Source organism: Panthera leo, chromosome B3 (assembly GCF_018350215.1).
Source record: "Panthera leo isolate Ple1 chromosome B3, P.leo_Ple1_pat1.1, whole genome shotgun sequence".
In the NCBI taxonomy this organism is placed as follows: Eukaryota; Metazoa; Chordata; class Mammalia; order Carnivora; family Felidae; genus Panthera; species Panthera leo.
This window is the reverse complement of record NC_056684.1, coordinates 70519961-70808318: the sequence shown is the minus strand read 5'-3', so window position 1 is coordinate 70808318 and position 288358 is coordinate 70519961. Positions and strand designations below refer to the sequence as shown.

Sequence of the window (288358 nt, the reverse complement as noted above, 5' to 3'; positions counted from 1 at the left end):
TCTAAATTCACTTTCTGTTATATTGTTTAAATCGTTTTTGATCAGTTCGTTAACTGTCATTATTTCCTGGAGGTTTTTTTGAGGGGAATTCTTCCGTTTTGTCATTTTGTATAGTCCCTGGAGTGGTGCAGAACTGCAGGGTACTTCCCCTCAGCTGTCTTGAATAACTTGCGTTGGTGGGCGGGGCTGCAGTCAGACCTGATGTCTGCCCCCAGCCCACTGCTGGGGCCACAGTCAGACTGGTGTGTACCTTCTCTTGCCCTCTCCTGAGGGGGGGGGGGATTCTCTGTGGGGTGGCGTGGCCCATCTGGGCTTGCACACTGCCAGGCTTGTGGTGCTGGGGATCTGGTGTATTAGCTGTGGTGGATCGGCAAGGTGTACAGGGGCAGGAGGGGCAGGTTCAGCTTGCTTTTCCTTTGGAGATTCACTTCAGGAGCGGCCCTGCGGCACCAGGAGGGAGTCAGACCTGCTATAGGGTTTGATCTGCAGAAGCACAGCATTGGGTGTTTGTGTGGTGCAAGCAAGTTCCCTGACAGGATCTGATTCCCTTTGGGATTTTGGCTGGGGGATGGGCGAGGGAGATGGCACTGGCAAGTGCCTTTGTTCCCTGCCAAACTGCGCTCTGTTGTCCGGGGCTCAACAACTCTCCCTCCTGTTGTTCTCCAGCCCTCCTGTTCTCTGAACAGATCTGTTAACTTATAACCTTCCAGATGTTAAGTCCCACTTGCTGTCGGAACACACTCCGTCTGGCCCCTCTGCTTTTGAAGCCAGACTCAGGGGCTCTTTTGCTGGCGGGCTGCCCCTCTGCCCCGGCTCCCTCCCGTCAGTCCGTGGAGCCCGCACCACCTCGCCGCCCTTCCTATCCTCTTCTGTGGGCCTCTGGTCTGCGCTTGGCTCCGGAGATTCCGTTCTGCTAGTGTTCTGGTGATTTTCTGGGTTATTTAGGCAGGTGTGGGTGGAATCTAAGTGATCTGCAGGACGTGCTGACCCCAGTGTCCTCCTAATCCACCATCTTCCCAGAAGCCAAATCAACATCATTTTGTAATCACTTATGAAGAGAGACAAAGACAACACTCTAAAACCACCAAATTACTGAATATCACCTTCTCCCTGCTAGTGTGAGTGACTCCTGCTTCTTTCCTATTGACAATTTCAGCCTTGCTTCATTCCTCCCACCTTTTAAATAAAAACGACTAAGATGCCAGTCACTGAATTGCTCACTTTCTGGCAGCAGTCTATCTAAAACAGATTTCCCATTTTGTTGAACTTTCCCCCAAATCATATAAAGTTCAAATCTTATGATAATCCTCTCTAAGCGCTTACTGAGTTATCCCATGGTTCATTTGGGATAGTCTCCCTTGTTGCAGCAAACTCTAAATATTATTACTACCACTATGATTATTATCATTAATATCTTCTTTTCTTATTAAAAATTTTTTTAATGTTTATTTTTGAGAGAAAGAGAGAAAGACAGAGCTCGAGCCAGGGAGGGATAGAGAGAGAGGGAGACACAGAATTTGAAGCAGGCTACAGGCTCTGAGCCCCTGATGTGGGGCTCAAACTCATGAACCATGAGGTTATGACTTGAGCCAAAGTTGGACACTTAACCAACTGAGCCACCCAGGTGCCCTGATCATTAATATCTTCTTAAGACACACTCATCGTCTCTACTGTAGCCTACAAAATCTATATATTCTAGGCTCTGGCTACTTCTTTTTTCTTTTTCAAATTTTTATTTCAAGTTTAGTTAGTTGAGGCACCTGGGTAGCTCAGTCAGTTGAGTATCAGACGCTTGATTTCAGCTCAGGTCATGATCTCACGGTTTGAGAGACTGAGCCCCACATCGGGCTTTACAATGACAGTGCAGAGCCTGCTTGGGATTCACTCTCTGCTCCTCCCCCACTCTCTCTTGCTTTCTCAAAGTAAATGGATAAACGTAAAAAAAATTTAGTTAACATGTAGTATAATATTGGTTTCAGTAGAATTTAGTGATTTTTACCACTTACATTTACTATGTAGTCCTCATCATAACAAGTACCATCCTTAATACCCATCACCTATTCAGCCTATCCCCCAGCCACCTCCCTCCATCAACTCTTTTTGTTCTCTGTCATTAAGAGTCTCTTATGGTTTGCCTCCCTCTCTCTTTTCCCCCCTTCCTGTAAGTTCATCTGTTTCTTAAATTCCACATATGAGTGAAATCATATGGTATTTGTCTTTCTGACAGACTTATTTTGCTTAGCATAATACACTCTAGCTCCATCCGTCATTGTAAATGGCAAGATTTCATTCTTTTTGATGGCTAAGTAATATTCCATTGTATGTACATAGTTTGGCTATTGTTGATAGTGCTGCTATAATCATCAGGGTGCATGTGCTCCTTTGAATCAGTATTTTTGTATCCTTTAGGTAAATACCTAGTAGTGCAATTGTTGGGTCATGGGTAGTTCTATTTGTAATTCTCTGAGGAACCTCCATACTGTTTTCCAGAGTGACTGCATCAGTTTGCATTCCTACCAACAATGCAAGAGGGTTCCCCTTTCCCTGAATCCTCACCAATATCTATTGTTTCCTGTATTGTTAATTTTAGCCATTCTGATAGGTGTGAGGTAGTATCTTATCGTGGTTTTGATTTGTATTTCCTTGAAGCTAAGTGATCTTTTAATCTAGGCTCTGGCTACTCTGATAGTCTTATTCTCATTCACCCCAAAGCAAGTCACACACGAACTGTATCTTGAACATGCTAGTTTTACTCCACCTTTGTGGCAGACCTTTGTGCTAGATATTTTTTTCTGCCTGGAATATTCTTCTCCAAGGTATTCACACATCTCAGTTCCTTGCTTCATTCATTTCTAATCTCTGTCTCCTTCAAAACACTTTCTTGACAACCTAGTTTGAAATATACACCACCGCTTCTATTCCCTTATTCTATTTTTGTTTGTATCATTTAACAGTAAATGAATTATGTATCTCTTTATTGTCACTCTTATCTTCTCCGGAGCATAGGCTCTATAATAACAAAGTCTTTGTCCTGTGCCTTTATTCACTTCTGTATTACCAGCATCTAGAATAATTCCTGGCAAAAAGGACGAATGTAATAGAAAATTGTTGACATGATGAAATAATTCATTGCTTCATGTCTTATGAGGCAAGAATAAAAAGAAAGCATAGAATCTATTCTCAGAAATACATGATGTAAACTGTAGGGAGATGGGTATAGGGTGGGAGAAGGTTAAAGGGATTCCCCAAATTACAGGGATCAAGAGAATGTGTACATTTATAATTCTCTGGTCAATGTAACTTAGTTGACATTCTGTTGTTTTGTAGAACTCCGGTGCTTTAAATTTATTTTCTGCCTATATTACTATGGGACTGATTCTATTTTTTATGTCTTTCTATGAGTTTTTCTCTTAGTGTCTATGTCCCCACATTCTTCTATTTATTTTTCAAGATCTAATTCAAATGCCCTTATCTTTGTGTTACTTTTTATATTCACCCTTTCATGTGGAATGGCTATGACTTTGCTTCTATAATATTACTCACACAGTTCCACTATATAACATTCAAGTTATTATATTACTCATATTATTGTATTGTAAGAGGTTAAAAGTTTAGAAAGAGACTTCCAGAATAGAAGAGTAAGGGCCTTCAAAAACCCACTTCTTCAAAAAAGCATCAAGTAGAAATAATCCAAATAAGTTTTATCAGAACTCTGGAAATTAACTAAAGGCTTGCAACAATTCAAGAATTTTTTTTTCAATAAAACAGCTGAATCTTCGTAAGAAAAGTGAGTTTTGTGTCATTTTAACTGGCCGTATTCTCACCTCCCTTTCCCATTAGCCTTGAAAACCAGCAGACTTACAGACTTACGTGGTATCTGTGAAAACCAGTAGACTAGCAGCCACTAGAGAGGGAAGACTGGGTTTGGAACTCCTCAAAAAACTCCAGTTACCAGAGAGCTCTCACTATTTGGCCCATCTTACAGCTCCTTGGAAAAGCCCTATTTGCAGAACTTGTTATTTGGCCTGAATCAGAGTTTGCTCAGTGGGGAAACCTCTGTCCCAGGATATTTTTGAAAATAGTGAAGGCAGTTGTTTAACATTGAAGCTGCTTGGAGCAGTGATATCAGCTGTGACAAATGGGAAGCTGGGGAAAAAAGACTTAAAAAGTAGTTCAGGGGAATGAGATGTCCATAGTGATCTTTGAAATGTTCCAATGTATTCCTGGGGATCTAGAAGACTATACACATGTACAAGGCTGTGCACATTTCCAAAAAAGACTTAAGAAGACCCTAATATTTTACCTAAGGCTGTATCTGAGGCCCTGTACAAGTAAGAAATGAAAGCTAAAGCAGATTTATAAACATCTGGAACACTGAATCTTTGTCCTAACAGAACCCCTCTGCAGAGAGTGGATAATCTTTTGGTTAAAGGCATTTAAAAAAATCTCTGTAAAATTATGATCTGACCATTAAGGTAACCAAGCAGAGACTTCAATAGCTACATATAACAGGTGATTTAGACTTTATAGAATTAGTGAAAGAAAAAGTCATTAAAGAAACAATCAGCATCAGCAGCAAGAACAATCACATGAAACAACAGTAACAAAACCTGGAGAAATTGGGGAAATTTGATTTTCAGAGTTGCCACATTTTATTATTTAAAATATCCAGTTTTAAATTAAAAAAAAAAGACGTACAAAGAAAGAGAAAAGTATGGACCATAGATAAGAAAAAAACCAGAAGTCAATAGAAATTGCCTTCAGGGGAGTCCAGATATGGGATTCCCTAGGCAGAAAGTTTAAGTAAGCTTTTATAAACAACTTCAAAGAATTGAAGAAAATTATGTCTACAGAATTAAGAGAAATTATGAGAATGATATCTCACCAAGTAGAGAATATCAAGAAAGAGATTGAAATTATCAAAAAGAACCAGATGGAAACTGTGTTGAAAATTACAGTGACTACTAAAAATATTTAATAGAGAGGCTCAACAGAATATTTGAGTAAGCAGAAGAAAGAATCAGCAAACTTGAAAATAGATTGAGAAAATCTAACCTGAGAAATAGAAGCAAAATGAACAGAGTTTCAGAGAACTATAGGACACCATTGGGTATACCAACATATAATGGGAGTCTAAGAATGAGAAAAGAGATAAAAAGGGGAAGGAAAATATTTGAAGAAATAATGACTGAATATACCCCAAATATGATTAAAAACATGAATTAATACAGCTGAGAAGTTTAATAAATTTCAAGTAGGATAAATTCAAGGAGATCCACATCTAAACACATCAATGTCAAACTCTTGAAAGAAAAAGAGAAAGTTGTGAATACAGCAAGAAAAGCAACCCATAACATACAAGTGATCCTAAATAAGATTAACAGCTGACCTCTCAAAACCATGGAAACCAAAAGGGAGTGGGTTGGCATTTTCAAATGGACTGAAAAAAGATTGATAACCAATAATTTTATATCCAGTAAGCCTATATTTCACAAAAGAAGGAAAAATTAAGTCATTCTCAACTAAACAAAAACTGAGGGAATTTGTCGCTAGCCAACTTGTATTATAAGCGATATTAAAAAGAGAACTACAGGTAGAATCGAAAGGACTAGAGTTGAATCTACCCCCCAAAAGTAAAGAGCACCAATAAAGATAACAATGAAGGTAAATATAAAATACAATATAAATGTATTTTTACTTGTAACTTTTTTCCTCTCCTGATTCAAAAGACAACTGCATAAAGCAATAATTATAAAACTGTGTCAATGGGTGTGAAATGTATAAAGATGTCATTTGTATGATAACGAAAGCAGAAAAGAGGAGGGGGAAATGGAGGTACATTGAAGCAAAGTTTTTTTATACTATTGAAATTAAGTTGAAACTAATCCACACTAGATGGTTTTAAGATGCAATCACTAAGAAAATAACTCAAAAAATATACCAAAACAAACAAAAAGGGAATTAAAATAGTGTACTAAGAAATATATATTTAACACAAAAGGAGCTAGTAATGGAGGAATAGAATTTCAAAAATAAAGGAGAGGAAATAATCTTCCCTATTCATTCCATGAGGCCAGTATTGCTCGGAAACCAAAACCAGGCAAAAATGTCACAAGTAATAAATCAGACTGATATTTCTTATGGAACATAGATTAAAAAAACCCTCAAAAAATACTAGCAAAACAAATCCAGTAATATATAAAAGGATTGATACATCATGACCATGTGGAATCTATCAAAGGTTAGTTTCACTTTGAAAATTGCTGATTAGTGATTTTCATCTGCCTGGGTGGCTCAGTTGGTTAAGCATACAACTCTTGATTTCATCTCAGGTCATGGTCTCACAGTTACATGAGTTTGTGCCTCAGGTCATCAGGCTCTGAGCTGGCAGTACAGAACCTGCTTGGGATTTTCTGTCTTCCCCCCCCCTCTCTGCCCCTACCCCTCTTGCTTTTTTCCTCCTCTGTCTCAAAATAAATAAATAAACTAAAGAAAAAAAATCATTAATCATTCAGTGTTACTTACCATATTCATAGAATAAGGACAAAAATATATGATCATCTCAATAGATACAAAAAAAGCATTTTACAAATTCCAACATTATTTCATGATAAAAATCCTAAAAAACAAAACAAAACAAAAAAGCAGACAAACCGAGGGACTTCCTCAACCTGATAAAGGGCATCTATAAAATACCTACAGCGTCCTCACATTTAGTGGTGAAACACTCAAAGCTTACCCCTAGGATCAGGAACAAGATAAGGATGACTGTTCTTGCCACTTATATTTAATATTGTACTGCAAGTTCTAAGCCTCAGCAAGAAAAAGAAATATAAGACATCCTGATTGCATTTACAACAGCATCAAAAAGAATAAAAATCTGGAAAATTTAGCAAAAAAAAAATGCAAGATGAATACTGACAACTACAAAACATTGTTGCAAGGAGTTACTATAAATCAAAATAAATAGAGATCCCATGTTATTGGATTGGAAGATTTAATATTATTAAGGTGGTAATACTCTTTGAGTTATCTTCAAAAGACGTTAATGACTTGATATCCATGGTTTTTTTTTTTTTTCACATCCTGATGGCTCATTTCTTTTTGTCACTGAAAAATATTCCATTGTTTAGGTGTATCAGAGATTCTTGTCCATTTTTCTACTAAAGGACTTCTTTGTCCCTTCCAGTTTTTGGTAATTATGAATAAAGCTACTGTAAGCATTTGTGTGCAGGTTTTGTTTGTGGACATAGATTTTTGAGTCAATTTGGAGAATGCCTGGGGATGCAATTACTGGATCATAAGGTATAATTAAGCTTAGTTTGGGAGAAGATTGCCAGATAGTCTTCCAGGCTGGCTGTATCATTTAGCATTCCCATCAGCAGTGAATGACATTTCTTGTTGCTCTGTGTCCTCGCCAGGAGTTGTTATTGTCGGTTTTTGGATTTTGGACATTCTTGTTAATGGTATCCCGTTATGTTGATTCGTAACTCCTTGATGACAGGTGAAAGACAAGATCTTTTCAAGTGCTTATTTTCCACCTGTATATCTCCCTTTTTAAAAATGTTTTTATCTGGATTCAGTAATAGGATAATGATGATCCCATAGAGTGAGTTAGGAAAGGTTCCGTCTGCTTCTATTTTCTGAAATATATTTGTGGAAAGTTGGTATCATTTCTTTGTTAAATGTTTGATAGAATTCACCAGTAAAATCATCTGATCCTGTTCATTACGTTTTTAAGAGGTTACTAGTTATTGATTTATTTTCTTTACTCTGTATAGGTACAGATACTAAATATATAATTATCTATTTCTTCTTATGTGAATTATAGTTTGTATCTTTTGAGGAATTTGTTGATTTCATCTAAATTATCAAATTTATGGACGTATATCAAATTTATAGTGTTTCTTGGGGCGCCTGGGTGGCTCAGTCGGTTGGGTGGCTGACTTCGGCTCAGGTCACCATCTCGCGGTCCGTGAGTTCCAGACCCGCGTCGGCCTCTGGGCTGATGGCTCAGAGTCTGCAGCCTGCTTCCGATTCTGTGTCTCCCTCTCTCTCTGCCCCTCCCCAGTTCATGCTCTGTCTCTCTCTGTCTCAAAAATAAATAAACGTTAAAAAAAAAATTAAAAAAAATTTATAGTGTTTCTTTACATTTTAATGTCCATCTCTGTCTCCTCTCTTTTTTCTTCTTGGTTAGCCTGGCTGGAGGTTTACTAATTTTTTAAACATTTTCAAAGAATTAGCTTTTGTTCCATTGATTTTTTTCTGGTTTTTTTTTTTTTTTTGGTTTCTTTTCAATTTCATTGACTTCTGCTCTGAATTTTATTATTTTTTTTCCTGCTTGTTTTAGGCTTAAATTGTTTTTCTTTCTCCAGATTTCCTAAGGTAGAAAATTATATAATTAATTTAATACATTTCTTTTTTTCTAATAGATGCATTTAATACTATAAACCTCTCTCCCTCTAAATACTAATATTGTTACATCTCTCAAATTTTGGTAAGCTGTATTTTCATTTTTATTCAGCTTAAAATGTTTTTTAATCTCTTGAGATTGCTTTTTTGCCCCATGTGTAGAAGTATATTAAGTTCCAAATATTTGGGCATTTTCCAGCTATTTTTCTGTTACTGATTCTACTTTAATTTCAATGTATGATAACATACTTTTATTATTTATGTTTGTTTAAACTTTGTTAAGGTTGTTTTACGGCCCCAAATATGGTGTATCTTGGTGAATGTTGTATGCAAGTTCAAGAAGAATGTGTTTTCTGTTGGATGGAATATTTTATAAACGTCAGGTTCAGTTTATTGATAGTGCTATTCAGGTAAACTGTATCTTTGCCAATTTTCTGTCTGCTTGATCTATCAATCACTGAAAAAAGGATGTTTACTTTAACTATAATAGTGGATTTCTTTCTTTCTCCTTGAAATTCTCTAAGTTTTTGCATCATGTGTTCTTAGGCTCAAACACATTAATATTGTTAGTTATAAATTTGGGATGCATCACTTTAGAAAATTATATAAAGTTATAAAATATTATAAATATAAGAAAAATAATGGAAATACATAAGTTGTATCATTTAGTTTACCTAAAAAAGAAAATTAATAATTTGACTTAAAAATTCACATGGAAATGCAGGGGACCCAGAATACCCAAAGTTAGAGGACTCCCAATTCCTGATTTGAAAGTGTACTACAAAGATATGATAATCAAGACTGTGTGGTACTAGCATGAGAATAGACATATAGATTGAGAATTGAGCATCCAGAAATAAACCTTATTTTTATGGTTTAATGTTCAACAGTAATGCCAAGATAATTCACTGGGGCGGGGGGGAAGGACAGTTTCAACAAATGTTGCTGGGACAACTGGATATCCACACACAAAAGAATGAAGTTGAACCTCTATCTCCCATCATATATACTAAAATTATCTCAAGATAGGCCATAGACTTAAATATAAAAGGTAAAGCTATAAAACTCTATGAAGAAAACAGACATCATTATTTGTGATGTTGAGTTAGACAATAGCTTCTTAGATATGGCACCAAAAGAAAAACACACACACACACACACACACACACACACACACACACACACACACACAAATAAATTGGACTTCATCAAAATAAAACAAACTTCTGTGCTATAAATGACACTGTCAAGAGAAGTGAAAAGCAACCCACAGAATGGAAGAATATATTTGTAAACTATTTATTGATAGACACTTGAATCTAGAGTATTTTAGGGGCACCTGGATTGCTCAGCCAGTTGAGCGTCCAATTCTTGATTTCGGTTCAGGCCATGATCTCAGTCATGGAACTGAGCCCTGCATTTGCCTCAGTGCTGAACATGAAGCCTGCTTGGGATTCTCTCTCCCTCTCTCTGTCCCTCCCCCTTCTAAAAATAAATAAATAAATAAACATTTAGAGTATTAAAAATCTCTTAAAACTCAACAGCAGTAATGAATAAGACAACTAAGCTGATTAAAAATGGGACAGGGGCGCCTGGGTGGCGCAGTCGGTTAAGCGTCCGACTTCAGCCAGGTCACGATCTCGCGGTCCGTGAGTTCGAGCCCCGCGTCAGGCTCTGGGCTGATGGCTCGGAGCCTGGAGCCTGTTTCCGATTCTGTGTCTCCCTCTCTCTCTGCCCCTCCCCCGTTCATGCTCTGTCTCTCTCTGTCCCAAAAATAAATTAAAAACGTTGAAAAAAAATTTAAAAAAATAAAAAAATAAAAAAATAAAAAAAAAATAAAAATGGGACAAAGAATTTGAATTGACATTTCTTCAAAGAAGATTCATGAGTGGCCAATAGTTACATGAATAGATGCTTAATATAAGTGATTAGGAAAATACAAATCAGAACCACAGTGAGATGTTACTTTATAATGTCTAGGCTGGCAAAAAGAAAAAGAAAGAAAAAAGAGAGAGGGAGGTAGGAAAGAAAGGAGGGAATAACAAGTGTGGCTGGGATATAGCGAATTTGAAACTAATAATTGCTGGTGGCATTATAAATAGTACCGCAACTTTGGAAAGCAGTCTAACCATTCTTCAAAAAATTTACTACATGATCTAGCAATTTTACACAGGTATTGTTATGGACTGAATTGTGTCTTTCTAAAATTCATATAACTTCTAAAATTCATGCAACTGTATTTGTAGACAGGGCCTTTAAGGAGGTAATTAAGGTTAAATCAAGTCATGGGGGGGGGACCTTAATCTGATGACTGCAGCACATATAAGAACAGGAAGAGATAGCAGTACCACCCTCACCTCTGTTCATGTATAGAGGAAAGGCCATGTGAAGATACAGTGAGAAGGTGGTTGTCTGCAAGCCTAGGAGGGAGGCTTCATCAGATTCCAACTCTCCTGGTGCCTTGACCTTAGACTCTCAGTCTCTAGAACTGTGATAAAATAAATTTATATTGTTTAAGCCACCCAGCCTGTGGTATTTTGTCATGGCAGCCTATGCAAACTAGTATATATCCAGGAGAAATATATATATATTCAGACAAAAATGTGTACATGAATGTTCATAACATCATTATTCATATTAGCAAAAAAGTAGGAACAGCTTAAATGTTCATCATTTGATGAATGCATACACAAAATGTTGTATATCCACACAATGGAATATTATTTGACAATAAAAAGGAATAAAGTACTCATAGCAAGCTATAATATGGATGAGTTATTCATGGATGAACATTATGCTAAGTGAAAGAAGCTAGCTACAAAAGGCCACATAAGTGCACGATCCATTTTTTCTGAAATGCCCAGAATAGGCAAAATCCATAGGAACATAAAGTAGATTAGTGGTTTCCAGGGACTGATGGAGAGGGAAGTAGGGAATGACTGCTAATGGGTATGGGATTTCTTTTTGAGGTTATGAAAATATTGTAAAATTTGTTAGTGGTGATTGTTGCACAGCTACGTGAATAAACTAAGAGCACTAAATTGTTCATTTTTAAAAGGGTGAATTTTTATGGTATGTAAACTGTATTTCAATCAAACTATTATAAACCAAAACAAAAAAAGTTAGAAAAGTTTATTTCCATTGCTGGGTTGTGGTCTTTCTGAGGACAGGAAAGAAATATTGCTAATTTTGCTAACCATGCCAGGATGGTTTTTCATATGGGATTTCTTTTTGAGGTTATGAAAATATTGTAAAATTTGTTAGTGGTGATTGTTGCACAGCTACGTGAATAAACTAAGAGCACTAAATTGTCCATTTTTAAAAGGGTGAATTTTTATGGTATGTAAACTGTATTTCAATCAAACTATTATAAACCAAAACAAAAAAAGTTAGAAAAGTTTATTTCCATTGCTGGGTTGTGGTCTTTCTGAGGACAGGAAAGAAATATTGCTAATTTTGCTAACCATGCCAGGATGGTTTTTCATATTCGCTATTCTTTTTAATATACATATATCCCAAATATAAACAGGTAAAAATATTCAAAAGAGACTTACCTAACTTGAATATAAAATTTTGGGGGGGCAAAAAAATGATTATTATACTTGTGTTATAACATGTCGTATTGCTATCTAATAATGTTTGGTTGATTTGCACCAGGGTGGCTTTTGAAAAGAAAAGGAATGTGGATGTAGTCTCGTTATGTGTTATTGTGGAGTTTAGAAGTCCCTGAATTGGAATGCAGTGGTTCCCAGTGCTTTTTGTGTATTACAATTTCCTGGGGGGCTTTTCAGAATACCTGTACCACCTGCACCCCCAATCGTGAGTCACTCAGTTGAGAACCACTGCTTGGGTGGAGGTAGGTGTCAATAGGACTACATGTGGTTGTGATCATAGTGAGGCAACAGAGAATCTGTTGTAAAGCACTGGTTTTCCAACTTTAACGTATGTAATAGGACAAAATGCAGATTCTACTTTATAGGGCTGAGCTAGGCCCTGAAATCCTACCTTCCAAGAAGCTCCCCAGTGATGCCCAGCTAACAGTCCCCAACCCACATTGTCAGTGGTAAGGGTTGTATAATACATTTTCAAAGGAGTGAAAGCATGGTTAATAAGAAAATGTAATAAAGAAAATGAAATAAAGCAGTTGCATACTTAGACAAAGAGCTTGATGAAGGGAAGGAAGCAGGTAATTGCTTAAGACATTAACTTTCATCTTGGTGAGCTTTTCCATTGATTTGCTTATCATTTAATGATTGGTCCAACCACTTTAGATGGATTTCACGTTTTCTAGAAGTTTTTCCATTTTGTCCATAGGATGAAAATTTGGACTGTTAGGGACTTTGCATAATTTCTTTAGCTATTGTCCTGACTTGCCAGTATGATAGAATCTAGTAAGGAAATATGAACAAATATATTTGTTTTATTTAAATTGACATTATTGACATTTTTGTGCTAGACATGATATTGAGTTCTGGAATTACAGAAATTAATAAGCATAGTCCCTGTTCTTAAAATTTGACAGTTTAGGGGCACCTGGGTCGCTCAGTTGGTTAAGCGTCCCACTCTTGATTTTGGCTGAGGTCATGATCTCATGGTTCATGGGATTGAGCCCCAAATTGGGCTCTGGGCTGACAGCATGGATCCTGGTTGGGATTTTCTCTCTCCCTCTCTCTCTGCCCCTCTTTTTCTCATGCTCATGCTCTCTATCTCTCTCAAAATAAATAAACTTAAAAAAAATTGAAAATCTATTAAGGATGGGGAGGCATGTAGGGCAGATTTGTGAACAGCTAACTATCACACAAGAAATAAATGAGTGACATGTGCAGTAGAAGTACACACAACGTGCTATGGAAGAGGCAGTTAATTCCACCTGGGGAAAGGTTCCATTGATGACCTGGTATTTAGAATTTTGAAATGACTTCTTCAAAATGTTCACTGGTTGTTGGCCAGTTCTCAACTATTCACTGACAGGAGGCTCACGGTCAGAACTCATCCAGGAATAACATACTAACATCACAGACCAATTTTAGAAACCTCCTAGAACTTTCTTCAAGGCATCCTTCATTTCTTTATTCCGGAGGCTGTAGATCATGGGGTTAAAAAAAGGGGTCAGAACTGAGTAGAATAGAGTTGTGAACTTCTGCATTCCCTCTGCTTGTCCTGACCCCGGGCTCACATATGTCATCATGACAGAGCCGTAGAATAGAAACACAACAGCCAGATGTGAGGAGCATGTAGAAAACGCCTTCTTCCGGCCAGCAACTGAGGGCACCTGCACTACAGCCCTCAGCACCAGGGTATAGGAGCCAGTAATGTAGAAAAAGGTGGCAAAGATGAGGAGTGAGCTCATGGTGCCACAGATGAGAATAGTCCCTGGGATTGGGACACAGGCTGAAGCCAAGGCCAGCAGAGGACCCAGGTCACACAGGAAGTCATCAATCACGTTTGGGCCACAAAATGGTAGCTGGGTAACAAGTATCACTGGGATCAGAAACCAGAGAAAACCATAGACCCAGCAAAAGATGACCAGGCTGCAACAGAACTTCACAGTCATGATGGTGGGGTAATGCAGGGGGTGACAGATTGCCAGGAACCGGTCATAGGCCATGATGGACAGAAATAAGCATTCAGTTGTGCCTAGTGAGAAGAAGAAGTACAACTGGAGGAGGCACCAAGCAAAGGAGATGGTTTTGGTCTGGGAGAGGAAGTTGGCCAGCATGTTGGGCACATCAGAGTTGACATAGCAGATTTCCAGGAAGGAGAAGTTGGCCAGCAGAATATACATGGGGGTGTGGAGCCGGCGGTCCCAGTGCACCACACACACAATGGCCATGTTTCCAAGGAGCGTCATGATGTAAGTCACAAAGAATATGGAAAAGAGGAGGATCTGCATTTCCCAACGGCAAGGAAAGCCCAAGAGGATGAACTCACTCACAGTGTGAGAAATATTTCTGGCCTCCGAAGTCATTTCCTTCTATCCTGTGAGGATTGCAGTAGAAGTTACATTACAAAAGGAGTCATGCCTCCTGATTCCTCCCCAGGAGAGAACACATTTTCCTGATCATAGGGGAGACCTAGACCAGGAGTTCCTATTTTTGATTGGGCACTTCAACAATATACTTGTTGAGTATGCTTTTCTATATATGACTCTTCACTTTTAAACTATATACAGCCCACTGTCAATCAATATAGTAAATATTGGTAAATATTTTGAAAAAAGTTTTCTTAAAATAAAAATAGAAACTCAGGTATTTCCTTTCTGCATCTCTCATTGAGTTGTCCGGTGCACCCAACTTTGGAGAACATTGGTCTAGACAATATGCATAGGTGGCTGGCTGAAGCTAAATTGAGATATAAACATTGACATTGGCAATTCATCCATAAAAAAAAAATTAGAATTGACAGTTTTACCAAACAAAACAGTACAATCAGATAAGTGATATAAAGGAGAGAACATGAGGCTTTGAAGACAGCTATGAAAATAACCAGAGTGACTTTAAGCAAGTTGCAGTTTAGCACACTAAGTAACCATTTATAGGCCATTATTAGTGTCTCTTCTCTATCTGTAGGATGCTGTGGTACAAGGGCTCCAGACTCTGATATTATTAGCAACATATGGGGGAGCCTTTGAAAGGTGTAGATTCCTGGGCTCCGCCTGGGTTTCGGATCCACTGGTGTGTGTCAGAGCACAAGCTCTGGAGACATCACAGTTCTGGGCTCTACCACTTCCTGAGGAGCATTTCCTCAGGCAAGAATTTGACCTTTGAGACTATGTTTCTTTCTCTGTAAATTATGAACAGTCATACCTCCACAGTAAGGGTGGCATGAAAATTGCATAGAATAATGTATGCAAAAGCAGTTTAAAATTATACAGTGCTACAGAAATATAAACTTTGGTAAACTGTTCAGGGCTTGTTATGCTAAACATTACACTCCTTTGTTAACCTTATAAATTAAATTGATTTTAAAATGCAAAAGAATGTGTTTTCCTGTGGAATTTTAGCCATGTGACAGGCTTAGTCCATGTTGTGTGTGTTCGTGTGCATGTACACGTGTGTGTGTGTATGAAAAAGAAAGTGCTTCTCAGTCGTTTCAGAGTACACTGAATGAAACTCCCTTATAAGCCTCTTTTTTTTTTTTAAGTTTATTTATTTTGAGAGAGACAGAGACAGCATGGGTGGGGGAGGGGCAGAGAGAGAGGGAGAGAGAATCCTAAGCAGGCTCCTGGGAGATCATGACCTGGGCTGAAACCAAGAGTTGGACACTTAACCCACTAAGCCACCCAGGTGCCCCTATAAGCATCCTTTATTGCCTATCAAACATACCTATAAAGCACCCTTGAAGACCTTTTTTTGCCTATCAAACATATCAGAGCTCTCATTTTTTTCTTAATAGACTGTCTTCCTTGGTAAGGTTACCACTGCAACCATAAACAATAGGATCATTTTCCTGATGGCTACACTGTAGTTTGTATTAAAGCCACCTACTTTTGAAGCCACAAAACGTCCTGTGTGATCTCTTCCCCCACTGCTCCTACCCATGCCTGGCTCCTTTGTGGGATTTCCTGGGAAATAAGCATCAACCTTTATTCAAATGATCACAACAGAAGAGCAACAACAAATACTATTTCAAAATAGTCAGACATGGAAATCAGGGTTTTGATAAAACCTTTCTCCCTCTGGCATTCTTTAGTTTTGTGGTTTATTCAGCCCTGCAAGCCTGGCTCGCTCTCTCTCTCTCTCTCTCTCTCTCTCTCTCTCTTTCTCTTTTTGATACAGGGGGGCAGAGAGAAGCTTATCTAAATTTCAGCCTTGACCTAAGCCTAAGTTGAACCCAGAAGAAGTTTGGAATATGGGTATATCATCTCTGTTTTGCCTTTTTCCTCCTTTCCCATTTTAGAAGCTCAGAACTCAAATGCTCTATTTACCTTTTCTTGGCAACATCAATTCTTTGGGGAAAAATCCAATAAACTCATGCATAAACTGAACCTCAATGTCTGTGAAGACTTTAGCAGTTTTCATTTTCCACATTATGTACACAAGGGCACATGACCAGCTGGCACACACACCAGATACAGTGGAGCAGCATTTATTGGGAGAAACTTGCAGACCCAGCATCAGTCACAGGCCTGCAGTCCCCTTTTGTTTTGCTCGTTATAAGCACAGTGGCACACAGAAATCTAGGATATTACGTTTTAGGAAGGCACCTGAACTTTTAAGGCCTGAGGGTTTTGTTTTTTAGCTGTGTGATTAGGGAAGTGCTAACCCCTCCCCTGATGTGATTAGGGCCAGTATATAACATCAACATGAAGAAAACTTGGTTCTGGTCCTATTTTTAGAATCAGGTTTAGGGGCTGGGGGAGAGGGCTGCCAGCATTTCTCCTGGTGTGATTGGGGGCTGAAGTCAATTCAAACTTTGCAGTTGCAGCTCTAGGCTATGACAGGTTAACAGAGGATTCTCCCCCTCAGCCATGTGAAGGAGAAAGTCATTGCATTAAGCACTGGGCAATTGATGCTTCATTTCCATGGAACTTCACAGGAGGCAATTTACTCTTTGGGAGGGTGGCTTGAAAGAAATTTGTTTGAACAAGTTAACCCTTATGTCTACCATAAGGGTTAGACGTAACCCTTATGGGTTTTTTGGAGGGCTTTCTTAATTACTCTATAGGGGAGCCATAGCAAGGGTTATTGCTTCCATTTCATGTATAAGGAGATAAAGACTCAGAGATCAAATGCCTGAAATTCCAAACCAGTAAGTGACAGGGTCAGGACACGACTCTCTGCTTCCTAGCTCCTATTTTACTATTTCCTCACCACGTTAGAGGACCTTCAGAGTAGATGTGTCTAAAATGTCACTCATCCCAGGGAAAAAAGTGCATCAAATTAATAAAATGAGCAACTGTTGGTGCTATAGACATCATCACATCATCCAAGGGAAGAGGGGTGGCGTCTCCCAAGCATCTCTTAAATTATACCACCTAGGTGGAATTGTGGGGTTTTTTTTCCTTTTATTTTTCATTTTTACATGGCTAGCTCATTTTTTTTTCTTTTTTCTTTTTTGTAGTAAGTTCAGACACACAAATACTATACTGAGTGTGGTAGTTATTTTACTCTTACCTGAATTTTCTGATATGCAGTGTTGAACTTCTCTACAGTGATCTAGAGGCAGGACAACTCTCATCCATCTATACAAAATTAAGGTAAATGATTATCTTAAAGAAGTAATTGGAGTTTGTTTTGTTTTGTTTTTTAAAGAGACGATATTAAGCAACAATAGACCGTGAGGAGGCATCTAAGGGACCTACAGGCATGTTTCTTTGCAGTTTGGGGTGTTGTAATTCTATTTGTTGCAGCTTTTGACTTATTACTACTTTTATTATTTAAGCTTTTTTCACCAATTAGATAATGTTACCCTGTTTCTACCAGTGCCTGCCTGAGTCTCTGTTTCCCAGTTATCTTTGCAGCATAAAGGACAACTGATTCAATGTGCTATGTCCAAGGACTCACTTAAGTGAATAGTTGGATTCTGTTCCTTGTACTCTGGAGGAAATAAACTGTCAAGTCTGGCCTTCTGTTTCTTGGAATAACGTATTGCTCATATTCACTGGCCTCAGAGACGTCATGGGTTTTAAAGTGATTTACAAAGTCACATTTTCTTATTGATCTGAATTTACTGAATCTTGGAGCTGGGAGAGACTTTAGGGATTCTCTAGTCTCTCTTCCTACTAGCAGTAAGAACCCCTTTCTTCTGCTTTCTTGCTGGTTGGTCATCTAGCTTCTGTTGGAATAATCCATGACAAATAGCTCAATGAACTACAGAACAGCTTTCAGTTTTAGAGATTGTAATAAGCTTCCTTGTTCTCTCTTACGTTCCTGAGTCACGTTCCCATCTTGATGTGCCATCTTGGTCTCACTTCTGCCTCAGGGAAGGAGGGTTAACATTATGTGCCCATCATACACACACACTCTGTTAAGATTTTGACCATGCATTATCCTTCTTGGTCTTTCAACAACTACAGAAGTAGTAACTGGGCCACAAGAAGACAGTAAGTGGTGGTGCTGGGCAGATTGTATTCTTTCATTACATTATGCTGATGCTCAGAATAAGTCTACACAGCAGTATTTAGAATATCTGAGGAAGGGACTCATGTCTTCTTTGAATCTTCTCTATTTATACTAAGCACTCTTGGTTTCTTTAAATTTGACGTAATTTCTAGGGTGCTCACCATCCTCGCTGCCTTTTGATTGTTCATACCTTTCAGAAGATATGATCTTACTGAAACCAAACAGAGTGTCCTTTGTGCTGTGTGACTGACACAGAGCACAGTGTGCCGTGATCTCTTTTGTTCTAGACTCATGCAGACTTAGGTTGACGTTAGCTTTTTTGGGCAGTAATTTTATATTTTAGACTTTTATTGAATTTTCATTTTACCAAAGTCCTTAGAGTTCATTCACAAGAACTTCTTTAAAGCCAGATTCGCCCCATCTGATGCTTGTGTCATTGAGTTTTCTAAACAAGGGAGGTTAATTACTGAATTTCACCAAGTGTTTCAGTCAATTAAGATCTTAAGACTATCAAATACTAGCTTTCTTTTCTATTTTTATTGCCTAGAATTTGATAAAATTTCTTTTGTTTCACCTATGTCTGATGAAAATATTATATACAACATGAGAAAGTCCTTTTTTTTCTTAAAACTTTTTCTACCTTAACATCTATTATCAACAATTGTTGATAGATGGCTAAGCTAAAAATAGATAAATAGTACAAAGGTGGTGAAAATGACATTGTATCTCTGGAAGACATTCTGGCATATATAATTGGATGGTTTATGAAAAGTTTTTAGAAGGAAAGTTTAGACTTTTTTGTTTTTGTTTTTGTTTTTTATTTTATTTTATTTTATTTTTAAATTTACATCTAAGTTAGCATATAGTGCAACAATGATTTTAGGAGTAGATTCCTTAATGCCCCTTACCCATTTAGCCCATCCCCCCTCCCACAGCCCCTCCAGTAACCCTCTGTTTGTTCTCCATATTTAAGAGTTTCATGTTTTGTCCCCCTCCTTGTTTTTATATTATTTTTGCTTCCCTTCCCTTATGTTCATCTGTTTTGTATCTTAAAGTCCTCATATGAGTTAAGTCATATATTTGTCTTTCTCTGACTAATTTTGCTTTGCATAATACCCTCTAGTTCCATCTACATAGTTGCAAGTGGAAAGATTCACAAATTTTAGACTTTAAACTGGTACCCTCATTCAATTTCAGTTGTTTAAAATTTTTCTTTCATTCTCCAGAATCTTCTAAATACAGTTATAGTGGTTTTGAAATCACACCTGTAAATTCTTTCTGTATCCTGGGATATAATTTGTCTAGGTCTGAGAAATTAAGCTTATTAATAGTTACTGAGTGCTGTTTCACTTAATTTTCCTGTCAATTCTCTTTTATACATGTGTTCTCCATTATTTGGAAAGAAGATAATTTTTTGGAGCTGACCATATTTTAATTTAATTTAGATTGATGGGTGCCATGCCTTTCTCCAGAGGGCAGGAGATGGCCCAGGCTTTTTTTTTTTTTTTTTTTTAAATCTCGTAAACCTTGCAAGCAAGGAGACCCTCTCATTATAGTGCTATCAGCTTGTGTTGGAAGTTGTGTTCTCATTGAGGTCTTAATCCAGTGAAAAGCTCACTAAATTCCTTAGAGAAACCCATGCTTTCTTTATAATCACTTTATTTTACTGGTCTCTCTGTAGTCGTTTCTGTCTCTTTCTTTCTCTCACTCCATTTATTCCTTTATTTTTCTTTTCCATAGAGTTACTTCTAAGATGACAGTATGACTTGGGATTTCTGACTCTGGAAAATTTAAGAACTGGCTGTAATACTACCCATCTTCTTATAGTTATTTACTTGTATAAGTAAATAATAGTACTTCATACCATTTTCAGTAAAATATTTTTGTTTTTCATTTTTTTAGTAAAATATTTTTAAATAACAGAATCAACTTCTTGACTGCTGTCCATCACGAACTTTAGTTCATTTTCTATTCGCTGTTACTTTGCTACTGCTTATCGAACATTTATGTGCTACGGTACAGGCCTTTCAAGCTTATTTTCTAAACTTTTTTTGACTTTGTAGCTGATCCCTAACCTAAATGATTTCAATAACACAACAAAATTTTACTAAGTGCCTACTAAATTCTTGTATAATTTTCAATGCAAGGGCTGTTTTGGGAAGTGTCTTTATATTCCTGCATGGTGAAATGTCTTAAAAATTAGAAATATTTTTTTTTCAATAAAAGGGACATTTAAAGAAGTGAAAATGAAATTTCAGTATAAGTTGTGGAAGTTAACTTCCCACCATTCTAGATGAAGGCTGGTAATTTAAGCTGAAAAAGATCATTTTTCTTTTGCTTTTCACGTTAGCTTAGGTGAATAACCATGATACCAGTGTTGGTGAAGGTGCAATGCAATGACATTCAGAAGAACTTGTGGAGGGAATATAAACTTGTAAATTTTTTTCTGACAGGCAATTTGGAAGCGCTAGAGCTTTAAAAACCTGTGTGCCTATTAAATAAAAATCAGAGATGTGGAAAAAATTACTAATAAGTAAGTTCATTGTAGCAGTGCCTAAAAATTTCTGGGGCTCATGTTAAAATACAGACTCTGACTCAAAAGGAAAAGATGTGGCTCGAGATTCTAAATTTTTAATGTGGAGAATTTGAATCACTATGCTGTATACCTGAGACTAACGTAACATTGTGTAACTAATGTAACATGAGGTAACTAGTATCAACTATACACAAATGAAAAAGAGGTTTTAAAAAAGCAATAGGGTAACGCTGATTCTTTGAGTAGTAAAGGTTTGTAAAGTTCTTTCCAGAGTTCTTTGTATAGCAAGGGTTTATGTAGTTCTTTATATACATTTCTGTAAAGAAAGTAAAAAATACAAAGGAATAGAAAAATTCCTGTGAAGAAATAAAACTTAATAGTGGTAACTTTTTCAAGGTCAAATGATAGGTTACATAATTGTTTTCCTTTATACATATCTATATTTCTTAACTTTTTATGAGTAATATGTATCACTTTATAATCTGAAAGATAATTATTATAAAATATTGTTTTTGAAGGTACTTACTCTTCTGGACCTTCTACCTTCTCTGAGCACTTTTTATGACCTTTGTTATTCCTGAAATGTGCTAGGGAGTCCACAGTTTGTGTCATGTTTGACTTACCATGTAGGATGTTGTCTCCCCTTCACTTGCTGCTTAGATTTAAAGCCACTCAGGTCAGCCACTGTGCCAGGGTTGAGGAGAAAGGGAAGTTTCCCAACAGGGCATCCTGAGGTTGCATTTTACTTTTGGGTTGCCTATATCATTTCATAAACCTAGGGCAGGGATAAGAAGTTAAATTCAAAAAATTGAGTGCAACATTGTGAGAAATGATAACCTTCAGCTTCTGGAGAGGATTTGTACTGTTACTTCTCTCTCATTAGAAAGAGTCATATCTTATCTTCAGTCTACTTTTCTTCCCTAAAAGCAACAGAAAGGAAATTGATATTAGTTTCCATTCTGGGTTTTACTTTTCTTCAATAAACTTTATGGAGAATTCTGTCGTTTAGAATAAGGTCACAAATACTGTGATGATAGTAGAACAGAGTAAATGAAGGCAATATAATTACCTTTCTTTTATTTATTTCTTTTATTTTTCTTTTGCCTTTCCAGTTGACAACTTTTGAAAGTAATGGTTTCATATTCAACTAGAAATGTAGTTTCTCAAACTCAGATTTCCACACTCAAAACATAACACATATTTTTCTCTGTCCCACAATCATGCAGTATAGGCACCAGCCCTTTGTTGAAGGTATTGATTCAAGAACTGATTGAGAATAGGAAACAGAGTCTGCAGATAAGCCTTAACCTGGATCTGAGTTCTATCCCTTGAGCTTTCAATTTCAGTGCATTTGGGGAAATTTTTTTTTGAAGTTGGAAAAAATGAGTATTTTTCCCTTCCCAGCAGTGACGAGAATGAAAACTTGGCTTCTCCACTTGTCCCGTGAAACTATTGCTGGGCCAAAGCCAGCTTCCCTAAAGGGATTCTTTGCTGAGATTCCCTCAGCTGGATGAACATTACCCCAAGGACCCATGTTTTGATGATTCTTTTTCCAAACGTCTGATATTCCTTTTCTCATATTGGACCAGTGAGTCTACTCCATCTGTTTGCACTGTCCATTTGACATGCAGTTCTGAGCCTCTTTCTCAGATTAAAGGGACACCTATTTCGATTATTCATTTTTAAATTCATTACCTGAATCCAAAATTCAATCCAAGCCTGTACCTTCCCATTTCCTTTGCCATCAAATATTAGCAGTTGATATTTATTGAAAGCTTCCTTTGTGCAAGGCAGTAAAATGAGTAACTTTTTTGAATAAGTTCATTTAACTCCCATAAGAATCCAACAAGTTAAATGTTGCCATTGTTTTTATTTTACAGTAAAGTCATTAAAGTTTAGGTTAATTGATTTGTTCAAGGTTTTTCATCTAATAAATGGGAATGCCAATATCTGAATTTAGTTGTCTCTGAGAACAGAGCCTGAGTTTTTAAATACTAACCTATTTACCCTGCATCATCACTTGGGAGGGAAGGAAAACAATGCTTACTGATAACTCATTTCATGCCGGGCAATGTGACAAAATCTTATAAAAATGTAATTTTATTTAATCTTTGCAACACTCTGTTGCAATTTTAAAAAATTCTGACTACTAAAGTAATATGTGTTTAAATAAAAATTTGGAAGATTCAGAAGAGTTTAAAGAGCTATAAAATTACTAATAATTTTATCAAGTAGACATAAATTCAGATAAAAATTTGGCATATTTCCTCTGCTCTGTTTTGTTCTAAAATTTTTTCTTTATACATATGAGGTCATATAGCATTTATAATTAGTATCCTGCTTATATAAGCATTTTTAAAATGTAATTAAAACTCTTAAATGCTACATAATAGTGAGTGTTATTTTTATAACATTTCCTGAGTGTATTTAGGCTATTTTGAATTTTCCAATCTTAATGCAATAAAAATCTTTGGGTTTTTTTTTTTTTTTTTTTTTTTTTATTTTATTTATTTATTTTTTTTAATATATGAAATTTACTGTCAAATTGGTTTCCATACAACACCCAGTGCTCATCCCAAAAGGTGCCCTCCTCAATACCCATCACCCACCCTGTCCTCCCTCCCACCCTGCCCTCCCTCCCACCCCCCATCAACCCTCAGTTTGTTCTCAGTTTTTTAACAGTCTCTAATGCTTTGGCTCTCTCCCACTCTAACCTCTTTTTTTTTTTTTTTTCCTTCCCCTCCCCCATGGGTTTCTGTTATGTTTCTCAGGATCCACATAAGAGTGAAACCATATGGTATCTGTCTTTCTCTGTATGGCTTATTTCACTTAGCATCACACTCTCCAGTTCCATCCATGTTGCTACAAAAGGCCATATTTCATTTTTTCTCATTGTCACGTAGTATTCCATTGTGTATATAAACCACAGTTTCTTTATCCATTCATCAGTTGATGGACATTTAGGCTCTTTCCATAATTTGGCTATTGTTGAGAGTGCCGCTATAAACATTGGGGTACAGGTGCCCCTATGCATCAGTACTCCTGTATCCCTTGGATAAATTCCTAGCAGTGCTATTGCTGGGTCATAGGGTAGGTCTATTTTTAATTTTCTGAGGAACCTCCACACTGCTTTCCAGAGTGGCTGCACCAATTTGCATTCCCACCAAATCTTTGGGTTTTAATGTTTGCTTAGAGTTTTAGAATATTTCCCTGGAATAGATTGTTTCAAAGAAAATTATGTCAAAAGATATATATATAGTTTTTAAAAGATATATATAATTTGGGGTGCCTGGGTGTCTCAGTGTTTAAGTGTCTGAGTCTTGCTTTTGGCTCAGGTCATGATCTCAGGGTTTGGTTTGTGGGTTCAGCCCTGTGTAGGGCTCCATGTTCTCTGCCCTTCCCCTGCTCCCTTGCCATGTGTGCTTGTGCACTTTCTTTCTCAAAAGAAATACATTTTAAAAAAGGATTTATATAATTTAATGCTCAAAACACATATTGCCAAATTACGTTCCAAAATATATTCTCAAAAGATGTGTTGATGAGGATGCCATCTTCTGGAATCCTTATTGGATATGGATGGTATTAAAAAAACTATGTCTATAGTGATTGAAGAAAAACATTCATGTCTCATTTTTATAGTTGCATTTTTTTTGGCTTCTAATTTTGTCATTTTTATCCAGTTTTATTGAGATATATTTAACATACAACACTGTATAAGCTTATGATATACAACATAATGATTTGATTTACATATATTGTGAAATGATTACCACAGTAAGTTTAGTTACCATCCATCATCTCATATAGATACAAAAATAAGAAAAAAATTCTCTTGCTATGTGGACTCTTAGGATTTACTCTCTTAACAACTTTTATATATATTATAGGACAGTGTTAACTGTAGTTATTATATTGTACATTTCATCCCTACTATTTATCTTTTAACTGGAAATTTGTACGTTTTGACCACCTTTATCCAATTTCCTCTTCACCTATTCCCTGCCTCTGATAATCACAAATCTGATCACATATTCTGAGTTTTTTTTTTTTAAGATTGTACCTATAAGTAAGATTATGCAGTATTTGTCTTTATCTGACTTATTTCACTTAGCATAATGCCCTCAAAGCCCATCCATTCTGTTGCAAATGGCAGGGTTCCCTGCTTTTAAATAGTTGAGTAATACTCCATTGTATATATATGCCACAACTACTTTATCCATTTATCCAATGATGGACACTTAGGTTGTTTCTATGTTTTGGCTATTGTAAATAATGCTGCTTTGAACAGGGTTGTGCAGTTATCTCTTCAATATAGTGTTTTTGTTTCCTTCAGCTATATTCCCAGAAGTGGAATTGCTGAATCATATGATAGTTCTATTTTTAATTTTTTGAGGAACCTCCATACTGTTTTCCACACTGGCTGTACCAATATACAGTCACATTAACCATGCTCAAAGTTTCCCTTTTCTCCAAATCCTTGCCAGGATTTGCTATCTCTTGTCTTCTTGATGATAGCCATCCTGAAAGGTGTGAGGTGATATCTATCCCATTGTAGTTCAGATCTGCATTTTCCTAATGATGAGTAATGTTGAGCATCTTTTTATGTGTCTGTTGGCCTTCTGTATGTCTTTTTTTTTTTTTTTTTTTTAAATTAATCTGTATGTCTTCTTTGGAAAAAATCTCTATCCTGGTCTGTTACATACATTTATTTATTTATTTATTTATTTATTTATTTATTTATTTTGCTGTGGAGTTGTATAAATTCTTTATATATATTGGATATTAACCACTTATCAGATACATGGTTTGCGAACATTTTTTTCTCATTCTATAGTTTGTCTTTTCATTATGTTGGTTATTTCTTTTACTGTGAAGAAGACTTTTAATTTGATATAGTCCCACTTGTTGGTTTTTTGTTTTGTTGCTTGTGCTTTGTGTGTTTATTAAAAAAGCCATTGCCAAGATATATGTCAAAGGGCTTCTTTATTTTTTTTAAGGAAATTTATGGTTTCAGATCTTACAGTTACGTCTTTAACTCATTTCAAGTTAATTTTTGTGAGTTGTGTAAGATAGAGGTCTAATTTCATTCTTTTATATGTGAATATCCAGTTTTCCCAGCACTATTTATTGAAGAGACTGTCTTTTCTCCAATGAGTATTCTTGGCCCCCTTGTCAAATATAGTTAACCATAAATGCATGGGTTTATTTCTGGGCTCCTGAGTTGTTCCATTGGTCTATGCACCTGTTTTTGTGGCAATACCATACTATCGTTATTACTATAGTTTTGTAAATTCGTTTGATATCAGAAGATTTTGATACCTCTAGATTTGTTTTTATTTCTCAAGATTGCTTTGGAGTCTTCTGTGTTTTATTTTTTTCATAATTATAAATTTTTTTCTTAATGTTTATTTTTGAGAGAGAGACAGAGAGAGAGAGAGAGAGAGACAGAGAGAGAGAGACAGAGACAGAGACAGAGACAGAGGCAGACAGGATAGGAAGCAGGCTCTGTGCTGACAGCTCAGAGCCTGATGGGACTCAGACCCTCATACTGTGAGATCATGACCTGACCTGAAGTTGAACACCTAACTAACTGAGCCACTCAGTCTCCCATTTCTGTGGTTCCATATAAGTTTTATGATTGTTTTTTCTCAGTCTGTGAAAAATACGATTGGAATTTTGATAGGAATCTTATTGAATTTGTAGATTGCTTTGGGTAGTATGGACATTTTAACAATATTAATACTTCTAATCCATGAACTTAGAATATCTTTCCATTTACTTGTATCTGCTTTAATTTCTTGCATTAATGTCTTAGACATCAATCTTTATCACAAAGCCTAAAATACTGGAAATAGCTATGGTATCATTTATTTCACTCTGAAAATCAACAACCAGTTGAGTCACCAAAAGGTCAAGAAAAGGAAGAAAGGAGGGGCACCTGCTATGGAATATATTGCTTATGTCTTTGTATCTTATCTGTTGTGATAATAATTTAAAATGACATTTTGTGAGTGTAAGAGGAAATTGATCTGACCAAATTGTATCTGTTCTTATCTGACTCAGTGGTTCTTAGAGAAGCTTCCACAGTGGATAGAGTGAAGCTTTTTAGGTTCTAAATGTTCCTCAAGAAGTCTAAGAAGACAGCAGGTATATACTTCCAGCAAGTCAGAGATTGTGCATCCAAGTTGCCTCCTTCTCATGACCCACAAAAAAAAAAAAAAAAAAAAAAAAAAAAAAATTGTGCCCTAGAGGGCAATTAGGACATCTCCCAGTGTTCCTTTTGGGTGGGTCCTCAGGATAAAGCAAACAAACTGAAGTGAGGAGAGACAAAGAGATATCCTTTCCTTAAATAATAATCCTGTCAGAGCCAGAAGTAGTTGAATGCTAGAAACTGATACTTTCTCCTGCAGGTGGGACCCTTGGATTTCACTGGAGGTTAGACATATCTCACTAGAGTGAGTGTTAATGAATCCCTATTTTATTTTATCTTCCACACAATGGATGACTAATATATATGTGCTAAATGAATGAATAGATAGATGTCTTTAGGAAGTCACTTAATTGAGAATTTCACCAGATGATATATCACCTATGCAAAGTGGCCAGATGGGATGGGCACCATGAGTTTTCTCTTTGATAGAATTCCTGTGAAAATGAGCATTACTCTCTGTAAAATTCCTCACATACAAGAAAACAAATCCTGGTGAAATTTTTCACATGTTTCAAGCTTAAGGGTCTTATTGCACATACAAGAAAACATCCAAGAAAACAAATCCTGGTGAAATTTTTCACATGTTTCAAGCTTAAGGGTCTTATTGCCTCTTAAAAATTTCTAAACCAAGTTTTAGTCATTTGTATTATGAAAAACTCAGCTTTCTTTGACAGGTCTCATAATTTTATTATCTCCTCTGATCATATAATTATCCACCTTGTAACAGAGCTTCAACATGGTAAGCTCCTCCAGCTTTCTCCACAATCACTCCAAATTGCTTCCCACTCTCTCCAAATCACCTTGCTGTTTTTTTTGTATAATCACAATCACCACAGTGATCAGGGTCTTTTGTATTATATAGTGTTCTGTCCTGCTTATTGTTTGCTTTGCTTAAAACATGCTCATCCAGGTGGATGCTGAAAAAGATGCTGAGATGGGACAGGGTGGTGGGAGGGTGTTCCTGTTACTAGTTCCTATTAGTCTTAGGTCAGAGTGAGAGGGGAGACCACAGGCGATGCAGTATCCTGTAGCAGGCAGAGGAGGGGACAGACCTCCTGACATTACTATTTGATCAAACTCTCTCTATGCTTCTTTACCTAGCAATCTATTTGGGTTATATTGATCATGGACTTTGGGATCATACAAACCTGGGTTCAAGTCTTGTCTCTGATTTATTACTGTTTGACACAGGAAACTATTGAATATTTCTAAAATCTTGAAGTTTTTCTCTAGATAAAAAAAAGTTTTATCAGTCCAGACCTAGGGACACAATTTCACTTATGCCCTCCCAGCTTTCACGTATGTAAGTCAGTAGAGGAGAGAGTTGTGCCTGGACTCATGAGTTTAATTAAAATGGATTTTTCCCCCCAAGAAGAATTTTCCTAATAATCGTTCATTTCGGGAAACCCATGAAAATCTGTAACAAAATCTGTAGTTGAAGTGCTGTGTGAAAGGGACTGAAAGCAGAATATAAGCCAACAAGTTGGAATCAGAGAAAGGAAAATTGTATAGAATAATGTCAAAAGGGGCTCAATTCAAGGAGTAAGGAGTAATTAAAGTGATTGCAATGATCAAATTGGGCTTCTGTGGGCCATTCTGTAATGAAGGTATAATGTTTTTATCGAGAGATTTATTCTGAGGTCCAAATGCAATTTTAGAACATGTTTTCAAATGTTAGTGGCATGGAAGTGCATTAATCTCATATCATTCCTAAGATTGAATATGCAAAAGGAGAAGAATGTGTATGAAAGCTGAATATTCTTTTTCTTTTTAGGTTCAAACAAATACTTTTTAGGAAGAACCAGCTCATATTTTGCTGATGGTAATAAATAAATAAAATGGCAATAAAATGAGCCCTTCCACACTGAACATTTACTTTATGGTAAGCACTGTGTTAGGTGCTTCATGAACATGATTATATTTTGTTAACAGTAGGTACTATTACCCTGATTTTGCAGATAAAGAAATTGAAACTCAGAGAAAGAGAAAGTCACTTGTCGCAGGTCATAAATCTTATATTAAAAAGGGCTAGGATTTCAGTTAAGTCTTTCTGAATTCTGACTCTTTATTTTCCTTTAAAACTAAAAAAAACCCATTTCTAATTATGGTAAAACTGACACCTCATTATTTTTTTTTAAGTTTAGCTCATTTTTTAAAAAATATAATTTATTGTCAAATTGGTTTCCATACAACACCCAGTGTTCATCCCAACAAGTGCCCTCCTCAATGGCCATCACTCACTTTCCCCTCTCCCCTTGGGTAAATTCCTAGCAGTGCTATTGCTGGGTCATAGAGCAGTTCTATTTTTAATTTTTTGAGGAACCTCCACACTGTTTTCTAGAGCAGCTGCACCAGTGTGCATGACACCTCATTCTTAAACAGTCACTTTGACTTTCTACTCAGAAAACATTAAGGTGTCAAGCTTTTTGTTTTTTCACTGAACTCTATATATTTAAAATGAAAATTGAGGGAAAATGATATAAAATACATAGAAAATAAAAATGGGTGGAAAACCTGTTTCAACTAAAATGTAAAGTATGTGATATCATTTTAAAAAATAGTAAACTGGCAAATTTTGCAAAGGGACTGAAATACTATATAGCTAACATGAATAAAAGGGATTCCACATTGGATAATTTGAATCAAATTAAAATAAATTAATTTAATTTTTTTTAAAGTACATGCTACATTCCTAAGTTAGACTGGGAATTGCTGAATTATCATTCAGTTATTTATGAACCCTCTTTTATCTTACATATTGTGCTTCTAAGTTGGTAGTCTAAGCTCTATATTTTACTTTCATTGCTCTCCATTCAAATCTTCTAAAACAATCTTCCCTGAATTCAAACTTCTCTGGCACCCATATGGTAAAATAGTAGTTCTCAAAAGCCGAGCATTGTTTTTGTCACACTGGAATCATCTGGGGATGCAAGTCTTTAATGGAAAGTAATTAATGAATTAATGTATTCATTTATGGAATGAATTATGATTCATATGATGATAATGAATACATATGAATACATAATGAATTAATGTATTCATTTATTGTGATGTACCAAGCTTCTATAATAATGTAGATAAATAGGGAGAATTTATGGATCTTGTGATGTTGATTGAAATGATATGTTGGCAATAAAATATTTCAGTGCAGTTTGAGGGCATAAATTCCTTCCTAAAGCTTATTAGCTATACTTGAGTTAAATAAAGTGAGCAGTTGAAGTGTAGAGGCTAAAATTGGAAGAAAAAGCTCTAGAGAAAACATTTAAAGTAAAGTAATATTTAAAGTAACATTACCAGTGGTGTTTTTTCTATTTGTCTTATAACAGAGCTATTTTGATACAAATTCTTCATGTTGACTAAATATTAATATTCCATTTTTTCTCTACTTAAAATACTGCCTGGTTCTGATGAGAAGTTGAGGTATGGAGGGCTGAATAAAATAGGAGATTCTTATTATGCAGTTCTGATTACATCTGTGCACATTCTAGGTTGCAAAGAAATGTATGTTTTGCCTAACAATAATGTCACTGCTGTCATTCATGAATTCAGCCTCCTGGGTTTCTCGTGTAGTCAAGAAGTAGAAGTTCTCCTTTTTGTTTTGTTCTCTGTCATCTACATCTTGACCTTGTTGGGCAACAGTGCTATTATCTGTGCTGTGTGGTGGAACCAGCAACTCCACACCCCTATGTATACTTTATTGGCCAACTTCTCTTTCCTGGAGATCTGCTACATCAGTTCCAGTGTACCCAACATGTTGCTCAACTTCCTATCCAAGACCAAGACCATCTCTTATAATGGCTGCATCTTACAGTTCTACATCTTCCTCTCTCTTTGTGCTACAGAACTCTTCTTTCTGGCCCTCATGGCATTAGATAGGTATGTTGCCATCTGCCACCCACTGCACTATTCTACCATAATGACTGGGAAAGTCTGTGGAACCCTTGTGTCTGCTTGCTGGGTGGGTGGCTTTCTCTGGTTGGTGACCCCAGCCATACTTATCTCCCAAGTTCCATTTTGTGGTTCAAATGTCATTGACCACTACCTGTGTGATCTTGGGGCAATGCTGGCCATATCATGTTTACCTGTCCCCAAGACAACTCTGACTTGTAGCATTTTCAGTGCTGTGATAACATTCATCACTTTGATCTATATCCTTGTGTCCTACACACTGGTCCTTCGAGCTGTGGTTCAGGTTCCCGAAGGTTCAGGTAGGAAAAAAGCCTTCTCCACGTGTGCTTCCCACCTGATAGTGGTGTCCCTATTTTATGGCTCAGTCATGGTGATGTATGTAAGCCCAGGGGCAGCCAATCAGCCTGGTATGCAGAAGTTCTTGACCATGTTATACTCAATTGCAACTCCACTTTTAAACCCTCTGATCTACAGCCTCAGGAATAAGGAGATGAAAGTTGCCCTGAGGAAAGTTATGTGTAAAGTTTAGAAATAATTCCTGAATGGGAGATGGCATAGTGCAATAAATTCCTTTTGAGTTCTGTTATAAAGAATATAGAAAAATTATACTTAAAAGTAGGAAAAGGAGCTAGATCTAGAATAAATGTGTCCACATGAGAATTCCTTAAAATTCCAAGCTTGTCTGCATTCTGTATTGATTGAGTGAGTATGGTCAAGTTACTCAAATTGTTATTTGAGTATCTGCTATTTGAGTTATCTGTTTTTCCAATTTTAATTGGAGATGACCTTAATAATCATATCTATATTATAGAGTGTTTGAGATTAAATGACTTACTATATGGGATCATTTAAAATAGAGCCTGGCTCTCAATAAATATTATATGACATGATAATATACTATTATTAATAACAATTATATCCAAATTTATTATCATTAGCTATCATTGTCAAGTAAGAGCTTCAGCAGTTTCTTTTGTCAAACTGTGAAATGATAATCATATTATATTTATATAAAGAAAAAACAGTCTATTTTTAAGGAAAAAAAGTTTTGTTTCTTGAAGGAGGTCTATGTAAATACAAACCAAAACAAGAATAATTTTTGCTCCACCTCCTCCCCACATTTCTTTGTGTTATGAAGATGATGACAATGATTTGTTGGACAAAGATTGATGAAGACTGTGTTCTGGTTCCACCTCAGTGAATCAAAGCCTTCATTCCCAATTTTTAAAAAGGACACTTTGGAGGTTTTATGTGGATCAAGTGATCAATCATGTGTAAAAGTATTTGTAAAATGCAAAGTACAGTCAAAAGATGAAAGCAGTCAAATGTCCATCTACAGATGAATGGATCAACAAAATGTGATATATACAAACACTGTAATATTATTCAGCCTTATAAAAAGAAGGGAAATTCTGGGGTGCCTGGGTGGCTTAGTCGGTTAAGCGTCTGACTTTGGCTAAGGTCATGATTTCAAGGTTCATGAGTTTGAGCCCTGTGTCGGGCTCTGTGCTGACAGCTCAGAGTCTGGAGCCTGCTTCAAATTCTGTGTCTCCCTCTCTCTCTGCCCCTCCCCCACTTGTGCTCTGACTTCTCTCTCTCAAAAATAAAACGTTAAAAAAAAAGAAAGAAAATTCTGAAACATGGATGCACCAGCTTCTCACAAAATGACAAAGACTGTATAATCTCACTTTTATAAGGTTCCTAGAGCAGTCAAATTCATAGAGATAGGAAGTAGAATGGTGGTTGCCAGGGGCTGGGGAAGGGGGATGGAGAATAATTGTTTAATGGATACACATTTCCTGTTTTGGAAGATGAAGAATTCTGGAGACCAGTGGTGGTAATGGTTGCTCAACAATGTGAATGTGCTTAATGCCACTGAACTGTGCACTTAAAATATTAAGATTTGTTAAATGTCATGTGATATATACTTTACCACAATTAAAAATAATTTTGAAATGTAAAGCGCATTACCAATGTCAGTTTTGTTTTTGTTTTTGTCTTTTTGATTGTTATAATGTTAGCATTTTCATTATATTCTTTTCCAGCAACACCTGCTGCTGCAGTCTTGTCTGTGTGTGCATTTTCTTTCCATCTTGTGATGTTGCTGTTACAGCTTTTTCTCAGTAATTGAAACTACAGATAGGATAGGATTTTTTCCCTTCAGGTCACGAATATTTCTCCACTCCCCAGCTCTATCATTGCTCTGCCCCACAAGGTGCCTGCCCCTTTGTTTTGCTCTTTGAGGACACAGAGAGTGGTCTCAAGGAGGCAGCCACCCCCCCCCCCCCTCCAAGGGCAGACTTTCACCTCAGGGAGTTTCTTCTACCCTAGTGCTCATGATTGTTAGAAACTGCATTATCACCAGGGATAAAATTAAAGAAAGGAATAATTTTGGTTCTGGCCTGAGGTGTGCAAACCCTTGGCACATGGAGAAATTTGCTCTGAGGCTGCTCAGTGTTGCCAAGTCTTTAGATCACATAGCAGAACCTCTCCTGAGGGTCTGAAGTACCTCCTAGCTGAGCTGACTGGCTTCTGCCAGGTGTCAAATTCCTCCCCCACTGTGAGCCAGAGTTGTGATGTGCCTGACCTCAAGGAGGAAGAGAGCTCATCCTCTGTCTGTATGCTTTTCTTTTTTTTCAAGTTTTTATTTAAATTCTAGTTAGTTAACATATAGTATAATATTGGTTTCAGGAGTAGAATTTAGTGATTCATCACTTACATATAACACCCAGTGCTCATCACAAGTGCCCTCCTGAGTACCCAAAACCCATTAGCCCATCCATCACCCACCTCCCTCCATCAACCCTCAGTTTGTTCTCTATGATTAAGAGTCTCTTGTGGTTTGTTTGCCTCTCTTTTTCCTCCTTCCCCTATGTTCATCTGTTTTGTTTCTTAAATTCCACATATGAATGAAATAATATGGTATCTGTCTTTCTCTCTCTGTCTAGCACTGCACACCTCAGGTGGACTTGATCTTACATACCCATCCCAGAAATAGATGAGCGACACATGCAAGCAACATGTATAATGTAAAATTTTCTACCACACAAAAAGGGAAAAGAAACAGTGAAATTAATTTTAATGACCCATTAGTTCAATATAAAAATGTTTTAACTTGTAATCAATATAAAATTATTAACCAGATATTTTGTATTAGTTTTTTGTATACTAAATCTTGAGAATGGGGCTGAATTTCATACTTACAGTACATCTCAATATGGACCAGTCATATTTTGAGTGCCAGTAGCCACAGCTAGCTAGTGGTTACCATAATGGACAGTGCTCTTCTGTGGCTTCTTATGTTCTCCTTTGTAATGAGAGTGGGTGTGGATGGGGTGGATTATGGTTAGTAGATTGGGAGCTTTCAGTAAGTAACCTTAGATAAATGACTTCTTGTCTTTTCTTTATTCTGTCTCCGTTCCTCTTTGTCCTCTTCCTCTAAAGGGATATTGAACTTTAATTAAAAATAGACCTACCCTATGACCCAGCAATAGCACTGCTAGGAATTTATCCAAGGGATACAGGAGTACTGATGCATAGGGGCACCTGTACCCCAATGTTTATAGCGGCACTCTCAACAATAGCCAAATTATGGAAAGAGCCTAAATGTCCATCAACTGATGAATGGATAAAGAAATTGTGGTTTATAAAGAAAACATAGCTTTTAGAGAGGAAGGAGGGATAAAAACCTGGAAGCAGCAAAAGAGACAAGGAAGACTCTCTTTGTTACTAGTGGAGTGAGATCATAGCCATTTTGGGAGAAGGCAATGTACTGATGCTGTCTTCACAGCAGACAGTGTAGAAAGGTTGATGGGGAGGGAGATGAGGGTAACTTTACCAGGAGACGGTAGAGCTTTGCTGCTTCTCTTTAGTCTTGCTGATGGTGGTGTGGAGGCCAGAGGATGTGTGGTCTTACACATGGAACTCTGGGGCCTACAAAGTCTTCCAGGCAGCACACTTGGTATTGGCAAAACACGGATACATATGATAGGATCCTTGTTCTTGAGGAATTCTGACTTATGTGGGCATAGATGTGTTAATTCCAATGAAAAATGCTAAGAGAGAGGAATGCATAGTGTGCCAGAGGAACACAGAAGAGTGTTGGACTAAGTATAGGTTAGGAAAGTGTTGGTGGGAAGTGTCAAAGAAGAGTTCACAGAGAACCTGATAAATCATCTGAATCTTGAAGGACAAGCTGGAAGTTCTTTGGATAGAAGGGAAGGAGGAAGGTGAATGATGACATTACAAGCAGAAGGAGTATTGCTGAGTTTAGAATGAATGGGGGGATCCTGAAAGGAGTTGAACTTAGGGAGGCAGGAACTTAGAGACACTAAAGAGGTTGAACTTGATCCTGTAGCAGAGAAGGAAATATTTAAGAATTGAAAGCAAAAGAATGATATAATCAGACATGCATTTTTGAAAATTTGGCATCTTTGTTTAGATTCTGTATCACTGAGTGCCACAGTATAGCTCCATCTTTCATCAAACATAGTGTAAGCAATCCAATTAACTTTAAGGAGAAGATGAATTCAAATTAATGGTATTGACTCAATCTTTCGAGAATTTCACAATTCCTCTTGAAAACATAGCTGACATCTCAGAGTCTTACAGTCAAGGTGGGAAATCTCTGTTTTATATTAACATTGTCAGAGTTTAAGGTTAGTAGTTTGAAGTTGCAGTTGGGAAGGTGTTCAATTAAAATCATATTTCATTCCTAATTGAACATGCCCAAATGGAAATTCTGAGCCTTTCTTTCACCATAGACTCTAAACAGTGGAAAGATCTCTGGGCTTTGACCACATATTTGACTTGCCATCTGAGAACCATTTAAAAAGGAAGGATAACAATGATAATAACAACAGCAACTCCTTTACCTTACCTCAAGCCCTATGTTTTGTAGCATATTTCCATGGAGGCTTTTTGCTCTTGCATATTGAAGTTATGACAAAGTCTGTGTTAAGTGTTTTACAGCTGTTATGAGCCAGCAGAAACTACTCTTTAAAAATTTTTTTAAAAAATGTTTATTTATGAGAAAGAGAGGGAGAGAGAGATTGCGAGCTGGGGAGGGGCAGAGAGAGAGGGAGACACAGAACCTGAAGCAGGCTCCAGGCTCCGAGCTGTCAGCACAGAGCCCAACGCAGGGCTTGAACTCACAAACTGTGAGATCATGACCTGAGAGCCGAAGTCAGATGCTCAACCAACTGAGCCACCCAGGCGCCCTGAAACTACTCTTTGTAAAGAGGTTAAAAAGCTATGTTCTAGAATATGGGAACCTATCTTAAGAGATTAGAATATAACAATTCTTGGGGTGCCTGTGTGGCTCAGTTGGTTAAGTGTCCGACTTCGGCTCAGGTTATGACGTCACTGTTCATGGGTTCAAGCCCTGCATTGGGCTCTGTGCTGACAGCTCAGAGCCTGGAGCCTGCTTCAGATTCTGTGTCTCCCTCTTTCTCTGCCCCTCCCCTGCTTGCACTCTTTCTCTCTCAAAACTAAATTCTGAAATATAAAAAAAAATTTAAAAAAATTCTCCAACAAATGTATGATGTGTAAGGTTTGTGAGAGTTCTAAGAGTAATAACCTGGTTTAGTAACAGATCTAGTGAGTTCTGAAGAATCTTACATCCCTCGTATGTGCTATTAAAATAGCAAGAGAGCTAGGTTGGTTTTATAATGGTGTGTGGGCAGTTAATACAGTTCCCCAGGTTTTTGTTTAGTGTGGCGATTAGCTTTGTGTTCTTGAGGATGTACATTGTAGGTTTGAAGGGTAGACATTGGGTCACCTTGGATGAAAAAAGTCTTAAGGATATGTTCCATATTCGTTCAGTTGATTTTGACATACATCATCATAATGGAGCTATAAAATAGTGTTGCTATATTCATTTATAATGCCCAGTTTGCAGAACTAGGCCAGCAGCACAGTATGAAAAGCTAGGTCTTGCTGCTAAAGACAGAGAGAAAAGTAATAGTGCTGAAGAAAGCTCTGAAATGTCTTTGGAGGGAAATGTGGCTACATTGACCTAAATCTAAAATGCTCTCACTTTATGACTCACAATTTTTATTTCTCAGAATTTATCCTTCATAAACATTGTTTTTTAATTTGTGCCATTTTAGAATTAGAAAATTGAAGGGAATAAGCCCACAAATATATACATTTTAATATAGTCAACCACAGATTGTTTTCATATATTTATCAAAAAGTAAATATTTAATTCAATTAGTCACATTATTCTCCAAACAACCTTATTTTTTAGTGGATCAAATATGAAAAGTTTTGGGGCACCTGCGTGGCTCAGTTGGTTAAGTGTCCAGCTCTTGATTTTGGTTCAGGTCACGATCTTACCATTGTGAAATCAAGCCCTGCATGGAGCTCTGCACTGTCAGCGTTCATATTCTCTCTCTCTGTCTCTGTCATGCTCTCTCTCAAAATAAATTAAACTTAAAAAATTGTAAAAACAAATATGAAACATATTCACTGGTTACTTAAAATCCAGATGGGTGTTCCTGATTGACAGATGATTGTTTTTCAAATGATGATTCTGGAATTCAAGGTATTTTCCATCCTTGTCTTCATCATCTTCAAAACTTAGCTTCCTAGGTCAACATACTTAATTATATCCAAGATCATCAAGGATGATGTCTGGATAAAGCTTCAAGTGTTACACATCAATTTTAATTACATTCTACTAACTAGAACTCAGTTACATGAGCATACATACCTCCAAGGGAGCCTTAAAAAATATATTATTGACTTGAAGAAGAGGAAATGAATTTGTCTGTCAGTGTTTTAACTTCTTAGTTGACCAACATCCATCCTATGTGATCTACATGTAGGGATAAGCAGTTTGAAAAGTATGGAGATGCTGTAGATGTTTAATAGGCTCATTAAGGATATAGTGGACAGGATCTTTAAACTGTCATTTAGACAACAGGAACGGGAGACTCTAGGTCTAACAAAGCTTGAAAGTAATGACATGAAAGCATCTGATGTCAAGCAAATTTTTTAGCTAAGAAGTAATTTATTAAGGGGGTGCCTAGGTGGCTCATTTGGTTAAGCATTTGACTCTTGATTTCTGCCTGGATCATGATCTCACAGTTCCTAAATTCAAGCCCTGCATTGGGCTCTGCACCGACAGCATGGAGCCTGCTTGGGATTCTCTGTCACTCCCGGCCCCTCTCCTGCTCATACATGCTCTCTTGCACTCTGGCTCTCAAAAATAAACAAAAATTAAAAAAAAAAGTAGTTTCTTAAGGCTAGGAGAGGAAACTCTGGAAGGAATAATACTATGTTAGCTTGGAATATGTGTGTATATGTGCATACGTGTGTGTATTTGTGAGTGCACCTATGAATGTGTGCACATTCGTGTAGTTTTCATCCTCGATATGATAATCACTGAGGGTGAAACATGCTCAAGTCTGTATGATGCACGTTAATTGCCTCCATTGCTCCTGGGGTTGAGGTCTCCAGAGACAGGCTTCAGAGTCTAGAAAGGATAAGTAATGGGGAATGGAAAGATTTGTGGCTTGTTTTATTCTCTGAGTAAAACCTGAAAGGGATCTTTGTAAAGAAAGGAACCAAAAAGCGTCCTACCAAGGAGCTGACATCTCCGACTTCTGGGCTGCACTGGGATAAGTAGGTCTGGGCACATGGAACAATAACTTCTTTCCTGTGTCTCAATGTCCATTTTGTTTTATCTATTGATAGGAAAATGGAGCAAAATTTTCATGATTATTTTCCTTTGCAAACACCATTCCTCTTATACAAACCATATTAGACATGGGATTAAAGAAATGTTTTCATTAAATTATCATTCTGTCTTTGCAGGTCACCTTCAGAAGAACTGTTCTTTGAGGGTAGAAGGTTTTTCTAAGTTTCTAGTTTCTTTTTCTTTTCTTTTTATACGGAAATAGTTCATTTTTTTACTTTTTAAAAAAATGTTTCAAGTTTTTATTTAAATTCTAGTTAGTTAACATATGGTATAATATTGGTTTTAGGAGTAGAATTTGGTGATTCATCACTTACACATAACATCCAGTGCTCATCACAAGGGCCCTCCTCAGTACCCGTCACCCATTTAGCCCATCCCCCACCCACCTCCCTCCAACAACCCTTAGTCTGTTCTCTATCATTAAGAGTTTCTTATAGTTTGCCTCTCTCTCTATTTTTTCTTTCCCCTCTATTCATCTGTTGAAAAGGACTGTATTCTTAGCCAACAGGAAAAGGGATCAATTTTTCTTTAAAACACTGGCAACAATTTAGATGCCTCTCTTGTTTACTGTTCTCTTTCACATGAGTGACAACATAGCAGATCAACACCCATTATGTGTGGCTTGTAGGAGAGGAAAACTTTGTAAGTGGAAGCTAATTTATTTAATGAGGTGTAATACTCAGATTCAAAGGAGTCAAAAGAAAACAGGGGACTGGGGAATGAAGTGGGCTCAGAGAGAGACCCAAAGGCGAGGAACGGCAAGGAAAGGAACACTTGTCTTCAGCATGTTGACGTGTGGGAACAGAAGGAGCCAGGATGTTCAGAGTGGCTCTCTCCTGTGAGGCATCCCAGGTGAGAGAACAATCAGAAGAGATCTAAAGAGTATTACTGTGGCAAATGGAACGTGAGGTCTCTTTTCTGTGTCTTCTCAGTTCCTGAGGAACATTTCATTACCTGTACTGATTTTAAAGCCTAGGAGGTTAGGTGTCTACCATTGCATGTCTCTTGAATCCATTCCTGGTATCTTTTTGCTTATACATTACCCTAAGTCAGGCTCTTCAGGCTTTTTCTTTGGGCTACTGAAACTGCTTTCTAATAGTTTACTTACTGCAAATTCATTACCCTCTAATTGTCTTGCAAATGTAGCTTCCATAAACCTTTGATCCTTGTGTTCTTGTACTAGTCTAGCTCCAATTGTTTTCCATTGACTAGCAAATGAAGCCTGAATTAGACTGGCAGTGAGTGAGTCCTCTGCTAAGTGGCCCAATCTGTGAAAATTGTATCCCACTGTTCCTTAACAAGTACTCTAATTTTCACTCTTTTGGGCTTTTCTCTAAACACAACGTCTTATAGCCAAATCTTTTCACATTATCATTAGTATATGCTATTAATGTTCTGCCTCCGTCACTGACCTTTTGCTAAAGCCTTTCCTTATTTTTTCCAACTGAGTATAATCATGTCTCGTGACGAGAAAATATTTTGTTCTGATTTGTCATATGCTGTTACAGTGTCAGTGGCAGCACCATGATATAGGTGGAGGGATGTATGGGGCTCCCTATGAATTTCCCACAAATAAACATATTCTAAGTAAAAACAATTTCCTTTCTATGCAAATGTGATTCCAAGGTCAATCTCCTCAGATCTCTTCCAATCAGATTTAAGCTCCTAAACTCCTTTTATGTAGAAATTCTGGAGCCATGAATGTATTGTTTGAAGTTGCTTTGAACAAAATATATTTGACATAAGTTACAAAAGAGCAGGGACTCTGCATTTTTATTCATCACTTTTTTGCTATCTCCCAGAACAGTGCCTGGCAATAATATGTACATAATACATGTTTATTGAATAAATGAGAGAGGGAAGGAGATGAAAAGGAAAGAACTCACCCTTCCAAAGGGAAGTTAGTAATATCACAAGCCTGAATTGAGGAAAACAAGCATGTATCTCTTCACCAGGACAAAGAAAGAAGAAAAATAGTGTTAATATTTCTTTGGTTCTTACAGTCTTCTGTCACGTCCACAGGTCACACTAATAAGGACTGTGGAGACTACTAACATCTCTGGGTCTGTGAGTGAGTTCATCCTCCTGGGCTTCCCATGCCGCAGGGAGATCCAGATCCTCCTCTTTGTCATCTTCTCCCTCATCTACCTTCTGACTCTCATGGGGAACACATCCATCATCTGTGCCGTGTGGTCAAGCCGGAAACTCCACACACCCATGTACATCCTCCTGGCCAACTTCTCCTTCCTGGAGATCTGCTATGTCAGTTCTGATGTGCCCAAAATGTTGGCCAACATCATCTCCCAGACTAAGAGTATCTCCTATGCTGGCTGCCTGCTCCAGTTCTACTTCTTTTCGATGTGTGCCGCTGAGGGCTTATTTCTGTCAGTGATGTCTTTTGATTGATTACTTGCCATTTGTAGACCTTTCCGCTATCCTACCATAATGACCCACCACCTATGCACTCAGTTAGTGGTCTTCTGCTGGGTAGGGGCTTTCTCTGGTTACTGACTCCTTTGACTCTAATATCTCAGGTGCCTTTCTGTGGTCCAAACACCACTGACCATTTTCTCTGTGATCTTGCACTTTTGCTGACATTGTCCTGTGCTCCAGTATGTGAAATTACTCAAATCTGTGGTATCAATAGCTCTCTCATCATCTTTCTCACTTTCCTGTACATGGCACTTACTTCTCTGTCTTGAGTGTGGTGTTATAGGTGCCCCCAGGCTCAGGAAGGCATAAGGCTTTCTTTACTTGTGCCTCCCACCTTGCTGTGGTGTGTCTGTTCTATGGTTCAGTCATGGTGATGTACATTAGCCCAGGTTCTGGGGACTATCCTGGGATGCAGAAATTTGTGACCTTGTTCTATGCTTTTGCAACCCCACTCTTTAATCCCTTGATTTACAACTTCTGGAACAAAGATATGAAAGAGGCACTCAAGAAAATTCTGAATGTGTTATTATGGGAAATCGCTAAAGGATTCAAAAGTTGAATTTAGTATACGGCAAGTCTAGGAGGCTGGAAGGTAACAAAAATGAGATTATGGTTTTTTCCCTTCATTTTATTTTATTTTCATATATTGGGAGGATGATTTTTAAAAATTCACTAGACTCATGATTTAAGTCTTAGGAAGTTATTATTCTTATGTTGCAGTTACCTTAGATACAGTTAGTTTGAAATACAACTTGGTAAGATTTTCATGTATTCCTCTATAATTGAGTTTTTTAGTTTCTTTTGGTTTTAATTAAATACTACTTGATGTCTTTCAACATTTTCAAATTCTGCTTTCATCAGAGCCAGTTGTTCTTTTCAGAGAATAACGAATGTTGAATGTATTGCAATCACACACATAATTAACCAGTTTTTTAAAAAAAACCCTCAATATTGGGGACAATTTTAAACTTTCTTAAAAAAAAGGTTTCATTAATTTTTGGGAGAGCACAAGTGTGGGAGGGGAAGAGAGAGAGAGAGTGACAGAGGAAGGCTCTGCACTGACAGCACTGAGCCCAATGTGGGGCTTGATCTCATGAACCATGAGATCATGACCTGAGCTGAAGTCAGATGCTCAACCAACTGAGCCACCTAGGTCCCCCTCAGGAACAGTTTTAAAGCACTACTTTTACATATTCCATAATTCTAAGTATAGTTTTGGGCACCAACAAGCATCCTCAGTAAGATTATAATGACTTGCTTGACTCCCACATTTTGCCAGTGCTTTCATTTTAGGAGGTAGGTCTAATGGATATATATTTTTTTCAGGAAAGTCCACTCCTAATTCAAATGTCTGATCCTAAATTTGATAACCTCCTTTTAAATTAGCCCTAGCTATACTTATTTGTCAATGGCTCCACTGATCTATAACCTGAACCTAAAATCTTAACCTTCATAAATCCCTTACCTTTTCATTCCCAATCTTAATGTCATTAAGTTCTGTGGCATCTTCCCTGTGATCCTTTGTTGTCCTCCTTCATTTTTGTCTAGGTTCTAGCACTCCATGCCTTTATAGGCATAACTTAAACTTCTTTTCCATCAGTCCTTATGCTTATCTCCTTCTACTTATACAAACTTTGGAGACAAATCCCAAATTCTTCTGTTTTGTTTTGTTTGGTGGTTTTATGTCATCATAAATTTGTTCAAACCAGAAGAATATACAACACCAAGAGTGAACCCTAATGTAGACTATGGACACTGGGTGATGATTCTATGTCAATGTATGTTCATCAGTTGTAACAAATATACCACTCTGGTGGGGGGTGTTGATAACGGGGGAGGTTATGTATGTGCACAGTTAGGGGGCATATGGGAAATCACTGTGAACCTCAAACAACTCTAAAAAATAAAATTTCAAATAAACATATATATATAAATAAATATATATACATACACATATATAGTTACATTTATATACTGCTCTTTGTCTGATCTATGACATCTAACTTATCGTCCTCGTTCTGCTACTTGTTACTCAGTTATAAGATGGCACTAAACATCCAGGTTTTTCCCCATTCCAGGGTGGAGGAGCTTGAAACAGCAGCTTCTAGTTCCCAGAAAGCAGAAGCCCCCTCAGAAACCCCCAGTCTAATTCTCATTGGCCGGAATTATGTCACATGACCAAACTAGCTGCAAGGAAGCTGAAAAAGCAAACGTTTTTAGCTGGACTCATTGCTACTCTGAACAAAGTCAGGCTTCTTTTAGTTACGGAAAAGGGCGATGAACTTTGGGTGGGTGACAGTAGTCCCTGGCACAAGACGGATCTGGAGAGCTTCTCTAATCACTTTAGACTTCATGAAACTCAACAACTGATAACACGGACCTTTGACAAGTATGAAAAAGCTAAGGAAGATGAGCATACAAACTTTCCAGAAGCCACTATGTTTATAAATCTGACTGGAGGCAAATAAGACAGAACTGTTGACTAACCACTTGAAATCACTTTTTGGTGATCACAATAAATGATATTTTTGTAAACAATTGGTACAACCAAATTTGAATAGTAATGAGTTTTTCTGACGACAATCATAATAATATTGAGCAAATAGCATTTGGCAATGAAAGGGCACTTTTGAATTCCATGGTGAGGAAAACAAAAAGACTAAAGAGAAAAAGACTGTTTTGAGTTGTAGTTTTCTGTGAATCTAATCTTTCAAATGGCATCTTTAATTTAACCATCTTCCCTCAAGGAATATATAAATAATAGTTTTCAGTCTGTTCATTAGAAGGTGATTAAATTACAGAGACCACAGATACTGTCAGCCTACCAAGAGGAAATGAATCACCCCACCAGTCATTCATCTTGGGGCTTTGTGAGATGTGTCCTTAGAAATGGAATGAAATAGGATAGGATAGAAATGCATTATTTGTGATACGGGTGTTATTTTTTTAAAGGAATTTCTGTTTCAGTTGTATATGTATGTATGTAATGGGCACAATGTAAAATAAATTTATTTCTGTGGATTGTATTCAGAAAAGTTTGAAAAACCATTGTCTTAGCAGTTTCAGAACTCCTAAAAGCAGCCATTGGCATAGGTCGCCAAAAGGAAATCCTGGCCCTAAAAACAGTACAAGAACTCACAACAAGAAAAGAGCCCAAGAAAATTAAAGTCAAATATGGAGTAATGAGCCTTCAGACCTGTGGAGTGCATAGAAAACAGCATGAATAGTAATAATAGATGACTGTTTGTAAAAAAGGGTGGCAAATCTTTACCCTGTTACAACGATCTTAATGCATGGTGAGTTGGAGAAGATGTGACACTTGAGAAAAGGAACAGAAATCAAGTGGCACCAACGCAGAGAACAACACCAGTGTGAAAGGAATTCAGAAAAGTATGAAGACTGATTCTGAGCAGCTACCTATGAGAGGTGCCACCCTAGAGAGAAAGGGTCAGCAGTTAGATGAGATTATGCTAGCAAAAGTCACATGTGATTAGTTGTGTCTAGATTGTTTAGTTTGTGTGTAATTCAACTTGTCCTCAAACTAGAACCTTAGTAAATATGTGTCCCAGTACTCCTGTTTGACTCACTTTCCCTAATTAATGTAGTATAATCTTTGTTTTACAATCTGAGCTTACAATTGTTTTACTAATAACTTGCCCATTTTCAGGCACCAGCCATGCTCTCCTTAAAAAACGTTTCTTGTCCACTATACCTCACCATAATATTCTTTTCTTAAAGCAATTAAAAACATTTTTTTAAACATTTATTCATTTGTGAGAAACATTTATTCATTTTTTAAAACATTTATTCATTTTTTAAACATTTATTCATTTGTGAGAAACAGTATGAGCAGGGTAGGGGCAGAGAAAGGAGACACAGAATTGAAGCAGGCTCCAGGCTCTGAGCTGTCAGCACAGAGCCTGATGTGGGACTCTAACCCACAAACTATAAGATCATGACCTGAGCCGAAGTCAGATGCTTAACCGACTGAGCCACCCAGGGGCCCAATATTCTTTTCTAAATTCATAGCGTTTTTGAGGCTTGTTGAATATTTACTTGTAATCAGACTGCCTTTTATGTATCTGTTGCAATATCATTTGTGTTACTTTTTTTAAAATTTTTAATCTTTATTTATTTTTGAGAGTGAGAGTGAAAGAATGCAAATGGGGGGAGGAACAGGGAAAGACAGGGAGACACAGAATCCAAGGCAGGCTCCAGGCTCTGAGCTGTCTGCCGAGAGCCCGACACAGGGCTTGAACTCACAAACCGAAAGATCATGACCTGAGCCGAAGTCAGAGGCTTAACTGACTGAGCCACCCAGGCACCCCTCATTTGTGTTACTTTTTACTTTCCTATCAGTTACATTGTAAGTTTCCTGGAAGCAGGGAATATAAGTTATACTATCTTTTCACTGTTCCAGAATGACTTCTTTAATAGTAGGAACTCAAATAATTGTTTATTTCATTTACAGGTTCATTCAACAAACATTTATTGAGTTGCAACAGTGTGTTAGCCATTTCTCTGGGAATTGAGGGTAGAGTATGATATCTAGCTCTCATGAGGTTCATATTCTAGTATGAGGAGACAGAAATAAAGATAGAGAAATAAATATATACAATACAATATGTATATTTTTAATTAATTAATTTCAGTTTGTTCTCTATAGTTAAGAGTCTTTTGTGGTTTGCATCCCTCTCCCTCTTTTACCCTTCCCTTATGTTCATCTGTTTTGTTTCTTAAATTCCACATGAGTGAAATCATATGGTGTTTGTCTTTCTCTGACTGATTTATTTTGCTTAGCATAATATACTCTAGTTCCATCCATGTCATTGCAAATGGCAAGATTTCACTGTTTTTGATGGCTGATTAATATTTCTATATCTATATCTATATCTATATCTATATCTATATCTATATCTATATATCTATATCTATATCTATATCTAATCTATATCTATATCTATCTATATCTATATCTATATCATCTATACCTATATCTATCTCACATCCTCTTTATCCATTCATCAGTCCATAGACATTTGGGCTCTTTCCATAATTTGACTATTGCTGATAATGCTGATATAAACATTGCAGTGCATGTGACCCTCTGAATCTGTAGTTTTGTATCCTTTGGGTAAACACCTAGTAGTGCGATTGCTGGGTCATAGGGTAATTATATTTTTAACTTTTTGAGGAAGGTCCATACTGTTTTCCAGAGTGGCTGTAAGAACTGGTCACATTTCAACTGGTCCTTAGTCCCATGTGGGTAATGGTTATTGTGTTGGATAGTGCAGGTATAGAGAAGTCTGAGGACTGAATATAGAGCTTAAAAATGTTGAGGTTAATCAAATAACTGAATTGTCTTTATTTTTCGGAATATAGTTTCTTTGCCTAGAGGGAACAAGCATACTCCTGTGTCACAGGTTTTCTTAATTTCAATCTGGATCTGGTGCCAGAAGAACCTCCTGAGTTCACTGTGTCATGGATGTAGTGGGCTCACACATCCATGAACTGCCTCCTGAGAATGGGTCTTTCCTGAAGAATTGCATCTTCAGCCTCATTGTCCTAATGTGTCCCAGACCAATAGTTAGAAGCCCTTTCAGAAGCTGGATGAAATTTCCCCTCAGACATTGCTTTTTAGATGAGTATAGGGGGTGGGTGTAAGAGCCAGTCAGTTGTAGAGCAATTTTTAAGTATAATCCAAGTTACATAGTCATTCAAAACCAAGAAATTATATTTCAATATATAAATGCACAGAAAAAGGTCTAGAAGCATACCCAACAAACTGAACACATTGCTACAGAGACAGGTGTGTGTGTGTGTGTGTGTGTGTGTGTGTGTGTGTGTAAGTATGGAGATATGAGGATTTTCATTATTTTGTACTATTTGGCTTTTATAATGAAAATTTATTCATTGTAAAATGTATTGCATAATTGAAAAGTAAATAGAGAAAGTAGAATATTATTCATCTCTGTGTAGTTAAGCCCGGGTTATTGAAAGATATACGAATATAACATTTAGACCAAAACAAAAAATATTTAATTTTAAATATTTTATTTTAAAATATTAATCTCTTTTTTAGACTCTGTGAAAACCCAGATATAAAGATCTCAGTTATTTGGTTAATTGTGGTCCATTTATCCCCCAGGCAAAAAGTTTTTGGCTTAAGGTGAAGGAGTCAAGTGAAGAATCTTCCTTATTCACTCTTTACCAATTCTAAGAAAGGTGAGTAGGCAGCACTAAATCTCACGGAAGCTAATGGAGTCTTTCCTACATGGTGGATGATGTTTTTTTCCCTTTAGTTGAACTTGTTTCTCAGGACTGCAGATAATCCAGCCATAACTTAAAAGTATCAGACTGTATTCTAACAGCACTCATCATGAGATAGACAAGCCCTCAACTACCCATAGGGAAATTTATTTCCCCTTTTTCATCCTGCTTCTACTTCACTGCTATTATATAGATGGATCATTTAGTTATGTCCTACCCTGTGTAACTTCTAGAGGGATATGGCTCAGGGATATCTTGGGGAGTCCAAATAAATGGATTATTATAGTTAGTATTTTTGTTTGTTTGTTTTGGCTCCCTGGTATCTCAATCCTTTTTTATGGCTGGGAGAATCACAATATTAGCAGGCATGGAGCTTATCTCTGCATAAGTGTATTTTTTTTTTTATTGCCAGATATTAGTTCTCTTAGCCTCTCTTGGAGCTACAGTACAGGGATGTACTTTTGGTTCCACCAAACAGATACAGCTAAACCAGATTTTGATTCAGGAGCTAGTGATGCAAGAAGCAGAAGTAGGGTGGGGGGAAGCAATGTTGAAATATTAGCATTAAAATCAGCAATGAAGCAGGTAGCCCAGTGATTGCAGGAAGGACAGAATGGCAATGGTTGAAACAGTGGCATCTGGTAGCACATGGCCGCAGGTGTGGCTCTAGTGATGGTGATTGTTCATCAGACCAGTTCTGCAGGGTAGTTTGTACACTGGTCTTTGAATCTGAGCCTCAACTCTGGTTCTTCAGCTTTCATTTGATTCTGTGAGATTCCTGATACCCCATCAATAAATCTTTCCCACTGTCATGCTTAATCAGCCAGAGTTAGTTTCTGTTGTATGCAAGTAAGAACCCTGTTATAATTACATAAATGTAGCGTTACCTCAGGTAGGTGCAGTCCCGGTAATCAGACAAAGAGACACTAACCTTTCAGTACTGTAGGTTGTCTTGAATTTTCCCTTGGTGGTCTAGGAAGCTTCATCACTCAGCATATTTTGTTACAGAAAATATCCCCAAAGCCAAAATAACTTGAAAGAAGACTTTAAAATATCTATTTTTGCATGAAAAACTAAATTGAGGTCTGGTCTGGGTTGGATGTTGTCAGTCAAACCATTTTTTTTTTCAACATTAGGAGACAACTTCACAAACTGACCCCAGAAAAAGGGAATTTTGTGCCATAGTTTAAAATATGAACATTTCCAAGGATGGGAAGATGATCAGGCCAGGTCAAAAGTTTAATATTAAGTGCCAATTGCCTGACAGTATCTTATATTTTGGCTGACAGAATTTATTCCCTGGTTTCTCATGCCTATTTTCTGTAACAGTACATGTTCTTCAACTAAAAGCTTAGAAGGTGCTGAAACCCAGGTTTGGGTAAGGAATACTTCATGATTTGGCATATGTGAATGTATCCTTTTGTGCATTCTCTTCAAAACTGGACTAAGAAGTTTACATAAGAAGCAACCATATCATTTCCCGTTTCCATTTGCTATGTAAACTGGACACTTTACCAACACAGATGAAAGAAAACACAGATGAAAAACAGATTTCATTGACAGATATTGGGTTATTGATCTTATAAATAAAGCAATTGAATTTTTGTTAGTGCAGTGAGTAGATGCTACATGTCATTATAGAAAAACCTGTAATTGGAAAGGAGAAAAATAGTGATACATTTGAAACACAAAAAAATAGTACTAGGATAAACGCCAAGATACAAGTAGGAAGCATAAGCGTTAGCTTTGTACTTCTCAACTTGATTACATTTGTTTTAGGGCTTCAAAAAATGACAAAACAGAGAATGATACATTGATGCATGAAAATTGTACAGAATTTTCTACAATAGACCTTTAAGACTGTGGATATTTGCTTTTGAGACAGGATGAGAATTCTTTGTGTATAACGAGTCACATTGTCATGAGAGTGAGGAATTGAACACTCAGACATGCCCAGAAGATAGTTTTTCTCCCAGTGAGAGAAATTCTATGTTTCTGAGAGAATTATACGAAAATTTATATCATTTCTCTTTATTTTTAGTAATTTCTTTTGATGGTGCTCCCAGGACTTTCTTGAGTGCATCTTTCATATCTTTGTTCCGAAGACTGTAAATCAAAGGATTAAAGAATGGGGTTGCCATGCAGTAAAACAGGGTCACAAATTTCTGTGTTCCAGGATGGCTCCTGGAACCTGGACTCACATACATCACCATGACTGATCCATAGAACAGGGAAACCACCAAGAAATGTGAGGCACATGTAGAAAAGGCTTTGTTCCTACCTGAGCCAGCTGGGACCCGAAGTACAGCACGCAAAACTAAGCTATAGGACCCTAGAATGTAGAGGAAGGTGATAAAGATGATAAGAGAACTTACAGTAGCACAAGTTAGAGTAGTTTTGGGAACTGGAGCACAGGACAGGGCTAGCAATGGTCCCAGGTCACAGAAAAAATGGTCAATGATGTTAGGGCCACAGAAGGGCACCTGGGACATGAGAACTGCAGGCATGAGTATGGATAGAAAGCCACCTACCCAGCAGAAAACCACTAATCGGGCACATAGATGGTAAGTCATGATGGTGGGGTAACGTAGAGGTCGACAGATAGCAAGGAACCGATCAAAGGACATTGCAGACAGAAAGTAGCCTTCAGCAGCACACATAGAAAAGAAAAAGTAGAACTGAAGCAGGCAGCCAGCATAGGAGATACTCTTAGTCTGGGAGATGATGTTGGCCAACATTTTGGGCACATCAGAACTGACATAGCAGATCTCCAGGAAGGAGAAGTTGGCCAGGAGGATGTACATGGGTGTGTGGAGTTTCCGGCTTGACCACACGGCACAGATGATGGATGTGTTCCCCATGAGAGTCAGAAGGTAGATGAGGGAGAAGATGACAAAGAGGAGGATCTGGATCTCCCTGCGGCATGGGAAGCCCAGGAGGATGAACTCACTCACAGACCCAGAGATATTGTTGGCTTCTGACATACTCATTCTAATCTGTGAAGGGAATGAGCAATAAGCATCATTATATGAGTCATTTGCCCTCTCTTTAAAAGTTATTTTTATTTCTTCTGACTCTTATCTACTCCTTTAATGCACTTTCATGAACAGGCTCTGTATGGTTCTTAAGTCAGTAACTCATTTCCCAGGATCTGGCTTCGCCCAGTGAGATCAGGGTTCTGGGAGAAACTTGTATGCTCCCACAGCCCCTACTCTATCAATCTCCATTTTCAGAGTATAAATTTCATTGGCCCATAGAATCCAAATTGTTTTCTCTGTTTGCACTTAAATCAATTCTTTTTTGATGTGTCATTCTGTAATATATTCATATTTTTGTTGAAAAGAACATTTATTCTTGTTGAAAAGAAAATTTTGTATAGCATTTTGGAAAATTTTAAGAAAAATCAAAGTTTAAATATAACCTGAAATTGAACCAGGTCAGTACAAAAAGAGCATCTTACTTACTTTGTTGTCAGTAACATGGTATTGTCAGGAGATCTGTCCGGAATAGCTCTGTTGACTAAAGCAGGGTACTGAAGACAGTGCCACAAATTCCATTTTAGCGAGTACTTATTAGCTTCTTTTTAAAAAAGTTTTAATTTTAATCCCAGTTAGTTAACATACCTATAAGCTTCTTATACCTGTATTTAACTTCTACTTGCTGAGCAACAGCTAATTTGATGCCAAAAGTACCCTAGTTGGCTTCACTCATTTATTAGGAGATTCTGGTTCTCAAATAGAAAAATAGATAGAGGCAAATAGAGGAACACCTGTCTCTTAGCTCAGATGCTTCATCATCTTTTTGCTGCATGGTGATGAATTATCCTATATAAAAAAACAATAAAAAAGAAACAAAAGCATATATTTAACTCTAAAACTGTGAGAGAAATATACCAGTGTAGAGTGTTAGTGGCAGAAGGGACCTCAGAGATTATCAAGCTTAATTCTTCTTATCACAGAAACTGAAACCAGAGAGGTTAGACTAATCCAAGGTCATGTTCACTTTTGGTGGAGGAAACAGGTCTAAAACTTAGGTGTTTGGATATTTAGTTCAGACGTTTTCCCATAAACCTTGTAATCATGGAACCTATTTTTCTCTGATGGCTATAAAAATATATTGTGCATATATTATAACTTTCCTTCCTTTGAACCAGATTCCTATTTATAATAAAGAAGGACTTTAATAAAGCTACTCACCAAAGCTGGAAATCACTATCTTATATCCTTCATTCATCTTTGACCTGCCCTGTGTCCTAATTCTGGGAACCTTTAATGACACGAACACACTTTTGGACACTTTCTTTAAAACACATTTGACTCCTAAAATAGTAAGTATAATGACAACCACTGTCATATTAAATATTTATTGTGGCAGTCACTTAATGTTCATTATCTCATTAAATTCTACTCTTCTTTCAAAACGTCTAGTTCTAGAGCCTTAAAACAAACAAACAAACAAACAAACAAACAAACAAACAAAGAGACAGACAAGCACTTCCACATTTCTAAATGTAGCATTGAATTTTATTTCCCTCTGAGTATGTCGATTCTAAAACCCAACTTATTTTTTCTACATGGCTGTCAGCTATGTATATATTAGCTGTTTCCTTATTGTTTTTGATTCAATTTATTCACGTGCAACTTGGTTATAATCAAATTTACACTTGTGAATATGGAAGGTTAACCTCAGGAAAGCTGTGTTAGGAACTGAGGCCATATACCATAAGAAGAAGTCAACTATATAGTTGACTTCAGGTATGTTAGCTAAGATAGTGAGCAGGTATCTTGAGGACAGCAGTTTCCATTAAATACCAAAGGGTGACCAAGTATGAGAAGATTATTGTGTTCCTTCAGAGAGCAAACATGCCCTACAAACAGACTGGTGAGCTGAAATTGGGAAAGCTATAAACCATAAATCCAAGATTGTGGGCTCATTGAAGGAGGCTTTGGGCTGGAAACTCAGTGATTGTAAGGAAGGATAAGATGCTTTAGCCCAGAACTAGACAACCTAAATTTTCTATAATTTAACTAAAGTACATAGTGCTCCCACACTCTTTTCTGTGGCCATAGTTTTACTTACACAGTGGAACTGACAATGGTGGGTAAGACTGCATGTGAACGGGGCAAAGAAAATGGTAAGAACAAGAGTGTAAGGAAAGTATGTTTTGGGGTGGATTTATTTGAATGAGAAACATTCCTTTCACTTTTGGTTAGATTTATTTAAGGAAAGTGTAAGGATCCCTCGGGAAGAAGTCTTCAATATTTTGAGGGTGGATCTTTTTTTTCTTTTCTTTTTTTTTTTTTTTTCAACGTTTTTTATTTATTTTTGGGACAGAGAGAGACAGAGCATGAACGGGGGAGGGGCAGAGAGAGAGGGAGACACAGAATCGGAAACAGGCTCCAGGCTCCGAGCCATCAGCCCAGAGCCTGACGCGGGGCTCGAACTCACGGACCGCGAGATCGTGACCTGGCTGAAGTCGGACGCTTAACCGACTGCGCCACCCAGGCGCCCCTTGAGGGTGGATCTTAAATGAACAAACGGTAGTTAAAGAGGGAAGAAGAAAACATCCAGACAGAAGCAGATTTTCTTTCAAATTCTTATCTTTAATAAAACTTGGGAGTGTTGTGAGTTCTCTCCCTTCCTTTCTCAATTCAGGAGCAGACTTCTTGGTCTTTGAGAATCCCTCTGTTCCTGCCTCACTGTTCTAAGTCCTTCTCTCCCTGCCTGGGGGTCACTGTGGGTTCTACCTGCAACCACATGTTGATCTTTCCTTTCACTGCAGATAGAGGAGTTCTTAAGTCTTTTTTTGTAATGTTTATTTATTTTGAGAGAGAGGGAGGGAGGGAGGGAGGGAGGGAGAGAGAGAGAGAGAGAGAGAGAGAGAGAGAGAGAGAGAGAGATGAGTCACAGAGAGAGAGGGAGACACAGAACCTAAAGCAGGCTCAAGGCTCTGAACTGTCAGCACAAAGCCCAATATGGGAATAGAACTCACAAACGGCGAGATCATGACCTGAGCCGAAGTTGGACACTTAACCCACTGAGCCACCCAGGCCCCAAAGGAGTTCTTAAATCTTAATAATACTTAATGAAAATCAATACCCATTACTTACAAATATTTTATGTCCTCTGAAGTGATATGAGACCCACTGCCTTCCCTCATCTTTTATCTGGAAGATAATGCAAAGCAGAAGTGTCAGCTCAGGTTTTCCTGATGAGATTTTTAAACAAATATATTCTGGATAGACATTTGAGGTGCCCTGCAAGGAAGAATGAAGGCTTTGTTAAAAAACATTATGTATTATTTTACATACTTTCTCTAAAATATAAGACATATTCATAGATTAAAAGTACAAAAGAAAATTCAAAGCCCTTTTTTCTGTAGCAATATTACAATTTTTTTCTGTAGCAATATTTTCAGTAGCAGTTGAGGGGCTCCCACCTGTGCCCTCTTTGAGGGTCTAGGTGTGCAGGATTTTGGATTCCTGGTGGCTCTCTCTCACAGTTTGAGCCTCACAAAGGATTCTCTTTGACTGTTACACAAAAAGGAATAGAGTGTCAGGGAACTCTCCATTCGTTTTATTATGCATCCCTTTCTGGCCACATATTGTCCCTGGAGGCCACCCCTCAGGAGCAGCAGGGACAATCACAGTGCATCAATCAACCCCCAAGTGTGTTTTACTTCCAGTCATGAACTCAAAGGCGAAAGGGCCTCCCTGAATCCATTGGTGAGACTGTCACCTAATAATGGCCCCTCTGCTCTGCTGCTTACCTTACACCTCCAGACTGGTTCTGGATTTTAAAAACCAGCCTCATTGGATGTCACCAATTGCTTCAAAGCTCCTGGAGTTCCCTTTCCTTCACATGTGCATTTAAGTTCACTTTAACAAATCCCCAAATCCTGAGTATCTCCCCAATTGTCCACTAAGAGAAATTTCCCCACCAATCTTCATCACTCCGTGTAGTGTTGTTTGAATTGGTTTCTACTCCCCCTGCAGCCCCCTGGCAGCCAGAACTGACACCTGCTGGAACTATCCAGTGGCTTTCAGGCTTTGAGAGTAGAAAAACCTGGTTTCATTTAACATTTAGAGCCTCTCTCACAGCCTGCCTCAACCCCAAGGATTCTATGTCTCTTTATATTTTAAAATTATCTTCCTCCAATGGATATAAATACTATTTCTAGATTTATATCATGCTTGGATGATAGCTTTTAGTACCTGCTATGTGCCGATTACTGTGTCAACAGATTTCACGTGTATTATCTGATATATAATACTCATAAATTTTTTTGAAGATAGTCTTACCAGTTAAAATGATTAAATAGAAGCATACAGAGAGTAAGAGTTTATATTTGGCTATAATTCAACTTGGTTTATTTACTTTCCACAAATAAAAGTCTTGTAGTGAAAAATTATATTTAATCTGCCTATAGCTTCAACCTGTCTATTCTTTCTTGGTCATTGTTCTATTAACATTATTATTATTTTCTGCTTCCTTTATTTTTAAAATATTTTTACTTCAACACTAACTTGATCAGGTTGTTCAGAAGCTGCTGTCTATGGTTTTACTTGCTGCTTACCTTGGTACAAAAATTTTCATTGAAAAATGAGTGCCCATTGTGAACAAAGATTTATTCAAAGTAGTCATTTCCCACAGAGAGCTTTTAGGGTAATAAGGTACTTTGGCAACAGTTTCAGCAAAGAACCCTGCACAAGGGAAAAACTTTATATCCATTTCATTCTTTGCTGCTTAAACAGATACATAGTAGTCTTACACTGACAGTGAGGTACATTTGACTTCTTGGGCATGGTTCATAGGAAGGTGGGAGTCAGACCTGTTTCAGATGTCACCTTCTTCTATCAGACACTAACTCATGTTAGGCTCCTTTTCTCTTCTCTAAGTTTTAGTCATTTTAGCACACAGGTATGAAGTGGCAGGAACCAGCCAGAATGTCTCTAATCCAAGCTGAGAAAGCAAGAGTGGAAACAGCCTACTCACTCTGTTCACTGTCCAACAGTTCCTGCAGAAAGTAACTTGGGACAAATATTTCTGAGTAACATTAACTGCTGGCCCTAATTCCTCTTTTTTCTTCTGGTGCTAATTAAGGATACTCTAATTTTTCCATTTTGGAAGTACGATTGATGTTTCTGGAAGTTTTCAACACACTAATGCTTTCGTATTGCACTTGGACACTCCTTTTTAACCTCCTTAACTTCTGCCCTCAATGACTTGCTTTTGAAAATGTATTGAGTCTTTGTCACTTTGATGATGGAGGTCTAAATTCTTTGGTACAATCTTTATTTTTAATTTATTTTTATTCTTTCTGTTTGTGTATATGCAATAGGTATTTATTAAAGAACTAATGAGATAAAGGAAAAAAGAGAAGAGAGAAATGTTTTATTAACACAAGAGGCCAGCCTGACCCACAATCAGTTCATTATACCAGCATACCGATCTGAGAAATTTTTTCTTTTTTTTCCCTACAAGATTTCATTTAACATATAGTGTAGTATTGGTTTCAGGAGTAGAATTTAGTGATCCCTCCAGTTTAATATATCGTGTAGTATTGGTTTCAGGAGGAATTTAGTGACTGATCCCCTATATACAACACCCAGGGCTCATCACAACAATTGCTCTTCTTAATGTCCATCACCCGTTTAGCCCATGTCCCCACCCACTTCCCCTCCAGCAACCCTCAGTTTGTTCTCTATCTTTAAGAGTCTCTTATGGTTTGCCTCCTTCTCTGTCTCTATCTTGTTTTATTTTTCTGTGTCTTCCCCTATGTTCATCTGTTTTATTTCTTAAATTCCACATGAGTGAAATCATATGGTATTTGTCTTTCTCTGACTGACTTATTTTGCTTAGCATAATACACTCTAGTTCTATCCACATCATTGTAAATGGCCAGATTTTATTGTTTTGGTGGCTGAGTAATATTCCATAGTATATGCATACCACTTCTTCTTTATCCATTCATCAGTTGATGAACAGTTGTGCTCTTTCCATAATTTGGCTGCTGTTGATAATGCTGCTATAAACATTGGGGTGCATATGCCCCTTTGAATCAGTATTTTTGAATTCTCTGGAAAATACCTAGTAGTGGAATTGCTGGGACATTGGGTAGTTCCATCTTTAACTTTCTGAGGCACCTCTACACTGTTTTCCAGTGTGGCAGCATCAGTTTTCCTTCCCACCAACAATGTAGGAAGGTTCCCCTTTCTCCACATCCTCCCCACATTTTTGTTTCTTGAGTTATTCATTTTATCCATTCTGACAGGTGTGAGGTGGTATCTCACTGTGGTTTTGATTTGTATTTTCTGATGATGAATGATTTTGAGCATCTTTTCATGTGTTTTTTGGCCATTTGCATGCCTTCTTTGGAGAAGTGTCTATTCATGTCTTCTGCCAGTTTCTTAACTGGATTATTTATTTTTTGCATGTTCAGTTTGATAAGTTCCTTATAGATTTTCGATACTAACCCTTTACCCAATGTATCATTTGCACATATCTTCATCCATTCCATAGGCTGCCTTTTAGTTTTGTCGATTGTTTCCTTCACTGTGCAGAAGATTTTTATCTTGATGAAGTCCCAATAGTTCATATTTGTTTTTATTTCCCTTGCCTCTGGAGATGTGTCTAATAAGAAGTTGCTACAGACAAGGTCAGGAGGCTGCTGCCTGTGTTCTCCTCTAGATCTTGATGATTTATGCCTCATAATTAGGTGTCTCACCAATTTTGAATTTATTTTGTGTATGGTGTAAGGAAGTGGTCCAGTTTCATTCTTCTGCATGTTGCTTTCCAGTTTTCCCAGCACCATTTGTTGAAGAGACTTTTTTTTTTTCCATTGGATATGCTTTCCTGCTTTGTCAAAGATTAGTTGGCTATATAGTTGTGGGTCCACTTCTGTGTTCTCTATTCTATTCCATTGATGTATGTGTCTGTTTTTGTGCCAATACCATACTATCTGGATGATTACAGCTTTGTAATACAGCTTGAAGTCCAGAATTGTGACACCTCCAACTTTGTTTTCGGTTTTCAACATTACTTTGGCCTTTTGGGGTCTTTTCTGGTTCCACACAAATTTTAGAACTGTTTGTTCTAGCTGTGCAAAAATGCTGGTGGTGTTTTGATACGGATTACATTGAATATGCAGATTGCTTTGGGTGGTATAGACATTTCAACAATATTTGTTCTTCCAGTCCAGGAGCATGGAATATTTTTTCATTTCCCTGTGTCTTTTTCAATTTGTTTCGTAAGTGTTCTAGAGTTTACAGAGTATAGATCTTTTACCTCTTTTGTTAGGTTTATTCATAAGTATCTTATGGATTTTGTGCAATTGTAAATAGGATCGATTCTTTGATTACTTTTCTACTGCTTCATTATTGGTGTGTAGAAATGCAAGATATTTCTGTATGTTGTTTATGTATTCTGCGATTTTACTCAACTCATGTATCTGCTCCAGCAATATACTGGTGGAGTCTCCTAGATTTTCCATGAAGAGTATCATGTCATCCGAGAAGAGTGAAAGTTTGACTTCTTCCTTGCCAACTGTATGCCTTTTATTTCTTTTTGTTGTATGATTGTGAGGCTAGGACTTCCAGTACTATGTTGAACAACACTGGTGTCATGTTCCTGACCTTAGGAGAAAAGCTCTCAGTTTTTCCCCATTGAGAATGGTATTAGCTGTGGGTCTTTCATATATGGATTTTATGATGTTGAGGTGTCCCACTTTCTTGAGGGTTTTTATCAAGAAAGGATGCTGTATTTTGTAAATGCTTTTTTTGCATCTATTGAGAGGATCACATGGTTCTTATCCACCAAACATGTGGTGTACCATGTTGATTGATTTGTGAATATTGAACCACTCTGACAATTGGTATGTAATTCTCCTTCTTAGGGGTTCTTTGTCTGTTTTTGGAATCAAGGTAATGTTGTCCTCATAGATGAATTTGGAAGTTTTCCTTCCATTTCGACTTTTTGGAACAGTTTGAGAAGAATAGGTATTAATTCTTTTTTAAATGTTTGGTAGAATTCCCCAGGGAAGCCATCTGGCCCTGGACTTTTGTTGTTGGGAGATTTCTGATTACTGATTCCATTTCAGTAGATTGGAATCTCTCCATTTCAGGAGAGATTGTGATCTCTCCTCTTTCATTTGTGTTTTTATTTATTTGGGTCATTTCTCTTTTCTTTATGATAAGTCTGGCTAGGAGTTTATCAGTTTTGTTAATCTTTCAAAGAATCAGCTCCTAGTTTTGTTGATCTGTTCTGTTTTTTAAATTTCTATATCATTTATTTCTGGTCTAATCTTTATTATTTCCCTCCATATGCTGGTTTTAGGCTTTATTTGCTGTTATTTTTCCAGCTCCTTTAAGTTTAGTGTTAGGTTGTGTATTTTAGAATTTTCTTCTTGAGGAAAACCCAGATTGCCATATACTTCCCTCTTATGACTGCTTTTGCTGTATGCCAAAAGTTTTGGACTGTCATGTTTTCATTTTCATTGGCTTCCATGTATTTTTAATTTCTTCTTTAGTTTCCTAGTTAACCCTTTAATTCTTTAATAGGATGTTCTTTAACTTCCATTATTTGCAGTCTTTCTTTTTGTGGTTGACTTCAAGTTTCGTGGTGTTGTGGTCCGAAAATATGCATGGCCTTATCTCAATTTTTTTTTTTTTTTTTTTTTTTTTTTTTTTTTTTTACTGGCCGAGGCCTTATTTGTGACCCTGTATGTGGTCTTTTCTGGAGAATGTTCTATGTGCACTCAAAAAGAATGTTCATTCTGTTGCTTTAGGGTGAAATGCTCTAAATACATCTGTTAATTCCATTGGGTCCAATGTGTCATTCAAAGCCATTGTTTCCTTGTTGATCTTCTGCTTACATGATCTGTCCATTGCTATAAGTGGGGTGTTAAAGTCTCCTACTATTAATGTATTATTATCAAATGCATTTCTTTAAATTTGTTATTAGTTGATTTATATATTTGGGTGTTCCAAATTTGGGACATAAATATTTATAATTGTCAGATCTTGTTGGATAGACCCCTTTATTATGATACAGTGCTCTTCTTCATCTCTTATTAAAGTCTTTGTTTTAAAATCTAGTTTATCTGATCTATGTATGGCTACTCCAACTTTCTTTTGATGTCTGTTAGCATGATGGGTCTCCGCCCCCTTAGTTTCTACCCAGAAGTATCTTTGGGTTCTAAAATGAGTCTCTTGTAAGCAACATATTATGGGTCTCATTTTTTTTTAAAGCTATTCTGATACCTTCTGTCTTTTCATTGGCACATTTAGTCCATTTACATTCAGAGTAATTATTGATCAATATGAATTTAATGCCATTGTATTGCCTGTAAAATCACTGTTCTTGTAGATTGTCTCTGTTCCTTTCCAGTCTTTGTTGCTTTTGGTCTCTCTTTCCCACTCAAAGTGTACCCTTTAATAATTCTTGCAGAGCTAGTTTAGTGTTCACAAACTCTTTCAGTTTTTGCTTGTCTTGGAAACTCTTTCTCTCTCCTTATGTTCTGAATGACAGCCTTGTTGGATAAAGTATTTTTGCTTGCGTATTTTTCATGTTTAGCACATTGAATATATCATGCCACTCCCTTCTGGCCTGCCAAGTGTCTGCTGCTAACCTTGTGTGTCTACCCTTGTATATTAAGGTCCTTTTGTCCCTAGCTGCTTTCAGAATTCTCTTTATCTTTGTATTTTGCAAGTTTCACTATGGTATGTCTTGGTATTGATCTGTTTTTGTTGATTTTTAGGGGAGTTCTCTGTGCCTCTTGGACTTGGATGTCTGTTACCTTCCTCAGATTAGTGATGCTTTCAGCTATAATTTGTCTAAATAAACCTTCTGTTCCTTTTTCCTGCTTTTCTCCTGGGACTCTGATGATATGGATATTATTGTACTTTCTGGAATTGTGGATTTCCCTAGGTCTATATTCATGATCTAATAGTTTTCTTTTCCTTTTCTTTTTAGCTTCATTATTTTCCACAGCTTTATCTACTATATCACTTATTCAATCCTCTGCTTTTTCCATCCTCATTGTGATTACATCCAGTTGGTTTTGCATCTCCATTATAGTATTTTTTAATTTCAGCCTGACTAGTTTTATCTCTGCAGCAAGGATTTCTCTGGTGTCTTTTTGCTTTTTATTTTCAAGCCCAACTAGTATTTTTATGACTGTTGTTCTAAATTCTTGTTCTGATATATTAGTTATATCTCTTTTGAGCAAATCCCTGGCTGTGGTTTCTTTGTGATCTTTCTTTGGGGGAGAATTCCTCCATCTTGTCATTTCGTCTAGATTTCTGGTTTGTGTGTGTTATGAAAGCTTATTCTGTTTCCTGCTCCTGAGGGTAATGCTATATGAAGAAGGGGTTATACACTGCCCAGAGTCTGGTGCTTCAGGAAGTGTTTCTGGTATATGCTGTGTGCACTCTGCTGTTGTGATTTGGCTGCTCTTTTCCCCAGGTCAGTCCCCTGCAGAGTTCCCCTTTGCTTGTAGTGGGGAGTGTTTGGACCTTCAACTGGTATGTTTTGATTTGTTTGTTAAAATAAGCCTGGTTTAAAACAACAACAACAAAAGACCTGAAGCAAAATAAAAGGAAAAGAACAAAAATCTCCAAATAGACAAACAGAAGACTATAAGCCTGATTCCAAAGAAAAATAAGGAAAAAAAGAAGAAAAAGAACGAAAGAAAAAGAAGCCTGACCCAAAAAACGGGAAAAGAAAATAAAAAGCAAATAGACAAAAAATATCAGCCTGATTAAAAAAAAAAAAAAAAAAAAAAGCCTGTTCGTATTTCCATCAAAACTGAAAAACTGAAGCTGATGCTTTGGAGCACACTATGATCAGTTAATTTGGTGCATGTGGGGGAGTCGGGGACAGGGAGTCTATGCTCATCCTCTGAGGGAAAAAGGCCTGCTGTGCTGGCTCACAGCCAGACCTCACCTCTCCTAGCCCCTTTAAGATGCAGGGGAGTGGGGATTGGTGTAAGCAGCTCCTCCGCCACTGGGGGCGCTGTGTTGCTCACTGAAGGCCGACTAAGCTGGTGTGTCGGGCAAGATGGCATCACACCGCTCTCTGGTCCCAGGTAAGGGAGCTGGCACCTCTCTTCAGGTAGCCCTCACAGACAGGCAAACACTCTTCCCTCCTTTGTCCCAGGCTTCTGTCAGATCCCTCCTCTCAACCTTTCTGTGCCGGGTGCCACAGCTCTCCTGTGTTTTATCTCCGGTGCAAATCTTACAGGACTGGGTAACAGGCATACCTGCTTCCCTCCTCCAGAAGAGACCCCTGCAGTGCTATGCCTGGCACTTTTCTGTCCCAGAAAAGTAGTCGCACAGCAGTGCAGGTGCCTAGAGCTTATGGTGATGCACAGGGAAAAGCTGCGACCACTATAGCTGCCCTCTACATGTGTTTCTGTCCCCTGCTGTTAATTGGCTGCTCAAAGGCACCAACTGGGTGCTTTTGTCCTTGGAGAGGCAATATACTTTCTTCCCAATGCATTCCAGGGAGAGGAACATTCGCTACCAGTGTGGCCCAGGGGATTCCCTACACTGTTGGCTGTCCATTCAGGCCCCCACCCCCCTTCTCCCCAGGTGCATTGCTGCCGGCCCTACTCCAGATTTCCTAAAACTCAGAATTTCAGCTCACTTGTTTGCAAAAATTTTCTATAGTCCGTTACTCGTCAGTGGTTTTGGGGGAGTACTTTTCTTGCATGAACCCAATACACTGCTCTCTCTCTCCCTGTCTTTTTCTCTCCATGAAGAGTCTCCCACCCCTCAGCACCACGGCTTTTCTCTCCCCCAATTTCCCTCTCTGCGCCACGCATCTGCCACGTTCTCTCCCTCAAATTATGCAGATTGTTCTCTTAAGCCTCATCAATTTCCCAGGTGTTCAAAATGATTTGATGTTGATCTAGCTGTGTTGGAGGAATGAGACTAGCCAGGGTCCTCCTCCTACTCTGCCATTTTAACTCTTCTCCTCCCCCCCCACCTTTTTAAAGTTTTTATTTAAATTCCAGTTGATTAACATACAGTGTAATACTAGTTTCAGGTGTAGAATTTAGTGATTCATCACTTACAACTTCTAGTGCTCATCATGACAAATGCACTCCTTAATACCCACTGATCTCCTGTCCAGCAAGCCTCAGTTTGTTCTCCATAGTTGAGTCTGTTTTCTATTTACCTCTCTTTTATGTCCCCCTATGTTCATCTGTTTAATTTTTTTTAATTAAACTTTTTATTTGGAGGTAATTGTAGACTCAAATTCAGTTGTAAGAAGGAACACAGAGAAACCCATGTACCCTTTATCCAGTTTTCACCAATAGCAACAGCTTGAAAAACTATAGTACTATATCACAGACAAGATATTGACATTGGTAAGAGGAAAGATAAAAACATTTCTATCACTACGAGGATCCCTGGTGTTTTCCTTGTATGGCCACACTCACTTCCCTCTGGTCCCATCTCCTTCTTAATCCCTGGGCAACCACTAAGCTGTTCTCCATTTCTAGAATTTTGTCATTTCAAGAATATTATATAAATGGAATAATACAGTATGTAATTTTTGGTACAATCTTTTAAAAATATTTTGTGATTAGTAATATTTGTGTTGTATCCCATTAGTATGTAACTTTCCAAATTAGTTCTTTCCCTTTTTAATTTCAGAAGTACCTCATAAACCAGTCTTCTCTGATATGACACTTCCCCCAAAGGAGACAGCCATTCTGAAAAAAAAATTGAAATTTTCTAGATGTTTCAAGTTTAGATAAATTCTTCAAATGTAAACTTGAACCCATATGTTTTTCTATCACTCTAGTATTATTCTTATGCTTTTGACTCTTTCCATTTTCTTTTTTTTAATGTTTATTCATTTCTGAGAGACAGAGTGCAAGTGGGGTGGGGGTCGGATTGTCAGAGGGAGAGAGAGAGACACAGAATCCAAAGCCGGCTCCAGGTTCTGAGCTGTCAGCACAGAGCCTGATGCGGGGCTCGAACTCATGAATCATGAGATCATGACCTGAACCAAATTCAGATGCTTAACCAACTGAGCCACCCAGGCACCCTTCTTTTTGTTTTCTGCTTTCCTTTCTTTGTGTTTTCTTCCTAGAATTGGTGCCAAGGCAACTGAGGTTCTGTGATATTGCCAGTGAGCTCCATTGCCTCACTTATTTAGCCTATCAGTATGTAGCTGAGCCCATACAGTAAAGCCCAGGGTTTGGATATCTCAGAGCTGTAATACCAGTTTGGATATCCCAGGATAAAGCTAAACAGAAGCCAAACAGGACATTTTGCTGCTGAAGAGAAAATATATTTTGGGCCTGAAAGTAATTGCTTAAGTTATGAGTACCCAAGGGACACCAGGTCCTGATTAGGTGTTTGGATTCAAACTCTGGAAAGCAATCAGCTCTAGACCTGAAAGATATTGTCAGGAAGTGGTGTACCTGGGTTAAATCTGATCTTCTCAGGCCCTCTTTTTGTTAGCCAAGATGTTGTTAAAGGTATGGCAGCTAAACCCCAAGGGCTGTTGGATGGACTCTACTTTAGGCAGTATGGCCCAGGATATTTAGGTTCCTATCTTTGTCAGCCTTCCAGAGGCCATATGTAAAGACTCTGAAGAGTGCTTTGTTCCCTGTGAAATTTGGGGGAAAGAGAGAGAAGTGGCCAAATATACACACTTGGTAATTTCATAATTGAATTAGTTTTTTTACTTTTCTTTTTTTAAATTTGAGTATAGTTGACACCCATTATTACATTAGTTTCGGATATACAACATAGTGATTTGACAAGTCTATATGTGATTCTGTGCTCACCAGAAATGTAGCTAACATCTGTCACCATGCAACACTATTACAATACTCTTGACTGTATTTCTTATGCTGTGCCTTTTAGTCCTGTGACTTTTTCATTACATAACTGGAAGCCTGTATATCCCACTCCCCTTCACCAATTTTTCCCATCATCCCACCCCACTCTGGCAACCATCAGCTCGTTCACTGTATTTATAGGTCTCATTTGTTTTTTTTGTTTTTTTGTTTATTTTAGATTCCACATATAAGTGAAATCATATGGCATTTGTCTTTTTCATTCTGACTTATTTTAGCTAGCATAATACCCTCTAGGTCCATCCATGTTGTCATCAGAAATGGCACGATCTCATTCTGTTTATGGCTAGATAATACTCCATTGTTATACCACATCTTCCTTTTCCATTTGTCTATCGTTGGACACATAAGTTGCTTCTATATCTTGGCTTCTGTAAATAATGCTGCAATAAATATAGGGGTGCATATACCTTTTTGAATTAGCATTTTCACTTTCTTTGGATAAATACCCAGTAGTGGAATTACTGAATCATATGGTATTTCTATTTTTACTTTTCTGAGGAAAATACATATTATTTTTCACAGTGCCTGTACTAACACTGTATGAGTGTTCCTTTTTCTCCACATCCTCACCAACACTTTTTGATTTTAGCCACTCTGACAGGTGTAAGGTGAAATCTAGTTGTGATTTTGATTTGCATTTCCCTGATAGTGATGTTGAGCATGTTTTTATGTTTCTAGTGGCCATTTGTATGTCTTCTTTGGAAAAATGTCTACTTAGGTCTATGTCCATTTTTTTTTTAATATATGAAATTTATTGTCAAATTGGTTTCCATACAACACTCAGTGCTCATCCCAAAAGGTGCCCTCCTCAATACCCATCACCCACCCTCCCCTCCTTCCCACCCCCCATCAACCCTCAGTTTGTTCTCAGTTTTTAACAGTCTCTTATGCTTAGGCTCTCTCCCACTCTGACCTCTTTTTTTTTTTTTCCTTCCCCTCCCCCATGGGTTTCTGTTAAGTTTCTCAAGATCCACATAAGAGTGAAACCATATGGTATCTGTCTTTCTCTGTATGGCTTATTTCACTTAGCATCACACTCTCCAGTTCCATCCACGTTGCTACAAAAGGCCATATTTCATTCTTTCTCATTGCCACATAGCATTCCATTGTGTATATAAACCACGATTTCTTTATCCATTCATCAGTTGATGGACATTTAGGCTCTTTCCATAATTTGGCTATTGTTGAAAGTGCTGTTATAAACATTGGGGTACAAGTGCCCCTCTGCATCAGCACTCCTGTATCCCTTGGGTAAATTCCTAGCAGTGCTATTTCTGGGTCATAGGGTAGATCTATTTTTAATTTTCTGAGGAACCTCCACACTGCTTTCCAGAGAGGCTGCACCAGTTTGCATTCCCACCAACAGTGCAAGAGGGTTCCCGTTTCTCCACATCCTCTCCAGCATCTATAGTCTCCTGATTTGTTCATTTTGGCCACTCTGACTGGCGTGAGGTGATATCTGAGTGTGGTTTTGATTTGTATTTCCCTGGTAAGGAGCGACGTTGAGCATCTTTTCATGTGCCTGTTGGCCATCCGGATGTCTTCTTTAGAGAAGTGTCTATTCATGTTTTCTGCCCATTTCTTCACTGGGTTATTTGTTTTTCGGGTGTGGAGTTTGGTGAGCTCTTGATAGATTTTGGATACTAGCCCTTTGTCCGATATGTCATTTGCAAATATCTTTTCCCATTCCGTTGGTTGCCTTTTAGTTTTGTTGGTTGTTTCCTTTGCTGGCAGAAGCTTTTTATCTTCATAACGTCCCAGTAATTCACTTTTGCTTTTAATTCCCTTGCCTTTGGGGATGTGTCGAGTAAGAGGTTGCTACGGCTGAGGTCAGAGAGGTCTTTTCCTGCTTTCTCCTCTAGGGTTTTGATGGTTTCCTGTCTCCCATTCAGGTCCTTTATCCATTTTGAGTTTATTTTTGTGAATGGTGTGAGAAAATGGTCTAGTTTCAACATTCTGCATGTTGCTGTCCAGTCCTCCCAGCACCATTTGTTAAAGAGACTGTCTTTTTTCCATTGGATGTTCTTTCCTGCTTTGTCAAAGATGAGTTGGCCATACGTTTGTGGGTCTAGTTCTGGGGTTTCTATTCTCTTCCATTGGTCTATGTGTCTGTTTTTGTGCCAATACCATGCTGTCTTGATGATGACAGCTTTGTAGTAGAGGCTAAAGTCTGGGATTGTGATGCCTCCTGCTTTGGTCTTCTTCTTCAAAATTACTTTGGCTATTCGGGGGCTTTTGTGGTTCCATATGAATTTTAGGATTGCTTGTTCTAGTTTCAAGAAGAATGCTGGTGCAATTTTGATTGGGATTGCACTGAATGTGTACATAGCTTTGGGTAGTATTGACATTTTGACAATATTTATTCTTCCAATCCATGATCAGGGAATGTCTTTCCGTTTCTTTATATCTTCTTCAATTTCCTTCATAAGCTTTCTATAGTTTTCAGCATACAGATCTTTTACATCTTTGGTTAGATTTATTCCTAGGTATTTTATGCTTCTTGGTGCAATTGTGAATGGGATCAGTTTCTTTATTTGTCTTTCTGTTGCTTCATTGTTAGTGTATAAGAATGCACCTGATTTCTGTACATTGATTTTGTATCCTGCAACTTTGCTGAATTCATGTATCAGTTCTAGCAGACTTTTGGTGGAGTCTATCGGATTTTCCATGTATAATATCATGTCGTCTGCAAAAAGCGAAAGCTTGACTTCATCTTTGCCAATTTTGATGCCTTTGATTTCCTTTTGTTGTCTGATTGCTGATGCTAGAACTTCCAGCACTATGTTAAACAACAGCGGTGAGAGTGGGCATCCCTGTCGTGTTCCTGATCTCAGGGAAAAAGCTCTCATTTTTTCCCCATTGAGGAGGATGTTAGCTGTGGGGTTTTCATAAATGGCTTTTATGATCTTTAAGTATGTTCCTTCTATCCCGAGTTTCTCAAGGGTTTTTATTAAGAAAGGGTGCTGGATTTTGTCAAAGGCCTTTTCTGCATCAATTGACAGGATCGTATGGTTCTTCTCTTTTTTTTTTTTGTTAATGTGATGTATCACGTTGATTGATTTGCAAATGTTGAACCAGCCCTGCATCCCAGGAATGAATCCCACTTGATCATGGTGAATAATTCTTTTTATATGCCGTTGAATTCGATTTGCTAGTATCTTATTGAGAATTTTTGCATCCATGTTCATCAGGGATATTGGCCTGTAGTTCTCTTTTTTTACTGGGTCTCTGGTTTAGGAATCAAAGTAATACTGGCTTCATAGAATGAGTCTGGAAGTTTTCCTTCCCTTTCTATTTCTTGGAATAGCTTGAGAAGGATAGGTATTATCTCTGCTTTAAACATCTGGTAGAACTCCCCTGGGAAGCCATCTGGTCCTGGACTCTTATTTGTTGGGAGATTTTTGATAACCGATTCAATTTCTTTGCTGGTTATGGGTCTGTTCAAGCTTTCTATTTCCTCCTGATTGAGTTTTGGAAGAGTGTGGGTGTTTAGGAATTTGTCCATTTCTTCCAGCTTGTCCAGTATGTTGGCATATAATTTTTCATAGTATTCCCTGATAATTGTTTGTATCTCTGAGGGATTGGTGTAATAATTCCATTTTCATTCATGATTTTATCTATTTGGGTCATCTCCCTTTTCTTTTTGAGAAGCCTGGCTAGAGGTTTGTCAATTTTGTTTATGTTTTCAAAAAACCAGCTCTTGGTTTCGTTGATCTGCTCTACAGTTTTTTTAGATTCTATATTGTTTATTTCTGCTCTGATCTTTATTATTTCTCTTCTTCTGCTGGGTTTAGGCTGCCTTTGCTGTTCTGCTTCTATGTCCTTTAGGTGTGCTGTTAGATTTTGTATTTGGGATTTTTCTTGTTTCTTGAGATAGGCCTGGATTGCAATGTATTTTCCTCTCAGGACTGCCTTCGCTGCGTCCCAAAGCGTTTGGATTGTTGTATTTTCATTTTCGTTTGTTTCCATATATATTTTAATTTCTTCTCTAATTGCCTGGTTGACCCACTCATTCGTTAGTAGGGTGTTCTTTAACCTCCATGCTTTTGGAGGTTTTCCAGACTTTTTCCTGTGGTTGATTTCAAGCTTCATAGCATTGTGGTCTGAAAGTATGCATGGTATAATTTCAATTCTTGTAAACTTATGAAGGGCTGTTTTGTGACCCAGTATATGATCTCTCTTGGAGAATGTTCCATGTGCACTCGAGAAGAAAGTATATTCTGTTGCTTTGGGATGCAGAGTTCTAAATATATCTGTCAAGTCCATCTGATCCAATGTATCATTCAGGGCCTTTGTTTCTTTATTGACCGTGTGTCTAGATGATCTATCCATTTCTGTAAGTGGAGTGTTAAAGTCCCCTGCAATGACCACATTCTTATCAATAAGATTGCTTATGTTTATGAGTAATTGTTTTATATATTTGGGGGCTCCGGTATTCGGCACATAGACATTTATAATTGTTAGCTCTTCCTGATGGATAGACCCTGTAATTATTATATAATGCCCTTCTTCATCTCTTGTTACAGCCTTTAATTTAAAGTCTAGTTTGTCTGATATAAGTATGGCTACTCCAGCTTTCTTTTGGCTTCCAGTAGCATGATAAATAGTTCTCCATCCCCTCACTCTCAATCTAAAGGTGTCCTCAGATCTAAAATGAGTCTCTTGTAGACAGCAAAGAGATGGGTCTTGTTTTTTTATCCATTCTGATACCCTATGTCTTTTGGTTGGCGCATTTAATCCATTTACATTCAGTGTTATTATAGAAAGATACGGGTTTAGAGACATTGTGATGTCTGTATGTTTTATGCTTGTAGTGATGTCTCTGGTACTTTGTCTCACAGGGTCCCTCCTTAGGATCTCTTGTAGGGCTGGTTTAGTGGTGACGAATTCCTTCAGTTTTTGTTTGTTTGGGAAGACCTTTATCTCTCCTTCTATTCTAAATGACAGACTTGCTGGATAAAGGATTCTCGGCTGCATATTTTTTCTGTTTAGCACACTGAAGATCTCGTGCCAATCCTTTCTGGCCTGCCAAGTTTCAAAAGAGAGATCAGTCACAAGTCTTACAGGTCTCCCTTTATATGTGAGGGCACGTTTATCCCTTGCTGCTTTCAGAATATTCTCTTTATCCTTGTATTTTGCCAGTTTCACTATGATATGTCGTGCAGAAGGTCGATTCAAGTTACGTCTGAAGGGAGTTCTCTGTGCCTCTTGGATTTCAATGCCTTTTTCCTTCCCCAGTTCAGGGAAGTTCTCAGCTATAATTTCTTCAAGTACCCCTTCAGCACCTTTCCCTCTCTCTTCCTCCTCTGGGATACCAATTATGCGTATATTATTTCTTTTTAGTGTATCACTTAGTTCTCTAATTTTCCCCTCATACTCCTGGATTTTTTTATCTCTCTTTCTCTCAGCTTCCTCTTTTTCCATAACTTTATCTTCTAGTTCACCTATTCTCTCCTCTGCCTCTTCAAGCCGAGCTGTTGTGGTTTCCATTTTGTTTTGCATTTCGTTTAAAGCGCTTTTCAGCTCCTCGTGACTGTTCCTTAGTCCCTTGATCTCTGTAGCAAGAGATTCTCTGCTGTCCTGTATAGTGTTTTCAAGCCCAGCGATTAATTTTATGACTATTATTCTAAATTCATTTTCTGTTATATTATTTAAATCCTTTTTGATCAGTTCATTAGCTGTTGTTATATTTCCTGGAGATTCTTCTGAGGGGAATTCTTCCGTTTGGTCATTTTGGATAGTCCCTGGAGTGGTGAGGACCTGCAGGGCACTTCCCCTGTGCTGTGGTGTATAACTGGAGTTGGTGGGCGGGGCTGTAGTCAGACCTGATGTCTGCCCCCAGCCCATCACTGGGGCCACAGTCAGACTGGTGTGTGCCTTCTCTTCCCCTCTCCTAGGGGCGGGATTCACTGTGGGGTGGTGTGGCCCGTCTGGGCTACTTGCACACTGCCAGGCTTGTGGTGCTGGGGATATGGCGTATTAGCTGGGTGGGTAGGCAAGGTGCACGGGGGCAGGAGGGGCAGGCTTAGCTCGCTTCTCCTTAGGTGATCCACTTCAGGAGGGGCCCTGTGGCAGCAGGAGGGAGTCAGATCCGCTGCCGGAGGTTTGGCTCTGCAGAAGCACAGAGTTGGGTGTTTGCGCGGAGCGAGCAAGTTCCCTGGCAGGAACTGGTTCCCTTTGGGATTTTGGCTGGGGGATGGGCAGGGGAGATGGCGCTGGCGAGCGCCTTTGTTCCCCACCAAACTGAGTTCTGTCGTCTGGGGGCTCAGCAGCTCTCCCTCCCTTTGTCCTCCAGCCTTCCCGCTTTCCGAGCAGAGCTGTTAACTTATGACCTCCCAGACGCTAAGTCACGCTTGCTGTCGGAACACAGTCCGTCCGGCCCTTCTGCTTTTGCCAGCCAGACTCGGGGGCTCAGCTTGCCCGGCGAGCCGCCCCTCCACCCCGGCTCCCTCCCGCCAGTCCGTGGAGCGCGCACCACCTCGCCGCCCTTCCTACCTTCTTCTGTGGGCCTCCTGTCTGCACTTGGCTCCGGAGATTCCATTCTGCTAATCCTCTGGCGGTTTTCTGAGTTATTTAGGCAGGTGTAGGTGGAGTCTAAGTGATCATCAGGACGCGCGGTGAGCCCAGCATCCTCCTATGCCGCCATCTTCCCTCTCCTATGTCCATTTTGAAATTGGATTTTTTTTTTGGTATGAGTTGTATGAGTTCTTTATTTTGGATATTAACTCCTTATTGAATGTATCATTTGCAAATATCTTCAGCTGATTAGGTTGCCTTTTCACTTTGCTGATGGTTTCAGGTGCTGTGCATAAGATTTTTATTTTGGTCTAGGCCCAGAAGTTTATTTTTTTTTTTGTTTCCCTTGCTTGTGGAGACCTATCTAGAAAAATGTTGTTAACGCTGATGTCAAAGAAATTACTGCCTATATTTTCTTTTAGGAGTTTTATGGATTTAGCTCTCACATTTAGGTCTTTAATACATTTTGATTTTATTTTGTGTATGGTGCAAGAAAGTGGTCCAGTTTCATTTTTTTGGATGTAACTGTCCAGTTTTCCCAGCACCGCTTATAGAAAAAGCTGTTTTTCTCATTGTATATTCATGCCTCCTTTCTTATAGATTGACCCCATAAGTGTGGCTTCATTTTCTCGTCTGTTTATTCTATTCCATTGATTTAAGTGTCTATTTTTGTGCCAGTACCATACTGTTTTGATTACTATAGTTTTGTAGTATATTTTGAAGTCTGGGATTGTGATACCACCACTTTTGTTATTTTTAAGATTTCTTTGGTTATTCAAAGTATTTTATGATTTCATGCAAATTTTAGAATTATTTGCTCTAGTTTTGTGAAAAATGCTGTTGTGATTTTGATAGGATTTGCACTGAATTTTTAGATTACTTTGGATAGCATGGGCATTTTAACAATATTAATTCTTCCAATCCATGAACATGGTATATCTTTACATTTGCAGTTTCCCAATCTTTAAAATTTGACATGGATAATAACCTGCTCTAGAGGGTTGTTGCATATAATAGGTAAAGTGACTGTTTTCAAAAATATTTAGTGAAATAGTCTAATGAGTGATTTGGGGGAAAGGAGTTATCCTGTCAAAAGTGGATATAGCTCCATCCTAAAATATTTATTTTGGGGATTTATAATGCTTATGATGTTCTTGAAGACTTCACAGATTAGCTTAGTTTGTTGTAAGCCATTATTTGCTTTATTTAAATATAGGACTTTTTTTTTTTTAATTGAGAAGACCCCTTCCCACTCTTTTCTATTAATTTCACATGGATTATTCGCTTAAAATACTTTGGATGAAAAAAAGGGAGGGAGTCAAACCATAAGAGACTCTTAAAAACTGAGAATAAACTGAGGGTTGGTGGGGGGGTGGGAGGGTGGGGAGGGTGGGTGATGGGCATTGAGGAGGGCACCTGTTAGGATGAACACTGGGTGTTGTATGGAAACCAATTTGACAATAAATTTCATACTAAAAAAAAGAGGTTCTGGGGCCAAAAAAAATATATTTTGGAAAATTTGAAGATAATATATATGTGGTTTATCTCTGTGATTAGCAGCTATAAATGCTCAAATATTAGTGCGTATTGTTGAAATAAATGAAGGAGGCTGCAAGGTTATCCTCTGTATTTGAGGAGGTAAGAATTTATTGTATGGTTTGAAAATAATGCAACTCTTTGGTAGTGGTTGAGGTGTGTGAGGGAAATTATGAAGACAAGAAATCATATATTGAGTAGGATAGACTTTGTCTCCTTATAAATAGTTCATCTATTAAACTAAATTAGAAAAAGTAGACAAAAATTTCAAATTTTTTATCTCTATATTCTTAATTTATAAAATCCTAAATTCAGCAAAATTTGCTAAATAAGTTGGATTTCATTCCATAAGTGGCAGCAACCTGAAATAGTAGGTGAAAGTGTTCCTGGGGTTTGGGAAGTCTCATTGTAAAGCTTATTAGTTAATTATTAACTCAAAGTTGATTATAAGTGCACAAACCACACACATTTAGAAAGAACCAACAGCACATTTTATTAATTACCGCACAGTTTCATCTCTTTTTCAATCTGCTAAGAAATGTCGATGACCATAGAGTGAATAAACCATAAGCCCCTGGAGGGGAATCATAATTAAAATAATCAAAAAAGTATTACCATCATAGAACTATATTAAAGATATTTTAGAATGAGTTCTTAATTAAGGTTTATTGCTTATATTATTAATTTGTCTAGGCAACTGCCAGTCATTCAACTCACTTTGCTTCTGTGAAATAGAACAAAGAAAACCTCTCTTTTGTTATTAAACCCTCAGAAATCCTCCTGCTCTAGGTCCAGACTACCTCAAATCCTCGGTTCTTTCCTAAAGGACATCCAGTTACAGTTACATTTTCACTTTGTGGAAGGGATCTCTTTCTGAAGGCTGTAAATGTGGCTCTGTATATGGCATCTTATTTTCCTATTGCCTTTTATTACATTTTAGAGAGTTACACCAGAAAAAAAAATAGATGGCTAACGGTTAAAATAAAATGTATGTTAAAACCAACAATTGTGATTATATATTTTAAAGACTAGATGATCTTTAGAGGTATTTTGGGTAATACTTAAATATGCCACACAGAAAAAATAGTGAAATAAAATGTGGTTCTAAAAATAGTCAATTCACACTAGATTTTCAGGAAAGGAAGTTAAATCCTGGCTATTGCCTGGCTCTTTACATTTAGCATCTATCTTAATCCTACTAGAGATAAGCAATAGTCACAAAATTCCTAATTCTTATTTTGAGTGCTCTCTGATTGACTACTTACTACCCAGCTAAGGCTATTGTTTCATGACCAAAGGTCCCACTAAAAAGGAGAATTACAGACCAATATCCCAGATGAACATGGATGCAAAAAATTCTCAACAAGAAAGATACTAGCAAATTGAATCCAATAGTACATTAAAAGAATTATTCACCATGATCAAGTGGGATTTATTCCTGGGCTGCAGGGGTGGTTCAGTTTCTGAAAATCAATCGATGGGATACATCACATTAATAAAAGAAAGGATAAGAACCATACGATCCTCTCAACAGGTGCAGAAGAAGCATTTGAGAAAGAGTAGTATCCTTTCTTGTTAAGAACCCTCAAGAAAGTAGGGGAAAAAAGGAACATACCTCAACAAAATAAAGCCATATATGAAAGACCCATAGCTAATATCTTCCTCAATGGGAAAAAACTGAGAGATTTTCCCCTAAGGAAGATGACATGGATGTTCATTCTCACCACTGTTGTCCAACATAATGCTGGAAGTCTTAGCCTCAGCAATCACACAACAAAAGAAATAAAAGGCATCCAAATTGGTAAGGAGAAGTCAAATTTTCACTCTTCTCAGATGACATCATAGTCTACATGGAAAACCCAAAAGACACTGGCAAAAAATTGCTAGAACTGATATATAAACTCAGAAAAGCCACAGGATGTAAAATCAATATACAAAAATAGATTGCATTTCTATATACCAATAATGAAGCAGCAGAAAAAGAAATCAAGGAATCAATCCCATTTACAATTGCACCAAAACCCATAATATACCTAGGAATAAACCTAACCAAAGAGGTAAAAGATTTGTACTGTGTGAACTATAGAACACTTGTGAAAGAAATTGAAGAAGACACAAAGAAATGGAAAAGCATTCCATGCTCATGGATTGGAGGAACAAATAATGTTAAAATGTCTATACTACTGAAAGCAATCTACACATTCAATGTAATCCCTATCAAAATAACACTAGGATTTTTCAGAGAACTAGAACAAATAATTCAAAAGTTTGTATGGAACCAGAAGAGATCCCAAAAGGCCAAAGTAGTGTTGAAAAAGAAAAGCAAAGTGGGAGGTGTCACAATTCTGGACTTCATCAAGACGGTATGGTACTGGCACAAAAACAGACACATCAATGGAACAGAATAGAGAACCCAGAAATGGGCCCACAACTATATGGCCAACTAATCTTTGACAAAGAAGGAAAGCATATCCAATGGAAAAAAGACAGTCTCTTCAACAAATCGTGTTGAGAGAACTGGAAAGCAACATGCAGAAGAATGAAACTGGACCACTTTCTTACACCATACACAAAATAAATTCAAAAATTGGTGATACACCTAAATATGAGGCAGGAAGCCATCAGAATCCTAGAGGAGAACATAGCAGCAACCTTCTGACCTTGGCTGTAGCAACTTCTTATTAGACACATCTCCAGAGGCAAGGGAAATAAAGACAAATATGAACTATTGGGACTTGATCAGAATAAAAATCTTCTGCACAGTGAAGGAAACAATCAACAAAACTAAAAGGCAGCCTATGGGATGGATGAAGATATGTGCAAATGATACATTGGGTAAAGGGTTAGTATCGAAAATCTATAAGGAACTTATCAAACACAACATGCAGAAAATAAATAATCCAGTTAAGAAACTGGCAGAAGACATGAATAGACACTTCTCCAAAGAAGATATACAAATGGCCAACAAACACATGAAGAGATGCTCAACATCATTCATCATCAGATAATACAAATCAAAACCACAGTGAGATACCACCTCACACCTGTCAGAATGGATAAAATGAGAAATTCAAGAAACAAAAGATGTTGGGAGGATGTGGAGAAAGGGGAACCTTCCTACACTGTTGGTGGGAAGGAAAACTGATATAGCCACACTGGAAAACAGTGTAGAGGTGCCTCAGAAAGTTAAAGATGGAACTACCCAATGTCCCAGCAATTGCGCTACTAGGTATTTTCCAGAGGATTCAAAAATACTGATTCGAAGGGGCATATGCACCCCAATGTTTATAGCAGCACTATCAACAATAGCCAAATTATGGAAAGAAACCAAATTCCCATAGAATGATGAATATATAAAGAGGTGGTATATATGTGTGTGTGTAATGTGTGTGGAATGGAATATTACTCAGCCATCAAAAAGAATAAAATCTTGCTATTTGAAATTACATGGATGAAGCTAGAGTATATTGTTATGGAAAATAAGTCAGAGAAAGAAATATATGATTTCACTTATATGTGGAATTTACGAAATGAAACAGATGAACATAGGGGAAGGGAAGGAAAAATAAAATAAGATATAAACAGAGAGGGAGGCAAACCATAAGAGACTCTTAATGATAGAGAACAAACTAAGAGTTGCTGGGGGGGAGGTGGGTGGGGAGATGGGCTAAATGGGTGATGGGCATTAAGGAGGGCACGTGTTGGGATGATCCCTGAGTGTTATATGTAAGTGATGACTCACTGGGGTCTACTCCTTAAACCAATACTACATATATGTTAACTAACTTGAATTTAAATCAAATCTTAGAAAAAAATCCTTAAGTAAAAGCATGCATCATTCTTTGGAGGTAGAGTGATAAGATCATACCTGCAAAGTTGGACTTTCTCATACAGATATCCTTCCTTTTATTCAGTAACTACCAGTGGAGAAGAATTTGTTTATAGTGTTAACTCCCAAAGAAATTTATGACCATGTTATACCCTTATCTTGTGCTCCAATTCTGAAGTACAAAGTAGATTTATACTTCCTTAGAAACTCAGTTATATAAAAAGAGTTCCTAAAACAATTTAATTTCTTAAAACTATCCCATCATGTAGTGAGGGTTATTTATGATGATGATGGGCTTGGGGTACCTGGGTGGCTCAATTGGTTAAGCATCTGACTCTTGGTTTTGGCTCAGGTAATGATCTTACAGTTTCATAAGTTCAAGTCCCCCTTCAGTCTCTGTGCTCACAGTGTGGAGCTTGCTTGGGATTCTCTCTCTCCCTTTCTCTCTGCTCCTCCCCTACTCACCTGTCTCTGCCTCTCTCAAAATAATAAATTTTTTAAAAAGTTAAAAAAAAGATCATGGTGGGCTTTATTGTAACAATTCCCTAACCAAAATTAATGAATTCTCTAGAAAAGTATCTTGTTCATATCTTATTAAGATAGGTTGCAGTAGGAACATAGTTCACTGTGACTTCTGATTTATATTTTATGAGCAGGTATTTCAGTCCTAAAGACTTTCCTTAGGGCAGTCTTCATTTCCTTGTTCCTTAGGCTGTAAATTAGAGGATTACAGAGGGGTGTTATCACAGAATAAAACAAGGTCACAATTTTCTGCACTTGCACTGGGTGTCCTGATCTAGGACTAACATACATCACCATAATAGAGCCAAAAAACAGGATCACCACCGCCAGATGAGAAGCACAAGTGGAGAAAGCCTTGCGTTTGCCTGCTGCTGAGGGCATCCTTAGCACAGCCACAATCACCAGAGCATAGGAACAAAGAACAAAGAGAAAGGTTCCAATCATGAAAACAGCATTGAAAGTAGAGTAAATGAACTGTGTTGTGGTGTCTTCAGAACAGGACAGCATCATCAATGGGGCAGGATCACACAAGAAATGGTTGATGGTATTTGGGCCACAGTAGGGTAACTGTGAAATGAGAACAACTGGGGTTAGGAAGAGGACGAACCCGCACGACCAGCCAAAGATGGCAAGGCCAGTGTACAGCTGTTTCGTCATAATGCGTGGGTAATGCAGAGGACGACAGATGGCAAGGTACCTGTCAAAGGCCATGATGCAGAGGAAGAAACCCTCATCACACCCCAGAGAGAAGAAGAAGTAGAACTGTGCAAAACAGTTCACAAAGGAAATGGACTTGCTTGAGGACAGGAAATTGGCCAACATGTTAGGGACGGTCGTGGTGACATAACATATTTCCAGGAGAGAGAAATTCCCCAAGAGGATGTACATGGGCGTGTGAAGACGCCGTTCCCACCGCACTGCACAGACAATGGCTGCGTTCCCCATGAGAGTCAGTGTGTAGACTACTGAGAAGAGCCCGAAGTAGAGGAGCTGCATTTCTGGGCTTGAGGGAAAGCCCACGAGGATAAAGTGGCTAACGGAGTTGGTGGTTTCTGTGCCGGACACATTCATTGGTCTGGAAGACATGGAGATGACTTTGTTATAGCACTCTTAATGGAGTATGCTGGTTCTCTCAGAAAACACCAAATTCTTGACCATTTTTTGATAAAGTAACAAACCATGAGTTTTCTGTTAAGCAACAAAGCTGTGATTATCACAACATGTTCTCCAAAGCATGACTTCATTTTGATAAGATGTAAGTAATAATATAAATAAAAACATGGTGTGGGACTATCATTAAACTGGGTCAGGAGACTGGATTACATATTAGTGCAAAATTGATATTTCTTTCTAAAGAATAATGTAAAATTAATTTATTGGAATTAGTAATGTTGATAAGAACAGCAAATGAAGTCCTATTTATATTAAGACATTCCAAAAAGTTCTTTCTCACTGAGATAGAAAGTGAAAGGGCACAGGGAATATTGCTTTTTGTACTTGTTTGTGCTGTTGTCAAGTGATGACCAAAATGGCTCTCTGGTTCCACCATAGATGATTCACTACATGACTAGACAGACATGTTTGGTACATAAAAAATGCTTTCTCTCTATCCAGCCTCTTGGATTGAGCTTCATAGCATGGGGAAAAGCCTTATACTTTGGCACCTAAAAGTCCTCCCAGTTTGTTGTTGTTGAATCACAGCTTAACTTGTACATGTGTTATTTCCTTAGAAATCTACTCTTGGCTATCACATTTGGCATCTAATGTGGAAGGACTGCTTTTTATGTATACTTGTTGCCCATGGGGCTGTGTAGACTGTGTCAAGTCTGAATGCAACCTGGTGGTTCAGTCCATTTGTTTTCCATAGCAATCTTATCATGTCATATGGCAGTATAGAGCAGGTAGAGGAAATTCTCCAATTACAGAAGTTTGTGTGTGTGTGTGTGTGTGTGTGTGTGTGTGTATGTGTGTGTGTGTGTGTGAGAGAGAGAGAGTGTGTGTTTTCCCCCTGTCCTGGAAGACAGTGTCTCCCTTGATTTGTTGTGAATATATAGTAAGATTAAAATTTTTTTTTAACGTTTATTTTTTTGAGACAGAGAGAGACAGAGCATGAACGGGGGAGGGTCAGAGAGAGAGGGAGACACAGAATCTGAAACAGGCTCCAGGCTCTGAGCTGTCAGCACAGAGCCCAACGTGGGGCTCGAACTCACGGACCGTGAGATCATGACCTGAGCCAAAGTCGGATGCTTAACCGACTGAGCCACCCAGGCACCCCTAGTAAGATTTAAAAAAAAGTTTATTTAGGATTTTTATCCTGAAGAATGGTATGATTTTCTCATTGAGTTTGTTGTATAGGATCTGAGAAAGAATTAAGCATCATTTTTTATAGAGACAGCAAGGTATGGAACTTGTGAGTCTTGGCCATTCACCTAGAAATGAAAAATAGAATTCCTTTAACTTAACTACATTTAAATTTTACTTATGTATAGTGAGGACAAAATATGCAGAAGCAAAGACAAAAAGCATAATATTACTATTAATGTAACAGGCATTAATATTCTTATGTTTCAAAAATACTCTTACCAATGGGATGCCCACAAATTATTGTGCTGCATTCTTATGAAGAAAAGACTCTCTAATATACCTATTGGGTCTTAGTGGTTATCTGCATAACTCATTCAACTGAATTTTTAAAACTATTTTTGTCCTTTTTACTCTGGCCTGTGTCCTGATACATTGGTATCTTACTCTAAGCCATTTTAATTAAGATTTTGATTGACAGTGGGACACTAACAGTGGTATATCAAATCAGTATCAATACTCACCCTATTTGTGTCTCCTGTTACAGTATTTTTTGGGAATACTAACTGTATAAAGTCGAAATCCAAAGAAGAACCTATAAATGCAAGAAACAGCACACAGATGCTGAATGGTTTTGTCATTAAAGGAAATTATTTCACATAAAATCAAGGCATATTAGTAAGATTGAGAGCAATATATGATCTAGATAGTATATCAGTGGAATCATAGATTTGGTATATTTTCTCTGTTGAACAAGCAACAGAATTCATCATTCACCTACCTCCAGTAGTTTATTAATTATACATTTTCACACAAAATCCTCAGGCCCCTCTTGTAAATAATACTTATCTGTATTTTAAAGGGATAAGAAATCTAGATAAATATATTTCCCTATGCTGGGGTAAACAAGAGAAAAATTAATATTTTAATACTTTTCCATCTGAAGTTTATTCTAATCAGATATTTTTATTTTCAGAGCAAACAGAAAGCACTTGCCAGCAAATCCATTTCTGCAGAAAACTCAGCATTTGTAATAGGGAACACAATTTTAACTCACTCCTTGGATATGTACCAAGAAAAATAAATGTGAGAGGGGAAATAAAATACTACCAGAGAGTGAAAATCCTGTGAGGAACTTTAGAACAGTTGAAGAATACAGGTGGTAACCTGCCATGAATTGCAAAGAGTAAATTTTAAAAGATTTTTTCTCCCTAGCTGCAAAACTCATGTTTATGGTTAAGATAAAGCCTAGGTGAAGGTATGATCTATATTTATTTCTTTGCATCATAGTCTTTTGAGATTTGGGACTCTCTCCCATGATACTTGTAAAGTATTTGTTCAATAGATGAGCTTGTTTTGAATTTTATTTATCTCCAATGAAATCCCAGGCCCTACTATCCCCTGAGGATTGGTGTATTGCAGAACTAGGTTCTTCTCTTATGCTTTTACTAAATAGGCATTGCAAAATGTTCCTGGGGACTAATTAAATAGTAATAGAGCTTTCTGGAATAACTATAATATGAACATGCACCTTTGAATTCCCTGTTTCTATTTTGAAGAAAGAAAATTCTTCGCTTGTCAGTATTAGTTCTCAAAAAAATTGTTAGAGACGTTTCAGTCACAATTTTATTGTATCCATTAGTGGTAAAACTGGTATGAGGATATTTAACAAATATTTATTGAGTGCTTACCAGGCACTGGGAATATATCTAGGCAAACAAAATAGAAATAAGTTCCTACCTACATAGAACAATTCAATGGGGGTAAGGAAAGAAATAGAAGACAAACAACATCAGTAAATGAACAATAATTTTTTTCATTTGAGAAGAATAGTGTGGGAATGGAATGGATCATAAATAGGGCAGGACTTGTATTGTATTGTATTGTATTTTAGTTTAGTTTAAATTCTAGTTAGTTAATATACAGTGCAATATTAGTTTCAGGGGTAGAATTCAGTGATTCATCACTTACATACAACACCCATTGCTCATCATATCAAGTACCCCCCTTAATACCCATCACCCATGTAGCCCATCTCATTCCCAACTAGCTCCATCAACCTGCCGTTTGTTCTCATAATAGTCTCTCATGTTTTGTTTCCCCTTTCTCTTTCCCCCATCCCATATGTTCATATGTTTTGTTTCTTAAATTCCACATATGAGTGACATTATGTGGTATTTGTCTTTCTCTGACTTATTTCACTTAGCATAACACATTCTAGCTCCATCCACATCATTGTAAGTGGCAAGATTTCATTCTTTTTGCTGGTGGAGTAATATTCCATGGCATATATATACCACATCTTCTTTATCCATTCATCAGTCAATGGATATTTAGGTTCTCTCCATAGCTTGGCTATTGTTGATAGTGCTGCTATAAACATTGGGGAGCATGTACCCCTTTGAATATGTACTTTTGTATCCTTTGGATAAATACCTAGTAGTCCAACTGCTGGGTCATAGGGTAGTTCTATTTTTAACTTTTCAAGGAACCTCCATATTCTTTCCCAGAGTGTCTGCACCAGTTTGCATTCCCACTAACAGTGTAAGAGGGTTCCCCTTTCTCCACATTCTCACCAGCACCTGTTGTTTCTTTTGTTGTCAGTTTTAGCCATTCTGACAAGGTGTGAGGTGGTATCTTACTGTGGTTTTGATTTATATTTCCCTCGTGATGAGTGATGTTGAACATCTTTTCATGTGTCTATTAGCCATCTGGATATCTTCTTTGGAAAAATGTCTGTTCATGTCTTCTGCCCATTTCTTACCTGGATTATTTGTTTTTTGGGTGTTGAGTTTACTAAATTCTTTATAGGTTTTCTGTACTAGCCCTTTATTTGATGTCACTTGTAAATATCTTCGTCCATTCCATGGTCTGCCTTTTAGTTTTGTTGATTGTTTCCTTCACCGTGCAGAAGTTTTTATCTTGATGAAGTCCCAATAGTTCATTTTTATTTTATTTCCCTTGATTCTGGTGACATGTCGAGGATGAAGTTATTATAGCTGAGGTCAAAGAGGTTGCTACCTATGTTCTCCTCTAGGATTCTGATGGTTTCCTGTCTCACATTCAGGTCTTTCATTGATTTTGAATTTATTTTTGTATATGGTATAAGAAAATGGTCCAGTTTCATTCTTCTGTATGTTGCTGTCCAGTTTTCCCAACAACATTTGTTGAAAAGACTGTCTTTTTTTTCCCCATTACTTGTAATTTTAAACAAGGTCTTGAACAAAGCCTAACAGAGATACTAATATTTGAGCAGATGCTTGAAAAAGTGAGGGAAAAAACCAAGAGTATATCAAGAAAGATTCCAGGCAGAAGGAACAGCTGATGCTAGGAATATGTTAAGTATGTCAGGAAAAGAGCAAAGTGGTCAGTGTGCTGCAGTTGTGTAAACTGGGGAGATGGCCTCTTTCTGGCATCCACTCCTGTTATCTGAATTTCTTCTTTGTTTCACATCTGTACTTCAGTGTAGTCTTTTTTACTTAAAATTTTTTTCACTGGATTTATTGGGCTATATTTGACATATAATATGTAGTAACAATATATAAGTTTAAGGTATACAATGTACTGATTTGACACATTCACATATTGTGAAATGATTACCACCATAATATTAGCTAACAGCTTCATCACCTTGCATAAATATCCTTTTTCTCTTGTGGTGAAAACAGTGAAGATCTACTTTGTTAGCAACTTTAATTATATAGTATGGTGTTGTTGACAGTAATCACCATGATGTACATTAGATATCCAAAATGTATTTATTCTATAACTGGAAATTTATATCCTTCGACAAACATCTTCCCCATTTCCCCTACCTCACAGCCTCTGGCAATCACCAATCTTTTCTCTGTTTCTAGTTCACATTTTTGAAATTCTACATACAAGTGATGTACAGTATTTGTCTGACTTACTTCACTTAGCATAACACCTTCATGGTCCCCCTGTGTTCTCACAGATGGCAGGATTTCCCTTTTTCTTATGGCTGAGTAATATTCCATTATATATATAACCATATATTCTTTATCCATTCATCTGTAGATGGAAATTTAGTTTGTTTCTGTATCTTGGGTATTGTGAGTAATGCTGCAGTAAACATGGGAGTGCAAATATTTTTGACGTAGTGATTTCATTTTCTTCACATATATACCCAGAAGTGAAATTGATGGATCACATGATAATTCTACTTTTTATTTTTTGAGGAGCCTTCATACTGTCTTTCATGGTGTCTGTACCAGTTTGCATTGCCACCAACAATGAACCAGGGCTCCCTTTTCTTTTACAACACCTGTTATCTCTTGCCTTTTATTTTTATTTTTAATTTTTATTTATTTTTGAGAGAGAGAGAGAGAGAGAGAGAGAGAGAATATGAATACAATCAGGGGTGGGGCAGAGAGAGAGAGGGAGCCACAGAATCCGAAGCAAGCTCCAGGCTCCAGGCTTCAAGCTGTCAGTGCAGAGCCTGATGCAGGGCTTGAGCTCTAGAATTGTGAGATCATGAACTCAGCTGAAGTCAGACACTTAACAGACTGAGCCACCCAGGCACCCCATCTCTTATCTTTTTGGTACTAGCCATTCTTACAGACATGAAGTATCTTTTGTGGTTTTGATTTGTATTTCCCTGATGATTAGTGATGTTGAGTAACTTTTCATGTACCTGTTGGCCATTTGTATATCTTTTTTTGAAATCAGTCTATAAAGATCCTGAGCCCATTTTAAGTTTATTTATATGTATTTATACTTTGTTTTATAGTTGTATGAGCTCCTTATATATCTTGGATATTAACCTTTTATCAGATAAACAGTTTGTAAATATTTTCTCCCATTCTCTGGGTTGTCTTTGTATCTTAGTTAATTGTTCCCTTACTGTACAAAGCTTTTAGTTTGATATAGGTCCGCTTGCTAAATTTTGCTTTTGTTGCCTGTGCTTTTTTTTTTATTTATCAAACCCAAACCCCCAAAATCATTGGTAAGATTATGAGGAAAATTTTCTCTATGTTATCATCTGTGAGTTTTATAGTTTCAGGTCTTTTGTTTAAGTCTTTCATCTGTTTCAAGTTGATTTTTGGGTATGGTGTAAGAGAGGGTCTGCTTATTCTTTTGCATGTGAATATCTAGTTTTTCATTTTATTAAAGAGACTGTCTTTTCCCCATTAGGTATTCTTGGTACCCTTATCATAGATTTGTTGACCATATATGCATGGTTTTATTTCTGGGGTATGTATTCTGTTCCAATGGTCTATGTGTATGTTTTTATGTCAGTATCATATTGTTTTGGTTACTATAATTTTGTAATGTAACTTGGAACCAGAGAGTGTGATGCTTCTAGTTTTGGTCTTCTTTCTCAAAATTGCTTTGGTTATTTGGACTCTTTTGTGGTTCCATAGAAATTTTAGGATTATTTTTTCTATTTATGTGAAAAGTGCCATTGGAGTTTTGAGAGGGATTTCATTAACTAGCTTGCTTTGAGTGGTCTGGACATTTTAACAATATTAATTCTTACAATTCACAAACATGGGTTATCTTTCTATTTATTTGTGCCTCTTTCAATTTCTATCATCAGTATCTTACAGTTTTAAGTGTAGAGATCTTTTACCTCCTTGGTTAAATTTATTCCTTTGTATTTTATTCTTTTTGATGCTCTTGTGAATGGAATTGTTAATTTCTTAATTTCTTTTTTGGACATCTTAGTGTATAGAAACACAACTTGTTTTTTGTATATTGATTTTGTATTTTGGAAATTTACTGAATTATTAGTTCTTCAGTTCTACAGTTTTGTGGGATTGTAGTTGTATGGGATTTGAGCCAGGTCATGTGGCTGCTGCTGGGTCTGCAATGGAGTTTGATGTCAGGACTGCTTGCAGGGTTTTGGGCAGGTGTGGATCCTTTCTTATGGGGGAATCCTTGGATGGGGGAGTCACCTCAGGACCATGGTCCATAGGGCTGGTGCTGAGACAAGTGCCAAATGCAGGGACAAGGTTTCTCTCGCTGGGTCCCTGAAAGGGCCTCTGCCAAGTCTCTGGGTGGGTACGTAGGCAGGGAGGATTAATGTAAAAAAAATAGTAGAGAGGGTCTATAGCCAAATCACAGGGCTAATTCAGTCTCTGCAATTAAGATGGAGATAAGCCAGCAGGCCTCTGGGAGCATCGATGGGCATGTCTCCTGCCAGTTCCCTGAGAAGGCAGAATTGCTTTCAGACTAGCTGGGAAGAGATAGAGCTTTCAGACAGGCTGCCTCAGGTCCATATCCAGGATCATGTCGAGATTAATTTTCTGTGCCAGATGTATTTTTGAAGAGCAGCTTAACATAATCTAAGTAAATATTATGTAGACACTGATCTGCTCTTTCCCACATTATCAGAAAAACACAAATCAGAAAGAATTCCTACTCACATGGAACAGGTTACATGGCTATGTTCCTCCCATCTGCTATGACAGTATTGTCCAATAAGACCTTGAATGGTAGACATCCTGCAGAACATCACACTAACCCACTATGTCAATGACATCATGCTCATTGGATTGGATAAGCAAGAAGTGGATAGTTTATTGGAAACTACAGAGGGTGGGATAAAGCCCTGTGAGGATGCAGACTTCTACTATATTAGTAAAATGCATGTTTTTTTCTAAAATACTGGCATAAATAGCACCAATGCTGTCCCTTAGTGACATCAGCACAGCATCAGGTGGCTGGTATCCCCTTCTGAGAAGTCTGATTTTCAGCTTCAGAGCTGAAATAAATAAATAAATAAATAAATAAATAAATAAATAAATGTGTGTGTGCACACACGAGACAAAAGAAAAAATAGATTATATAATATTTATTATATAAATATATAATTCCAAATTTTCCCCTTTGTTGCCCCAGAACTAAGAGTGGCATCTGGCTCATGCAATTTCCGGCTTAGTATTCCCTGTTTCCTTTCTTTTCTTTTTTTTGGGGGGGGGGCATTTCTTTATTACCTTAGTAATCTCTTCTTTATATTAAGTTATTTGTGTTACAATAATCTGAGGGTTTTATTTATTTATTTTATTTTATTTATTTAAAAAAAATTTTTTTTAACGTTTATTTATTTTTGAGACAGAGAGAGACAGAGAATGAATGGGGGAGGGTCAGAGAGAGGGAGACACAGAATCTGAAACAGGCTCCGGGCTCTGAGCTGTCAGCACAGGGGCCCGATGCGGGGCTCGAACTCACAGACCGCAAGATCGTGACCTGAGCCGAAGTCGGCGCTCAACCGACTGAGCCACCCAGGCGCACCTAATCTGAGGGTTTCATATCTACTGACTGGACCTTTCTGATGCAGAAGTTGGTGCCAGGAAGAGTCCCTGGAAACATCCTCAACAGTGGTAGTTTGGGACTACTTTGGTTTTGTTTTGTGGCTTAACACGGTGCTTACTAACTTGTCCATTCTAGTAGAATTCTAGTAATCTATAGGTAGTATTTAATGACATAATATTTAATAGGGTTGTTTTCAATAAATTGTGCAGGGACAGTTAGATATTCACATGCAAAAGAATGAAATTCGTATGCACAATCTCACACTACATACAAAAATTAACTCAAAATGGATCATACCTAAAAGCAAAAGTTTATACTATAAAACTCATAGAAAAAAATTATAAATTTAAGTATTTGTTTAGGCAAATATTTGATTAGGCAGTGGTTTCTTACAACATTAAAAGCACAGGAGACAAAAGAAAAAATAGATTTGACTTACTCAAAATGAGAAATTTTTGTATTTCAAAGGATACCATCAAGAAAGTGAAAATACAACCCACAGGAGAAAATATTTACAAATCATATATCTGATAAGGAACTTATATTCAGAACATGTAAAGTACTTTTACAACTCAACAATAAAAAGACAACCCATTTTAAAAATGGTCAAAGAATTTATATAGTTTTCTAGTGAAGATATGCCAGTAGTCAATAAGCACATGAAAAGTGCTCATTTTCATTAGGGAAATGCAAATTGAAACTATAATGAGATGCCAATTCACACCCACTAGTTTGGCTAAAAAACAAGTGATTCAAAATAACTGGTGTTGGCGAGGATATGGAGAAATTGGACTATCATATATTCCCAGTGGGATTGTAAAATGCCATAGCCAATGTGGAGAATAGTTTGTAAGTTCTTCAAAATGTTAAGCATAGACTTAGCATATGATGCAGAAATTCTACCCCTAATATATATCCAAGAGAATTTGAAATATGTGTGAATAAAAAGTTGGAAAAAAAAAAAGAAAATGAGTCCACAGAAAAACTTGCATGAGAGTTTTCATGGTAGCATTATTCACAATAGCCAAAAAGTAAAACAATTCACGTGCTCAGCAACAGATAAATAGACAACTGAAATGTTGTGGCATATCCGTACAATGGAGTATTATCTGGCATTACAAAGGAATGCAGAGAAAGGGGAACACTTTTGCACTCCTGGTGGAATGCAAACTGGTGCAGTTTCCACTCTGGAAAACAGTATGGAGGTTCCTCAAAAAATTAAAGCTTAGAACTACCCTACAACCCAACAATTGCACTACTAGGTATTTATCAAAAGGTGTATCTGTACAAAATACAGATTCAAAGGAGTACCTGTTCCCTGATGTTTACAGAAGCAGTATCAACCATAGCCAAGCTATGGAGAGAACCCAAATGTCCACTGACTGACGAATTGATAATGAAGAGGTGGTGTGTGTTTGTGTGTGTGTATGTGTGTGTGTGTATATATATATGTATGTATACATATATATATACATATGTATATATGCATGCTATATATATGTGCATGTGTGTGTATGTGTGTGTATATATACACACACACATATATATATATATATATATATATATATATATATATATATATATATATGCATGCCACAATGGAATATTACTGGGGGATCAAAAAAAAAATGAAATCTTGCCATTTGCAGTGACGTGGATGGAGCTAGAGTATATTATGCTAAGTGAAATAAGTCAGAGAAAGATAAATATATTATTTCACTCATATGTGGAATTTAAGAAACACAATAGATGAACATAGGGTAAAGGAAGGAAATATATTATAAAAAAAGAGAGGCAGGAAAACCATAAGAGGCCCTTAAATACACAGAACAAACTGAGGGTTGCTGGAGGGGAGGTGTAGGGTGTAGGGATGGGCTAAATGGGTGATGGGCGTTAAGGAGAGCACTTGTTGGGATGAGTACTGGGTGTTATATGTAAATGATGAATCACTAAATTCTCCTAAAACTGACACTACACAGTATGCTAAATAACTTGAATTTAAATAAATATTTTTTTTAAAAAAGGAATGAAGTACTGATAGATGTACAACATGGATGAATCTTGAAAATATTATACTGATTTTGAAAATATCATACTAATCTTGAAAATATTATACTAAGTTAAAGAAGCCATTGAAAAAGACAGAGTGTAGATTAGTGGTTGGGTACAGAGTTTCATTTTGTCATGTTGAGAATGGTCTAAAATCAGTGATGATGGTTTCATGACTCTGTGAATATACTAAAACCACTGAATTGTATACTTCAAAAGGGTAAATTTTTTAGTAAGTGATTTATATTTTAATAAAGCCTTTATAAAAAATAAAAGTCAGGAAACTATAAAAAATAAGTTGTCACTTGTTGGCTGTAATTAAGTGCCTTTGTCAAGCAAGTGGCTTCTGAACTTGACTATTATGGCAGCAATGATGACTCTAAGAACTGTGGCATGGGATGGCTTTCTCTGAGTGTACTGGAGCATTGGTAGAAACAAAAGGATAAGGTCAGATCTTTAAAATCCAAGTTGAAGTCATGGTCAGTGAAACAGAGAGTTTCTATAGCAGCCATATCTTATTTCTGATAGCCACGGTGCTGATCTTGCTGTAAATGAGATGCAAAATTGTGTCAATGTCAGGATTATAAAATGAGTTCAAAGTCTTGCCAGTGTCTTACAAGCAAGTCAGGATGCTGGTTGGGAGAAATACCACCAGTTTGGTCTAAAACAGAGACAGTTCAAATTTAAAAGATACTTCTCTGCCTCCAAACTTTTATGAGGAGGAAACAGGCTAAGAAAGCTACTTCGTTATACACCACATGGTCTTTGTTAAGTTTCTCAGGATCCACATAAGAGTGAACACATATGGTATCTGTCTTTCTCTGTATGACTTATTTCACTTAGCATAACACTCTCCAGTTCCATCCACGTTGCTACAAAGGGCCATATTTCATTCTTTCTCATTGCTGTGTAGTACTCCATTGTGTATATAAACCACAATTTCTTATCCATTCATCAGTTGATGGTCATTTAGGCTCTTTCTGTAGTTTGGCTATTGTTGAAAGTGCTGCTGTAAACACTGGGGTACAAGTGCCCCTATGCATTAGTACTCCTATATCCCTTGGGTAAATTCCTAGCAGTGCTATTTCTGGGTCATAAGGTATATCTATTTTTAATTTTTGGAGGAACCTCCACACTGTTTTCCAGAGTGGCTGCACCAGTTTGCATTCCCACCAACAGTGCAAGAGGGTTCCCGTTTCTCCACATCCTCTCCAGCATCTATAGTCTCCTAATTTTTTCATTTTGGCCACTCTGACTGGCGTGAGGTGACATCTGACTGTGGATTTGATTTGTATTTTCCTGATGAGGAGCGACGTTGAGCATCTTTTCGTGTGCCTGTTGACCATCTGGATGACTTCTTTAGAGAAGTGTCTGTTCATGTTTTCTGCCCATTTCTTCACTGGATTATTTGTTTTTTAGGTGTAACTTAACAGAAGACCATGGGGGAAGGGAAGAAAAAAAAAGTTAGGGAGGGAGCCAAACCATAAGAGACTCTTAAAAACTGAGAATAAACTGAGGGTTGATGGGGGGTGGGAGGGAGGGGAAAGTGGGTGATGGGCATTAAGGAGGCACCTGTTGGGTTGAGCACTGGGTGCTGTATGGAAACCAGTTTGACAATAAATTTCATACTTAAAAAAAACCAAATAATTTCTTTTTTTTTCAATATATGAAGTTTATTGTCAAATTCGTTTCCATACAACACCCAGTGCTCATCCCAACAGGTGCCCTTCTCAATACCCATCACCCACCCTCCCCTCCCTCCCACCCCCCCATCAATCCTGTTTATTGTCAGTTTTTAAGAGTCTCTTATAGTTTGGCTCTCTCCCTCTCTAACTTTTTTTTCCCTTCCCCTCCCCCATGGTCTTCTGTTAAGTTTCCAGAATCCACATGAGAGTGAAAATTTATGGTATCTATCTTTCTCTGTATGACTTACTTCACTTAGCATAACACTCTCCAGTTCCATCTGCGTTGCTACAAAAGGCCATATTTCATTCTTTCTCATTGCCAAGTAGTATTCCATTGTGTCTATAAACCACAATTTCTTTATCCTTTCATCAGTTGATGTACATTTAGGCTCTTTCCATAATTTGGTTATTGTTGAGAGTGCTGCTATAAACATTGGGGTACAAGTGCCCTTATGCATCAGCACTCCTATATCCCTTGGGCAAATTCCTAGCAGTGATATTGTTGGGTCATAGGGTAGATCTATTTTTAATTTTTTGAGGAACCTCCACACTATCTCCCTTCTTTTAAATTTTTTTTTGTTTATGTATTTAATTTGAGAGGGAGAGGGAGTGAGAGAAAGAGCATGAACAGAGGAGGGACAGAGAGAGCAGGAGAGAGAGGATCCCAAGCAATGTCTGTGCCACCAGTGTAGAGCCTAACATGAGACTTGAACCCACAAACTGGCAGGTCATGACCTGAACCGAAATCAAGAGTCCAACCCTTAACCAGCTAAGTCATCAGGTGCCCCAGTCCTCCTTTCTTTTAAACAGAAATGAGTATTGCAATTATCTTGCCAGGTCACTGTACCCAGGAACTTCATGCATCATTTTAAGTGATCAGATTCTGCACTAATGCCTGATACCATAAGGGGAGAACATTTGGGGGAGGAGTTGAATATATTTAACATGTGGAAGTGATGTGATTGGTTAGGATCGGAGAGTAGACTCTCTGGTTGATTGTGTTTTCAAAGATGTCCCAAAAAACATCACTGTCTTACATGCTCTTTATTTTTTTATTTTTATTTTTATTTTTTTAATATATGAAATTTATTGTCAAATTGGTTTCCATACAACACCCAGTGCTCCACCCAACAGGTGCCCTCCTCAATACGCATCACCCACTTTCCCCTCCCTCCCACCCCCCATCAACCCTCAGTTTATTCTCAGTTTTTAAGAGTCTCTTATGGTTTGGCTCCCTCCCTAACTTTTTTTTTCTTCCCTTCCCCCATGGTGTTCTGTTAAGTTACACCTAAAAAACAAATAATCCAGTGAAGAAATGGGCAGAAAACATGAACAGACACTTCTCTAAAGAAGTCATCCAGATGGTCAACAGGCACACAAAAAGATGCTCAACATCGCTCCTCATCAGGAAAATACAAATCCCCCTCCCCTCCCTCCCACCCCCAGTCAGCCCTCAGTTTGTTTTCAGTTTTTAAGACTCTCTTATGTTTTGGCTCTCTCCCACTCTAACCTCTTTTTTTTTTCCTTCCCCTCCCCAATGGGATCCTGTTAACTTTCTCAGGGTCCACATAAGAGTGAACACATATGGTATCTGTCTTTCTCTGTATGGCTTATTTCACTTAGCATCACATTCTCCAATTCCATCCACGTTGCTACAAAGGGCCATATTTCATTCTTTCTCATTGCCACGTAGTACTCCATTGTGTATATAAACCACAATTTCTTTATCCATTCATCAGTTTATGGACAGTTAGGCTTTTCCCACAATTTGGCTATTGTTGAGAGTGCTGCTATAAACATTGGGGTAAAAGTGCCCCTATGCATCAGTACTCCTGTATCCCTTGGGTAAATTCCCAGCAGTGCTATTGCTAGGTCATAGGGTAGGTCTATTTTTAATTTTTTGAGGAACCTGCACACTGTTTTCCAGAGCACCTGCACCAGTTTGCATTCCCACCAACAGTGCAAGAGGGTTCCCGTTTCTCCACATCCTCTCCAGCATCTATAGTCTCCTGATTTGTTCATTTTGGCCACTCTGACTGGTGTGAGGTGATATCTGAGTGTGGTTTTGATTTGTATTTCCCTGATGAGGAGCGACGTTGAGCATCTTTTCATGTGCCTATTGGCCATCTGGATGTCTTCTTTAGAGAAGTGTCTATTCATGTTTTCTGCCCATTTCTTCACTGGATTATTTGTTTTTCAGGTGTGGAGTTTGGTGAGCTCTTTATAGATTTTGGATACTAGCCCTTTGTCCGATATGTCACTTGCAAATATCTTTTCCCATTCCATTGGTTGCCTTTTAGTTATGTTGATTGTTTCCTTTGCTGTGCAGAAGCTTTTTATCTTCATGAGGTCCCAATATCTCATTTTTGCTTTTAATTCCCTTGCCTTTGGGGATGTGTCAAGTAAGAAATTGCTGCGGCTGAGGTCAGAGAGGTTTTTTTCCTGCTTTCTCCTCTAGGGTTTTGATGGTTTCCTGTCTCCCATTCAGGTCCTTTATCCATTTTGAGTTTATTTTTGTGAATGGTGTGAGAAAGTGGTCTAGTTTCATCCTTCTGCATGTTGCTGTCCAGTTCTCCCAGCACCATTTGTTAAAGAGACTGTCTTGTTTCCATTGGATATTCTTTCCTGCTTTGTCAAAGACGAGTTGGCCATACGTTTGTGGGTCTAGTTCTGAGGTTTCTATTCTCTTCCATTGGTCTATGTGTCTGTTTTTGTGCCAATACCATGCTGTCTTGATGATTACAGCTTTGGAGTAGAGGCTAAAGTCTGGGATTGTGATGCCTCCTGCTTTGGTCTTCTTCAAAATTACTTTGGCTATTCAGGGCCTTTTGTGGTTCCATATGAATTTTAGGATTGCTTGTTCTAGCTTTGAGAAGAATGCTGGTGCAATTTTGATTGGGATTACATTGAATGTGTAGGTAGCTTTGGGTAGTATTGACATTTTGACAATATTTATTCTCCCAACCCATGAGCATGGAATGTTTTTCCATTTCTTTATATCTTCTTCAATTTCCTTCTTAAGCTTTCTATAGTTTTCAGCATACAGATCTTTTACATATTTGGTTAGATTTATTCCTAGGTATTTTATGCTTCTTGGTGCAATTGTGAATGGTATCAGTTTCTTTATTTGTCTTTCTGTTGCTTTATTATTAGTGTACAAGAATGCTACTGATTTCTGTACATTAATTTTTTATCCTGCGGCTTTGTTGAATTCATGTATCAGTTCTAGCAGACTTTTGGTGGAGTCTGTCAGGTTTTCCATGTATAATATCATGTCATCTGCAAAAAGTGAAAGCTTGACTTCATCTTTGCCAATTTTGATGCCTTTGATTTCCTTTTGTTGTCTGATTGCTGATGCTAGCACTTCCAACACTGTGTGAAACAAGAGCAGTGAGAGTGGACATCCCTGTTGTGTTCCTGATCTCGGGGAAAGCTCTCAGTTTTTCCCCATTGAGGATGATATTAGCTGTGGGCTTTTCATAAATGGCTTTTATGATGTTTAAGTATGTTCCTTCTACCCTGACTTTCTCGAGGGTTTTTATTAAGAAAGTCTGCTGCATTTTGTCAAATGCTTTTTCTGCATTGTTGACAGGATCATATGGTTCTTATCTTTTCTTTTATTAATGTGATGTATCATGTTGATTGATTTGTGAATGTTGAACCAGCCCTGCATCCCAGGAATGAATCCCACTTGATCATGGTGAATAATTCTTTTTATATGCTGTTGAATTCGATTTGCTAGTATCTTCTAGAGAATTTTTGTATCCATATTCATCAGGAATATTGGCCTGTAGTTCTCTTTTTTTACTGGGCCTCTGTCTGGTTTAGGAATCAAAGTAATACTGGTTCATAGAAAGAGTCTGGAAGTTTTCCTTCCATTTCTATTTTTTGGAATAGCTTGAGAAGGATAAGTATTATCTCTGCTTTAAATGTCTAGTAGAATTCCCCAGGGAAGCCATCTGGTCTTGGACTCTTATTTGTTGGGAGATTTTTGATAACTGATAATTTCTTCGCTGGTTATGGGTCTGTTCAAGCTTTCTACTTCCTCTTTTTTGAGTTTTGGAAGTGTGTGTGTGTTTAGGAATTTGTCCATTTCTTCCAGGTTGTCCAGTTTGTTGGCATATAATTTTTCATAGTATTCCCTGATAATTGCTTGTATCTCTGAGGGATTGGTTGTAAGAATTCCATTTTCATTCATCATTTTATCTATTTGAGTCATCTCTCTTTTCTTTTTGAGAAGCCTGGCTAGAGGTGTTTATTTTTTCAAAAAACCAACTCTTGGTTTCCTTGACCTGCTCTACAGTTTTTTAGATTCTATATTATTTCTGCTCTGATCTTTTTATTTCTCTTCTTCTGCTGGGTTTAGGCTGCCTTTGCTGGTCTGCTTCTATTTCCTTTAGGTGTGCTATTAGATTTTGTATTTGGGATTTTTCTTGTTTCTTGAGATAGGCCTGGATTGCAATGTATTTTCCTCTCAGGACTGCCTTTGCTGCATCCCAAAGCGTTTTGATTGTTGTATTTTCATTTTCGTTTGTTTGCATGTATGTTTTAATTTCTTCTCTAATTGCCTGGTTGACCCATTCATTCTTTAGTAGGGTGTTCTTTAACCTCCATGCTTTTGGAAGTTTTCCAGACTTTTTCCTGTGGTTGATTTCAAGCTTCATAGCAATGTGGTCTGAAAGTATGCATGGTATGATTTCAATTCTTGTATACTTATAAAGGGCTGTTTTGTGACCCAGTATATGATCTGTCTTGGAGAATGTTCCATGTGCACTCGAGAAGAAAGTATATTCTGTTGCTTTGGGATGCAGAGTTCTAAATATATCTGTCAAGTCCATCTGATTCGATGTATCATTCAGGGCCCTTGTTTCTTTATTGACCGTGTGTCTAGATGATCTATCCATTTCTGTAAGTGGAGTGTTAAAGTCCCCTGCAATGACCACATTCTTATCAATAAGGTTGCTTATGTTTGTGACTGATTTATATGTTTTGGGGCTCCCATATTCGGCGCATAGACATTTATAATTGTTAGCTCTTCCTGATGGATAGACCCTGTAATTATTATATAATGTCCTTCTTCATCTCTTCTTACAACCTTTAATTTAAAGTCTAGTTTGTCTGATATAAGTATGGCTACTCCAGTTTTCTTTTGACTTCCAGTAGAATGATAAATAGTTCTCCATCCCCTCACTTTCAATCTGAAGGTTTCCTCAGGTCTAAAATGAGTCTCTTGTAGACAGCAAATAGATGGGTCTTGTTTTTTATCCATTCTGATACCCTATGTCTTTTGGTTGGCGCATTTAGTCCATTTACATTCAGTGTTATTATAGAAAGATATTGGTTTAGAGTCATTGTGATGTTCCTAGGTTTCATGCTTGTAGTGATGTCTCTGGTACTTTGTCTCACAGGATCTCCTTAGGATCTCTTGTAGGGCTGGTTTATTGGTGACAAATTCCTTCAGTTTTTGTTTGTTTGGGAAGACCTTTATCTCTCCTTATTCTAAATGACAGACTTGCTGGATAAAGGATTCTTGGCTGCATATTTTTTCTGTTGATCACATTGAAGATTTACTGCCATTCCTTTCTGGCCTGCCAAGTTTCAGTAGAGAGATCAGTCACGAGTCTTATAGGTCTCCCTTTATATGTTAGGGCACGTTTATCCCTAGCTGCTTTCAGAATTTTCTCTTTATCCTTGTATTTTGCCAGTTTCACTGTGATATGTCGTGCAGAAGATCGATTCAAGTTACGTCTGAAGGGAGTTCTCTGTGCCTCTTGGATTTCAATGCCTTTTTTATTCCCCAGATCAGGGAAGTTCTCAGCTGTTGTTTCTTCAAGTACACCTTCAACACCTTTCCCTCTCTCTTCCTCCTCTGGAATACCAATTATGCATAGATTATTTGTCTGTAGTGCATCACCGAGTTCTCTAATTTTCCCCTCATACTCCTGGATTTTTTTTTTATCTCTCTTTTTCTCAGCTTCTTCTTTCTCCATAATTTTATCTTGTAGTTCCCCTATTCTCTCCTCTGCCTCTTCAATCCAAGCTGTGGTTGTCTCCATTTTATTTTGCAGCTCATTAATAGCATTTTTTAGCTCCTCCTGGCTGTTCCTTAGTCCCTTGATCTCTGTAGCAATAGATTCTCTGCTGTCCTGTATATTGTTTTCAAGCCCAGCGATTAATTTTATGACTATTATTCTAAATTCGCTTTCTGTTATATTGTTTAAATCGTTTTTGATCACTTCGTTAGCTGTCATTATTTCCTGGAGGTTTTTTTGAGGGGAATTCTTCCCTTTCATCATTTTGGATAGTCACTGGAGTGGTGCAGAACTGCGGGCACTTCCTTTGTGCTGTCTTGAATAACCTGCGTTGGTGGGCAGGGCCGCAGTCAGACCTGATGTCTGCCCTCAGCCCACCGCTGGGGCCACAATCAGACTGGTGTATACCTTCTCTTGCCCTCTTGTATGGGCGGGTTTCACTGTGGGGTGGCGTGGCTCCTCTGGGCTACTTGCACACTGCCAGGCTTGTGGTGCTGGGGATCTAGTGTATTAGCTCGGGTGGACAGGCAAGGTGCACAGGGGCGGGAGTGGCAGGCTCAGCTCACTTTTCCTTTGGAAGTCCACTTTGGGAGGGGCCCTGTGGCACCAGGAGGGAGTCAGACCCACCGGAGAGATGGATCTGCAGAAGCACAGTGTTGGGTGTTTGCGTGGTGCAAGCAAGTTCCCTGGCAGGAACTGGTTCCCTTTGGGATTTTGGCTGGGGATGGGCGAGGGAGATGGTGCTGCCAAGTGCCTTTTTCCCCTGCCTAGCTGAGCTCTGTTGTCCGGGGCTCAACAACTCTCCCTCCCGTTGTCCTCCAGCCCTCCCACTCTCTGATCAGAGCTGTTAACTTATAACCTTCCAGATGTTAAGTCCCGCTTGCTGTCTGAACACACTTTGTCCGGCCCCTCTGCTTTTGCAAGCCAGACTCAGGGGCTCTGCTTTGCCGGTGGGCTGCCCCTCTGCCCTGGCTCCCTCCCGCCAGTCCGTGTAGCGTGCACCGCCTCTCCGCCCTTCCTACCCTCTTCGGTGGGCTCTCATCTGTGCTTGGCTCCAGAGACTCCGTTCTGCTAGTCTTCTGGTGATTTTCTGGGTTATTTAGGCAGGTGTGGGTGGAATCTAAGTCATCTGCAGGACGTGTTGAGCCCAGTGTCCTCCTAATCCACCATCTTCCCAGAAGCCTGCTCCCCCCCCAGTTGCATTCTTATACACTAATAATGAAGCAACAGAAAGACAAAGAAACTGATCCCATTCACAATTGCACCAAGAAGCATAAAATACCTAGGAATAAACCTAACCAAAGATGTAAAAGGTCTGTATGCTGAAAAGTATAGAAAGCTTATGAAGGAAATTGAAGAAGTTATAAAGAAATGGAAAAACATTCCATGCTCATGGATTGGAAGAACAAACATTATTAAAATGTCAATACTACCCAAAGCCATCTACATATTCAATGCAATCTCAGTCAGAATTGTACCTGCATTCTTCTTGAAGAATGCCTGAAGCTAGAACAAGCAATCCTAAAATTCATATGGAACCACAAAAGGCCCTGAATAGCCAAAGTAATTTTGAAGAAGATCAAAGCAGGAGGCATCACAATCCCAGACTTTAGCCTCTACTCCAAAGCTGTAATCATCAAGACAGCATGGTATTGGCACAAAAACAGACACATAGACCAATGGAAGAGAATAGAAACCCCAGAACTAGACCCACAAACGTACGGCCAACTCATCTTTGACAAAGCCGGAAACAATATCCAATGGAAACAAGACAGTCTCTTTAACAAATGGTGCTGGGAGGACTGGACAGCAACATGCAGAAGGATGAAACTAGACCACTTTCTCACACCATTCACAAAAATAAACTCAAAATGGATAAAGGACCTGAATGGGAGACAGGAAACCATCAAAACCCTAGAGGAGAAAGCAGGAAAAAACCTCTCTGACCTCAGCCGCAGCAATTTCTTACTTGACACATCCCCAAAGGCAAGGGAATTAAAAGCAAAAATGAGCTATTGGGACCTCATGAAGATAAAAAGCTTCTGCACAGCAAAGGAAACAATCAACACAACTAAAAGGCAACCAATGGAATGGGAAAAGATATTTGCAAGTGACATATTGGACAAAGGGCTAGTATCCAAAATCTATAAAGAGCTCACCAAACTCCACACCTGAAAAACAAATAATCCAGTGAAGAAATGGGCCGAAAACATGAACAGATACTTCTCTAAAGAAGACAATCGGATGGCCATCAGGCACATTAAAAGATACTCAACGTCACTCCTCTTCATGGAAATACAAATCAAAAACCACTCTGAGATATCACTTCACACCAGTCAGAGTGGTGAAAATGAACAAATCAGGAGACTATAGATGCTGAAGCGGATGTGGAGAAACGGGAACCCTCTTGCACTGTTGGTGGGAATGCAAACTGGTGCAGCCGCTCTGGAAAACAGTGTGCAGGTTCCTCAAAAAATTAAAAATAGATCTACCCTATAACCCAGCAGTAGCACTGCTAGGAATTTACCCAAGGGATACAGGAGTGCTGATGCATAGGGGCACTTGTACCCCAATGTTTATAGCAGCACTTTCAACAATAGCCAAATTATGGAAAGAGCCTAAATGTCCATCAACTGATGAATGGATAAAAAAATCGTGGTTTATATACACAATGGAATGCTATGTGGCAATGAGAAAGAATGAAATATGGCCTATTGTAGCAATGTTGATGGGACTAGAGAGTGTTATGCTAAGTGAAATAAGTCACACAGAGAAAGACAGATACCATATGTTTTCACTCTTTTGTGGATCCTGAGAAACTTAACAGAAGACCATGGGGGAGGGGAAGGAAAAAAAAGTTAGAGAGGGAGAGAGCCAAAACATAAGAGAGTCTTAAAAACTGAGAACAAACTGAGGGTTGATGGGCGGTGGGAGGGAAGGGATAGTGGGTGATGGGTATTGAGGGCACCTGTTGGGATGAGCACTGGGTGTTGTATGGGAACCAGTTTGACAATAGATTTCATATTAAAATAAATTAATTTAATTAAATTTTTAAAAGAGAGCATAGGTGTTAACTCTTCCTTAAATGTGTGTTAGAATTCCCTTGGAAAGCCATCTGGCCCTGGACTATTGTTTTTTGGGTGATTTTTGATTATTAATTATATTTCTTTACTGGTTATGGGTGTGTTCAAATTTCTGTTTCTTCCTGTTTCAGTTTTGGTGGTTTATATGTTCCTAGGAATTTGTGTATTTCTTCCAGATTGCCCAATTTATTGGTGTACAGGATCTCATATTATTCTCTTATTATTGTTTGTATTTCTGTTGTTTTGGTTGTGATCTTTCCTCTTTCATTCTTGATTTTAGTATTTGGGTTCTTTCCTTTTTCTTTTTGATTAAACTGGCTAGTGGTTTATCAATTTTGTTATTTCTTTCAAAGAACCAACTTCTGGTTTCATTGATCTACTTTTTTGTGTGTGTGTGTTTTTTGGGTTTTTTCTGTTTCAGTGCGTTAATTTCTGCTCTAAACTTTATTATTTCCTGTCTTCTGCTATATTTGCTGTTGTTTTTCCAGCTCTTTAGGGTGTAAGGTTAGGTTGTGTATCTGAGACATTTCTTCCTGTTTAGGAAGCCCTGGACTGCTATATGCTTTCCTCTTATGACTGCCTTTGCTGCATCCCAGAGGAGAAAATAAATATTTTAAAATTTTATTCATTTATTTTTTTATATTCCAGTATTATGAGGAGCACTGAGTAATGTATAGATGTTGAATCACTGTATTCTATACCTGAAACTATTTAACACTGTATGTTAACTACATAGGAATTAAAATAAAAACATATTTAAAAATTGAATAAAGAGACGGAACAAAAGAAAAAGTAAAGTTGTGTTAACCTTATAATTGAACATGGAGATATTTACATACATCAAAGGCTAACCATAGGGAAATGTTGATGGATCAATATAATTTTGGTTTATCTTTGTAATATGCCATAACTCACTGAGATAGGTCACTAATAAAATATATTGAGAAAGAAATTCTAGTGTAATTAACATATAGTGTTATATTTGTTTCAGGTGTACAATATAGGGGTTCAAAAAACTCTTAATTCCATACACCTCATTCACCCATCCCTCCACTTACCTCCCCTTTTTCAACCACCAGTTTGTTCTTTATTATTTAAGGATCGGGTTTTGTTTGTTTTTTTGTTTTGTTTTTGGTCTCTTTCTTTGTTCATTTGGTTCTTAATTTCCACCTATGAGTGAAATAATATGCTCTTTTGTCTTTCTCTGTCTGACTTACTTTGCTTAGCATCATATTCTGTAGGTCCATCCATGTTATTGCAAATGGAAAAATTTCATTCTTTTTATGGTTGAGCAATAGTCCATTGTATGTGTATGTATACATAGACATATCTATCTTCTTTATCTTCCATATGTTCTTTATCTATTCATCTATGGGTGGGCATTGGATTGCTGTCATATCTTGGCTATTGTAAATAATGCTACAGTGGACCTGGGGTGCCTGCATCACCTCAAATTAGCATTTTCATTTTCTGTGGGTAAATATCCAATAGTAGAATAACTGGATCATATGGTAATTCTATTTTTAATTTTTAAGGAACCTCCATACTGTTTTCTATGGTAGCTGCACCAGTTTGTATTCCCACCAACAGTACATGAGTTTCCTTTTTCCTCCACATCCTTGCCAATGCTAGTTTCTTGTGTTTTTTTTATTTTAGCCATTCTGACAAGTGTGAAGTTTATGGAAATAGTTTTAAGATGGTTATGGCATTAAAATAAGTCACACAGTGTTAAAATTAAACCACACATGGTACTAGAAACTGTTGTTTAACTGTATTTACCCCAAGCTGAGTTATGCCTTGAGTAATGTCCTGGACTTTATGTTTAGCTCTTATCTTTACCGTATTCTAGGTAGCTAATACACTGTAAATTCCTAATCCTTGTCCTATGCCCTCTGAAAAATCATTAATATCCAGCTAAGGCTATTAGTCTGTTTCCTTAAAGATGCATACTTTGACAGGGTAGACTTCCTTCAAATTTGCATCTTCCTTCTCAGTAAGTATGTCTCAGTGGAGAATTATTGGCTTACAGTGTTAATGCCCAAAGCAATCTGTGCTCTCTATTACATGTGTATCAGTTGTTTCAACTCAGTAATGCAAAATAGACCTCTGTCTTTTTAGAAATTGCATTACATATAGAGGGACTAATGGGCTTAGATACTAAAATTTCACTTACATGATAAATAGCTTCAAAACAAAATTGAATCCACTTGCTAAAATACATTCTTAAATAAGACTACTACAATTTGTGGTGAGTGGTGTTTAAGATGATAATGGGCTTTCATTTTAGTAGTTTTGAAATACAGTTTAGTGAATTTTCAGACAAATATATCACTCATGTTTTGTTAAGGGAAGTTACACTCCAGTGATGGAATTTGACTCTGATTTACATTTTATGAATACCATGCTCAGTGCCAAAGATTTTCTTCAGAGCAGTCTTCATTTCCTTGTTCCTAAGGCTATAGATTAGAGGATTACAGAGGGGTGTTATCACAGAATAAAGTAAGGTCACAATTTTCTGCATTTTCACTGGGCGTCCTGATCCAGGACTAACATACATCACCATAACAGAGCCAAAAAACAGGATCACCACTGCCAGATGAGAAGCACAAGTGGAGAAAGCCTTGCGTTTGCCTGCTGCTGAGGGCATCCTTAGCACAGCCACAATCACCAGAGCATAGGAACAAAGAACAAAGAGAAAGGTTCCAATCATGAAAACAGCATTGAAAGTAGAGTAAATGAACTGTGTTGTGGTGTCTTCAGAACAGGACAGCATCATCAATGGGGCAGGATCACACAAGAAATGGTTGATGGTATTTGGGCCACAGTAGGGTAACTGTGAAATGAGAACAACTGGGGTTAGGAAGAGGACGAACCCGCATGACCAGCCAAAGATGGCAAGGCCAGTGTACAGCTGTTTCGTCATAATGAGTGGGTAATGCAGAGGACGACAGATGGCAAGGTACCTGTCAAAGGCCATGATGCAGAGGAAGAAGCCCTCATCACACCCCAGAGAGAAGAAGAAGTAGAACTGTGCAAAACAGTTCACAAAGGAAATGGACTTGCTTGAGGACAGGAAATTGGCCAACATGTTAGGGACGGTCGTGGTGACATAACATATTTCCAGGAGAGAGAAATTCCCCAAGAGGATGTACATGGGCGTGTGAAGACGCCGTTCCCACCGCACTGCACAGACAATGGCTGCGTTCCCCATGAGAGTCAGCGTGTAGACTACTGAGAAGAGCCCGAAGTAGAAGAGCTGCATTTCTGGGCTTGAGGGAAAGCCCACGAGGATAAAGTGGCTAACGGAGTTGGTGGTTTCTGTGCTGGACACATTCATTGGTCTGGAAGACATGGAGATGACTTTGTTATAGCACTCTTAATGGAGTATGCTGGTTCTTCCTGAAAACATTAAATTTCTTTATTTTTTATTTCATAAAGTAGTAAACAGACTTTTGCTTAAACAGCAAAACTGTGACTTACATTACTCAGCCCTGAACATATATTATTTAAAAAGGCGCAGTACTAGAAAAGAAGGAAAACATGAGTTGGAGACAAATTTTTCCCTTTCTAAGAATGCTAGACTAGATACTAGGAATGCAATCTTGTGATTCTGATAAATTACCGGTGTTAGTTTACTTTTCATATGTTTACCTGCACTATTGATACTATATTTCTGTGCATGTGAATATATTTCAACAGTCTATGAGTACTTGATATTCTATGATTTATAACTGACTTAATAAAAAGACTAAATGAAGACACCTAAGAATCTAAGGGTAGTGCCATGACAGGACACAAACTAATATTTATTTTCATTTTCAGTTCCTCCAGGTTACTCATGGAGTTTTAAAGTAACCTAAAAAAACCTCTATCATTCCAGGATTTATTCATTTTTTTAATGATACTTAAGTATTCATACCAGTGTTTAGTATAAAAATGCTTCCTTTACTTTTTTGGCAACTGAATGCACTATATATTGTGAGAAAGAGCCCTATACCTTGGCCTCTAAGTTGCTCTGGCTAAATATTTTGATGTGTTTCTGTGTCGATATATGTACCACATAGGCCCGTAATGGCAATTGACCTAAGGGAAAGCAGCTAGTTTGAGTCACAGTGACCAAGTTCATTGTCCTTATACTTGTACCCGTGGTCAAGTTGGCTGTAAGAAAATTGGAAAAATAGGTTTCATACTTTTGTGAGAATTTACATAGTATTTTTTTTTTACCTCCTTCCCACCCCCAGTCTTTGCCCACATGTTCTTTTTTTCTCTCTTTTAGACAGAACTTTCATATCTTTTTACATCTCACTAAGCCCCATCTAGGCCTTTCATGTCTGGGCAAATGAGAAACAATGAGCTTTGCACTTCTCTCTGGGTACTTCCATCCCAAGTAGTTGTTCCTAAATAAAAAAAAACTCAGTTCTCCTGTTTCCTCAGTACCTTTACTCTGACCTTTTGCATTAAGCAAGGTAATTCATTCAAAAATACTTATTAAACTTCTTCATTGTATCAAGTTGTCTTTTAAGTGCTGAAGAAACAGCTGTGGGTATGCCAGATCTTGCACTTATGGAACTTATAATCAAGAGATTAACAATATATTTTAATACATTTTTTGCTGAATTTTTTTTTGTTTTATTCTCCTGGAAATATTTTTTACATTTTATAAGGAATAATCTAATAAATCAAAGAAGATTTTTCAAAGTAGAAATCCAAGACTCTAAGTCAGGGAAATCCTGGACTTACTTGTGTAAAGGTCAGACCACATAGATGGCTGACTCTTTTATTTGACCGTTGAGATGGCATCTAGATTGGAAGGACTACTATTTATAGATTCTTTTTGCCTTGTAATTGTATATATGGTTATAGAAGGTCAGGTCAGCCAAATCCTTGGCTCTATTGGTTTTCTAAAACACTTTATTAATGTTTTTAAGAACAGAATTTACTCATTTACACAGGGATTTTGAGAAATCATGTCCCTAAATTCCTTTTTGAAAGATTTTTTATTATTATCATTGAGGTATAATTGACATACAACGTTCTATTAATTTCAGGTGTACAACATAGTGATTTGACAATTTTATACATATTGGAATGCTTGCCACGATAAGTGTAGTTACCATGTTACCAAATATGTTATAATATTATTGAGGATATTTTCCACATTGTACTTTTTTATATTCCAATGGATTGTCCTTTTGTCCTTTAGGCATTCCTGTGGTCCTGTTTACTCAGCACCCTAGTGTCATCATCTCAGTTTAATTATTAAGAGGTAGGTCGTTGACAAAGGATTTGTTTCAAATCATTATTGACCCTTAGCCCCCTTATTTTAGAATATTTCCTGGAGATAGTAATTGTCCAAAGCCAGAGTTTAGGGTACATCCTGTATGATTAATAAAAATAACAATAAAAACATGCTGGAAACTTTTGTTACTTCAAAAAGAATCCCCATTAAACCAGGGCTTATTAATGTGATGGGACTGAAAAGTAATAAATGGGTTTTGGAAAGAAGATATCACTGGAGAGAGAAATTTGCCATATTTATTCACCAAGCAACAAAAATCATCAAAATAAATCCTTCTCCAGCAATTGTCAGTTGATATACCTCTTCACTTAAAATCCTAAGCCCTTGTATGTATCTCTTATTTATCTTTTAGAGTGATACACAAACTAAGTGAAAAATATTCCCCAGAATTCAGGGAAACAAGAAGGAAATTAATATTTTTAGGTTTTATTTATTTGTCAGCATTTCAGTCTAATGAAATATTTTCAGCTTTTTTAAAGATAAAAAATTTCTTATGAAATTATTTTTGCAAAAACTTTGAGTACATGTGGCTCACATGTTAGACAATTTCCACTTACTCCTTGGATGAATGCTGAGAAGAGGGTCAGAGACCAGACATAAAATATTACTCCATGGAGCAACAGGCATGTGAAGGACTTCCAAGAAATTGGATGATCCAGTTTGTAATCTCTCATGGATTGCAAAGAGTAAGCCTTACAAGATACTTTTTCTCTAGTTTGAAAGCACATGTTTATGGTAAAAATGAAAGCCCAGAAGAAGGTATTATATATGTCTACTTTCTTGCATCATGACCTTTTGGGATTTGGGATTTATCCTCTTGACGATTTGATAGTATTTGTTCAAAAGAGGAGATAATTTTTGAATTTTCACTTATTTATAATTAAACACCAAGTCTTAGTATTCCACAAGGAATAGTGAAGATAAAGAATCAATTCTATCTTTTCTTTTTTCTCTAGTAGTCATATATCATTGAAGGTTTTTGGGGAATAATTAGTCATAATAGGGATTGTTATAATAGCTGTAATAGCAAGCTCATAGGAATCCCTTTGTCTATTTTGAAGAAGAAGAAATCATTCTTTGACCACCAAATGTCTGTACTTAGGTAGTTTGTTAGAGATATCTGGGGTGCATTTTATTTATTTATTTATTTATTTATTTATTTATTTATTTATTTATTTTTGGGTTTTTTTGTTGTTGTTTCAATATATGAATTTATTGTCAAATTGTTTTCCATACAACACCCAGTGCTCATCCCAACAGTTGCCCTCCTCAATGCCCATCACCCACTTTCTTCTCCCCCCCACCCCCCATCAACCCTCAGTTCTCAGTTTTTAAGTCTCTTATGTTTTGGCTCCCTCCCTCTCTAATTTTTTTTTCCTTCCCCTCCCCCATGGTCTTCTGTTAAGTTTCTCAGGATCCACAAAAGAGTGAAAACATATGGTATCTGTCTTTCTCTGTGTGACTTATTTCACTTAGCATAACACTCTCCAGTTCCATCCACGTTGCTACAAAAGGCCATATTTCATTCTTTCTCATTGCCACATAGCATTCCATTGTGTATATAAACCACGATTTCTTTATCCATTCATCAGTTGATGGACATTTAGGCTCTTTCCATAATTTGGCTATTGTTGAAAGTGCTGTTATAAACATTGGGGTACAAGTGCCCCTCTGCATCAGCACTCCTGTATCCCTTGGGTAAATTCCTAGCAGTGCTATTTCTGGGTCATAGGGTAGATCTATTTTTAATTTTGGGGGGAACCTGCACACTGTTTTCCAGAGCGGTTGCACCAGTTTGCATTCCCACCAACAGTGCAAGAGGGTTCCCGTTTCTCCACATCCGCTTCAGCATCTGTAGTCTCCTGATTTGTTCATTTTCACCACCCTGACTGGCCTGAGGTGATATCTGAGTGTGGTTTTGGTTTGTATTTCCCTGATGAGGAGCGCGTTGAGTATCTTTTCATGTGCCTGCTGGCCATCTGGATTTCTTCTTTAGAAAAGTGTCTATTCATGTTTTCTACCCATTTCTTCACTGGATTATTTGTTTTTCAGGTGTGGAGTTTGGTGAGCTCTTTATAGATTTTGGATACTAGCCCTTTGTCCGATATGTCATTTGCAAATATCTTTTCCCATTCCATTGGTTGCCTTTTAGTTGTGTTGATTGTTTCCTTTGCTGTGCAGAAGCTTTTTATCTTCATGAGGTCCCAATAGTTCATTTTTGCTTTTAATTCCCTTGCCTTTGGGGATGTGTCAAGTAAGACATTGCTGCGGCTGAGGTCAGAGAGGTTTTTTTCCTGCTTTCTCCTCTAGGGTTTTGATGGTTTCCTGTCTCCCATTCAGGTCCTTTATCCATTTTGAGTTTATTTTTGTGAATGGTGTGAGAAAGTGGTCTAGTTTCATCCTTCTGCATGTTGCTGTCCAGTTCTCCCAGCACCATTTTTTAAAGAGACTGTCTTGTTTCCATTGGATGTTCTTTCCTGCTTTGTCAAAGATGAGTTGGCCGTACGTTTGTGGGTCTAGTTCTGGGGTTTCTATTCTCTTCCATTGGTCTATGTGTCTGTTTTTGTGCCAATACCATGCTGTCTTGATGATTACAGCTTTGGAGTAGAGGCTAAAGTCTGGGATTGTGATGCCTCCTGCTTTGGTCTTCTTCAAAATTACTTTGGCTATTCGGGGCCTTTTGTGGTTCCATATGAATTTTAGGATTGCTTGTTCTAGTTTCAAGAAGAATGCTGGTGCAATTTTGATTGGGATTGCATTGAATGTGTAGATAGCTTTGGGTAGTATTGACATTTTGACAATATTTATTCTCCCAACCCATGAGCATGGAATGTTTTTCCATTTCTTTATATCTCCTTCAATTTCCTTCATAAGCTTTCTATAGTTTTCAGCATACAGATCTTTTACATCTTTGGTTAGGTTTATTCCTAGGTATTTTATGCTTCTTGGTGCAATTGTGAATGGGATCAGTTTCTTTGTCTTTCTGTTGCTTAATTATTAGTGTATAAGAATGCAACTGATATCTGTACATTAATTTTGTATCCTGCGACTTTGTTGAATTCATGTATCAGTTCTAGCAGACTTTTGGTGGAGTCTATCGGGTTTTCCATGTATAATATCATGTCATCTGCAAAAAGTGAAAGCTTGACTTCATCTTTGCCAGTTTTGATGCCTTTGATTTCCTTTTGTTGTCTGATTGCTGATACTAGCACTTCTAACACTATGTGAAACAACAGCAGTGAGAGTGGACATCCCTGTTGTGTTCCTGATCTCGGGGAAAGTTCTCGGTTTTTCCCCATTGAGGATGATATTAGCTGTGGGCTTTTCATAAATGGCTTTTATGATGTTTAAGTATGTTCCTTCTACCCTGACTTTCTTGAGGGTTTTTATTAAGAAAGGATGCTGAATTTTGTCAAATGCTTTTTCTGCATTGATTGACAGGGTCATATGGTTCTTTTGTGCTGTCTGGAGTAACTTGTGTTGGTGGGCCACACAACCAACACTGAGGGCCACAGTCAGACCGATGTCTGTCCCCAGCCCACTGCTGGGGCCACAATCAGACTGGTGTGTACTTTATCTTCCCCTCTCCCAAGGGCAGGACTCACTGTGGCTGGTTTGGCCCCTGTCTGGGCTACTTGCACACTGCCAGGCTTGTGGTGCTGCTTTGATGGGATCTTGTGTGTTAGTCGGGGTGGATCTCCAAGGTGCACAGGGGTGGGAAGGGCAGGCTTAGCTCACTTTGCCCTAGGTGGTCCCCTGCGGGAGGGGCCCTGCATCACCAGGAGGGAGGCAGGCAGACCCGTTGGAGGGATGGATCCACAGAAGTACAGCGTTGGGTGTTTGCAGGGTGCAAGCAGGATCGGTGCCGGGAACTGGTTCCCTTTGGGATTTCAGTTGGGGAATGGGAGAGGGAGATGGCACTGGCCAGTGCCTTGGTTCCCCACCGAGCTGAGCTCTGTCTTCCAGGGCTCAACACCTCTCCTTCCCAGTGTCCTCTCTCCCTCCCGCTCTCGGAGCAGAGCTGTTGAGTTTTCACATTCCGGATGATAAGTCCCATTGGCTGTCAGAACTCACGCATTCTGGCCCCTCTGCTTTTGCAAGCCAGACTTGGGGATTCTGCCTTGCCGGGAGGGCTGCCCCTCCACCGCCCTGGCTGGCTCCCACCAGTCCGTGTAGTGCGCACTGCCTCTCCACCCTTCCTACCCTCTTCCGTGGGCTTCTTGTCTACACTTGGCTCTGGAGAGTCCGTTGTGCTAGTTCTGGCAGTTTTCTGGGTTATTTAGGCAGATGTGGGTAGAATCTAAGTGATCAGCAGGATGCAGTGAGCCCAACGTCCTCCTATGTCACCATCTTCTCCCTCTGTTCTTTTACTGTAGATCAGAAAGAATTGGCAGCTTAAACTTATAGAGACAAATTTAGAATGGGGATTCTGGGACTGGGAGATGAAGGAAATGAGGTGATGTTGGTCAAAGAGCACAAACTTCTGGCTCTAACATGAATAAGTTCTCATTAGAACACTAGTACAGCATGGTGGTTATAGTTCACACTTCTACATTATGTACTTGAAAGTCACTAAGAAAGTAGATTTTAAGTGGTCTCACTGCCAAGAAAAAAAAGTAATTATGGAGGTGATGGAGGTGTCAACTAACCTTATTATGGTAATCATTTCACAGTATACACATGTATAAAATCCATATTATAATGTTATACACCTCAAACTTAGAAATTATTTTTTAATATAATTTATTGCCAAATTGGCTTCCATACAATACCCAGTGCTCATCCCAGCAAGTGCCCTCCTCAGTGCCCATCACCCACTTTCCCCTCTTCTCTACCTCCCATCATCTCTCAATTTGTTCTCTATATTTAGAAGTCTTTTATCATTTGCCTTCCTCTCTGTTTGTAAATTTTTCCCCCCTTCCCTTCCTCCATGGTCTACTATTAAGTTTCTCAAGATCCACATATGAGTGAAAACATGGTTCTGTGTTTGTCTCACTGACTTACTTCACTTAGTATAACACCCTCCAGTTCCATCCACATTGCTACAAATGGCATGTTTCATTCTTTCTCATTGCCAAGTAGTATTCCATTGTGTATATAAACCACATCTTCTTTATCCATTCATCAGTTGATGGACATTTAGGCTCTTTCCACAATTTGGCTATTGTTGAAAGTGTTGCAATATACATTGGGGTATAAGTGCCCCTATGCATCAGCACTCCTGTATCCCTTGGGTAAATTCCTAGCAATGCTATTGCTGGGTCATAGGGAAGTTCTATTTTTAATTTTTTGAGGAGCCTCACACTGTTTTCCAGAGTGGCCGCACCAGTTTGCATTCTGACCAACATTGCAAAAGCGTTCCCCTCACCAACATGTATTCTACATCTCTCTCGGCGTATGCTTGCAAGAATTTATGTTGCATATCCATGAAACTGCTGGATTCCAGGGAATGTATATATTCAACCGTAACAGATAATGTTAGAGAGTATTCCAAAGTGGTTGCTAAAATGTACACTCTCATGAGTAGTATATGATAATCCTCATTATTCTGTTTATTTTTTATTTTTATTTTGGTCAGTTTTTGTTTTTTTTGGTTTTCAAAAAACATTTAGGAAAACACATTCTGTTTTATATTTGTATATACTTTTTTTAAAAATAATGACTTTTCAAGAGTCTTGCTCTTTTTTAAACTACTGGGAATTTGTTAATACTTTAAAGATTTAAAAAATATATTCTGAAAGCAAGCCTTTAATCAGTTATATGTATTCCAAATATTTTCTCTGGTTTATGCAGGCTTATTTTTCTAGTCTCATAATTTCTTTTTAATGAAAAGAAGTTCTTTTTAAAAAAAATTTAATTCCAGTGCAGTTGATAAACAGTGTTATATTCGTTTCAGGTATACAACGTAGTGATTCAACAATTCTATACATTACTCAGTGGTCATCGTAATAAGTGCCCTCCTTAATCCCCTTCACCTAGTTCACCCATTCCCCCACCCACCTCCCTTCTGGTAACCAGAAATTTGTTCTCTGTGGTTAAGAGTCTGTTTTTTATTTATTGCTCTTTTCTTTTCCCCTTTATTTATCTTGTTTCTTAAATTCCACATATGAATAAAATCATCTGGTATTTGTCTTTCTCTGACTGGTTTATTAATGAGCAGAAATTCTTATTTTTAATGCACCTGATTTATCAGTCAAGTTTCTTTTTTTTTTTAAGTTTATTTATTTATTTTGAAAGAGAGAGAGATAGAGAACTCTGAAGGGGCAGAGGGAGAGAGAGAGAGGGAGAGAGAGATTGCTAAGCAGGCTCTGCACCATCAGCACAGAGCCCAGTGCAGGGCTTGAAGTATAAACTGTGAGATCATGACCTGAGCCCAAATCAAGAGTTGGTTGTTTAATGGACTGAGCCACCCAGGCACCCCTCAATCAAGTTTCTTTATAGCTAGTTCTTTTTGCTTATTTCAAGGTTATGAAAATATTATTTAGAAGTGTTAATATCTTTCAAATTTAAAATCTGCAATTATACTGGTCATAGTTTTTATGTATGGTATGAAATATAGGTCAAATTTCAGTTTTCCACATGAGAATCCATTTGACCTAGAAATTTTCTTTGTTAAACCTGTATTCTATGCCTGCTGTGTAGTCCTATTTTTTTTTTTACCATAAATTAAGTGTCCATATATGCATGGGTTGGTTTCTGCATTCTCTATTTAATTTCATCTTTCTTTTTGTTCCTATTGCACCAATAGCACATTTTCCTAATTATGGTAGCTTATAATGAGTCTTGATATCTAAAATAGGTAAGTCCTACCAATTTCTTTCTCTTCAAACTCTTTTTGCCCATTGCCTTTCCATATAAATTTAGAATTCTTTTGTCAATTTGCACAACAATTATTTCTGGAATTTGATTGGGATTGCTTTGAATGGGGAGGTTAATTGTCATCTACACAATAATTACTCTTACAGTCCATGGGCTTGGCATATCTTCCTATTATATCTTCGTGAATTTCTTTCAACAAAGTTTTATTGTTTTCTGTATAGAAGACTTGCCAAATATATATATATATTTTTCCTTTTTCCCTCTGATCCCCTTTCCCATTGTTTGCCATTGTTATAATATAGAAGGATAGCTTTTGGGGGCAAATTGTAACATGGGAATCTGTAGCCAGTTGCAAGGCCGTTTGTGAAATTGTGGACTGGCTTGTTGACCTCATTCCAAACTTGACCAGTTTGAAGTCAATTTCTTACCAACTCCAGTTGGGGATCTTTTTACTAGATGAAGCAGTAAAATCAGAGAAGTGGGGAGGTCTAAGCTTCTTCTACAGCTATCTTGCTATCTTAAGTCCCCTGAATTTCTGGGTCATTTAACCCCCTTCCTCTGGTTCCTCTCTGTTTGACTAGGGTCCCCTCAGTCTGTTTTCCTCCCAATTTTATTGAGAAATAACTGACACACATCACTGTATAAGTTTAAGTTGTATAGCATAATAATTTGATTTACATGTGTTGTGAAATGATTACCACAATAGGCTTAGTTAACCTCCATCATCTCATATAGAAATAATGAAAAGAGAGAACTTCTTGAGATGACAACACTTAGTGTCTACTCTCTTAATAACTGTAAGTCTCTAAGGTCTGTGAGTATTTTGCACTTCTTTATTTCTCCAAACCTGGGCTCAATACTTAGCACATAGAGGACACTCAGTAAAAGTTTGGGAGATGAATATATAAAAAAGTGAATAAATGAGTGAAGGAATGTTTCAAAGGAGGAAAATAAAATTGTCGGAAAATACATCATAGTACAGTATCCAAATAATAGATCCTGATAATTTAGTTTTAGTATCTTTGAGTGTGTTTGGGATGAGGAAATAGTGTGGATTTTGTCAGAAGTAAACCCATGGCTTGGGGAGTTTCTATAAGAATAATGTGAACAAAATTTGGTTTCCAGGGTGGGATGTAGTTTCAGGATCAATAAAACCATTAATCTGGGCCTAAGATCTTAAAGACAGTGTAGGACATATTGTGTTAGGAGATGAAATTCAAGAGGAAATTCAGGAAAAATTCCTGACTAAATTGACAGGGAAGCCTGAGAAAATATGGGGAAAGCTCAAGGCACAACTATTGAAGAAATTAAGCTTGTCAAAACACACAGATCAGGTCACTTTTCCATACACAGGGCTGATAGTTAGAACCCTGGGAAGATAACTGTTTTAGGGAGACAACTTTGAAGATCTGAGAGTTGCCTGCCTAAATCTGTTCCAGAATATTTCTTCTAGTGCACTCTCATCTCAGAAATAGCACCTTTAATAGCTTTTGCACTTATATAAAGATTTTTATCATTTTAAGTTGCAGACCACTGTAGGACATTTGCTCTTTGACTTGTTACTCATCATTTACACCCTGCCAGAAAATTATATACATTTTAAATGACTATTTAAAAATTTCTTTTTAATGTTTATTTATTTTTGAGATAGAGACAGAGCATGAACGGGGGAGGGTCAGAGAGAGAGACACACAGAATCTGAAGCAGGCTCCAGGCTCTGAGCTGTCAGCACAGAGCCCGACGCAGGGCTCGAACTCACGGCCTGAGAGATCATGACCTGAGCTGAAGTCGGCTGCCCAACCAACTGAGCCAACCAGACGCCCCTAAATTACTATTTTAGAAAATAAAATGAAAAGAAAAATGGTAAATATGAAAAAAAATTATTAATGGCATTACTAGTGCCTCTAAATCAAACTGTTAGTAGTACATTGTTTTATTTCCTCATATCTCCTATTTCTAGTTTATTCTTAATCATTCCACAGCAATTTTTTGCATGTCTTTATAAAAGTTTTTTAAATTTATTTTTTTATTGAAGTATAGTTGACAATGTTACATTAGTTTCAGGTGTACAACACAGTGATTCAATGACTATACATTATGCTATGCTCACCACAAGTGTAGCTACCAACAATTAGCATACAATGCTATTGCAGTACTATTGGCTATGTTCCCTGTGCTGTAGCTTTTATTCCAAAGACTTCCTCATTCCATAATTGGAAACCTGCATCTCCCACTTTCCTTTACCCATTTTGCATTTCCCCTTACCTTTTTCCTCTGACAAGTGGAAGTACTGGACTGTGGTATTAATATTTTAAATTTTTTGAGGAACCTCCATACTGCTTTTCACAGTTACTATACCAATTACATTCCAGCCAATGGTGCACAAGTGTTTTCTTTTTCCCACATCTTCACCAACACTTGTTATTTCTTGTCTCTTTCATGCTAGCCATTTTGACATGTGTAAACTGCTATCTCGTAATTTTGATTTGCATTTCTGTGATGATGACTGATATTGAGCATCTTTTCATGTGTTTATTGGACATCTGTATGTCTTCTTTGGAAAACTGTTTAGATCCTCTACCAATTTTTTAATCAGATTTTGTTTGGTGTTGAGTTGTATAAGTTCTTTATATATTTTGGGTATTAACCCTTTATTGGATACATCATTAGCAAATATCTTCTCCCATTCACTAAGTTGCCCTTTTCCTTTGCTAATGGTTTCCTATGCTGTGCATAAGTTGCTGTTGTTGTTGTCTTTAATTTTGGTATGGGCCCAATAGTTTATTTTTGCTTTTGTTTCCCTTGCCTTTGGAGATATATCTGGAAAAATGTTGCTAAGGCTGATGTAAAAAAATTACTGCCTATGTTATCTTCTAGGAGTTTTATGGTTTTAGGTCTCACATCTAGGAGTTTAGTAAATTTTGAGTTTATTTTTGTGTATGATGTAAGAAAGTGGCCCAGTTTCATTCTTTTGCTTGTAGGTATCCAGTTTTCTCAACACCATTTATTGAAAAGTAGTCATACTATCTTATTTCTAGCCTTAGACTCATATGCACTATTCTCTTTGCATGGTTTGTATTAATTCTAATACATATAGGGAGAAAAACCTCTTTAAAATCATGAAGCATTTAAAATATGAATTATTTTCTGATTAAGTTTCTTACAGGTAGTCTTGTTTCCAGGTCTCACCCTGTTTCAGTACATATATTCTTTTGTACTGAGTGGTACTGGGTGGTACTAAGATAAGGAAAATAATGAGTTATAAGGACCCTAAAACAACCCAAAAAAGTAAACATTTGGAAAAAAACCCACTATTTTCACAAAGTCCTATTTAAGAATTAAGTTTGCTGAGGAGAAATTTTTTGACAAGCCCAGCTGAGGAAGAGTCCGAAACTGCCAAGGACCTACATATGGAAGACATTTATTCTGAATAAGAAAGGGAAGGATGTTCTGGTCATTCTGGTGGGTGGTGGGAAGAGGATGAGGAAGGAAGAAGAAGAGGCAGACCAGGTATAATATGAGAAACTGACTGGGTGTTCAGCACGGTAGCCTTTCCTATGACTCTCCCTAACCCCAGCTGGTAGTCAGGTTAATAAACCCACACAAAAATGGAATTACTTTGGTTTTGGATAAAATGTTGAAGGAGATGAGTCTCACATCCAGACTGGTGTGATCAAAATAAGACAGGAGGTAGATTCAGGGATTGGAAGAGAAAAGCACACACGAACATGTTTGATGGTGTGTGTGTGTGTGTGTGTGTGTGTGTGTGTGTGTGTGTGTAGGGAGAGAGTGATGGGTGCTTTAGACACCTGAGCATTGTGAATCTGGGGGTCAGGGACAAATTTACCTATATCTGCAAAAGATAGAAACTGATCTGTTGACATCTGGGTTATATATGATTTTTCTGCAAAAAGGACTGAAAATGTCTCACATTTTCCTGTTTCCATGCAAGGTGCACAGGAATATTAATACATTATAGCCTAGTACAAATGATTTATGCAAGGTCTTGTAAGATTTTGTTTTCTATTTGCTTCATTGAAATGTATTTCTAAAAATATTCCCTGGGATATGGGAAACATATCTGTCTCTCAAATTTGCATAAGACCATTAACCTCCTATAATTTTATATCACTATATGTCCAACACATATATGGATTCTAGTTCTTGAGAGGCTGCCTTTGACCAAGTCTCATAATCCTAAATAGTTTTCTCAGGGCCTGCTTCATCTCCTTATTCCGGAGGCTATAGATCAAGGGATTGAAAAGTGGAGTCATCACAGAATAAAATAAAGTCACAATTTTCTGAATCCCTGCTGGATTGCCTGCTGTTGGACTCACATACATCACCATGATGGAGCCATAGAACAGGGACACCACAGCCAGATGGGAGCCACACGTGGAGAAGGCCTTATGCCGACCTTCTGCTGAGGGGACCCTCAGCACAGCTCTGATCACCAAGGTGTAGGAGCTGGTAATGAAGAGGAAGGTGGAGAAAATGAGGACTGAGTTAAAGATGGCACAGATGATCTCAGTGGCAGGAGCTGCCACACAAGACAGATTCATAAGGGGTCCTGGATCACATAAAAAATGATCAATTGTATTGGGACCACAAAAAGGAAGCTGGGAGATGAGGTAAACTGGGAGGAGAAAACAAGAGAAGCCACACACCCAGCACCCAGCTCCTATTCTGATGCAGCGCTGAACTGTCATGACAGCGGGGTAATGCAGGGGCCTGCAGATAGCAAGGTACCTGTCAAAGGCCATGGCAGACAAGAAGAAGGTCTCAGTGGTGCCCATGGAGAAGAAGAAGTAGAACTGGATGAAGCAGCCATAGAAGGAGATGGAATTGGTCTCGGAGAGAAAGTTGGCCAGCATATTAGGGACAGTAGAAGTGACATACCAGATCTCCAGGAAGGAAAAATTGGCCAGTAGGATGTACATGGGAGTGTGGAGATGGTCATTCCACCACACTGCACAGATGATACACAGATTTCCCATTAATGTCAGGACATAGATCACAAAGAAGATTGAGAAGAGGAGGATCTGGACCTCCCAGATGCAAGGGAAGCCAAGAAGAATGAATTCACTGACAGGGTCAGAGTGGTTGTTTTCAGCTGGGATTTTCATGTTTCTCTCCCTCAAACTGCAATAACAAGACATTACCATGTTACAGATGACTTTGCAGAAGTTTTCTCATTAAGGTAGTCTCTGATTTTCTTTACAATTCAATTAGCACAGTTTAGGTTAAACATTTTCAGCATTCTTTGACCCAGTGATATTGGGAGGAATAAGGCACTTGGAGATGTGGATGCTTATTACAGCTTTACCATCATGATCACCATGCCCATCGTGGGCCATTAAACACCTGCCTTTGTTTAGTGTCCTCAGCACTATATAAAATTAATTAGATGCTTCTTGTCATTGAGAGGCTTCAACCTAGGTCAGAAACATCAACTTAAAAGCAGTTATTTATTTTGAGAGAGAGAGAGAGCACAGGCAAGAGTAGGGGAGGGACACAGAGAGAAAGAAAGAATCCCAAGCAGCCTCCATGCCCAGCATGGAGCCTGACGCGGGACTCGATCTCACAACTGTGAGATGATGACCTGAGCTGAAACCAACAGTCTGATGCTGTACGGACTGAGCCACGTAGGTGTCCCAGCAACCTCAACTTTTAATCAATGATGGCTTACAGCAAATTTTCTCTCCATATTTAGTGACATATGCAAAATTCTTCAAAGTACTCCTCATTTTTAACTTGGTTCTCTTTGCGTTTAAAAAATTGTTGCTGAAGAGGAGTAAGTTTCTTATATTCTCACCTTGAATAACATTTTAAATGAAATTGGTATGAATGAATGAGGTTCAGACTAAAGACTAATGATTCTTTTTTAACAGAGATTTTCCCTAACTAGAATACACAAGCTTCAGTCCTCAGCTGAAATTTATCACATGCAGGGAAAGTACCTCACAGTGACAGTCTATATACATTTTGCCAGGTAAACTAAAAATAATTATAGTGTTATGTCACTGAAAGCATTCTGAGATTTGAACAACAATTCGAGATCTGTGCATGGACTGTTTGGTTTCATTTCTCCTTATATATTATTTCAGGCTTCTATGTCAGAGTTCCTCCTGATTGACCTGACCTGTATATGTTTTTTTCAGGTCATAATCCTTGATATTTTTCCTTCTCCAACTATACTCTTTCTGTAAGTGACCTGACACTAGCCCCTTGATATAAAAACTATGTGAGATAAAGCCAGATTTTTCTCTCCCTAGCTATGAAATCTCTTCTGCAACCTGGATTTTTCTACCCAATTTCTTACTTACCATCTCCATTTGATATCTAATGTAACATGCCTATGACTAAACTGTTTTTTGATTATTCTCCCCTCAGACTAGCCAATCCTTCTTTCTCTGCCATATCACTACATGGCACCTCCATTCACTCAGTTGCCCGGGCCATACACTTTAGCCACATCACTTCTATCCCTCTCACTACTCTACATCCAAAACCATCAGCAAATACTCTAGGCCTCATATTCAAAGCATTCAGAATGTGCACAATTTTTATCATTCTTATCAGCTTTCACCCTGGTGCACCCTACCACGGAATTCTCATTTTGACTACTTACAAAAACCTCTTAAATTGCTTGTTTCCATTTTTATATGCCAAGACTGTTAGCCACATAATAGCTAGATGACAGTTTTTTAAAAACCTGATCATGTCAACTACTTGCTCTCAATCTTTTAAACACAGTTAACATACCTCCCAATTCCTTTCCATGGCTAAGAAGACCAGTAAGGCCTTCCTCCATGTCCTAATTTCCTACCACTTTTCCTCCTATTAGCCCCACTCCAGCCATACTGATACTTGATTATGCTATGTGTGGCCCATATCAAGGCCTGGAACGTCCCTATCTCAGTCCTTCTCTCTGCTCTGCCAATATTCACATGTCTTAATTTGTTACTCGATTCCAGATTTCTGGTAAAAATCAGGAGGAGGACATTACTTAGCTCACCAACATATTCCCAGAAACTAGGACACTATCTGGTATGAGTGTTTATTAAACATTTGTTGTCTTAATCAATGAACACGCCTAATAGTAACCAATTGGGGAAATAATTATCTATAGCCAGAGGAAAAAAGTTAAATGCAAACACTAGAAAACTCCAGTTGGCTAAAAACAAAATCAAGACAACAGAGATTTAGTTTGTTATGAGGATGCACCATCAGTCCAAGTAAACAGGAGGACATCCATGACAGGAGCCATCTTAAGACAACCCTATTTGAATCATCTTTCTTTAGGTCTCTCTCATCCACTCTGTTTTGTGTTGTGAGCTTTCTTATTGTTGCTAAGTAATAATCATGCTGTAAGGATGTGTGTATTGTGTGTGTATACTGTTTCTTGCTGTCTTCTCTCTCAGTCTCTAATTGTCCCTATCTTTAAATGTTTTTATTAGATGGCCTTTACAACATTTCCCTCTCATTTTTAAATAGGTATGTGAATTGTTTTAAACTATTCCCTCTTAAAAGGAATGTGTTTATAATCTATAAATGACACCCCCCCACACCATTTCCTTTAATAGAAAAATGTCCTGGTGTGCCTGGGTGGCTCAGTCAGTTAAGCATCTGACTTCAGCTCAGGTCATGATCTCACCGTTCGGGAGTTTGAGCCCCACGTCAGGCTCTGTGCTGACAGCTCAGAACCTGGACCCTGCTACAGATTCTGTGTTTCCCTCTCTCTGTGCCCCTCCCCAACTTGCACTCTGTCTCTCTCAAAAATAAACATTAAAAACAATTTTTTTAATAAAAAAAGAAAAATGTCCATCTCTTGCCCCATATTCAGGGTCAGGAAATCTGGTATATATAATCTGAATAAATAATAATGTATAGAATGAAGTTTTCATTTCACAATTTATTCTTGGCCCATGTGGTTCAGCTAACATCTCAAGTAAAATACTGTTATTTTTATTAACTATATTTACTGATATATTTATAAATAAAACACATGTGACCTACGATTTATTTAGACCAGTTCTGATGCTGGAGGCTATGTTATGTAGTTGAGAATGTAACCACTGTCTATTAGGACGAAGCTATTTTAACTCACATTTTCATATGGAGAAAACACAAGACAGGGTTAGAGAAAAGTGAAAAAGACATTACAAAGAAATCTGAGCTATGCCTTACCTAAAGCTGTTATGCGAGGATTATAGAATCTGGTAGAGGGGAGATGTTCTCTCTCTCCTGGAGTCAGTTTCAGCCTCTTTGTTCTCTCATTTCAGTGGGAGAAAGTGTGCAGCCAAACTAATCACAGTGGTGCTTGCATCCACATTCCTTAGCAGGCTTCTGAAAGAGGGTGAGTGTTCGAAGGTAATATTATCAAGAATAGGGTCACCTGGGTTGCTTAGCCCATTAAGCATCTGACTCTTGATCTCAGCTCAGGTCATGATCTCACAGTTCGTGAGTTCGAGTCCCAAGTCAGGCTCTGAGCTGACAAGGTGGAGCCTGCTTGGGATTCTCTCTCTCCTTCTCTCTCTCTCTCTCAAGATAAAAGAATAAATATTTTTAAAAAGTTATCCAGAATAGCAATTATTTGAAGCCCATACAGTGACTGTATTGACCTTCTCAAGCTGGTTACATGAAGTTGGAAAGGGCACTGTGGTCTGTCCTGATTTGGGAATGAGTGATTACACCCCTGCTTCTAAAGGAGGGTATATAGCAAACCCATTCTGAGCCATGATTATTCCATTCTCCACGGTCCATCTTGGAGGTGTGGTGATCCAGAACACTGTGTGTGTGCACTCAGGCCTTACTTTCAGCTGCATTGTACTTTTGAATATATGTGCCAAGGTTTGCTTCTGACCCTTCTGGATTATCTGACTTTTCCCAGAGGACTCATCTAGGAATAACAATGATAAAGCTTTGGCTAGATCTCAGAAAGCATTTCTTTAACTGAGGTCTAAATTGATCCAACCTCTAGGGGAAAAGAGGCCTGAATCTAAGCTGAAGAATAAGTTGGCCTTAAGCTTTGGATCAGAGTGTTAAATATAATCAGAAGCATCTGTGTATATGTTTATAGTAATGCAGCTGTGTTTTCTCGCAAAAAGACACTGAATTTAAGGATGAAAATGTAGGAGCAAAGGGTTCTACTTTTGAGGCAGTACCATATTGTTTTGATTACTAACACTTTGTAGTATACTAACACTTTGCAGGTCTCCTTGAAATCTGAAATTGTGATGCCTCTGGCTTTGTTCTTCTTTTTCAAGATTGCTTTGGCTAGGGAGCTTGTACTTTCATGCACTTTTTCTGGGAATCTGTTATATTTTTCCTTTAGAAAAAATTATTGGAAACAGATCATATGTGCACATTTTTAAGATGTTTGGCACACAATTTCGTATTTTGATTTGATGGTCTTTCCACTAAAGAAGTCCTCAGGTGGGGCTGAGGAAACATTTCAAGTGAAGTTTCACCATTGAGTTTATGTTGAGTTTATGAAGAGAGTCTCTTGGGGCACCTGGGTGGCTCTGTCGGTTAAGCATCCGACTTCGGCTCAGGTCATGATCTCACAGTCTGTGAGTTCAAGCCCCATGTCGGGCTCTGAGCTGAGCGCTCAGAGCCTGGAGCCTGCTTCCGATTCTGTGTCTCCCTCTTTCTCTGTCCCTCCCCCACTCATGCTCTGTCTCTCTCTTTCTCTCAAAAATAAATAAACGTAAAAAAAAATAAAAAAAATATGAAGAGAGTCAAAATTTAGTTCATGCAAGATATAAAGACAGTAGAGAAAGTTGAACTGGAGGATGAAGCAGAGGAAAAAGCACTAAAGCAAAAAATGAAGTCTTGATAGTTTTGTGTTCAGAATATAGTGATGGAGGTAGGAAGTTCCATTGACCCTTACTGCTTTCTTATTCCTCTCCTATGGTAAGGCCTCCAGTTCCCCATTATTAAGTGAGCAGTAACCATATGTCTCCCTTGTAGGTCTCAGAGAAGATAGAAAAAGGCAGGAGACCAGTCGGGTGCTCTGGCAGAGAGAGATGTCAGCAAACCACAGTGAAAGGCCTGTGTGGACAACCACAGTGATTGTCCTCCTGACAGGGTCTGGCTTATTCAGTAACTCAGGCCTTTGGGCAAAGGAGGATTTGGTATTAAAAGATACTTTACCTTTTAAAAGCCCTTGAGAGCTTTTCTGTCTTCCACTTGAGTTTGCCCTGTGGATAACATGCCTGAGAGATCACATAAAGCTGGCTCTGGAAGCACTGAAGCTCCCTTTCCTTGAGCACCAGACTTGTGTATGCTTCAGAGTTCAGAAGAGGCTGGAGAAAGGCCAGGGGATTCGTTGTCAAGATGACTTGACCTTGCAAAACTGTCAACCTCATTGTGAATGTTACTCAACATACTTGATACTCAACATTTCTGTGCTGACAGCTCAAAACCTGGAGCCTGCTTCAGATTCTGTCTCTCTCTCTCTCTCTCTCTCTCTGCTCCTCCCTTGCTTGCACTTTGTCTCTCTCAAAAATATTTTAAAAAAAGATTTCTGTATATTCATTTTTCTTTCACATTACTTTAATTAGCTGATACACATAAGTGACAACTGTAGAAGCCTGGATATCCATCAACACAAATGAAGGAATAATGTTTGTTTCCAAGGCATTATATGCCCCAGTGGCAGAACCCGAGTTATTGTAAAATTTATTTTCATGCTCAAATGCTTCAAATTTGTGTGTGTGTCTCAAGATATGAATATTCACATCAAACTCCCTCTGCAACAGGGCTAAAGTGGCCATATTCCCCATAGAGTAACATGATACCCATGGATCAAATTAATTTTGAACTGCCAACAGTCACAACTTTCTGTTCTGGATAATTCAGATTCTCATTGAAGTCTCCTCTCACAACATGAACATCACTGACCAGAGTCTTGAGATAGTCTTAACTCTCTTTGGGGCAAAGGTTTCCAGTACAGAGAATGTGTTGACTCTTTTCCTGGGACCTGCAGTTTTTTTAAATGTAGCCAGCAAACTTGTTGGACTGGTATAGAATGTGTAGGTCTCCTAATACCAACACCAAATGAAGAGAGAATAGTCTTCATCTTTAGACAGGGATTCTTTCAGATATGGATTGGAGTACTTGGTTAATGTGGGAAGCATCCTGTCACTGGGCTCAGCTTAGTCACCACAACTGCTGCTGCCTTCTTTCTTGGGCTCCTCTGCAACCCTCTTGCATTTTAGAAAAGCCCTTCCTTCCTTCCTTCCTTCCTTCCTTCCTTCCTTCCTTTCTGAAAAAGTTTTTTAGTGTTTATTCATTTTTGGGAGAGGGAGAGAGAGTGAGCATGAGCAGGGGAGGGGCAGAGAGAGAGGGAGAGAGAATCCAAAGCAGCTCTAGGCTCTGAGCTGTCAGCATGGAGCCTGATGTGGGGCTCAAACCCATGAACCCATGAGATGATGACCTGAGCCAAAGTTGGCCATTTAACCAACTGAGCCACCCAGGTACCCCAAGAAAAGCTGTTTCTTAAGCTCACACTACATTCCATCACTGTCAGTCCCTGACAGGATGACAGGATGTCCTGTTATTCTTGGTCTTCCCTCTCTATTCTAGTATCTAGGAGATTTCAAAGTCTGTAATAGATCTCAGACCAAAGAGACACAATGTCCATGGGCAGAGATCCTAGGAATATAGACTAATTCTAGACTGTGGAGTGAACATTCTTTGTCCTTAGGAAATTAATTTTGATGGCATTATCTGAGTCATCACTCAGATTTTCCACAAATGACAGTTCCTCATTTGGCCAGTTAAATTGTGGCAAGCTTTAACCCAGATGTTTCCCCTTAATCTCTGCCTAACCCCTGTCTAGCTTGAGGCCTCTCTGGCTTCCCCTGGAGAAGGCCAGGATCTCTATGTAGGGAGAGTCTCCATTTTTTGCTTTCTTCCTTATCACTTTCTACTACTCATTCTTCTACTTTGTCCAGAAAACTTAAGTTGTAGTAGGGTAGCAGTTAATTTACCCTTAAGCAGAGGAAATGGAGCTCAGTGGAGACAGAGTTGAAATTTCTTAGGAAGGATTCTCCTGTAACAAAGATATAAAAGCCTTTCTTCTGTGATTCTTTTTCTATATTGACCTCTTCACTCTCACACATAGGTGTGACACCTCTGTTAAGTTAAAGGTGGGAAGAGCCAGGGCAAAGGGAAGAGTGCTTTGTTAACTTCTCCCAAATATGCATTTTTTTCCTAATTTCCCTCTTACCAACACTTTCTACTTCATGATTTCCTCTTTTCTAGTCTGGTTTGGGGATTTCAGTTCTCACTGCATTTGCATTATATCCTTCTGACATTTGAAAGAAAAAGACCCTTCTTCATTTTCCAGGAGAATTTTCTTTCTTCCTTGCAATAAGAGCAACCCACTATGTCCGTCATTTCTATCTCTTTCCTCTCCATCTTCCCAGTAGTCTTAACATTAAGCTCCTTTGTAGCAGGAAATTGAAGAAGACCCCATAATATTATAAGAGAGAATTTGACCTATACACTGAGGAAGTTTTGAAATGAGAGCCAGGACTGAGTTTGGGTCATCTAGTATCCCAAAGATAGAAAGGTTTCCCACTCTCTGAGTCCTATCATGCTTACTTTGATTGAAACTCTCTTTAAATTTTTTTGCCTGTTTTTGGAGTAACAATTATATAAATTTTATTATAGAGATATTAAAATATTTTTTCATCTATCTTCCCAATAATTCATTTTTCTTAAGTACTACATGAGGTACTTTTGTTTGTTGAAGTTTGGGAAACAAATTTATATTTAATTTTTCCATACACATTCATGAGTTTTGATTAAATTCTTAGGCAGTGTGGTGCCTCGTGTTTTTTGTTGTTGTTTCTGTTCTTTTTTTTTAAATTTTTTTTTAACGTTTATTTATTTTTGAGACAGAGAGAGACAGAGCATGAACAGGGGAGGAGCAGAGAGAGAGGGAGACACAGAATCTGAAACAGGCTCCAGGCTCTGAGCTGTCAACACAGAGCCTGACACAGGGCTCGAACTCACAGACCATGAGATCATGACCTGAGCCCAAGTCAGATGCTTAACCGACGAGCCACCCAGGCGCCCCATGTTGTTTCTGTTCTTAACATTTTTGTTTTTCAAGACTTTTCTCTTGAATCAGTTTCTCTTGCTGTTCATTTGGATATGAATATTTGCTTGAATATCAACCTCCTAAAGTGGTATAATTGAGAAAAGGGTATATTTCTAAATTTCCATCACTGTAGTCATTTTCTCCTTTTTTGCTCAATCCATGCATGGCAGAGGTACATTAGCTTCATACTTACTACTTACTATCCATTTTTCTTATCTTTCTGCCTAATACAGTCTTCTATTCTGGTGGCAATGTGCTCAGCTTGAGAAATCAAATGGTGTAGTCTCCTTTATATAGGGGTCATTGAGTGGCACACTTCTGTTCAGAGTTATAAGTGGAGTAGAGATTGGCCTCCTTCTTGAAGTCTGCCACTTTAGCTCCTATCTTAAGACAATAAGGTGATTTGGGGATGAAAATACTAAGAAGGATTTATCAAAAAGCCAGGAGAGGTTGAGTCCCTCAGGACATCTTGGAACTGCCTACCTCTGAACTGGCATAGACTATCTATCTCTAGAAGTATATATGTGAGGGAAAAAAACCCCAAATATTTACCTTGTATAAGTTGCTGTTACTTGGATTTCTGTTATACACAACTGAATCTAAGGCTAATATATTCAACCATTCTGGGTTCCTGGGTAGATCTTGAGTTTCCTTTTTGTTTTCATCACTCAAGTGGGTAAAATCTGGAATGATTGAATTACCTAATAAAAAGTAATTATTGCTTCCAACTTTTAAAAATGGAAATATAGTTGACTTACAATATTGTATTAGTTTTAGGTATACAACATAGTGATTTAAAAATTATATACATTATGCAATGCTCAGCATAATAAGTATAGTTACCATATGTCATGATACAGGTTATTACAGTATTATATTGACTGTATTCCAATTCTTTCATTCTGGATTATCTGCTTCTTTTTGAGATAGTTGAATGATCATTTAAAAAAGTGGCTCTATTTTTATTATGATGACTTAAAGTATATATTTTGACAGAGAAAGAAATGGCCTGTGTTCTTTAAAAGAGATGGACATTTGAAACAGGTTGTTTTAAAAAAACAGAAGTGCATAAAAGGCAAGTGTTGAAAGCATAATAATTCAAGCTCTCTTTTAATGAAAAGTTGTTCTTATACTAATAATAAGCAGGGGCTTATGTGAGAGATAGAAAAATGTAGAGGGGAAGTCCCCAGGGAAGATTTTCCTCTTTTTGAAGATTCACTTGATTGCATGGTATGTCTATTTCCTCCATTTTCTTTCTGTTCTGAGCATCTAGAACAAAAACTACAAAGCCAGAGTTTGCTGCCAAGAATCTCTTTATGATTTACAGAAAGAACTGATTTTGAGTGAAATAGAAGCATGAGGAAGCCAAATTTACTTCTCTCCACAATGTGACCCCACATGGAAGTCTTTGAGTAGCTCTGGAAAGGCACCTGTTATAAGGCTTACCAAAGACAGTAGCATTATCCTTTCTTAATGCACAAAATAGAAACCTTAGGTTAAAATATCTAAAGGAGTTGCTCTAAGTTATATATCCCTTTATAAACATTGATTTTTTAAACTGCACATCCTTTGTAAATTAGATGAAGTATATATGCCTATCATGGAAAAATTAGGAAATAAACAGTAACATAAAAGAAAAAAAAAGAATCTAAACCACCCATAATACCATCACTCTATTTAAGTATGCTTACGTAATAATAGTGTTTCATGATCCGCCTTTTCATTCAGTAACATAATATTTTACCTATTGAATATTTATTACATAAGTCTTCATGTAATGTGTGTAGTTACTGTCTTAAAACAATTGAGGAGAAATTCCTATAAGCATATCTCCTACATGCATATCTCTTCTACAGTATTCATTTCCTAGATAAATCCAGCTTTTTGACCTGCATTGCCATGAAGTTCTGAAGGTAACTACACAGGACACAGCCAGGGTTTCCAGGAGAGGAGGTACGGCACAGCAGAATTCTTACTGATCTGGAAGTCAGCACAACTGCTTCCTTCACTTCCTTGTGCGACCTTGGACAACACACTTGCTTTCACTTGGTCTCATCTATGGAATGACTATGAGAATGTCTACCCTAATTCTGTCACAGAGTGTGTGAGGTTGAATTGAGAGAGTATGTCAAAGTATTTTGTAAATGATAAAGAGCTTTCCAAGTGAAAAGTATTAATATTAACTGAAATCAATCAATCATATATACTATGTATAAGATTCTATTCTAATTAATCTCCTTTATTCATGACAGCCTTTCTGTGAGGGAAGTATTATCATTAGCTCTAGTCTATAGATTTAAAAAATCAAGAAAGAAAGGATAACTTGGGTAAGCTCACACAGTTAGCGATAGTACTTAAATTTGTAACCAATTTATTTTTCAGAGCGTTGGCCCTTCTCCTTGATAGTAGCAGGAAAGTGTGGGCCTTGTAGTTAGCCCACCTGGGATCCAAATACTATCTCTGACTATGTAAGTTTCTCCTTGTGCCTGTTTCATTATTGGAAAATCAGAGATACTATAACACCGACCTGACCTCTTTGGGTTGTTATGAGTAGAAAATAAAGACTTACTTGTAAAGGACTTGGAACAGGTGCCAGGCCCCAAACAAGTGACTCAAAATGTTAATTATTATTCTTGTCAATAAGGATAACCCTTTCTATAAGAGCAAACCCTGTGGTGGTGAATTTGCACATCTAAACTTGTTAAAGTAATAAATGCACTTTCTATTTTCCTATGATATTGTTTCCCCACGTGTCCATGCTCTTACTTTTCCTAAAATCTTGAACATACATAATTTTTGGTTTTATGAATAGCTTTTACTTTGTGAGGAAGTTAGTTACAGTTGAGGGATATTCAACATTTAGCTTACCAAGGGTTTAAAGGCAGTTAGTAAACATCACGACTACATTTGAAAGTAAAAACTAGACATGTTTTTTTTTTCATTTTTCCCAAGAAAACTAACAATAGGTTTTTAACTATGATCTTGCTTTTTTTTTTAATTTTTTAACGTTTATTTATTTTTGAGACAGAGAGAGAGAGAGAGAGAGAGCATGAACAGGGGAGGGTCAGAGAAAGAGGGAGACACAGAATCTGAAACAGGCTCCAGGCTCTGAGCAGTCAGCACAGAGCCCGACGCGGGGCTCGAACTCACGGACCGTGAGATCATGACCTGAGCCGAAGTCGGACACTTAACCGACTGAGCCACCCAGGCGCCCCAATCTTGCTTTTTTTTTTTAAGTTTAAATGCTCAGAAAAGAAAGAACACTATCTTTATACTGCTCTCCCTAAAACCGTTTCTCTCTCCCTCTCTTTTTGGGATGCAGTTTGGCTTTGAGAAAATATTGTATAAAATGGTAGTGGTATATCAAATAATTTAATACTATGGAAAGGATTGTGAACCAATCATAATATTTGGAATTGCAAGAAGGGATCATTGAAGAGTTAGTGGCTGCGTAAATGTATTAACTGAATAAACCCAAAGTGGAGATTTTTAACATTATGGTAGAAATATTTTCTGGCTTGACTACCTATTCTTCAGCTCTTTGATTTTCGGATCTCAGGAAACTGAAAAGTCACATATCCTGGGAAGGGGTATAAATTAGAAAACATCCTCAAAGGACTGGTTAAGTGAGAGATACATGGCAGGGTTCTGGTAAGTAAAATTGACTAAGGAGCTCAACAATTTCTCATATCAAAGGGAAAAATAATTGTTCTATCTAGAAAGTCTGTTTCAAAAATCACAAATCCATAATGTGCAAATCTTTCGAACTGAGTAATCCATTTCTTTACCAGGAAACTGTTCTAAGATAAAAACCCCAGAGGGAAAATTGATATATGCATATAGTAGTCTTACATCCTGGATTTTATGGGGGCAGTTTTTGGATTAGATGATGAGTCCAATCCAGTTCGAAAACATCATTATGGCAAATCTTTATGAAGATTTAATTGAGGTATTAATTTTTACACTAAAATAGTGGAAATACTGTAATGTATAATGAAAGGATTGGTGGTAGATGGAAGGAAGATCTGAATCCCTGGATAATAATGAAGTGGTCATTATTGCATAATGGTGGCATTCATTTTTCTCCTAATCCCCCTTCTGGAAATTCCCTTTCTTGCACAAGTCAGCTTCAAGCTACTTGGAAGGACAATCCTCCTTCTAGGAAAATATTCATCTCACCACATAAAAAATTACAATCCATACTGTATTAGTATGAATGGAATGTTATAGTTCCTAAAAAACAATAATTATAAAAACTTGCTATAGTATAGGAACGAGTTTGATGTTATAGTAAGCAAAGCATATGTATAAATGAAAATACCTTACAGGGATTGAATTCTAGATGCTTTTCTTCTTTACTGATTTTCCTTAATGTTATTTTTACACTGTTTTAACAACAAATAACAATGAACTGTCACTTATTTTTTTAAACTTAGGTAATTTATTATAAAGTAGATCATTTCCCTCTCCAGTTTTAGTAGGAGATAACCTATCATCTAAAACCTAACTAATTGACTAATTAAGCTTTTGGTAGCACTTTGTCTAGGTAAAAGTATTGGCAATCAGAATACTGTATTTTGGAGTATTTTGATTGATGTTGTTAGAATTAGAATTTGCTCCTTAAGGAGTTTAGAAAGAGGTAATGTGTAAGGAAAACAAATGACATATGTCTAAATGTCTTTAGGCTACCATAGCATTACTGTCCCATAGAAATTTTGGATAATTGCTTTTAACGGTTTATTTGCCAGGGGTGACCACATCACCAAAATAGTACGGTCAAATATGAAAAGAATGACAAACAGAAAAAAATACATCTCCTTCTTTTATTTACAATCAGACAACTAAACAAACAAAATGACATAATTTTATTGATCCCAGAACTGTTAATCTAAATTATCAAATAGAACACAGATATTTTCATATGAACACTCCAGAAAACACCTAGATGTGTACATTCCTTAGGTCATATACACTCTAAATGGCAAAGTGGAACCCAGTACTTCCATGTATTTATATATAACCTGGCCACTTTATGATTGTAAGTGGCCTCATAGATGCTTAATTTCATAAGCTGATATAGTTAATATCACTAGACTTATATTTGAAGATTTGAATAACTGTATAATCCTGACTGCTTTTTGTGAGACTATACTGACCTGATAATGGAGGGATCATCAAGTGTATCTTGGATTATGTTGAGATGCCCCAGAACTTTCCTCAGGGCTGCCTTTATCTCCTTATTCCGGAGGCTGTAGATGAGGGGGTTGAAGAGTGGGGTTACCATAGCATAGAACAAAGTTGCAACTTTCTGTATACCAGCAGAATGTCTGAGTCTAGGGCTCACATACATGACCATCAAGGAGCCATAGAAGAGTGATACCACAGCCAAATGAGACCCACAGGTAGAGAAGGCCTTATGTCTCCCAGTGGCAGAAGGCATACGCAACACAGCTAATAAGACAAGCGTATAGGATCCAAGGATGAAGAGGAAGTTACCAAATATAACTAATGAGCTTAGAGTGTAGCAAAGCTGTTGGGTTGTTGGGGCAGAGGCACATGCCAATGCAAACAGTGGCCCTGGGTCACACACAACATGGTCAATAACGTTCGGACCACAGAAGGGCATCTGAGAGATGAATACAATGGGGATCACGAACCACAGAAATCCACAAACCCAGCAGATAATGACCAGTTTGGTACAGAAATGCCCAGTCATGATATTAGGGTAGTGCAAGGGACGGCAGATAGCAAGGTACCGATCAAAGGCCATGACGGCCAAGAGGAAACATTCAGATGTTCCCAAAGAGAAAAAGAAATAAAATTGGAGGAAACATCCAGCAAATGAGATGGTCTTTTTGTCTGAGAGGAAGTTGACCAACATCTTGGGGACTGTAGAAGAGACATACCAGATCTCTAGAAAGGAGAAATTCCCCAGGAATCTGTACATGGGGATGTGGAGTCTCCATTCACACCACAGAGCACAGACAATGGCCCCGTTCCCTGTTACAGTCAAAGCATACATTGTAGTAAAGAGTGAAAATAGGAGGATCTGAATTTTCCACTCACAGGAAAAACCTAAGAGTATAAATTCTCTTACAGAAGCAAAGCTGGAATATGGCTCAGAGACATTCATTGAGTCACTAACCTGCAAGATCAAGAGACATATTGTTATCAGTTAGGACTGGTTTCAAATGTGCTCCTTTTTCAGGGTAAAGAGAAGACAATGAACATGGGGTCATCAGGAAGAGAATGTAGTCTACTTGTTCTTGGCTATATACTCTGAGTTTTGGGCATAGTAGGTAGCTGGCTGCACAGAAACAAACTTTTGCCTGCTTCTGAATCTCTCCCTCATTATGCCACCATGATAGAACTAGGCAAAATTAAACTCACTTTGTAAAGCTTGTTATTTTTGGGTGGGGAATGATCTATGATAGTTTCTGAGTAGCATATAACACAGAGTTAACACTTAGTTTCTTATCCTAAACCCATTTTATAGTGCAAGAGACTCAGTAAAGAAGGTTTTAATTTTACCATTAACATCTCAATTAAATATATTACTTAACATATCATTTAAATATGAAAAGAAATGGACATATTGTATAGCAATTTGGCAGTAAGTTTAAAGCCAATATCCCTGTATTTTGGTTGTTACTGCTGTTAACTTAAGTATCATAAAAATGTAATTCTATAATTTTACTTATCAACACTGACTTTTAATATTGCAGTTCTTCAGTGTCTTCTGTAGGAAGCAGTGGCTTTAAGTTTTCACTTAATCTTTCACCTGTAAAAGTTTGCAAAATAACAGCTAGGTATGGGACTTTTTTTGAAGTCTTTTTCTTTCCATAAAATTTGGGATTGATTTTTCTTATATGCTTGTTTAAATTAAAAATTTGTACCAGATGGGGTGCCTGGGTGGCTCAGTTGGTTAAGCGACTGACTGTGGCACAGGTCATGATCTCGCAGTTTGTGAGTTCGAGCCCCACGTCAGGCTGTGTGCTGACAGAGCCTGTAGCCTGCTTCAGATTCTGTGTCTCCCTCTCTCTCTACCCCTCCCCTGCTCACGCTCTGTGTCTCTCCATCTCTCAATAATAAATAAATATTAAGAAAACTTAAAAAAATTGCACCAGAAAAGAGAAGTCAAATACTTTTTCTTTAAGTACACTTACTTTATCCTACATTCTCATGGAAAATGTGTCAGGGATCTGAGTTTCCTGAGTGTGTGTGCATGTGTGCGTGCATGTGTGCGTGTGTGTGTGTGTGTGTGTGTGTGTTGTGTGGCAATATGCAGGGATGTGAGTTCTGAAAGTTGTAAAGGCTTACATTTGGGTCACAAACACAAAATTTTCAAAAACAAATTTGCTTCTAAACTATTGTCCATACCAGTGCTCTGAGAAGTCTTTTATAATGATTTGGTGGAAGCTGTCTTTGTGCTTTTAGTAGCATGTATCTATTTTTTAAACGTTCCCAAACAGGAATATTAATATTAGAATTAAGAAATTCTGGAATGAAAGAGAATTGACACGGAGGTATCATGACTTTCTGCAGTGCTCAAAAGGTAAAAATACCATAGTTTTGACATCTACCAAATCTCTAGGGAACCTGGGTGATGAACCATATACTTCTTTGGATAAAGAGTTTTATTGCTTCACAAAAATTAAGAATGTACTTTCTTTATCACACGTTCTCCTGGGACTTGGCGTCTATGGCATTAGGAAAGTTCTTCTCTAAGCTGATGGATACTTAAAAAGTTAATGATTGCATGTTCTTTCAGGAGTCAGTAAAGAGTGACAACTTCTCTGAGGCACTATTATTTACAAATAGTTTGCCTACCTGGAATATAGATTCTAAAAAGTTTTTAGAAGACAAAATTTGAGGAACAATAAAGCAAAATGTGTCATCAAAAGTTTTTTTTTATTTTTTAAATGTTTATTATGATAGAGAGAGGGAAACAGAGCATGAGTGGGGGAGGGACAGAGAGAGACGGAGACACAGAATCCAAAGTACGCTTCAGGCTCTGAGCTGTCAGTACAGAGCCCGATGCGGGGCTCGAACTCACAAACTGCCAAGTCATGACCTGACCTGAAGTTGTACACTTAACCGACTGAGTCACCCAGGTGCCCTTACCAAAAGTTTTGATATGAGTTTCAGGAACACTTCTAATGTCTGTGCACATGTTGGAAGATACAGAAATGAAGTACAGTGAGCTCGATGAGGAAAATGTCGAGGTATAGAACACTGTAGGACATTGACAATAAAATTTGTAGAAGTTAGAAGTAGCTTTTAAAAGGACAGCTTGTCAGAATTCTTTAGGTAGGAGAGAAAAGAGCAAGAAGTGTCAGTTTTTTTTTAACGTTTTTTATTTATTTTTGAGGCAGAGAGAGACAGAGCATGAACGGGGGAGGGGCAGAGAGAGAGGGAGACACAGAATCGGAAGCAGGCTCCAGGCTCTGAGCCATCAGCCCAGAGCCCGACGCGGGGCTCGAACTCACGGACCGCGAGATCGTGACCTGAGCCGAAGTCGGACGCCCAACCGACTGAGCCACCCAGGCGCCCCTGAAGTGTCAGTTTTTTAAGGTAACTGACTTCAATACTACAGAGGAACATGTGGCTTCCCAGTTAATATGAGAGGAGTATTTGATGTCATTGATTGGTGTCCCCTTTTTACCTTATGGCATATGAAATTTATGTAGTATGACTAAAACCCCCAGGTGGGAATGATGCTCATACCACATGGTGTAAACTGATAGAGAACATCATGATTGTATTCCATAGGAACGCGGGTCTGTGGACGACAGAATGACTGAGGAATATCTAAAAACAAACTCCTCACATGGAAAGACTAAGGAGGAAAAATGGTACTTAGACCTTTATTACCTCTTAGTTATACTACTTCAGGACTTAGAAACTCCTAAAACATAGCCTTGATCTTATTACTTGCCTGATAAAAAACATCAATGGTTTTATTCAGAAATTCTCAAGTTATCCATAAATTGGTATCAATTTTCTTATCTTTCCTTACTCCCTTTTATACATAGATTGGACAGCATTTTATTCTCTAGATAGCTTTGAATTTCCCATATTCATTTCTTTGTGGTCTCTCTGTTTAGAATCTTCATTACTTCCATATACACCTGCAAAAACCCCATCTATCCTTCAAGGTCTATTTCAAATGACATTTTTCCGTAATGCTTTTCCTTATTCCCCTAACCAAAGCAACTTTCCCATCTCTGAATTTTTATTTAACCATCTTTGTATCTTTCCTAAAACATTTGTCACAAGCTGCTGTATGTTATCGTTATTTGTGTACTTATCTTTTCTCTCCTCCCACATTGTTAAGTCTTTTGAAGTTGAGAACAAACATCAATCAACTTAGAATTAATCAAGGTGAAAAAATACATGCATCTACTGGTCCTCATTAAATATTTGTCATATAAATGACATTTTAAAAATTATATGAGTTTTATTATTTGTAAAACCAACACCTGGCATACCAAAGTTAATAAAGACAACTCCAAGGTGCATGACTGCATTATCCTGTATTTACAGATGTGAAAGAAATTTGGAGGAAGGGAGAAATCTATACAGTTTAAAACTCCCTATGACAGACATCTTAGTTCATTGAAGAGGGCTTGAGGTATGACGTAGAATAATGCTACTCAAAGTATGGTCAGTGCACCAATGCAGTCCTCAAATTGTTACCAGTCCATGAAAAATACAGAAATCAAGAGTAAGCATTTAAACACACACACACACACACACACACACACACACACACACACACACACACATTATTAACAATAGACTAATTATGGAAAGAACCCAAATGTCCTTTACTGATGAATGGATAAAGAAGATGTGATATACATACACAAGAACTATTACTCAACCATAAACAAGAATGAAATCTTGCCATTTGCAATAACATGGATAGAGCTAGAGAGTATTATGGAAGAGAAATACGTCAGTCAGAGAAAGACAAATAGCATATGATTTCACTCATATGTGGAATTTAAGAAACAAATCAAACTAACATGGGGAGAAAAAAGAGAGGCAAACCAAGAAACAGACTCTTAACTATAGAGAATAAACGTATGGTTACTAGAGGGGAGGTGGGTGGGGAATGGGTTACATAGATGATGGGGATTAAGGAGGTCACTGGTGATGAGCACTGGGTGTTGGATGGAAATGTTGAATCACTATATGGTACACCTGAAACTAATATCACACTGTATGTTAACTAACTGTAATGTCAATAAAAAGCTGAGAAAGAAAACACTGAAATAAAAACATTTATGGGAAACAAGTTTTATGTGTGTTTAATAATACAGAATGGGCTATATATATGTTTTTATATTTCAGTTTCTACTTATTTTTACCTTACAAAATTGTCAACTAATGAATTGGAAAAAAAAGCTAGGCTTCACTTAAGGTAGTTTCACAAACATTGAATTAGAGGACAAATGAATTTACTTTTATTTTTTATTTTTTAATACTTTTTTCAAAATTTTTAATTATTTTCATTTTGAGTATAGTTGACATAATGTTACATTAATTTCAGGTGTACAAATTAGTGATTGGACAAGTTTACATATTATACTGTGTTCTGCACACTTATAGCTATAATCTGTCCTGTTACATTGCTACTACAGTATCACTGAATGTATTCCTTATGCTCTGCTTTTTATTCCTGAGTTGTTAAATCCGTAGCTGGAGACCTGTATCTCCCCCTCCCCTTCATCAGTTTTGCCCAGCTCCCCACCCCCTTCCTTTCTGGCAACCACTAGTTCTCTGTATTTATAGGTCTGATTCTGCTTTTTCTTTTTCTTTTTCTTTTTTTTTTTTGTTTGTTTTTTAAGATTCTGTTTATGAGTAGAATCATATGATATTTGTCTTTCCTGGTCTGACTTATTTCACTCAGCATTATACTCTCTAGGTCCACCAATGTTGTCTCAAATGGCATAATCTATTGCATCCTTTTTATGGCTATATAATATTCCTGTGTGTGTGTGTGTGTGTGTGTGTGTGTGTGTGTGTGTGTACGCACCACATTTTCCTTATCCATTCATCTATTGATGAACACTTAGGTTGCTTTCTTAGGTTGTCTTGACTATTGTAAACAATGGTACAATAAACATAGGAGGCACATATATCTTTCTGACTTAGTGTTTTTGTTTTCCCTGGGTAAATACCCAATAGTGGAATTATTAGATCATATGGTATTTCTACTTTTAACTTTTTGAGGAAACTCCATACTGTTTTCCACAGTGGCTATACCAATTTACATTAATAACAATTGGTGCATGAGGGTTCCTTTTCTCCTCATCCTTGCCACCACTTACTATTTCTTGTCCTTTTTATTTTAGTCATCCTAACAGATGTGAAGTGACATCTCATGGTGGTTTTGATTTGCATTTTTCTGATGATTAGTGATGTTTAGCATCTCTTCATGTGTCTGCTGGCCAACTGTCTTCTTTGGAAAAATGTCTGTTCAGATCCTTTGCCCACTTTTAAATTTGATTATTTTATTTATTTATTTATTTATTTATTTATTTATTTATTTATTTATTTAAATTAATTAATTTATTTGATGTTGAGTCGTGTAAGTTCTTTATAGATGTTGGATATTACCCCTTATTGGATATATCATTTACAAATGTCTTCTTCCATTCAGAAAGCTGTCTTTTTATTTTGTTGATGGTTTCCTTCTCTGTACAAAAGGTTTTTATTTTGACATTGTTCCAGTAATTTATTTTTGCTATTGTTTCTCTTGCCTCAGGAAAACTATCTAGGAAAATGTTGCTATGGCCAATGTCAGAGAAATTACTGCCTATGATCCCTTCTAGGAGTTTTATGGTTTCAGGTCTCATGTTTAAGTCTTTAGTTCATTTTGAGTTTACTTTTGTATATGGTGTAAGAAAGTGTTCCAGTGTCATTCTTTTGCATGTAGCTGTCCAGTTTTCCCAGAACCATTTATTGAAAAGACTGCCTTTTCCCCATGGTGCATTCTTACCTTCTTTTTCATGGATTAATTGACCATATAAGTATGAGCTTATATTTGGGTTCTATCATGTTCTATTTTTTTTTATTTTTCTATTTTATTTATTTTTTAAAGCTTTTTTTATTTTTGAGAGAGGGAGGGAGAGAGCAAGCGAGTGAGAGAGAGAGATGAGTTAGTGCATGTGGGAGAGGCAGAAAGAGAGGAAAAGAGAGAGAATCCCAAGCAGGTTCCATACTGTCAGCACGGAGCCAATTTCGGGGCTCAGACTCACAAATTGTGAGATCATGACCTGAGCTGAGATCAAGAGTTGGGTGCTAACCCGACTGAACCACCCAGGTGCCCCTCTATCCTGTTCTATAGATCTATGTATGTATTTTGTGCCAGTACCATATTGTTGATAACTAGTATATCTTGAAATCTGGATTTGTGACACCTCCAGCTTCATTCTTTCTCAAGATTGCTTTGGCTATTTAGGGTCTTCTGTGTTTGCATATGAATTTTAGTATTCTAGTTTGGTGAAAAATACTGTTGGTGTCTTAACAGGTATTGCTTTGATTTTGTAGATTATTTTGGGTAGTATGGCCATTTTGAAAATGTTAATTCTTTCAATCCTGAAGCTTGGAATATTTTTCCATTTGTTTGTGTCATATTGAATCCCTTCATCAGTGTTTTATAGTTTTCAGAGTACAGGTTAAGTACTCACCTCTTGGTTAAGTTTATTCTTAGGTATTTTATTCTTTTGTTTTTACTTTCTTTTCTTTTTCTTTCAAGTTTTTATTTAAATTTTATATTTCAGGTGTAGAATTTAGTGATTCATGAGTTACACAAAACATCCAGTGCTCATCACAACAAGTGCCCTCACCTCTAGTAACCCTCAGTTTTTTCTCTATACTTAAGGTTTCCTTCCTCATCTGTTTTTTGGAATAGTTTGAGGAGAATAGGTATTAGTTCTTCTTTAAAGTCTGGTAGAATTCACTTGTGAGTGCATATGGTCCTAGACTTTTATTTTTTGTTTGTTTTTTTGATTACCAATTCAATTTTGTTACTTATAATTGATCTGTTTAGATTTTCTATTTCTTCCTGGGTCAGTTTTGGGAGGTTATACATTTCTAGAAATTTATCCATTTCTTCTAGATTGACCAGATTGTTGGCATATAATTTTTAATAGTATTCTCACAATCCTCTGTATTTCTGAGGTGTCAGTTGTCATTTATCTCTTATTACTGATTTTATTTATTTAGGTCTTTTCTCTTTCTTTTCTTGATGAGCCTGGCTAAGGGTTTTTAGTTTAGTTTAGTTTTTTTTTTTTCCAGAAAACCAGCTTTTGGTTTTGTTGATTTTTTTCTGTTGTTTTTTTAAGTCTTTACATCATTAATTTCTGCTCTGATCTTTAATATTTCCTTTCTTCTACTCATGTTTGACTTTATTTTTTCTTTTTTTTCTAGTTCCTTTAGGTGTAAGGTTAAATTGTTTAAGTTTTTTCTTGTTTCTTGAGGTAAGCCTGTTTGCTTTATATTTCCCTCACAGAACCACTTTTTGCTGTGTCTCAATGATTATTTGGACTGTTGTATTTTCATTTTCATTTGTCTCCATGTATTTTTCTATTTCCTCTTTGCTTCATTGATCCATTGGTTGTTTAGTATCATTTAGTCTCCATGTGTTCGTGTTTTTCTTAGTTTTTTTTTTCTTTTGTGATTTATTTCTAGTTTCATAGCATTTTGCTCAGAAATCATGCATGGTATGATCTCAATCTTCTTAAATTTATTGAGGCTTATTTTATGACCTAATATGTGATCTAATCTGGAGGATTTTCCATGTGCACTTGAAAAGAACATATATTCTGTTCTTTTGGGATCTAATATTTTACATGTATATGTTCTGTTCATCTGGTGCATGTGTTATTCAAAGACATTATTTCCTTATTAATTTTGTGTCTGAATGATCTATTCATTGATGTAAGTGGAATGTTAAAGTCTCTTACTTTTATTTTATAACCATCAATTTCTCTCTTTATGTCTGTTAATATCTGCTTTATGCATTTAGATATTACAGTGTTGGGTGCACAGATATTTAAAATTGTTATCCTCTTGCTAGGTTGATCCCTTTATCATTTAATGCCCTTCTTTGTCTCTTGTTACACTCTTTGTTTTAAAGTCTATTTTGTCTTGTCTAAGTATTACTACCCCAGCTTTTGTTTCCACTTCTATTTGCATGGTGAATGTCTTATCATCACTTCACTTTCAGTCTGTTTGCATCCCTAGGGCTGAGATGAATCTTTTGTAGGCAGTATATGGATGGGTCTTATTTTTTTTTTATCCATATCACCACTCTATGTCTTTTGATTGGAGAATTTAAGATTCTCCATTTAGATTTAAAGTCTTTATTGATGGGCATGTACTTATTATCATTTAATCTAAAATTTGTTTCCTGATTGTTTTTGTAGTCATTTTTTGTTCCTTTCTTCTTCTCTTGCCCTCTTTCTTTGTAATGGATGAGTATCATAGTGTTTTGTTTGGCTTTCTTTCTCTTTATTTTTGTGTGTCTGTCATAGGTTTTGGGTTTGTAGTTATCATGAGGTTCAAAGAGAACAGTGGAACTCACCTGAATGAGGAGGGCATTCTAGCTAGGAGAAACTGTGTATAGAGAACCTTGATGGAAAGGGTGGTTTAGCTGTGATGTGAATTTTTGGGATGCTAAGAGGGGGAAGGGAGAGGATGGGAGTGGGTAAGGAAGAAAGCCTTACAGTAAGGAAGCTACTTTGGATGAACCAGAGAATGAAAAAGAAATAGGCAGATTAGAGACCCATCAAGTCAACAAATTGCTTCTCTCAAGTAATGTCAATCTAAAAATTTTTTGTTTTCATGATCCATCCCCTCAGACCTTGTGTCCTCCATCTATTACAAGTTCCTAAAACAACAAATAGCTAGAGGACTAGTTTAAATATTAATAATGTCACTACCCACATCTACTGCAATTAGTTTCTTTTCTTCATTCTCTAATATGCTTTGCCTTAAGTCTGCCCAAACTCATAGGATCTCTTTCCCTTATTGTTGTCTCAGTATTTGTTTTACGGTATTATCAGTGAGAAGACTTACGCTCAAAGCAGGAAAAACAAATAATGGTGATTTAGATTAATTTGATTTTAATTGTCCATTTTAGTAAATGAAGTGATTGTGTTGAGATGAGTTTATTTTCATTTATTTTTAAAATTTTTTAACTTTTTTTTATTTAAGAGAGAGAGAGTACATGAGCATGGGAGAGAGGCAGAGGGAGAGAGAGAATCTTAAACAGGCTCCATGCACAGCACAGGGCCTGACATGGGCCTTTATGCCATAACCCTGGGATCATGACCTAAGTCGAAAGCAAGAGTCTGATGCTCAAATGACTGAACCACCCAGGTATCCCTCAGATAAGTTTATTTTTAGCCTTGACCTGTTGATATATTTTATAAGCATATATATTTTATTGTCCCCCCAGGTCCCCCAAAATTTTTAAAGACCTTTTAAATATTTTTATTGAGACATAAGTAACATATAACATGTTAGTTTCACATGTAGAAAATAGTGATTCAATATTTGTATATATCACAACATGATTTCCACAGTAAGTCTAGTTAACACCCATAACCATCACCACACAAAATTACAAGGATTTTTTTTTTCTTGGGCAGAAATCAAATAACTTTCTCATCACTGGATGGGAATTCAATACGTTAGAGAACCAGTTGTTGGGGTGGAGCATTAGATGTATAGCTGAATGGGCTTATCTAGAAGTTTCTTTGCATTCTTAAGAATCTGTGACTGAATGATATGTAAACCTCATTATTTGCTAAAGATAGTTCAACAATGATTATGCATCATTTGACAAATGCTATCCTGAGTGTGGCCATAATACCTACAAGGAAGAGAATTAAAAACTAGAGAGTTTTGCAATTCTCAACATATTTTATGATAGCACAAAGTTGCCAATGTGGGGTGGTTTTGTCATTGTATGACACCAGAAAAACCAGGCTGCATGTGAGGGGTTTATGCTTGGAAAGGTCATGGTACTAAAAAGCTATCTAATTCCTGAAGTGTCTTAGTCTGTTTCCTGCTGTAACAAAATTACTATAGACTGGCTGGCATATCAATAACAGAAATCTATTTCTCACAAATCTAGAAACTGGAAAGTCCAAGGTGCCAGCAGATTCAGAGTCTGGTGAGGACATGCTTCTTATTCACAGATGGTTGTCACTGTGAATACTCACACAGTGGAAGAGCCAGGGATCTCTCGGGGGTCATTTTTATAAGAACACTAATCCCACTCATGATGGCTCCACTCTTGTGACCTCCCGATACTGTAATATCACATTGAGAATTAGCATTTCAATGTATTATTTTGGGGCAACACAAATACTCAGTCCATAGCATGAAGGTTGTAAGGCTTTCAGGGCAAAGGAATACACATATCCCCTGCACAAAAATGATCTTTTCCAGATTTAGCAGTGGAAACAACTCTGATTCACAAATAATAGATACTGAGTTTTTGTTTTGATATGTAAGAGCATTTATACAGGTCATGATATGATTAGATAGAACTCTGGCTTGAGAGTCAGGAAAGAGTTTAGTTATGTAGCAACAAAATTATCACAGAGTAAATGGTATCTGTATAGTGGAGAAGACTATTTTTAGAAACTGCCTAACTTGAAGGCAAATTCTTTTTCTGCCAAAAGCCAGAGATATCCCTGAGAATATTTGGAGAGAGAGAGAGAGAATGAGAGAGAGGAAAAGGAAGAGAGGAAAGGGAAGAGAGATTGAGACCACTCTCATAGGTAACTGCAGTCTAAAATTTTTCTAAAACTTTATGAAGAACACATTCTTTGAGTCCTGTCTTTTGCATGGATTTTAGCAGTAATTTAACAACAGCAAATAGAGTGGTAGAACTGTAGTTGCTTAGGATTCTGTAGAAAGAATTTAAAATTGGAGTATTGTAAATAGAATGATTAGGTTTTCTCTTCAATTAGTGCATTGACTTTGTATTAAAGAAGAGCCACAGGGATTTTAGCTGATTTGGAATGTGGACAGTGTGGGCTACAGCAGAGGGTCATTATTCTCTGATGAGAATAATGGAAGAAGAGGATTTGAATAGGAGCAGGAAACAGTTTTTTTTCTTATTAATGTAATTTATTGTCAAATTGGCTTACATACAACACCCAGTACTCATCCCAACAAGTGCCCTCCTCAATGCCCATCACCCATTTTCCCTGCCCCCCCAAACATTCCACCCCCCTAAATGCTCAGATTGTTCTCTGTATTTAAGTCTCTTATTGTTTGTATCCCTTTCTGTTTGTAACTTTTTTTTCCCTTCCCTTTCCTATGGTCCTCTGTTAAGTTTCTCAAATTCCACATATGAGTGAAAATATATGATATCTGTCTTTTCCTGACTAACTTATTTCACTTAGCATAATACACTCCATTTCCATCCACATTGTTGCAAATGGCAAGATTTCATTCTTTTTCATTGCCAAGAAGTATTCCATTGTATATGTATACCACATCTTCTTTATCCATTCTTCAGTTGATGGACATGTAGGCTCTTTCCATAATTTGGCTATTGTTGAAAGTGCTGCTATAAACATTGGGGTACATGTGCCCCTATGAATCAGTACTCCTTTATCCTTTAGATAAATTCCTAGTGGTGCTATTGCTGGGTTGTAGGGTAATTGTATTTTTAATTTTTTGAGGAACCTCCACACTGTTTTTCCGAGTGGCTGCACTAGTTTACAATCCCAATAGTGCAAGAGGGTTCCCCCTTTTCCACATCCTTGCCAACATCTATGGTTTCCTGAGTTGTTAATTTTAGCCACTCTGACCAGTGTGAGGTGTTATCTCAATGTGGTTTTGATTCGTAAAATTGCTTTTCTTAACTGGGTTGTGTGAACATGACTCATCTATAGAGATTTTGTTACAAAATTGACATGTTAAGACACATCATTCGTCTTCTGAATTAGAATCTCCAGGGACAGGGTTCAGGCAAATATAATTTGTAGAAAGGGCCTATTGATTTTGATAGATACTCCTAGTTGAGAAAGAATGATATATAGCAATATTTGAAGTAAAGAGGTTAACTAGGAATTTGAAGAAGACAGAGAGCATATTATCTATGAAAGTCCAACCTATAAAAATAAGAAATGTATATGATCTTCAATATAATGTATTCATTAAACTATAAGTATTACACAATAAACTATTGAAAGTAGAAATCTGATATAAAGTTCTAGTTCCTTCTCATGAAATAAGTGCCTATGATAATAACATAATAATCTGTTTCATTCTGGGGTACATTTGTTTATAAATGTTTTTATAATGTGCTGGCTATACTGGTAATTTTCTGCATGTCTTATGTTCTTTTACATGAGGGCTTTTTTTTTTTTTTTAATATGGGTGATTCAGCATTTGCATGTGCATTTGCTCATAACCTATGTTAAGATAGTCTTTGTCAGTTGTATTGCTGAGAAAGTCTGCTTTTCCTTTAAGACACTAATATTTCTGCTTTGTGACTCAGGAATGCCTATATTATTGGTATATTCTATACTCTATCACACTCTGATCTGAGTATGCATTGTTTCGACTAGTTAACTCTGTTCTAATGCCTATGTTTTCAGCTACATTCTAGTAATTGGGAATTTTCTTTTGGACGGAAAATTAACTTCCAAATGAGAGCCTGTACTGAGAAAAAATTATCTGTAGACAGAAGAACAAAATATCATAATGATGGAGGTAGTTTAGTATTCACTTTTGCTAGGTTCTCTGACAAGTACATGAATTCACTTTATCCTTACCACAGCACTATAAAGAAAGTTCTCTTATTGTTACCTCTTTAAATATGAAATAATGGAATCATGCAGATGGGAGGGGCCAGGATTTGAATTCAAACAGCCTGATTCTTACCACTACCACATTTTGCCTGTTAACTACAAAATTATTTGTAATTGTCTGTTAAGCAAATCAATTAAGTAGCCTCTGTACTGAATGTTTTTGAGCTTCCTGACCCACCTCTGATTTTGACTGCATAGAGTCCCTTGGGAGCTCAGAATCAGCCTGATGGCATCCCTTCCCCCTCACTCCACACCCATGTGTTGTTCTGCTTTCTTCCCAGGGCATTTTCTGAAGTCACAGCCGCTGGCTTAGCATACCAGCCAATACATTTTGGAAACATAAGGAGTAAAGGTGCAGCCATAGTTATTTGATAAACGTTTTAGCCTCATGCCATTCAAATAGACACTTCTCAGAGGTTCTAGGGGAATCAATCCCTCAGTGATTACTGTAGCTTCTTCTTAGTCCTCATTCCTGTTTCCTGAATCTACTTCCCAATAAACTACCTGCACCCAAGGCCTTGCCTCAGTTTTTCTTTTGGGACAACCCCAAAAAGCCATTCTACTTTAATTGTGTTGGAAACAAATAATTGGTAAACCACCTGTTAACAAAAGGATTTATTATCTGACAGTTAAGTTCACTCACTCTCACAGTAGAGAGATCAGTATTTCAAATGACTCATTTAATGCCCTAACTAGAAGTATATATACTTAAGCAATGTTAATATTAAGATCAGAATAGGTGAAAGGCAAGCTTTATATTTGAAGTGGGAGAAGAGTGATTGTGTGAAATGAGGCCGTATGAAGCTCCAGCAACCTGTGTGTTCCCAGGCACAGCAGATTTAGGAAATGTACATATGTAAGTGGAGGATCCGGAAATTGACCTATCTATGCTTATGTACCTCTTGGAAAGTCTTCATGTATTCCCATGGATATACAAAAGCCAGTTTGAGGATTAATTCTTTAGAATACTGTGTGTGCATGTACACCAAAACTAAACCAAACCAAAGAAAAACTTAATCACAGGGTATTTTGGATGTAAATGAAAGAAATCTACTCTATGTCCCAAGAAAAGTCGAGGAGATCTGTTGTAAAAGGGCTTTGCCGATAGTAATGGGAGGTGACTTACGTGCGGAGTCTGTGATTTCTTTTGATTTTGTTAAAGAACATGAAAACACAGAATTCATAAATATTCATATTCATTTAACATTTATTGCATGCTTTCTATGTGCAAGAGATGTCTCATTATCTCAGTAGAACCACACACTAATTGTTCTCTTGTGTAGAAATTACCATTCCAATTTTAGTTGAAATTAAGTGACTTGCCAAATTCACATAGTTGATTGATGGAAGAATTAGTTCCTATCCAGACCTTCTGATTTAAAGTCCCATATCCTTTCAAAGACATCACAATGTAATTGAAAAATCTAGCTAGAAGCTGAACAGAAACATAAGGCTTTCCCTATTCCCACCACAGACACAAATGTCTCGTATTGCTTTGACTGAAGTTTTCCTTAACACTAATTTCTACCACCACAAAACCCAGGCAAAATTAAATGTTTCTTTCTTTGTGTTTCTGTGACAAATTGTATGTATATTGATAAGAACATTTATTGGATTTTATGGCGATTATCTTCTTACTTGTCTGTCTCCCCTACCAGATTGTTATTTGATGGAAGAGACTCGGTCTGATTTATCTTCCTAATTATCTTTATAATCCAGTGCCAAGCAAAGTGTCTAATATGGAGGAGGCTTTCAGTGACTATATGTCCAATGAATGACTGCTCAAGTGAATTAAAGTAAAAGGGTGGCCATTTCACCCATATCATACTAAACTAGATTATTTCACACTTCTGCTGGGTCTGCTGTCAAAGACTTTTAAAGACATTTTAAACTTTTCCAGAACTTTCCAGAGAGCATTTTTCATTTCCCTATTCCTAAGACTATAAATCAAAGGGTTGAAGAGTGGAGTCACCATTGCATAGAACAAGGTCATGATCTTTGGCATCAGGGTAGAATGGCTGGATCCAGGGCTCACATGCATCACCATAATCGTCCCGTAGAATAACAGCACCACGGACAAATGGGATCCACATGTTGAAAAGGCCTTATGCCGACTGGATGCTGAAGGCAACTGAAGCACAGCAAGTAGAACCAGGGCATAGGAGATGAGGATGAAGAAAAAGCTAAGGAGGATGATGAGGGAGCTTAGGGTATAGCTGATGAGCTTGGACACGGGGGCAGGAGCACATGAAAGGGTCAGCAGTGGGCCTGAGTCACATACAAAGTGGTCAATTGCATTAGGACCACAGAAAGGCAGTTGGGAGATAAGAATAACAGGTACCAGATACCAGAGAAAGCCACATACCCAACAGGAAATTGCTAGGTTGAAAGACTGTTGTCTGGTCATAACTGTAGCATAATGCAGAGGATGACAGATGGCAAAATAGCGATCAAAGGCCATTGCTGAGAGAAAGAAGCACTCAGTGGAGCCCATGGAAAAGAAAAAATATAATTGAAGGAAGCATCCAGTGAAAGAGATGGTCTTGGTCTCTGAGAGGAAGTCGATCAGTGTGTTTGGAACAGTGGAATTGACATACCAGATCTCCAGGAATGCAAAATTCCCAAGCAGGATGTACATGGGGGTGTGGAGATGTTGATCCCAAAAAACAGCACAGATAATGGCTCCATTTCCCATGAGAGTCAGGAGGTAGATGATGGAAAAGAACATAAACAGGATGACCTGAATATCCCTGCTGCAGGGAAAACCCAGAAGGATGAATTCTCTCACTGACTCAGAAGAGGATCCTGATCCAGAGATGTTCATTTAGGATGTAATCTGTGCAGCAATGAGACATCACCATGAGACCAAATCCTAACAACTGAGCATAACATACAATGTCCTTCATGATCTGATCTTTATCTACTTATTTAAACTCATCTCTTTCCCTGTGCACCTTTGAGCTCAGTGTCCAATAAGAATAGTTGCATTTCCACCAAATGACATGCTGTTCTCCCTACCTAAGGTGTCTTTTGCTCCTTCCTTCTTTCTTTCTATCTTTTTGCTTTTCTATCTCTTCAGTGTATAAGCTTTATGAGACAGAAGTTATGTTTTTCATTTCTATATTATCAATGCCTAGTGCAGTGCAGCCTCTATAGCCATGCCCACATATTTGCTGAATCAACATTAAACAAATGACTCATTATTTTTTTAAGCTAGAATGAATGAGAAGTAACATTCTAAAATCTCTGGTAGTTTTCTGCACTAAATAATTTACACCTTATACTTTGTATCATGGATATTTCTTTACATGTTTTAGCTTACCTACTAGACTATCAACCTCTGAGAATACAGACCAACTGTTAATCATCTTTGATTCTTTTTCTGTATCTAATACATTATGTTTTAGGCCATATGTACTATGTAATTGTTAAATGAGTAAATCATTATACCTTCAGTTGAATCTTAATTCAGATTTCTATCTAGAAGCCCTTAGTCATTTCATGTATGTAGGGAAAGAAACATTCCATTAGACCTTGAAGCTGGGAGGGAAGTTGTAGGGGCAGATGAGAGTAAGGGCATATACAAAGGGGAGGTAGTAGACCAATATGGTATGTGATTAGAGTAACCAAATGTACCTGTTTGTCTGGAACTGTCCCAATTTTAGCATTGGCAGCCTTGTGATTCAGGAAACCCATTAGGCCCAGGGAAGCAGGATGGATGGTTAGTCATCCTATTTGAGATCCTGAAGTGGACCCAGCCTACACTAAAAATGTATATGCACTGGTTCCTTTGGGTCCTATTGAAGCCTATTCCTTTCAGTTGTCCACAGAGAAAAGGGAAAGGTTGTAAATATGACCTATGAAAGTACTGAGAAGATACCTGGGAACCATAACAAGGAGCTGCCCAAATTGCTTTTCTAGGACTTCTCGATGTCTGTGCCATCTGAATACTCTATTTATCAAATACAGCTACATGACCAAGGTCCTAGGGTGGGTAGATGTAGCCCTGATACATTTCTTTCCCTCAAGACTAAATTACTCAGTAAAGCAGCACTATGGACCCAGATTTTCTTTGAGAAACTCTGCTTTTCTCTGCTCTTGTGGCCCACTTCAGACAGTTGCCACTTCAATTAATATTTCTGTAAAAGTATTATTAAAAGAAAAGTACTCCATGAAGCCCAAGAAGAAATATAACTGGAGGAAGCAGCCAGTGAGACAGATTGACTTAGTATTTAAGAAGAAATAGGAATTTGTGTTCTGATCTAGATTGAGTTGATTATTTCCCCAAACATTTAATGATCTGGTTTCTCTGGCCAACCTAATGAAGAAAATGTATAGCAACTCAGGGAAGAGGAAAGACCTGAAATAGTTTGATTTGGTTTCTTCACTTAAGGTAAAGAAATACTTCGCTCTTCCCAAGGAGTCTTCTGGTGTTGGTATTAAGTATGTTTATGTCTGACATATCCTGTAGGACTTTTAATTTCTCCATGCCATTATCTTGGTTTGGCCAGGTTTTCTGCCTGGGTCTGCTTCTCTCAGCTTGCAGTGATATCATAGGATCTATTTTTACCAGATAAAACCATTACTGTGATTTTCCCAGCTGTGGCTACTCATGAGTTAAATATGTATGTGTGTGTTTACATATATATACACACGACATGAAGAGCCAACATTAGTTTTAAATGCATTTATGAAACATCTCAAAACTGATTTGCTTTTCCTAATTTCATAACCTGCTAAGACTTCCTAGTGAATGGTATTTGTATTGTGACTTTGTCTTCAGTGCTATGTCTCTTTGGAACCCTGGAGTGATGTGTACATACAGCTCCTAAAATGGAATCAGGGAAACAATGCTTTCAGTCTTGTTTAACATTATCTTCTATGAGTTCTTGACATAACTGACTCTTGTTTTCAAAAGAACCTATCTTGGAGTTGTGAAAAAGCTAGAAAAATTAATGTTTTAGAAAGCTGATTCATCTATACTTACCTCAGTTAGTGGCAAACACCACGACTTTGCCAGGAATTAAAGCTATTTGGATTTTGTTCTTCAGATCTTTCATCAAAGATACTAAAAACAATAACAAAAATTAGGCTTATTTCTCTAGGGAAAAAAAAAAGGTAGGAGCATGATGCAATTTCTGCATACTGGTAGCTATGTCTGGGAAGAGTGGGTCAGCTATGCCCTTTCTTCTCAGTCTCAATTTTAGTCTCAAAAGTGTGGATTCCAAGACCTTCACTGAAAAACAAACTCTCTTTTGTTCAATTAACTGTGCAGTGGTTGCCAGAGTCTCATCAGGGGAGATGCCTGGAAGATGATGTGGGAAAGATACTGGAAATTGTTTCCAGTTTTTAATTTGGACGAAAGGATTCAAGTAACACCTACATAAAACATTTAATATAGAAATGGAGTTCTGGAGAGGACCCTATTCTCTATATATTTCTAGTCTGTATTTCCAGAGATTGGCTCCTTGTGTACTTTAAAAAGTGACTTCTCACCTCAGTAGTCCTTTGGTAGTCCTTTGGGTAGGCTAGTCTCTCAGGCCAGCATCTGCCTTTACCTTCTGTGATTAGGTGTCTTTGGTAGAAGAACTAGGAAAAATAAATAGTTGTGTAAGATGAATATGTGGCTGTGTCTCCTGAACTCAAAGCTAATTATGAATTGTCCTTTACTTTGTAAAACCAAGGTTCCTCTAGGGAAAGGAGGCAGCCCTATTGTCAATCCCCAGAGAGATGTAGAAAAAAAATTTCTGGCTTATGAGGAAAAAAAAATGGACAGCTTAAAGACTGTGAAATATTTGTTTCTAGTGCAGGAAGTAAATCCATTATGGTACATTTTACATTTTTGGTTTTCTTCAGAATTAATGTCTTATTGTATTAGCTTTGTAGTGTCATAGCATGATGAGCTCTCTCAAGATTCTCTTAACATTCTTCTAAGCTTTTGTTTTTTTAAGTCTATTTATTTTGAGAGAGAGGGATAGAGAGAAAGAGAGTGCATGAGCAGGAGAGGGATAGAGAGAGAGGAGAGAGAATCTGTCAGTGCAGAGCCTGGCATAGGTCTCGATCCCAGGAACCTGAGATCATGACCTGAGCAGAAATCAAGACTTGGATGCTCAAGTGACTGAGCCATCCAGGTATCCCTCTTATAAGCTTTTGTGTGTGCATGTACTTTTTTTTTTTTTAAGAATTATCCTTTTTTTGTTGAGTATAAGGGGCCCATATAATCATATTACAAAAATATTTCCTCTAATATGTTTCCTGTATATTTCTTTTTTTTTTAACGTTTTTATTTATTTTTGAGACAGAGAGAGACAGAGCATGAATGGGGGAGAGTCAGAGAGAGGGAGACACAGAATCTGAAACAGGCTCCGGGCTCTGAGCTGTCAGCACAGGGGCCCCATGCGGGGCTCGAACTCACGGACCGCGAGATCGTGACCTGAGCCAAAGTCCGCGCTCAACCGACTGAGCCACCCAGGCTCCCCTATTTCCTGTATATTTCTTTAAGATCTCACCATCTGACTGACTTTTTAGGGAATTTCTGGAATCAGGCATAGTAACAAAGAATAATCAAATTCCCATTTGTATTTGGCATTTGAGCAAAAAAAAAAAATTGAAGAATAAAACATTTATAGGTCATTATAGTGCAATGCGGGGATCTTTGAGCATCAAGAGTCAGTGTGAGTTAGAACCACAATATGTATATGGTGATTGGGAAGAATTACAAAAGGTAGAGTGAACAGGAACCAAGATATAGTTGCCCACTTAATAATTTTGTCTAGGATCAGTTCTTTCCATCTTAATGTCATCTGTGGTAGACATACCACAGGTTGTCAACTATTATCTTTTGTACCAATCCAAATGAAAATATGTCCATTTTGTAATGAAGAAATTTTTTCCAAAATTTGTTCACATCATGGTGGGGAATTGCCCACTGTGATGGAGATACTTTTATTAGCATCAAGTTTGCAAGGATATTGGAAATTCACTGGAATTTTCTTCTGCCTTAGTGAACAGTAACATTTGGCATGTAGATTTGTTTTCTGTGGTATTTAGATTCACTTTTTGCTGACACATCCCCACCACTGGGTTAGCAGCTGGCAGGCATTTCTTCTCCATAAAAGCTAAAGGTCAGCATCATTTTTAAAAAATTTTTTTTTTCAACGTTTTTTATTTATTTTTGGGACAGAGAGAGACAGAGCATGAACGGGGGAGGGGCAGAGAGAGAGGGAGACACAGAATCGGAAACAGGTTCCAGGCTCCGAGCCATCAGCCCAGAGCCTGACGCGGGGCTCGAACTCACGGACCGCGAGATCGTGACCTGGCTGAAGTCGGACGCTTAACCGACTGCGCCACCCAGCGCCCCAGCATCATTTTTTTAACATCCATCCCTCCCATCCCTAACAGACTTCTTCCATCATGGCAATTGATTTCAACTTCTCTATTGTGTAACATCCACATCCAATGACACCAGGCAGATGTATAAACAGGCTGATTAATGGATATTAGGATATATTTTTTTTGAGAAAAGATAACTATCCAGAAATAAAAATGAAAATATAATGAAAATTAAAAATTTATGGACAGGTTTAATAGTGGATGGGACAGCAAATAAGAAAATAAATTAACTGGAGACTACATCAGAAAACTTTCTACATTAATGCATTTTGAATAGACAAAAAAAAAGAGAGAAAAATGGAAGAGAGGTTAAACATGGAAGTCTAACAGTTTAATTAGTAATCCTGAAGAAAGGAAAAGTCAGAAACAATATTTAAAGAGATCATATCTGAAAAATTTTTTAGACTTGGTCAAGCATAAAAAACTAAAACTTCAAAGAGTAAGTCCAATACATTCTAACACTGAAAATAAAAAATTCACACTCTACAAATTATAAACAATGGAAACTAAAGACAAAAATAATAGCTGTAAAGGAACGTCAAGAAAAATAGACTCTAGTTCCTGCCTTCTAGTTCTGTGACTTATTCACTCCATAATTGGAAGCCTGCAACTCCTAATCTCCTTTACCCATTTTGCCCATTTTCCCATCCTCCTCCCCTCTTTCAATCATCAGTTTGTTCTCTGTATTTATAGATATGATTTTTTGTTTATTCATTTGTTTTGTACTTTAGGTTCCACATATAAATGAAAACGTGATATTTGTCTTTCTCAGTCCAACTTATTTTATTAGCATAATGTTCTCTAGGTCCATCCATGTTATTGCAAATGGCAACAACAAGTCCTTTTTTTGTGACTGAGAAATATTCCATTGTGTGTGTGTGTGTGTGTGTGTGTGTGTGTGTATACCTATATCATTCATCTATCTATCTATCTATCTATCTATCTATCTATCTATCTATCTCTATCTGCCACATCTTCCTTATCCATTTATCTACTCATGGACACTTAGATTGCTTCCATACCTGGGCTACTGTAAATAATGCTGAAATAAATATAGCACATGTCTTTTTGAATTAATGTCTTTGTTTTCCTTGGGTAAATACCCAGTAGTTCTGTTTTCCACTTATCCTAAAGATATAACTCTTTGTGTCCCCCTTTGTGTGCTTAAGATGAAGAGTATTTATTATAAGGCTCCCCATGTAGGGAAGACCCTGGGCCTTAACTTCTTTTTGCAAAGCTTCTGAAATGAATCCCTCATTTGCCCTGACACAATCCTGTCAGGGAAAATGAAGGTTTCGTGCTCCACTGTTTTGTTTATTTCTCTGGGTTCTGAATCACCCAAAGAATCCAGTGTTGTTGTTCCCTTCTATCTTGTTAGTTTTTTGATGCATTTTATCATTTTTTTTCTGTTGGTAGTAGGTCTAAACAATTTAGGTTTCTATTATTAGTAATTAAGGCAACTCTTGTCATTTCTACTTCTAAAAAAATCTTAATTTGTCCATTTCTCTTTGTTTCTACTGCTTTTACATTAATCCATGCTTAAAAATGTCTGATCTCTTAAAAATATCAAATCTAGGGGCGCCAGGGTGGCTCAGTCGGTTGAGCGGCCGACTTCAGCTCAGGTCAGGATCTCGCGGTCTGTGAGTTCGAGCCCCGCATTGGGCTCTGTGCTGACAGCTCAGAGCCTGGAGCCTGTTTCAGATTCTGTGTCTCCCTCTCTCTGACCCTCCCCTGTTCATGCGCTGTCTCTCTCTGTCTCAAAAATAAATAAATGTTAAAAAAATTAAAAAAAAATAAAAATATCAAATCTATCCATTTATGCCTATTTCCTTTGCCAGTATCCTAGTGTAACTATTATTAGTTCTTTTCTGGAAGGCAGCCAGTTACCTGCTTTCCCATTTTCCTCTATCTGATCCTTCTAGAGTGATACTATAAAAAAATTTATGAAATAATTTCAGTTACTTTTTAAAAATTACTTCAAATTCTTTCCACTCTTTTTAGAATAAAGTCCAAACTCCTCACCATGACCTATAGGACTCTGGCTACCTATTGAAACTCATCTCATATTTCCCCTTGTTCACTGTATTTTAGTCACCATGCTCTCTAACGTTGGTGCCTCTCACTTGCTCTCTATTACATCACCCTGTTTTTTTCATTCATAGCAGTTATCAAAATCTGCAATTATTTTATACCTTGTCTGTCTTTCATATTAGAATGTGTACTCTGTGAGGGACAGTGTCTCTTCTGTTCAAAATAATTATGAACTTAGTCATTAGCGTAGTGCCTGGCATATATTTGCAGCATTATAAATAATTGTTGAATGAAAATACATGTTCTTTTTTTTTCTATAGGAATTTTTACATGTTATCTGTGTTCATATTTTTTTTAACCTATGGTTGGATTTGTTAACTGCAGCTGAAAGTTCTCTTTGTGTATGTAAATGATGAAATATTTTATCCTTCTTGTATGAGTGCTAAATATGTTCTTGTTCCTAGAAGAAATCTATATATTATATTGTAGAGCTTCTTCAATTTAATGGCGCTCTAATTCTAGTTGGTTATGGAGAATAAGTTCTTTCACAAATTTTAAATAAGGGAAAGAAATAAATTGAATTTCTAACAATTTAAATGCGCTAGCCTTTTAAGAAAAAATGAACAGCTTCTAACAGAAACTGGTAGCCCAGAAGCGTTTATATGTAAGAATCCAAGTTCAGGTATTCAGAATAATTCCTTGGACAAATCAAAAGGGCTGGTTAGTTTGGTTTAGAAGGAACTATAAGTTTTTCTTCATCATTTTATAATAGATTAGAATATAACACAAATTTACATTTTATTTTTTGTAAGACCACTTTGTTTTCACATAGGAAAATTGGTTAATATGAATTTAATAAACTTCATCTATTGGTTTTACTGATCAGATGAGCTAGCATTACTTTCACATATCTAGCATTATTAAAAATGTAAAATTATGTGTTCAACCAAATTGAATGTTTTCTAATAAATAGTTTATAAATAGTAATTGTGTTGCTCTGTAATGTCATTTTATATATAATTTCCAATATCCTTTATTAACTTTAAGACCTTGACTAACACTAACTTGATAATTGATGAAAAATCTTTGGATACCTAGACAACTCTTAATAAGATAGCACACAAAAATATTGATTGTGAGGCCCAATTTTAATTTGCTTCCTATTTAAGAAATATAAAAAGAGATGCATGGGATTATAGGCATTTATGAAATGTATGCAATATGGTGATCTGCTGAGATGCTTGTGTGTGAAAGATATTCTCAAATATCAACTCTTCTGTTTGTGCTAGTGAGGAAATAGAAGTTAGTTACTCTCTTAGTTCTTTTGGGCTGCTATAACAAAAATACCATAGATTAGGTGACATATAAACAAATTTATTTCTCATAGTTCTGGATGCTGAGAAGAGAGATGTAATAGAAAACTGCTAAATTGTGTTAATTTTCTTTTTAGTGTGGTAGAAAAGGTAATCCCAAAGGTTAAGATTGTGTTGCCCTTTAGGACACTAACCAGTTTACATATAACTTAGAAATTTTATTTCAATGTTTTTTTTTTAAATACTCTATATGAAGCCACATTTTTATTTTTTATTTTTCATTTTTTTTGAAATTTATTGTCAAATTGGTTTCCATACAACACCCAGTGCTCATCCCAAAAGGTGCCCTCCTCAATACCTATCACCCACCCTCCCCTCCCTCCCACCCCCCATCAACCCTCAGTTTGTTCTCAGTTTTTAAGGGTCTCTTATGCTTTGGCTCTCTACCACTCTAACCTCTTTTTTTTTCCTTCCCCTCCCCCATGGGTTTCTGTTAAGTTTCTCAGGATCCACGTAAGAGTGAACACATATGGTATCTGTCTTTCTCTGTATGGCTTCTTTCACTTAGCATCACACTCTCCAGTTCCATCCACGTTGCTACAAAAGGCCAAATTTCATTCTTTCTCATTGCCACGTAGTATTCCATTGTGTATATAAACCACAATTTCTTTATCCATTCATCAGTTGATGGACATTTAGGCTCTTTCCATAATTTGGCTATTGTTGAGAGTGCTGCTATAAACATTGGGGTACAAGTGGCCCTATGCATCAGTACTCCTGTATCTCTTGGGTAAATTCCTAGCAGTGCTACTCCTCGGTCATAGGGTAGGTCTATTTTTAATTTTTTAAAGAACCTCCACACTGTTTTCCAGAGTTGAAGCCACATTTTTATATTATCTTTTGAACTGGCTTCATTATCCTGCTCTTCTTCATTAAGAGTTAAATATAATTTTTGACATGTTTTAAGCACCTTTTTGAGAATTTTGTTTATAACATTTAAAAAATTATATTTGACAGCAACAATTTATAAAAAATATTCAATTACTAATCACAGCAGCTGTGTTTTCTGTATAAGATCCATACATAGGCACCAATTAGATAAGTTGCTTGAAGTATCATCAAGAGACTCGGGTATTGTAATGAAGGCTCTGTAACACCTTGAGGGAAGTGTTTCTGCTTCTATAGCTTGCAGTGCTAACTTAGTATTTATCATTCAGCCTTGCTTACTTCAGGACCACGTTTCATATAGAAAGCAGTGAGAATCATTTTACTCAGGTATAGATTGACACATGGAAATTGGTAGCATAACCAGTGCCAAATTAATCAATCCAAAGTAAGTAAAAGGGGTGGGCTGTGTTATGCAATAAGGTCTGACTGTTTTGGAGTCTGTGGGGTCTAAGCTCAGCTTTTTAGCAAGAACTGAGATTCAGACAACAGCAGCCTAGAGAATCCTAAGGCTCATTAGGCTGAGCAATGGCATAAGAACCATAAAAGCCTCAGACACATCCAGAGCCCTGGGGACAAGAGGTCTTTCCAATTGTACAGCCAGGCCTCAACTAGAGCGTGACTTATAAGAAAGCAGTTAGGGCACAGACTCGGGCAACTATGATGATCATCTGAGAATTTATAATTTTGCTGGTCTGAAAGTATGAAGAGATTGGTGGGAGGAATAGCAGGGTAACACATTCCTTCCTCAAACCCACATAGCTCCTGACATGTAATCATGTAAGTTTCTAAAATGTGTTTTTTTAAAGCTCCACTCACCCCATTTGCTCCTCTTTCTAGCTCTGAAACCGTATTTATACCTCTCTGACATTCATTGTTTTTAAATTTAAGAAATCATTTGAGTTTGTTCTAGGTTTATACCCTTAGATGCATTCACAGAGCAATGAAATTCTCATAGCATCAGGGAATTCTAGGACTGGTGATGTCTTGGAAGGTAAAAACAAGGTTTGGATAAAATAGGATCAGCTTAATATAACAAAAGCACTGGACCCATGGCAGTATTGTCTTAGGATTACCTAATTCTACAGTAGTTCCTCTTAGATCCTATTTTCCATTTATTTATTTCAGTTGCTTTTTGCTAAATTCTTAATTTCTCCCAAATGAAATTTAAGATGCAATATTTCAAACAAAGATTAGAGCAGAAAGATTAGAGCAGAAAGATTATACCTTCCTTCTCAGTTGGAGATACCATCATAGGTATCATCTTCAATGAATGGTGTACATTTCCTGGTGTTACAGGAGAAATTAGAAAATACATCAGATGCCCCCAAAAGAAGTTCATATAGCATTTAAGCCTCAACTGGTAAATCTCTTTCTGTCATTGTTGTGGTCAAATTTCTTCTTCTGAGAATACTTTTAGCTCAACACAGGCAAAAATAGACAAAATAGCAAAATACATTGTTTGAAAAAACCACAACCACTCCCACAAGGAAAATTTTATTCCTTTTTTTAAGTATTTTCTGTGTAGACCTCTCTTTTTCCTTGCATAGAAAAACTAGAGTAGTTGCTTAACTGTCCACAAATAGCCCTTGATTTTTTAAAGAGTTTGGTTTTGTTCTCTTTCCTCCGTGCTGCTTTGGGTATTTCCATAAAGGCTTTCACTTCTCATTAAGCATTCTCCTCAATTCCTTTGTCTCTTTTTGCCAACTTAAAAACATATTTATTGACTTTCACGAATTCTTAGTTTATTCTTTGAATGTGAAGCATGAAACACTTGATAGGGTGAATGTTGCTTCCCAGATCCCAGCAGGGGGTCAGCCTAGGAAAATGTTGTGGTGGAAGGTATTTTTAGGTGATGGACAGTCCCTCATGCTTAGAGATAGTGCTGGTTTTGTCCTTCACAGAATACTCACAGGCTGGATTTCTTACTGTGAGCAGAGACTTCAGAAATACAGAAACTGGAAATATTTCTTCCAAACATGGCAGTTAATACTGCAAGTGAACTTTCTATATTGGTTGGCATTGTGTTTTCATATTATCTGAAGGCAGAAAATTTCTTCCGTTCGTAAGAAATTTAAGAATAACCAGAATCTAGCCCATACCTCAATTAAAACTCAAATATAGAGTTGTCTGTATTTGTCTCATGAAATGTAATGATTTCAACATCACTATTAGTGAAGTCCTATTATGCTAATGTCCTAGGGATGATCTGAAAATATTTATTGTACTGAAGTCCCTGAATATTAAATATTACTTTAAAAAGTTAGATCATAGACTAAGACTTAACAATGTTTTGGAGTAATTAGGTTTTAATATTTTTTACATACTCTTAATCTACCCTTCTGATTGGTTTAATTTTGTCTGTTTTAGTACAAGCTTATCTTTATATCTGTCCCATGGAAATAATAAGTGTGTAATACAAGTGACTACCCTTTGCATATTGTTTTCACATTAGGAAATAATCACATTATTACTCAGCCATAAATTATAAGAATACTTTGGGTCTGCTTTTCCACTTGTTTTTTTCTTCCTTGTTTTCAGAAACCTCTTTTGAATTTTAAAAAATAATTTTGGTTGTTCTTTCTCAGGCTCTTTCTAGTTTTCCAAAGATGAGGTTTGAAATTAGATGCAGAATTTCAATGAAAACTTGACCTCGTCTAATTAAATATTTTAGATAATTGGAAAGAACACCAGATTGCCATTTCCATATGGAAATTCACAATCTTTGGTATATCCAAAGAGGATTGGGAAACTTCCATTCTATTAGAGTTCAAGTAGGGCTGTACATATGACAGAAAATGGTTTCCTGTCTTTTTTGCTTTGTTTTGTTTTCCAAAATGAATCTACAGAGTGAGATTGTTCCCCCCATTATTTATCAGATTGTAGAATTAGATGCACCTGGGCACCTGATATAGGCAGGTGAAGAGGATGGTCACATATGTGGTATGATCAAGACATCCAAAAGTTCCTTTGGCCCCAAATCTCTCTCTCACTTGCTTATCTTGAAACAATGTGTAAAGCAAAATTTCTTGGTATTAAGAATTCTTATTTTTGGATTATCTGAATAATTATCAGTATCAGATAACTTTACCTGACTTATTTGAGAGAACCAAGTACAACCTGGAATGCATAACTGAGACTGAAGACAGAAAAAATACAAATTTTGTCTCACTTAATATTTTACCAAGAGCTAGTTCTAGATTGAAAATCTAATCTAGATGGAGAAACATCTGCTAATTCTTAACCACTTCAATGGAAAGAATGTACCAATGTTCCCTGATTTTTTTATTTGTAATCTGAGATATTCTCACCCAATATTGCAAGTGAATGTAAATGTAGAGAAGGAGAAAATGGATAAAACAATATCTTAGTGTAAACTTTATTTCTTTTAAGTGTACCTATGGTTGTTGAAAAGTCCAAAAGCAGCATAATTCTGACTTCCCTCATTATCCTTTCCTATGAAATGGGTCATAATGAGCCTCTTTTGTACCTGTCTCAATGATAAGGATCATTGCCCTTGGTCTCTGCTTTTGGTGATTAGTGTGTTCTAGCCACTATCCTACTCATCTTAAGTTAGATGATTCCTTAAACTTTAAAGGCAAAGATTTAATTTCCTGTTACCCAGTTTCTACAAATTTTCCAACCTCCATCACCTATGATAATAAATAAAAACAAAGAACATGAGCTTCTTTTCAATCCTTCCTAAATAATTTGTTTCTTAACATGTGCATTTATAATAGTTACTAACTTTGTACAGTATAGTAATTTATAGTACAAAGCATTATTCCTTCAATTTGATAAATTATTACACAGTAAGCATTGTGGTGTAAGTATAGAGATTAATAAGAAATACTGCCCCACTTTAGGGAGTTAAGTAATTTTTTTTTAAGTGCATTTTGTTCATAGATTATATTTGATTCTCAAAACAACCTTGGAGGATATTATTATGCCTATATTAGATTGAATAAACAAAGAATGAAACTGGGTTTGATACCTTGCCTGAGGTCACTGAATTGGTGAGTGGTTGAGTTGGGCATTGGATCTAGACTTCATTCCAGAACTCTTGCCATTAAAGGCTATAGTTTTGTCTCTTACAAAAATGGAATGATTTTCACGTTCTCATCACCTCATGTCCAGGTAATTTTCTCCCTCCCTAGTTTGTTGTAAATGTAACTTAAAAGCATTATAAGAATGAAGGGTTGGAACGAATGCAATGTTCTATTTATACAGGAATATATTTCTTGTTCTATTTTTACAGGAATATATATTTCCTACCTCACAGAAATTGCTTAAGATTTTTCATGTTGGGGGCGCCTGGGTGGCTCAGTTGGTTAAGCGTCCAACTGTGGCTTGGGTCATGATCTCACTGTGCATGAGTTTGAGCCCCGCATTGGGCTCTGTGCTGAGCTCAGAGCCTGGAACCTACTTTGGATTCTGTGTCTCCTTCTCTCACTTTGTGTCTCCCACACTCATGCTGTGTCTCTCAAGAATGAATAAACGTTAAAAAAATTTTTTTAAAAAGGTTTTTCATCTTGGAATATGATTCCATAAACACCAGACCCCAAATCATATATATATATATGTGTATATATATGTATATATATACACATATATATACACATATATATATATATATACACATATATATGTATATATATATATATATATGTATGTGTGTGTATATATATATAAATTTTTGTCTAAGTTAAATCTTCTTCCAATTCTTCTTTCTCTAGGTCACTTGGTATTCTTGACTTGATGAAAAAAAGAAATGATTCTAAAGTGACAGAATTTGTTCTTCTGGGCCTATCATCCTCTTGGGAGCTACAGCTATTTCTCTTCTTAATATTTTTGTTTTTTTACATGACTGTTGTTTTGGGAAACCTCTTGATAATTGTAACAGTACGAGCTGATGCTCACCTGCTCCAATCTCCTATGTACTATTTTTTGGGCCATCTGTCCTTCATTGACCTATGCCTGAGCTGTGTTACTGTGCCCAAGATGTTAGGAGATTTCCTACAGCAAGACAAGATCATCTCTTTTTCAGGATGCTTGGCCCAGATCTACTTCCTGCACTTTCTGGGAGCCAGTGAGATGTTTCTGCTGACAGTCATGGCCTATGATAGGTATGTTGCCATATGTAATCCTTTGCACTACTTGACAGTCATGAATCGTCAGCTATGCTTTCAGTTGGTTTTTGCCTGTTGGTGTGGGGGTTTCATCCATTCTATCACACAGGTCACACTGGTCATACAGCTGCCCTTCTGTGGTCCCATTGAACTGGACAACTTCTACTGTGATGTCCCACAGGTCATCAAGCTAGCGTGTACGGACACATATGTAGTAGAGGTGCTGATGGTCTCAAACAGTGGTCTGTTATCTCTCGTCTGCTTTTTGGTCTTGCTATTCTCTTATGCCATCATCCTCATCACTGTGAGAACTCGCTTCCGTCAGGGCTACAGCAAGTCACTCTCTACCTGTGCCTCCCACCTCACAGTGGTCAGCCTGATCTTTGTGCCATGTGTATTCATCTACCTGAGGCCTTTCTGCAGCTTCTCCGTGGATAAGGTATTCTCTGTCTTTTACACAGTGATCACACCTATGTTGAATCCTCTCATCTACACACTCAGAAATGCTGAAATGAAGACAGTCATGAAGAAGCTGAGAAAAAAGCATGTGGCATCCTTCTGCCATATTAAAGGATGAACAGGAAGATGTGATTTATAAAACATAACTTTCTTGGGACATTCTTGACTCATCCTGTACATGAGTACATGCATGAAACCAATTTGATGACTTTGGTATAAAATCCAGCATAAACATTATAATTGCTGTTGATTGCTATTGAGGCATAGTGACTTTGTCAGATGTTAAATATTAAATAGGGAAGTCAGGAATGTGTAATGGCCCAGGTATTGAGTACTAGGCTCAAGAGGACACCTTGAAAGTCCAACTCTTCTATCCTTTTGTCTGTAACTAGTCTTTAAGTCATTTCACTTTGATTTTTTATTTTATTTTTTAAACAATCCTTTTTTAAAGTTTATGTATTTATTTATTTTGAGAGAGAGAAAGTGAGTGTGAGCAAGGGAGGGGCAGATAGAGAGGGGGAGAGAGAGAGAATCTCAAGCAAGCTCTGCACTGTCAGCACAGAACCTGATGCAAGGCTCAAACTCAGGAACTGTGAGATCATGACCTGAGCTGAAATCAAGTTGGACACTTAACCCACTGAGCCAACCAGGGGCCCCTCATTTTACTTTTAACTTCTCTTCAAATGAAAAAAGGTATCCCATCACCTTTTTTTTTTTTTTGTCCTGGTCCTCTGGCTGTAACAACTTCTAGTGTCAGGAAGTTCCTTCTGATATATCATCAGAGTCTCTTCTGAAGCAGTGTGAATCCCTCTCATCCTGTCTCTAACAAAACCTGAAACAGCACTAACCACCCCACATATTAATGTTCACCCAGGAACTATGTTTTATATTGTGCCAAATTTTAGAAATGCACTTGAATTCAACTCACATAGTGAGCAATGCTCTTAGTGAAGCTTACGTGTGAAGGGAAGGAAGTGCCAGGTGATGGAAACTCCTAGTGTCCTGCTGTGGAGGCTTCTCTAGAAGAGGCATGCCATTCCTCTTGAGTTTCTCTTTGGGTGGAATCACACTGGGGCAAGTTGATAAGCTAGCTCTTCAACTGATCATAATGTTTAAGAGCTCTGACCTGTAAGGGGAGGGGTGAAGAAATGAACTGTGGTTTAAAGTACTCATAGTTATTACCTCTAAGTCTCAAAAGTACTTTGCGGAGTAGGTAATATTATTCAACTTCAATTTTACAAACAAACAGATTTATTAAATGACTTTCATAAGATCACTCAGAAAAAATATGATCGAGTAAGAAATTAGGAATTTTAGATAATTAAGATTAAGCTAATATTTTTCTTTCCAGAAAGTCTTTACCCTAATTAGATGGACTAATTGTATATTTTCTGTTTTACCTAGAGAGGAACTTCAGAGGTAGGAGATCACTAAAAACATGCACAAAACATTTATGTTTAAGGTTATCTGTTTCTGGCATAAGGATCTTTGCAACTTTTTATGTCTATGGAAGGGTATTAATTCTATTTACTAAATAATGCTTTAATTATGGGTTTTTAGCAATATTTTTGTATGTGCCCACTTATTTCCTGATCAGTTGCAGTGGAGAGGGTTTTTTTTAAATCACTTAGCTAAAAAACATAACTAAGGAAAGAATATTCGAAATTCCACCTAATATTAAGATTTACTAGGTAAATTGCAATGCCTGTGGTCATGTAAGAGCTTGGATGATTTCTTGATAGTTTGAGTGGGTTAGTATCCCTGGTACAGATCATACTCTTTCACTCCACAACATTTCTACAGAGGTCCTTTGCCTGTAGTGAACATCTAGAAGAGCAGACAGGAGGACATTGTTAGCTACAGAGTAATGTGTGAGTTGACAAGAAGGTTTAAGTGGTGTTGTGGGTTAGCCAGACACATTGCAGGGACATGAAGTTCCAGGCTTTCTTTTCATATCAGCTGGACGCAACCTCCCTTTTTCTAATGTTCCTCTTTCCTAGCAAAATTTAGAGTCTTGGGAAATCATTTCAAATGTCCTGTTCATATCTGGGATTGGTAGCATTATATTCAGAAAAGCAAGACTTGTGTGTGTTTCCTTTTGCATAATTAATCCTCCAATAGTTGCTTAATCCATTATCTATATTAAAATTCTCTTTATTAATAAGTTGATAACATTTCTATTTTTCAGACTGTACACAATTGCTATCATCTCCAGAGTTCTCTTCTTAAATGCCTTGAGCCTACTTCCAGGGCCTGCCTGAGCCTCTTCTTTGGGTCTATCCCCCTGAGGGCAGACCATATCACTGGCATGGGAACCTTCAGGTTGAGGGCACTGTGTGTAAAGTAGGGGACAGAGCCTGGAAATCTGGGCTGCAGAGTCCATATTCATACATGAGAGGCCTCTTGTGTTGGGCTTTAGAGCCAGAAGAAGAGGTGGGCTGGGGACTAAGGGCCAAATCTTGCTCTTTCCACACTACCATTCTGGTGTACAAATTCAAGGAGTCGGAGGATTTTGTAGCAAATATGAGAGTATGAGAATATTGTTCTCGGAGTATGAAAATTTAAGTTTATTAAAATTGATTTAAAGCTGTTAGCCATATGTTATTTGGGCTGCGTTTGTATTCTTGCTCTGGGTCCCATGGATATTTGGGGTAGGTCTGCCCCCTGTTTCCAGATCATATGGTCCTTTGAGGGGGTACTGAAATAACTGAAAGGAGACAAAGACAAGCCTGGTTTATCATATCATAAGAGGATTATTGACTTAATATTTCCAGAACACATGTAAAGTAAGATTGCATATTTATAAACTAGCTCCAAAGTACACATTGTGAATGGGCCAATGTGGTAAGAAAATCCTCCTTCCAGGGTGCCTGGGTGGCTTAGTCAGTTAAGCCTCTGCCTTTGGCTCAGGTCATGATGTCACAGTTCGTGAGTTCGAGACCTGCATCAGGATCTATGTGGACACCTCAGAGCCTGGAGCCTTGGATTCTGTCTCCCTCTCTCTCTGTCCCTTCCCCACTTGTGCTCTCTGTCTCTCTCTCTCTTTCAAAAATAAGCATTAAAAACAAATAAAAAAATAAAAACAATTAAAAAAAAAGAAGACAAAATCCCACTTCCCTTTGTCAAATTTCTCCCTTTAAGGGCCCTAGAAACTACAGAGTATTATTGGAGAGAAGTCAGCATGCCACCACAATATATACTTCTTTCTTTCTTTCTTTCTTTCTTTCTTTCTTTCTTTCTTTCTTTCTTTCTCTCTCTCTCTCTCTCTTTCTTTTTCTTTCTTTCTTTCTTTTTCTTTCTTTCTCTTTCTTCCTCCCTCTTTCTTTCTTTCTTTCTTTCTTTCTTTCTTTCTCTCTCTCTCTTTCTCTCTCTCTCTCTTTCTTTCTTTCAATGTTTATTTTTGAGGGAGGGAGATGGAAACAGAGAAAAAAAGAGAGAGAGAGAATGAGTGGCGGTGGAGCTGAGAGAGAGGGGAACAGAGGATCTGAAGAGCTCTGCACTGACAGCAGAGAGCCAGATGCAGGGTTTGAACTCAGATACTGTGAGATCATGACCTGAGCTGGTCAGACACAACTGGCTGAGCCACCCCAGTGCCACACATTTACTTTTCATTTATAGAAAACATTTCCTGGGAGATATTCCTCTGATAAACAACTCTTGGTGATTTTTTTGATCTTTTAATATTCATTCACTCATTATTAATTCATTAATTCATTATTAATCTACTATCCATTTATTATTTTAACAACTGTTTCCAGAGTGCCTCTTGTGTGCCTAGAAATGCGGTAGACATCTTGCCGTTTGGGTGTTCCACCAAACATCAACAGACTGCCCAAATATCTAATTATGAAGTCTCTCAATAAACACCAGAGGAATGTGAAGAGCATTCTAAGACAGTATGTAAGTCCAGATAATTGGGGAGAATAGAGCACAGAGGAGAGAGTAAGTCAGAAGTGTGGACCCTGGTGTGAGACAGCTTCATCATGCCCAGCTCACCACTTACTAGGGCACAAGGAACTTAATCTCTCAATGCTCCTTTGAGTATACAGTGAGGACAATAATAGCGTACAGAGCATAAGGTTCTCAGGAAAGCTACACAAAATAATACTTGTAAAGCCCTAACAAGCATTTCTGCATAAGACAGAACTCAGTAAGTATTGACTGCTTATGTTACCATTACTATTATATTTTATGTTAAAAGGGAAATAGAGGCTGAAAGAAGACTGTACAATTGTTTGATCCTGAAGAATCACAGGACAGAAAGATGAATTAAGAGTTTTTGACTCCAGATCCATGCCATATGATAGTAAAATCCCTGGTAACTCCCCCATTGACATTGAAACCAACCTTGACACGAAATGTCATATTGGGCAATATATGCACTCTCAAAATTATGTTAAAAAAATCACATTTTAAGTGTTTTTGAAATGTTCTGGTTAGTTAAATGTATAGAAAAGCTACAAAGATAGTACAGAGTTTCTGTACAGCTTGCACCATTTCTCCTATTGTTAACATCTTACATGATATGGCATATTTGTCAGAACTAATGAGCCAAAGCTGATACATACTATTAGCTAAACTCCATATTTTATTTATATTTGTTTTATTAGATTATATTTCAGTAGTTTTTCCTTAATGAATAGGCTTATCTAAGTTATCCATTTTTTATTTATTGTATTTTTAGTTATTATCTTTATGCTTATTATGTTTCCAAGACGCTTTTTGTAATTATCCCATAAACAAAGCACCTGGTGAGATTCTTTTACTTAGAGAAAATGGTGAAATCTATAATGTAAATACTCACAGTACAGTCTGCTTCCTCTCTTAAGTGAATAAATATTTCCTGTCCCTATCAATCTTGTCCTCTTTTTTTCTTCAGATATATAGTTTCTTATCTGCAAGTTGTATCTTGTCCTAGACTCTGGTACAAATATTATCATGGAATCTGTAGGGAAATAGAGTATACATGGGGATAAGAAAATCTAGGGTAATGCCTAGGAGTCCCCACATTATTCACTGGGCTACAGTACCACTCTAAACCTTGGGCTCAGGTCTACTGACTACGCTTGTTCTGAGACCAAGTCATGGTCCCAGTCCTCCTTTATGGTTTCAGTCCTGTCGCGTTGCTTGAGCCTGTAAACTACTTGCTGTTCTCCTCATATCTTCATGCCTCTGAAGATGTTGCTGCCTCTGCTGGAATTAGTGACCCACTTCTTGCCTTCAGTACTCAGATTGAGTCTTATTTTCTTGCAAGTCATCTCTGAGCCTGTCTTTGTAGAGTTTTATTTATTGGTCCTCATATGAATTCTCATAGCTTGGTGTGCTTATCTTTCATCAGCATAACACACACCATAGTTATTGTACTTTTGTTCCCTCACTCATTGGGCTGCCCCATTATTCAGTGGTTGTTGTATCTGGAGTGTCTGGCATGGTGCCCAGCACCAATAAATTCTTGATAAGGTTTTTTTTTTTTCCAGATTGAGATACAATTGACCTATAACATTTTGTAATTTTAACATGTAAAATATGTTAGTTTGATGTTTATATATCGCAACATGGTTACTACTATAACTTTGGCCAACTCTTCTATCACATCATGTTATTATTATTTCTTTTCTGTGGGAAGAACATTTCAGATCTAATCTCTTAGCAGTTTTGAAGTAATTATTGACTACAGTTGGTACGTTGTGCATTAGATCTCTAGAACTTATTGATCTTCTAGTTGTAAGCTTGTTCCCCTTCACAACATCTCCCCAATTCTCCTACCCCCACCCTTGGTAGCTACCATTCTACTCTCTGTTTCTACAAGTTTGGCTTTTTTAGACTCCACATATAAATGAAATCATACAACACTTGTCTTTCTTTGTCTGGCTAAATGTGTTTTTAAAGAAAGGAATGAAGGAAATGAAATAAAAGAAGGAACTTAGGCAGGAAGAAAGGGAGGGAGGAAGAAAGGAAAGAAAAGAAAGATAAGAAAGAGAAGCACATGACAATTTTTCATCTCAAAAAGAATTTGAGTGGGGAATCCAGTGAACACAGTATGCTCACAGTTAGCCATTCCTTGTCTGAACAGCCTCTTTATTTATAACCTAGAGTCATGGGACAATAAACTGCTGCTGACAACAACAAAAGGCCTTTCTAGGCTGCAATGTGATCATCCTTTCTGCCTTAGAAAAGCACCCTAACTGAGGTGAATGCTATTTGAATTACTGTATTTTCTCTTGTTGTGGTTGTGCCATTCAAACACACAGAACTTTAGGCATGACCTGGAAGTTCATGCTGCAATTCAATAACACATTTTATACTAGAGGGCAGAGGTGTAATCCTCAATTTTTGTCAAGCCCCCTTGACCTAAGTTCTTAGAAACTCATGCATGTAATAATAGGACTGAGGCAGTATCTTTACTGTGTCACTAAATAAAACATTTTGCTTGTGTACTTGAGCTTCAGTAGTTTTTAAAATGAATTTTTAAATGAAAACACTTTAATAGTTTTATAAACTAATATACTTGGGTTAGTGGTCCAATATAGTGATACTTAGCATCACCAAGTTTCCTTTGCCCCAACTTTAGCTATGAGTAAATTGTGCAAAGCTGCAAAAATGGCCTGCTTATTTTTAACTAGCAATTTACCAAGTAGCCTTCAGTATGGTTTTACAAGGGGTCACTTAATGGGAATTATACTTGGCACTTTCCTGCCTAATAATACTCTCTAGATGCTACCTAATCACCTGGCCAGCCATTCCCTCAGGACTCTGATGATGCATAAAGATTGCTGACAGTTTCTTTCTCCTGGCAGCCAGGAAGACAGAAATAAAGTCTTACAGACCAAGATCAGAAGCCATGCCATGGCTATAAGCTCATAAAATCCTGAGAGAAAGAAGGAGAGAACAAATGAACAAACAGGACCTCTTCTCAGGCTGTAGGCATAATCGTCTTGTGAAATGCAACACACACATAAGAGAAACATCACTGTACACATTTCAATCTTGTAGCGTGAATATCTAGATATAGATCACATTTCCATCTCAGAAAGGTTTATTGATCTAAGAAGATCTCAGGTTGTCCAAATCCATGTCGTGGGACCACACTCAAGAAGACAGCCAGAGTAAGTTTCCCATCTGTAATGATAAGTTAACAACCAGGGTGAGAGGCAAGGGCAATTTTCATTGATTCAAATCATATTCAGGGATAAAGAGAAATCATTAAATTCTTCATCCACTTACAACATCTGTTCTAATAATTCTTTTAAGTGATTTAGGAAATAGTTTGCTGTAGTTTAAGATGTGTATCAATATTATTTCAGTTGGAATTTAGTTCTAGCTTTATCACTAGCAGTGCAGCCTACATAATTCAATTTCCTCTTACACTTCACTAGTTTCACTCATGGTTAGATGAGTGGAATGAAGTCAAGTAATTACTAATATTTTTTTTATCTATGTAAGTATAAGATTTTACATAAGTTATGGTTCAATGTAAGAGGATTTGAGAAGGCCTTTTAAACATATTACTCTAAAATGAATGACTATGTCAGGTATTGGGTTTTACTTACCTTTTTTATATTCACGGCATAACACCAGACACAGAGAATGTGCTCAATAAATATTTATTAAGTGAAAGGATAAATAAATATTGGTGTTGCCTGAAATATAGAAGATGATATGGATGGTACCTTAAATAACCTACATTGTGTTACATTAACACATTTGCAAGTCGTTTTGAAGACTTATTCAGATTATTATTCCTTATCTCTCAGTTCCACACATAATTAGTAAGTTTCTTTCTCAATTGTAGACAATTAGAGGGACAGGATAAATTAGGACTTTAAATTTTTCTATAGGTAAAAGTTCAAAGTATCTACAGGTAATAAAATGATGTCAAATGACCAGAGGCATGAAAACGTACATGTTTTCTGTGTACATGTCTCTATGAGGGATATTGATGTCAAGGACACTATTGCGCAAAGAGCTTGCCGTGGGATGGAACTTGGTGTTAGGAAGGAGAAACAGAATATTTAATCCCTGTTCTTTGCAAATTGTTCACAGAAGAAACTAAGACTAAATCTCTTTCTCAGAGAATTTCAGGGCACTGCAGTCTTGCTATTTATTTTATTTGAAATAATTCAAGTGGGCTTATGGAGTTAAATAAATGAGCGATCTTATTTCTTTAACAGCAGAGGTACCATTATAACTAGTGTATATTCTTTGGCATTATCTGAGAGACAAAATTTGACCTAAGAACCTGTACAGACCAGTGGAAATGCTGATGAGTCCCATACAAGCCCTGGTCCACAGTGTTCAGACATTGGATACTGATGCTTCTGAATTTTTTTCACTGAAATGATTATGAGTTAGTTTTACAGGTAACTTATTGTTTTAGTGTCCATTAATTAATTTGATCCTTACCATGTGTGGCATTATTCTTTCACAGGAGAGGACTCTGAAGTTAATAGAAGTAAGGAAAATGGTGTTAAGATCACATAGCCTGTAAGAGGCAGAGCTGTTGAATCAGGCTCTGTTGTTCTATCTTTAAATCCTGTTCTCTTTCTCCCAGTAAAGATAGTAGAAGGATCTTGGTCTTAGAGTTGAATTACCTTAATCAGCTTCTGAGGTGATCCCGGATAAAGTTGAGATTGTCACTACTCAAGAAGAATACTGTAGCTGCCCAAACATCTTTGGTATCCTTGCTTGAATTCTTAAAGTGATTAAAAAATATGCACTATTTTCTGCTACTACTCTAAGTCAAAGAATATATTTGAGAAAGTGGGTGTCATCAGTAGGTAAGTTTTGTAAAAATGGAAAGCATGGAAATACATATAAATGGGAATTAGGAGATGAATGTAGTAAGGAATTTAGCATCTTACAATGACTCCTATCCAGGCTTTTCTCCTTCCTTCCAGTCAGCATATTCTCTGGTCACAAAGATGGGGATGATGATTATGTGTTCACTTATAGTGTGCCATGTACATAAGTGCTTTACATAAGATGCACACCTAATCCTTACAGCAATTATGTGCTGGTGTGCTATTTCCTTTAAAAAATTTTTTTAATGTTTATTTATTTTTGAAGGAAAGAGAGACAGAGCGTGAGTGGGGGAGGGGCAGAGAGAGAGGGAGACACAGAATCTGAAGCAGGCTCCCGGCCTCAAGCTGTCAGCACAGAGCCTGTTGCGGGGCTCTAATTCACAAACTGTGAGATCATAACCTGAGCAGAAGTCAGAAGCTTAACCAACTGAGCCACCCAGGCGCCCCAGTGCTGTGTGGTATTTTTATCTACATTTAACCCTTGAGAAAACTGAGGAAAGGGAAGTTAAGTAACTTTCCTAAAGTCCTAATGTGAACAAATAGGGGAGCTTGAATTTGAACCTAGGAAAGTTGGGTTTCAGGCTTCTTTGTAACAGCTACTCTTCAGCACCTATTCCTGCTGCCCTCCTGCTGCTAGAGTGATCTTTCTTCATGATCTGCCAAATCATTCACAATAAATTCCAACTCCTCAACTTAACATACAAGACTATGATCTGAGCTCCTCTTCCTTTTTAGCCTCACTTCCTGACACTTGCTTTCATGTATTCTGTGTTGAATCATGTCAAACCTGTTGGCATTCCCCAGTGGGGATGCTATGATGATTTACACTGTCTTCATGTATTCCAGTCCATTAGGCCTGGAATGTCCTTCCTGCCCTGCCCTGTCTTTTCTGCCCTCACCCTGCAGTCTTCTTCATCATCAGGTTAACTCTAATTCACCTTCCAACATTCCATTCAGTGAAGACCTTCTCTGGAGACATGTCTCCGACTCTCCTCTAGACCTGGGATTGCTGGTTTACATGCGGGCCTCCTCTGGCAACACATGTCAATGAAATAACATCAAGATTATCAGTACCACATCGCTTATGACATCCTCAGTGTAAGTTTAAGCAAAGTTGGGCACAAACTCTGAATGTTGTGATGATCTTGCCAGTTGTAAATGTAGTGTTTGCCTCAAAGTACTGGATACAGCTTTACAAAATTTCACAATTAGGGGTGCCTGGCTGGCTCAGTCATTGAGAGTCTGAGTCTTGACTTCAGCTCAGGTCATGATCTCATGGTTTTCTCATGGTTCGTGAGTTCAAGCCCTGCATTGGGATTCTCTGCCTCCCTCTCTTTCTGCCCCTCCCCCACTCTCTCTCTCAAAATAAATAAATAAACTTAAAATAAAACAAAAAAAACAAAAAAACCCTTCACAATTAGCAGAAAAGGAGTCTTTTGGCTATTACAGAAATTTTAAGACTTTTAAATGAGAAAGAAGGCATGCTGACTTTATGCCCACAGTCCCACAGCTCCAGGAGTATGCATCATATGAGAACTTTAAGAGACAAAACAGATGAGCATAAGGAAAGAGAAACAAAAATAATATAAAAACAGGGAGGGGGACAAAAACATAAGAGACTCTTAAATATGGAGAACAAACAGAGGGTTACTGGAGGGGTTGTGGGAGGGGGGATGGGGTAAATGGGTAAGGGGCACTAAGGAATCTACTCCTGAAATCATTGTTGCACTATATGCTAACTAACTTGGATGTAAATTAAAAAAAATAAAATTAATAAAAAAATAAAATAAACTTTAAAGTCCTTTTGCCTAGGTTCCAATACCAACTCTGTCAATTACCTAGCTCTGTGACCTTGGGCAGGTTATGCACTTTCTCTGTGCTTCAGTTTCCTCATCTCTGAAGTGGGGATAATGATGATAGCCTACACTGTAAGAATGTTATGAGGATTAAATGAATTATTACCACTTAGACAATAGTAAGTACAATAGAAATTTTCTATTATTACCTAAATGATTTTCAACCCTTATGATTCTGCCATTTGGTTATGACTGAGAACAATTTGGCTTTGCTGTTGTAGTGTCAGAATATTCAAAGATGTTGAGGACTTGGAGTGTATCCTCTAATCAAAGGACTTTACACCATAAGAGCACAGTTGATTTTTAAAAAGAGGAATTCCTTTTCATGAGAAGTTTATCTTCTTTCTTTCTTTTTCTATTTCTAGTTCTTTCTTTCATCTATCATCTATCTATCTATCATCTATCATTATCATCTTTTCACTTATTGTTCTACCTATTATTTATTTAGGGGGATGAGTGTTGTGTGGGTTTTGGAATCGGAATGTCTCAATTCAAATACCAGCCTCTTCACTGACTGTGTTTTACTAGATAATTTACCTAATCTCTTCAAAATTTTGTGCTCCTTAAAATGGAGATAGAAATTAAAATGTTGCTGTGAGGATAGATGGGGTAACATATGCTAATAGTTTAGCATATAATCCTGCACATAGTAAAGTGCTTAGTAAATATTTACTACCAGTATCACCACTATTAATAATATGTCTACCATGGAGATGGACAGATATTATTGTTTATTATCTCAGGAATAAAATTATGGATAAATTTTAATATTTTCTATATAATTTTTATATAATGAATAGATCAAATGAAAACTTATACTTACTAAAAAGATCCCACACTTCACAGACTCAAATGACAAAGTAAATCATCTCATAAATACAAAAAAAGTTACACAAATGATCTCATTTTATTTCTGTAACAGTTCTGTGAAGTAAAATAATTTTTGTTACCCATCTTTTATAAATGAGAAGACTGAGATTGAGAAAATAGATTTACTTAAAGTAATCCATTTGGTGGGGGTGTTCAAACTTAAATCACTCAGCTTTCACTATCCAGGCAGAGAAAAGGTGTTCCTAGCAAAGATGAAAGATAGCTAGTAATTTGCAATGCTTCAGAAAAGCCATTTTTTATTCTGAGGAACTTCTTTAGATCCTGTCTTATGATTTAACTCTTTCAAGAATTTTTCCTTGATAATTTTTACTCAATATTTTTATCTGTATTCCCTGAGCATCCCTGTGTATAGTTTGTAAAATGGTGTTAGACTTATTCTTTAACTACCATTTATAGCTTTTCTGTATGGAAATTTAACTACTGATTTTTACCTCTGATTACAAGGACAGAAGGCTATTTCAAGGCAAAGGGATTGAGAATGATAGGGGCCTCAGTATGTTTTAGCTTTTCAACTCTTTAGAGCAACATAGAGAAAAGCATTTCTCTGTATAGGTTGACCACTCTTCAGGTATTCCTTACTGACAAGCAAAATGAAATTTTCACATGCATACTAAGTCTTAGGACTCAAACTCCCAGGATGTTATTTATAAGCATGGGTTTTTGGTAAGCAGGAGACCTCTGTTTCTTCTGTTGTTCATCACTAAAAATGACTTAATCTTTAATTGTATTGAAACTCCCAACCTAATTTAGAAACTAAAAACAGTCTTTATCATTTGATTGAGTAGAATGTTATTCTTCTAAAGTTGATCTCTGTACATTATGTTAAAAAAGATCCATCTAAGAAATTTGGTATCAAATCTCGGATTCTGACTTCTTATACTTGCCTTAAGCCTCAAAAATTTATTTAATAATTGATTTAAAATTTTCCATCTGAAAGAGAATTTCTGGCAATACAAGAGAGAGAGACAGAGAGAGGGAGGATTAGGGATCAACATTAAATCCAATAAAAAAAATCGTCATATTCTCTAGATTATTATTTGAGAGAAAAGAACTATAGGTCTGAGTGTAACAGAAATCAAATGTGAGTCAATAATGTGGTAAGAAAATTGACTATGCCTAAGAAATATGAAGTTTCCTCTCCTATATTTAGCATCACTTAAATATTTTAATAAGACTTCTCCTTTAGGCTGTACCATGCTTACAGTGGTTTATATTTATTTATTTTTGCAGAGAACCAGAGCCACCAAGCCAGTACCATCTGGGTCCCCATGGAAGTGGCTAATAATGTCACTGAATTTATATTCCTAGGACTTTCCCAAGATCCTGGAATGCAACTGATGTTCTTTGCCTTATTTCTCCTCTTCTACATCGTGATCATGGTGGGAAATCTGCTCATTTTGCTTACGGTCTTTTCTGATCCCCAGCTCCAAACGCCCATGTACTTCTTCCTCAGTAACCTGTCCTTTGTGGACATTGCCTATTCCTCAGCCACAGCACCCAAGATGATTGCAGACTTTATTTCTGAGAAAAAGACCATTTCCTACTGGGGCTGTGTAACTCAGATGTTTACCTTCCACTTTTTTGGGTGTGCGGAGATTTTTGTTTTGACTGTTATGGCTTTCGACCGTTATGCTGCCATCTGCCAACCTCTCCGTTATACTACCATCATGAGTGCCAATGTTTGTATTGTTCTGGCATCATTGTCCTGGTTAGGAGCCCTGGGTCATTCCTTTGTTCAGACCCTTCTGACCTTTCAGCTGCCTTTCTGCAATGATCAGGTCATTGACCACTACTTTTGTGATGTCCACCCAGTCCTAAAGCTTGCCTGTGCTGATACAACCCTCGTAAATATGTTGGTGGTTGCCAACAGTGGCCTCATCTCTCTGGGGTGTTTCCTCATTCTTCTGGCCTCCTACACGGTCATTCTGTTTAGTCTTCGTAAGCGGTCTTCAGAGAGCCGGCGCAAGGCTCTCTCTACCTGTGGGTCTCATTTCACTGTAGTAACTTTCTTCTTTGTCCCTTGTATATTTATTTATCTTCGTCCCTCCACTACTTTCCCACTGGATAAGGCTGTGTCTGTGTTTTATACTACCATTACCCCAATGCTAAACCCACTCATCTATACTCTGAGGAATGAGGATGTAAAGAATGCCATGAAACGGATATGGAGTCGCAAGGTCTCCTTGAAGGAAAAGGAGAAGGGATAGCTTGTCAGAATTGCAAAATCAGAGAATAAGCTAATACCTTCAATTATCTGTAACTTATTAATGATTTTTAAGGAATAGTCCCTAAAATTCAATTATCTTGTACTTTTCATTTAACCAGGAATAATTTGAGACTCTTTTTTCTATGTTTAGGTGGGCTAAACTTAAGCCTTTCTATACCGTCTAGGTTTCTATACTGTCAAGGTTTATCCTCTCTTACTTTTAGAGTAGGAGAGTAAACACTCTGAGCCAGTATCTCTTTAACTGCTTTATGTCCCTTCAATTCAAATTAAGCTTTCTTAAACTATAATTCAACAATGTAGAATGATGTTACAAGAGAAAGATCTCTGAGGAATCTGACCATTTCTCTTAAAAACAGAAGTCTAACTTCCCAGAAACTGCCTCCTTGTCTCCCAATCTCCCTCCCTTCCCTCTCTTCCTCCCTCCTCCTTTCTTTCCTTCCTTCTTTTTTTTTCCTTCTTTTTTCCTTTCCTAGTCTTTCCCCACAAATATCATATAATCTAGTAGGGGAAATGGATTCATAAAGAAATAATGATAGTACATACATAGAATGCAGTGAAAATGCATACATAGAAATATACGCTGCATACAATTAAGAGGTTAGTGTACATTCATAAACTACCCAAAGGATTGTTTCTTTAGAGGGGGAAAAGGGGTACATTTTACATATTTTGTGTGGAGCAATTTTTTAAAGATCCTGTTGGAAAATTTGAATACTCTCTATAATCCTAGTAGTATATTATTTGTACTAAAAGTTATCCTACTTTTATTTTTGCAATACATAGAACAGACTAATTAAAGCAACTAAAATGAATTGACATTTGAACTATTGCAATGACTAAGTCAAGGAGATATATTATACATTTTTGGTTAAATTTATTTTCAATTTTTGAAAGGGACAGAATAGATTCTTTTCTGTTGTGTTCTTAGTAAGGTCAGAGGATAGCTGGATGGTCTCAGTACTTCAGAAAAGCAATTTTATTCTGAGGAACTTCTTAGATCTTGTTTCTATATCTCTATATCTTTCAAGAATTCTGCCCTGACTATTTTCATCCAACATCTGTTTTCTGTGTGCCTTAAGCACACCTCCATATGGTTTATAAAATGGTATCAGACATTTTTCCCAGTTTTTGTTCCCTTACTGGATTTTACCTCATTTCTGTAATTTATTAATGATATAAATAACATATCTTACCTTTTTTCTACTCCCTATGTATGGCACAGAGCTGGATGCACAATACCTATTTGTGACAGAGTCTACCTGTTGTTATCCCAGTATCCACTGTTCCTTTTTTCCCTTAGTAACAGAGACGACATTATTTATGGTGACCCCGTTAAAATATTAAAATACCACCACTAACCTTTTGTTGCATTTCCCTATAGTTATTTTTCATATTACCTTTCCTCTGTGAAAAAGGATCATTCTATCCTTTTAAAAAATAACAAATATACTGAACTTATATTTAAAATTGTGGGCTACATGAGTTTTCCTTTTTCCTCCGAAGATCTAAATAAAATAGCAATAACAACAAACGAGAAAAAAGTTTAGACTCACAAATAGGACAGAAGTTAGATGCAGACAAAAGATTTCAACATATGTTTGGAAAAGACAAGACAAAGGCGGGGTAACTGATATGGCAGAGGAGAGAAGGCTAACATGAAAGTAGCAACTGAGAGGAATATTGAGGAGAAATAGACAGATTTATCTCCCAGAATCCCTGACATGTTTGAGATGCCAGGGCACCAGGCAAGGATGATAGTGGGGTTCAGGGCTAGTTATAGGGCAATTAAAAGAAAGGAATGGTTCAGTCTACCACCTTTTCTTTTCACCCCTCACTCGCAGATGCTCACACAGGCATACACTTCACAAACAGAATACTGACATCTTTGCATTAAGAAATTAAACTATGTTAGAGAAAAGTCTTTCACATTTTTCCTTTGGAGATCACAAATGGAATGGCTGCCTCTCTGCTAGAACCTTGATCAGAAGCCCAGCAGTCAGTAAGCTCTGCTCTGTTGATCTCTGCCTTTGGTCAAAGTTTTGGTGCCTAAGTCTTTAATATACATAAGGTAGTTGAAGTAAAACGTGAGCTGTTAGGAAGGCAAAAGGGAATTTTGGAATTAGAGATAACACAAATTCATTGTAAAAACCATTGATATCTTTTTGTTTTAATGTTTATTTGTTTGTTTTGAGAGAGAGAGAGAGAGAGAGAGAGAGAGAGAATGAGCAGGAGGGGGCAGAGGCAGGGAGAGAGAGAGAGAATCCCAAGCAGGTTCTGCACTGTCAGCAGAGAGCCCAACTTGGGACATGATCTCACAAACTGTGAGATCATGACCTGACCTGGATGCTTAACCAACTGAGCCATCCAGTCACCTCCAAACAACTGAATATGAAAATTCAAGTCAAGAGGTAAAACACTTAACTCATATTTGTCCCAGGAGAACAGAGAAGACAGAGGGGAAGAATTTAAAAGAAACAATGAAAAGAAAACTCAGAGCAGGAGGGTTTAAGTCTCCAGATACAAAAGATGTACTGAGTGCCTACCCTAGTGATGAGAAAACAGTAACTAAGGCACATTATTATGAAATTGTATTACCCTAGAGATTGATAAGATTATAAAATTATTGAGAGAGGAAAAATACAGGCCACAAAAAAAGTATGCAAAATCCAAAAGGCACTAGAGTATTCAATAACAACACTGGTCCCTTCAATACAGTGGAAAAGTGACTGAAACTGATTCTCAGGCAAGAATTCTATATAGAACAAAACCATCAATCAGGTGTGAAAGTAGAATAAAACATTTTCAGTCATGCAAAGATTTATAAAATTTACTCTATAAGTACACTTTCTTTGAAAGTATGGGAGGATGTGTCCCAGGAAAAACAACTAAGAGGAGATAGGCTCAAGAAATCAATGCAGCGGTGGCCAAAAGCACTTTTAAGATGAGAGCTGTGAAGCAGGCATAGGGGGCAGTAGAAATGGATGAAAGCAGAAGGATAGAAGCCCCAGGAAGGGAGGCTTTGGAAAACAGAGAGAGAATGGGAATTTATATTATTTAAGATGATGATGGAGCATCTTAATTATAAAGGTATAGGCAATAGGATGGAGCAAGTTGATGGGTTTAAGGGCACATTTATAGAAAACTGTATCATTTAGGACTCTTATCAGAGAGCTGATGACACACTCAAGATAGGATAATTCACAAAGAGAAATTCACAGAGGGACTGTCTATAAAATTGTAGATATGGAGGAGTCACACGGGACAGCATATAACCAAGGGTAAGGAGCAGGAGAGCTGTTAATACCTTTGTGCCTGAAGGGAATGGCAGACAGTAGATATAGAAACCTGAAAGGAGAGAGATTTTCTTTCTCCTGATTTTTTAAAAATTAAGACTAAATTTTCCTAGAGCAGTTTTTGGGTTCACAGAAAAATTAAAGGTACTAGGATTTCTCATATACTTCCTGCCCCAACACATGCATAACTCCCCTCATTATCGGTGTTCCCCAACAGAGTGATCTATTTGTTACAGCATATCATAATCACCCAAAGTCTAGTTTACATTATGATTTATGCTTACTGTTGCATATTTTGTGGGCTTGGAAAAATGTATAATGATATGTATCCATCATTATATTATTATACAGAGTAGTTTCACTGCCCTAAAAATCCTCTGTGCTCTGCCTTTTCATCTTTCCCTTTCCCAATCCCCAAACCCCAAGCCCTGGCAACCACTGATCTTTTTACTGACTCCATAGTTTTACCTTTTCCAGAATGTCATATAGTTGGAATGAAACAGTAGGTAGCCTTTCAGATTGGCTTCTTTCATTTAGTAATATGTATTTAATTTTCCTCCATGTTTCCCTCTCTTTAAAATTGAAATCTGATTGACACACAATGTCACATTAGTTTTACATGTGCACCATAGTGATTCAATAAGTCTATACATTATGCTATGCTCTTCACTGGCATAGCTATCATCTGTCATTTTACACTATTACAATACCATTAACCATATTCCATATGCTGTATCTTTTATCCCTGTGATTTGTATATTCCATAACTGGAAACCTGCATCTCCCAATCCCTTTAACTTATTTTGCCAATCCCCAAAACTTCCTTCCTTCTGGAAACCAATTAGTTTGTTCCCTGTATTTGTGGGTCTGTTTCTGTTTGTTTGTTTGTTTATTTATTTATTTATTTATTTAGTTAGTTTTTTAGATTCCACATGTAAGTAAAATCATATGGCATTTGTCTTTCCCTGTCTTATTTCACTTAGCATAATACCCTCTAAATCCATACATGTTGTTACAAATGGCAAGATCTCATTCTTTTTTTATGGCTGAATAGTATTCTATTGTAGCTATATACTACATCCTTTTTTTTAAATCCATTCATCTATCTGTGGGCACTTGGGTTGCTTCCATATCTTAGCTATTGTATATAATACTGCAATAAATATACAGGTGCATATATCCTTTTGATATCCAGTATCAGATATCAGTATCAGAATTACTGGACCATATGGTATTTCTGTTTTTAATTTTTTGTTACATCCATGTTGTTTTCTGTAGTGGTTGCACCAATTTACATTCCCACCAACAATGCATAAAATTTCCTTTTTCTCCATATCTTTACCAATACTTGCTATTTCTTGTCTTTTTGATTTTAGCCACTCTGACAGGTATAAGGTGATATCTCATTGTGGCTTTGATTTTCATTTCCCTGATGATTAGTGATGTTGAGCATCTCTTCATGTGTCTGTTGGCCAATTGTTACCTTTGGAAAAGTGTCTATTCAGATCCTCTTCCCATTTTTAAATTGGGTTATTTGTTATTATTTTTGATGTTGAGTTGTATTAAGTTCTTTCTTAATATGTTTTGGATATTAACTCCTTATTGGATATATCATTTGTAAATATTGCCTTCCATTCAGTAGGCTGCCTTTATGCTTTATTGGCTGTTTCCTTTGCTGTGTAGAAACTTTTTATTTTGATGTAGTCCTAACAGTTTATTTTTGCTCTTGTTTCTCTTGCCTGAGGAGACATATCTTGAAAAATATTGCTGTGGCTGATGTCAAAGAAATTACTGCCTATGTTCTTTTCAGGAGTTTTATGATTTGGAGTGTCACATTTAAGTTTTTACCCATACTGAATTTATTTTTATGTATGGTATAAGAAAGTGGTCCAGTTTCGTTCTTATGCATGTACCTGTCCAGTCTTCCCAGCACCATTTGTTGAAGAGACAGTCTTTTCCTCATTGTACACTCTTGCCTCCTTTGTCATGGATTAATTGTATAAATGTGAGTTTATTTCTGGGCTCTCTATCTTCTTCCATTGATCTATGTGTCTACTTTTGTTCCAGTTCCATACTGTTTTCAATTATTGTCACTTTATAGTACATAGTTAAATATGGCATTGTGATACTTGTAGCTTTGTTTTCCTTTATCAAGATTTATTTAGCTATTCATGGTCTTTTTTGCTTCCATACACATTTTAGGATTATTTTTGCTAGTTCTGTGAAAAAATCCTGTTGGTATTTTGATAGGGATTGCATTGAATCTGTAGATTTCTTTGGATAGTAAGGCCATTTTAACATCAGTTCTTCCAATCCATGAGTGTAGAATATCTTTCCATTTGTTTGTGTTGTCTTCAATTTCTTTGACCAGTGTTTTATAATTTTCAGAGTATAGTTGTTTAACAGCTTTGGTTAAGTTTATTTCTAGATATTTTATTCTTTTTGGCATGGTTGTAAGTGGGATAATTTTTAAACTTCTCTTTCTGGTATTTGTTATTAGTGTACATAAATGAAACCACTTTCTTCATATTAACTTTGTATCCTGCAACTTTACTAAAGGTAACTCAGTCATCCTTACTTTACAAACAGAGAGTTTAATATAAAGATAATTTTAGGAGGAAAAATATCTGAAAGATAAGAGATGGAGATCAAGCTGATAGAATAAAATTGAGATAGAACCTAAAATTCTTTTTCTTTCTTTCTCTTTCTTTCTTTTTCTTTTCTTTTCTTTTCTTTTCTTTTCTTTTCTTTTCTTTCTTTTTCTTTCTTTCTTTCTTTCTTTCTTTCTTTCTTTCTTTCTTTCTCTTTCTATCATAATCATCATCTATCTATCATCTATCTATATATCTGTCCATCCATCCATCTATCTATCATCTACCTTACCTACCTAAAGTTTTCAGAGAACATTTCTAGGTGAGAGGTATAGGCAAGTGTTTGTGTATTCATAGGTGTACAATAATTTATAGGTTGATTTAGGGAAATAGGGACAGTTCCTCTCTTGCTCATCATTATAAGCCTGGTGCCTACTACCATGTCTGACATATAGTAGCTAAGCACATGAAGAAGACATTGAATAAAAGTTAGAGATTTTAAGGAGTTATTACTTAAGATCTTTATTGCAAACATCACCAAACTGTTCAAGTAATTCAGGCAGTATTAGATTTTGATAGATCTCCATTTTCCTAAGGATCCAACATCTCTAAGTGAATTGGAACTACACATCATAGTTTAGAGAGCATATCCCACATCATAACATTTTGTAGTTATAACTTAGGGGAGTGAGCCGTTTTCCTTACTTGTTCTGGAAAATTCAGATATTGTGATTCTATGTTCCTTGGATGAAGAACACATCAACTTTTAAATTATTCCCTCAGTGTTTTGATTCCTAACTGGCTGGCCCTGGCCTCCAGAGAATTGATTTTCTTAGTCAAAATCCATGATGCTAGTTAGCTCATTGTTACATCAGGGAAGGAACTGATATATACCAAAATACAGAAACAAAGCTTTCTGTTGTGGATGGGGGAAGAGGCACCTCTACCCCCTCTATAGTCCTTGACTACATCAGGACTGTCACTAGCAACTGGTAGGTGGAATAATGGTGTTAGAATATTTACATAAACCACTCTATTTTTTGAAACTATGAGGTAGATATAATAATAAGAATGATTATGTAAAATACTCAAAGAATAGTGGTAAGCAGAAGCTTCTAGTAAGGAAAGGTGTTAGGGAAACATGGTGATCATATAGAGCCGACCTTAACCATGGTGGACAAACTATTTCTTCTTTTGTTTCATGTCCACAGGTATTTTTAAACCCAACTCTGAACTGGACGTTTAGAAGATGACTTCGTCATCTCATACTTGCAGGATGAGACATTCTTAAACAGTCTCAATCAGAGAAAGTTTTTCTGTCTTGTGGGTCTTCAGTAAGTACCAAACCATTAAAAGAACCTTCCAAAATTTTGAATCCTGTCACTCCTGAAATGAAGTTAGGAAAAACCTCACTTATGATAGTTCTTCAGGATGATTTCTGTGAATATGGGGGAGATAGGGCCTGATATGTTTCATTTTGAAGGGACTGGAGTTGGTAGTCATGACAACTCTGTAAGTGAAAATAGAAAAAAACCCTTAAAAGCAGACTTTCATTTGAAATTAATATGGGTAGAATAGGTATCTTAAAAAAGAGGATTCCAGGAAATAAAATCAAGAATCATGAATCAGAGTCAGAAAACACCAAATGGATTAATAAAACATTTAGATTTAGAAGTATTTGACATTTTTTCCTATAAAGTCATCAACTAGTTTATTCACTTATAAATTCATTCATTCATTCATTCATTCATTCATTCATTCAATAAACACATCTTAGTGACTGTAGTGGGGCAGAAGCTATCTTAGGCACTAGCCAGATATATAAATGAGACATGCTTCATGTCCTCAAGGGGCTTAGAGTTTCAGTTGCATTTTGGCCAAAATATAAACTGATGTGAATAGATGTGAATAGAGCATTACTATGCAAGCCCAAATTTCTCTGGTGTTTGTTAGAAATCATTCATACAGATTTCAGTCATTATAGAAAAGGGCCTCTGAGACTAGTCAGAGGACTGAATAATAGTGATTTATCAACAGTCACATAGGATTAGAGTCTAGGGAAAACAGGAGAAGATAGTAGTGTTTAGAAGTCAGATGTTCTTGACCTCTTCTCTAAGCTATTTCTCAAATTTAGTCTTCTGGATCCAAGGAGAGTAGTTGGGGATAGAGAAATACAAATAGACATTAAAGGGCAATATTTTAGAAATTATGTATAAGAAGAATAGTTTTTCTATTGAGCTTGATTCTTTGCAAAGGGAATATAAACATCATCATTATCATAATAATGACATTAATAATAGTAATTTAAGTAAGTATGAACTATATTTTTCTGAACTTTACATGCATTAGCTCATTAATCCCTACAATAAAAACTATGAAGTTGGTACTATTACTATCTCCATTGCACTTATGGACACATTAAGGAAGAGGAGTGAGTTGTTCAAGATCACATAGTTAGTAACTGGTCAGCTGCAATTAGAACCAAGGCACTTACACTGCATATCTATTTTAAGAGAAATGCACAAGCAGCAAATGATCCTCTCATACTGAAATAAGCCCTTCTCAGATCCTAATGCTTTCTTCTTGCCTAGTTTATTGTGGGCAACAAAATATCTAGGAAATCTAGATAATTACTACATTGTAGTATTCTCTGCTGTTGGTTTATTTGTGAGACTCAAGATGCCTGGTCTCCACATACCCCTGTATGTGGTGCAGATGCTTTTACCTCCTCCCTATCTTACATAATAAGATAGGTAAGCTCGATGTCTTAGGAATAGGGAAAATGAATTTAAGTTATGTATTTTATGTGCTGTGTATATCTACAATGGTGATTAAATCACTATCCCTCCACGTCGTCACCCATATTGTTCTTAATTTTATCTTCATAGAATAGAGAATTATACAGTAGGTTATTCATTAAAATTCTAGTTGAAATCCCTCATGTTGCTAGGAAGAAGCTGCTGTAGAGGGAAGTTGAATGACCTTTTTAAGGTCACACAGATTTTGGTGGCTAAGCTGTCATGGGAATCCAAGTTTCTTAATTCTTGTTCAGAGCTCTTTATAGATGCCCTTTAAATTGGAGTATGCATCATATAAATATCCTACACTGTGTAAAATTCACCTCTTTATAAATATTTTGGAGAAATTAAAGGAATATGTAATACATATGTCTGTATGTGTAATATATGAGTTATAAAGACAAAACAAAAGATTTCAAATAATGACTTTGTTTTTGATTCCTTATCCTACTATTCTAAAAATATCTTTTTTTCTTAATGATTTGCTTTAACATGGATCTTACTGAGGTAGAGTACTCTTTAAAATTCAAGTCCACATGTCTCTATTTTCTAAAAATTTAGTACCTTCCTGCCATGCTTGCCTATAGCCTCCCTTTCTCACTTGACCTTAGTCCCCATTTTTCAAGGTCCCCTAGCTTAGTAAGGCTAAAGCTCTCCTACATAGTCTTCACCATTGTCCCATGATCAGTGGGTTTGGAAGGCTAAAGTACTTTTCTTCTCTGGGGAAGAATTTTCAATAAATCATCACTTGAACCTATTTATGAACATTTTTATTTATTTTATAAAACTATTTTACTTTTTCATTTAAATGAATACTCACTGGTAGCAACGTGACCCATAAAGATGGGCTGTTTTCATCGTCAGAAGAAATGCCTGACTAATAACTTCCTCTTTCTTTTACAGCCTTTTTTCCCCTTCATCAATACAACATTTCCTTTTCTTCCATTTTCCCAGCCTCTCAGTTTCAGCTTACTCCTTCTACATGATGTTATTGAAGCAGAGTCTGAAAGCAGTTCTTATGGTTGTGAGTTTTTGGTTTTTGGGAGGAGCTAGGATGAGTGACTTTTACTCTGGAAGACACTGGCTTCTTCATTCACATCTTCATCTAAGGAAAGAGAATTGACAGTGGTCATAGATGATAGCTAATGTTTTAAAAATGCCTCTTGTATGAAGGTAACTGCATATCTCTTGAGTCGTTTCATCTTTTACTATTTCAGGATCTATGTGATAGCATCCCTAATTCCTCAAGATATCTATTGGCAAGATATCTATTCTTCATGTGATTACTGAGAGCTTGGCTAGATACATGGATGCCCACTGCATTGTTGGTAAGAAGTTCTGCACAGATTCTTAATTTTCCCCAAAGCATTTTTTCCCTTGAGGAGAGTTCACAGTTCATTCACCTGTAGGGAGAGCATCTGTACTTCTAGGTATCTCCCATAGTCATCCTCTAGATACTATATCCCTACAGATTAAGCACAGAATGGGAATTCGCTAGATGTTGTTAAAAGAGGAGCAGGCTTTTTTAGAATCCACATATAAGTAAGCTCATGCAGTATTTCTTTGTCTGGCTTATTTCACTTAGCATAACATCCTCCAAGTTCATTCATGTTGTTGTAAATGTTAGATCTCTTTTTTTTTAAAGACAGAATTATATATATTATTATATCGTAATTTCTTTAGCCATGTGAGAGGAGAATGGTTGTTACCAGGGACAGAGAGGTGGGGGAAAATAGAGAGATGTTGCTCAAAAACAAATTTGCAGTTATGCAGAATGAATGAATAAGTCTAGAGATCTCATGTACAGAATGATGACTATCATTAATAATTCTGTACTGAATACTGAAAATTTGCTGAGAGAGTAATTTTTAGGTGTTCTTGTCACTGAAAAAAAAAGGTAACTGTGTGAAGAGATTATATTAATTAACTTGATAATAGGACTCATTTCACTATGAATATGTACATCAGATTGCCATGTTGTACACCTTAAATATATGCAATTTTTATTAAAAGAGAACAAAAAGAAGAGAGGGCTTGTATCAAGAAACTTAGGAGGCATAGGTGTAGGCAGGATGAATTAAAATCCACTTGACCAAGCAACATAGCTGCTCTAAGAGTAAGCAGTGGCTTGGAATAGTTATTTCCTAAATGGCAGCCTAGGAAGGAAATGCCCTACCTCAGTTTCCATAGGTGGCTTAGCTCCCTGCAGAATTTCCACAGACATGATTCCTTGCTCCCGGCTCTATTGGCACAATCCCAAGCTTTCCTTAGGGGGTGGACAGAGCATCCCTAAATAGTTATGGCAGATTCACTCAAATTTTATTAAAAACCTCAATGTGCTGGATGAACCTCATTTCTGACACAGAAGATTTAAAGATGCATTTTTTAGTAGTTTGCCATTATGGTGCTCAAATTCTGACTGACTTTGGTAGTGGGACAATGACAATATACAATTCAACATTAAATCCTGCCAATTGGATCTCCTAAGTATTTTCTAAAGAAAACACTTCGTTTCTCTTAATAGCTGTTGCTGTATCTGTAGTTTAACCCACACCTAATCCTACTTCAATTTATTTGCAAAGAGGCAAGGGTGATATTTCTAAATCACAAATCTTGTTAAGTTATTCTTTAGATTTTATTCTAAAATATATTGGAAGCTATTAAAATATAATTTTCTTCCTAAAAGACACAATACTTGGTCCTTTGGCTATCTCTATTCTGTTTTTGTGCTTCAGCAAGTTGCAGATCTTCTATAGCTCCTAGAAACCCTTCCCAATCACAAGGACTTTGCATTTGCTCTTCCCTATTCCTAGAATGCTTTTTCTCTTGCTTTCAATTAGTTGAAATGTCACTAGTTCAAAGATGCTCTTCTAAAAAAGCCATCACCATCACCACCATGTGCCACTACCATTTATTTTCTATCATAATCCCCTTTTTACTTCACTCTTGTCTCTTATCAATAGTGGTAATTATTTGTTTTGATTATTTATCATTCATTTATTTACTTATTGCTTGTTTACTAATTAGTTTTGTGTCAATCTTCTAAAATGGAAGTTTAAGTGAGTCAGAAACCAAGTCTTCTTGTTCATTGTTGTATTCTCAGCAGTTAAGACATAGTAGATATCCTCTAAATAGTTGTTGAATAAACAAATGGGTAATTTATAGAAGTGACACAGACGCTATATGTTTTGGGATAGAGCTTTCAATATCGTGTGTAAAGTTTTATGGAGGCTATCAGGCACCCTCTCCAGGTAAATATAGTAAAACCATTGCTTTCTGGATTCCTAGGAAATATGTCAATCTGGATAACCATGCTTTTAAGAAAGTTGAGGATTGAAAATTGGCAGCATTATCTTTCTTTTGATTAAAAATTTTCCAAACTGAATTTTAAATTTCACTGTCTTACTAAACGTGATTAATTAACTCACTAAGGCTCACCTTGGGCTATTCATGAGTGGGAATATTTATCCTTTTGCTAAAAAGTCCCACAATGCTGAACCTTCTCAGTGTTTTTGTTTTCTTCCTTTTGTGTCAGATTTCTGGCAAATACTGGTCTTTTCTCAGTGTGTTGACTTATAGTGAACCATCCCTTCTTTAGCATTATTTTCTTGCTTTTATAACATATTAGTTCTGAAAGTCATGTCTATGGTCATTAAAATTATGCACAAATTGAGTGGGTAGCTTTGAAGGAAGAAACACTGGATTACTTCAGTCAATAGTATACATAATCTTTATTGCTTGGATGCTGTTTCATCCACTTGGTTTTATAGAATCTTAACTCTGTTTTTCTATGCTTACCTCCTGAGGAGAGGCAATATTATAAAACAGCACATCAGTAGAACAGAAGCAACTCTTTCATATTGGTTGTTGGCTATAAGAAATACTTACTTTGATGGGCAGTGTTTATATTACCTAAAAGAGGAAGCATATTTGGTAAAGTGAATGATTATATTATTTTTATTCAATGGGTTTTGTTTTATCTAATAGTAGTAGGTTCAAGACTAGGCCTTGAGCAAAATTTTAACAATAATCTTATTCCCACTGTCATCTTGAAATGGCAGAATGCGTCAGCTTGGGTAGTAAGCAAACCCATTTCTTAGATCTCTATATCTTCTTCCTACCTTCCTGGGGCAGTGGATAAAATGCATGGTCAGTGAAGTAATGAGATCTGATCGCAGCCCAAAGAATTTTCATCTATGACCCTGCATTGTTGTATATTGTGGCTGCTTACCTATTACCAAGGATTAAGCTGTATAGGCTTTGGTTAAAGAAGAAATGTCCATTCATTACACATGAAGCCCTGGGATCTTTTTGAAAGATTAAAAAGAAAATACTGCCAGATCAGTGTACCCAATATTAGACAAGCAAGTTTCCAAGTTGGCTAGATTTCTTAACAACAACAAAAAATCTAGAAATAACAGCTCTTTTTCTTATTACCAGTCTACAATTTGGCTTATCTTATAAGTAGCTGCATATATTTCTTACTAAGGTAGATGCATGGGGAAAGAATTAGTACACTGCTGAGTTTCACAAAAAATAGAAATTAATAACATTAATAGATTGGTTGGTTTCTGATATGTGACACACTTCATATGATTTCAGTGTTTCTAATTTTCAGGTCATCACTTACTTTTCCCCTATTTTGGCTTATCAGACATCAAATGGGACAATCAGATGTATCCTAATACAGTCTCTTAATAACAGAGGCCAATCTGATGATTTCAAAAGCAGTAAAATAATGCTATTTGGAGTAATTGCAATTTCTTTATTTTTTTTATAGCCACATTATTTTTAAAAAGTGAAGAAATGGAACCTGCAAATTACACCAGAGTGACAGAGTTTGTTCTCACTGGCCTATCCCAGACTCGAGAGGTACAACTAGTCCTATTTGTTATATTTCTATCCTTCTATTTGTTCATCCTTCCAGGAAATATTCTTATTATTTGCACAATCAGGCTTGACCCTCATTTGACCTCACCCATGTATTTCCTGTTGGCTAATCTGGCCTTCCTTGACATTTGGTACTCCTCCATCACAGCCCCTAAAATGCTCATAGACTTCTTTGTGGAAAGGAAGAGAATTTCCTTTGGTGGGTGCATTGCACAGCTCTTTTTCTTGCACTTTGTGGGAGCCTCAGAGATGTTCCTGCTCACAGTAATGGCGTTTGACCGCTATGCTGCTATCTGCCGTCCTCTCCACTATGCTACTATCATGAATCGACGTCTCTGCAGTATCCTGGTGGTTCTCTCCTGGTTGGGGGGCTTTATTCATTCTATAATACAAGTGGCTCTCATTGTTCGACTTCCGTTCTGTGGGCCCAATGAGTTAGACAGTTACTTCTGTGACATCACGCAGGTTATCCGGATTGCCTGTGCCAATACCTTCCCGGAGGAATTAGTGATGATTTTTAGCAGTGGTCTGATCTCTGTGGTATGTTTCATTGCTCTCTTAATGTCCTACGCCTTCCTCCTGGCCATGCTTAAGAAACATTCAGGCTCAGATGAGAGTACCAGCCGGGCCATGTCCACCTGCTATTCCCACATCACCATTGTGGTATTTATGTTTGGGCCATCCATCTACATTTATGCTCGCCCATTTGACTCTTTTTCCCTAGATAAAGTGGTGTCAGTGTTCCATACTGTGATATTCCCTTTACTTAATCCCATTATCTATACCTTGCGAAATAAGGAAGTAAAGACAGCCATGAGGAAGTTGGTCAACAGATACATTTTATGTAAAGAGAAGTGAAAGTGGCATATTCTAGAATCTTTCTGAAGGTCATTGTCCTAAAGTAGGAAGCATTTGCAGTGGTAATAGTACTGCTTTTCATCTGAGTTCTTAAATTCCTACCAGATTTTTTTCCCTCAATTCACTGAAAAAACAAAGAAATTAAGACAAAAATAAGTTTATTCACACCCTCCATGAAACTTACAGCAGATCACCATTAGAAATTAAGATATAATGATGGTGTAGGGGCACCTGGGTGGCTCAGTTGGTTAAGCATCTGATTTCGGCTCAGGTCATGATCTCGCAATGAGTTTGAACCCCACGTCAGGTTCTGTGCTGACAGCTCAGAGCCTGGAACCTGCTCCAGGTTCTGTGTCTCCCACTCTCTCTGCCTCTCCCCTGCTCATGCTCTGTCTCTGTCTCTCTCTCTCAAAAGGAAATAAAGATTAAAACAAAATTAAAAAAAAAGATATAGTGATGGTCTGCTAAACATATTTTCACTAATTGTTTATTGAATGAGTATTCTGAAGAGGCTTTGGCTGTGAGGAGAATGTTTGTTGAGAAATAATAAAATAAATAAGACCTGGGAGACATGTTGTTAATGAATATGAAGAAGTAAGTGGCTAGCATATGAATATGAGTAGCTTCAAGTAACCAAATTAAATATTGTTCCCATGGTTCAGTCCTAGCCCAGTGGGATGGTGTTTGGTAACCCACCTTCCTGGGACTAGAAAAATAGATTATTTTGTACTTTATCTTTTCCTACTCCAAGAATTCATGATGGAAACTGAGGATTCATTTACACAAGCTGTTTTAAGTCATATTTCATGTGGCAACCACTCAACAGTATTGGTGACAGAACTCAAGATTTTGTCATAGCCTACAGCAATTTTTATGAATTCATAGCAGAGTTTGTTACTATGTGAGACTGTGAGACCCCCTCTCATTCCAGCGGAAGTCTCCAGCCAAGTAGTGCTTTTTATAGCCAGTCTCTACTTACATCCTCCAGTGTGAAAGCAGACTTGGAGGAAAGGGATTCTAGGCTGACTGGAATGAACAGACATCTAGCTGTGTGATTTTTAAAAGGTTAATATTTCCTTTGCAATTTTTTTTGTGTTTTCTGTATTTGCTAATTCTTGTTCTCATGTTAAATTAGTTTAGTAGGGTGCTGCTTTTGTTAGCCCTATAATTCAGAGTTCTTTCCCATTAACCCATTTTTTTTCATTACTGCATATGGAAGAGACCTAGATGTATTGGTTTTAATAATCTTTTAGTGATTTATTTATTAGAGATCAATTTACTATTGCTGACACTAAGAACCCAATTATTATTTTTTTTTCAATATATGAAATTTATTGTCAAATTGGTTTCCATACAACACCCAGTGCTCATCCCAAAAGGTGCCCTCCTCAATACCCATCACCCACCCTCCCCTCCCTCCCACCCCCCATCAACCCTCAGTTTGTTCTCAGTTTTTAACAGTCTCTTATGACCTCAGCCGTAGCAATCTCTTACTCGACACATCTATGTATCTAGATTTTATATTTCCTTACTGTTATTTCTCTCTATCTGAACCAGATAGACTTGTATTCATTTGGTCACTTATTCTTCATTTAGGTAGAATGAATGTTTTTGGGGAAAAGACTACTGACTCAATATGCTCTTCAAACACTATTATACTGCTACTACTGAAGGATATTTGCTGAAAATATTGAAGCTAGGAATAAGAAGAAAAGATATCAAACATAGCAGTGTAAAGAAAATATTAACGGTATCTCAATATTAATAAGATGGACTTTACTGTTACAGCTGGTAAAAACATCTCTATTATCCAAACAAAAATAAAGGTCTTCTGTTTTTTTAATTAATAGAATAGGTTCATTAAAAATATAAGAACTTGTAAGTAGAAAAACAAACATTACTGGCAGTCTTTTTTTCCCCAGGGATTGGGGTTTTTGTTTAACAAAATTTGTGAAGTTTCACCCAACCGGCTCAATTGGAAGCAGGCCAGTTTGCCTGCCTGCATTGCTACAAAACGCAATAAACTAACATTAAGTGAAGGTGAGGTGGAACACAAATCTTCAGACAAGTAAGTGTAAAACTCAGATTTTATACCTAGCAAAACTGGCATTTAATTTAAAAGGCTACGACTACCATCAGGTTTAAGCATTAAACAAAATTCTGGGAATGTGGTTTTCAAGAAATTCTTGAAGAAACTATCAGAATAAACTTCAGTCAGTCATGAAGATCGAGGAGCTAGGACAGAAGTATGGGTACTGAATATTAAATATATTACACTATATCTAAGACTGAAACTAATGTGGTGATTTGCATGATCAAACAGTATGAAATGCCACATGCCTTGTAATGCAGAAATGATAGAGCTGCATTCTATTTCCGTCTGTGGCACATTAGAGAGCTTTACTGAACCTGTCACTAAAAATGAATACACACGTTGGATAAACATTTTTTTTGAAATCCTTTGATTAGCTAGCAAAAAGAAAATGACAGCATAGAATATTGAGAATCTGGAAATCAAATGAAATTGGGAACCCAGAGAAATAAATGGTGAATAAAAATCATCTTTTATTGTGAAAACTTGTGTTCTGTTTTTAAGGCCAGAGTTTGTGTGGTAGGGACAGAGATGGATAGGAGACAAAGCCCTGGGCTCACACAAGGAAATATTCCACAACAAGCTGAGATCTCAAAGGATATATTCTCAGGGTAGTGGTGAAATAAAGTTTTCAAAAAAAACACCACCCAAAATGCTAAAAAGAGAAAAAAGAATTATGAACTATAAGTGAGATCACACATATTTTTTGAGTTTGAGTTTATACTATTGAGTAGTCTGAATCACTACTAGTTGATAATTTTATTTACAGTTTCTGGTTCCAGAGTTGTAATGCCTCCTGATAGAAGGAAAGACAAATACCATATGGAGTATGTTGCCATTATCCCAAGACTTTTAAAGTATATTCTACATATAAGAAATAAGAGTTTACAATCTGACATCATGAGCACACAAGAAAGCAAGGCTCTGTGAGTGAGAGCCAGAAGAACAACAGAAAAGCAGGAAAAAAAAACACTACAGAATATAAATTGAATATATTTAGTATTCTTTGAGAAATAGAAAAAGGGTTGGAAATATGAAAATGGAGGACACTATAAAAACAAATAGGAAAATTATATGAAAAACAAAGAGAACTTAGATTCAGTTAAAAAACTCCATAGATGCATCTGAATGCAAATTAGACACATTCAGAGAAGAAATAGTAATCTAGAATATAGAGTTGAGTAAACTACCAACATTGCAGGGCAGAAGCCAAATGGGATAAAAAGGATGAAAGAAAGAGTAAGAGACATTGAGAACTGAATAAAAGTTCAGAGTTTCCAGAGAAGAGGGTAGACAAAATGTGGCAGAGGCAATTTTGAAGAGACAATGTGAGACACATCATAAAATCCATAAGGACAACTGAGCAGATGTTGAAAGTATCTGAATAGAAAAGCAGGAATTACCCTCAAGGGAAAGGTAGTTAACAACAGACTGCCTTAACAGCAAAAATGTAAAACAATGATGAGTTATATTCAATGTTCAGAGATAAAATAATCATCAACTCTGTGAGAATAAAATAAAAACATCCTTAGGAAGAAAAAAAAAAAACAACAAACTTGCTGCTAGCAGACAATCAACTTAGAGGAATCTTGTAGGATACGCTTGAAATAAGGAAATGATCCCAGCTGGGAGATTTGAGATGACAGAAAAAGAATGGCAAGTATGTGGTAAATCTAAACAAACTTCTGTATTTAACTACCAACAGCAACAAACAAACTTCTGAAGTTTAGAAAAAGTAAGAACTAAAGTTCATGGAAATAACATTTACATAAGAGTTGTGTGATTGGAGTTAAATGTAATAGTCTTTGTATTTTTCAGGAAGATGGTGAGGATACTGGTTTACTTTAACTCTGGGTGACTATCAGACTTAATAGGTTATGCCACAGAAAGAAAGATCATTGGTTTTACACATCAGAAGTTTACTTCTCACTTACATAAGGCCTGTTGCAGGTTTGGGTGACACCCCAGAACACTGAAAAAACAAGGTTAAAATGAAAAATAACAAATAAATTAGAAAGAATATAAAGTTAAATTAAAGTTCATGTATTATCCTAGAATTGTGCTATGCAATACATGGGCTACATATGACTTTAAAAATTTTAACTAACAAAATTTAAAATTTCATTTCCTCAGCTTGTAGCCACATTTCAAATGCTCAATAGTCACATATGGCTGATGGCCACATCACTTTTCCAGGATTTGTCTTTATATCATATAATAAAATAATTTCTGGAATTTTTAATAATATCAATAGATCCATATCATGAGCAAAGATAAAATTAGTATAAACCTTTCTTTCCTCTTCTTCAACCCAGATTGTAGTGATGAAAAGTTTTATCATTCTTAATTTTACCTTTCTATTGCTTATGCTTCAGTTATTTAATTACAGCTTTAATAATAGACTTTGACTTCTAGAGATGACATATGAAGCAATTACTATAAACTGTCTCTTATTTTTAATCTCCTAAATAGGATTTTGTTATAGGACTTCTTTTTTTTTTTTCTGATTTATGGAGTCTTATCTATTAAAGGATATGATGAGCATAGAAATTATAATAATATAAACCCAGGCACACCCTATCACCCTTTATAAGTAAAGGTATTAGCATTATCTTTGTGGTGTGCTATATGCCCTTTAGTCCCATTTTTCCCCCCTCTCTGGTCAGAAGGATACTGCTATCCTGTTTTATCTGTTTGCTGAAGATTCCTCACTGTTCTCTTGGTTGGAAGAAATTTGTCCTTAATATTACACAGGGAAGGTGCATGAATATAAATTTCTGGGTTAATGCATGTTTAAAACTGTCTTCAGACTTTACAGATAGCTTAGATTACATAAAATCCTTGTATACTTTACGTTTTTGAAAATATTGCTTCACTTAAAAAAACAACAATTTTCTGGGGCACCTGTGTGGCTCAGTTGGTTGAGTGTCCAACTTCGGTTCAGGTGATGATCTCCCGGTTCATGAGTTCAAGCCCCATGTCAGGTTCTGTGCACTCAGCTCAGAGCCTGGAGCCTGCTTCAGATTCTGTGTCTCCCTCGCTCTCTGCCTCTCCCCTGCTCATGCTCTGTCTCTCTCTCTCTTTCAAAAATAAATAGACATTAAAAAAATTAAAATAAAACAAAACATCTTTCTCTGTTGCTATTGAAAGAAGTCTGATGTTAACCTGCAGAGGAAAAACTTTTGTAGGTTTTAATTAATTAATTAATTAATTGATTAATTAATGAGAGGTGAGGGTTAGGGGGAGGGGCAGAGGGAGAAGGAGAGAGAGAATCGTAAGCAGGCTCCATGCCCAGCACTGAGCCCCACTTGGGGTTCCATTTCACAACTGTGAGATCATGACCTGAGCCAAAATCAAGAGTCCAACACTTAACCTGAGTGCTCTGTTGGTTAAGCATCCATCTCTTGTTCTACCTCCTAGCCTAACTTATCAACATCTCTTGTCTACAGTACTTCAAATGCTCCCTAACTGGTCTCCTTGCTTCTACTCTTGGCTTCTAAAACCCATTCTTTACCAGTATCAGAATAATCTTTAAAAAATGTAAATCAGATATTGTCACTCATCTGTTTATAACATCTCAAATGAAATGATGACCAATTGGCATTTGATCCATATCTGGCCCTTCCTCTCTATCTTGCCTAACACTTTTTAAAAATTCCATTTGGCCACTACTCTCTTGCCATAGTGGCCTTTCTCTTTCTTTCTTTTCCTTTCTGCTGCTTAGTGCATCATTCTCTTCCTGCTTCATGGCCTTCTATCAGCTCTTCAGATATCCACATAGTGGGATTATTCAGACATTCAGATATCTGTTGAAATGCCAGCTGTTCAGCAAGACTCTCCCTGGCTAGCTCACCTAGCACAGCAGCCTCTTCCCCGACTCTTTCCAGCATATCACTTGGTTATATTTCTACCCAGCACTCACCACAGTCAGATGTTTCCTTTCTGGTGTGTTTGTTTATTGTCTTCTCCATGCATTTGAATGTCAAATTCCCAGGAACTTTTTTTTTTTTTTTTGCCTCATTCAGTGCTACATTGCTGACACTATAATGCTAACTAGCTCATGATTTTAGTTTCTAAGATTGTCTAAAATGATAAATTTTTCCCAGCAGAAATAAGAAGTCTCCAGTCTGAAAACTAGTTTAGATCATCAGGTTAATTTTAAGTGCTGTGGTAAACATTAGAAGGCAAGGTCCCTGTTTATGTATAGTTATGAAAAAAAAACCCACACATTTTAAGTCTTTGGTGGCAATAGACTGTAACATTCTCCAAGATGAATTTTCTCCTCATATTTCATTGTTCGTTTCTTTTCTTATTTTTTGAAAGGCAACCAATTTATTAGATTTATTCTTAGATACATTGTTGTTACTTTAAGCAATATCTTTTTTTTTAAATATGAAATGTATTGTCAACTTGGTTTCCATACAACACCCAGTGCTCATCCCAACAGGTGCCCTCCTCAATCCTCAGATTGTTCTCAGTTTTTAAGAGTCTCTTATGGTTTAGCTCCCTCCCTTTCTTTTTTTTTCCTTCCCCTCCCCCATGGTCTTCTGTTAAGTTTCTCAGGATACACCTAAGAGTGAAAACATATGGTATCTTTCTCTGTATGACTTATTTCACTTAGCATAACACTCTCCAGTTCCATCCACGTTGCAATAAAAGGCCATGTTTCATTCGTTCTCATTGCCACGTAATATTCCATTGTGTATATAAACCACAATTTCTTGATCCATTCATCAGTTGATGGACATTTAGGCTCTTTCCATAATTTGGCTATTGTTGAAAGGATATGGAGAAATGGGAACCCTCTTGCACTGTTGGTGGGAATGCAAACTGGTGCAGCCACTCTGGAAAACAGTGTGGAGGTTCCTCAAAAAATTAAGCAATATCTTTCTAATATTATACTGTTGATCCTCGAACAACACAGGTTTAAACCATGCAAGTCCACTTCTACATGGACATTTTTTTGACACAGTACAGTACTGTAAGTCTATGTTCTCTTTCTTACGATCTTTTTAATAACATTTTCTTTTCTCTAGCTTACTTTCTTGTCAGAATATAATGCATAATACACATAACATACAAAACATGTGTTCATCAACTATTTATGTTTATTGGTAAGGCTTCCAGTCAACAGTTGGCTATTAATAGTTAAAATTTGGGGTAGTTAAAAGTATACATGGAGAATCAACTGCATGGGAGGTGGTTCCCCTAACCCCCAGGTTATTCCAGGGTCAACTATATTTTCAAATTGTTTATTGCTAGTTATACAAAAAAGCTACTGCTTTTTATAAATTGATCTTCTACCCAGTAAACATGCTCAGCAGGCTTAATCTAATATTTTAATTGCAGATACTCTTGAGGTTTTTCATGTAGACAATTGTATTGTCACTGAATAAGGTCAGCTTTGTTTCTTCCTTTCCAATCCATATAGTTGTTTCCTTCATCTTTATATCACTAGGTTACCCCCCACACTGCAATGCTGATGGTCCTGAATTTTCTTGCCCACCATTCTGAGCGTGTCGTTGCCTGTAGGGTGATATATATATATATACATACTCTGCAGAACCCTCTGGAGCTACTGGCTGGCACCCACTTCTTAATGGCATCATCATAAAGCATTACAGCAGCTCTTGCCTGACAGATATTCTGTTCTTTCAGGTCATGGTGCCACTGCCCAGGGATGTTGACTTAGGGGCTGGGGTGGGCTGCAAGCAGGGCCTCTCCTCCCTGTGCTTTGCCATGTCCCCCACACAAAGCAATGGTGGCACAGGGGAGGCCAGGAGGGCCATGACTTCCAGGGCAGAGGAGGGTGGAGCCCCAGCTCCCCTTGGCCCCCATGCAGGGGCACCTGCAGCCTGTGAAGGAGCCGGTCTCAGGGCATAGTGCAGGTGGCGCCTTGGCCACCGAGGAGAGCCACAAACGCCAAGGCCGTGTGTGTCATTTTTTAAAAAATAACTTTCTTTTACTGTCGAGTTTTTTGTATATAAGGTTTTACAAAATATGCATTTCCGTGTCTGTCTTTCCATGTTCATTTCCTATTTTCCTAATATAGTTTTATAATTGTTCTTGTTTTTAATTTCCCCTTCCTGTTTATATTATTATAATATCATGTATCTCTTACTTCCTCTATTCTTTCCATTTGAGAGTCTTCCCACTTCTCTTTGGTGAGCTGGATGTAAATTAGAGTGAAATGTTTTTATTTTCCTCTCCTTTTGTTATTTTATTTTATTATTATTTTCATTAAAGTGCTCTCCTTAATCCCTAACACCTATTTCACCCCTCCTCTACCAGGTTACCCCTGGTAACCATCCGTTTGTTCTCTTTAGTTTACAGTCTGTTAATTGGTTTGTCTCTCTCATTTTTTTCCCTTTAACTTTGCTTTGTTTCTTAAATTCCACATATGAGTGAAATCATAGTATTTTTCCTTCTCCGACTTATTTCGCTTAGAATTATACTCTAGATCTATCCATGTTGTTGCAAATGGCAAAATATTTCATTCTTTTTTATGGTTGAATGGTATTCAATGCGCGCACGTGCATATCACATCATCTTCATTCATCAGTTGATGAACACTTGGGCTGCTTCCATAGTCCGGCTATTATAAATAATGATGCAATAAACATAGAGGCGCATTTACCCCTTTTAATTAGCATTTCTGTATTTTTTGGATAAATACCTAGTACTGTGATTACTGGATCATGGGGTAGTTCTGTTTTTAACTTTTTGAGTAAGCTTCATACTGTTTTCCACAGTGTCTGCACCAATTTGCATTCCTTCCAACAGTACAAGAGGGTTCCTGTTTTCCCACATCCTTGCCAATACCAGTTGTTTCTTGTGTTTTTGATTTTAGTCATTCTGGTGTGTATGAGATGATATCTCATTGTGGTTTTGATTTGCATTTCCCTGATGTTTAGAGTTGTCGAACATCTTTTCATGTGTCTATTGGCCATCTGTATGTCTCAGGTTCTCCATCCATTATTTAATTAAAAAAAGTTTTTTATGTGAAGTTGTATAAGTTCTTTTTATATTTTGAATATTAGCCCCTTATCAGATATATCATTTGAAAATATCTTCTCCTATTCATCAGGTTGCCTTTTTGTTTTGTTCAGTTTCCTTTACTGCACAAAAGCTTTTTAATTTTGATGAAGTCCCAAATGGTTCATTTTTGCTTTTGTTTCGCTTACCTGAGGAGACATATCCAGAAAAATGTTTCTGTAGCACATATCAAAGAAATTACTACTTATGATTTCTTCTAGGAGTTTTGTAGTTTCAGGTATCACATGTAGGTCTTTAATCCATTTTGAGTTTAATTTGTGTATGGTGTAAGAAAGTGGCCTGGTGTCATTCTCTGGCATGTAGCTGTCCAGTTTTCCCAGCACCATTTGTTGAAGACTGTCTTTTTCCCTTTGTGTATTCATTTCTTTGTAGAACATTAATTGACCACATAATTATAGGTTTATTTCTGGGTTTTCTATTTTATTCCATTGATTTATATGTCTATTTTTATGCCTCTACCGTAGTGTTTTAATTACTACCATTTGGTAGTATAACTGAAATCTGGAATTGTGATATTTCAAGTTTGGTTTTTCTTTTGCAAGATTGCTTTGGCTATTTGAAGTCTTTTGTGGATCCACTCAAATTTTAGGATTGTTTGTTCTAGTTTGTGAAAAATGCGATTGGTATTTTGATAGTGATTGCACTAAATCTGTATATTGCTCTGGGTAGTATGGACATTTTAACAATATTTACTATTTCAGCCTAGGAGCATAAAAAGTCTTTCCATTTCTTTGGGTCATCTTGACTTTCAGCAGTGTTTTATAATTTTCAGTGTACAGATTTTTCACCTCTTTGGGTAAGTTCATTTATAGATATTTTCTTGGTTTTGGTGCAATTGTAAATAGGATTGTTTTCCTAATTTCACTCTCTGCCACTTCATTATTAGTGCATAGGAATGCAACAGGTTTCTGTACATGGATTTTGTATCCTGCAATCTTACTGAATTTATTATCAGTTCTAGTAGGTTTTGATGGAGTCTTCTGGCTTTTATACATAGTATCACGTCATCTGCAAATACTGAAAGTTTTACTTCTTCCTTATCACTTTTGACACCTTTTATTTCTTTCTATTGTCTGATTGTTGTGGGTAAGACTTCTTTTACTATGTTGAATAAAAGTGGTGAGAGTAGACATCCGTCCTGTTCTTGACCTTAGAAAGAGCTCTCTCAGTTTTTCTCCATTGGCTGTGATGTTAGCTATGGGTTTTTTACACATGGCCTTTATTATATTGAGGTAAGTTCTCTTTAGACCTACCTTGCAGAGAGTTTTTACCATGAATTGATGTTGTACTATGTCAAATGCTTTTTCTGCATTGAAACAATCATACAGTTTTTATCTTTTCTCTTGTTGATGTGCTCTATCATGTTGATTGTTTTGTGAATATTAAACGCCCTTGCATCCCAGGAATAAATCCCACTTGATAGTTGTGCATGATTTTTTAAAATGTATTGTTGGATTCGGTTTGCTAATATTTTGCTGAGGATTTTTGCATCTATATTTATGAGATACTGTTCTGTGGTTTGTTTCTTTGTGGTGTCTTTATCTGGTTTTCGTGTCAGGGTGATACTGGCTTCATAGAATGAATTTGGAAGTTTTCTTTCCTCTTATATTACTGGAATAGTTTGAGAGGAATAGGTATTAACTCTTCTTTAACTTTTTGGTAGAAACTGTGAAGCCTTCTTGTCCTGCATTTTTATTTTTTGATTAGTGATTAAATTTCGTTGCTGGCAATTGGTGTGTTCAAATTTTCTATTTCTTCCTACTTTGGTTTTGGCATGTTATATGTTTTTAAGAATTTATCTGTTTCTTCTAAGTTGTCCAATCTGTTGGCACATAGGTTTTCATAATATTCTGTTATAATCCTTTGTATTTCTTGGTGTTTGTTGTTACTTCTCCTCTTCATTAGTGATTTTATTTATTTGGCTAAGACTGCAAACTTTCTCTCTCTCTCTGTCTCTGTTGATGAGTCCAGCTTATCAATTTTGCTTTATCAATTTTGTTGATCTTTTCAAAGAACCACCTCCCGATTTCATTGATCTGTTTGATTGTGGTTTTAGTTTATAAATCATTTATTTCTGCTCTATTTATTTTTTAATATTTATTTATTTATTTTCAGAGAGAGAGAGAGAGAGAGTGAGAAAGGGGGGAAGGGCAGAGAGAGGGGAAAGAGAGAATCTCGAGCAGGCTCCACGTTGTCAGTGCAGCTCCATCTCACAAACCCTGAGATCAGGACCTGAGCTGAAATAAGGATGCTTAACCAATTGAGCCACCTAGGCGCCCTTCTGCTCTAATTGTTATTATTGCCTTTCTTTTGATGGGTTTGGGTTTTGCTTGTTCTTTTTCTAGCTCCTTTAGGTGTAAGGTTAGTTTGATATTTTTCTTGCTTCTGGAGGTTTTCTTGCTTTCTGACTTCCCTCTTAAAACCACTTTTGTTGCCTGCCAAAGATTTTGGAACATTGTGTTTTCATTTTCCTTTGCTTCCATATAATTTTTTATTTCTTCCTTGATTTTGTGGTTGACCCATTGTTAAGCAGCATGTTATTTAAGCTCCATGTATTTGTGGTCTTCCCAGGTTTTCTCTTGTGGTTGATTTCTAGTTTTATAGTGTTTTGGTCAGAAAAGATGCATGGTATGACTTTGATTTTTTTTTAATTTGTTCAGACTTGTTTTGTGACCCAATATGGGATCTGTTCTAGAAAATGTTCTGTGTACACTTGAAAACAATGTGTATTCTGCTGTTTTAGGATGGAATGTTCTGAATATGTCTGCTAAATCCAACTGGTGCAGTGTGCCATTCAAAGCTACTGTTTCCTTGTTGATTTTCTGTTTGGACGATCTGTCCATTGATGTAACTGGGGTGTTAAAGTCCCCTAATATTATTGTATGAGAATGAAATGTCTTTGATTATGCATTATATTAAATTTTTTTTCAATGTTTATTTTTGAGAGAGACAGAACGCAACAGGGGAGGGGCAGAAAGACAAAGGGAGACACAGAATCTGAAGCAGGCTCCAGGCTCTGAACTGTCAGCACAGAGCCAAATGCGGGGCTTGAACCCATGAACCATGAGATCATGACCTGAGTTGAAGTCAGACATTCAATCGACTGAAACACCCAGGTGCCCCTATGCATTGCATTTTTTAAAGAAACATTTTATGTTTAGCATTTTGATTTTTTAGTAGTTTGAAAAATCTTTCTCTTTAAAACAAAATCAAATCTAAAATTTAAATTTTGTTACCTTCTACTACATGATTCTTATTATTTAGTTTAATAATAATAAACTAAGAATATATATTTGAAAAGGAAATAGTTCCTCATTATTGCTTCAGCAGAGCATAGGAGACAGTTATGTCTAAAATGAAAACAACAAACACCAAGGGCATAATACGGTCTATTTGGAGGACATCCTCTCTTTCCATGGAAAGTCCAAAGGACTCTTTGTAAGCATCATTTATTTTGTCTTTGGCTATTTTTTGTCACCAGAAATATGTTGAATCTAATATATTTACCTAATTGACCACATTAATTGTTTCCTGATGTAGCTATGATTTCCTAGCAATTATACTATTTTTCTTTTTTTGAATTGCAGTGTAAAATATAAAACAATTTTCCTGTGGCTTTCTACTCACTGAGACCTAATAAACATGCTTGACATTCCATTGTCTCTGTCACTGCTGGAATGTTGATTTTTAAATCCCAGCAGTGACACAGTGTCTCTTTAACTGAGTGTATTTGAATATTTGTACCTAAAGGCTCTTTAGTCTAAACTTTGATTACATCTTGTTGGCATTCTAATAATTCCCATTGAAAGCATTCTATAGCTTTGTTAGCCTTTAAATTCCCAAAGTACATTCTCCATTTCATCACAAATTGGCTGTGTATTTCAAAATGTAAGAGCCTCCTCTGTGAGAAGAGATATTTAAGAACAAAGGCAGGAATAATCAGTAATTGTTCCTTCCATTAAGAGGTGATTGCTGTTGTGTGAGTGTAGTGTTGGATTGCTAGAGAGGTAAATCTTTTTGTCTTCATATTTACGAAGTTTAGAAAGAAGGAATAAATGGAAAGCTATTATAATTCTTCAGGTGGTGCATTTGCTGTCATGGAATGTAATGGTCAGAATTATAGTAGAAATAGACTAATATGTGAAGTCTGAATTCAACAATACAGCAACACCTTTTATCTGTTAGTACAACACCTTTTATCTGTTAATATAGCTTTAGTTCTTCCTCATATTTAAAATTATTGGAGATATACAAAGCTTTTATTAAAGTACCAATTGTCTTGGGAATGTTAATACTGGGTCTTAATTTCACACATCATATATTAACTGAGAGAAGTGAGGGATGTTAGATGGTAATGAATCCCATCTGTTAAAGAGTTAATAGAACAGAAGTCTATGATAGGAAATAAAACACAACATACAGTGGAAGAGCCTGTAGCTCTTAACCTTACAGGAGCTTAAAGATTTCTTCTATGTCTTAAAGGCAGAATCACTGTTTGAAAGACTATGAAATAACCACTGTATAATACTGTGCAAGATGCACACTAAGAATTAAGTATAGAGGGATTCCTGATTAATTTTTCTAACAGCAGATTTTATGCACAAAAGGAATTATAAATATTGAAGCCAGTGAATGCTAAAGGAAGGAAGGAAGGAAGGAGAGAGAGAAGAAAAAGGAAAGGAAAGGAGAGGAGAGGGAGGGAAAGGAAGAAAAGAAAAGAAAAAGACGGAAACAGAAAAGCTGATTTGGATGGCGCCATTTGTAAATTTTTGTACTTCAGTTTTGCTTAGGAAACTGTGTGTGCATATATGTGCCTTTTGATGTAAAGTACCTATTTCATAATTCCCAACTTAAACTATACATGGAAATATCAGTTACTAATTAATCTATTTAGGTTTAGACATCCAAAATGCAGGTATTTTGATGTTTTGAATAGATGTGCCATTGTAAAAATCTCCCTTGGTTTCTTAACTTGGGACTTTATTGCTTTTCTTTTTTTCTTTCTCTCTTTCATTCTCTCCCCTCTTACATATACTTAGTGGACCCTTCTTGCCCTCTTCTCTACACTCTATATTTCACAACAATTTAAAAACAAGTGTGCCATGTAACTGAAAGCATGTGAATTATTGTTTTAAATCACCAGTAGTTTGTTCTTGTTCAAATATCTTCAAGCTTTTAAAATTTTCCATTTCAATAAAAACCATTTTGAACATGCGCAAGCAACATCTATATTTTATTTGTATATTTTATATTCAATTATGTCATGATTCTATATAAACTATAACACTTTTAAAAGTAGAACATCAAAGAATGTGATATAATAATATATATATATATATAGAAATTCTACCATTATTGTTTTCATGCCAATAAATTATAATGTGTGTTGGGTGACCACATTCCCAATTTAGATGCCACTATTACAGATAAGCCTCAGATCTTAATTTCTCCAGAATGACCAGGATTTTTAAAATTTTAGACCAGGTTGATGGGTTGATATTCTATAAAGGAGAAGGACATATTTCAAGTAAACAGTTTTTTCTTAGCTTTTTAAGTCAGCATTCCTAAGGTATAATTTACATAAAGTAAATGTACCGATTTCTGTATAGTTTAGTACTTTTTTGCAAAAGAACAGACACTGGTAATCATTACAGTCAAGATATGGAACATTTCTGTCACCTTAAAAAACTGTCATTCCTGTTTGCTGTCAATCCCTACCTTAACCCTCATTCAAATAAAAACTTGAAGAACTTGATAACTGGGGTTAAGTTTTTTCTCAGTCAGAAACATTTTCTTATGTCTCATGCAAATCATAAACTAGTCCAGGGCAGGGGCATTGCAGAGTCCCACGTGAGAGAATAGTTAATAGCAGCACAGGACTGAAGAAGCAGAGAGTGTGGCTTTAAGATCAGGGTGTTGGGGGCGCCTGGGTGGCTCAGTCGGTTAAGTGTCCTACTTCAGCTCAGGTCACAATCTCACGGTCCGTGAGTTCGAGCCCCGCGTCGGGCTCTGGGCTGATGGCTCAGAGCCTGGAGCCTGCTTCCGATTCTGTGTCTCCCTCTCTCTCTGCCCCTCCCCCGTTCATGCTCTGTCTCTCTCTGTCTCAAAAATAAATAAACGTTAAAAAAAAAAAAATTAAGATCAGGGTGTTGGCAGAATAAATGGTAGAAAAGATTTCTTAGGTTGTGGGACAGTGATGGTGTGACAGATGTGGCATAACTTTTAGTTTGAAAAGAACTATGATCTAGATGCAAGAGATGAAAATAAACTATTCCTTGATGTTCTATAGGCAGAAAAGATGGATCTAGAAAACGGCACGATGGTGAAAGAATTCATCCTTCTTGGTCTGACCCAGTCTCGAAATATTCAGCTCCTGGTCTTTGTGTTGATCTTAATTTTCTATCTCATTATCCTTCCTGGAAATTTCCTCATCATCCTCACCATTAGATCAGACCCTGGTCTCACAGCCCCCCTCTACTTCTTTCTGGGCAACTTGGCTTTCCTGGATGCATCCTACTCCTTCATTGTGGCTCCCAGGATGCTGGTGGACTTCCTCTCTGAGAAGAAGGTAATCTCCTACAGGGGCTGCATCATTCAGCTCTTTTTCTTGCACTTCCTTGGAGGAGGGGAAGGGTTACTCCTTGTTGTGATGGCCTTTGACCGCTATATCGCCATCTGTCGGCCTTTACACTATTCCACAGTCATGAACCCTAGAGCCTGCTGTGCCTTGCTGTTGGCCCTGTGGCTTGGAGGCTTTGTCCACTCCATTATCCAGGTGGCCCTCATCCTCCACTTGCCCTTCTGTGGCCCAAACCAACTGGATAACTTCTTCTGTGATGTGCCACAGGTCATCAAGCTGGCCTGCACAGACACCCTCGTGGTGGAGCTTCTAATGGTCTTCAACAGTGGCCTGCTCACCCTCCTGTGCTTCCTGGGGCTTTTGTCTTCCTATGCAGTCATCCTTTGCCATGTACATGGGTCTGCTTCTGAAGGGAAGAGCAAAGCACTGTCCACATGCACCACTCATATCATTATTATACTTCTCATGTTTGGACCTGCCATCTTCATCTATACTCGCCCCTTCAGGGCCTTACCAGCAGACAAGGTAGTTTCCTTCTTCCACACAGTGATCTTTCCATTGATGAATCCTGTGATTTATACCCTTCGCAATCAGGAAGTGAAATCCTCCATGAGGAGGTTACTGAGTCGGCATGTTGTCTGCTGAATAGATTTTATAAAAAGAAGTCAAGAAGAGGGAATTCTTGCTATAAATCATACATTCATTAACAAATACTATTTCACTGAGTACCTCCCATTTGTCAGGTACTATTGTGGGCAATGAGGGAGAGTTATACATAATTAGGGAATAAGCTTGGTATGCCTAAAGAATATAAAACAAACACCTGAATGGTTGGAACATGATGAATACTTATGAGAGATTTAAGGGTTAAATTTTATGTGACTGTAAGGGTCAAATCACTAAGGTCTGTTAGGCTGAGATAAGGAATTTTATTTTATTCTAAATACTGTAAAAAATACATGTTAACATTTTAAGCAAGAGAGTCACTCATCCACAGTTGTTTCTTCTGTGGTTTAGAGCAACATCAGGATTCTGGGCAGAGATCAATAAGTTGCAAAACTCCATTAAGAGCTAAATGCTATTCTGCAGACTTGTTTTGAAAAAATCTCTCTCTCCCCCTGCCCTCTTTCTCTGTATATGATTCTCTCTAACATATATATTTATTTACCTTACCCCCCCATTTGCTTAATGGGTATGAAAGGAAGGTAATTGGTTTCATAGAAAAATGTCATGAAATTATTTCATCTGACTTTTTCAGAGCTTCGTGATTATTACTAATGGGTTTTTACAAATCCTCCCTTTATGTTAAACCTTGCCCTCAATTGATTTTACTCATTATGATAATGATAATTATTTGCTACTATAGATCTGTTGGAGATTACATAAATTATTATTTTAAATGCAATGGGTTTAATGTGGGAAATTAGGTACTTGCAAAATCTTTGAAGGGATAGAATACTATTTTCTTTTTCTTTATTTTATTTTATTTATTTATTTATTTATTTATTTATTTATTTTTCCAATATATGAAATTTACTGTCAAATTGGTTTCCATACAACACCCAGTGCTCATCCCAAAAGGTGCCGTCCTCAATACCCATCCCCCACCCTCCCCTCCCTCCCACCCCCCATCAACCCTCAGTTTGTTCTCAGTTTTTAACAGTCTCTTATGACCTCAGCCGTAGCAATCTCTTACTCGACACATCCCCAAAGTCAAGGGAATTAAAAGCAAAAATGAATTACTGGGACCTTATGAAGATAAAAAGCTTCTGCACAGCAAAGGAAACAACCAACAAAACTAAAAGGCAACCAACAGAATGGGAAAAGATATTTGCAAATGACATATCGAACAAAGGGCTAGTATCCAAAATCTATAAAGAGCTCACCAAACTCCACACCCGAAAAACAAATAACCCAGTGAAGAAATGGGCAGAAAACATGAATAGACACTTCTCTAAAGAAGACATCCGGATGGCCAACAGGCACATGAAAAGATGTTCAACGTCGCTCCTTATCAGGGATATACAAATCAAAACCACACTCAGATATCACCTCACGCCAGTCAGAGTGGCCAAAATGAACAAATCAGGAGACTATAGATGCTGGAGAGGACGTGGAGAAACAGGAACCCTCTTGCACTGTTGGTGGGAATGCAAATTGGTGCAGCCGCTCTGGAAAGCAGTGTGGAGGTTCCTCAGAAAATTAAAAATAGACCTACCCTATGACCCAGCAATAGCACTGCTAGGAATTTACCCAAGGGATACAGGAGTACTGATGCATAGGGGCACTTGTACCCCAATGTTTATAGCAGCACTCTCAACAATAGCCAAATTATGGAAAGAGCCTAAATGTCCATCAACTGATGAATGGATAAAGAAATTGTGGTTTATATACTATTTTCTATGCTGGGAATCCAGACATGATTGCCAGAAAAACAGTAAAAAACTAACCTGCCAAGTGATCTATCCCTACAATAATCAGGAGATGGGGAACCAAGAAGCTATTTTGCCAATTCTTGACTGAAGGACTATATCTAAATTAGCCATGGTCTGGGAACAGGAGGATGATACAGAATACCTTTAATGTTATCACCTCTCCAATTAATTTTTTCTAAATTCAAGTTTTACATAAGTACATTTGATAGTCAGAATTTGGAACCCTAGATACAAAGGTTCTAGAAGAACCTGTGTATATGTTCTCAGTTTTATAACAATAAAACAATGCCAAAAATGGTAAAATGTAGGATAATAGTATTACAGTATTGGAAGTGTGAAAGGCCACTGAAGTAGGATATAAAAATAGTAAATGGAAAGAAAAAATTATATTTTACATAGTAAAAAATATATATGTGTAGGCAAAAGTTAAAAAAAAAACTGATGAAAATCAATTTACCACATATATATGGGCAGATTATTTTCTCAACAATTATAGAGGCTTGCATGAACATTGAATTGAATGTTTCCTCCCTATCCCAGGATTGTACAAGGGAGTACCTATGCAAAAAATTAAAATAAAAAAGCTGTTAACTAAAAATTAATAAAAATGATAAAAGATTAATTCACTAATACATAAGGAATTTCAATAAATGAATGTGAAATAGATCATACCCAGAAGGAAACTAGAAATGGGCATTGAAACCAACAAAGTTAACAAAGGAAAAATGGAAAAGCTTATCAACATAATTTTATTCTCAAAAACAAATGATGAGAATACAGACTACTGATTCTGGTTAGCTTGTAGAAGAATGTTGCTCATGTATTAGCAACAAAAAGTGCAGAAATAAAATTATACTTTTCTCTGAGGCTAAAAAAAAGAGTGGATGAAGCAAGGAAACCTTATTACAGAGATCCAAAAATGGACAAAGTCCATCTAAGACGAGCAGAGAGCTATGGCAGCTTTCATTTTGTGGACAAGTACCTGGTCTGGATATGGGCACATGGAGGAGTGATCGTGCCATAGATTGAGATATTTGATAGAGATGAGTAAAAAGCTCTAAGCTATTGACAGACTAGAATCTGAAAAAGCCCCAAACACAAAAATAAATAGCTTACTTTTATAAATTTCTCCCACTATCCCCACTGACACCTATACCAGTAATTTGCTCAGAAAAGGGGCAGTGGAGGAAGAAATAAAAATTATAGGGGATTTGAACATTTTTAGCAATTGGGTGTCTTGGGTGTCTATAGAGTTGAATCCTAAGGGAAACAAAAATATCTGAATTGTGGCTCAAACTCCTCCCAGCTCCAAGTATCACCAGGATAAAAGATCTTGGTGGCAGTTGGCAGATGTTGGAGGTAAAACTAATTTGAGCTGAATATAGTTTAATTAAAGATGATTCCAAGTCTTAGCTCAACTAGACCATTGAAAGAATATGAATGATCATATCCTCATTCTAACTTCTGGACAGAGGAAAAGGATTGAAGTTTCTAAAGAACTAAGCAAAATAATATTAAATACTCTTCATCTTCCATTGAATTTTTACAGGAAGTTTTGGGACTACCATTTAAAAATTGGGAGCTATGCCACGAAAATAGGGGAGTATGTCTAATAGAAAAATATTGATATATAAAACCACATGATGTAATTATCACACAAAAGCTTTAGAAAAAACTATTATAAGTATGTCAAATAAGTCATAAATGGATAACTAGATGAGGATTTTAGGAGAGAAATGTAAACTCTAAATATAAATGGATATGCTAGAACTGAAAACAACAATATTTGAAATTAAAAGAAATTCCTTAGATGAGCTGAATGAACAGCATTGTGGACAATGCAGACAAAATGGCTAATGATTGTTAGGATAGGTTTTTAGAAACAACCCAAACTGAAGCACAGAAATAAAAGACTAAAAGTATTAATAGTGTTAATATACTATGGGGGCAATAACAAATAGTAAAATATATGTGTAACTGGGATTCCAGATGAGGAGAGAGAATGGGACAGGAAAAGAAGTAACTTCCAAGAATTCATATCCAAGAAACTTGGCAAAATCCAAGCAATATAAATACAAATAAGACCACAGTGTAACAGATGCTAACCAAATATGAAAAGAACATTTTAAAAGCAACAGAGGAAAAAAGACACTTCAGAGGAGTGACAAGAATGGTGGTTGAACTTTTATCAGAAACCATGGACACCATGTCAGTGGAATGGTATTTTTAAAGTTCTCAAAGAAAAACAGTTAAGCTAGAATTCCATATCTAATGAAAATAAACCTCAAAAAGAAAGGTGTAACAGGCATTTAATATTCATAAAAGCTGAGAGAGAATGTGTTGGCAGTAGACCCACACAGAAAGTCATACTAAAGGAAAATTCTTCATGTTAACAGGAAAACATATCAGATGGAAACTGGAATTAATGAGGAGTAAAAAGATCTGGAAATGGTTAAAAAAAAAAAAGGTGTATAAATATGGCAAGGAGTATTTTTACTTTGTATTATTTACTTTATAATTAACTGCTTTAAAATAATAAAGTACTATGGGGCTTATAACTTATTTAGAAGTAAAATATAACAATAGCACAGAGGACTTAAGGGAAGATAAAAGATTTATATATGTTTTTGTAAATTACTTATACTCTTCATGAAGTATCCTTGAATAATAATTTTAAGTGACTGGTAAGCTATAGATGAATATTGTAATCACTAGAGCATCCACATATTTAAAAATAATACAAAGAGATTTAATTAGATAACCTTTACAGGAAAGAAAATGGAATATAAAAAACATTCACTACAAAAGAAGGAAGGAAGGAAGTGCAAAGGAATGAAGAGGAATGGGGCAAACAGAAAACAAATACCAATGAACTCAAAGATCAACAATATTAAATATAAATGGACCAAACATGCCAGTTAAAAAATAGAGTTTCAGACTGTATAAAAGAGCAAGATTCAAGTATATACTGTTTGTAAGATATCAGTTCTTAAATACAAAGACCCAGATATATTTTAAGTATAAGGGTGGAGAATGATATGCCATATGTGATGTTTAATTTTATATATCAACTGGCTGTGGGGTCCCCAGATTAAATATTATTTCTGGTGTGTCTGTGAGAGTGTTAGTATGAGCTTAGTATTTGAATTGGTGGACTCAGTAAAGTAGATTGCCCTTCCCAATGTGGGTGGGCATCATTTAATCTATTGAGGGCCTGAATAGAAAAAAAGGCAGAAGGAGGAATTTGCTTCTTATTTCTTTCTTCACTGATTGAGCTGGGATATTTCATTTCATCTCTTTTAGTCCTTGGACTGGAATTTATGCCATCAGCTCTCCAGGTTCTCAGGCCTTTGAACTTGGACTAAATGACACCTTTGGCTTTCCTGGGTCTTCATTTAGGAGAGGACAGATTGTAGGACTTCTCCAGTTCCATAGTCACATGAACCAATTCATTATAATAAACCTCTCTCTCTCTCTCTAATATGTGTCTATGTATCCTACTATTCTGTTTGTCTGGAAAACCCTAATACACCCTGCAAACCTTAATCACTTCATGGTATAGCTGTATTAATAACAAAGTAAACTTCAAGGACCCAGAGGTATTATTAGGTATTTATAAAAGAATTTCATAGCAATAAAAATGTCAATTCATCAAGACATAACAATCTTAATGTGATTCCTCTAGCAATAGAACTTAAAAATGTATGCACTAATACAGACATATATAAATAAATAAATGGAGAACCCAAAGGCATAGATTGAGATTTTAATAACTGTCTTTGAAAGTTGATAGAACATCTGATAAAAAATCAGTAGGGGTATAGAAGAGTTGAACGCTAGAGACAAACTTAACCTAGTTGCTGTTTATAGAGTATTGCACCCACCAATGAGGAATACACATTCTTTTCATGAGGCATTTGCCAAGTAGACCATATGCTGGCCTATAAAAAAACTCAGTATATTGCATACAAAATATATTCTCTGACCACACTGGAATTGAATTAGAAATAATTAAGAAAAAACTATGTACATTTCTGAATTAAGACGCAGACACTTCTAAATAACCCAATGTGTACAAGAAGAAATTAGAGGATATTAGAAAATATTTTCCTTTTCATACTCTGTTTTTTTTTAAAAGAGTTTGTGTAGAATCAGTATTATTTCTTCAATAAATGGTGGATTTCATTAGAGGAGACATCTGGGTCTGAACTTTTCTTCATGGGAAGATTTTTAAGTACAAGCTGAATTTCTTAGATACATAGCTATTCAGTCTATTCTCGAGTTAGCATTAGTAGTTAGGCCTTTAGAATTTTGTGCATTGAACTGGTTATTAATTCCATTGGCATAAATTGCTCATAATGTTTCCTTAATATTTTTAATTTTTATCATATCTACAATGATTGTCCCTCTTTAATTCCTGATATTGATATTTTTGTAATTTCTTTTTTTTTTTGACTATTCTGACTAAAGTTTTATCAATTTGGTTGTTCTTTATAAAGAACTAGCTTCTGGTTTTATTTATTTTTCTCTATTATTTTTCTCAATTTCTTATATTTCTTCTCATGTCTATGTTATTGCATTCCTTCTTCCTTGTTTGGATTTCATTTCCTTTTCTTTCTATAGGTGAAGATTAGACTATTGATTCAAACCCTTTGTTATAAACCTTTAAATATATTCGGTTGATTCTACACATTTCTAAGCACTGCTTTATCTATATTTTGCATACGTTTATATGTTGTGTTTTCATTTTCATTCAATTAAAAATACTTTCTAATGTCTAGTTTGACTTTCTTACTCATAGGTTATTTAGAGTATATTTTTTTCCTGAATATTTGGGAATGAGCCTGATACATTTCTAGTTTAGTTTCATTGTGGTCCAAGATTATATTTAATATGATTTCAGTTTAAAAATGTGTTGAAATTTGCTTTATATCCTAGAATAAAATCTGTTGGATTAAGACCTGCCATGTTGAATGCCATAATAAGTTCTGAATTTTATTTTGTTTAAAATTTTTTTTTAACATTTATTTATTTTGTTGAGAAAGAGAGCGTGAGCAAGAGAGAGGCAGACACAGAGGGAGACATAGAATCAGAAACAGGCTCCAGGCTCTGAGCTCTCAGCACAGATACTGATGGGGGGCTTGAACCCACGAACAGTGAGATCACGACCTGAGCTAAAGTCGGTGGCTTAACCAGCTGAGCCACCTAGGCACCCTACTGAGTTCTAAATTTTAAATTTAAGAGTATACTTTTGAAAAATGAACTTAGTCTGATCAATGTAGCTACAGGATACATATAAACAACATACTGAGAAGTTGTAAATTTCCTCCAGTCATTTAGATATATTTTTTACATACAGGGTAAAACAGCAGTCTCTTGGATATTTCCTGAATTTCCTTTTGCTCAATTGTAAACTTAATAAAATATAATCACTCTAAGCAATTACCTTGTTTTTCCAATCTTATCTCTTACTATATTTCTGCACATGCACAGTTTTGATTCTTTGATGCCTTTGCACATTCTGTCTTCTCCTTTTCCCACTTTCTGGTGAATATTTCAATCAAGACTCAGCCATAATGTTTCTTCCTTCTTGAAACATTTCTAATGCTCCACCTTGTGCTCACTTCTGTTTGCTTACTCTAAGTACAGTTATGTTATAAAACATCTCAAGATTATTTAAATGTTATGTATATTATTCACAATTTTCTGCCTGCCTTGAAGTTAATGTTTGTCTTATTAATTTTTGTATTTCATCTCTTGGCACAATGACTCACTCTGGTAGACTTTCAATAATGGTTGATAAGAGAATGAGTAATTGAATACATTATTTTTTTTTACTGCAAAAAGCAAAATTGGAAATTTTGAAATAGGAGATAATATAGAGTTTTATATAATGTGATTATGTTAATAACAATAATTTAAAACATGACTGTGGTAGAAAGGAATTGATGAGAAATATACACAATAGGAAAAAGGTCAGAGAATATATATAATATTTTGAAATGTATTTTCCACAATTTTCAACATGTATAAGCTTAAAAATTCTAGAACTTATATTATGCATGATATAGATTATATACTTACATTATATATATAATTTTACACATTATATAAATAACATATATATTATATAAATATATAATTTATATAATATATAAATATATTTATATATATATATTATATATATATATTATATATATATATAATTATATATATATATAATATATATATATAATATATATATAATTTTAAAGACCTGTGAAGTACTGACTTGTATGCTGTTATTAAAATATATTTCAATAATTCCCTATTTTGGGATGTTTATCACATTTGTTTATTAATAGGGAGAAAAGAATATACAATCCATTTGCTTATTTATGCATAATGGTTTGGGGAAGATACAGAGAGAATAATAGCTATTTCCTACTCTGAATTGTGTGTTGGGGGGGGAATATAGATAGGGGACAAAGATGGGAAGGAATCGTCTCTGTGTATAATTTTTTCACTATCTTGGCATCCTGGCCTGTTTTCTATTCCTCAGCACACCAGATCTTTTCTTTTCTTCTCTTTTCTTTTCTCTTTTCTTTACTCCTTTCCTTTCCTTTTTTTCTCTTTTCCTTCCTTCCTCCCTTCCTTCCTTCCTTCCTTCCTTCCTTCCTTCCTTCCTTCCTTCCAAGTGTATTTATTTTGAGCGAGACAGCATGAGTGGGGGAAGGGCAGAGAAAGAGGGAATAAGAGAGAATCCCAAGTAGGCTCCACACCATCAAAGTGGAGCCCTATGTGAGGCTTGAACCCTCGAACCATGAGACCTGAGCAGAAATCAAGAGTCAGATGCTTACTTAACCCACTGAGCCACACAGGTGTTCCCAGATCTTTCTTTTTGGTGGCTTCTTTCTAGAATGGCTTCTTTTAGACATTCAGAACTCACTCTTTTGAAACTGCCTCAGAAAGACCTTCCCTGACCACCACTCCATCTAAAATAGCAGTCTTTCTCTCCAACACACTGTTATATCTTCATTATAACATTCATTACTATCTGATGTTTTCTTTTCTGCTTGTTTGTTTATTGTCTGTCTCCCTGCATTAGAATGTAAAATTCCAAAGAACAGAGTTGTTGTTGGTCTTGTCCGTACTGCATTGCTGACACTTAAAATACTACCTGGCTCATGGTAGACAGTAAGTGATTTTTGAATTTGGTGCAGAATCTAAGGGAGTGTCAAAAAACTCAGCAATAGAGATAAATAGTTCAGTATCTTAATATAAAAAAATGCCCCATTATAGGTGGAAAAACAGTCTGAGAAAAGTGGTGTTATTTTCCAAAGCCATTGAACATTTATAGATTAGAGCCAGGATTATGTCCTTAGCTTTTGCTTTCTGCCTGGCAATCTTTTCACTATAATGGGCTATTTTCATGTATATGATTGTTTTTAATGTTTATTTTTGAGAGAGAGAGAGAGCGAACTAACGCGGGCACAAGCTCGTGTGCACATGAGCAGGAGAGGGGCACACAGAATCCAAAGCAGGTTCAGGCTCTGAACTGTCAGCACAAAGCCCAAAGTAGGGCTCAAACTCAGGAACCATGAGATCAAGACCTGAGCTGAGGTGGGACACTTAACCAACCACTCAGGTGCCCTGAAAAATACCACCTTTTTTTTTTTTTTTCTTTTTTTTAATTTTTTTTTCATTTATTTTTGAGACAGAGAGAGACAGAGCATGAACGGGGGAGGGGCAGAGAGAGAGGGAGACACAGAATCGGAAACAGGCTCCAGGCTCCGAGCCATCAGCCCAGAGCCCGACGCGGGGCTCGAACTCAGGGACCGCGAGATCGTGACCTGGCTGAAGTCGGACGCTTAACCGACTGCGCCACCCAGGCGCCCCAAAAATATCACCTTTTTAAGTCTTTTGTGGCACGACTCTAACCTATTCCAAGATGGGGCTGTTACTATACAGTTATATATATAATTATCTTTACATTTATGTCTACTTTATTTTCCTGTCCTATATTTTGATCATTCTAAATTTCTCTTTATCTCTTTCTCTTTTTTCCTTTTTCTACTTTTCACACTGTGTTTTTGAGCTGCAAATAGATTAGGACAAATACATATCTGATTATGAATTATATTTAGTTTACAAAGAGTGTATTCATTTTTTCAATTGTAAAATTACTCATAAACTATTTCCCTTTAAAGCAAAACAATAAAAACAGATATAAAAAAAGAAAATTAAGCTTCATTTAATTGCTCTGACCCTTAATTTTTTACTTTAATAATCTTCAATGGAAAAAAAAAGTTATTTTTGTTTTTGCCGAGCAGAGTAAAAGTGAATAAACAACAAATACTGAGATCATGATATATCTTTTCACATCCTATTTGGGAAGTCACTTTCCCTTGAGGAAATGGTCTATCTTACACCAAACAGTTCTTTTCTCTAAGAAGAATTATGCCTTCAAAGTCTTCATGAGCATTAATATTCTCTCTGCTTATGTCTTCATCACAGCAATGTGTTAAATCTTACAAGCTCATTACTGACTTAGCCACATTGTTTGCTTTCAGGGTCAGATCATGGTGATGCTAGAGAATGAGTAAAGCACTTGCCTGGAGTGCAAAAACTAAGGAAGTAACCAAAAAACTTACCAACTTCGTAATAAAGAATGTTTTAATTAATATTTTTAAAAAATCAAAATTAATTATAAAAATCCATCATGAACAAAATAAATACCAAATATGCCGAAGGCAAATACCTCACTTTCCTCACCCTCTCATCCTGGCCTTGCTTGCTTTCTTGATGTGTATGTTATGTATGTGTGTATGTGTACATCATGTATATGTATACATATTAATCTTTCATTTACATTTTTTTTGAATTCTAAAATAGAAATTGATTTTTCTTGATCTTTACTTTTGACCTAATAAGTACGCTTCCAAATAGGGTTTATTATCTCATTCACTGATAGGATTTTGGTTTTAAAATTCAGAATTTACCCAGTGTGGCATTATGTGATTCATTTAAAAATATTTATCTCTTACAAAGCTCTGGTATTTCCCCATGCCTGATTTAGTTGACATTCTAATAGCTCCCTCTGGAAATATTCAGTAGAGTTGTGGTAGTCTCAAGTGTCCAAAGCACTTTCTCCATTGCATCACAAAGAGTTAAAGGAGGTTTCAAAAGCTGTGTTCCGTATATGAGAACAAATATTTATGAACAGTAAGAATGGTCAGTTAATGTTTTTATCAGGAGAGGAAGGATGGGTACTCTGTGAGAATTACATAAAACCCTTGGAGACTCAAATTTCAGGGGCTGGGAGCAGTATTTGTATTTATAAGAAACAAGAAGGAAAGAACAACAGAGAAGGTATTACAGCTATTCTGCTCCATCTCCTGCCCTGGAATACAATGGAACAGAGGTCAGAGTTTCAGTAGGAATAGCAGAGGCAAAGGCCTAAATTCAGCAGAGTGGCATTTTCTACTGTCTCCTCTAATACATTTCCATATCTCTTGTAGCTTAGAATTTAATGATGGACAAAAACTTTCATTCTCTTGTCATAGTTAAGTGAAATTATCAGTGACTTTCAGCGAATTGACATTTGATGTTAAAACCAAGCAGCATATAAATGACTGATGTGTTTTATTTTCCTTATGAAGTACAGATGGAAGGAAGGAAGATACAGAAAGGCTAAAGTCTTCAGGGGAAAAACTTAACAGATTTTATGATTTTTCAGATTAGCGCAGATATCTTAACTTCCATACTCAACATATTTGAGAGTTTCTTCTATTGTCTGTGGTTCCATTATTCATCAACATAGGGTAACTGAGAGAAAGCTTGTAAAACTGAGAAAAGCTTGATCCACAAATGACTTACATGAAGGCTTTATTGCACTTCCACAATTTCTTCTGTTAATCAGATTTTTGCAGCTGTCACCCAGGGTTTACCCTGCAGCCATTGACAAAGGATCTCGTGGCAATATGTCCATTCAGTAGAGCTACCTCGTAACATCTACAGATTTGCAGGGTTAGCTTTGGTTTAAACACACTGGAATAAGTTAATTATTATTATTATTATTATCTCCTTTGATCCTTATATCCCTGTCAGACAGAAGGAGTCAACACATTATTCTATATGATAGATGAAAATTCAGCCTTCTGAAAGCTGGGTGACTTTCCTAGGGTAATACATTTAGTGAAATGCTGAGCCAACACTTACTCATTCTAAAAAGGTATTAGAATCATATAAAAGGACTTCAAACCAAGGATATTTCTACATTATTTATTATTTCCTAAAAAGCTAGGTAATTTAGAAGTATTTTAATTTAACCATCTCATTTCATTGATGAGAGAATTTTCTGACTGAAGACCAACACATTTGTTTAGTGCTTTATACGTCCATCATTAGCATCAGTATTAAATTTTTGATCATGTTCTTCAGCTTGATCCACATTTTTAAGGATATGTAGAACTTATTAATTTATACTTAAATAATTTATAAGCTTCAATCAATATGCTGACAGACATTACACTCAAATTTTTGGAAACTTTGTTAAATATATTCATTAGAATGGTATTAATGAAATTTACTTTTCAAAAAGGTAAAGCATCTCATTTTATCAAGTTCACTTATATGCAGTAAAAGAATATATGAGGGAATGGGAAGTAATTAATGAGTGGTTCAGATTTAGTAAACTGTAAGGATACCATTCAAGAGAAAATGGTTAGTACTGAAAAGTGACTTACACATTTTATTTTGTTGACCAACTGTTTAGAATGGAAGATGGTGGGAAGCATATGTATTGCTTGTTTTGTTTGAAAGGAAACAATATGGTTTTTGTTTCATATTTAATATTAATTTTTACACTTGATCTTAGCCAAAAGGCCAAGAAGTGATTAATATTAATTTTTTAAAAGTTTATTTTGAAAGAGAGAGTACACATGAATGGAGGAGGGGCAGAGAGAGAGAGAGAAAGGAGAGAGATAATCCCAAGCAGACCCTGTGCTGTCAGTGCAGAGCCTGACATGGTTTGTAAGATGATGGCCTGAGCTGAAATCGAGGGTCAGATGCATAACCGACTGAGCCACCCGGGCACCCCTTGTTTTTAGATATAATGGCAAGAGAGGCATGGGATATAGTGGAGTGGCAGTGAACAAGAGGACAAGCAGAGAGAGTGAAAAAATTTCAGAGAGAAGAGAACACGAATACATGATAGGGAGAAAGAAGAGAAAATGATACAGTGTTAGATTTATAGAAAGCCAGGTAAATAGGGAAAGAAAATTAGGAGAAAATGAGTTCAATAAATTAAAAGGGGAAAAGAAACCATAAACAAATTTACACAAATAAATTAGGAAAATGAAGACTTGGTGATGAGTGAAAGGGGAGAGAAGGAGAATAGAGGGAACATTAGGAAGGAAGCATGAGTAAATGTTTCAAAGAGATGGGGAAGTAAGGCCCTTTGGTCTCTACACCTGGCTCCAGGGGCTGGTCTATCACTGTTGGCGCTCCAGGCCTGCACAGTTGGTTTCCACCTTAAAAATGAGGGCAGCCCTTCTCCCTTGCCTTCCTACTTCTATAATATATCATCATTGCCACAGTGAGAAGAACGTATGAATTAGCTGAAATGGAAAGGAAAATTGGAGATAGAGTGGTAAGGATTTAGATTTTTGATCCTTTTCCGACTAATTGGCTAAAATAGGACATTTTTATTCTGAAGAGGGCTGTAATTTGTAGATTTTGTCCAGAAATTTATTTTACCTAGAAAAATGCTCATCTCATAGTCTCTGCATCTATGCCAGCCACCATTTCAGAATCACAGGTACAGAAGGCACATATACGAAAATAGGTTATGGGATAAAAATGAATCACATATGTCAAGTAGTGTGTAATACCATCTATTTAGGTAATAGTCGAAAAACAGAGGTGAAAGACAGGAAAGAGGTTGAGTAGAAGAGCCTATAACCCTTAATCACAAAGACCTTCAGAAATCCTCTGATGTCTTAGATATATCTTTAAACACACATCACGAAATAATACACTCTGAGTGAGTTTGTGGGATGCAAAAAATCTAAGGGTGGCTTTGACTTACATTCTTTGGTGTATTTTTATAGGAAAATTATGGAATGAATGTTGAGACAAATGGCTGCTGAAATGTTGAAAAGTTAAGAAGTGAGCAGAGAAGCTAATTTAGAGAGTCTACAAATTTCTTATTAAAATTATGTGTAGGCCCCACTTTCCATGTGTGTGTGTGTGGTGTTTGTGTATATGTATATCATGTATATATACTGATCAATATACCGAAGTATGACTTTCATAAATTCCACCTGTGGTTGCAAGTAATACATGGAAACCTGTATATTATCCACTCTATTCAGCTCTGGAGATACTTAAAACAGATATTTTTAATGTTTTCTAAAATATGTACCCTAACAATGCACTGTATAGACATACTATTTTGTTTTTTGTTTTGTTTTGGGTTTTTTTTTTTTGGCTTCTCTATTTCTCTCTTCTTTCTTTCCGTCACTCTTCTGTCTTTCCTTTATAACTAATGACTCATTACCATTTTTTTGGCACCCCATGTTCCACAGAACTTACTTAAAGCAACTATGCTATTTAGCATAAATAGCATAGGGGAGTACTGGCATATATTACATTATATTTTTCTGTAGATGAGCAATTTTCAATCTTAGATCATTTCATACCCATAACAAAACATTTTTTGAACATGTGCTTTAAGTATATGCAATTTATTTATACAGTACATATATGCCTTGATACTAATTTATATTATACATATTAAAAAGTAGCATTTGAAAAGAATAATATTAAAATACAATGACTAACTTAGAGAAAGAGAGAGGGGGAGAGAGGGAGAGAGAGAATCCCAAGCAGGTATCCCGCTGTCAGCATAGAGCCTGACACAGGGCTCCATCACAGTAACCATGAGATCAGGACCTGAGCCAAAATCAAGAGTCAAATGCTTAACCAACTAAACCACCCAGGTGCCCCAGGATGTCAGATTCTTAAAGTGGAGAACAGTTCTATAGAAGCACATGATTGAATGGGAATAAGAGTTGTGGTATAAGAACAGTATTTTTGTTTGTTAGTTTGCTTGCTTTAAATCTGGAGTTAATGAAAGGTTTGGAGTTTACCCAGGATACTGGAGAGGGCTGAGACCTGTTTTTAGCTAATGTGATATATATGTCAAATATTTTTAGTTGGACAGGAATGAGGGTCTAGATAGAAGAAACAGTAATAACAATGAACTCTGCTTCTTGATGTACTGCAGACAGAGGAGATGGAAAATGACAACAGCACAGTGGTGAAAGAATTCATCCTTCTTGGTCTCACCCAGTCTCGAGATATTCAGCTCCTGGTCTTTGTCCTAGTTTTAATTTTCTATCTCATCATCCTTCCTGGAAATTTCCTCATCATCCTCACCATCAGATCAGACCCTGGTCTCACAGCCCCCCTCTACTTCTTTCTGGGCAACTTGGCTTTCCTGGATGCATCCTACTCCTTCATTGTGGCTCCCAGGATGCTGGTGGACTTCCTCTCTGAGAAGAAGGTAATCTCCTACAGGGGCTGCATCATTCAGCTCTTTTTCTTGCACTTCCTTGGAGGAGGGGAAGGGTTACTCCTTGTTGTGATGGCCTTTGACCGCTATATCGCCATCTGTCGGCCTTTACACTATTCCACAGTCATGAACCCTAGAGCCTGCTGTGCCTTGCTGTTGGCCCTGTGGCTTGGAGGCTTTGTCCACTCCATTATCCAGGTGGCCCTCATCCTCCACTTGCCCTTCTGTGGCCCAAACCAACTGGATAACTTCTTCTGTGATGTGCCACAGGTCATCAAACTGGCCTGCACAGACACCTTCGTGGTGGAGCTTCTAATGGTCTTCAACAGTGGCCTGATGACCCTCCTGTGCTTCCTGGGGCTTCTGGCCTCCTATGCAGTCATCCTCTGTCGTGTACATGGATCTTCCTCTGAGGGGAAGAGCAAGGCCATATCCACATGCACCACCCATATCATCGTTATATTTCTTATGTTTGGGCCTGGCATCTTTATCTACACTCGCCCCTTCAGAGCCTTCCCAGCTGACAAGGTGGTTTCTCTCTTTCACACAGTGATCTTTCCTTTGCTGAATCCTGTGATTTATACCCTTCGCAACCAGGAAGTAAAAGCTTCCATGAGGAGGCTGTTTAATCAGCACATAGCCTAATTAAAGGAAAAAGAAAAGAAAATCAAGACCAGAGAATTTCCTCTGAAGTTAACTTATCCATTTCCAAATACTGCATTTATTGAGCATTTTCATTTTTGTTGGTACTATTTTAGGCACTAGGAGAAAGAGTTATTAATGAAACAAGTCAAGTCACTGTTCTCCTTAAGGTACAATCTAGTGGGAATAGACATTAAAGATAGAAACATGAACAGAATGGTTTCAGGAAGAGATACAGAAACTAAATAAAAAAGCAAAAGGATTGATAGATAATAGAAAGTGTGGGGTGAACATTATAAGTTCACTTTCCATCTTTAATCAAGGTGTTCTTCTGGATGTGACATTTTGGCTAATAACTAGATGAACTAAACAGTCAACTATGCAAACATCTGGAGGCAGAGCGTTCTAGGCAGAGGGAACAGGTAGCACATAAACCTGAAGATTAGGTAATGAACTTGGTATATTTGAAGAATACAACAAAGTTCAAATTGAGGTATAATAAGTGAATGTGAAAATGATTAGAGTTGAAGGTAGTGTTCAACACACATGAGTCTATGAAGTGAATATAAAGAGGGTTTTTTTGGTAATTTTTTTGTAATTATAAGAAACCATTCTAAGGCTTTAAGCAGCAGAATGATTTCTCATATGCAGTTTTATAAATGTCTTAGGGCTGCAAACTCAAGATTCTGTGCGGATATCAAGAGTTGAAAAATTATCAAGAGGGATTATATTTTGAAAAAAATTAAACTGCCAACTTTTTTTTCTAAATTAGATGAAGGCAAAAACAATTTAAAAAATTCTTGAGTTGACACACAATATTAAATTAGTTTTATGTGTACAACATAGTGATTCAATACATCTGTATATTATGCCATCCTCAATACAAGTGTAGCTACTGTCACCACACAACACTATTACAAACCATTGACTATATTCCCTATCCTGTACTTATTATTCCCTTGACTCTTCATTCCATAGATGGAAACCTGTATCTCCCACTCCTTTTCACCCATTTTCTCCATCCTGCCACCGATCAGTTTGTTCTCTATATGTATAGGTCATTCTGTGTTTTGTTTCTTTGTTTATTCGTTTTAGTTTCCACATACAAGTGAAATCATATTGTATTTGTCCTTCTTTTTTAAGTTTTTATTTAAATTCCAGTTAACATGCAGTGTAATATACAATACAGTGATTCAACACTTCCATATAACACCCGGTACTCATCACAGCAAGTGCGCTCCTTAATCCCCATCATCTATTTAACCCATCCCTCTAACCCAACTTTCCTTTTGGTAGCCATCAGTTTGTTCTCTATAATTAAGAGTCTGTTTCTTGATTTACCTCTCTCTCATTCTTCCCCCCTTTACTTGCTTGTTTTGTTTATTCCACATGAGTGAAATCATATGGTATCTGTCTCTCTGGCTTATTTACCCAAAGAATACAAAAATACTGTATCAAAGGGATACATGCACCTGATGTTTATAGCAGCGTGATCAACAATAGTTAAATTATGGAAAGAGACCAAATGTCCATTGGCTGATGAATGGATGAAGAAGATGTGGTGTGTGTGTGTGTGTGTGTGTGTGTGTATACATAACTATACATACACACCACACAATGCAATATTACTCAACCATAAAAAAGAATTAAATCTTGCAATTTACAATGACCTGGATGGACCTAGAGTGTATTATGCTAAGTGAAATAAGTCTGTTTCACTTAAAATACACTCTAGGTCCATTTATGTTGTCACAAATGGCAAGATCTTATCCTTCTTTATGGCTATATTATATACACACACACTATATATTATATACATAGTGTTACATATATATAACATATGTATATGTTACACATACATACATTATGCAATATATATGTGCATATTATATATGCATATTATATATGCACATATATATGCATATACATATTATATATATATATATATATATATATATATATATATATATATATATATATATATATATAAAATGTGTGTGTGTGTGTACCACATCTTCTTTATACATTCATCTATCGAAGGGCACTTCAGTTGCTTCCATATCTTGGCTATTGTACATAATGCTGCAATAAACATAGGGGTTCACGTATCTTTTCAAATTAGAGTTTTCACTTTCTTTGGTTAAATACCTAGTAGTCAAATTACTGGGTCATATGGTAATTCTATTTTTAATTTTTGAAGGACCTCTGTAGTGTTTTCCATAGTAGCTATATCAATTTGCATTCCTACCAACAGTGCATGAGGGTTCTTACTTGGATTTCCTTGGTGATTGGTGTGATATTAAGCATCTCTTCATGTGTCTGTCATCCATCTGTCTTCTTTAGAAAAATGTCTATTTAAGTCCTCTCCCATTTTTTAAATTTGATTATTTGGGGTGTTTTTGGTGTTGAGTTGAATAAGTTCTTTATATATTTTGGATACTAATTCTTATCAGATATGTCATTTGCAAATACTTTCTTCCATTCAGTAAGTTGCTTTTTTGTTTTGCTGATGGTTTCCTTCACTGTGCTAAAACTTATTTGTTTATAATAGTTTAAATAGTTTATATTTGTTTCCCTGGCTTATGGAGACATAGCTGGAAAAACATTGCTACAGACAATGTGGAATAGATTACTGCCTATGTTCTCTCCTAGTAGTTTTATGGTTTCAAGTCTCATATGTAGATCTTTAATCCACTTGATTTTATTTTTGTTTATGGTGTAAAAAAAGTGGTCTAGTTTTTTTTTTTTTTTTTTTTTTGCAAGTAGCAAATGCAAAATGCAAATATTGAAGAGACTTATCTTTTCTCCACTGTATACTCTTGGCCCCTTGTTGTCATAGATTAATTGATCATGTAAGTCCAGTTTTATTTATGAGCTCTGTATTCTGTTCTATTAATCTATTTGTCTCTTTTGTGGCACAACCATACTGTTTTGATAACCACTTTGTAGTATATTGTTTTGAAATCTGGGATTGTGATCCCTCCAGCTTTGTTCCTCTTTTTCAAGATTGCTTTGGCTATTTGGATTCTTAGGTAGTTTCATATAAATTTTAGTATTATTTGTTCTCATTCAATGAAAAATCATGTTGGTATTTTGATAGGGATTGCATGGCATTTGTAGATTGTATTGGATAGTATGGGCATGTTAACAACATTAATTCTTCCAATCCATAAGTATAGTATATCTTTCCATTTGTTTGTGTCATCTTCAAACTCTTTCATCAGTATTTTATAGTTTTCAGAGTATAGTTCTTTCCCCTCCTTGATTAAGTTTATTCCTAGGCATTTTATTCCTTTTGGTGAAAATGTAAATAGAATTATTTTCTTAATTTCTCTTTCTGTTACTTTGTTATTAGTGTATAGAAGCACAATGAATTTCTGTGTATTAATTTTTTATATTGCAGTTTTACTGAATTCATTTATTCTAGTACTTTTTTTGGTGGAGTCTTGAGGGCTTTCCATAGTGTATATAGTATGTATAGTATATGGTATCATGTCATCTGCCAATAGTGAAAGTTTAACTTCTTCCTTATAGATGCTTTTTTTTTCTCTGATTACTGTGGCTAGGACTTCCAGTACTACATTAAATAAAAGTGGTGATAATGTATATCCTTCTCTTGTCCCCGATTTTAGAGGAAAAGCTGTTTTTCACCATTGAGTATGATATTAGCTGTGGGTTTTTCATATATGGCCTTTATTATGTTGAGGTATCTTCCCTCTAAACTCATGATGCTGAGAGTTTTTATTGTGAATGGATGTTGAATTTTGTTAAATATTTTTTGTATCTATTGAGATGATCATATGATTTTAATCCTTCCTTTTATTGATGTTATCATGTTGAGTCATTTGTGAATATTGAACCATCATTTCATTCCTGAAATAAATCCCACTTGACTGTGTTGAATGATACTTTTAATGTATTGTTGAATGTAGTTTGCTAATATTCTGTTGAGGGTTTTTGCAACTATGTTCAACAGAGATATTAGCTTGTAGTTTTCTTCTTTTGGTGTCTCTGTATAGTTTTGGTATCAGGGTAATGCTGGCCTTGCAGCATGTATTTAAAAGCTTTCCTTCCTATTTTTGGAACAGTTTGAGGAGAATGGGTACTAATTCTTTAAATATTTGGTAGAATTCACCTGTGTATCTATGTATATGTATATATACGTATATATGTGTGTGTATGTATATATATACATGTACACATACATATATATATTGATAGTTTTTTGATTACTGATTGAATTTTGTTACCATACCTGGCTAGTTCAGGTTTTCTATTTCTTCCTGAATCAGTTTTGGAAATTTATATGTATATAGAAATTTATCCATTTCTTCTAGGTTGTTCAATTTGTTGGCATATAATTTTTCATAGTATTCTCTTAAAATCCTTTGTTATCTGTAGTGTCAGTTCTTTTACATTTATGACTTGTGTCCTCTTTTTTTCTTAATGAGTCTAGCCAAAAGTTTATCAATTTGTTTATCTTTTCAAAGAACCGGCTCTTGGGTTCATCTTTTCAATTGTTTTTTAGTCTTATGTCATTTACTTCTGCTCTGATCTGTATTATTTTCTTTCTTCTAGTGACTTTGGGCTTTTTTCTGGTTCCTTTAGGTGTAAGGTTAGATTGACTTTTTTTTCCTTGAGGTAGGCCTGTACTGCTATATATTTCCCTCTTAGAACATCTTTTGCTGTGTCCCAAAGATTTTGTACCATTGTGTTATCATTTTCACTTGTCTCGTGTATTTTTTAAATTTCTTTTTAAATTTTTTTGTTGACCCATTGGTCATTTAGTAGCATGTGGTTTAGTTTCTATGCATTTGTGTTTTTTCCAGTTTTTTTTTCTTGTTATGATTTCTACTTTCATACCATTGTGGTCAGAAAGGATGCATGGTATGATTTCCATCTTGTTGAATTTGTTGAGACTTGTTTTGCAGCCTAACATGTGATCTATTCTGGAGAATGTTTCATGTGCACTTGAAAGAATGTATACTCTTGTTTTGGGATGTTCTGTATATATCTGTTATGTCCATCTGGTTTAATGTGTCATTCAAAGGCACCATTTCTGTGCTGATTTTTTGCCTGGATTATTTATCCATTGATGTAAGGGGGTGAGGAATGTTAACGTTTCCTACTGTTATTGTAGTACCATCAATTTCTCTCATTATGCCCATTTACATTTGATTTATGTATTTAAGTGCTCCAATGTTGACTATGTAGATATTTGCAATTGTTATATCCTCTTGTTGGATTGATCCCTTTTATCATCACTAATGCCCTTATTTGCCTCTTGTTCTAGTCTTTGTTTTAAAATATATTTTGTTAGATATAAGTATTGCTACCTTGGCTTTTTTTTTTTTTTTCTTGCTTCCATTTGTATGACAAATGTTTTTCTATCCCTTCACTTTCAGTCTGTATGTGTCTTTAGGTCTGAGGCAAGCCTCTTGTACGAAGAATATCAATGTCTTTTTTATTCATTCCACCACCCTATGTTTTTTGATTAGAGCATTTAGATCATTAACGTTAAATTATTGATATGTATGTAGTTATTGACATTTTGTTGTTTTCCACTTGTTTTTGTAGTTCTTTCTGTTTCTTTTTCTTTGTGATTGATGAGTTTCTGTAGTATTGTGTTTTGCTTTCTCTTTGTTTTGTATCTATTATAGTTTTTGGGTTTGTAGTTTCCATTAGGTTCATATATAATATCCTAAATATACAGTAGTCACTAAAGTTGATGGTTATTTAAGTTCAAACACATTCTAGAAATATCTTATTTTTACTCTCTCCTCCATGTTTTATGTGTAGACTGCCATATTTTACATCTTTTCATTCATAATTTTCTTATGGTTAATTATGGTCTTTTCCATTAAAAAAATTCCTTTTAACGCTTCTTATCAGGTCAGTTTAGTGGTGATGAACTCCTTTAACTTTTGTTTGAGAAACTCTTTAAGTCTCTTTCAATTCTGAATAATCTTGCTGGTTAAAGTATTATAGGTTGTAGGTTTTTTCCTTGAAGCACTAGGAATGTACCATGCCACTCCTTCTTGCCTGTACAGTTTCTACTGAAAAATAAGCTGAGAGCTTTATGGGGTTTCTTTTGTGCCTTTTTTCTCTCTTGTTGCTTTAAAATTTTTCTCTTTAGCCTTTGACATTTTAATTATTATTATTTTTTTTCAATATATGAAGTTTATTGTCAAATTGGTTTCCATACAACACCCAGTGCTCATCCCAAAAGGTGCCCTCCTCAATACCCATCACCCACCCTCCCCTCCCTCCCACCCCCCATCAACCCTCAGTTTGTTCTCAGTTTTTAAGAGTCTCTTATGCTTTGGCTCTCTCCCACTCTAACCTCTTTTTTTTTTTTTTCCTTCCCCTCCCCCATGGGTTTCTGTTAAGTTTCTCAGGATCCACATAAGAGTGAAAACATATGGCCCTTTGTAGCAAGGTGGATGGAACTGGAGAGTGTGATGCTAAGTGAAATAAGCCATACAGAGAAAGACAGATACATTTTAATTATTATTATGTAATGGTGTGGACCTCCTTGGATTTATCTTGTTTGGGACTTTCTGGGATTCCTAAACCTGGATGTCTATTTCCTTCCATAGGTTAGGGAAGTTTTCAGCTATTATTTCTTCAAATGTGTTTTCTGCTCCATTTTCCTTCTTTTTTCCTTTTGGGGCAGCTATAATGCAAATGTTCATTTCCTTGATATTTTCTAGGAGATCCTTATTTTTAAGCTGTCCTTATTTTTAAAAATTCTCTTCCACTGTTCACCTTGAGTGGTTTCCATTACCCTGTCTTTGAGATCACTGATCTGTACTCCTAAACCCAATAATCTATTGTTTATTCCCTCTAGTGTTATTTTCTATTTTAGTTATTATATTCTTCAACTGTGATTGGTTCCTTTCTATATTTGTCTTTTTGTTGAACATCTCAGAGTTCTTCCACTCTTTTCTGCAGTCTGGTGAGCATCTTTAAGATAATTACTTTAAACTCTTTTTAGGCATATTGTTTATATACTTGTCATTTAGTTATTTTTCTGAGTTTTTTTTTCTTTTGGAGCATACTTCTCTCTCTCTCCATTTTGCTTGACTTTCTATGTTTCTATGGATTAGGTAGAACTGCTAAATCTTTTACTCTTGAAGGAATGGTCTTATGTGTGATTGTAACCTGTGCAGATTGTGGGTGCTAGGTGACTTCTGCTGGCTGGCAGGAGCTGTGGCTGGCATGGGGTGGGGGCTGTGGAGCACTCCATGCTGGGTCGGCCCTACTGGGATGTCAAGAATTGAAGTGGAATTGTGTTGGAGTTATCCTGAGACTCTCCAGGGAGTGGGTGCCCTGGGTGGATAGCTGAAGTGGAAGGAGGTGAAAACCAAGGAGTACCAGGACTTTCTATGCAGTGTGAGCCCTGGGAAGACAGTTAAAGCTAAAGTAGGCATGAGTTGGTGTTAACAGTACCTGGGCTCTCCATGCAGCAGGTGCCCTTTCAGAAAAACTAAAACTAAAGTGTCTGGGGGAGGGGGGAGGGGTCCTGGTGTTATAAGTACAGAGGACACCCTGGCAGGATGGCTGAAGCTGAGGTGAGTGCAAGCTAGGGAGTCCTAGGGCTCTATGTGCAGAAGGCACCCTGCCAGGATAGCTGAAGTTAAAGTGGTTGTAAGTTGGGGTGTTCTGCTCTGTGCTCTCTGATGGGCAGCTAGAGCTATGGCAGTGTGCAGGCTGGGAGGTTCTGGGGCTCTCCATGCAGACAGCACTATGGAAGGACAGTTGAAGCTGAAGTGGGTACAAGCCTAGAGACCCCAGGGCTCTGTCTGCAGAGGGTGCCCTGGCAGGACTACTAAGCTGAAGCAGACATGAGTTTCTATGGTCCCTTGGCTCTTCACATAGAAGATATCCTTCCAGGGTAGCTGATAATGAAGTGGTGCAAGCTGGGATGTTCTGGTGCTGTATGCACATAGGGCACCTTGGCAGGATAGCTGAAGGGAGTGTAAACTAAGGTGTTCCAGGACTCTCTGCACAAAGGTGCCCCAGGAGGGTGGCTGGAGCCAAGGTGGGGTGCAGGCTAGGGATCCTGCAGCACTCTGCACAGGAAGCATCCTGGCAGGACAGTTAAAGCTGCAATGGGTATGGGCCAGTTTATCCCCTTGGCTCTCCATTCAAAGTGTACCCTGACAGGACAGTTCAAGATGACACGGATAAGAGCCAGGGTGTCCCAGAGTCCCCAGTGCAGGGGGTGCCCTGGTGGAGTGGCTGGAACTGATGTAGGCACAGGCTGGGGGGTGGTCTTGGGTACTCCACATAGGGGGCACCTTGGTGGGGTTACTGGAGTCAAGGCTGGAATTATCAGCTGGGAAGTCCGGGAGCATTCTGCACTGAGGAAGCCCTAGCAAGCTGGCTGAAGCTGAAGTGGTGCAGGCATGGAGTATTCTAGGGTGCTTTGCCTCTGTGTCACCTTGGTGCAAACGCTGCAGCTATAGTGAGTGCTGACTAGGGGTGTCCCAGTGTGTCACAACCTGTAGCCACCTTGGTGGCACAGTTACCAAGCACCGGGTCCCCCAGCCCATACCAGCCCTAAGGCAGCAGGTTGTTTAGGGCACCTAGACCCTGCTTCAGTTCAGGTTATTTAGGGAGAGGGGGAGTATAAACCATGGTTCTCACCAGCCCCTCTGACTTACAGAAAGTTCCAACAGTCTCCTCTGCTGCTTGGTAGAGTTCTAGGGCTGGGTCTTTTATATGCTAGTTGCTTTGAACTGTACTTCTATTTTGTGGCCCTGAGTGTAAAGGGCTGGGGTGGGCTAGGGGACCTGGGGCTCACTGAGGCAGCAGTGAGATCCTGCACCAGTCTCCATTTTTGAGATGGAGGTGGAGTGTCAACCGGTTGGCATTCACCAACTCAGATCCTCCAACCCAGAGAGAGTTCCAGTGGCTCCTCTGGCCACTTGGTAGAGCCCCAGGGTTGGATCTTTTATATACTAGTTGTTCTTTTAAACCATGCTTTTTTTTCTATGCCCCAAAGCAGATGAATCTGTTCACAGTCCCTCAATATTATCCCTGCCACTGCAGTTCACAGCTTCTGGGATGGGCATTCCCTTCATGACCCTGTCTCTCCTGCCATTTTCTTTTGCTGTCCACTCTTATTCAGAAGCTGTTCAGTCAGCCCTCAGTTCTTCAGGAGAAACTGCTGTATAAATAAATGTAAATTTGGTGTGTTTATGGAGGAAGTGAGTTCAAGGTCTTCCTACATGGCCATCTTGGACCAGAAGCCCAAAGTTGGTTATTTTCATGTGAAAAGGTCATGGAAACATTTCACTTTTTCCCAGAACTTCATGATTACTCCTGGCAGTTTTTTATGACTCCTAGATGTTTGTTGATCTCATCCCTAGTTGATTTCACACTAAGTATAATAATTCTTTGGTGGACCAGTTATGAATCTATTGCAGACAGCAGAAACTATTCTTGTTAAACACAGTATGATTTAATACAGAGGATTACATGTTTACAAAATAGTTGGAAGGTCTAGAACAGACAATGAGTTGGGCAACCAGAGATGTCTCCCAGAACAACACAGAAGACCTAGGCTGTCAAGAGGGCTGGCTGTTCTTGCTACAATCTTTGCCCTCTGTTATCTGGAAAATACCACCACATTAACCATAAGACTTGAGCCAAGAGAATGATCCAGAGCACTGTGTACCTATCAGATCTCCTCTAGCAAAATAGAAGTTTCTTCTACTACTGCCTCTCTGCCCCATTAAACTTACACTGTAACCAAAAATGTAAAGAAGTCTAGGACTTTTTTGTATTTAAAAACTAATCAAAAGTTAAAATACTCATAAATATAAATCGTATCCATGGTAAAAATATTCAGGCTATTAAAAAACGTTCTCATTTCTCAAATATCTCTTCCAGCTGCACTCCCATCATGTTGCTTACTATTTCACTAAAACAAGAAGAGAACTGCTCAAGCCCATACCACTACATCTACCCATATACCTGCATCTGGGACCATGTTCCCTTTCATCTCTCTTGAAACTGGGTCACTTGGTACTGCTTCTACAAAAGTCAACTCCCTGATCTATGCATCAGAATCCATCCTCTCTGCTACTAAAGGCAATTATTCTGGTAATTATTTTTTCTCTCTTTTGTACCATTAACTTTTTCTTCCCAATTGGATTCTTTTTCTAGGTACATAATCATATTTCTTTCATATTAAATAAAACTTCACTGCCTTTTCCCCTCTACATATTATCTCATTTCCCCCTTCTTTTTTACAGCAAAGCCCCTCAAACATTGTTTAGATTTAAAAATTAGTAGACTTTTCCTGTGTGATTTTAGGTTTACGGAAAAGTTGAGCAGGAAATAGAGTTCTCATACACCTTCTGCCCACCACTATACATACATATACTCCCCTATTAATATTTTTTAATGTTTATTCATTTGAGAGAGAGAGGGAGACAGAATCTGAAGCAGGCTCCAGGCTCTGTCAGTGCAGAGCCTGTGAGATATGACCTGAGCCAAAGTTGATTTCTTGACTGAGCCACCCAGGCGCCCCCCCCCCCTTAATATCTTGCATTAGTGTAGTGCCTCTAAGTGGCGTTTGACATAGTGCATCACTGCCTTATCAAAAGTCTTCACTTTCATAGTCTCGCCTCCACTTAGCCAGCTGTTCCTCATTCTTCTTTGGGAGTTTCTCCTTAGCTACCAAGCTTCCTTGGTTTTGAATTCCATCTAAGAAATATTGATAACTTCTCTTTATATCTTTCTCATAAACTCTCAGCTCCTCTACCCAGCAGCCTTATGCCACTGCCACAGCTCTACTTTTCGTGTTTTAATATCACCTCACACATAACATTCCAGACTGACCCCTAATCTTCCTTCATCACAACCTGCCTCCTACCCCACACCCCAACCTAGAAAACTATAATTCCATCTTTTTAGTCTCTGGTCCAAAGTCTTGGATTCATAGTATTTTAGAAATATTTTCTCTTAGATTGGAAATAGAATATATTAACAAGTCTGGATTACTTTTATGACAATAAAATTACCGATTTAGGTCATCTCTCCCTCAAATTCTGCCAGCTAGGCCCAAACCATCATCTCTTGCTTACATTAAGGCTGTAGTCTTTTCACTGGTCTCACTTATGCTCATGTTCTATTGTAGGTTTTTCTCAGAATGATCTGGTTAAAATATGTATCATATCTCTCCTCTTATTAAGATACACAACACCCAAAAAAACCAAATAATCCAGTTTAGAAATGGGCAGAAGATATGAATAGCCATTTTTCCAAAGACAACATCCAGATGGCTAAAAGACACACAACATCACTCATCATCAGGCAGATATAAATCAAAACTACAATGAGATATCACCTCACACCTGTCAGAATGGCTAAAGTTAACACAAGAAACAACAGATGTTATTAAGGATGCAGAGGAGAACCTGTTTATACTGTTGGTAGGAATGAAAACTGGTATAGCCATTCTGGAAGACAGTATGAAGATCCCTCAAAAAGTTGAAAATAGAGCTACCCTGCAATCCAGCAGTTGCACTACTAGGTATTTACCCAAAGGATACACAAACACTGATTCAAAGGGACACATGCACCCCAATGTTTATAGCCAAATTATGGAAAGAGCCCAAATGTCCATTGATGATTGGAAAAGAAGATGTGGAATACATAGGGGTGTGTGTGTGTGCATGCATCTAGCTATAATGTATTATGTTAAGCAAAAACAATCAGAGAAAAGACAAATACCATATGATTTACAGATGAACATAGGGGAAGGAGAAAAAAGAGAGAGAGAGGCAAACCACAAGGGACTCTTAACTATAGAGAACTGAGAGTTGATACAGGGGTCGTGGGTGGGGGATGGACTAAATGAGTAATGGGTATTAAGGAGGGTACTTGTGTTGAGCACTGGTATGTTACCATATATGTTACTATATTACATATAGTATTATACTATATGTTAACTAACTAGAATTTAAATAAAAACTTGAAACAAAGATCTTCAATGACTTCTTAAAGAGCTAAAAGTTGTTCCTTTTTACTTATAAAGTCCATATGACCCTGTATGCATGCCCCAATTCCTACGCCTTTTCACTTTCTGATCTCTTATCCTATTACAGCCCATTTCACTGACTCTGTTCAGCCTAACTGGTCTCTTGACCCTTGAACATGCTAGGCTACTCCCTCCTTAGGACCTCTGACTTGTTTCCTCACTCTGGAATGTGCATTCCCAAGATACTGGCATGACTCACTTCATAATTTCTTTCAGACCTTCCCACAAATGTCACCTTCCATGTGAAACCTTCCTGACTACCGTATTGAAATTGGCAATGCATTTCCACAATACTCTGTATCCCCCTTCTGTGCACTTTTTTTCACAGCCTTATTATTTTTTAACGTGACCTATGTCCCATATACTTATTTTATTCTTTCTTCATGATGCTATATAACATCCATGAAAGCACAGATTTGTTTGTTACTATTGTAACAAAGAAGGTGCCTGTAAATATTTTTTATTTTTTTTTTTTTATTTTTTTATTTTTTTTTTTTTGTGGGTTCATTTATTTATTTATTTATTTATTTATTTTTTTATTTTTTTTTATTTTTTAATATATGAAATTTACTGTCAAATTGGTTTCCATACAACACCCAGTGCTCATCCCAAAAGGTGCCCTCCTCAATACCCATCACCCACCCTGTCCTCCCTCCCACCCTGCCCTCCCTCCCACCCCCCATCAACCCTCAGTTTGTTCTCAGTTTTTAACAGTCTCTAATGCTTTGGCTCTCTCCCACTCTAACCTCTTTTTTTTTTTTTTTTTTTTTTTTTTCCTTCCCCTCCCCCATGGGTTTCTGTTATGTTTCTCAGGATCCACATAAGAGTGAAACCATATGGTATCTGTCTTTCTCTGTATGGCTTATTTCACTTAGCATCACACTCTCCAGTTCCATCCATGTTGCTACAAAAGGCCATATTTCATTTTTTCTCATTGCCACGTAGTATTCCATTGTGTATATAAACCACAGTTTCTTTATCCATTCATCAGTTGATGGACATTTAGGCTCTTTCCATAATTTGGCTATTGTTGAGAGTGCCGCTATAAACATTGGGGTACAGGTGCCCCTATGCATCAGTACTCCTGTATCCCTTGGATAAATTCCTAGCAGTGCTATTGCTGGGTCATAGGGTAGGTCTATTTTTAATTTTCTGAGGAACCTCCACACTGCTTTCCAGAGCGGCTGCACCAATTTGCATTCCCACCAACAGTGCAAGAGGGTTCCTGTTTCTCCACATCCTCTCCAGCATCTATAGTCTCCTGATTTCTTCATTTTGGCCACTCTGACTGGCGTGAGGTGGTATCTGAGTGTGGTTTTGATTTGTATTTCCCTGATAAGGAGCGACGTTGAACATCTTTTCATGTGCCTGTTGGCCATCCGGATGTCTTCTTTAGAGAAGTGTCTATTCATGTTTTCTGCCCATTTCTTCACTGGGTTATTTGTTTTTCGGGTGTGGAGTTTGGTGAGCTCTTTATAGATTTTGGATACTAGCCCTTTGTCCGATGTGTCATTTGCAAATATCTTTTCCCTTTCCGTTGGTTGCCTTTTAGTTTTGTTGGTTGTTTCCTTTGCTGTGCAGAAGCTTTTTATCTTCATAAGGTCCCAGTAATTCACTTTTGCTTTTAATTCCCTTGCCTTTGGGGATGTGCCGAGTAAGAGATTGCTACGGCTGAGGTCAGAGAGGTCTTTTCCTGCTTTCTCCTCTAAGGTTTTGATGGTTTCCTGTCTCCCATTCAGGTCCTTTATCCATTTTGAGTTTATTTTTGTGAATGGTGTGAGAAAGTGGTCTAGTTTCAACCTTCTGCATGTTGCTGTCCAGTTCTCCCAGCACCATTTGTTAAAGAGACTGTCTTTTTTCCATTGGATGTTCTTTCCTGCTTTGTCAAAGATGAGTTGGCCATATGTTTGTGGGTCTAGTTCTGGGGTTTCTATTCTATTCCATTGGTCTATGTGTCTGTTTTTGTGCCAATACCATGCTGTCTTGATGATGACAGCTTTGTAGTAGAGGCTAAAGTCTGGGATTGTGATGCCTCCTGCTTTGGTCTTCTTCTTCAAAATTACTTTGGCTATTCGGGGCCTTTTGTGGTTCCATATGAATTTTAGGATTGCTTGTTCTAGTTTCGAGAAGAATGCTGGTGCAATTTTGATTGGGATTGCATTGAATGTGTAGATAGCTTTGGGTAGTATTGACATTTTGACAATATTTATTCTTCCAATCCATGAGCAGGGAATGTCTTTCCATTTCTTTATATCTTCTTCAATTACCTGCATAAGCTTCCTATAGTTTTCAGCATAAAGATCTTTTACATCTTTGGTTAGATTTATTCCTAGGTATTTTATGCTTCTTGGTGCAATTGTGAATGGGATCAGTTTCTTCATTTGTCTTTCTGTTGCTTCATTGTTAGTGTATAAGAATGCAACTGATTTCTGCACATTGATTTTGTATCCTGCAACTTTGCTGAATTCATGTATCAGTTCTAGCAGACTTTTGGTGGAGTCTATCAGATTTTCCATGTATAATATCATGTCATCTGCAAAAAGCGAAAGCTTGACTTCATCTTTGCCAATTTTGATGCCTTTGATTTCCTTTTGTTGTCTGATTGCTGATGCTAGAACTTCCAGCACTATATTAAACAGCAGCGGTGAGAGTGGGCATCCCTGTCGTGTTCCTGATCTCAGGGAAAAAGCTCTCAGTTTTTCCCCGTTGAGGATGATGTTAGCTGTGGGCTTTTCATAAATGGCCTTTATGATCTTTAAGTATGTTCCTTCTATCCCGACTTTCTCAAGGGTTTTTATTAAGAAAGGGTGCTGGATTTTGTCAAAGGCCTTTTCTGCATCGATTGACAGGATCATATGGTTCTTCTCTTTTTTTTTGTTAATGTGATGTATCACGTTGATCGATTTGCGAATGTTGAACCAGCCCTGCATCCCAGGAATGAATCCCACTTGATCATGGTGAATAATTCTTTTTATATGCTGTTGAATTCGATTTGCTAGTATCTTATTAAGAATTTTTGCATCCATATTCATCAGGGATATTGGCCTGTAGTTCTCTTTTTTTACTGGGTCTCTGTCTGGTTTAGGAATCAAAGTAATACTGGCTTCATAGAATGAGTCTGGAAGTTTTCCTTCCCTTTCTATTTCTTGGAATAGCTTGAGAAGGATAGGTATTATCTCTGCTTTAAATGTCTGGTAGAACTCCCCTGGGAAGCCATCTGGTCCTGGACTCTTATTTGTTGGGAGATTTTTGATAACCGATTCAATTTCTTCGCTGGTTATGGGTCTGTTCAAGCTTTCTATTTCCTCCTGATTGAGTTTTGGAAGAGTGTGGGTGTTTAGAAATTTGTCCATTTCTTCCAGGTTGTCCAATTTGCTGGCATATAATTTTTCATAGTATTCCCTGATAATTGTTTGTATCTCTGAGGGATTGGTTGTAATCATTCCATTTTCATTCATGATTTTATCTATTTGGGTCATCTCCCTTTTCTTTTTGAGAAGCCTGGCTAGAGGTTTGTCAATTTTGTTTATTTTTTCAAAAAACCAACTCTTGGTTTCGTTGATCTGCTCTACAGTTTTTTTAGATTCTATATTGTTTATTTCTGCTCTGATCTTTATGATTTCTCTTCTTCTGCTGGGTTTAGGCTGCCTTTGCTGTTCTGTTTCTATTTCCTTTAGGTGTGCTGTTAGATTTTGTATTTGGGATTTTTCTTGTTTCTTGAGATAGGCCTGGATTGCAATGTATTTTCCTCTCAGGACTGCCTTCGCTGCATCCCAAAGCGTTTGGATTGTTGTATTTTCATTTTCGTTTGTTTCCATATATGTTTTAATTTCTTTTCTAATTGCCTGGTTGACCCACTCATTCGTTAGTAGGGTGTTCTTTAACCTCCATGCTTTTGGAGGTTTTCCAGACTTTTTCCTGTGGTTGATTTCAAGCTTCATAGCATTGTGGTCTGAAAGTATGCATGGTATAATTTCAATTCTTGTAAACTTATGAAGGGCTGTTTTGTGACCCAGTATATGATCTATCTTGGAGAATGTTCCATGTGCACTCGAGAAGAAAGTATATTCTGTTGCTTTGGGATGCAGAGTTCTAAATATATCTGTCAAGTCCATCTGATCCAATGTGTCATTCAGGGCCCTTGTTTCTTTATTGACTGTGTGTCTAGATGATCTATCCATTTCTGTAAGTGGGGTGTTAAAGTCCCCTGCAATGACCACATTCTTATCAATAAGGTTGCTTATGTTTATGAGTAATTGTTTTATATATCTGGGGGCTCGGGTATTTGGTGCATAGACATTTATAATAGTTAGCTCTTCCTGGTGGATAGACCCTGTGATTATTATATAATGCCCTTCTTCATCTCTTGTTACAGCCTTTAATTTAAAGTCTAGTTTGTCTGATATAAGTATGGCTACTCCAGCTTTCTTTTGGCTTCCAGTAGCATGATAAATACTTCTCCATCCCCTCACTCTCAATCTAAAGGTGTCCTCAGATCTAAAATGAGTCTCTTGTAGACAGCAAATAGATGGGTCTTGTTTTTTTATCCATTCTGATACCCTATGTCTTTTAGTTGGCGCATTTAATCCATTTACATTCAGTGTTATTATAGAAAGATATGGGTTTAGAGTCATTGTGATGTCTGTATGTTTTATGCTTGTAGTGATGTCTCTGGTACTTTGTCTCACAGGATCCCCCTTAGGATCTCTTGTAGGGCTGGTTTAGTGGTGACAAATTCCTTCAGTTTTTGTTTGTTTGGGAACACCTTTATCTCTCCTTCTATTCTAAATGACAGACTTGCTGGATAAAGGATTCTCGGCTGCATATTTTTTCTGTTTAGCACACTGTAGATATCGTGCCACGCCTTTCTGGCCTGCCAAGTTTCAAAGGAGAGATCAGTCACGAGTCTTATAGGTCTCCCTTTATATGTGAGGGCACGTTTATCCCTTGCTGCTTTCAGAATTTTCTCTTTATCCTTGTATTTTGCCAGTTTCACTATGATATGTCGTGCAGAAGATCGATTCAAGTTACGTCTGAAGGGAGTTCTCTGTGCCTCTTGGATTTCAATGCCTTTTTCCTTCCCCAGTTCAGGGAAGTTCTCAGTTATAATTTGTTCAAGTACCCCTTCAGCACCCTTCCCTCTCTCTTCCTCCTCTGGGATACCAATTATGCGTATATTATTTTTTTTAGTGTATCACTTAGTTCTCTAATTTTCCCCTCATACTCCTGGATTTTTTTATCTCTCTTTCTTTCAGCTTCCTCTTTCTCCATAACTTTATCTTCTAGTTCACCTATTCTCTCCTCTGCCTCTTCAAGCCGAGCCATCGTGGTTTCCATTTTGTTTTGCAATTCGTTTAAAGCGTTTTTCAACTCCTCGTGACTGTTCCTTAGTCCCTCGATCTTTGTGGCAAGAGATTCTCTGCTGTCCTGTATACTGTTTTCAAGCCCAGCGATTAATTTTATGACTATTATTCTAAATTCACTTTCTGTTATATTATTTAAATCCTTTTTGATCAGTTCATTAGCTGTTGTTATTTCCTGGAGATTCTTTTGAGGGGAATTCTTCCGTTTGGTCATTTTGGAGAGTCCCTGGCGTGGTGAGGACCTGCAGGGCACTTCCCCTGTGCTGTGGTGTATAACTGGAGTTAGTGGGCGGGGCCGCAGTCCGACCCGATGTCTGCCCCCAGCCCACTGCTGGGGCCACAGTCAGACTGGTGTGTGCCTTCTCTTCCCCTCTCCTAGGGGCGGGATTCACTGTGGGGTGGCGTGTCCCGTCTGGGCTACTTGCACACTGCCAGGCTTGTGTTGCTGGGGATCTGGCGTATTAGCTGGGGTGGGTAGGCAAGGTGCACGGGGGCTGGAGGGGCAGGCTTAGCTCGCTTCTCCTTAGGTGATCCACTTCAGGAGGAGCCCTGTGGCAGCGGGAGGGAGTCAGATCCGCTGCCGGAGGTTTGGCTCCGCAGAAGCACAGAGTTGGGTGTTTGCACGGAGCGAGCAAGTTCTCTGGCAGGAACTGGTTCCCTTTGGGATTTTGGCTGGGGGATGGGCGGGGGAGATGGCGCTGGCGCCTTTGTTCCCCGCCAAGCTGAGCTCTGCCGTCCGGGGGCTCAGCAGCTCTCCCTCCCTTTGTCCTCCAGCCTTCCCGCTTTCCGAGCAGAGCTGTTAACTTATGACCTCCCAGACACTAAGTCGCGCTTGCTGTCGGAACACAGTCTGTCCTGCCCCTCCGCTTTTGCCAGCCAGACTCGGGGGCTCTGCTTGGCCGGCGAGCCGCCCCTCCGCCCCGGCTCCCTCCCGCCAGTCCGTGGAGCGCGCACCGCCTCGCCGCCCTTCCTACCCTCTTCCGTGGGCCTCTAGTCTGAGCTTGACTCCGGAGACTCCCTTCTGCTCTGTAAATATTTTTTAAATAAATGAATTAAAGAATGTGAAAGTTAAATACTCAGAAATACCTAATATTAAAATTTTGTCAGTTTACATATATAAATAAGTTACTATTTTGTTAAAATTGGGTCATATTATATTCAGAGTTTAAAACTTGTTCTTTTCTCTTAATATTACAGTTATATTTCAAAGTACATACAGATCACAATACTCTGTAAATAACAATGTATTTATCATTTTTGATATTTAATCTCTGCCTTTCTAAGTTTAGATTTTTGCTATTTTAAGCTAAGTTCATATAAAAATGTTTTAGTGGCATTTGGGTGACTCAGTCGATTGTGTCTGACTTCGGCTCAAGTCATGATCCTACAGTTTGAGTTCGAGCCCCGCATCAGGCTCTGTGCTAAGAGCTCAGAGCCTGCTTCTGGTTCTGTCTCCCACTCTTTCTGCCCCTAGCCCACTCACACACTCTCTCTCTCTCTCTTAAAAATAAACATTAAAAAAATTTTTTAAAATTGTTTTAAATACAACTTTTCACAATTATTTAATTATTTTCTGGGAATAAATTTTTAGAAGCACAATTATTAGATCACAAGGTATAAACACTGATATATACATAGAAATTCTATCAATTTAATTTTCCACCAAAATATATGAAATTATCTGCCCTCATTATTTCTAACACCAGTATTTGTTCTCTTTTAAAGATCTGCATTTAGAAAAGATCAAAGTATTATATCTAGTAGAGGTTTCTATTTTAATGATTGCAAACAGTGTTTATATTTTTTCATGTATTCAGTTTTCACATGAATTGCTCACTTTTAAAAATAGTTGTGCTTATTTTATCCATACGATTTGTAACACTATTGCCATATGAAGTGAATAAACTATGTCATTTATATTTAAAGCTTTTAACCAGTTCTCAAAACCAGGATTTCTGGTTCTGATTGAGATGGAGAGGCAGGAATTGAATTTACCCTCCTGCTTAGAGCAACAGAAAAAAAATATACAAAAAAGATTTCAAGACACTGAACATCAGGCAACAAATGGTAAAACCAAACAGGTAAGTTCTGTGGTTTCCTAACTTATTTTCCTGACAGAATTTCTGGGGAACAATGAAGGACAGGAAACTTGGAGAAGTCTGCAGACTCTGTGTTAAGAGGGACTTGAGTTTCTAGGGGGAGAACTCAACATGTACAATTTGCAGGACAGAATGCCAGAGAGGACTTTTCTTTTCTAATATGAGCATTTAATGGCATACATTTTTCTCTAAGCACTGATTTAGATGCATCCTATAAATTTTGATCGGTCATGTTTTCATTTTCATTCATTTAAAAATATTTCCTCATTTCTATTGTGATTTCTTCTTCAACTTATTTTGAAATACACTGTATTCAAAATACACAAAATGTATTTTGAAATACATTTCTAAATGTTTGGGATATTTCAGACTGCTTTCTATTACTGATTTCCAAATCAATTAATTGCATTGTAATTAAAACACATATTTTGCATTTCAAATCTTTTGGATTTATTAAGGCCTTAATATTTCCTAACACTTTAAAAGAAGCTGTTTGGTGCAGTTGCTAGATGTCTCAATTAAAACAAGCTGGTTGATAATGTTGTTCAAGTCTTTTATATACTTACTAATTTTCTGTTTACTCATTTACTGAGGTAGGGGCATTGAAATCTAAAATATGTAAGTAGTTTCTCTAGTTCTCCTTTTAATTCTACCACTTTTGCTTTGTGTATTTCAAAGATCTATTACTAGATGCATACATATTCAGGATTGTTATTTTCTCTTCAGTTATTGACCTCTTTGTCATTTATTCCCTTCTTTCATAATATTACTTGTACTGAAATCTACTTTGTTGATTTTAATATAGTCATTTCAGACTTTTAATTCATATTTGTATGATTTTTTTATTAGATGTTTAACTCATCTTTAATATTTGAAATGGGTTTCTTGTAACACCATCTTTTTTTTATCAATTCTAAAAAGTCTAATTGGAGTATTTAGGCCTGCTCTGTCTAATAAGGTAACTACTAGCCCCATGAAACTATTTAGCACTGAAATTCTGGCTAGTCTGACTTGAGGTGTGCTATATATACATATCAGGTTTCAAAGACTTAGTATGAAAAAGTATATAAAAAAGATTGCATCTACTACGTATTGAAGTAATATTTAGATATATTTGGTTGAATAAAATATTTTTAAACTAATTTCATCAGTTTAAGATGTGGATATTAATTTTTAAAAATATTTAGGGCTTGTAGTTTCCAGTATATGGTTACTCCATAATACATGGTTTATTTCATTTATACTTAATGGACTCATCAGTATTGTTTTTAAATCTATCATCTTGTGCTTTTTTTTCTATTTGTATCATTTGTTCTTATTTTTTCTCTCTTTAATTAGCTATATTGTTTTTTTCTTTTCTCCAGGTTGTTCTAGGATTTACATTAAGTATGCATTCTTATTAAGAATATGCATTCTTAATTTCTATATTACAAATTAATATAACTTTATTATAATCTTAGAATAGTATATTTCCATTTCTGCCTTCCTGTTCCCTTGTGTTACTGTTTTCATACATTTTATTGCTATATGTATTATGGAACCTACAGCACATTGTTACTATTTTTGCTTTAAAGAGTTTAAAAATGAGAAAAATCTTACATATTTACTCATATATATATTTAATATTTTATTATTCCCTTTTGTATATTCAGATTCACATCTGATATCATTTCCCTTCTACATGAAAACTTGCCTTTAGCTTTCATTGAGTACAGGTCTACTTATAATGCATTATATTTCAGCATTTCAGTTTTTGAAAACTCTTATTTTTTTGTATGACTTTCTTGATAGGAATAGAATTCTGGGCTGACAGAGTCCTGCTACCCCCACCTTCTTTTCATATTTCAAATATCCCACTACCATTGCCTTTTTATTTATGCATACTTTTGGAATTTATTAGAAGAATGACTACTAAATCTGTAGTCATGCATCTTTGTTTCTCCCTATGTATCATGTATTATTTTTTCTCTGGCTGCTTTACAATTTTTCATTTTTATCATTGATTTTCAGCAATTACATTATTTTATGCATACATATAAAATAGTGATTTTCCATATTTTTTTTTGTTTGGATCTACGTGAGAATAGCTTTTATCAAATTTGCAAAGTCCCTAAGCCATTACTTTTTCAATTATTTTTCTTTTGTTTTCTTTGTTTAATGTTTATTTTTGAGAGAGAGACAGAGTGTGAGCTGGGGACGGACAGAGAGGGAAACACAGGATCTAAAGCAGGCTCCAGGCTCTGAGCTATCAGCACAAAGCCTGACGTGGGGTTTAAAGACAGCCTCCCAGGTGCCCCAAAATATTATTTCCAGTTATTTGCCTCTAGACAAACTTTGGAATTATTTTGTTAATTAAAAAAAATCTTATTTAGCCTAAATGTCCATCAACTGATGAATGGATAAAGAAATTGTGGTTTATATACACAATGGAATACTACGTGGCAATGAGAAAAAATGAAATATGGCCTTTTGTAGCAACGTGGATGGAACTGGAGAGTGTGATGCTAAGTGAAATAAGCCATACAGAGAAAGACAGATACCATATGGTTTCACTCTTATGTGGATCCTGAGAAACGTAACAGAAACCCATGGGGGAGGGGAAGGAAAAAAAAAAAAGAGGTTAGAGTGGGAGAGAGCCAAAGCATAAGAGACTGTTAAAAACTGAGAACTGAGGGTTGATGGGGGGTGATGGGTATTGAGGAGGGCACCTTTTGGGATGAGCACTGGGTGTTGTATGGAAACAAATTTGACAGTAAATTTCATATATTAAAAAATAAAAAAAATAAAAAAAAAAATGCCATTCTGCTTCCCAAATGCCAGAGACGCCCATTTAGAGAAAGTTCATTTTAATAAGAGTCACCTGTGAAATTTTATGCTTTTTAAATGTTGGCAATTAATTTAAAGTATAAGGTAGGAAGTAAAGAAGAAAAGAAATTTTCTCAACTACTACACAGCCAGGTCTCAAAAAGACTGGAATGCTACTCAGAATATGCAGTTCTGGAGGCCCCCAGCACAATGAGAGCAGCAGTGACGGCGTATCTCTTCCCTAACGTTGGTATTTAATGTGGTCCTGAGACATGATGGTCAAAACATCTAACTGTTATTACAGCTAATAAAAAATAAAAAATACTTTTATTGTAAAAAAAAAATCTTATTTACTTGTTGCTGGAGGTCAGGAAAATGGTGGAGTAGGAGAATCCTTCATCCTATGAACCCACTGAGATAACAGCTACATCTGTACAACTAACTTTGAGAACAGTATGAAGACTGGCAGAACAGATCTTCTACAGTTAATCATATAGTAAAGAGGCCACATTAAAAAGAGTAGGAGGTGCAGAGATGTGGTTGGGAACCAAACCTCTTTAAGAAACTAATCACCCATGGGAGGAATCCCACCATCATGGAGAAGAAAGAGGATTAGACCACTCTCCAGGCACCCCAAGCATGGGGGACTCACACTAACTCCAAGTATTTTAAAAATCAGTGGGCTTATTAGCTCTATAACCTCTAGGAGTGCTGGAGGGCAATAGAAACTGAGTTACTGTAACATATAACCATATAGCCAGCATAACAACCAAATGAAAACACAACATAAATGCAGTAGTTTGAAAAGTGCCTGGGTATATGAAGGAGATGTACTTACTAATCCAGGAAAGGCAGGGAGTTTTAGAAGACTTCTCCAAAAATAAAAGTGCTGATGGGCACCATTTCTCTTCCCCTCCTCCAGCCTACATAGGCCAACACTGTGAGAACCAGCATGAACACTCTTCACCTATCTTGCTACCATGTTCCCCACCCCTGCATCCCCAGGCAGACCTGCCCCACTTACAGGGGTCCTTGTAAAGCAGCTCCTGCCCTGACACACCCTGCAGGCAGCCCAGCAGGGACTGGTGTCACCCCAAAGTGATTCCTGTCCTGAGGAGTGGGGAAGATAACCACACACAGCAGAGTGCCACAGTTCTGGCAGACAAGTAACCGGTCTGAATGCCAGTTCCAGTAACAAACAAAAATCTCTCAGTGGGAAGCCCAGGGAGAGTACCCTGCAGCTCACTGTGCAAGTAACTGTGACAGACTGACAGAATGAGTGCAGACAGCTAGCCTGACTGCTGACACTGCCCAGCTATAAGCCCATGGAAGCCTCAGACTTCTCAACAGCACACGACCAAACCCTGCCCTATGCACCCACAGCAGCCAAAGTGGGCCACTGTAGCCAACTGATCTGAAGGAAACATGGCTCAGCCAGAACACTAGGATGCATGGACCCATAGAAGACACCCCTGGAGAGCCTGATTCTGATGACCAGAGAGTATGTGCATTACAAGGCGCCACATGACTTTTTCTTCAAAAGGGCACTACAGTCAAGATCAGGAGACATAGCTGACTTTCCTAATACATAGAAACAGACAGAGTTAGACAAAATAAGGAGGCAGGATTATGTCTCAAATGAAAGAACAGAACAAAATCACAACAAAACTTAAATGGAGATAAGGAATATGCTTGATAAAGACAAAGTGATGGTTATAAAGATACTGGACTTAAAAAAGAGTGGAGAATCTCAGTAAGACCTTCAAAAATGAGATCACAAATATAAAAAAGAACCAGTCTGAGATGAAGAACACAATAACAGAAATTAAAAACACACTAGAGGGAATCAATAGCACATTAGAAGAGGCAGAAGAAAGGACCAGCAATCTGGAAGCCAGGATAATGGAAAGCAGGCAAGCTAAAATGAAGAAAGAATAAAAAATGAAAATAGGTTAAGGAAACTCAGTGACATCATCAAGCATAATGTCATTCACATTATAAGGATCCCAGTAGAAGAGAGAGAGAAAGGGAAAGAAAACATATTGGAAGAAATAATAGCTGAAAACTTTCCTAATCTAGTGAAGGCAACAGATATCAGATGGAGGAGGAACAAAAGCCACCACCCAAATCAACCCAAGGAAGTCCACGTCAAGACATATAATAATTAAAATGGCAAGAAGTAATGATAAAGAATTTTTAAAGCAGCAAGGGCAAATAGTACATACAAGGGACATTCCATAAGGCTACCAACTGATTTTTCAGCAGAAACTTTGCAGGCCAGAAGGGAGTGGTGATATATTCAAATGTGCTGAAAGGAAAAAACCTGCAGCCAAGAATACTCTATTCAGCAAGGCTATCCTTCAGAAGAGAAGGAGAGATAAAGAGATTCCCAAAGAAAAGTCAAAGGAGTTCATCACTACTCAAGCAGCCTTACAAGAAATGTTAAGGAGAATTCTTTGAGTGGAAAGGAGGAAAGTCCATAATTGGCAGTTAAAAAATTATGAAAGGAAAAAATTTCACAGGTAAATGCAAACATATAATAAGGTAGTAGATTAACAAGAGACTCATTCCAGACCTAAAGACACAGATTGAAAGTAAGGGGATAGAAAAACATCATGCAAATGAAAGTGAAAAGAAAGCTGAGGTAGCAATACTTATAGTCAATAAAATAGACTTTAAAGCAAAGACTGTAGGGAAAGATAAAGGAAACATTCCAACAAGAGGATAGAACAATTGCAAATATCTATGCATCCCAAAAGGAAGCATCTAAATACATAAAGCAACTATTAACAGGGAAAAAGGGAGAAATTGATCATAATACAATAATAGTAGGGGACTTTAACACCCCAGTTGCATCAATGGGATAGTTCATTCAGACAGAAAATCAACAAGGAAACAGATCTATGCAGTCTTGTGTCATTCAAAGCCAAACAGTATGTGTGTACACACACACACACTGTTCCATCGCCAAACAGCAGAATACACATTCTTTAAAGCGCACATGGAATATTCTCCTAGATAGAACACATGTTAGGACACAAAACAAATCTTAATACATTAAAAAAGATTGCAATAATAAAATACATCTTTTCTGACCACAATGGTATAAAATTAGAAATCAGTTACAGGAAAAAAATCTGGAAACAAAGCAAATAAATGGAAGCTAAATAATGTACTTCTAAATAATGGTTGGGTTACCCAAGAAATCAAAGAGGAAATAAAAAATACACAGAGACAAATCAAAATGAAAACACAACCATTGTGTGGTGATGTAGGAAAAGCTGTTCTAAAAGAAGTTTACAGCAGTATAGGCCTATCTTAAGAAACAAGAAAAATCTCAACCTAACCTTACACCTAAAGGATCTAGAAAAAGAAGAGCAAACAAAGCCAAAAGCCAGTAGAAGGAAGGAAATAATAATGATTAAAGCAGAAATAAGTGAAATAGTGTCAACAACAACAACAAAAAAAACCAAAACAATAGAAAAAAATGAATGAAACTGGGAGCTAATTCTTTGAAAACGTAAACCAAACTGATAAACCTTTAGCCAGACTCATCAATAAAAAAGAGAGAGGACTCAAATAAATGAAATCAGAAATGAAGGAAGGACACCATTAAAAAAGGGTTATAAGAGAATATTATGAAAAATCATATGCCAACATATTAGAAAACCTAGAAGGAATGGACATAATCCTAGAAATGTATAACCTTCCAAAACTGAATGAGGAAACAGAAAATCTGAACAGAAAAATTACTAGCAACAAAATTGAATCAGTAATCAAAAAACTCTCCAGATGCAAAAGTACAGTACCAGATGGTTTCACAGATGAATTCTAGCACACATTTATTATTTTTTTAACGTTTATTTATTTTTGAGACAGAGACAGAGCATGAACAGGGGAGGGTCAGAGAGAGGGAGACACAGAATCTGAAACAGGCTCCAGGCTCTGAGCTGTCAGCACAGAGCCCGACGCGGGGCTCGAACTCACGGACCGTGAGATCATGACCTGAGCTGAAGTTGGCTGCTTAACGGAATGAGCCACCCAGGCGCCCCTCTAGCACACATTTAAAGAAGGGTTAATGCCCACTGTCCTGAAACTATTCCAAAAAAAAATAGAAGAGGAAGGAAACCTTCCAAATTCATTCTAGGAGGCCAGCATTTTCCTGATACCAAAACCAAAGACGGTACAAAACAAAACAAAACCCTACTAGCCAGTGTCTCTGCTGAACATAGATTCAGAAATCCTGAAGAAAATAATAGCAAACTAAACCAACAATATATCAAAAAATTATTCACCAGGATCAAGTGGAATTTATACCCAGAATCCAAGTGTGGTTGAACATTTACAAATCATTGTGACACACTGCATTAACAAGGGAAAGGATAAAAATCATATATGATCATTTCAATAGACACAGGAAAAAAACATCTGACAAAGTGCAACATCCATTCATGATAAAAACCCTCAACAAAGCGGGTTTAGAGGGAATATATCTCAATAAAGGCCCAAAGGAAAAAGCTATAGCTATCCCATCATACTCAATGGTGAAAACTGAGAGCTTTTCCTCTAAGATCAGGAGCAAGACAAGAATGTCTACTCTCACCACTTTTATTCAACTTATCTTGGAAGTCCTCAAAATAGCAATCAGATAAGAAAAAAAGGTATCCAAATTGGTAAAGAAGAAGTAAAACAGTCCATATTTGCAGATGACATGGTATTATACTTAGAAAACCCTAAAAACTCTACTAAAAAAGTACTAAAACAAAAATTGAGTAAATTTGCAGAAAGAAAAGATACAGAAATCTGTTAAATTTCTATACACTAATAATGAAGTAGCAGACAGAGACTTTAAGAAAACAATCCCATTTATATAAACTTAACCAGGGAAGTGAAAGACCTGTACTCCAAAACTATAAAACACTGATGAAAGAAACTGAAGACACAAACAAATGGAAAAATATTCCATGCTCATGGGTTGGAAGAGTTAATATTAAAATGTCCATGCTCCCCAAAGCATTCTTACATATTCATTGCAGTCCCTATCAAAATACCAATAGCAGTTTTCACCAGAACTAGAACAAATAACACTAAAATTTGTGTGGAACCACAAAAGACCTTGAATAGCCAAAGTAGTCTTAAAGAGTTACAAAGCTGGAGGTATTACAACCCCGGATTTAAAGATATACTCCAGGGGAACCTGGGTGGCTCAGTTGATTAAGTGTCTGACTCTGGGTTTTGGCTCAAGTCATGCGTGATCTCATGGTTTCATGGGTTTGAGCCCCACATTGGGCTCTGAGCTGGCGGTGCGGAGCCTGCTTAGGATTCCTTCTTTCTCCCTTTCTCTCTGTCCCTCCCTTGCTCACACTGTCTTTCTCTCAAAATAAATAAATAAACTTTAGAAAAAAGATCTACTATGAAGTAGTAGTAATCAAAGTAGTATGGTACTTGATAGGCAGGAAGCTTGGCATGTGCAACAGGAGGATGGACCTTAGACATCCTGACAGAGAGACCCAACCAAGGGACACGCTGGGACCACTCCATCCCACTCATTTAGCAGTCAGCTTGCAGTTACAACATCCTAGCAGAAGAATAGTTAAATTTGTGCTTGTTGCATTTGTGCAGAAAGCAGCTGCCTGTCCTTATTTGACCTCTATCTCTAGACTAGAAATAATGTGGTTTCCTACCCTGTGCAGGGATTTCAAATGGATCTTGGTAAAAGACATGCATGGTTGGCTAATTATTATATAATCCAGGCCTGTCACTCAAATGTTGCTACTCTAGGACCCACCCCAAAGAGAAAAAACTGATATAAGCTCATACCCCAGAGTTTCTGGGGCCTTTGTCTCTCTTGACTGGCCTGTTCCTCCCTTGGTGTATAATTTAGTAAAACTTCTCTGCTTTACTTTCATTTTCCTGTCCTGTTATTCTTCACAGTGGCAGCAAAAAGAACCAAGGCTTCTTTCCTTTTTTATCTCTCAGTAACAGTATTGGCACAAAAATAGACACATAGATCAATGGAAGAAAATAGAGAGCACAAAAATAAACCCACACTTATATGGTCAATTTATCTATGGCAAAGGAGGAAAGAATACACCATGGGGAAAAGAAAGTCTCTTCAACAAATGGTCCTGGGAAAACGGGACAGCTACATGCAAAAGTGAACCTGGAACATTTTCTTACACCATACACAAAAATAAACTCAAAATGGATTAAAGACCTAAATGTGAGACCTGAAACTATAAAACTCTAGAAGAAACCATAAGTAGTAATTTATTTGATCTTCCATTAAAACATTTTTCTAGATAGGTCTCCTGAGATAAGTGAAAGAAAAGCAAAAATAAACCATTGGGTTTATTTTTACAGTGATACTGTAAGTGATACTGTATTTTGCCTTCCAATAACACAGCATGTACCTTAATTTGCTTTTTTCCTTTCGTAGAGTATTATAGCTTGTCACATAGATCCAACACCTTTCTGATTAAGATTATTCTTATTTACTCTATGTATTCTATTGCTTACCTGAAAAGGCTTTTTTTTTTTACTATATATTTTATTAGGTTAGTGTTGGTTTATAAGAAAGCTCATGGTTTTATTTGCTTACTTTGTAAGCAAAATTATCTGGTTTTGCTTTCTAAAATTATACTTTATAAATTCTCTTAAATTAAAATTGGTTTTGATTTCTTTTGGTATGCAGTGCTATGAATTTTAAGACATGTATAGATTCATGTAACCACCACTGTGACCAAGATACAGAACAGTTGCATAATGCCCCTAAACTCCTTCATACTCTTTCTGACTTATCTTTTATTTCTATTATCTTTCTGTTAATTCTCTTAACCTTTCCAGGTTAACTCTGGTAATGTCTGTATACATTTACCTTTTGTTTTCAAGTGGGCAAATATTGATTGGGGTGCCTGGGTGGCTCAGTTGGTTAAGCGTCCGACTCTTGGTTTCAGCTCAGGTCATGATCTCATGGTTCATGAATTCGAGCCCTGCATCAGGTTCCTTGTTAATAGCACGGGTCTTGCCTGGGATTCTCTCACTTGCTGTCTCTTAAAATAAATAAAAATTTAAAAAAAAGTTTAAAAATTGGGCAAATATTTAAAATTTAGTGAATTTTTTCAACTGCTCTTATGTTAGTTGGCTTTTTAAAAAATTTCCTTTACAGAAATTGTAAAAATATTCAAAACAAAGTTGTTTATTATTTCAAAGTCTGTAAGAAATGTGGTCATCTAGGGAAGATTTCCTTGGACTCTACTGCTAGCCTTCTGGGGAATGTAGGATAGGTAGTATAGCTATGAGGAGTTCAAATTACTGAGGCATTTGAGGAGAAAGTTGTGTTTGAAGAGCAATCCACACATGAATGATTCAAGTAAATATGGCAACATCCTCAGTTATTGTTTCAGGTTGAGAATCTACATCTGGTATTTTCCTAAATTATGTGTGACGGACATTCCAAAAAATAATGTTATTTAGAATCACCTCCACTAGTTATCCTATATTTTATTCACTACTTTCTCTATGCTAGGTATTGTGCTAAATGCTTTACATTTGTGTAATTTAATTCATACACCATTTTTCTAGGGTACTTGCAAAGTACCTGTCTTAACTTCTTGTTATTACTTTGGGTTTTCCAACTTCTCCTTCCCCAGATTTCACCTATTGGTGGTGGCAGATATCATTATACCTACTAGCCTGTAATAATTTTTAGTGTCCTGTCAAAAACTTTAATGCAGATTATACCCTTATATGATTCTTCCAGTAAGCAATATATATATATATATATATATATATATATATATATATATATATATATATACACGATATATATATACACGATATATATATATACATATATATATATATATACGTATATATATATATATATTTTTTTTTTGTGTGTGTGTGTGTGTGACAAAGTATCTTAGCCTAAAAGAGTAATTTTCCAACATTGAGACACTGAACACTGTGGCTTAAAGGTGGGACTATTTCTATGTTCAAAGGAGCAATTTTTTGCTACTAAAATGCTCCTTGAGGATACAGGAGTACTGATGCATAGGGGCACCTGTACCCCAATGTTTATAGCGGCACTCTCAACAATAGCCAAATTATGGAAAGAGCCTAAATGTCCATCAACCGATGAATGGATAAAGAAATTGTGGTTTAGGGAAGATGGCGGCGTAGGAGGACGCGGGACTCACAGCGCGTCCTGCCGATCACTTAGATTCCACCTACACCTGCCTAAAGAACCCAGAAAACCGCCAGAGGATTAGCAGAAGGGAGTCTCCAGAGTCAAGCGCAGACTAGAGGCCCACGGAAGAGGGTAGGAAGGGCGGCGAGGCGGTGTGCGCTCCACGGACTGGCGGGAGGGAGCCGGGGCGGAGGGGCGGCTCGCCGGCCAAGCAGAGCCCCCGAGTCTGGCTGGCAAAAGCCGAGGGGCCGGACGGACTGTGTTCCCAAAGCAAGCGCGACTTAGCGTCTGGGAGGTCATAAGTTAACAGCTCTGCTCGGAAAGCGGGAAGGCTGGAGGACAAAGGGAGGGAGAGCTGCTGAGCCCCCGGACGGCAGAGCTCAGCTTGGCGGGGAACAAAGGCGCCAGCGCCATCTCCCCCGCCCATCCCCCAGCCAAAATCCCAAAGGGAACCAGTTCCTGCCAGGGAACTTGCTCGCTCCGCGCAAACACCCAACTCTGTGCTTCTGCGGAGCCAAACCTCCGGCAGTGGATCTGACTCCCTCCCGCTGCCACAGGGCTCCTCCTGAAGTGGATCACCTAAGGAGAAGCGAGCTAAGCCTGCCCCTCCTGCCCCCGTGCACCTTGCCTACCCACCCCAGCTAATACGCCAGATCCCCAGCAACACAAGCCTGGCAGTGTGCAAGTAGCCCAGACGGGACACGCCACCCCACAGTGAATCCCGCCCCTAGGAGAGGGGAAGAGAAGGCACACACCAGTCTGACTGTGGCCCCAGCAGTGGGCTGGGGGCAGACATCGGGTCGGACTGCGGCCCCGCCCACTAACTCCAGTTATACACCACAGCACAGGGGAAGTGCACTGCAGGTCCTCACCACGCCAGGGACTATCCAAAATGACCAAACGGAAGAATTCCCCTCAGAAGAATCTCCAGGAAATAACAACAGCTAATGAACTGATCAAAAAGGATTTAAATAATATAACAGAAAGTGAATTTAGAATAATAGTCATAAAATTAATCGCTGGGCTTGAAAACAGTATACAGGACAGCAGAGAATCTCTTGCCACAAAGATCGAGGGACTAAGGAACAGTCACGAGGAGCTGAAAAACGCTTTAAACGAAATGCAAAACAAAATGGAAACCACAATGGCTCGGCTTGAAGAGGCAGAGGAGAGAATAGGTGAACTAGAAGATAAAGTTATGGAAAAAGAGGAAGCTGAGAGAAAGAGAGATAAAAAAATCCAGGAGTATGAGGGGAAAATTAGAGAACTAAGTGATACACTAAAAAAAAATAATATACGCATAATTGGTATCCCAGAGGAGGAAGAGAGAGGGAAAGGTGCTGAAGGGGTACTTGAAGAAATTATAGCTGAGAACTTCCCTGAACTGGGGAAGGAAAAAGGCATTGAAATCCAAGAGGCACAGAGAACTCCCTTCAGACGTAACTTGAATCGATCTTCTGCACGACATATCATAGTGAAACTGGCAAAATACAAGGATAAAGAGAAAATTCTGTAGGCAGCAAGGGATAAACGTGCCCTCACATATAAAGGGAGACCTATAAGACTCGTGACTGATCTCTCCTTTGAAACTTGGCAGGCCAGAAAGGCTTGGCACGATATCTACAGTGTGCTAAACAGAAAAAATATGCAGCTGAGAATCCTTTATCCAGCAAGTCTGTCATTTAGAATAGAAGGAGAGATAAAGGTCTTCCCAAACAAACAAAAACTGAAGGAATTTGTCACCACGAAACCAGCCCTACAAGAGATCCTAAGGGGGATCCTGTGAGACAAAGTACCAGAGACATCACTACAAGCATAAAACATACAGACATCACAATGACTCTAAACCCATATCTTTCTATAATAACACTGAATGTAAATGGATTAAATGCACCAACTAAAAGACATAGGGTATCAGAATGGATAAAAAAACAAGACCCATCTATTTGCTGTCTACAAGAGACTCATTTTAGATCTGAGGACACCTTTAGATTGAGAGTGAGGGGATGGAGAACTATTTATCATGCTCCTGGAAGCCAAAAGAAAGCTGGAGTAGCCATACTTATATCAGACAAACTAGACTTTAAATTAAAGGCTGTAACAAGAGATGAAGAAGGGCATTATATAATAATCACAGGGTCTATCCACCAGGAAGAGCTAACTATTATAAATGTCTATGCGCCAAATACCCGAGCCCCCAGATATATAAAACAATTACTCATAAACATAAGCAACCTTATTGATAAGAATGTGGTCATTGCAGGGGACTTTAACACCCCACTTACAGAAATGGATAGATCATCTAGACACACAGTCAATAAAGAAACAAGGGCCCTGAATGATACATTGGATCAGATGGACTTGACAGATATATTTAGAACTCTGCATCCCAAAGCAACAGAATATACTTTCTTCTCGAGTGCACATGGAACATTCTCCAAGATAGATCATATACTGGGTCACAAAACAGCCCTTCATAAGTTTACAAGAATTGAAATTATACCATGCATACTTTCAGACCACAATGCTATGAAGCTTGAAATCAACCACAGGAAAAAGTCTGGAAAACCTCCAAAAGCATGGAGGTTAAAGAACACCCTGCTAACGAATGAGTGGGTCAACCAGGCAATTAGAGAAGAAATTAAAATATATATGGAAACAAACGAAAATGAAAATACAACAATCCAAACGCTTTGGGATGCAGCGAAGGCAGTCCTGAGAGGAAAATACATTGCAATCCAGGCCTATCTCAAGAAACAAGAAAAATCCCAAATACAAAATCTAACAGCACACCTAAAGGAAATAGAAGCAGAACAGCAAAGGCAGCCTAAACCCAGCAGAAGAAGAGACATAATAAAGATCAGAGCAGAAATAAACAATATAGAATCTAAAAAAACTGTAGAGCAGATCAACGAAACCAAGAGTTGGTTTTTTGAAAAAATAAACAAAATTGACAAACCTCTAGCCAGGCTTCTCAAAAAGAAAAGGGAGATGACCCAAATAGATAAAATCATGAATGAAAATGGAATGATTACAACCAATCCCTCAGAGATACAAACAATTATCAGGGAATACTATGAAAAATTATATGCCAGCAAATTGGACAACCTGGAAGAAATGGACAAATTTCTAAACACCCACACTCTTCCAAAACTCAATCAGGAGGAAATAGAAAGCTTGAACAGACCCATAACCAGCGAAGAAATTGAATCGGTTATCAAAAATCTCCCAACAAATAAGAGTCCAGGACCAGACGGCTTCCCAGGGGAGTTCTACCAGACATTTAAAGCAGAGATAATACCTATCCTTCTCAAGCTATTCCAAGAAATAGAAAGGGAAGGAAAACTTCCAGACTCATTCTATGAAGCCAGTATTACTTTGATTCCTAAACCAGACAGAGACCCAGTAAAAAAAGAGAACTACAGGCCAATATCCCTGATGAATATGGATGCAAAAATTCTTAATAAGATACTAGCAAATCGAATTCAACAGCATATAAAAAGAATTATTCACCATGATCAAGTGGGATTCATTCCTGGGATGCAGGGCTGGTTCAACATTCGCAAATCGATCAACGTGATACATCACATTAACAAAAAAAAAGAGAAGAACCATATGATCCTGTCAATCGATGCAGAAAAGGCCTTTGACAAAATCCAGCACCCTTTCTTAATAAAAACCCTTGAGAAAATCGGGATAGAAGGAACATACTTAAAGATCATAAAGGCCATTTATGAAAAGCCCACAGCTAACATCATCCTCAACGGGGAAAAACTGAGAGCTTTTTCCCTGAGATCAGGAACACGACAGGGATGCCCACTGTCACCGCTGTTGTTTAATATAGTGCTGGAAGTTCTAGCATCAGCAATCAGACAACAAAAGGAAATCAAAGGCATCAAAATTGGCAAAGATGAAGTCAAGCTTTCGCTTTTTGCAGATGACATGATATTATACATGGAAAATCCGATAGACTCCACCAAAAGTCTGCTAGAACTGATACATGAATTCAGCAAAGTTGCAGGATACAAAATCAATGTGCAGAAATCAGTTGCATTCTTATACACTAACAATGAAGCAACAGAAAGACAAATGAAGAAACTGATCCCATTCACAATTGCACCAAGAAGCATAAAATACCTAGGAATAAATCTAACCAAAGATGTACAAGATCTGTATGCTGAAAACTATAGAAAGCTTATGCAGGTAGTTGAAGAAGATATAAAGAAATGGAAAGACATTCCCTGCTCATGGATTGGAAGAATAAATATTGTCAAAATGTCAATACTACCCAAAGCTATCTACACATTCAATGCAATCCCAATCAAAATTGCACCAGCATTCTTCTCGAAACTAGAACAAGCAATCCTAAAATTCATATGGAACCACAAAAGGCCCCGAATAGCCAAAGTAATTTTGAAGAAGAAGACCAAAGCAGGAGGCATCACAATCCCAGACTTTAGCCTCTACTACAAAGCTGTCATCATCAAGACAGCATGGTATTGGCACAAAAACAGACACATAGACCAATGGAAGAGAATAGAAACCCCAGAACTAGACCCACAAACATACGGCCAACTCATCTTTGACAAAGCAGGAAAGAACATCCAATGGAAAAAAGACAGTCTCTTTAACAAATGGTGCTGGGAGAACTGGACAGCAACATGCAGAAGGTTGAAACTAGACCACTTTCTCACACCATTCACAAAAATAAACTCAAAATGGATAAAGGACCTGAATGGGAGACAGGAAACCATCAAAACCTTAGAGGAGAAAGCAGGAAAAGACCTCTCTGACCTCAGCCGTAGCAATCTCTTACTCGGCACATCCCCAAAGGCAAGGGAATTAAAAGCAAAAGTGAATTACTGGGACCTTATGAAGATAAAAAGCTTCTGCACAGCAAAGGAAACAACCAACAAAACTAAAAGGCAACCAACGGAAAGGGAAAAGATATTTGCAAATGACACATCGGACAAAGGGCTAGTATCCAAAATCTATAAAGAGCTCACCAAACTCCACACCCAAAAAACAAATAACCCAGTGAAGAAATGGGCAGAAAACATGAATAGACACTTCTCTAAAGAAGACATCCGGATGGCCAACAGGCACATGAAAAGATGTTCAACGTCGCTCCTTATCAGGGAAATACAAATCAAAACCACACTCAGATACCACCTCACGCCAGTCAGAGTGGCCAAAATGAAGAAATCAGGAGACTATAGATGCTGGAGAGGATGTGGAGAAACAGGAACCCTCTTGCACTGTTGGTGGGAATGCAAATTGGTGCAGCCGCTCTGGAAAGCAGTGTGGAGGTTCCTCAGAAAATTAAAAATAGACCTACCCTATGACCCAGCAATAGCACTGCTAGGAATTTATCCAAGGGATACAGGAGTACTGATGCATAGGGGCACCTGTACCCCAATGTTTATAGCGGCACTCTCAACAATAGCCAAATTATGGAAAGAGCCTAAATGTCCATCAACTGATGAATGGATAAAGAAATTGTGGTTTATATACACAATGGAATACTACGTGGCAATGAGAAAAAATGAAATATGGCCTTTTGTAGCAACGTGGATGGAACTGGAGAGTGTGATGCTAAGTGAAATAAGCCATACAGAGAAAGACAGATACCATATGGTTTCACTCTTATGTGGATCCTGAGAAACGTAACAGAAACCCATGGGGGAGGGGAAGGAAAAAAAAAAAAAAAAAAGAGGTTAGAGTGGGAGAGAGCCAAAGCATAAGAGACTGTTAAAAACTGAGAACAAACTGAGGGTTGATGGGGGGTGGGAGGGAGGGCAGGGTGGGTGATGGGTATTGAGGAGGGCACCTTTTGGGATGAGCACTGGGTGTTGTATGGAAACCAATTTGACAGTAAATTTCATATATTAAAAAATAAAAAAAAAAAAAAACAAATAAAATGAAAAAAAATAAAAATAAAAAAAAATAAAAAAAAAAATAAAATGCTCCTTGATGTTGCTCAAAGGTGTCCTTCTCCCAGTCCAGTCCCAATTATGCTCTTTCTCTAATGAAGACTGCTTCATCATGGGTGTATCCTCACTTTAAATAGCAAAGACACACTCCACAATTCTTGTAACTTTGGGAAAAGTCAATTCAACATTTTAATAACTCCCACTGCAAGTAGACAGGAGTGTCTAATCCCTCATCTCCTGAATGTCGCTGCTTTCTAGAGGTTTTTATAACAGGAATGGGAAAAACCTAAATCCATACTCCAGGCTTTTGATGCTTACTAAGAATCATGGTGATTTCAGGAGGCTTGTGACTCTCAAACTACATGGTGTTTTTGATTCCTGATGTATAACTGGTAGGTTAAAATCTGGAAATAATATTAAGGATCTTGGGAAGCGGTTGTGTTTTGTGTTCTTCAGGTGGCAAAAACATTCATTTAATAATTCTATAGAGCAAATATAATGGAGTAGCAAAGAAAAAAAATAACGAAGATGTAAAGATAGATGGTTCCACTAAATAGGAATTAAATGTGAATTCTGTAGATGAAAGGAGAAAAAATTCTGACAACTGTTTATTCAGTTACAATGAATATACAATATATTCATCCTATATACATATACATATACATATATACATATATATATAGATTAGGCATAATAGTTTCTGAGTTTCCATTACTAATTACATTATCAAGTTAGGAAAACAGAAAAAATACTCAAATGTGTGAGGCTGAGTATTTTCAGTGCATTTAATATATCAAGGTACTCATAATTTTCATTTAAAATGAAGTAATTTAACTTCAAAAAGATGAAACGATTTTTGTAAGAACACGTCTTTTCCTAAATCCATGCACTGAAACTAGGTTTGAATATTTATGCTGTAATTATTATTATTAATGAACTAAAACAAGCTGATTATTTCAGAACAGTATTCTTAACTATGAATTTTGAAACCTAGAGAATTCTTAAATGTTGCCCAGGAAATATGATAGGTGCTTTATACAGACTATCTAATTTAATCTCTCGATCAAGATCAAGGTAAGATCAAGGCCACACAGCAGGGTAAGGACACCTTAACCCTTTGAATTGCTTTGCCACAGTCCAGTTTTAATATTTCTGGACTATTGTTCTCTGATAAATTTTACAGATATTTATCAATATTGAAAGAACAATTTGAGTATTTGCAAATGGTTTATGAAACCTAATTTTTTGTCATGGAAAAACAGGAGATCATTTAAATTAAAAAAAACATCACAGAAGGTATTTTCAGAACTTGAAATGTGCTGCAAATTACAAACTCAATTTTGAAGAATGAGTCTGAGTCCTTAATGTGTCTTTCCCACCCTCCCCCAAGTGGCTCCTGTGTCACCTTGAGATACCACCATCTAAGTGGATTTTTAAATTTGTTTTGTTTTGAGCATTATGGTACTCAAGGATGTCCAACACTTATCTTGTGTATCTCCTTGTCTAGTTGTAGAATATATTTTTTTCTAGTCTAAAAAAATAGTTTTGTTGGAGTAGCATGAGAAGGAGGGATATTCTCTCTCTTTCAAATGTTTCTATGGGATCATAAAATAAAATTGAGAAAAACTCATAGGTACACCTTTTGGTTATCAATAGTTTAATGGGGTCAAGAAAGTAACTTATTATTTATATGTTTAAGTATTAAGAATAGTACTTATCAATAGTGAGAAAACAATTTGAAGATTTGCAAGTAAAGTAAGGGTGGAACTGGATTTTTTCTGTAGCTGAGAAAACAGAAGGTCACTAGTTATTACCCTGATAGGAGACACTAAATGGGTCTTCTGAAATTGTTATGTTAAACTGTTAGTTAAATCCAGTGCTCAACAATAATGGATTTGACATCATCATATTTTTATTGTTATTGTTTAACAGAAATCTTGGAGATTTCAACCATCATTTAATTTTTTATATACCTGAATAATAAGTAGAGCACACTTAGTGTAATTCTTCCTCTATAAATATGGATTATATAACTACTTAGTATCCAGAATATTAGTGTGTGGTTATGTGATGAATATAACCCAAAATGTGCTGATGTTGGTCAAAATCAAGAAGTTGTCCATTTGAAGTGATATCTGATAGCAATTGTTAAATTTGTGCCAAAAGGAAAAATCTTTACTGAGATAGTTGTTAGTTGGCTTTTAGGTAATCAGTTTTCTTATGAATTATTGATACCATAATTCCTTCATGTGTAATTGTAGAAGTGTCACATTTTCTAGCTCTGTAATTTTGTCCTATTTTGTCATTGCAGAGCAGAGTCTGCAGATCATGGAGGGATTCAACCATTCTGGAGTATCTGAATTTGTATTACTTGGACTTACTGATTCTCCTGAGCTCCAGATTTTTTTCTTTGTGATGTTTCCTGTTTTCTATTTACTAACTATGTCGGGCAACTGCTTGATTTTGCTCACAGTCCTATGCACCCCACACCTTCACTCCCCCATGTATTTCCTCCTCAGCAACCTGTCTCTCATTGACATGTGCTTGTCCTCCTTTGCCACTCCAAAGATGATCATGGACTTCTTTGCTGAGCATAAGACCATCTCCTTTGAGGGCTGCATTTCTCAGATCTTCTTTTTGCACCTTTTCACTGGAACTGAGATTGTGCTGCTGATCTCCATGTCTTTTGACAGGTACATTGCCATATGCAAACCTCTCCATTATTCAACAATTATGAGCCAAAGAGTGTGTGTTGGGCTTGTGGTAACTTCTTGGACAGTGGGCTTCCTGCATACCTTGAGCCAGTTAGCTTTTACTCTCTATTTACCCTTCTGTGGTCCCAATGTTGTAGACAGTTTCTTCTGTGACCTTCCTTTGGTCATCCAGCTGGCTTGTGTAGATATCTATGTTCTTGGAATCTTCATGATCTCAACTAGTGGTGTGATTGCTCTTGTAAGTTTTCTGCTTTTGCTCACCTCCTACGTCATTGTTCTTGTCACTATCAAGGACCACTCCTCCACAGGATCATCTAAGGTTTTTTCTACCTGCACTGCACATTTCCTAGTTGTGTTAATGTTCTTTGGGCCCTGCATCTTCATCTATGTGTGGCCTTTCACCAACTTCCTGGTGGACAAAGTTCTGTCTGTTTTCTATACCATCTTTACTCCCTTTCTGAATCCACTTATCTATACTTTGAGAAACCAGGAAATGAAGACGGCTGTGAAGAAGAAACTAAGTAACCAATACCTAAATCTTGGGAAAACTTCTCCAAGATATCCAGTGCAATGAATCTCCTGAGATTTATATCATCAGTTTATTTTTATAGCAATACTTAGTATCTTCATTTCAAGTCTTTTAGTTTAAATTCACAAAAAGAAGAAGCCAGGGTTGAGAGATGTGAAATAATCTTGTCTAAAAATTACTGAGATGTTTGTGAGCCTTTTGAGGTTACAGACACGTTTGAAAATCTGCTGAAATCTATAGGTTATTTTCACAGAAAAATGCACATATAATCAAAACATAAATTCAGGGCTTCATATACCCATGAATCCTATCAACATACCTCAGCAACTTAGAGAAGCCTGAGATAAAATACTGTTCTCTTGTCTTCTACCCCAGAACATTCCTACTCAGTTGCACAGCCTTGTGGTACTTTGATGGTGTCCACTTGCAGAACTTTGATTAAAAGTGTTTATTTTTCATTAGAAATATTTTTATGGGAAAATTCAAATGGCGAAGAGATTCTTCTGAGTCAACTTTGAACAAAAGAGAACAGTTTGGAGGATCTGAGATTTAACAATCTGGTTTCTTAAGAGGTGTATAGATCATTACCACGCTTGATAATTGATATAGCGAATATTTAAACAGCCATTTGTGAAGTTTAAACCATAGAAAGTAAACAACTAAAATATGATTCTCTCCTAAAACCTGGCTGAATGTCAGAGATATGATGCATTCATTTACTCTCAAGACTAAATGCTTGAAAAATTAACTACTAAATTCATGACAAGTTTGTCATTTCCAAAGTAAAACATTACAAAACTTTATTAGTCTTAGTATGAGTTTCGTCTCTCATTCTCAACATAACGTAGCCTAGAGGAAGAAAAGATGAAACTAATTTAAAAAAATACATAGAACAATTCTTCCTAATCTGGCTTATTAGTGATTGTGTTAAACATACTTTTTATTCCAAGACATTTTTTGAAAATCAGCTAGCCAAACCATTTCCCTAACAGTGGAAGAACCTAAGATACAGAAAATTCTTAGAGCTGGTTCAAGACTGAATTACTGTAATGGGTAAAAGTCATTGCTCTAAATATAACTAGATCCCAGATTTAATTTTGGATCTGTCATTTCCTAGTTGTGTTATCCTGGGAGTTTCACTTCATCTCTCTACCCTGTTTAATCTCTAATATGAAGATGATAAAAACTGTTGTGACCATTTTATGGAAAGTGGACACAACAGACTCCAAAAATGTCATTTTCTTTTCCCTTCGCAACTACACAGACTCTTACCCAAAATTCATTTTATTTTTAAGTAGTATACCTTTAAAGAATAACCACATTCAGGTGAAACCAGTAGCTCACAAAATTTGACATTCTAGTTTTAGGATGTCTCTTTGCAGCTTCTTAAGACATATGGCAGAAAAACAAATAGAACACTTTCCAGTTTTCCATTGTTAACATGGAGGGTGGTTGTAGAAATTAGATTGCCAGATACTTTGTGTTTTTTATGAATAACAATGTACTGATAGGCTGCATCTCTTTGAATTGACTGAAGTTTACGAAAATAATTTAGGAAATGATCTGTTATGATGACATTCATGGTATTAATAGTTTCTTACATTTATTCTGGACTTTTAAGGTTTCAACATGATTCAACACAATCTTCAAGATAAATACTTAATATCTGAAGTTACATAATGTGGCAGAGGTTTATGAAGAAATGTAGTATTGGAGCTAGGTATAAAAACCACATTCTAGTTTAAAATACTAGTTAATTTTTAGCCAAATCATAAACTCTTTATTCTTGCCATAAAGTCAGTCAAATGAGAAAAAGTAAAAATGTCCTTTTGTCTCATCTCCATTCTTTAGCAAAAATTATCATCTTTGTTTTAAAATATAAACCCTGCTTCTGGGGTGCCTGGATGGCTTGGTCAGCTAAGTGTCTGACTCCTGATTTCGGCTCAGGTCATGATCTCATGGTTTGTGGGATCAAGCCCCATGTCGGGCTCTGTGCTGACAGCATGGAGCCTGCCTGGGATTCTCTTCCTCTCTCTCTGCCCCTTCCCCACTTGCTCACTCGCTCTCTCTCAAAAATAAATAAACAAATAAACATATAAAATAAAATATAAACCCTGCTTCTGAAATAGCAATCTTTAGTTCAATGACTATTTATTGAGCACCCATTCTGTTTAAGGTCCTTTCTGGGTGCTGATGATACTACATTAATGTACAAGATCTATTTCTCTGTTTTTGAGGGACATATGTTTAGCAATTAGATGGGATCAGTCTTGAATTCCAATTGCATCGCTTTCTTGTTGTACAACTTTGAGCAAGTATTCCTAACGTTTCTAAGACTTTGTTTTCTCACCTATAAAATGTGGATCTAGTATATAACCACTAGGAATGTTGTGAAAATTGAAAAGACATGTAACACAATTAGCAGTGCTTGGCATTCATTAAACGTTTAACCAATACTAACTAATAAATATTACTTAGTGCCATTGTGTTAGATATGCACAAATGACAGGGTAAATGGAATGGAAATAGATGTGCTTACCTGAACTTAAAGGGCATGGTTTTAAGACTGTTTAGGATGTGTCAATTTACCTAATATTAACTAATGTTAAACTATTGGATTTGTGCCAATTATTAATCTTTGGTGCATTTATGTAGTTAATGTTGTCCTTTGTATGTTTGTGTTTTGCAAAGGAAGTATTATATTTTAGAAGTTTCTTATTCATTTTAAGTTTAAATATATTCCAAGATTGCATAGGAGGGAAAAAACAATGCACAATGTTCTACAGGTCAGTGTCCTGTTTCACGACAATGTTTTTAAATAAAGTTTTTATGATTGAAAAGTGATAAATATTATTCATGTATTTTGTCTGTCTTTATGTTTTACCCATTCAAAAGATAGGGAAATGCTTTAAATTCTTAACTGGGAGGGGCAGCTGGGTGGCTCAGTCAGTTAAATGTCTGACTCTTGATTTTGGCTCAGGTCATGATTTCGCAATTAATGAGATCAAGCCCCAAGTTGGGCTCTGCACTAGCAGCATGGAGCCTGCTTGTGTTTCTCTGTCTCCCTCTCCCTCTACCCTCCCCCATGCTTGCTCTCTCTTAAAATAAACAAACAAACATTAAAAAAAAATATTAACTGGGAAATGAATGGTGACATGTACCTATTCACTCTATATTCAGCTTATTAATAAAGAAGTTACTGGGGAACCTGAGTGGCTCATTCGGTTAAGCAGCTGACTTCAGCTCAGGTCATGATCTCACGGTTTGTGGGTTCGAGCCCTGCTTTGGGCTCTGTGCTGACAGCTCAGAGCCTGGAGCCTGATTCCAATTCTGTGTCTCCCTCTCTGTCTGCCCCTCCCCCACTCACACTCTGTCTCTCTCTCCTTCAAAAATAAATAAACATTATAAAAAATTTAAAAAAAATAAAGAAGTTACCACTACAGGCAGAAAGATCTTGTCCAGATTTACAGAAATATAAGGGAATAGTTTATTTGGAGACATGGTAGAAGTATTATTTAAGAAACTGTTAAAATTGGAATTGTGAAATTATAGCATCAAGTCAGACATTTCATTTGGCTAAGATATCCCTGAAGCTTTGGATAAATATCTAATTTCTACCTGGGCATTTCTGTGGTTAAGCCTATTCCTGGGGAATCAGTTAAACCCCAAACTATATTTACAGCTCATTTTGATAACTATATTTCAGTATAATTGGTCTTCTTTACACTCCTATGTACTTTAGTTTGTGTTTGCAATATTGTTCCAATGAGGAGGCTAGAGACACACATGTCTCCCCCTGCTCCCCCCGCATGACTAAGAACTCCCAGAGTGGGGACTGTGAATAGCACCAATGAAGCCAGGTTGTCTGATCTAAACTCAGCTTTACACCACTTACTAAGCCTCTGGTTTGGTACAAGTTTGTCATTGTCTATCCCAGTTTTTTTAAATTCTTTTAGCAGAGTTTGGAAGCCAACAGCCTGCATTCACAACATGCTTGTCTTTCCCTAAAAGGTTTATAAAGAAATCAAGCTAATTCAACAAAATTAGAGACTGAGAGATTTCACAAGAAAATATAGCTTGATAGATTTTTTAAAAATTTTTAATGCTTATTTATTTTTGAGAGAGAGAGAGAGAAAGAGAAAGAGAGAGGGAGAGGGAGGGACAGAATCCAAAGCAGCTCCAGACTCTATGCTGTCAGCACAGAGCCCGGAGTCAGGTCTCGAACTCATGAACCATGAGATATAATCTGAGGTAAAGCTGGACACTTAACTGACTGAGACACCCAGGCATCTGAGCTTGATAGATTTTCTTAAAAAAAAAAAAAAAGAAAGAAAAGAAAAGAAAGAAAGAAAGAAAAAGAAAAATAACCCTGCCAACACTGGACCACAATTCTAAGTTGCAGCTGAGTTTTCAGATTCGGCTAATACCAGAGATCTCCTCTCTCTGTTTTGTCTTGAACTAGGCCACTCCATTCATGCATATTACTCCAACAGTTTCTGATCCTTATAAAGAATGTATAATATGTATAAGATGGATAATATGCCTTTTCCTTCACCATGCTTATAACTTTTCTTCCAGCCTTAACCCATACTTTGACACAATTCAATTATGCCCCCAACTTTTGATGGCTCACTCTCAACAAACAGCATTTATTGTATCTCTTTGGAATACTGATATTCCTATAAATTTCTATATGAGGATTTAAGCCTAACTGGGATACAAAAAAATTCATTATACTTCTATCTTCTTCTTTTTTTAATGCCTTTCTTCTCCTATGTCCCGATTTTCTTTTGACTACACTCCAGTGGAAATTTGCTCTTGGTCACTTGTATTTCATTTTATATTGAAGAGCTACCTCAGCATTTTTAATTATAGGAGGATAGGACTGCCCTCTTCTTGAAATAGTTCAGTATTAGAACAGAGGAGATGACATTTACTTAGGTAGAATTTTCTGCTTCTGTCAAACAGGTGCCACCTTAATATCCCCCTTTAGTATAGATATTCCAAGAAATGTTTTTTTTAATGTTTATTTATTTTTGATAGTGAGAGAGAGAGAGAGACAAGTGTGAGAGGGGGAGGGGCAGAGAGAGAGGGAGACACAGAATCCAAAGCAGGCTCCAGGCTCTGAGCTGTCAGCACAGAGCCCGATGGGGGGCTTGAACTCATGGACCATGAGATCATGACCTGAGCTGAGGTTGGAAGCTTAACCGACTGAGCCACCCAGGTGCCCTCACTCCAAGAAATGTTTTTTGGGGCTTTTTTTGTTTGTTTGTTTGTTTCAGGATACATGCTCTGTCCTTTGGAAACACAAATAATAAGACATTATCCCTTACCTTTAAAGAGATTATATCTAGTACAAAGAAAAGTAATCACAACGCAGTGTCATAATGGTCATGATATAAGTTTGCACATGGTAATATGGAGACTTAGGAAAGGGCATGTCCAAATATGCCTGCAGAGTCAGAGAAAGCTCCTCAGAGGTAGTGCTGAATCTGAGACTTGAAGGCAAAATTGGGGGGAAAGTATGCCACAGGGAAGGAACAACATGGGCAAAAAGCAGAGAAAAATATAAATGCCTAGTGAACTCAGGAGCTGCATATGGTTTATTATTTTTAACGTTTATTTATTTTTGAGACAGAGAGAGACAGAGCATGAACGGGGGAGGGTCAGAGAGAGAGGGAGACACACAATCTGAAACAGGCTCCAGGCTCTGAGCAGTCAGCACAGAGCCCGACGCGGGGCTCAAACTCACATACCGCGAGATCGTGACCTGAGCCGAAGTCGGACGCTTAACCGACTGAGCCACCCAGGCGCCCCTGGTTTATTATTTTCAGAGAACGAGATGTTAAATTAGCAGAAAGAAATTGTACTGAAAGAAAGTGGCAAGAGCCCTGGAAAGAAGGAGGAAGCATTGGGTAACTGAGGGCAGACTGTAAGCAATGGGTCAGCTTTTACCCAGTTCCTGTTGTGAGAACGTTTTACAGCCTTCTCAGGTGATTTGATGAAAGTTCTGTCTTATTTATTTTCTGTATGATTGATAAAAGGGTGCCAAACACATAGTCGGCACTTGAAGACGATATTGGAGTCACAGAAGAGAAGTTATCCTGGCTCTTCTTATCTCTTTACAATCTCTCCTGTATAATTTTGAATTTGTTTACTTGACCAGCATCCTCAATCTTAAGTTATATGGTGAGCTGACTTGCAACTGTTAACCCAGTAATTTCTGGAAATAAGGCTTCCTTTTACCTCTTCTCTTCTTTTCCCATCACCTTGCATCTTGAAGCTATTCCCCAGAATCTCTTCTCCTCCCATACCCTGAAATGATCTTAATGGCTTCTTGATGTCTGTTCTGAATGGCAGGTTAGTGTATTTTCACTGGGTGGATGATATGCAAGTTGGTGGGAGCCTTTACATTAAGGTGACAGAGAATACCTGGAGGGGAGCAGGAAGGATTAGAGAACAGAACTGGACATCCCCGGTGAGGCATATACCTCTCAGCACTTGTCTCTCTAAGGGTGAAATATTCTGATTTGATGCTGATTTGAACACTGCTCATTTCACTACTGCTGAAAATCATATATTCATTTATTCTCCAATATTTGTTACTAAAAGCTTAAAATGTGACAGGCTTCATTCTATGTGTCATAGAAAAAATGCTAATGTGGTTGGGGAATATACAACAACAAATTACTACAAATTATAGTAGGCCATGCATCATCTGGATCCTGCTTACCTTCTCAGCCCTATTTTACATTCCTCTCCCCTTTAGATGCTAATTTTCTTCTTCTTCTCATGTGCAACACTCCATTGTTTTGGACGCCTTTGCACATGCTATTTTATCTGCTTAAATTCTTACAACAACACTACAAAGGGTTTGTGTGTGGGGGGTAAAAGTGTAGTCTTTCTATGCAATTAAAGTTGTTACCAGTCTAAAATAGACTGTTATAATAATAAGTTTTTTTTGCAAGCCCCATGGTAACCACAAAGAAAAAACTTGTAGCAATACAAGATAGAAAAGAATCAAAACATAGCGCTACAAAGAATCATCAAATCAAAAATGAAGATGGCAAGAGAGGAAAGGGAACAAAAGAAATTACAAAACAGAAAACAATGAACAAAATGGCAATAGTAAGTCCTTAGTATAAACAGTGACTTTAAATAAACTCACCACGCAAACAAGCCATAAGGCAGCTAAGGGATAAAAAACAAGATCCACCTATATGCTGTCTATACGAGATCTGCTTTAGATTTAAGGACACACAAACAGGCTCAAAGTCAAGGAATGGAAAAATACATTCCATTCAAATGGTAACCAAAAGAGAGAAGGGTATCTATACTTCTATAAGAAAAAATAGACTGTAAGTCAAAAACTGTCACAAAAGCAAAGAAGGTCTTTATGTAATGCTAAAGAGTCAATTCAACAGGAAGATGTAAAATTAGAAAAATACATGTACACAAAATGAGAATACTTAAACATATATAGCAAACTTTGACAGATCTGAAGGGAGAAATAGATAGCAATAAAATAGGGGTGCCTGAGTGGCTCAGTCGGTTAAGCGACTGACTCTTGGTTTCAGATCAGGTCATGATCTCCTGGTCTGTGGGATTGAGCCCCAGGCTGTCAGTACGCAGCCTGCCTGGGATTCTCTCTGTCCCTTCCCCCTCACATACCCTCTCTCTCTTTCCCCCTCAAAATAAATAAACTTTAAAAAGAAGACAGCAATACAATAGGGTTGGAGACTTCAATACCCCATACAATAATGAACAGATGATCCAGACTAACTACTCATAAGGAAACAGCAGGTGGAAACAACACTACAGACCAAATGGACCTACCAGACACATACAGAACATTTCACCCAAAAGTGACAGACTATATATTCTTCTCAAGTGTGCACGAAACATCCCCCGAAGAGATCACATGCTAGGTCACAAAACAAGTCATTACAAATTTAAGAAGACTGAAATAATTCCAAGTATCTATTCCAAGCACAGTGGAATAAAAAATTAGAGATCAATGACAAAAATAAAATGGGGAAATTAACAAATATGTAGAAATTAGCTTATTTTTGAACAACTGTATCAAAAAAGAAATAAAACCAGAAATTAGCACATATGTTGAGACAAATGAAAACACAACATACCAAAATTTATGGGATGCATACCTCCCTGGGTCTCCAGGATATTTTGAAGAGTATAAAAGCAGAGTCCCATGGGGGTGGGGGTGTTGGGGAGAGGGAAAATGGGTGATGGGCATTGAGGATGAGCACTGGGTATTGTTTGTAAGCGATGAACCATGAGAATCTACCCTAAAAACCAAGAGCACACTTTACACCCTGGGTGTTAGCCAATTTGACAATAAATTATATTTGAAAAAAGAAAAAAAAATGCAGAAATGAATACAAAATAAAAAGCATAAGGAGTTATTATTAAAAAAAGAAAAGCAGAGTCCCTTTCCCTATACATTCTACCTCAATTTCTCCTGACTTTTAGGAAGTTTTATAATTGAATTACCATATGATAAAATGAGTTGACAATCAAAGGTCCTACACACAACAAGTACTCCAAAGCACGTCACAGATGATTCAATCAGATCAGAGATTTGCACAAGGTCCCATAATTAATGGTAGAATTTGATGGGGACAGAATTTGATAGGGGCAACTATTCATCTCTGAAATGCTCTCTATCTGAACATTTCTATGATTAATATGACACAGTAAAAGAATGGTGGGGTAGTAACAAGGAAAACACAAAAGGGTGTCTGGAAAAACATTATTACTTTAAAAATTGTACCAAATCACTACTTGTAACTGTGCCTGGAGTCAAATGCTATGGCAGGTACTAAAAACAATTTACCCAAACAAATGAATAACAACAACAAAAGCAAGCAAGGGCAAAGTTTCTGCTCTCAAAATGTTTATAAATTACAAAAAGAAAAGACAGACTCAAGAAATGGTTAGGCAACAATATATATCAATGTATAAAATTAATAATGCAGGAAACATCAGCTCTGAAAGGAGTAGAGGTTAATAAAAGAATTTGAGGAGCCGCTTTTGAAGAGGTGGGGCTTAGGTTAAACCTTCAAGGAGGATGTCATAAGATCGTACTATGTCTTGGTTCTAAAACCATTGAAATGCTTTTTGAATTTTTTTTAACGTTTATTTATTTTTGAGAGACAGAGAGAGACAGCATGAGCGGGGAAGGGGCAGAGAGAGGGAGACACAGAATCTGAAACAGGCTCCAGGCTCTGAGCTCTCAGCACAGAGCCCAACATGGGGCTCGAACTTACAAAGTGTGAGATCCTGACCTGAGCCAAAGTTGGATGCTCAACTGACTGAGCCACCCAGGCGCCCCATAAAACCATTGAAATTTTAAAAAAAAGAAAATTGTAACATCATCTTCTAAATCATGGGGGGGGGGTGCAAAATGATAACTGACCAGAAAAAAATGACACAAGAAAAAAATCTTTTTTTTTAGTCAAGTTTTTGATAATGAAGCAACACAAACCCTCAGCTACATCATCAGATGAAAGGCCACTTTGCTGATTTTTCTCTCCTCAAATGAGCAGGAGACAGTAGTTTTTTGAGCAGAACAATGATTTTTTTTTGCTGGGAGAGAAATATATCTAAAGGAATTTTTGATATCAGGAACCCAGTTTGGGGATGATGGCCCACTGCTGAGATCATCCACTCTGAGACAAACTCAATTTTATGTGTGTACATTTAATTTTTGAACAATATTAAGTATTTTGACATATATATACATATATATTTATTTATTTATTCCTGGTTTCATTTATTAGACTATAATTAAGAGATCAATTTGTAAAATAAGCTCAATAGAGATAAATGAAGGACATCTACTCAAAGAATAAAAAAAAAGAAAAGAAAAAAATTGCTCTACTGAACCACAGTAGTCACGGTTTCAATTAGGCCAATGACTCTTCCAGGTGAAGAGATGGCATCATAAAATTAGCTTATTTCCTGAAATTGTTTGTCAGGTTTATCCTTTACAGCAAACTGTTGAGACTCAGTGTTAGGCTTCTTCTTTGTGGTAATGAGAATACCAGGTAAAAGAGCATGCTCAGATAATTGAGTGTCAGCAGAGAATATGAGGCAGGGAGGGAGAGAACCCTGTAGGTGGAGCACTTAGAATGCAGAATGGGAGAGTCCTTTATTCAAATTTTCTTAGGTTGGTGCTTATGTTAACCATCTAGATTTTGTCTTTGGGGTTAATTTACCATGTTGCATCCTAATACTTGGAACTTTATTTTAAAGCACATGTAAATTTCCATATAATGGAACCCATGATATTTATTTGGCAATAATTCTATTAGTGTGTATGTTACGATGCTAAACTGGAGCAGAAAATACATAGTCTGACACAGAAAAAAAATGCAATATTCCTTACCCTGATCAGCCAATCATATGCTATTGATCAGAATGAAATATGAACAACCTGGAAACTTGATCTAACAGAATTGAGAAGGTGGGAGAACAGATTTATAATATCCAGAGTCATAAATAAACAAAAGGTTTTTAAATTACTTTTTTCACTGGGGGCGCCTGGGTGGCGCAGTCGGTTAAGCGTCCGACTTCAGCCAGGTCACGATCTCGCGGTCCGTGAGTTCGAGCCCCGCGTCAGGCTCTGGGCTGATGGCTCGGAGCCTGGAGCCTGTTTCCGATTCTGTGTCTCCTTCTCTCTCTGCCCCTCCCCCGTTCATGCTCTGTCTCTCTCTGTCCCAAAAATAAAAATAAAAAATGTTGGAAAAAAAAAATTTAAATTACTTTTTTCACTAATATTAATTCATTGGTAGATCTCTCAAGTAGCCATTAAACACATTAGTAAACTGCACTAGTTGTACTTCATCACAAGAATTATTTAAGAGTTTCCCTATTCAGGGCCCCTGGGTAGCTCAGTCAGTTAAGCATCTGACTTCTGCTCAGGTCATGATCTTGCAGTTCATGGGTTTGAGCCCCATGTTGGGCTTTGTGCTGATAGCTCAGAGCTTGGAGCCTGCTTCGGATTCTGTCTCCCTGTCTGCCCCTCCCCCACTCACGCTCTGTGACTCTCAAAAATAAACAAATATTAAAAGAGTATCCCTTTTCAACTTTACTAAATTCAATAACCTTTCAAATAATTTTAAACAAGTGATAGTTGCAATTCACAATTGTACAGATTCAACACACAGACTACTGAGTCAATATAGTAAAGTTTTTATTCATTTATTTATGATTACAAGCATTTCTTACGAATGTATGTATCTATCTATATCTTGCTATACAGAGCCATCTCCCGTCTATCTGCTTTTCCATTTATCTGTTCATCCATTCAGCTAATGATTGGTTTATCTTTCTTTCAACTCTTTACAATCTATTTTTCCCATCAGTCATCTCTAGATATTCACCTGTCTTTACCTAAGCCCAAACGAATACAATATTACAATATTATGCAAACTTTGACAATGCCAGGAAGCTGGATAATTATTTAGGGTTACAGGTAGTCCACTTATATGCACTGACATTTCTTCTATGTGTAACTCTCAGAATGACAATGACCAAATGCTCTTGAACATAACCTAGCCCTTGTTCAGTTGAGGGAGAGAGAGAGGAGAGGCATGTTCTAGGCTAGACTTTGTCATACAGATGTATGAACTTGATAAAGTTACTTTGTTCCCTGATACTCAACTGCATCATCTGTAAATCTAAATAGATATTTCTAGATGGTTTCTATATTCTAAAAACTTTAGTTATTAGGTATATCAAATATGTTGAAAGACCACTGTTTCATAGGTCCCTTAAGTCAAATACTGTGTCTAACCAGGGGGGAAACTGGTTCAGATCCGTTAGGACACTACTCTTTACAGGTATCTTTTGATTATAAAAACAATAAAACAAATGTCATAGCACCAAAATAACTTGTTACTGTTTAGAAAACAAACATATTTCTCTCTTTGGAGGTGAATGACCTAGATTCTGCCTCTAATTAGCATTACCATGAAAAAGCTACAGTGTCCTTGGGTCTCTAATTTCAGCTTCTAGAATGGGAGTGTGGATGGAATTTGCTATATACTACATATCAATCTTTAATATATAAGACTACCAGAATTTTCTGGAGTTAACTGTACTGTTTTAAAATTGGAAAATCCACTCTAGGGAACTTAGGGACAGAATATAAATAAGGTACATTCTTATTTTTGGTTTCAAAATATTAAATACCACATATTTTTAGTTCATAAGAATCTTCAATTTTTTCCTGACTTTTGAACTAAAATAATTCATGCATCAGCACCTTTGTCAGCAACAAATAATTTCATTGTTACTTTAGTGTACAGGGTAGTATACTGGGTGTTGGCGTAGAGGCTACTTACAAGAGACCAGAAGCAAATTTACTCTTAAAACATGCAAATGTCTCAGGGGGAGGAATACTCAAATAAATTGTTTGTATCTGACAAAAGCTGGATATTCTAAAAAGTGGGTCTCTGGGCAGTAAAATGCTGAGTATAGATGTGATGATGCCCTGTTGTAAATGTTCTATTGTGTGAAGAACAATTAACATGAACAGAACTCAGTGAGTGCTAAGACTGATTACATAAATAATTCTGCCAGGAACTTACTGGTTTCTCGAAGTAGCATCGCTTTGTTGACCAACTGAATGAGGAAGGTAAATGCCAAACAGGTATTCCATTTTTGTATAAGGAAATCAAGGGGTATGATCAGTCTTCCTAGACTTAAAGATATGGCTGCTAAGTTTTCTCATGCAATCCTTGACGTCTTTATTTCTAAGAGTATAGATCACTGGATTCAAGAGGGGAGTGAAAATGGTATAAAATACTGAGAGCACTTTGTCTATTGGGAAATTTGTGAAAGGCCATACATAGATGAAAATGCATGGGCCAAAGAAAAGGGTCACAACAGTGAAGTGGGCACTGCAAGTGGAGAAGGCTTTGGAGGACCCACCAGAGGAATGTTGCCGCACAGTGACCAGGATGATAGTATAGGAGATCACCAAAAGGATGAAACACACCAGGGCAATCATGCCACTGGTTGAGATCATGAATACTCCCAGAATGTATGTGTCTACACAGGCGAGTTTAATTACCAAGGGGAGATCGCAGAAGAAGCTGTCTACTTCATTGGGTCCACAGAAGGGCAGATTCACAGTAAATGCTAACTGACTCATAGCATGGAAGATGCCAACAATCCAGGAAAGTGATACGAGCCCAACACACATTCTTCGGCTCATAATGGTTAAATAACTTAGAGGTTTACATATAGCCACGTACCTATCAAAAGACATGGATATCAGCAGTACAATCTCAGCACCCCCTAACAGATGCAGGAAAAATATCTGAGTGATGCAGCCTTCAAAAGAGATGGCTTTGTGTTCATTGAGGAAATCTGCAATCATTTTGGGGGTGGCAAATGAGGCCAGAGACATGTCAATGAAGGAGAGATTGCCCAGCAAAAAGTACATGGGGGAGTGAAGGCGTGGCTCTGACATGATGGTGAGCACAATAAGGAGGTTCCCCAGTACAGTGGCTGCATAGACTATGAAGAAAAACAGGAAATAGAAGATCTGGAGTTCCCAAGAACCGGAGAGACCCTGTAGTATGAATTCAGTTACGACTGACTGATTATTCCAGGCCATTCACTCTGATTTCTGGAAGGATTCTGACATTTCCAGATGGGAGGATAACTAGGAAAAAATACAGTGATTGAATTAAAAGTAAGGTGTTTTTGTTTTTGTTTTGTTTTGGCGTGAAATAATTTAGTGGCATCCCACTACCAGATAGTTCCCTGTTTTATCACTTCCCTGATCACAGTGGTCAAATACTTCACCATGGTCTTTCCAGGTATCTTAATTGATTCAATTCAAGATTAAATCTTATGACTCAGAAATTTGCTTAAAAATAAGATATAAGTCTTCATAATAGGAAATAAAAAATCAGCTATTTGAAGATTTACTCCTCAGTTGTGAAGTACTTAAAAAAATTTTCACAACTTCCAAAAAGTTTTGAAGGGAAAGAATGGTAATTTTCAAAACATCATGATGACTGAAGGACTGGAGTGGACAAAGTTTGAGAATCATGATAGATGGTAAGTGGGAACACACAAGTGGAAAGGAATGTGGGCACTCTCTCTTACAGTGGGTAGGATAAAGGAATAGAACATAAGGAGGGGAAAGAGCTACAGAGAAACATAATCTATTCCAGTTTTCAGATGGAGATTGTCCAGAATCAAAATGAAATAGCCTCTCATTTTTGGTTCTTCATTTCAGTCATGCAGACATGAATAACATTTGTTTTCTACACTACCCAAGGCCAGGCATTTTTCAAAGGCTGGTGAACATGATGTAGCTAGAGTGTAAAGGTCTTATAAATTTCCTAGTATATTTTATTATTCACTTATTTTTTAATGTTTATTTTATTTTTGAGAGAGAGAGAGAGAGCGCGCGAAAGAGCACAAGTGGGGGAAGGGCAGAGAGAGAGGGACAGAGGATCCAAAGCAGGCTCCACACTGACAGCAGAGAGCCTAATGCAGGGCTTAAACTTGCCAACTGCAAGATCATGATCTGAGCCAAAGTCAGACACTTAACCGACTGAACCACCCAAGTGCCCCCCCGCCATGTATATTTTAAACAGAAAGACTTAAATGGCATGCTACCTAAATATTTTTTAACTGCTAGCTTTTATAGACTTTCACTGAAGCAGTATGAAGCAGAAAACTCTTCCTGTTTCAGGAGTTCACTTGGAAAAAATAGGAGACAGATTTAAGTATAGACAGAAGATGGTGATGGTGAACCTACACGTTAGGTAATACCATATGCCTTAAAAGTTAAAACTAGACTTCTTAGGTTATCTAGCTCTCGCTGAGATCCGAGAAGACTTTACAAACTGCATTGAAAGCCAATTGAGAAGATATGTACTTAAAATTCACAACAAACTCCAAACTCCTTTATTCTTGCCACTAAACTAAGCTTTCTTCTTTCTCAAAACTCTGCTAGAAGTACACATTTTAAATGAATTGTTCTAAGACTAAATCCTATTTATACATGCAATTACCCATATTTATTGGCTTTTTCCCCCCTGAAATTTGGGTGCTCTTTCCTTAACTCCACATTGTTCTTCTGACTTTATCCATTCCAGAAACTTTTAGATTTGTTTCTGGCCCCACATACCTGATATTAAAATGGGTGTCACAGCTCTTACTTAGATTGGTGTAGAAGAAATAGTGGCAGCCCAGGATTCAGACAATGTGAATTAAATCTTGTCCTACATATGTGAGACTGGATAATTTACTAAATAATCTGGTGCCTTGATTCTTCATAAATAATACAAGTTGGTTGAACTGGATGATTTTAAGATCCTTTCCACACACATATTAATATTGCAACATTCAACTAGTACCTGAAAGCAGTGACAACTGCTTGAGAGTGACCTCATGTCAATACTATGCCTAATTTCTAAGTCAAGGAGGCTCACAATTCTTGGGACCTTTGTATTTATAAAGTCTGTATTGGTAGGAATCAATTCAGTAAATGACATGGCATGAAAAAGACCAGCTGCTGCTTGGGGAATAAACAGATGTTCAAGTTGCAGTGAGAGTTATTAAAACATTCAAATTTGGCCACAGTTAAAGATGAATCACAAAATGTTATGATTGTTCTTAAGTGCTTCATGTATATGGTATGGATATTGTGGGATAAGGGAAGCCAGTAGGCTTTTAACTTTTATCTTGGACCATAGCAAAGGAAAGAAAAATAAGATTATTTGACTTGTGGGATTACAAATGTCATCTCTCAGTTCCTCCACTAATTTTTGAGAATAAGGCCTGTGTTTCCCTGCTCAGAGAAAAATTCATACTGTGAATAATAGAATCAATGAATGGTTGAGAGTTTAGATTTTATAATATTCACTTGAATCATTATAGAGTAGGGGAAAAAAAAAGAAATGAAAAGTGAAGAAATATATGACACATTCTAAATACATAAAAGATGTTAAGTGATCATTAAGTCTTTAATATCTCTACATAATCAGAATAACAACCAATAAAATTTAGATGAATATTAAGTATTTCTCTATTGAGAAATTTTGAAATATCTACCTTGTGCTTGACTTGTACTCATCAAGTAAAAGGAAATAATTTGATGGAACTACATTATACACAGCTGGGGTAATAAAGAACATTGGATATTAGATTTGGAGGTCTGAGTTCACATCACAGGGCAAGACTTTACTATATTACCCTGAGAATATTACCACATTATCATTTTGAACTTTAATGTCCTCATCTGTAATGAGAAATATAAAACATATTCAGTTTCATAAAAATACTCAATTTTTTGTAGTGAATTTTAAATAACACTAATTTGAAAAGATAAGCTAGTCAAAGCCACAATAGGATATCACCTCATACCTGTTAGAATGGCTATCATAAAAAAGATAAGAGATATCAAGTGTTGTCTAGGATGCAGAGAAAAGGGAGCCCTAGCACACCTCTGGTGGGAACGTAATTGGTTCAGTCACTTGGAAAACAGGACGGCAGCTCCTCAGGAAATCAAAAATAGAACTACCCCATATGATCCAGCAATCCTACCTCTGAGAATATACCCAAAAGAAATGAAATCAAGATCTTGAAGAGATATCTGCACTCTTCAAGGTAGCATTATTCACAATAGCCAAGATACAGAAAGAACCAAAGTGTCAGTCAACAGATGAATGGATGAAGATGTGGTATTACATACAGTGGAATATCATTCAGTCATGAGAAAGAAGGAAATTCTGCCATTTGCAATAACATGAAAACATTACGCTAAGTGAAATAAGTCAAACAGAGAGTCATTTACATGTGAAATATAGAAAAGCTGAACATATAAAAACAGAGTAGAATGGTGGTTAACAGAAGCTTGAGAATGGGGAAATGGGGAGATGTTGGTAAAAGGGTACAGACTTTCAGTTACAAGATGAATATGTTTTGTAGATCTAATGTAACGTATGGTAATTATAGTTAACTACACTGTTATACATACTTGGAGGTTGCTAAGAGAATAGATTTTAAATGTTTTCACCACAAAAAAGAAATGCTAATTGGATGAAGTGATGGAGATGTTAGCTAACTCTACAGTGGTAATTGTTTTACAATATATAAACGCACCAAATCAACATGCTGTACACATTAAATGTATATGTTAATTATATCGCAATAAAGCTGGAAAAATTTTTAAAAAATAAAAAGGATACGAACCATGTAGATTTTTGGTCGAGAAAACAACAGGTTTAAGGTCCATAAAGTAGAAATGTTACAATCACTCTATGATCAAATGCAACAAAACTAGAAAATAATGGCATTTTTTAAAGGTTTTTGCACATGGAAATTTAAATATTTTAAATATCTTCTCTTAAACTCTGGTGGCTAAAAAACAAACTACAAACCAAAATTATAGATTTTCTTAAAATTCATGATAATAAATATATGACATTTTTGAATCTATAAAGAATATTTAAATGGCATTTAGAAGAAAATGTATAGCTTTAAACATTTATCAAAAATAAGTGAAATAGGGCAGCGGAAGATGGCGGCGTAGGAGGATGCTGGGCTCACCGCGCGTCCTGCTGATCACTTACATTCCACCTACACCTGCCTAAATAACCCAGAAAACTGCCAGAGGATTAGCAGAAAGGAGTCTCCAGAGCGAAGCGCAGACGAGAGGCCCACGGAAGAGGGTAGGAAGGGCGGCGAGGCGGTGCGCGCTCCACGGACTGGCGGGAGGGAGCTGGGGCGGATGGGCGGCCCGCCGGCCAAGCAGAGCCCCCGAGTCTGGCTGGCAAAAGCGGAGGGGCCTGACGGACTGTACTCCGACAGCAAGCTCGACTTAGCCTCTGGGAGGTCTTAAGTTAACAGCTCTGCTAGAAAAGCGGGAAGGCTGGAGGACAAAGGGAGGGAGAGTTGCTGAGCCCCCGGACTACAGAGCTCAGTTTGGTGGGGAACAAAGGCGCTCGCCAGCGCCATCTCCCCCGCCCACCCCCCAGCCAAAATCCCAAAGGAAACCAGTTCCTGCCGGGGAACTTGCTCCCTCCGCACAACACCCAACTCTGTGCTTCTGCGGAGCCAAAGCTCCGGCAGCGGATCTGACTCCCTCCTGCTGCCACAGGGCCCCTCCTGAAGTGGATCACCTAAGGAGAAGCGAGCTAAGCCTGCCCCTCCTGCTCCCATGCACCTTGCCTACCCACCCCAGCTAATACGCCAGATCCTCAGCACCACAAGCCTGGCAGTGTGCAAGTAGCCCAGACGGGCCATGCCACCCCACAGTGAATCCCGCCCCTAGGAGAGGGGAAGAGAAGGCACACACCAGTCTGACTGTGGCCCCAGCGGTGGGCTGGGGGCAGACATCAGGTCGGACTGCGGCCCCGCCCACCAACTCCAGTTATACACCACAGCACAGGGGAAGTGCCCTGCAGGTCCTCACCACCCCAGGGACTATCCAAAATGACCAAACGGAAGAATTCCCCTCAGAAGAATCTCCAGGAAATAACAACAGCTAATGAACTGTTCAGAAAGGATTTAAATAATATAACAGAAAGTGAATTTAGAATAATAGTCATAAAATTAATCACTGGGCTTGAAAACAGTATAGAGGACAGCAGAGAATCCCTTGCTACAGAGATCAAGGGACTAAGGAACAGTCACAAGGAGCTGAAAAACGCTTTAAACGAAATGCAAAACAAAAGGAAAACCACGACGGCTTGGAATGAAGAGGCAGAGGAGAGAATAGGTGAACTAGAAGATAAAGTTATGGAAAAAGAGGAAGCTGAGAGAAAGAGAGATAAAAAAATCCAGGAGTATGAGGGGAAAATTAGAGAACTAAGTGATACACTAAAAAGAAATAATATATGCATAATTGGTATCCCAGAGGAGGAAGAGAGAGGGAAAGGTGCTGAAGGGGTACTTGAAGAAATTATAGCTGAGAACTTCCCTGAACAGGGGAAGGAAAAAGGCATTGAAATCCAAGAGGCACAGAGAACTCCCTTCAGACGTAACTTGAATCGATCTTCTGCATGACATATCATAGTGAAACTGGCAAAATACAAGGATAAAGAGAAAATTCTGAAAGCAGCAAGGGATAAACGTGCCCTCACATATGAAGGGAGACCTATAAGACTCGTGACTGATCTCTCTTTTGAAACTTGGCAGGCCAGAAAGGATTGGCACGAGATCTTCAGTGTGCTAAACAGAAAAAATATGCAGCCGAGAATCCTTTATCCAGCAAGTCTGTCATTTAGAATAGAAGGAGAGATAAAGGTCTTCCCAAACAAACAAAAACTGAAGGAATTTGTCACCACGAAACCAGCCCTACAAGAGATCCTAAGGGGGATCCTGTGAGACAAAGTACCAGAGACATCACTACAAGCATAAAACATACAGACATCACAATGACTCTAAACCCATATCTTTCTATAATAACACTGAATGTAAATGGATTAAATGCGCCAACCAAAAGACATAGGGTATCAGAATGGATAAAAAAACAAGACCCATCTATTTGCTGTCTACAAGAGACTCATTTTAGACCTGAGGACACCTTCAGATTGAGAGTGAGGGGATGGAGAACTATTTATCATGCTACTGGAAGCCAAAAGAAAGCTGGAGTAGCCATACTTATATCAGACAAACTAGACTTTAAATTAAAGTCTGTAACAAGAGATGAAGAGGGGCATTATATAATAATTACAGAGTCTATCCATCAGGAAGAGCTAACAGTTATAAATGTCTATGCGCCAAATACCGGAGCCCCCAAATATATAAAACAATTACTCATAAACATAAGCAACCTTATTGATAAGAATGTGGTAATTGCAGGGGACTTTAACACCCCACTAACAGAAATGGATAGATCATCTAGACACACGGTCAACAAAGAAACAAGGGCCCTGAATGATACATTGGATCAGATAGACTTGACAGATATATTTAGAACTCTGCATCCCAAAGCAACAGAATATACTTTCTTCTCGAGTGCACATGGAACATTCTTCAAGATAGATCATATACTGGGTCACAAAACAGCCCTTCATAAGTTTACAAGAATTGAAATTATACCATGCATACTTTCAGACCACAATGCTATGAAGCTTGAAATCAACCACAGGAAAAAGTCTGGAAAACCTCCAAAAGCATGGAGGTTAAAGAACACCCTACTAACGAATGGGTGGGTCAACCAGGCAATTAGAGAAGAAATTAAAAAATATATAGAAACAAACGAAAATGAAAATACAACAATCCAAACGCTTTGGGATGCAGCGAAGGCAGTCCTGAGAGGAAAAATACATTGCAATCCAGGCCTATCTCAAGAAACAAGAAAAATCCCACATACAAAATCTAACAGCACACCTAAAGGAAATAGAAGCAGAACAGCAAAGGCAGCCTAAACCCAGCAGAAGAAGAGAAATAATAAAGATCAGAGCAGAAATAAACAATATAGAATCTAAAAAAACTGTAGAGCAGATCAACGAAACCAAGAGTTGGTTTTTTGAAAAAATAAACAAAATTGACAAACCTCTAGCCAGGCTTCTCAAAAAGAAAAGGGAGATGACCCAAATAGATAAAATCATGAATGAAAATGGAATTCTTACAACCAATCCCTCAGAGATACAAACAATTATCAGGGAATACTATGAAAAATTATATGCCAACAAATTGGACAACCTGGAAGAAATGGACAAATTCCTAAACACCCACAAGCTTCCAAAACTCAATCAGGAGGAAATAGAAAGCTTGAACAGACCCATAACCAGCGAAGAAATCGAATCGGTTATCAAAAATCTCCCAACAAAGAAGAGTCCAGGACCAGATGGCTTCCCAGGGGAGTTCTACCAGACGTTTAAAGCAGAGATAATACCTATCCTTCTCAAGCTATTCCAAGAAACAGAAAGGGAAGGAAAACTTCCAGACTCATTCTATGAAGCCAGTATTACTTTGGTTCCTAAACCAGACAGAGACCCAGTAAAAAAAGAGAACTACAGGCCAATATCCCTGATGAATATGGATGCAAAAATTCTCAATAAGATACTAGCAAATCGAATTCAACAGCATATAAAAAGAATTATTCACCAGGATCAAGTGGGATTCATTCCTGGGCTGCAGGGCTGGTTCAACATTCGCAAATCGATCAACGTGATACATCACATTAACAAAAAAAAAGAGAAGAACCATATGATCCTGTCAATCGATGCAGAAAAGGCCTTTGACAAAATCCAGCACCATTTCTTAAAAAAAACCCTTGAGAAAGTCGGGATAGAAGGAACATACTTAAAGATCATAAAAGCCATTTATGAAAAGCCCACAGCTAACATCATCCTCAACGGGGAAAAACTGAGAGATTTTTCCCTGAGATCAGGAACACGACAGGGATGCCCACTCTCACCGCTGTTGTTTAACATAGTGCTGGAAGTTCTAGCATCAGCAATCAGACAACAAAAGGAAATCAAAGGCATCAAAATTGGCAAAGATGAAGTCAAGCTTTCGCTTTTTGCAGATGACATGATATTATACATGGAAAATCCAATAGACTCCACCAAAAGTCTGCTAGAACTGATACATGAATTCAGCAAAGTTGCAGGATACAAAATCAATGCACAGAAATCAGTTGCATTCTTATACACTAACAATGAAGCAACAGAAAGACAAATAAAGAAACTGATCCCCTTCACAATTGCACCAAGAAGCATAAAATACCTAGGAATAAATCTAACCAAAGATGTAAAAGATCTGTATGCTGAAAACTATAGAAAGCTTATGAAGGAAATTGAAGAAGATATAAAGAAATGGAAAGACATTCCCTGCTCATGGATTGGAAGAATAAATATTGTCAAAATGTCAATACTACCCAAAGCTATCTACACATTCAATGCAATCCCAATCAAAATTGCACCAGCATTCTTCTCGAAGCTAGAACAAGCAATCCTAAAATTCATATGGAACCACAAAAGGCCCCAAATAGCCAAAGTAATTTTGAAGAAGAAGACCAAAGCAGGAGGCATCACAATCCCAGACTGTAGCCTCTACTACAAAGCTGTCATCATCAAGACAGCATGGTATTGGCACAAAAACAGACACATAGACCAATGGAAGAGAATAGAAACCCCAGAACTAGACCCACAAACGTATGGCCAAGTAATCTTTGACAAAGCAGGAAAGAACATCCAATGGAAAAAAGACAGTCTCTTTAACAAATGGTACTGGGAGAACTGGACAGCAACATGCAGAAGGTTGAAACTAGACCACTTTCTCACACCATTCAGAAAAACAAACTCAAAATGGATAAAGGACCTGAATGTGAGACAGGAAACCATCAAAACCCTAGAGGAGAAAGCAGGAAAACACCTCTCTGACCTCAGCCGTAGCAATCTCTTACTGGACACATCCCCAAAGTCAAGGGAATTAAAAGCAAAAGTGAATTACTGGGACCTTATGAAGATAAAAAGCTTCTGCACAGCAAAGGAAACAACCAACAAAACTAAAAGGCAACCAACGGAATGGGAAAAGATATTTGCAAATGACATATCGGACAAAGGGCTAGTATCCAAAATCTATAAAGAGCTCACCAAACTCCACACCCGAAAAACAAATAACCCAGTGAAGAAATGGGCAGAAAACATGAATAGACACTTCTCTAAAGAAGACATCCGGATGGCCAACAGGCACATGAAAAGATGCTCAACGTCTCTCCCCATCAGGGAAATACAAATCAAAACCACACTCAGATATCACCTCACACCAGTCCGAGTGGCCAAAATGAACAAATCAGGAGACTATAGATGCTGGCGAGGATGTGGAGAAACGGGAACCCTCTTGCACTGTTGGTGGGAATGCAAATTGGTGCAGCCGCTCTGGAAAACAGTGTGGAGGTTCCTCAGAAAATTAAAAATAGACCTACCCTATGACCCAGCAATAGCACTGCTAGGAATTTATCCAAGGGATACAGGAGTACTGATGCATAGCGGCACTTTTACCCCAATGTTTATAGCAGCACTCTCAACAATAGCCAAATTATGGAAAGAGCCTAAATGTCCATCAACTGATGAATGGATAAAGAAATTGTGGTTTATATACACAATGGAATACTACGTGGCAATGAGAAAGAATGAAATTTGGCCTTTTGTAGCAACGTGGATGGAACTGGAGAGTGTGATGCTAAGTGAAATAAGCCATACAGACAAAGACAGATACCATATGGTTTCACTCTTATGTGGATCCTGAGAAACTTAACAGAAACCCATGGGGGAGGGAAAGGAAAAAAAAAAAAAAGAGGTTAGAGTGGGAGACAGCCAAAGCATAAGAGACTGTTAAAAACTGAGAACAAACTGAGGGTTGATGGGGGGTGGGAGGGAGGGGAGGGTGGGTGATGGGTACTGAGGAGGGCACCTTTTGGGATGAGCACTGGGTGTTGTATGGAAACCAATTTGACAATAAATTTCATATATTGGAAAAAAAAATAAGTGAATTAGATTCCCAACTCAAAAATTTAGGAAAAGAATATAGCAGAAGCCAAAATAAGGCTAAAGAAATTAATGAAGTAGCTAAGAGGAGGAGAATTTAGTATTTTTTTTAAGTTTACTTATTTGAGAGAGAAAGAGATTGAAAGACATAGAGAGCGGGAGGGCCTGAGAGAGAGAGAGAGAGAGAGAGAGAGAGAGAGGGTGGGAGAGGGAGAGAAAGAATCCCAAGCAGGCCCTGCACTGTGAGCATGGAACCTGATGTGGGGCTTGAGCCCACAAATTGTGAGATCGTGACCTGAGCCAAAACCAAGAGTCGGACGCCTAACCAACTGACCCACCCAAGTGCCCCAAGAAGTAGAATTTAGTAATAAATCAAAATCTCAGTTCTTTAAAAAAACTGCTTTGAATATATCTGGGTTGTTAGTTTTTACTTAGGTTGAATTCTATCAGTCAGAGTTCAGTTTAGAAAGCAGAGCCACTGTCCATTATGGGATAAGGATTCAACCATAGAAATCAGACCCTGAACAATTGTGGAAAGACCTGCAGAAGTAAAAATACAAAATGAGGAGTTGCAGAATCAGAGGCAACACCAATGAGTCAATCTAAGAAAGCAAGCTCAACTAGCCAATGAAGTAGGGCTATAAAAGGAAGCTGGTACAAGAAAAAGGAAAAGGAAAAGGAAAAGGAAAGGGAAAAGGAAGAAAGAAGGAAAGAAAGGAAGGAAGGAAGGAAGGAAGGAAGGAAGGAAGGAAGGAAGGAAGGAAGAAGGAAGGAAGGAAGAAAAAATGAGAAAGAAAGATGTGAAACTGTTAGTTGTGTGCATAGGCAGTTGCATCTGTTAGTTGTGTGCATCTGTCATGGCCTGTGGCTACTGTAGATACTCAAATAAGACAGGAAAAAGAATTGGGATACAGAGTTGGAGTAAAACAAGCCAGAACCAGAACCTCTTGGAATGTCTGCAACTGCATGATATCTAATCTAACCATAATGATCAGAGGGGAATGGCTACTGCTTTATGCTCACTCCTCTCACATCCCAAACAAACTTCTTTTAAACAATACTAACCCAGAAACCTGCAGGGTAGGGGATTAGGGAAAATGCAGTTCTTATGTAACCATGTCCACAATAGAAAAATTTTGTTCACTTCTCCCCACAATCCACAGGAGAGACTCAGTTAAATTTATTTGGGAGATTGGCTGGTGCTAGAACATCCAGGATGGGTTTCCTTACATTTTTGTTGCTCAGCTTGAGTGGCTGAAATGGCTGGGGGTCTCTTCCTTTCTACACAGTATCTTACATCCAGTAGTCTAGCCTGAGCTTATTTATATGACGAAATTTTTATTTTATATGATGAAAATCAAAGCTGTAGGACTGTTAAGGGCTCAGCTCTGGAACTCACACAACAACCCTGCAGCCACATTGTATAGTGCTAAGCAATTTACAAGGCCAACCAAGATTCAAGGGATTAGGCAAAAATCCATTTCTTATTTGAAGGAGATATAAAATATTCTGGTTATTGTTTTTAATATGTCGCTATCCACTCTCTGGACACAATTATTTACATTTCTCTCAGATAGAAAACATGCCCACTCAATTGCGAGATACCCAAAGTCTCAGGCAATTACAGCTTTTGGCTTAAGATCCAGAATCATTTCTTCTGTACCAGTTCCAGATATATATGCAGCCCCTTGGGCACAGATCCTCTTAGTATGGATATCTCTGAACTGAAAAAGATACCATTTGCTCTATTCTCCACACAATATACAATGGTGAGACTATGATCAGTTAATTGTGATGGGTCAGCCAATGCAAAAAGCAGGTAACACACAGCAGGCCCTGGCCCACAGTTATTCTGAAATACTTCTGGGTATCTTCGAATCTAAAATGTGTCTCTTATTACTTTTATTTTTTAAAATATTAACTTGAGAGAGAGAGAGAATGGGGGAGGGGCAGAGAGAGAGAGAGGAAGAGAGAGAATCCTAAGTAGGCTCCGTGCTGTCAGTGAGGAGGCTGACACAGGGCTCAATTGCACAAACCGTGAGATCATGACCTGAGTTGAAATCAAAAATTGGACACTCAACCAACGAAGCCACACAAGCGCCCCTAAAATGTGTCTCTTTTAAATAGAGTATAGTTGTATCTTATTTTGTTTTTTACAGTCTGACAATCACTGACTTTTTATTGGGTTATTTTTAATGCATTCACATTTAATGTTGATATTGATATTATTGGATTTACATCGATTTTGCTTTTATTTTCTATATATGTCATGTTTTCTTAATTCTCCTTCTCCTTTACTATTTTCTTTTGCATTGAATAAATATTTTTATTAAAAATTTTTTTATGTTTATTCATTTTTGAAAGACAGAGAGAGACCAGAGCACAAGCAGGGGTAGGGCGGAGAGAGAGGGAGGACACAGAATCTGAAGCAGGCTCCAGGCTCTGAGCTGTCAACACAGAGCCCGACATGGGGCTTGAACTCACAGGCCATGAGATCATGACCTGAGCTGAAGTCAGATGCTTAACTGACTGAGCCACCCAGGCGCCCCTTGAATAAATATTTTTAATGTAGTCCTTTACCTTCTTTAATAATTTTTTTTGTTATCTTTTTGAATTATTTCCTTAGTAGTTCCAGTTCTTACTGTGTATCTTATGGACATCAGCTTCAGATATATATTAACTTGATACTAGTGAGAAATGGAAACAGTACTTTTATATAGTTCTATTCCCTTTCCCTCTATTTTGTGATATTATTGTTACACGTATGTTTATAATTATTATAGTACACTGTTACAATTATTACCTTAGTCTTTTTAATTATTTTTTTTAAACTTACACCATGGGAAGAATTTATTTTTAAAAAGTTCTTATTTAAATTCCAGTTAGTTAACATACAGTGTAATATTAGCTTTAAGTATACAGTATAGTGATTCAACACTTCTATATAATGCCTGGTGCTTATCACACGTGCGCTCCTTAGTCCCCATCAACCATTTAACCCATCCCCCACCCACATCTTCTCTGGTAACTATCAGTTTGTTTTCTACAATTGAGAGCCTATTTCTTGGTTTGCCCCTCTCTCTTCTTTCCCCTTTACTTGTTTGTTTTGTTTCTTAAATTTCACACATTAGTGAAATCATATGGTATTTGTCACTCTTTGATTTATTTTGCTTAATATTATACTCTCTAGTTCCATCCATGTCATTGCAAATAACAGGATTTCTTTCCTTTTTGTGGCTGAATTATATGCCACTGTATATATACAATTTCTTCTTAATCCAATCATCAAACATTGGACACTTTGGCTGTTTCCATAATCTGGCCATTGTAAATAATGCTGCTATAAACCTAGGGTTGAATGTATCCTTTTGAATAAGGGTTCTTGTATCTTTTGGGTAAAAATCTAATAGTGAGATTATTGTGGATTGTAGGGTAGTTCTATTTTTAACCTTTTTCTTTCTTTCTTCTTCTTCTTCTTTTTTTTTTTTTTTTTTTTTTTTTTTTGAGGAACCTCCACGTTGTCTTCCACAGTAGCTATACCAGTTTGCATTTCCACCAACAGTGCAGGAGGGTTCCTTTTTTTCTACATCCTTGCCAGCACTTATCCCTGGTGTTTTTGAGTTTAGCTATTCTGACAGGTGTGAGGTGATATTGTAGTTTTGATTTGGATTTTCCTGAAGATAAGTGATGTTGAGCATCTTTTCATGTGTCTGTTGGTCATTGGTATGTCTTTTTTGGAGAAATGTCTGTTCATATCTTCTGCCCATTTTTTAATTGGATGATTTGTTTTGGATATTGAGTTTTATAATTTCTTTACATATTTTGGATACTAACCTTTTATGAATATGTCATTTGCAAATATATTTTCCCATTCCTTAAGTTGCCCTTTAGTTTTGATTGTTTCCTTTGCTCTGCAGAAGCTTTCATTTTGATGTAGTCCCAACAATTTATTTTTGCTTTAATGTGCCTTGCCTCAGGAGATATATCTAGAA

At 37.2% G+C, this 288358-nt stretch overlaps 14 protein-coding genes and 1 pseudogene across 20 annotated transcripts; 7 read left to right on the top strand and 8 right to left on the bottom strand.

Moving 5' to 3' along the window:
• Window positions 1-13438: 13438 nt before the first annotated feature.
• Window positions 13439-14380, bottom strand: LOC122222594 (olfactory receptor 11H6-like). The gene has a single exon (XM_042943162.1). The coding sequence runs from the start codon at window positions 14378-14380 to the stop codon at window positions 13439-13441; it is 942 nt and encodes a 313-aa protein (XP_042799096.1).
• Window positions 14381-30722: 16342 nt separating this feature from the next.
• On the top strand, window positions 30723-31661 carry LOC122222592 (olfactory receptor 11H6-like). Its single transcript, XM_042943161.1, has one exon. It carries the CDS (start codon window positions 30723-30725, stop codon window positions 31659-31661), a length of 939 nt encoding a protein of 312 aa, XP_042799095.1.
• A 3293-nt stretch (window positions 31662-34954) lies between these two features.
• LOC122222591 lies at window positions 34955-41829 on the top strand (annotated as a pseudogene).
• A 7732-nt stretch (window positions 41830-49561) lies between these two features.
• Window positions 49562-50530, bottom strand: LOC122221251 (olfactory receptor 11G2-like). The gene has a single exon (XM_042940567.1). The coding sequence runs from the start codon at window positions 50528-50530 to the stop codon at window positions 49562-49564; it is 969 nt and encodes a 322-aa protein (XP_042796501.1).
• Window positions 50531-76942: 26412 nt separating this feature from the next.
• Window positions 76943-77896, bottom strand: LOC122222587 (olfactory receptor 11G2-like). Its single transcript, XM_042943152.1, has one exon. The coding sequence runs from the start codon at window positions 77894-77896 to the stop codon at window positions 76943-76945; it is 954 nt and encodes a 317-aa protein (XP_042799086.1).
• On the top strand, window positions 77533-205189 carry LOC122222252 (olfactory receptor 4N2-like). 6 transcript variants are annotated; one of them, XM_042942539.1, is made up of 7 exons: window positions 77533-78080; window positions 104457-104519; window positions 126345-126441; window positions 181482-181604; window positions 184286-184396; window positions 187849-187940; window positions 204254-205189. In XM_042942539.1, exons 5-7 carry the CDS (start codon window positions 184375-184377, stop codon window positions 205187-205189), a joined length of 1050 nt encoding a protein of 349 aa, XP_042798473.1. In that variant the 5' UTR covers window positions 77533-78080; window positions 104457-104519; window positions 126345-126441; window positions 181482-181604; window positions 184286-184374. The 6 variants fall into 6 exon arrangements, with proteins under 6 accessions (XP_042798473.1, XP_042798476.1, XP_042798474.1 ...); XM_042942542.1 differs by lacking the exon at window positions 104457-104519; XM_042942540.1 differs by lacking the exon at window positions 126345-126441.
• Window positions 101536-102721, bottom strand: LOC122222253 (olfactory receptor 11G2-like). The gene has a single exon (XM_042942546.1). The coding sequence runs from the start codon at window positions 102603-102605 to the stop codon at window positions 101637-101639; it is 969 nt and encodes a 322-aa protein (XP_042798480.1). The 5' UTR covers window positions 102606-102721; the 3' UTR covers window positions 101536-101636.
• LOC122222585 (olfactory receptor 11H6-like) lies at window positions 115529-116497 on the bottom strand. The gene has a single exon (XM_042943151.1). It carries the CDS (start codon window positions 116495-116497, stop codon window positions 115529-115531), a length of 969 nt encoding a protein of 322 aa, XP_042799085.1.
• On the bottom strand, window positions 129635-130648 carry LOC122222584 (olfactory receptor 11H12-like). The gene has a single exon (XM_042943150.1). The coding sequence runs from the start codon at window positions 130619-130621 to the stop codon at window positions 129635-129637; it is 987 nt and encodes a 328-aa protein (XP_042799084.1). The 5' UTR covers window positions 130622-130648.
• LOC122222583 (olfactory receptor 11H2-like) lies at window positions 145180-146166 on the bottom strand. The gene has a single exon (XM_042943149.1). It carries the CDS (start codon window positions 146164-146166, stop codon window positions 145180-145182), a length of 987 nt encoding a protein of 328 aa, XP_042799083.1.
• On the top strand, window positions 159782-160729 carry LOC122222255 (olfactory receptor 4Q3). The gene has a single exon (XM_042942549.1). The coding sequence runs from the start codon at window positions 159782-159784 to the stop codon at window positions 160727-160729; it is 948 nt and encodes a 315-aa protein (XP_042798483.1).
• LOC122222256 (olfactory receptor 4S2-like) lies at window positions 173403-174366 on the top strand. The gene has a single exon (XM_042942551.1). It carries the CDS (start codon window positions 173428-173430, stop codon window positions 174364-174366), a length of 939 nt encoding a protein of 312 aa, XP_042798485.1. The 5' UTR covers window positions 173403-173427.
• On the top strand, window positions 187859-261453 carry LOC122222254 (olfactory receptor 4K2-like). Of its 2 annotated transcripts, none has more exons than XM_042942547.1 (2): window positions 187859-187940; window positions 259937-261453. In XM_042942547.1, the coding sequence occupies exon 2, from the start codon at window positions 259954-259956 to the stop codon at window positions 260911-260913; it is 960 nt and encodes a 319-aa protein (XP_042798481.1). In that variant the 5' UTR covers window positions 187859-187940; window positions 259937-259953; the 3' UTR covers window positions 260914-261453. The 2 variants fall into 2 exon arrangements, with proteins under 2 accessions (XP_042798481.1, XP_042798482.1); XM_042942548.1 differs by lacking the exon at window positions 187859-187940 and adding an exon at window positions 220450-220528.
• On the top strand, window positions 220259-221182 carry LOC122222257 (olfactory receptor 4N2). Its single transcript, XM_042942552.1, has one exon. The coding sequence runs from the start codon at window positions 220259-220261 to the stop codon at window positions 221180-221182; it is 924 nt and encodes a 307-aa protein (XP_042798486.1).
• A 12118-nt stretch (window positions 261454-273571) lies between the features above and the next one.
• On the bottom strand, window positions 273572-274519 carry LOC122221250 (olfactory receptor 4K3). Its single transcript, XM_042940565.1, has one exon. It carries the CDS (start codon window positions 274517-274519, stop codon window positions 273572-273574), a length of 948 nt encoding a protein of 315 aa, XP_042796499.1.
• Window positions 274520-288358: the final 13839 nt, after the last annotated feature.

Bases quoted from the DNA above. Each gene is read 5' to 3' on its own strand.
- LOC122222257 (XM_042942552.1), top strand. From the start codon at position 220,259: ATGGAAAATGACAACAGCACAGTGGTGAAAGAATTCATCCTTCTTGGT.
- LOC122222585 (XM_042943151.1), bottom strand. From the start codon at position 116,497: ATGAAAATCCCAGCTGAAAACAACCACTCTGACCCTGTCAGTGAATTC.
- LOC122222255 (XM_042942549.1), top strand. From the start codon at position 159,782: ATGAAAAAAAGAAATGATTCTAAAGTGACAGAATTTGTTCTTCTGGGC.
- LOC122221250 (XM_042940565.1), bottom strand. From the start codon at position 274,519: ATGGCCTGGAATAATCAGTCAGTCGTAACTGAATTCATACTACAGGGT.
- LOC122222594 (XM_042943162.1), bottom strand. From the start codon at position 14,380: ATGACTTCGGAGGCCAGAAATATTTCTCACACTGTGAGTGAGTTCATC.
- LOC122222256 (XM_042942551.1), top strand. From the start codon at position 173,428: ATGGAAGTGGCTAATAATGTCACTGAATTTATATTCCTAGGACTTTCC.
- LOC122222587 (XM_042943152.1), bottom strand. From the start codon at position 77,896: ATGAATGTGTCCGGCACAGAAACCACCAACTCCGTTAGCCACTTTATC.
- LOC122222252 (XM_042942543.1), top strand. From the start codon at position 184,375: ATGGATGCCCACTGCATTGTTG. The intron at 184,397-187,848 runs GTAAGAAGTTCT...TTTTTTTTATAG, and splicing joins GGATGCCCACTGCATTGTTG to CCACATTATTTTTAAAAAGT. The intron at 187,941-204,253 runs GTACAACTAGTC...GATGTTCTATAG, and splicing joins GCCTATCCCAGACTCGAGAG to GCAGAAAAGATGGATCTAGA.
- LOC122221251 (XM_042940567.1), bottom strand. From the start codon at position 50,530: ATGAGTATGTCAGAAGCCAACAATATCTCTGGGTCTGTGAGTGAGTTC.
- LOC122222254 (XM_042942547.1), top strand. From the start codon at position 259,954: ATGGAGGGATTCAACCATTCTGGAGTATCTGAATTTGTATTACTTGGA.
- LOC122222584 (XM_042943150.1), bottom strand. From the start codon at position 130,621: ATGAATGTCTCTGAGCCATATTCCAGCTTTGCTTCTGTAAGAGAATTT.
- LOC122222592 (XM_042943161.1), top strand. From the start codon at position 30,723: ATGTATGTTTTGCCTAACAATAATGTCACTGCTGTCATTCATGAATTC.
- LOC122222583 (XM_042943149.1), bottom strand. From the start codon at position 146,166: ATGAACATCTCTGGATCAGGATCCTCTTCTGAGTCAGTGAGAGAATTC.
- LOC122222253 (XM_042942546.1), bottom strand. From the start codon at position 102,605: ATGTCTTCCAGACCAATGAATGTGTCCAGCACAGAAACCACCAACTCC.